General features: G+C 38.3%; 4 protein-coding genes, 1 long non-coding RNA gene and 1 pseudogene across 9 annotated transcripts in view; 2 read left to right on the top strand and 4 right to left on the bottom strand.

Moving 5' to 3' along the window:
• The window catches only part of DCP2 (decapping mRNA 2), a 49,415-nt gene extending 22,965 nt beyond the window's left edge, over positions 1–26,450 (bottom strand). Inside the window, exons 1-4 of the mRNA XM_042945299.1 lie at positions 26,244–26,450; positions 9,810–9,961; positions 4,173–4,300; positions 3,669–3,767 (exon numbers count right to left, since the gene is read on the bottom strand). Of these exons, the coding sequence (XP_042801233.1) occupies positions 3,669–3,767; positions 4,173–4,300; positions 9,810–9,961; positions 26,244–26,296 (432 nt within the window). The 5' untranslated portion in view covers positions 26,297–26,450. The remainder of the gene's footprint in view (positions 1–3,668; positions 3,768–4,172; positions 4,301–9,809; positions 9,962–26,243) is intronic.
• Positions 26,451–74,348: 47,898 nt separating this feature from the next.
• On the top strand, positions 74,349–114,293 carry REEP5 (receptor accessory protein 5). Its single transcript, XM_042945284.1, has 5 exons — positions 74,349–74,528; positions 75,257–75,350; positions 94,234–94,372; positions 106,318–106,486; positions 111,931–114,293. The coding sequence occupies exons 1-5, from the start codon at positions 74,411–74,413 to the stop codon at positions 111,978–111,980; spliced, it is 570 nt and encodes a 189-aa protein (XP_042801218.1). The 5' UTR covers positions 74,349–74,410; the 3' UTR covers positions 111,981–114,293.
• A 6,748-nt stretch (positions 114,294–121,041) lies between these two features.
• On the bottom strand, positions 121,042–126,992 carry SRP19 (signal recognition particle 19). Its single transcript, XM_042945261.1, has 5 exons — positions 126,790–126,992; positions 126,073–126,148; positions 123,352–123,423; positions 123,123–123,234; positions 121,042–121,532 (listed from the first exon to the last, which is right to left on the bottom strand). Exons 1-5 carry the CDS (start codon positions 126,828–126,830, stop codon positions 121,399–121,401), a joined length of 435 nt encoding a protein of 144 aa, XP_042801195.1. The 5' UTR covers positions 126,831–126,992; the 3' UTR covers positions 121,042–121,398.
• Positions 126,993–127,120: 128 nt separating this feature from the next.
• Positions 127,121–134,690, top strand: LOC122224029. Its single transcript, XR_006204630.1, has 3 exons — positions 127,121–127,328; positions 127,461–127,569; positions 134,530–134,690. It is a non-coding gene; the product is annotated as an uncharacterized LOC122224029 (long non-coding RNA).
• A 3,158-nt stretch (positions 134,691–137,848) lies between these two features.
• On the bottom strand, positions 137,849–286,890 carry APC (APC regulator of WNT signaling pathway). Of its 5 annotated transcripts, none has more exons than XM_042945219.1 (17): positions 286,554–286,890; positions 215,820–215,972; positions 205,920–206,004; positions 204,713–204,914; positions 198,047–198,155; positions 194,812–194,925; positions 179,215–179,298; positions 170,752–170,856; positions 162,965–163,063; positions 159,350–159,728; positions 157,282–157,377; positions 155,676–155,729; positions 151,848–151,987; positions 151,217–151,294; positions 149,967–150,083; positions 147,196–147,410; positions 137,849–145,450 (listed from the first exon to the last, which is right to left on the bottom strand). In XM_042945219.1, the coding sequence occupies exons 2-17, from the start codon at positions 215,952–215,954 to the stop codon at positions 138,871–138,873; spliced, it is 8,592 nt and encodes a 2,863-aa protein (XP_042801153.1). In that variant the 5' UTR covers positions 215,955–215,972; positions 286,554–286,890; the 3' UTR covers positions 137,849–138,870. The 5 variants fall into 5 exon arrangements, with proteins under 5 accessions (XP_042801153.1, XP_042801179.1, XP_042801160.1 ...); XM_042945245.1 differs by having other exon boundaries at positions 159,350–159,425; XM_042945226.1 differs by lacking the exon at positions 286,554–286,890 and adding an exon at positions 232,240–232,990.
• Positions 205,956–206,106, bottom strand: LOC122202328 (annotated as a pseudogene).
• Positions 286,891–288,358: the final 1,468 nt, after the last annotated feature.

Raw genomic sequence — 288,358 nt, 5'->3', positions numbered from 1 at the left:
CCCCCATATCCTATATTTCTGCATCACCCAGCCTCTTACAATATAGTGTATAAAATTTGTCAGAAGGAAGGTTCTAGTGGTAGATGTAGATGATCCCTTGGGTCTGGGGTACTACTTCAGCTCTGCAAATTTAAATATTTGATGTTCTCTAAGTTTCCTCAGAAAGATCCAATTACAGAGACAGCTGATCTCACCAAATTTAGCCTGTTTTCCAGTTAATGTAGTCTCTTTTCTGGACCCAGACAATTATTATACTGCTGTAGGACCAGTCTAACTCTACGTACAGGATTACTGATCAATTCCTCAAAGTAGGATGCTAAGATTTCTATTTTGTCTTCCTTATGAGCATGAGGACCACAAAATTTGAAGACATAAAAGGAAAGACTTTACAACCGCTCCATTTAGTCTCCTACTATCCACAGAAAGGGAAAGGTCTTAGAGGATGTGTCAATTTCTCACCTGTTACCTTTCAATTTTAAGGGGTGTGGGTAAACCTTCATTTACTTGTATTATTGGTCTATAAGCTATTGCAAATACTTACTTAGAAAGTGTTCCATACTGAATTAGAAATGTAGCATTTTCAATCATTTTTTAAATCCTACTCCAAAGTAAATAACCACTAATGGTTTTTCTATGTTAAATAAATATGTTAGTGGTTTGTAAGAATTTTAATTACTATCACTCACCAATAATTACATCCAAACTTAAACCAGGTGAACGTTGCTACAGGAAAATACTGAGTAAAGACAAAGTAAGGCAACAGGTCCAAATGAAATATGCCATAAAATCCATACTGCCGTCTCAAAAATATCTCAAAGTTAATCACTACCACCTTAGATTTTAAAGATACTTACTTCTAGTTATGAAGCCCTTAAATAACTCTTAATAGTACGTGTATCTTACAAAGATTAAGTGGCTCACCCAAAGTCTCTAGGATATTGACTAGCATTTACTAGAAACATACTGGAACAAATCTTCAACTCCTAGAGCAGTTCTCTCTCCATTATATTGTGCTTCCTTATAGCTCAACTTCTCAAATTTCAGGAAGATGTAATGTGATAAATGATAAGAAATTCATAAACAAGAATACAGTCCACAATGTATAACAGGTACTACATAATTAATGCCAAGCAAATGTCTAGACAACAACTGTTATTAAAGTTCAGAGACTACTATAGGATAGAGCTCACTGGTTAAATTTTAAAATAAACAGAATTTTAATTAAGAAAGAACCTTAGGGATGCCTGGTTTGCTCAGTTGGTTGAGTGTCTGACTCTTGATTTTGGCTCACGTCATGATCCCAGAGATGTGGGATCGAGTCCCACAATGGGCTCCACACTGAGTCTGCTTAAGATTCTCTCCCTCCCTCTGCCCCTCTCCCCCGTTCCCATGTGCTCTCTAAAATTAAAAAGAAAAAATGAATGAACTTTCGAAATTATTCACTCTACAGAATGGCCACAATCAAAAAGATAAGAAATAACAAGTACTGGTGAGGATGTGGAGAAAAAGAAACCCTTGTGCGCTGCTGGTGGAGATGCAAACTGGTGTAGCCACTGTGCAAAGAGCATAGAGGTTCCTCAAAAATTAAAAACAGAAATACCATATGATCCAATAATTCCACTAGTATTTACCCAAAGAATACAAAAACACTAATTTGAAGCAGTGTTTTTACATATACCCTAATATAGGGCATAAGCACCCCTATGTTTATTGCAGCATTATTTACAATAACCAAGACATGGAAGCAACCCAAGTGCCCATCGATAGATGAATGGATAAAGAAGATGTGGGGTACGTACACACGTACGTACATACACGTATGTGCGCGTACGTGCGCGCACGCGCGCACACACACGAATACTACTCGGCCATAAAAAAAAGAATGAGATCTTGCCATTTGCAACAATGTGGATAGTCTAGAGGGTATAACGTTAGGTGAAATAAGTCAGAGAAAGACATTACTATATTATTTCATTTATATTTGGAATCTAAAAAAACAAAAACAGGGGCGCCTGTGTGGCTCAGTTGGTTGAGCGTCCGACTTCAGCTTGGGTCATGATCTCACAGCTTGTGGGTTCAACGGGCCCCGCATCAGGCTCTGTGCTAACAGCTCAGAGCCTGGAGCCTGCTTCAGATTCTGTGTCTCCCTCTCTCTCTGCCTCTAACCCACTCACATTCTGTCTCTGTCTCTCTCAAAAATAAATACACATTAAAAAAAATTTTTTTTTTTTAAAAAACAAAAAGCAGGGGCGCCTGGGTGGCGCAGTCGGTTAAGCGTCCGACTTCAGCCAGGTCACGATCTCGCGGTCCGTGAGTTCGAGCCCCGCGTCAGGCTCTGGGCTGATGGCTCGGAGCCTGGAGCCTGTTTCCGATTCTGCGTCTCCCTCTCTCTCTGCCCCTCCCCCGTTCATGCTCTGTCTCTCTCTGTCCCAAAAATAAATAAATGAAAAAAAAAAAAAGCAGAAAAAGATCCACAAGTACAGAAAACAAACTGGTGGCTGCCACAGGGGAGGTGGTTTAGGGGAGGAACAAAATGATGAAGGGTAGTGGAAGTACAGGTTTCCAGTTATGAAATAAATAAAACACAGGGATAAAAGATTCAGTATTGGGAACACAGCCAATGGTATTGTAATAGCGTTGTATGGTGACAAATGATAGCTACACTTGTGGTAAGCATAGCATTGATGTATACAGATTTTCTGAACCACTCTAGTCTACACCTGAAACTAACACTGTGTATAAACTACACTTCAATTAAAACAAAAAATCGGGGGGCGTCTGGGTGGCTCAGTCAGGTTAAGCGTCCAACCGTTCAGGTCATGATCTCATGGTTCATGAGTTCGAGTCTTCCATCAGGCTTTGTGCTGACAGCTCAGAGCTTGGAGCCTGCTTTGAATTTTGTCTCCTTTCTCTCTGCCCCTCCTCTGCTTGTGCTCTCTCTCTCCCTCTTTCAAAAAATGAATAAACATTTAAAAAAAGAAAAAAAGAAGTTATTCACGCTAAACCTCACTTTACAAATAAGAAAAGTCATAATTTGAGCTGGGTCTAGATAGGATTTGAATAGTTAGGAAGAAAAGACAACTTTCCGAGTAAGGAGATAATATAAGCAAAGTTTAGAGGCTGAAACAAATCAGTTAAATTCAAGTAACAGAGAATAAATTCTTTTGACTGAGAATAAAGGTAAATTTAGGAATGGCTAAATTTTGTGTCAGGAATAAGGGATGGAGTTTCAATAGTTTAAAGAATTAAACTTCATCTTACAGGCAGTGGGAAGGTAGAGTGGGTTTGAGCAACAAATGTAAATTTCTTAAGGAAGCACAAATTGTGCACTTGTCTGGAAGCCAAGACAATAAACATAAAACAAGGGTTGTAAATGCCAAAGTGTTTTACCAACTGCAAATCCAATCTTAAAACAAGGTAGAGAAGGAGTTAGAGATAACAGAATTAAAAATGGACAATAAAAGAAAACGGAAACAAATAAGGGAAGAATAAATGATACATGTGGACAAAAGAATCAACAGTCACCTTACAAAAGATAAGTTACTTCTTGCAGTCACGTTCTAGAAAGAGAATTAGATGGTCCAAACAGTAAGTTTCCATGACTAAAAAGTACTTTACTCAAAGCATAATCACCGAATGCTACCGTGTTTCAAACTGCAGTAACTCACCTCTCTAGCAGCACAATCATGAGGAGCTTCTTCTTTATTTACTTTTCCTTTTGGAAATCCCCAGCCTGATTTTGCTAGGTACCCCTGAACCAGTAGTACCTATAAAAATGAGCAGAGGTAAAAATAAAACTTGCCTTCCTTTCCCACACTCCTTTCTAGGTCAAAGGTGTTTTTCTCCTTCCTTCAAGTAACTGTTATCACCAATATTTTTATACAGTACTTGGTTTTAGTATCTTCTAAAAGTCTCACTATACCAGTATGAACATGGGCATTCTGCCCATTTTAAAGTATTTCTTCAATAAAGTGACATTTCTTTGCAATAAGTCATACTACAAGTATAAAATATTAGGACTCAGAATGCAGAAAAAATATACAAACTTTGGCCTTTCAGCACTAAAAGTCTATTTTCAAACCTCAGTTCAGAACATTATATAAACAGCACATACATTTTATTTATGATGAAAACAGGTGATGACTGCACTAAAAATCTTTTATTACACTCACATTTTCAAGTGTCTCATCAAGAATAATTGCACCATATGTTGGTACTCCCATTTTATATTCCTTCCATTCATCCAAAATTTTTTCCACATCTTCACCTTGAGGCAGCAAAAATGGACAGTGACTGAAGAGTATACATAGTGTTAAGGAAGCTACTTTCTCTCTAAATATAGCTTGAGTACTTACATATAAAAAGAAACCTATTTAAATCAACTATGAATTTTATATGAAATTACTCAAATCTTCACCTAAGTTTTGTTCCTCCTTCTTGGTCACTACCCCTCCCCTCTTTGTTTTCTCCTGAACAAGTCATTGCTAGCTTCTGCATTCAGCTGGACACAAATCAAGTAAGATTTGCATAGTCAGTCTTAGAGCTCTATGCTAACACAAATTCAGGGCCATGTGAACATCTCAAATACTTCTCATTAAGTGAGTCAAATTCACCACATCAGGAGTCAACAAATACTAAAACTGATCACAAGAAACAGAAGTACAGTATACATACATTGGTGAAAGGTAGAAACCACCAAAACAAATAAAAGTGGCTACCTCTGGGAAGGAGAACTAGGGATGATGTATACCACTATTCTCTACTGTTGAATGTCTTCACCATGCACATGTATTGACTAGTTTTAAAATTAAAAACATTTTTAAAATGAGGAATTACTAAGAATTATAGAGAAAAGTAAATCTGGGCATTAAGTATAGCCTATTTCAAAAGAAACTGGGCATGCCCTGCCCCCCGTACTGGGCAGAGTAAAATATTTTTTTATTTTTTAAGTAGATAAAACCTAAACCTGTAAAGTAGATGCTCAGGCTTCCAATACTCTACTCTATCAAATGCCTCATCACTACAACACTGTTAATTATGGAAAGTGTGGGAAAAGATATTTGTTATGACAGTGTTTCTCAAACCAAGGATGTATTCTTAAGGGTCCTCAAGTCCTTTATGAACACATTTATTCTTTTTATTTTGATGTTAACCTAAAAACAGGAAATATGAGCATACTTTCAATCATTTGGATGACCACATATATCAAGTACTACATGATTTCGGAGACCATAGTACTACTTACTGCTGTGGTCTACTAAAAATGGAGGAAACTAATATACAAATGATGTATTAAGGTCAAATGATGCATAATATAGAAAGGAATATAGCTAGCATAATATAGAAAGGAAGGTTTCATTAACAGATAAATAGCAAAGAAAGGTGGTGGAAAAGCTGGTTAGTACAGGCACATCAAAATACCCTCAAAGAAGCACTATATTCACACTGTGACTGACAGTTGATTTAAAAAAAAAAAATCGTATTAAATTCATTTTATGAAAACAATTTTATAAGTTCTATAGCTTTTTATTTAAAAAAACCTGTTTGGGGCGCCTGGGTGGCGCAGTCGGTTAAGCGTCCGACTTCAGCCAGGTCACGATCTCGCGGTCCGTGAGTTCGAGCCCCGCGTCAGGCTCTGGGCTGATGGCTCGGAGCCTGGAGCCTGTTTCCGATTCTGTGTCTCCCTCTCTCTCTGCCCCTCCCCCGTTCATGCTCTGTCTCTCTCTGTCCCAAAAATAAATAAAAAACGTTGGAAAAAAAAAAAATTTTTAATTAAAAAAAAATAAAAAATAAAAAAAATAAAAAAACCTGTTTTCGGGCACCTGAGTGGCTCAGTTGGTTAAGTATCCGACTTTGGCTCAGGTCATGATCTCACGGTTCATGGGTTCAAGCCCCGCATCGGGCTCTGTGCTGACAGCTCAGAGCATGGAACATGCTTTGGATTCTGTGTCTCCCTCTCTCTCTGCCCCTCCCCCCCCAAAAGTAAACAAATATTTAAATAAATAAATAGATCAATCAATCTGTTTTGGTTTTTAGAGTTGTAGTAAAAACTATAGAGGCCCTCAAAGAGCCCAAAGAAGTCAACCATCTAGGACAACACTGTAATCAAAAGACAGATACTAGGTTAACCTCAATATACAATCTACAATATAATCTCACTATAAAAGAATCTCAGCATAAATGCCTTTAATTGGGGAAGGGAGAAAAAAGGACAAAGCTTGGATATAACATTAACCCTTTCATTCTATACAAGCCTGCTAACATTCTGGAAAGGTACTTCCCAATAATAGTCTGGCTTTATATGTTTAGTAAAACCTCTTATGTGTTTTAAAGTCATCACAGGTTTGGGGTGCCTGGGTGGCTCAGTCGGTTGGGCATCCGACTTCGGCTTAGGTCATGATCTCATGGCTCGTGAGTTCAAGCCCTGCGTTGGGCTCTGTGCTGACAGCTCAGAGCCTGGAGCCTGCTTCGGATTCTGTATCTCCGTCTCTCTGCCCCTCCCCTGCTCATGCTCTGTCTCTCCTGTCTGTCAAAAATAAATAAAGATCAAAGTCATCACAGGTTTTTGTTTTTTTTTTAATCTTAAGTATACATCTTAAATAAATGTTTATTTCTTCCAATAAAATTTTTACCATAGAAAAACAAAAGTATGCACGAAGCAGAAAGAACTCCTAATAGTTCAGAGAGGAAGATACTTCTGCAGTTCTTCCTCTTTCCTCTTCCTACAGTGTTCCTAATAACTGCAAGGTGCATCACCATGTCCATAAATTAGTGTTATCTTACTTTTCTACCCATTAAACAACTTTAAAAAAAAAAAACAAAAAATATTTAACAAGAGAAATTATAAATCAACTGACTACTATTTACATTTTCCATTTACTCATTTTTTTCTACCCAAAACCACCACAAAATGAGTTGACTGAACCAACTACAGTTCAAGATATACTTAGAACACTGAAAAGAATCTTTCTATGTTTTCTTTCCTCTAGTTACTTTATTGTGAGAATACAGTATATAATACATGTCACATGCAAAACACGTGTTTACTGGCTATTTTACTGGTAAGGCTTCTGGTCAACAGTAGGCTATTAGCAGTTAAGTTTTGGGGAGTCAAAGTTATACACAGACTTCACACTACACAGAGGTCAGGACTCCTAATCCCCACATTGTTCATGGGTCAACAGTAGTTAAGAGGTTATACTGATTAAAGTAAAAATTTGAAGCACATCCCCACTTGTAACATATTCTTACAAGAATATAGAATACATATAATCTTTTTTTTTTAATAATCTAGTGAATTTTTCTTAAGTACTCTTTTTATACTAACATTTTTGCAAATACATGAAAAATCTGTTCTAGGTAGAACCATCATTTAGACAGTAATCGTCCTCCAAAATCCTGCCATTATCAAGATAATGATATCTTGATACAATTAATGATAATGATACAAATTTCCTCATGGACAACTCCTCTCAAGCTGTAGCCTCAGTTCCTTGTATTCCTTGTCCTATCCATTCCCACTTCTCAGACCAAATCCCATAGCAACATTCTGGACCTTGCTATCACTAAAACTATTCCCGCAATTTGCCTGAAATAAAACATCATGACCATAACTTTCTACAGCATTCTTCTAATTAACTCACATTATATCATTATTGTACATTGATCTTGACTATATTCATTTGTCTGCATTAGCACCCTCCTCCTGCTTTTATTTTCTTCCCTAAACAATATGGCTTATCACTTTAATCAATCTCTTAGCAATTTCCAAAATTCCTTTGCCCCACTGTTCTCTGAACATAGATCCCTAAGCAAAACTTTAACCCAGGAGAAAATCCAGGATGCCCATTCTATACTGACCTTGCTGAGCACTTACTAAAGAAAAATCTCAAGGCTATACACAATTTATAAAAAAGAAAACAAAGGTACAGAAAAGCTCCACAATTTGCCCAAGGTCGCATGGCAAGTAAATGGCAAAGATGGGACCCTAACCCAAGTAAACTGGCTCCAGAACTTATGCTGTCAACTTTTACTCGATGCTCTTCAGTAGTACCCTATCGTAACTTACCATACTGCACTAATAACTTTCTTTCATCTTGAAGACAGGGACTGAAACCACTTTGTTCACTACATAATGCCTGGCATGGAGTAAACACTCACTTATTTAATGAAATCTATCACATTAGCAAGAAAGGCTTTTCTCTATACAACTGAATAAACATAACGAAACAAAGTTTTGGATGTTGTTTTTTTTTTTTAATTAGCAAGGGAAGTTTAAAACTCATGTGCATACACACACAAAATGTTGCCCAGAACCCCAAAGTATGTAAAGTTGTTCTGGTAGAACCCTAAGTCTATGCAAAATAGATCACAGACGCAGATTTGCCTGTTTTGATCATGTTTCTATCACTAGATTACAGCTTCTTAAAAGCGAAGTCCTCCATAATTTCTCCACAGAACCTATGACCAAGTCTTTAACAAAGATAGTGTTCAATAGCAGTTCTATCCCCCTTTGATTCTTCATTTATACTTCTCCATTATTTAATCAAAGAGCCTGATCATTTCTGCCACTGAAATGTCTCTTCAGTCTTTTCTTTGTAGTCCCTCTACTATGGTTCAAGACCTTAATGCTCCGTATCTCAAGTAATGTGACAGTCCACCCTATGGTTTAACCTCTCCTGCCAACTAAGTCTTGAATACCATTTCAAAAGATTTGCATAATATTCCTTAGCCTTGATCAAAAATTTAAAAAATTTTTATGGTTACCAATGATCTAGAACAAAGTGTTTCATCCATTTTCTTCAGAGACCTGGGGCAGGGCTGACCCATATTTCATGGAACTCAAGGAGAATTATAGCTAGGAGCTGAGGACAAGAGTTATTTCCATTCTTCCTCCAACTCTAGTACAGTACAGTGAACTTGTGGTTACAATTCCATTCGAATACATGATTTACAGTTAAAAACAATGACCTACAGAATAAAAACCACTTTGGCTCAAGATCTAAGAACCCACAAATCCCCCCTACATACCTCCCATCCCTATTCCCTACTATCTTCCCATAAGAATTGTCTGTTCAATATATACTAATTTACTTCCTATGGTATCCCTTATTCTTTCCAACTCTCCAATTTTGCTCAATCCTTTTCTTTACCTGGAACATACTACCCACTCCTATCTCTTTATAAAATCCTACATTCCCTTACAAATATAGCTTTCCCTAAAAAATCTCTGAATTCTAAACACATTTAATATTGGGACCATTAACAATTCACCAGTTTTTGTGCCTTCTAACAGCTTTTTTTATAATCTTAAATTTTCATATCTTTTATAACTAATAAACTGACAAGCTTCTATCTTATTTGTAAATGGGAAAAAAAAAAAACTTTGAAAGCAAGAACTTCTTTGTATTTGCCACAAAACTAAAATCATTGCTTTTAACATATTAAATATTCAATAATTATTTAACAATTTCTATCCCCAAAAGGTAGTGATTTGATTAAAGATCATCTAGTTAAATGGAACAGCAAGAACAAAGTAAAAAAAGAGGTCAGTTCTAGAAACAGGGTAGTTATTTCTGAAAGAGAAAATCAAATTTAATTCTAACAATCACTGCATTATTTCAAAGGGTCCTCTAGATAAAAATGAATATACTATTAAATTGTGTCTACTATTTATATTGACAATTTTTAGAAACCAAGTATAGTTATCTAGTAAGTTTTAAATCTCAAAGACAAGCAAAAGGAAATCTGTACTAAAATATTTTATTAGCAATAATGAAATACAGTCATTATAGTAAAAAAAAGGATATCAGCTTTAGCAAAGTCTCTTATCCCACACTGAGGTAATCCTGGTGTGTTCTGCATGTAGAAATCCAAGTAAAACCAATGGGCAAGTTCAATCTGAAAACACACTCGGATAGCATTGTCTCTTTCCTCGCTGGGAATATGCAAAATAAATCGGCTGTCAAAAACAAAAAACATTAAAATTACATTTACAAACCGTAACGAATTTAACCTACTGAACTGCTTTAACCACCAACATAAAAAAGGGACCAAGTGCTGATCAAGGAAGGAAAATTTGGAAGCATTACTGTAGGGAAGAGGAGTCTGGATGGAAGGCAGCTATGCTCACCACTCTATCACCAATGCTGCACAAGGAAGAGAAGCCTGAAAAAATAGTTTTTCACAGTTATCTCATTCATAATAGAGTTTTTTTAAGAGGCCATTTACCCTTTGTTAACAAAATAAAGGGAGCAAGGAAACAACGTTCACTAGGATTTCCTCCCATGACTGGTAACATTTAAAAAAAAAAAAAAAAAGCATTGTTTTTTTTTTGCTGAGAGAGAGAGCGAGCGAGCCTGAGAGAGCGAGAGCGTGCATGCAAGCAGGGGAGGGACAAAGGAGAGGGAGAGAGAGTCCCAAGCAGGCTCCACACTGACAGCACAGAGCCTGACATAGGGCTTGATCCTACAATCCTGCGATCATAACCACAATCCTGAAATCAAGAGTCAGATGCCTAACCGACTGAGCCACCCAGCTGCCACAGCATATAATGTACAAATATATTCATTCATTCAAATAGGTAAGATGTTAGCTGCTTAATCTTCTTGTTTAAAGTATTACAAAGCGACAAGAAATCAACTCTTGTTTAATTAACAGACTACACTTCTCAAAGACCCCCATCTGCAGAACTGGAGCTCAAAATACCTCTTAAAACGTACGTTTAAAATAACTTTTTAAAGTATACTCACTTTTTAAAATCCTAAATTATCTTTTCCAAGTGCATTTGAAGGAAGGTGGGGACATATTTTATATATACAGCATAAATATACACTATATTATATATACATGTGACTGAGACAATAAACCCCTCTTTCTGTTAAGATGTCAGAATTTAAAAATCTAAGTGAATGGGATTCACAGCACTCCTTAAGCAACCACCCATTACTTCTTCCACTGCATAGAATTTTTTGGAAATGCCTTGGAGAGACAGATTGAACTACACAAAAGAAATCCATTGGTTGTTTTAAATTTATTTTTTTATTTTATTTTTTTTAACGTTTATTTATTTTTGAGACAGAGAGAGACAGAGCATGAACAGGGGAGGGGCAGAGAGAGAGAGGGAGACACAGAATCTGAAACAGGCTCCAGGCTCTGAGCTGCCAGCACAGAGCCCAACGCGGGTCTCGAACTCACGGACCGTGAGATCATGACCCGAGCCAAAGTCGGACGCTTAACCGACCAAGCCACCCAGGCGCCCCTAAATTTTTTAATATTTATTTTTGAGAGAGAGAGAGACAGAACGTGAGTGGGGAGAGAGAGAGAGGCAGACAGAGAATCTGAAGCAGGCTCCAGGTCCAAGCTGTCAGCACAGAGCCTGATGTGGGGCTTGAACCCATGGACCATGAGATCATGACCTGAGCAAAAGTGAGACACTTAACCAACTGAGCCACCCAGGCACCCCGAAATCCAAAGGTTTTTAAGTTATTTTTAAAAATTAAGAATTAGTTATTGACAGTTTGATCACTCACACTATTCACTAGCAAATATTTTTGCTTGTTTCCAAGGTTCAAATCAACCTTTTTTGTTCATGTTCAAAAAACATGCTTTTAAATTATAAAAATAATGTAACATTCCAATAAGGGAATAAATAAGTAAATGGTAAGATGAATGTAGGTACAATTAACCTATATTTCAATACAGAAAAACTATGGGGAAAAGGAGCTTAAACTGCACATACACCAGGAACAAAATGTGTAACATGCAATCCCGGTGGCATTATCTAAAATAAAAAAATCCAAACTCTTCTAGATGGCATTCAAGATCTGGTTCGTACCCACCTGCATAACCTCTTGGATTACTTTAAGGGGCTCTTTATACCCAGGGATACCAAATTCTTAGAAATGTCTTAAATTGTCATCTATATACTGTACCTACTTCCTTTCCCTTGTCCACCTAGCAAACTCCTAATTCATCCTTCATGACTTACAAACATTACCCCTCTTATGTAGATACACCAGACTCCTCTGAACAGATTTATATAATCTCTGAGACTCCCAACTCCTTTACAATTATCTGGCGTTTACTATCAATGTCCACAAACTCCTCTAAAGTAGTTCACTGAGATAATGTACCCTATCTTTCCCTGTTTTTATTCCTATAGTCTAGCAAACTGTTTGACATATACATTGAGAATGACATACTGATAGTTACGATTTATCTTTTAAATGCTTACGTAGGTCCTATTCTGGTTAGATGGAACAAGCACACTCTGTCCCTCCCATAAAATGTCACTATCAAACCTGGACAAAAAAAGCATACAGTAGCTACTTGAAAACTGTAAAAAGTAAACAGTAGCAGGAAGACTGGGGAGGACAGTATCTGAAGTGAATTTACCATTTTTCCACCCTCTAGTGTCGCCTGGCCGGACTGGGGGTTAGAAGTGAGCACCAGCTGGGAAAGAGAGAGCCCCAGAAGCCCTCTAGGGTCAAGCCTCAAGGGTCAAGAGAGGAGTCTAACTCTTGCAGAGAGTAGGGTTTTCCTTTTCTTTTCTCCATTCTCCCATGCCCCAGCCCACAAGCAATGCCATCATGGTTAGAGGTGGCAGCAATAGTGTGTGTAACAGAGACCCACAGAGGCTAAAACTCTAAGGGACAGGAAACTTTCTCTTGAATCGCAAGAGCTATGTGCTCCCAGCAGAGTAGGGCTAATGTTCACTGGTTTTTTTTTCTTCTAACCTTCAGCCACTTGGTCTCAGACGTGAGCAGCGACACATGAAGTGTATGCCACAGTGGCTTCTGACTAAAGGACCAAAAGTGTAGACCTAAAGAGCCAATAAGTATCAGGGAAATAGCTAAAGAGAAGCAGCTCAGGAAAATGGCCCCAGGAAATTGTTTACACACTGAGGCTCAATCCCAAACTGCACAAGCTTGGATTAGACTACGAAGAGCAAACCACCAACTTTGTGAACTGAACTATATCAGACCACTGCCCACATCTAAGAATGACCACTGGGTGGTAAAACAGGATAAACAGCACTGCAAAAAACTAATTTTGTATCTGATTTTATTTAACTTAACACATCCCTAAAACACTCTAGACATTTATTATTTTCTCAGTTTGGGGCATTTTCTACTGACTTCCCATTATGGAATTAACTCCATTCCCACTCCCATTCTACACACCCTTCTCATCTCTCCATCCACCCAACAAAACTGTATCACAATTTTGGTTAGGATGTCAACTTCAGCACTACTGACATTTTGAAGAAGAGAAGTCTAGGTTGAGAAGAACTTTCCTGTGCACTGCATGATGTTCAGCGCACCCCTAGCCTCTACTCATTAGCACTCCCCACCAAGATGTAACAGCTAAAAAGATTTCCAGGTAATGCAAATGTCCCCTGAAGGGGGGAAAATCATTCCCAGTGATAACCAGAGTTAGATGAGCACTCAGTCTTTACATTATTATGATTCTGTAAATGCAATTCACAATTAAGCCATGTGGTAAGCTAGGATTACTTTTTCTTTCCTGCACAATCCTTTGTTCTTCCCATAATTAATGTCTTATCATTGCATTTGCTTCATTTTCCCTATATCATCCCTATCACTAATTCAACCTTCCACTAGTTTCCTAAATTTTTTTCTCAAATGTTAATTCAGACACATCAGTTTCATCTCCAAGACTATCGCTGAGCCCTCTCATCTGTTCCAATCGGCTGCTTATCATCTACAGCTGATACACATCTATCATACTACACTGTCCTCTTACTAGCATCCTATGGTTCCCCATGCCTCTATCCTACAGAGTCCAGGATTCCTATATCCTGTCTTCCTCCTTAATTTTCTTTATTCTTTTCATGAAGTATACCCTACCAAACCTTCTGAAGGAAGGATGCAAGGTACTGTACATCTGAAAATATGGTTATCCTCAGAGCTGACAGGCTGGATTAAGAATTCTAGGCTGGAAATCATTTTGAAGACAGTGCTGTCTCCCACCTGCCTCCAATTTTGATGGTGAGAAGACAAAGCATTTCAGATTTGTCTGATGTATTTTTTTTCCAGTCTGGAAGCTTCTAGGTTCTTCCTTCTGTCCCCAGTATTATGAAATTTCCCAGCTGTCTATTTTTCATCTACTGCACTGGCCAATCAATGGACCTTGCTTCTTTGGAAATTCACATCCCTCAGTGCTGAAGGACCTCATGAACTGATCCTCACGATTCTTTACTCTCCTCTGATATTTCCTACCTCTGATTCCTCCTCTGCCCCCCACCCCAACCTTCTGAGAAACATTATTAACTGTATCTTGCAAACCATCTATTAAGATTGTTTCTGCTCTCATATTTTTAATTTCCAAATGCTATCTGTTTAAATTATGCTTTTATAGATTATCCTGTTATTCCATGATTGTAAAAATCTACCTCTCTAAGGAGATCAATATAGTTTAAATTTTCTTCTATCTGCATAGTTTGCTTGCTCCCAGTTGCTTTTCCTTTCTTTGAGCTTTAAACTCTACCTTTTAATGTTAAGAAGCCTATTTCAGATATCCATATTTAAGTGAAAGGCCACAAAGCTATTTAGAAGGCTTATCAAACTATAAGGCGTCATTTAAGGTAAGTGATCAGGCTGAGCCATTTAATTGGGGAAACAATGTCAGTGTCATCAAGTCTTTCTTCACGAGCTAGTCAAATCACCTAAAGAATCTTCCAATGTCAGACTTGGGAGAGTAAAGGACAAGCTGCCACATTCTAGGAGCGGAACAGAAGAAGGCTGAGGGCTTTCAGGATATATATATGTGTATATACATGTACACAGGATATATAAATTCACTTCTTCCATTTTTCAATATTCTTATTTTAGAATAGATTGACACTATTACAGCACTCTCATTCAGGTCTATTAGATCTACTAAGTCATATACAGTATTCCTTTTTCCTTTATAGTTCCGAAATTTTGTTGCTCATCCTTTCACCCATTCTTCCTTTTCTTGTGGTTTTATGTACTTAAGAATTTTTAAACTTTACTCTTTTAGTGAAGTAGATGTCTATGTACAACCTACTATCTTTAAATAGAAATTTTCATTTCTAGTAAAGTTTCTAGACACTAACCACAATCTAAAATGTGGCAAAAAGTGCATAGCACAAAGAAATCCAATTTCATTCCCATCCCAACCCAGAAAAGCCCCAAGTGAAGAAAGGTCAACTGGAAAAGGGAGTTAAGAAGTAGGACTTTAAAAGAAAAAGGAGAAACACGCCAGGGCATCCCACAGAGTGTGAAGCTATGAAGCCTGCTTAAGATTCTCTTTCTCTCTCCCTCTGCCCCTCTCCTTCCCACTCTCTCTCTCTCTCTAAAAAAAAAAAAAAAAAAACAAAACAAAAAAAAAAAAAAAACCACAAAACAAAACAAAAAAAATGCCTGAGTGTTTAAAAAAACAAAAATCATTAGAAGGGGCACCTGGGTGGCTCAGAGGGTTAAATATCCAACTCTTGATTTCGGCTGAGGTCATGACCTCACGGTTCATGGGTTAAAGCCTCAAGTAAAGAATCCCACGGGTACAGAGCCTGCTTGGATTTTCTCTCTCTCACTCTCTCTCTGCCCCTTCCCTGCTTGCTCCCACATGCACATTCTCTCTCAAAATAAATAAGCTTAAAAAAATTAGAAGATGTAGGAGCAGCAATCTGAAAAATAGGGTAATGGAAAGTACCCAAGCTGGACAGTAAAAAAAGAAGAAATACAGGATAGGTTATGAGATCTCTTGGATAACATCAAGCGAACAAACATTTGTATTAGAAGGAGTCCCAAAAGGAGAGAAAGATGAACCCAAAGAGTTCTATACCATGACACATAATAATTAAAATGTCAAAGACTAAAAATTTTAAAAGTTTTAAAAGCAAAAAGAAAGAGGCAAATAGTCATGTACAAGGAATATCCCACAAATCTATCAGCTAATTTTCCAGCAAAAATTTTGCAGGCCAGAAATGAGTGGCATGATATATTCAAAATGCTGAAAGGAAAGAACTGCAAAGAATGATCTACCCAGCAAGATTACTATTCAGAATTGAAGAGGAGATAAACAGTTACCCACACAAAAGTGAAAGGAGTTCATCACCACTAAACCAGCCTTAAGGAACATTAAAGGGACTTCATTAAGTGGGAAAGAAAAAGCTATAATTAAAAGAAAATTATGAATGGAAAAAAATTCATGAATAAAAGCTAATATACAATAAGGGTAGTAAGCAATTATAAAGCTAATGTGAAAGTTAAATGAAAGAAATAGTCAAATCAGTTATATCTAAACAATTAGTTAAGGTGACTCACAAAAAGATGTAAAATATGACAACATATACATAAAACATGGAGGGATGGTAAAAATGAAATTCTTTTAGAATGTGTTCAAATTTAAGTGACCATCAACTTAATATAGACTGCTACATATTTAAGATGTTATATACTAATCTCACGGTAACTTCAAACCAAAAACCTATAATAGATACACAAAAAATAAAAAAGCAAACCAAGTCTAGCAGCAAAGAAACTCATCAATACAAGAGCAAAAGAAGAAAGGAACAGACAAGAACTACATAACCAGAAAACAAGTAACATCATGGCATAAGTATACACCTATTGACAATTACTTTAAATGTAAATGGTCTAAATGCTTCAAACAAAAGACACAGGGTGACAGAATGGACAAAAAACAAGACCCAGCAATAGGCCGTTTAGAAAAGATTCACTTCAGACCTTAAAGACACATACAGACTGAGTGGTGAGATGGAAAAAGATATTCCATGCAGATGGAAGCAGCAAAAAGAAAAAAAGAAACAAACAAAAACAAGAACAACAAAACACCAGAGCAGCAATACTTACATTAAACAAAACAGATCTCAAAACAAAGAGACAAAGGGAATTACTTAATGATAAAACGATCAATACAAAAAAGAGGATATGCAATTGTAAATATCTATGTACCCGACCCTGAAGCACCTAAATACATAAAACAATTATTAACAGACATAGAGAAAGAAACTGACAGTAATACAATAATAGCAGGGGACCTGAACACCCCACTTTAACATCAACTGATAGATCATCCAGACAAAGAAAATAAGTAAGGAAACATGTCTTTGACACGTTACACCAAATGGACTTAACAGATATATACAGAATATTCCATACTAAAACAACAGAATACACATTCTTTTCAAGTACACATGAAACATTCCCTGGGATGGATCACACATTAGGCTACAAAACAAGTGTCAGTAAATTTAAGAAGACTGACATCATATCATGCATCTTTTCCAACCACAACAGTATAAAACTAGAACTCAATTACAAGAAAAAAAAAAAGAAAAACACATGGGAACTAAACAACATGCTACTAAACAACCAAATGAAATTAAAGAGGAAATAAAAAAAATACATGGAGGCCAATGACAGTGAAACACAACAGTCCAAAATCTTTGAGATGCAGCAAAAACAGCTGTAAGAAGGAAATTTATAGCAATACAGGTCTGCCTTAAGAAACAAGAAAAATCTCAAACAATCTTACACCTAAAGAAACTAAAAAAAGAACAGGCCAAAGTTAGTAGAAAAAAGGAAATAATAAAGATCAGAGCAGTAATAAATGATATAGAACCTAAAAAAAAAAAAAAACACAGAAAAGATCAATGAAACCAAGAGCTGTTTCTTTGAAAAGATAAACAATGATAAACCTTTAGCTAGACTCATCAAGAGAAAAAGAAAAAAGACCCAAGTAAAATAAATCAGAAACGAAAGAGAAAAATGGACACCACAGAAATACAAATGGTTATAAGAGACTACTATAAAAAATTATATGCCAACAAATTGGACAACCTAGAAGAAATGGATAAATTCCTAGAAACACACATTTTTCTAAAAGTGAATCAGGAAGAAACAGAAAATCTGAATAGACTTGATTCCTAGTAACAAAACTGAATCAGTAATCAAAAAAACTCCCAACAAGCAAAGTCCAGGACCAGATGTATTCACAAGTGAATGCCACCAAACATTTAAAGAGTTAATACCTATTCGCCTCAAACCATTCCAAAAAGTACAACAGGAAACAAAACTTCCAAGTACATTCTCCAAGGCCAGCATTACACTGATACCAAAACTAGACAAAGACACTACGAAAGAAGAAAACTACAGGCCAATATCCCTGATAAACACTGATGTAAAAAACCTCAACAAAACATGAGCAAACTGCATGCAACAATATGTTAAAAGGATCAGTCGCTACTATCAATTGAGACTTATTCCTGGGATGCTAAGATGGGTCAATATACACAAATCAATCAAGATACACTGCATTAATGTAATGAAGAATAAAAATCATATGAGCATCTCAACAGATACAAAAAAAGAAATTGGCAAAATTCAACATCCGATCATGATAAAAACTCTCAAAACAGGAGCACCTGGGTGGCTCAGTTGGTTAAGCGACCAACTTCGGCTCAGGTTATAATCTCGTGGTTCGTAAGTTCGAGCCCCATGTTGGGCTCTGTGCTGACAGTTCAGAGCCTGAAGCTTGCTTCAGATTCTGTGTCTCCCTCTCTCTCTGCTCCTCCCCTGCTCACACTCTGTCTCTCTCTCTCTCTCAAAAATAAACATTAAAAATTAAAAAAAAAAAAAAATCTCAAAATAGTGGGTTTAGAAGAAGCATACCTCAACATAATAAAGACCACATATAACAAACCCACAGCTAACATCATACTCAATGGTGAAAAACTGACAGCTTTTCTTCTAGTATCAGGCACACAAGACAAGGATATACCCATTCTTGCCACTTACTCAACACAGTACTGAAAGGCTTAGCTGCAGCAGATAAGAAAAAGAAATAAAAAGGCATCAAAATTGCTAAGAAAGAAGTAAAACTGTCACTGTGTGCAGATACGATACTATACACAAAAAACTAAAAATTCCACACAAAAAAAGACTATTAGAAATAATGAATGAATTCAGCAAAGTTACAGGATACAAAACTAATATACAGTAATCTATGGCATTTCTATACACCAATAATGAAGTAGAATAACAAAACAAGCTCATTTACAACTGCACCAAAAAAGAATAAATTATCTAGGAATAAACTTAACCAAGGAGGTAAAAGACCTATAATCTGAAAACTATGAAACACTGATGAAAAAAATTGAAGACAACACAAATGGAAAGACATTCCATGCTCATGGATTATAAGAATATTGTTAAAATGTCCATACTACCCAAAGCAATCTACAGATTTAACGCAACTCCTACCAAAATACCAATAGCATTTTTCACAGAAGTAGAACAAATAATTCTAACATTTGTATGGAACTACGAAAGACCCCAAATAGCCAAAGCTTTCTTGATAAAGAATACAGACGGAGGTATCACAATCCCAGATTTCAAGATATACCACAAAGCTATAATCAAAATAGTACAGGACTGGGGTGTCTGGGTGGCTCATTTGGTTGAGAATCTTACTCGTGATTTCAGTTCACGTCATGATCCCAGGGTTATGGGCTCCACACTGAGTGGAATTCTCTCTCTCCTCTGTCCCTCTCCCCCACTCGCACTATGGTACTACACAAAAATACACATGCAGATCAATGGAACAGAGAGCCCAGAAATAAACCCACGTTTCTGTGGCCAATTAATCTACAACAAAGGATCCAAGAACACATACAGGGAAAAGATCGTCTCTTCAATAAATGGTGCAGATAAAACTGGACATCCAATTGCAAAAGAATGAAACTGGACCACTTTCTAACACCACACACAAAAATAAACTCAAAATGGACTAAAGATCTAAATGTAAAACATGAACCATAAAACTCCCGGAAGAAAACATAGGCAGTAATTTCTTTGACATCCAACTTAGCAACATTTTTCTGGGTATGTCTGTTCAGGAAAGAAAACAGAAGCAAAAAATAAACCATTGGGACTACACCAAAATAAAAAGCTTTAGCACAGCAAAGGAAACCATCAACAAAACAACAATGCAACGTATTAAATGGAAGAAGATATTCCCAAATGATATATCCAATAAAGGGTGAATAGCCAAAATATATAAAGAACTTACACAACATCAAAAAACAAATAATCCAATTAAAAACAGCAGAGGACTTGAATAGGTATTTTTCCATAGACATACAGATGGCAAAGAGACACATGAAAAGATGCTCAACATCACTAATTACCAGGGAAATGCAAATCAAAACCATGAGATATCATCTCATACCTGAGATAGTATGAGATCTCACAATGGCCACAACCAAAGGATAAGAAATAACAACTGTTGGCAAGGAGAAAAAGAAACCCACGTGATTGTTGGTGAGAATTTACATTGGTGCAGCCACCGTGGAAAACAATATCAAGAGTTCTCAAAAAATTAAAAAACAGAAATACGATATGATCTGTTAATTCCACTACTGGGTATTAACCGAAAGAAAACAAAAACACTAATTCAAGAAGATATACGCACCCCTATGTTTATTGCAGCATTATTTACAATAGCCAAGATACAGAAGCAACCTAAGTGTCCATCAATAAATGAATAGATAAAGATACACAGAGAGAGAGAGAGAGAGAGAGAGAGATACATATATATGCATATATACACAGTGGAGTATCACTGAGCCATAAAAAAGAATGAGAACTTGCCATTTGCGAAAACATGGATGCACCTAGAGAGTATTACATACACCAAGTGAAATAAGTCAGAGAAAGACACATACCGAATATTCATTCACTCATGTCTGGTATCTAAAAACAAACAAAACAAGTAAGCAAACAAAACTGAAACAGACCCATAAATACAGAGAATAAACTGATGCTTGTCAGAGGAGAGGGGATTACAGGGATGGGCAAAATGGGTGAAAGGAGTGGGAGATACATGCCTCCGATTTAGAAAGAGTCAATCACAGAGACAAAAGGTATGGCATAGGAAATATGGTCAATGGTATTTTAATAGCATTGTATGGTGACAGATGGCGGCTAGACTTGGGAGCATAGCATAACAGAGCTGCCAAATCACTTACGTTGTACATTTGAAACTAATGTAACCTTATGTCATATACTTCAATTTTTAAAAAGGGAGAAGGGAACAGCAAGGTCTACTTATGTAATAGAAGAATGTCTACTCTTCTTTCACTCCTTTAAAGGAGTCAGGAGTTTCTCCTACAAAAGAGCGGGGGAAGGGGGAAGAATACCCAAAGCTCTTTCCTAACTTTAGCAGATAGGTTTGGGCGATGGCACCCCAAAGCAAAACTCCCACACACTGGTTTAAGGATCCCCAATGTAAGAGCTAGCACCCTATCTACTCACATAAAAGAGAAGCCTGTCAATAAATAAGCTCCTATATACCCTCATCTTAAATATGAAACAGCAACAAAAATCAGCCAACATCTAAGGAAAATCTGGCGCATGACAAAGAAAACCATGTATTAAAAAACTGGCCCTGGAGGCACCTAAGTGGCTCAGTCAGTTAAGGGTCAGACTCTTGACCTTAGCTCAGGTCTCAATCTCAAGGTCATGAGTTCAGGCCACACACTGGGCTCCACCCTGGGTGTGAAGCCTACTTTAAAAAAAAAAAAAAAAGGCCCGGAAGTTGAAGTTATCTCCTACAACCTAGGTACTCAAAGTGTGGACCCCGGACCACCTGGGAGCATACGTGTGAGAAGAGAAACAGGCATTTTAGTCCTATAAGGACTCAGAAGTTTACTTCCTAATGACCCTCTCAAAGGAAATTACTTTTGAATGTGCACCAGCAAAATAAGAATGACAACCAAGGAAGCATAAAACATGAAATTTAAGAGATAATAAATGCAACCTGGGAGAGCCTTGAAAGGAATTCTAGTAGGCCAGTAGTTTGGCAAATCTAGGGAACAACGAGTTTAGATTGGGCTAGAAGGGTGGAGGTCTCCAAGAGGGCACTCTCCAGGAAAAAACAATTTTGTAGAATAGACAGTATGACTGAGGGTAAGACCGAGGCTATAATAAAGGAGCAGACAAGAATGGAGAGGAGGAAGCTATTCTGGTTGTGCTGGGGAAGAAAGGAAAATGTACAAGAGAATCATAATCCAAGTATGAAGCAAAAAGCCGAAAGTAGAATAAAAAGACAATCAAAAAGAAAAAAGAAGGACTTCAAGAAATGCCAGAAGGGCACCTGCCTGGTTCAGTCAGTGCAGCGTGTGACTCCTGATCTAGGGATTATAAATTCAAGACCCATTTATAAGTTGGGTGTAGAGATTACTCAAAAATAAAATCTTAAATAAACAAATAAATAAGGAATAGCCAGAAATGAGAGAATTATGAAGAAAGCACATGCTTCTTTCTCCAAAAGACAAAACTGTGAAAGGCAGCACTTTGACCAATTAGTAGGATGTAAGAAAGGAGAATTCATTCTGGCATTCCCTTTCAACACCCTTACAAAAGGATCCTGACTATGGCTAGAGGGAAAAAAAACAAAATCCTAGCCATTGTAAACCTGCCTCTACTGTGAAAAATACGTACATAGCAATTCCATGTAACAAATGCTATTATTCTTGTTCAGCTTTTGCAATCAACCAACAGTAAAACGTGTAACAGCCCTCACAAGGTTACAAAATGGAATGTAAATATTGTGTGATGCTCTCAACCCTTATCACCTGATATCTAACAAGGTGCACTAAATCCTCAATTTAACATACGATGTTGATAAAACAAACTGGTGCAAGTATATTTTAAAATACTGAAGTATCTATCAGAAGAATTTACCACAAAACAGGTAAAAACCCAGGGAGCAGAAGTGAGATAAAAAGGGGCGGGAAGGAGGCTGTTGCATTTCTTTCATAACTTCACCTGTACTCTTCGATTTTTTTTTTTTTAACCTTACTCATGAGCACATCTTTTTAATAGCTAAAAGCTAGCTTCTTTAAGAAACTTTAGGGGCACCTGGGTGGCTCAGTGGATTAAGCGTCCAACTCTCAATCCTGCTCAGGTCACGATCTCATGGTTTGTAGGCGTGAGCCCGGCATCGGTCACGTGCTGACAGTGCAATGCCTGCTTGGGATTCTCGCTCTCCCCAACTGGTTCTCTCTCAAAATAAATTATTTTTTCTTAAAAAGAAACTTTGTAAGACAAAGGAAACTTTAATACATGAAAATTACACTTTGATAATTTCATCCTGTACATGGTTTTCCTGTTTTAAAGATTTAAAAGTGTGTGCAGGGGCACCTGGCTGGCTCAGTGGGAGGAGCATGTGACTCTTGATCTTGGGGTCATGAGTTCTACATGTGGGTGTAGAGATTACTAAAAAAATAATAAAGTAAAATAAAAATAAAATAAAAATATGTTATATATACCTAGTATACAGTATACTACAATATATAGTAAAAGCTGAAATAAAGTGCTTTCCACAATAATTATGGGACTTCACAAAATGTCATCTTTTCAATTTTCCTACAAATGGAACATCAGCAGAACTACAATTAGTACAAAACTGTTGCAGTAGAATTGAACACTAAAATGGCAAGCTGAAGATGAGCATGAAGTATTTGATTAGCTTACACAATCACCAAAATAGCAGCAACATTAGTTGCCAGAAAATACCTTTCTCCTTTTAACACTGGAGTGGCCTCACCATTTAATTCTTAAAGGGGCTCTAAAAAAAACTCCAAGCATTTCTTTAAAACAGAAACAACTTAAGCTGTAGATTTCAGTTTTTACTTGAAAAACATGCTTTTCAAGCCTTTAGTAAGCTAATTTAAATGGTATTGAAAAATTCTTTGACTTTTAATGTCAAATGCACTTTTAATGGTGCAACAGAGGCAAATGTCACCATAAAATGGGGCAGATCTACTTTTTACATACACGTTTACTAGAATGTTCACTAGAACATTTAGACAACAGTCTTTCCTTCCTCTCTTCTAATTTCATTCTACCTAGAAATAACCAGTGTTATCAATTTGATTGATTTTCCCAGACTTCTTGTGTCTGGCACTTCTTGTGCCAAATCAAAAAAACCTGAATTGTTAACATTAAACATCTTTAATCAACAAAAACATTAAAATATTAACATTAAAATGTCATTATTTTAAAACTCAAAGTTTTAAGAAATGGTTATTTGGTTTATTAGTTTGTCAGGTAGTTAGCCCTAGTTTTTAAACATACAATCCTCATTTATATAACCAAAACACAGTAATTGCAAAAAAGTTACTCTCATTTCTTGGAAGAAAAAAAAAAGTTACTCTATTCCAAAAAATCTGTATAAAATTGCTTAAATACACTCACTGGAAAACCTAGTAAGAATCTTTAACATTCATCAGATGTTTAACGTATTGTTTACAAAACACAACAATATGTTATTATATTTAATCCTCCGTAGTACCCAAAATAAACCCATACTAGTAGAAAGATTACTTTATTAGATGCCTCTAAAATGTATAAGATTACCCATCTTTTTTTTTAATGTGTATCCCTATTAATCCGTACATAATTCTTGCTCACCTTTTCAAATACGTACTCATTTTACTTTTTTTTCTAACTAGAAAACACACATCCTTTTAAAAAATCTTGGAAACAACAAGAAAAATCATACTCTCACTTCTTGTACATGTTCGTCCATTTATCCACACACATATACATCAAATATTTTTAATTTTTTAATGTCTATTTATTTTTGAGAAAGAGACCATGAGTGGGGGAAGAAGGGAGAGAGGGAAACAGAGAATCTGAAGCAGACTCCAGGCTCTGAGTTGTCAGCACAGAGCCTGACATGGGGCTCAAATCCATGAACCAAGAGATCATGACCTGAGCCACCCAGGCGCCGCTCAAATCTCTTTTTTTCTTATGAAATTTGGGATCATAGAAAATAAGCACATTTTAAGTGGTTCATTTGAAGCGATCATATTCCAAAAATTATAATCATATCATCACCAAAGAAGTACAGTGACATTCTTATTAGTTGCAAAATTAGTCTATTTACTTATCTACGTGTACTTTTGTGAGGTTTAAAATGTTAGACTTGATTTTCTGTAAGGCCTACCTGGCATAGGAGAAAAAGTACAGGCATTGATTGTAGAGAAAAAGACCTAGGTTTCAAATCCTGATTTTCTGAATTACAAGAAACGTGACCTTGTGTAGATTACAAACCAAGTCTGTTTGTCAGATGAAAATGTAAAGAACTGCACCTACAAGAATTGTTTCCAGGATTAAATAAAATGATATATGAGAAAGGAGCACCCAGTGCCTGGCACACAACAGTACCTCCACAAGTGTGTTCTTTCTTTCCCATTTAAAAAAAAAAAAAAAGAAGAAAAAGCGTGAATGTGACACAACTATTCAAAGTCAGAATTCTAGACATAAATACAGTAAACACACTTGAAAAGATGTTTTGTTTTGTTTTTTATCAGAGCCTTTTACTCACTTGTAATTTAAGTTATCTCACAATCCACTTAGCCGGCGACAACCCAGGGTGTTACTGTACGAAAAATTTTACTTCGGGAAAATATTTTAAGTCCATTTTACAATTTTCGCTATCTGAAATTATAGCTAACAACAGGAAGAATGCAAAAAAATTTCTCTTGTAAAAGTATACCACGAGTTAAAATCCTGCAGCTGAGAATCTCCTTCAAGGAAAATTGAAGAATGAAAAGAAAAGCAACTCTAGACTTTTTCCCCCTTCCAACGGTAAGTTTGGGGATAAACAAGGGAGTAATTCTTCAGAGCAATTTAGAAAATGCCAGGGACGTGGAAGAACACACGAGCGAAAGGGTAAGTTTGAAACTGCTCCCTGCGTAGGTCCGGGGGCGTGGGACGAAGATTCAAAACTTTGGGGTCTTTCGACAGAATTGAGGAATAAGACGGAGGGGGTCGGGGGGAGCGGTTCTATAAAAGTCAAAGGCAGAAAAAAACAATGGGAGGGGGAAGAGGCAGCCGAAAAACGCTCAAGACCCGGACTTTGGCGCAGCGGCTTCACTTTCAGGAAAGCAAAAGAGTTAGGAACTAAGAAAATGAGGAAATTCCGGTGCTCCGCAAGAAGGACGGAGGGGCCGTGAGAAACCGGGAGGCTGCGGGTGAAAGACCGGGTGGTGTCGTGGGAGAGAAGGGTCGACCCGGGAAAGCGAGCAGCGGCGGGACCGGAAAGCGAGAACAAGGATGCGGCCGGGGGGGAGGGGGCGCGGAGGCCTCCGGGGTCGACCAACGTGACAGAAAACGAGTAGGGGACTCAGGGGGCCGTGGCAGCAAGGGGCGACGTGGTACCTGCAGAGATCGTCCAGGACGCTGCCGGGAATCTCCACCCGTTTGGTCTCCATGATGAGAACCCACAGCAGGAGCAGTGCATCCCGGCTCCGCGCGGCCGGGGACCAAGGGTACGGCACGGAGACTCCGGCTCGCCGGAAAGCGGGCAGCGGCGGCGGCAGCGACTCCAGCAAAGAGAGGGGGAAGGGGCGGGACCCGCTCACTTCCGTCCCGCTCCCTCAGCCCAGAACCCCGAGCCTGGGCCAGAGCGCGGGGCGGAGCCCCGGGAGTCACGCCCCTGCTCTGCTTGAAATGTCCAATGGGAAGCTGTAGAATTGGGAGGCTGAGCAAGCTAAGCCAATGAAATGTTTGTTTATTGGTCTGTCGCCTCCAATCCGTCTTCAAGCTGCTCAGTTGCTACTCAGAAAAACCAACTTCCCGCCGCCTGTGATTGAGCCCTGGGGTTGCTACGCGCATGCGCACCATGCCTCCTTTGCACTACAGAAAGTCCAGAGGATTCAGGTCTTGCTGGTAGACTCAGAGACTACATCCTAGGGTTTGGCGTGGTGTAAATGTCCTCTTGGTGACCAAGCAGGCGCTCGTACCTCTTCAGGGCAGACGCCAACGGCGCATCCTGCGCAAGCGTGTACTTGGAATTCCTGTCACCAAGTATCCTGCACACTCATTGTCGTCCCATCGCCTCCAGGCCAAGGGCTGTGCCTCTAACTACAAACACCGGTTGTCTTTTGTGTGTGTGTGTGTGTGTGTGTGTGTGTGTGTGTGTGTGTGTGGTGGCTCACCTCTGCCTTTCCTCAAAGGACCCAGACAGAACTTTATCCTACTCTCTGACACATAGTGAGATCTGAGAAAATATTGATTGAACCTGAACTTGGGAATCTTCATTCTACCTCCTGCACATACTCCAATCTACTAGCCCTCACTGATTCCTCATCTTGCTTAATAGAGCCCAATCCATTTAGGATCTTGCAGAAAAAAAATCTAGATTCATCATTCTTTAACTTCCTCCTTTTACATCAGACTCACAGCCACACAAAGGCACCCCTCAGTCACAACTTTAATTCATTCTGATGAGGGAGCATGGGGCAAGCTGAGGGCCAAGTCAGGCTAACAGCAGAGCACCCCCCAACCCTGGAGGTGGGATATGCGTGATATTCCTCAGACACTCCTGCCTGCCCAAGAACAGGGAAAAGGAAAGAAAGCAAATGGCTGACTGGTAGAGATCACAGTCATGCAGGACAGGAGTCTCCTTAAGTTTACAGATAACTTAGTAAACTCCAAGAAAAAGGCAATCTTATTCATAGCCTGAACTCCAGAAACCTATAGATTCTGTTTCCTGGAGCCCTAATATCACCCTCATCAAGATATAAGGGGCTTTGGGATGCCTGGGCAGTTCAGTGACTCAAGCATCCGACTTCGGCTCAGGTCATGATCTCTGGGTTTGTAAGTTCAAGCCCTGCGTTGGGCCCTGTGCTGACAGCTCAGAGCCTGGAGCCTGCTTCAGATTCCTTGTCTCCCTCTCTCTCTCTGCCCCTCCCCGTCGTGCTCTCTCAAAATAAATAAATAAATAATTTAAGAAAAGATGTAGGGGGGTTTAAGTGCTTACCATGGTGATGTGGGAAACAAGGGCAAATGAAAAATTAAATTCCCTTACTGCCTACAGCCCATTGACAAGTCCTTGAAACAGGCAGAGTGACCTTCCTCGAGGAACTCAGCTGCCTCGATGATGACACTTTGCTAGGGCCGAAAGGGAATCTTGGCTTAACATTGTCCTAACCCCTTGAGGAGCTGTGAGTCTCCTTAAACACGTAAAAAATCCTTTGGAAACTTCCTTTATCTCTACCCCTCCCCACCCCCACAAGATATATGCTGGCAATCATGCTCCAGGCTTATGGCCCCTGATATACATCTGAAGGGTCTCATGACTGATGTTTTACTAAATAGTAATAAATGATGTTTTTCTAACAAGAACTAGCTCCTCAAAGTCCTGGAAACAAACCTTACTTCCAAAATTCCTTAGAAACTTATGCTGTCCCTAACCCCCTCCTAACCTGAAGATATATTACCAGTCACTCTTCACAACCCCAGTGCAGCTCTTTCTGCCCATGGGTCCTGTCCCCATGCTTTAATAAAATCACCTTTTTGCACCAAGGATGTCTTCAAGAATTCTTTCCTGGCCATCAGCTCTGAGCCACACCGTCACGCCAAAACCCCATCAGTTCTGCCATTTAATCTCTTATCTTTTTCTTAATTTCTGTCCAAATGCCCACTCTTTATATCAGGTGCCCATTATTTCTCCTCACTAGTGCACAAGAACTACCTAACCAGTACCTCTGCCTCCATTCTTGGCCTGCAAAACAACTGCCCACGTTTAATTTTCTTTTGTTCCAACACTATTATCTTCTAATAGCTCTCCTACATCAGCTTCTGATGTATACTCAAGGCCAAACTTGACTTAAGAGCCCTGTTACCACCTATTTTACTCTGCTGTTTTCCATCTGTCTTTTTGCTCCTTATTGGAGAACGCAAATTTATCTTCCAGCGGCCTATACCGTTTTCACTTTTCTATAGTTCTCTTTTGTTCTTCAACTGTCTCTTCATTATGGTGTCATAGCCTGCTTTATCAATTTCTTATCCCTATGAGGATACTAAAAATACATTTTTAATTTTTTTTTTAATGATTATTTTTGAGACAGAGTGTGAGTGGGAGGGGCAGAGAGAGAGGGAGACACAGAATCCAAATCAGGCCCCAGGCTCTGAGCCGGCAGAACAGAGGCGGATGCAGGGCTCAGACCCAGGAACCATGAGATCATGACCTGAGCCAAAATCAGACGCTTAACCAACTGAGCCACCCAAGTGCCCCTAACAGTACATTTTTAAAGTTTTCTTCTTCCTGAATAGCCTCTTATTCCTCTCAGCTGCTTTTTGCTATTAATTTGGTCTCCATCTATCATATTGGAAGTTTCCTGGTGGCCCTCAACTATTCACTCATACTTAAGCATACGTAACTAAAAAACCAGAGTTAAGTGCTATAATGTAGATGGAACTTGTTTCCTGAGAGCTTCACCGTGGGGTGATCTGGCTGGGCTGTTAGTTGGGAGCACATGGCATCAGCATCTGTAGGTCATTCTTTCCAGCTGATCAAATTCTCTAAAGAGAAAATCCTTCCAGACCAAGCTGAAAGTGTTCTGGGAGTCAAATAGGGGAGCACAGACAGGAGTATTCTATTTGCTTTATTCAATCCCCTTGGCACACTACACGTCTTAGTTTGGGTTTCCTAAGAAGCAGACCCCGGGACAAGGATTTGAGTGCAAGTAGTTTATGTGGGAGGTGATCCAGGAAAGAATGGTAGTAGAGTAGGAAAGTGAGTCAGGAAGCAAAGAAAGCCAAAAAAATGGATTATTATCAAGGAAGTTAGCCCTGTGTGTAACTGGGGCTGATCCCGCTGGAGAATTCTGGAGGCCAGGGTAAAACACATGCTGCGGAGTTATCCTACCCAAGGGATGAGGAAGATGGGATATTTATATACTAACTTTCGTCAGTCCTTGGTTAAGGCATGCTTCTGGACCCTGAACGCCAGCCTGCCACATGCACAGCAAGGCAGCCTCTGGTGGCCAGAAAAAGCCCTCTGGCAAAAGAAATGCAGATGATAGCTGATGGAAGTCCAGGCAGCATGGTGTAATGGATTGCTAAGGGGAAGGGGGAGCTTTTTCAATAGTTCTATTTTGCTGGATATGCATTCTATATGTCCTAACTGAACTTTTTTTCTATGTAGGGAGTATCTTAGTGGCTGTTTTTCTTAGGTGTCATTTGAAGCTCGAGTCTGGTTTTTAGACTACACTAAATGATGGCAGTGAAGCAATAGTGGAAGACCAAGTGATGTTTTTTCCCCAGGGGTCAATGTTAAAGATCCAAAGAAGCAGGCTACTGGGTACTTGCTAAAGGACCTGGAGGAAGCCTTCCTGCTCCCTTATTTCTTTGAAGTCTCAGCTCAGGGGCAGATATGCAACTCTTTTTTTTTTTTTTAGCTCTGAGGGGCTTGCAAGTCCCCAAACTTCCAAATAGTGCTAAACCAATCTCCCCACTGAGAATTCCACAGATGTCTGGGGGCATCTTCCAAGCTACTTTCCTGTCCATTCACCATCCCACCCCTGCTTCCTCACACACACACACACACATCTAGGAGCCGGACGGATGCACAGCAGAGCAGCCCTTATGGCAGTCCCCTGAGCCGTGACTTCCAAAGAATTCAAGGCCTCATTCAAACCCAACCATCCACAGGCCCAGCAGCCCGTCGCTTGAGAAAGGCAGATAAAGCAGAGTTTGGAATTAAGACAAAGGGAGATGCTGGGGTTCTTATAATACTGATACAATTTTAAAATAATTGAGCCAATCAAAACCTTTACTGTTTTAAAATATGCTATCTCATTTAGTCTTTCTAACTACATGGGATAGGCAAAGAGATTAATGAGGCTTATAGAGATTAAATGATTAAATGACATTATGAAATGGAGCCAGGACTAGAATTCAGTTCTTCTGAACTCAGGAATTCTGCTTTAGGGAGAATGACATAATAATAATTACTATTAATGTCTCTGCAGCATGTTATAGTATAATATTCTTTCAAATGCAATAATCCTTACAACAAAACAAGTTGTCATCAAATTCTTTTAAAAAATACGTAATATGCTTACTGACCTTCTTTTAAATTAAATGAGATTAAGTTGGGAATGCACGCTGGTGCAGCCACTCTGAAAAACAGTATGGAGGTTCCTCAAAAAACTAAAAATAAAACTACCCTAATTGCACTACTAGGCATTTATCCATGGGATACAGGTGTGCTGTTTTGAAGGGACATATGCACTCCCATGTTTATAGCGGCACTATCAACAATAGCCAAAGTATGGAAGGAGCCCAAATGTCCATCAGTGGATGAATGGATAAAGAAGAAGTGGTACATATATATATATATATACAATGGAGTATTACTCGGCAATCAAAAAGAATGAAATCTTGCCATTTGCAACTATGTGGATGGAACTGGAGGATATTATGCTAAGTGAAATTAGAGAAAGACAAAAGTCATATGACGTCACTCATATGAGGACTTTAAGAGACAAAACAGATGAACATAAGGGAAGGTAAACAAAAATAATATAAAAACAGGGAGGGGGACAAAACAGCAGAGACTCATGGAGAACAAACTGAGGGTTACTGGAGGGGTTGTGGAAGGGGAGATGGGCTAAATGGGTAAGGGGCACTAAGGAATCTACTCCTGAAATCATTGTTGCACTATATGCTAATTTGGATGTAAATTGTAATTGGATGTTAATTTTTAAAAATTAAAAATTAAATTAAAAATTAATTAATTAATTAATTAAATGAGATTAAATTAAGTCTGTCAAAGCCTTTCCACATCCCTTCAAAGTTTTTTTTTTAATTTTTTTTTTTAACGTTTATTTATTTTTGAGACAGAGAGAGACAGAGCATGAATGGGGGAGGGTCAGAGAGAGGGAGACACAGAATCCGAAACAGGATCCGGGCTCTGAGCTGTCAGCACAGGCGCCCGATGCGGGGCTCAAACTCACGGACCACGAGACCGTGACCCTAGCCGAAGTCGGCGCTCAACCGACTGAGCCACCCAGGCGCCCCTCAAAGTTTTTTTTTTAATTTATTTCCCAGCTATATTGAGGTGTGATTGACAAATAAAAATTGTACATATTTAAGGTGTTGTCCTAGTCCATTCAGGCTACTATGACAAAAATGCCATCAATTGCGTGGCTGCTAAACAACACACATTTATTTCTCATAATTCTGGACGCTGGGAAGTTCAAGATTATGGCACTAGCAGATTTGGTGTCTGGTGAGAACCTATTTCCTAGTTTATAGACCGTGCTTTCTGGTTGTAACCTTACATGGTGGGAAGGGGCAAGCTAGCCTTCCGGGCTCTCTTTAATAAGGGCACTAATTCCATTCACGAGGGCTCTACATTCATGACTTAAGCATTTCACAAAGCCCTCACCTCCTAATACTATCACACTGGGCACTAGGAGTTGAACTTATGGGTCGGGGTGGGGGGACACAAACATTCAGACCATAGCAGATATAACATGATGTTTTGATATTATGTAATGATTACCACAATCAACCTAATGAACACCCATCCTCTCACATAGTTACCTTTTCTGTGTGTGTGGTAAGAACACTTAGGATGTACTCTGAGCAAATTTCAAGTATACATTACAACATTATTAGCTCTAGTCAGCATGCTGTACAGTAGGTCTCTAGAATTTATCCATCTCATAACAAAGTGTGTACCCTTCGACCAACAAATATCTTATGATTCAAGTCAGCCTTTACAGAACAACACATATTTGCCCTTTCTGTCAGCCCCACTAACGCTGGATCATTTCCCATGGCATATAAAATGCTTTAGTCACGTCTAACAAAAAAACAAAACCTTCATTGATCTCTATCGGAGTCTTACTAGATGCTGAGCAATCCCATTTCCTCTTCTGGGATTCACAGGCCCCCTCGCATTTAGGTGGAAGCAGATAACTGAGTTCTAGCCAATGAAATGAAGATAAAAGTGATACATCCAACTTCTAAGCACAATTCCTGCAATGTCCCGTGTAATTTTTACATACTCTCTTTCCTTCTCTTCCCACCTGGAAGCACAAGACCCTTGAAACTGTGGGAGGAATACAGGTTTCTAAATTTTTGACCTGGAGAGGAGCTACAGCAGAACATCTGCTTCAGATTCTGCCCAAGCAAGAAATAAACGTTTGCTATGTATATAAAGGATCTTGATTTTTTACACAGAAACTATTCTCCATAGTCAATCTTTCTCATTTCAGTAAATGTGTCGTGTAGTGGACATTCTTGCTTGTTTACCCAGCACTCATTCACCAAGGCCTGCTTCTTGGTGCGTGTGTGGCCTGTGCGTGTGTGACACACAAGGCCCTGTACTCAGAAAAGCCCCATGCTTGGTTTAATGCTCTCCTGTCACCACCTTTAATTTTTTTAATGTTTATTTATTTTTGAGAAAGAGAGTGAGTGGGGGGAGGGGCAGGGAGAAGGGGACACAGGATCCGAAGTGGGCTCTGCACTGACAGCAGCAAGCTCCATGCAGGGCTGGAACTCATGAACTGGGAGATCATGACCTGAGCTGAAGTCAGACACTCAACCGACTGAGCCTCCCAGGTGCCCACCATCTTAAAATTCTCACTGATCTCATTTTTGAAGTTGTGTTCTGTGAATGAAATTGGTAAGACAACGGAGCGTGCACTTAAGCAGAGGAGATACATGTAATAATGTGTGTGTACTCACTCTTTGCTGCCCCAATTGCATATAGCATTTTAAATATCCCATGAGAACAGAATTTCTGTGAGCCCGTGATTCATGGAAGTTCAACAGGATTGAAAGTGAGACAAGGTAACCATGTTAAACTGAGTAAGTGGGATCACTGTGAGCCCTGAGATCTTCCTATAAATCAGAACTTGCAGATGCAAAAAGAAGACAGTGGCAGTCTCAGAAACACAAAGAACCAAGGAACCCTGTCATGTTACTTTCCTATTAATTCCCTATATTAACCAACCACTTATGCTAAAAATGGCGACACTGAAGGAAAGTGAAAGACACTTTTCCCTAGTTCCTTTCACCTCATTCATCATAAGCCAAATGTAGAGAGTCTGGTAGAATGTGTGCACATCAAGAAGTGACAGGAACACAGACGGGTTAATTTTGTGCAATGTTTCCACCGTTTTTGTAAGAATAAAATACATCATGCATGTACCAGCTATGAAATGTGAGTTGTATAATTTTGGTGATTCTATGTGAGTTAAATGTTCTTATATCTGCATTTAAAGTTGGCAACGCACAATATAAAGATGAAAGGTGATATTGTAACAATTTAAAATTTTAGTTGTCCTTTACTTAGGATGACAATGAATATCAAATAAAAACACCATGGCAAATTGAAAGACCATAGAGAAAAGGAAAAGGTTTTATAATTTAGTACTTTCAGTGACACTTTTTTTCCTGCCTTTTGAATAAGGAAGTCCATATTTTCATGAGGGGCACATGGCAAATTATGTATCAGTCTGTGTTTGAATTCACCTCTTAATCTTTCTGAACAGAATCATGATTCAGACATGCAGTCCTCAGTTTCACATGGAGCATGCGTGTCTGTGCAGAAAACCAGCGCACTCTTGGCTCCAGGATTTGGCTCTGGTTGGCCTCAGTGAATCATCAGATTACATCCCTTGTTAGCAACCATTCTGTGAATCTTAGGACCCTTGCTTACATCCTTAAGATGTAAAAGTCTCTCTTTTTTAATGAAACGTCATCGAGTCAGGATATGATATGTGGAACTGTACCCAAACTCATGTGAGTTCACTCCTTGGTGAGTCATAGAAACTACAGCAGGTGGAGTTGTCACACAAAGTAAACTATATTTGCGGCAAGTAAGGAGACCATGGGAATAACTTCCAAAGCCATGACTCCTGGAACAAGTCTGAATGGGCTCCTTTTATTTAGGGTTAGGATGAATAGTTAGGAAGGGGAGCCTTGTCACCATATGTAGAGGTGGGCGTCCTACACACACCCTAAGGAAACATGCCTATCTATACATACATTGCAGGTTATGACAATGAGGTTTGTGCTTCTCCTTGGGTGGAGATTTTAGTATAATAATGAGAGAAAGGTAACTGCCAGTGTCTCCAAGGTCCATCTGCGCACCTGTGAGTGGGGGGTTATGTTCCAGTTGGTCTGGGTGGCTTGGGCCAGCGGCACTCTTCTTGCAGGCAGTCATTGTTTGAAGGGTGGCTTTAGTTTCTTTCAGGGATGCTATGCCCTCAGGTCTTTTTTCTGTGTTAAGAGATAAGCTGGAAAGAAGAACTTAAGGAAAAATGTGGAACGAAGGTTGGTGGGTACAAGCGGGTGAGCGGTACAGGTCGGGTCTTGGGTCTAGCTGGTGACCGTCATCCTGAGGATAAAGCTGACACAAGGAGGAGGGCAAAGCTGAAAGACCTGAAGAGAAAAGGAGGCAGAGCGGTCAAGAGCTCAGCTGACCTGGCCTGGGGGTAGGTGTGGGGGAGGAATGAGAGAGAGAGAGAGAGAGAGAGAGAGGGAGAGAAAGAGAGAGAGAGAGCGCTTGTTCAAGCACCTGGCTCCAGGTGGGGGCCAGAGTTGTCAGGTGTCAGAGTAGCCAATTAAATCAACAAGCCAAAAATGAAAGAGTTAAGCCTTTAATCACCTACCTGGATGGCTAAAACCAGAGAAAGCAGTGACTCCTTCGGCTTCACTCTACCATGGAACAGAGTCAAGGGTCAGGTGGAGGTCAAGGGTCAGGGGGGTGGTCTCACTGAACAAAAGGCTCTGGCAGTTTTGTGGAACGTGGGCAGAGAGGGAGGGGAAGGGCTGAGTGGGAAAGTACTCCTCCTTCCCCCAGAAGGTGGCATCAGCAGAGGAGACCAAAGAAGACCTCCGCCAAGGCCTCGGATAAAGAGATAGGAGTGGAGGCCCCAGGGCTAGGAATGCACATGTTCGTGGCAGGAGTCAGAGGGGCCCGAGTCCCTGACTGCAGCGCCCCCTAGAGACAGCAGTGCACTGGCTGCCCACCAAGTCTGCGTGGGGAGGGCAGCCATTCCCTGGGAAACTTGTCAAGTAGAGCTTTTGTGTTTGCCTACAGTTAGGCCTGAAAAGTCACACCTAGATCTCTAACCGGGAGCCAGACAATGAACCCTGAAGCCTGTCCTACCTCTGAACTTACATGAACCCTTATGAGTCTTTTTGTTTCAGCCAAAGCTTTCTTTTACTTTGGTCCAAATCATGTCTTTCCTTTTTTTAAAAAAACAATTTTTATTTATTTATTTATTTATTTATTCATTTATTTATTTATTTTTAAGTGTTTATTTTTGAGAGAGAGAGAGAGGGAGGGGCAGACAGAGAGGGAGACAGAGGGTCTGTGCTGTCAGCAGAGAGCCTGATGTAGGGCTCAAACTCATGAACCGAGAGATCATGACCTGAGCCAAAGTTGGACACTTAACAGACTGAGCCACCTAGGTGCCCTACTGTTTATTTATTTTGAGAGAGAGAATCCCAAGGAGGCTCCACACTGTCAGTGCAAAGCCTAATGCAGGGCTCCATCCCATGGTTCATGAAATTATGACCTGAGCTGAAATCAAGAGTAGACGCTTAACCGACTGAGCCACCCAGGTGCCCCTGGCCCAAATCATTTCAATTGACATGTTCCACTAGGCATCCAGTGGCTCCAACCAGAAACCTAAGAGTGAACTTTAATTCCTATCTTTCTCACACAGGCACACATGCAAACCACTGATGAGTCCTGGCCAGTCTACCTCCAAGACCCATTCCCTCTTCTCCATCTCAGCTTTCCCCACCTTAATCCAAGCCATCTCAAGCTCAGCTGGACTACTTCCACAGGCTCCTAAATGTCTCCTGTCCCTGTGGCAATCCATCCTCCACCAAGCAGCAAGAGTTATCATCTTAAAACATTAACTTGAAAATCTTCATGACCCTCAGTGTAGAATCCAATTTGTGTGCCATGGCTTGAGAGACTTTACATGATGGAGCACCTACCCGTCACTCACTCTACCTTCCTTTCACGTCCCATCTTCATCTCTCACTACATTTGAGCCACAGTAGTCTCCCTGCAATCCATTACATACTCCGAGCTCTTTCTATAGACCATTCCTTCTGCCTGGAATGCTGCCCACCCCCTCTGCAATACCCTCCTTTTTGTGCTGTCTCTACCACTTAAACATCACCTCTTCAGAAATTCTTCTCAGACCACTCATCTAAATAGCTTCCTCAACCTGAAATTTTCTCAATCCATTTTTTCTCTCTCCCTTACTATAGTGTAAGTTACAAGAAAGCAGGGATCTTTTCTCTAAGTTATGCATTGAATCCCCAGTGCCTAAAGTGTCCTTGTGTGATGGGCACTCTATAAAGATTTGCTAACTGATGTCTAGGCCAACAAGTAAGTTATCACCACATATATGCCAAGGTTACTGAGGAGGAGGAGGTGATGGGATGCAAAATCCTATTATGAGTGTGAATCTCTTTTTAAACAAAGTAAATCTGCTGTTGGAAAAGATGAACTCATTCTAGCTTAGATGGGTTTTTGTTACTCTCATTAAAGAGTCCTGATTAATACAGAGCTTACTTGCTCTATTTGTCTATCTGTGTAAAATATAGTATATAACTATATATAATGTATATAATACAGTGTATAATAATGTAATAAATATACATAATGTAAATACATGTCATATGTAACTATGTATGTTAAGTATAAACATACTGCATGCAAATGTATATACCAAAGAATTCTACACTCTAGAACTTTAGAACCTCTTCCTTTTCTTTCACCCTCCCCTTCCTGCTCCTCTGTCATGTCTAACCTCCATGCTTTGACAGGTTTGCCCAGAATGGAAGAAGGCAGCTGAAAGGACAGGGACAGGGAATGAAGTTCTCAGACCCAAATGAGAAAACTTAATCCACTGGTAAATAACCTTCTTTTGCATGAGGAACAAATCAGGAAAAAGAAAATTGTTTCAGGACATTTCTTTTTTTCAAATAAATAATTTCTTAATGTTTAAAAATCAGAAATATAATCTCTATAACAGTTCTTAAAAACTATTTTATATTAATTCCTTGTCATGGATGAAGGGATTATTTTTTACTATGATTTCAGAAACTAAGTAACTAACACACTAATGAGTCTTTGAATAAATGTTATGGTTGAGAAAGCATGCTGGAGGCTGGGGGTTTTTTTGTTTAAATGACCCTGTAAGCATCTTAACTAGGAAAACATGTTTGTCTCATAGCATCTCTTATACTGAATTCTTTAAAAGAAGTTTCTGTTGAGGACACCCCTGAGTGGCTCAGTTGGTTAAGCATCTGACTCTGACTTAGGTCATGATCTCATATTTCGTGGGTTCAAGTCCCACAACAAGCTCTGTGCTGATAGCCTGAGGCCTGCTTCGAATTCTGTGTCTCCCTCCCTCTCTCTCTCTCTGCCCCTCCTCCGCTGCTCGCTCTCTCTCTCTCCCCCTCAAAAATAAATAAACATTAAAAAAAAAAAGTTTTAAAAAGTTTCTGTTGAAGCAACAAATAGATCCAGAGAAATAACTTCTCCAAACACTCACTCTGAAAATAATCAGCTCAGGTTGGCCCCATAGCTGTTCTACAGTCTACATGGGGTTCATAGTGCGGTGAGTCCAGACAGGCCCCCCCAGATAGGCCTGGGTAGTCTTCACTCTTCCCAGAATATACAGGAAACCAAATCCAAAACATGAAAAGTCTGCTTTATATCCACCAGCAGAGGGTGTACATTCCTTTTTTGCATTTTAAAATTTTATAGCGCACTGCTGACTCATGTTTTCAGTCCAAGGACAGGACTTAAAAAGTGAGGCTTTTGCTATACACAGGATCATATTTCTAAGGTATTGGCGGAATTACATTATTTACTGGTTAAATGACTCAGATCTCTGAAGAAACCCTTTCCCGCATAACAAAACCTCCCCCATTAAAGGTGGCCTTCTCTAATTGAATAGTCATGGTAGCTCTGTCAAATGGTGACAGCCTTTCACTCTGGACCTCACTTTGATATTGCAGCTCTAGCAAATTACCACAGATTTGGTGGCTTAAACAATACAAATGTACTATCTTAAAGTTCTCTAGGTGAAAAGCCCCACACAGATCGCACTGGACTAAAATCAAGACGTCGACAGGGTTGTCTTCTCTACTGGGGCCTCTAGGGCATTGCTTTTTCTAGATCCCAGAGGCCATCTACATTCTTTGGCTCCTGCTCCCTTTCCTTCATCTTCCAAGCCAGGAGTGGCAAGTCAATTCCTCTTACATCACACCACTCTGACCTTTCTTCATAGTCCCGTCTCCCTGTGACTCACCTCTGCTTCCTCTTCTGTTTTTGTTAAATGTTTATTTATTTATTTTGAAAAGGAAAGAGAGAGAGAGAGTAGGGGAGGGGCAGAGAGAGAGCGAGAGAGCAAGAGAGAATCCCAAGCAGGTTTCGTGCTATCAGTGTGTAGCCCAACTCGGGGTTCAACCCCCTGAGCCATGAGATCATGACCTGACCGGAAATCAAGAGTCCAATGCTTAACCAGCTGAGCCACCCAAGCACCCCTCTTCTTTCATTTTTAAGGAACCCTGTGATTACTTTGGGCCCATCCAGATAACCCAGGACAAGCTCCCTATCTTAAAGTCAGCCAATTAGGAACCTTAATTTCAACTGCAACTTTCTTTCTCCTTTTCCATTAAGGTAACATATTTATAGCAACTGCAACTTTCTTTCTCCTTTTCCATTAAGGTAACATATTTATAGATTCCAGGGATTAGGATGGTCATTTCCGGGGCATTATTTTGCTTGTCATGCTCTGTATCCCTGCTCTGTAGCTTTCTCTGTGTCTATCTACATTCTCTCTTCCGTTTCCAGGAATCAGTAACTACACATTTTTTTTTTCAGTGTGTGAAAATTGCTGGTTTTAGAAATGTGAAATTGTGGAGTTTTATTTCCTTTGTTCATTGTGCTTAGGATCACTGGATTTAAAAATAGACTTAGTTAAGGGTAAAATAATATAATGTCTGGGATTTGCTTTAAAATAATTGACCGGGGAAAAATTGCAAGGCAAATAGATAAAATAAGACTAACAACAGGGTGGTAATTGTTGAATTGGATGATGACTAGATGGAGTTTAATTATATTCTTTTGTATGTATTTTCAAATGTTCATAATAAAAAGTTTCTAAAAAATTGAGACCTTCTTACTGAGAATTCAACTGACTTCCCCCCCCTTGTTTCTTTAATATTTGAAAAAGAATTTGATAAGAATAGTCAAAACTGCATACTAAACATGTCATTTTAAATGTACCAGTTTGACGGGAACCCTCTTGCACTGTTTGTGGGAATGCAAACTGGTACAGCCACTCTGGGAAACAGTGTGGAGGTTCCTCAAAAAATTGAAAATAGACCTACCCTATGACCCAGCAATAGCACTGCTAGGAATTTACCCAAGGGATACAGGAGTACTGATGCATAGGGGCACTTGTACCCCAATGTTTATAGCAGCACTCTCAACAATAGCCAAATTATGGAAAGAGCCTAAATGTCCAACAACTGATGAATGGATAAAGAAATTGTGATTTATATACACAAGGGAATACTACGTGGCAATGAGAAAGAATGAAATATGGCCCTTTGTAGCAACGTGGATGAAACTGGAGAGTGTTATGCTAAGTGAAATAAACCATACAGAGAAAGACAGATACCACATGTTTTCACTCTTATGTGGATCCTGAGAAACTTAACAAAAACCCATGGGGGAGGGGAAGAAAAAAAAAGAGGTTAGAGTGGGAGAGAGCCAAAGCATAAGAGACTCTTAAAAACTGAGAACAAACTGAGGGCTGATGGGCGGTGGGAGGGAGGGGAGGGTGGGTGATGGGTATTGAGGAGGGCACCTGTTGGGATGAGCACTGGGTGTTGTATGGAAACCAATTTGACAATAAATTTCATATATTGAAAAAAAATAAATGTACCAGTTTGAAATGCAGTTGACTCTAACAAAATTACTGAGATATAGTTTCAATGAAATGATGTTGATTTTTGTAAAATTAAACTTTTATTTTGAAGAAACTGTAGCGTCACATCTAATTGTAAGAAGAGAGATCTGATTTTCTCTTTACCTAGTTTCCCACAATGGTAACATCTTAACAAAACTATAGCATCTTATCACAACCAGGATACTAACATGACATGGTCAGGACACACCGCATTTTCATCACCACGAAGATCCTTCATGTTGCCCTTTTGTAACCAGCATGTTCTGCTTGGGTGTCAAATATTTATGATATCTTCCAAATGAAGACCTTTCCGTGACTTCTACACCCCTTCCTTTCAGCTTTGCTTAGAAACTTTACAGCAATATCTTAAAGTAACCCAAACCTATTTTTCAGAGCTGTCAAACGTACCGCATGACATAATCCTAAAATTGTACTTGACTGAACGTTAGGTACCGTAGATGATCTAGCAGAATATAACCTCAAAGAAGGGATTGTGAGCAATGCACAGGATAGCAAAGAGGCGTCTTGGAATTACAGAGTCCAAGCCGCATGATGGGGAGGCAAGGCAGTCGGTGTCAGCCACTTTGATGGCCGAAGATACTACCATTGACAGCTTCTCCTCCTTCCTAGAGGTTGAAGGGCTCATTGAAAAGCCTATATTTTCTAGCCCTCTCACAGCTACATGTGAGAGATGTGGCAACTATTCTTTTTTAAAATTTTTTAAATTTAATTTTAATTCCAGTGTAGCTAACATACAGTGCTGTATGAGTTTCAGGTGTACAATATGGTGTCTCAACAATTCCATATATTAGTCAGTGCTCCTTATGACAAGTGCTCTCTTTAATCCTCTTCACTTATCTCACCCATCCCCCAAACTCCCCTCCCCTCTGGTAATTATCTGTTTGTTCTCTATGGTTAAGAGTCTGGTTTTTTGGCTTCTCTCTTTTTCTTCCCTTTGTTGGCTGTTTTGTTTCTTAAATTCCACATATGAGTGAGATCATATGGCATTTGTCTTTCTCTGACTGGCTTATTTCACTTAGCTTAATATTCTCTAGATCCTAAAATTATGTTCGCCTTTCTAGCTATTATGTCTCTCTTGCTATTTGAATGTAAACTTCTTAAAATGATGCACACTCATTTCCGAGTCTTCATGAATGCACCCTTCAACCCCAATGCACTTCATTCTTTTCCTACTACTCAATGGAAACTGCTCTAACCAAAGCCATCATTAACTTTCCAATCACCAAATAATGCGCACCTTCTCTGCCTATATTACAGGAACACTCCATGATATCTGACCCTATGGACCATTCTCTCCTTTGAGTTTTCCCCTCTCCTGACTTCTTTACTTCTCTTATCCTCTAGTATCTCATTCTTGGTCTCCCTTTGTGACTTATCTTTTTCTTTTCTTTTTTTTTTTAATTTAAATCCAAGTTAGTTAACATATAGTATAATATTGCTTTCAGGAATAGAATTTAGTGACTCATCACTTACATATAACACCCAGGGCACATCCCAACAGGTGCCCTGCTTAATGCCCATCACCCATTTAGCCCATCCCCCCACCCAACACCCCTTCCAGCAACCCTCAGTTTGTTCTCTATATTTAAGAGTCTCTTATGGTTTGTGGCAACTATCTTTGGGCAAGGAGATGTAAGCACAGGGTAGCCTAGGACCTCTGGGAAGTTCTCAAAAAAAAAAAAAAAAGTGGCGGGCATTTCTTCACGCCTTCCTGTTTGTTCCTTCCTGCGGCCAGCAATTGATCATTTGGGCAGAGAAGCAAAATAGAAGATGCCATGGTCTCTGAAGGCCTTGGAGCTGCCAAACCAACACTGGAGGGCCTATTTCTAGGCTTCTTTTACTGACAGAGTGATAAACCTCGATCTTGCTTAAGCCACAATATTGGGCTTTTTTCTCTTTTATGCAGACAGGAGTCCAAACTGACATAGGCAGTCTTCTTATCTAGAGGCTGAGGAAGTTCTCAGTTAAGGCTTGAGACTGCTCTTTTGATTTGGAAAAAAAAATGTTTTTCAATAGGCCTTTGATCATACAAAATCAAAGGCCTTCCCATCAGAGGATTAGAAGAATTAGAAACCACTGAAAGGTAAACAGCTCTGCAGAATGATGCAGAATTGTATCTTCCCTTGAGCAGAGTTGAGGCTCTGCAGAAAGAGGGCTATGATGGTAGAGAAAGGAAGAGGAGCAGGCAGGAAAGTTACCCTCTTTTTAGAAGGAAAAAAAAAAGGGGGTATAGTAGAAGGCCTGCACCCTGGGTAGAGTTTAAGGTCAGGGATTCCCACATGTATCATCTATTCTCTCAAAGATGCCCCTGCCACTAGGGGCCTAAGGAGGGTGACAGCCAATGTAGCAGCCTTCTGCAGAGATGGACCTAGATGCATACCGATGCATTAATTTTAAAGTGGATTTTTTTTTCTTTTCTGCTCTGTAATGTCCTTGCTAATGTCCAAGCAAGTGAACATCTGTTTTGTTTTGTTTCGTTTTCACTTCTCAGCATCCATTTCCCTCTGGTGGCATGAAGGTATTTTCCTTCAGAAGCTACTCCTCCCCTACTCTCATCCCTGTGGTTGGGTGGGTTTGATTCCTCACCCCCACCCCCTTCATTCTGGCCCCTAGTCTCTGAGAGCATTTGTCACAGTGATTATTTAAGGGATACTCTAGGAACCCAAGCCATGTCCCAAGACCCAATGCTGGGATGTTGGCTAATGGGAAAGAAATACCTTCTTTCTGCTCAACTTGCTCAAGTGCCAGCACATAAGCACGGACATTCTGTGTCCTACATAATGCATGGAGAGAAAAGCAGCCTGAAAAAAAATTATAAGAGACCAAGAGATGATTGGCAGGAATTGAGCAATTGTCCAAAGCAAGAGGGCTACCTTGAAGGTGGAAATGGGACTTTAGACCCTGCTACTTTGGCCCTGAACAAAACGATCTCCGAAATCTGATGAACTTGAGAACACTCCAGTTACAATAATTAAATCAATATACCATGAATGAAATATGATATCTTCAGAAAACTGCTGACAGGTCCAAGTGGGAAGAGCTGAATCAGACAGTTGGCTAATATTATTCACATCTCTAAAAAAAAAAAACAAAACAAAACAATGAGTCAACAAGGCATAGAGGGGAAAGCCTGAGAGAGATCTGAAATGCTGAATCTAGCACTGCCTCTCCAAATCCCAGAGACTACAAACACACTGAGTAACTAACTTGACTACCTGCTTGTTAGCACTTCCATACATCGGCTCTGATAGGACCTTTAACCTTTAAATATCACTCAACTTAAGCTTCGTGTCAACTCAACACTCTTTAAGCAACATTAAGATGACAATTTCACATCTGATGTAGCTTCCCATCAGTATAATTAAGGCTGACGTAGGGCCCTGCAAAGGAGATGGGCAGAGCCCAGATCAAAACCATTTGAGAGACGAGAAAGCCAAATTGTAGCTGGGAGGCCAAGTCCAAATATCAGGCCTGGACGGTCCTAAACAGAATCAGAATTTGGGGAAAGGGTGTGGAATTGGAAGGGGGATTTGGGTGAGGGGGTTTCTCTAACTTTCTGGGTTACAGGCAGTAAGAAAAAATCAAGTTGGAAAAGAACAAAGAGATTTTGGTAATTGTTCTAATCAGCCTGGGAGGGTCTACATCTAGCCTTTGTTGGCTAGGGCTCTGAGGAGTGCAGCAGGTTTAAGGGCATGAGCCAGGTGGACAGGAACAGGGCCCTATTCTTGGTTCTAGTCCTCTGCATGATAGAAGGCTCCCTGCCCACTAGGGGCCAAACCTATATTCTCATTAATGTTAGAAATACTATTAGAGAGGGGCGCCTGGGTGGCTCAGTGGGTTGAGCGCCGACTTCGGCTCAGGTCACGATCTCGCGGTCCGTGGGTTCGAGCCCCGCATCGGGCCCCTGTGCTGACAGCTCAGAGCCCGGAGCCTGTTTCAATTCTGTGTCTCCCTCTCTCTGACCCTCCCCCATTCATGCTCTGTCTCTCTCTGTCTCAAAAATAAATAAACATTAAAAAAAATTTAAAAAAAAGAAATACTATTAGAGGACTATTAAAGGACTACTATTTTCTAACTAGGAGTTAGAAAAACTCCTTTGTTCTAAAGCTTTTCCTTTCTAAAATTGCAAATGTCCATGAAGAGAGTTAATACATCAAACTTCACCACTCATGTTGATATTCTTTTTTTTTTTTAATTTTTAGCATTTATTTATTTTTGAGAGAAAGAGACAGAGTGTGAGTGGGAGAGGGGCAGAGAGAGAGGGAGACACAGAAGCAGGCTCCAGGCTCTGAGCTGTCAGCACAGAGCTTGATGCAGGTCTCAAACTCACAAGTGGTGAGATCATGACCCAAGCTGAAGTTGGATGCCCAGCCTACTGAGCCACCCAGGAGCCCCACTCATGTTGATATTCTTACTGAGAAATTTCTTAAAAAAAATTTTTTTAAACATTTACTTACTTTTGAGAGACAGAGAGACAGAGCATGAGTGAGGGAGGAGCAGAGAGAGAGGGGAGACCCAGAATCTGAAGCAGGCTTCAGGCTCTGAACTGTTAGCACAAAGCTGATGCAGGGCTTGAACTCACGAACCATGAGATAATGACCTGGGCTGAAGTTGGACATTTAACTGACTGACACACCCAGGCGCCCAAAGAGAAATTTTTTTGTTTAAGCAAAAATTAAGTGCCCTCTGGGGCACCTGGGTGGCTCAGTCAGTTAAACACCCCACTCTTGATTTCAGCTCAGGTCATGACCTCATGGTTGGTGGGTTTGAGCCCGACATCACTGTCCCTGTGATTCTCTCTCTTCCTCTCTCTCTGTCCCTCCCCTCTGCCTCTCTCTCTCTCTGTCTCTCTCTCTCTTTCTCTTAAAATAAATAAACTTGAAAAAAAAATTAAGTGCCCTCTATTTTACTACTTAAAAAGCTTCATTGTTTTTACTAGTAAATGATTTTCTAAGAGTTAATTTTCCTAACTTTGAAAACGAAAAATTCATGCAGATCAATGAAGGACCCATGCTGGAAATAAATAATGTATGTAATATTTATGCTTAAAAAGCCTAAGCCATGATATTATTAATATGCAAAAATGGATTGTTAATTTCCATACATTTGCCCGTATACATATCATTGTTTTCATGACAACAGGGTATGTGAACCATGTATCTACAGTTCCCAAAACCATGTAAATCTTAAAGATTATCTACTGATCAAATAATGATCAACAGGCAGATTGCCAGGTTTCAAAAGCACTGCTGGTTTGGCTTTGATTCAGCACTTACATTAATGTCTGTTTATTTAATTTCCTCCGGAAGAGAATCTGCATTGCTAAACTTGGAATATATAGTATGCATCCCTAATTTGGGTAAAACACCCATTCTGCCAGAGCTCCATAGTTAGAAAACAACCATAAAACTGTACAAAAACATATGTTAGTTTTCACAAATTGAAAGCTTTATTTGCAAAGCATCAGCCCACTCTACACAGGTGCTCTGCCTGTCATGAATTATCGCTTAAGCTTATGTCCTTGGTCCTGTTTACCTCCTCTCTCTTCTCTTCTTCCGGCTAACTCCATCGCCCTCCTCTGAGCAAGTTAACAACCTCTGCGTGCCCTTCCACACCTTCTATCTACTCTTTTAATTAGACAAACTCACATACATGGGGATTTCCTCCTCACCATTTTACAAAATAAAAGGATTGTTATAAAAATTCTCTGGATTGCCTTTCTTAGTAAAATACATAGTGGAAATCTCTGCAAGTCATTTGATGGAGAGCTCACTCATTCTTTTAGCTATATAATAGTGCTTAATATTCTATGCTGCGAATAGAATATTCTATGCTTAATATTCTATGATGTGAATATACCACCATTTAGTCAGTTATTTCCTTCGTGATGGTTATATGCTTTGTTTCCAATTTTTTTGTCCCTACAAAAAGTGCTGCAATAAAATAATATACTTAATATACGTAATAATAATACTTACGTATTAGTGCCTTCATTTCTAAGGACCAGCAGGAAGGAGATTACTGAGGCAAAGGTATGCATATTTTTTATTTTAATAGGCACTGCCAGATTGCTTTGCCAATGGCCCGTATTGAATTCACAGTTCCAAATGTAGTGTATGAGCGAGCCCTCTCCTGCACTCACCGCTGTTGCTACTAGCCATAGGAATTCTGTTCTTTTCAATTATTGCATCTTGGTAAAAAGCGACTGTTGTTTTTTAAATATTCATCTTTGTTAATTTTAGTTTGCATGCACACTCACGAAGTTCTGGATCAGGGCCAGATTCCTAACACCTCACAGTAAATAGGTGTGCTGCCCCCTTGCCCCGTTCTGGGTTCTAGCTGTCTCTCTCACTGATGGGAACTCCTGTGATGTCCTAGTCTCCCTAGATGCACACAGACCTTTCTTTCACTCTAACAAATGAACAGTATCTAAGCTGGGTAAAGATCCCTGGGTAGGGTTTTTTTGTTGTTTTGTTTGTTTGGTTTTCCCTTGGTAGTCTGTGGATTTCGTTTCATTCTCTCGAGCTTCAGGTTTGTTTGTTTGTTTGTTTGTTTGTTTTAAGATTCATTTATTTTTGAGAGAGAGAATGCAAGCAGAGAGGGTCAGAAAGAAAGGGGACGGGGGCGCCTGGGTGGCGCAGTCGGTTAAGCGTCTGACTTCAGCCAGGTCACGATCTCGCGGTCCGTGAGTTCGGATCTCGCGGTCCGTGAGTTCGAGCCCCGCGTCAGGCTCTGGGCTGATGGCTCGGAGCCTGGAGCCTGTTTCCGATTCTGTGTCTCCCTCTCTCTCTGCCCCTCCCCCGTTCATGCTCTGTCTCTCTCTGTCCCAAAACTAAATAAAAAACGTTGAAAAAAAATTAAAAAAAAAAAAAAGAAAGAAAGGGACGTAGGATCTGAAGCAGGCTCCTCGCTGACAGCAGCAAGCCTAATGTGGGGCTTGAACTCCTGAACCATGAGTTCATGACCTGAACCAAAGTTGGACGCTTCAACCGCTCAACCCACTGAGCCACCCAGGTGCCCCTGACTTTGGGTTTTTAATGCAAAATCTCATGCTAGGCTGATATTTTTCCTTTTTAAGTAAATTTTTCTCTCTATCCAACAGATTCTAAAATTAGTACTTTGAAAAAATACAATAAAATCAGTACTTTCACTTTTGGAGTTCAGGAATTTTCCCAGAACATACTTGTGTGTAAGTGGGTATATCTGTTGTTGTTGTTGTTGTTGTTGTTGTTGTTGTTGTTATTGTTGTTGTTAATCAGTCTGACTGGAATTCAGGAAAGCCTTTCAATCTTTAAATTCAAATTGTTCTTTAGCTCTAAGAGATCTTCTTCCTTTTTTAATTCAGTTATTGCCTCTCCTCCATTCATTCCTTTTTCTCCTTCTGGTAATCTTATTAGTTACATGTTATATCTCCCATACCGGCCCTTCATGTCTTCATTTTTTCACCATTTCTATTGCTTTTTTTTCCCCCACTGTATTTTGAAATCTTTCTTCCATTTCCAGACCACTAACTCAGGTTTCATCATTACCATCTTTTCTTTTATTATTATTATTATTATTATTTTAGATAGGCTTCACACCCAGCACAGAGCCCAAGGTGGGCTTGAACTCACCACCCTGAGATCAAGACCTGAGCTGAGATCAAGAGTTAGACGTTGAACTGACCAAACCATCCAGGTCCCCCCTACCATCTTTTCCTTCTTTTTCTTTTTTTTTTATGGGGTGCCTGGGTGGCTCAGTCGGTTAAATGTCCGACTTCAGCTCAGGTCATGATCTCACGGGTTCATGAGTTTGAGCCCCACATTGGGCTCTGTGCTGACAGCTCAGAGCCTGGAGCCTGCTTCAGATTCTGTGTCTCCCCCTCTTTGTGCCCCTCCCTGCTCATGCATTCTCTCGCTCTCGCTCTTTCGCTCTCTCAAAAATAAATTATTTAAATTTATCTATTAAACTGTAAAAGAAGAAAATTATGCTTAATGTTTTCAGACATTTTCTTTCACACTATAACTGAATGTTGTTAAAGTCTCTTTTTTGGTTGTGGCTCGGGCTGTCATCTTTCTCCTGCAGCAGTTTGCATTTTGCAAGGGGTCATCTGGTGCATTCGTTATCTACTGCTGAGAAACAAATCACCTCAAAACTTTGTGTCTGCAAATAATAACAAGCATGGATCATTTCTGGAGAATTCAAATGGAATGAAAGGGCACCCAAGAAAAGTAAAAGTCTCTTTTATGCCCCAGAGATCTAGTTCCGTCTACCCATCCACCTGTGTGTATATATATATACATGTACTTACATATATAAAGAGATATTTTTGCCTTTTCGTTTTGATAATTTCAGACTTACAGAAAAATTACAAAAATAGTACCAAAAACACATACCCTTCACCTGAATTTCTCAAGTATTAGCATTTTGCCACATTTGGTTTATTATTCCTTCTCTCTCATATATATATATATATAATTTTCTCTCTCTATACATATAGTCTCTCTCTCATACACACATACACACACGTATACACACACACATATATATACATATATACTTTTTTCCTGAACAATGTGAGATTGAATTGCAAATATGATGCCCCTTTACCACTAAATACATCAGTGTGTATTTCCTGAAAATAACATTTTCCTTTATAAATATAGTACAATTAGGGATGCCTGGGTGGTTCAATCAGTTAAGTGTCCCACTTCAGCACAGGTCATGATCTCTCAGCCCGGTCTGTGGGTTTGAGCCCCGCATCTGGCTCTGTGCTGACAACTCAGAGCCTGGAGTCTGCTTTGGATTCTGTGTCTCCCTCTCTCTCTGCCTCTCCCCTGCTCACGCTCTGTCTCTCTCTCTCTCTCAAAAATAAATAAACATTAATTTTTTTAAATATAAACATAGTATAATTATAAAAATCAAGAGATTAATATCAATTTAATATTATTACCTAATCTATAGACCTTATTCGAATTTTACTAATTATCCCACTAATGCCTTTTGTAGCAGAAGAAAAAGAATTTTTTTCTGTTCCAGAATCCAATCCAAGATCACACACTGCATTTAGTTGTCATGCCTCTTTAGTCTCCTTTAATTTGAAGGAGTTCCTCAGTCTTTCTTTTTCTATAGGTAACATTTTTATAAAATCATAAATAGAATAATTCTCTTTACATTCATGTCCCTTGTGTTTTTTCCTTAATAATCTAATTTTCCATTTCAGTACATACGTAATAATCTCATTCATTTCACTGACTGCACAGTATACTATATCACTCAGGATGATCTAGATTATGTCATGATAACAAACAACATCAGAATCCCAAAGTGGCTTAATGCTGCAGACATTTATTTCTTGCATGTGACATCTGCTGTCCTCCCTGTGAAGGCTCTGTGCTCTGGCTGCTTCTGTCTCATGACAGAAGCCTCCCAGTGTGTGTCTCTGTAATTACTGCACCAGAAGAGCATGGAGAACCTCACATAGACTCTTAAAATCCTTTTCGAATTTCAGAGAACAAAGCAAAACACATCAGCATGCCCACCCTCGAAGGGCAGAAATGTATTCCTTCTATACTCACAAGGAAAAGGAATAGGGGCACCAGGGTGGCTCAGTCCATTAAGCGTCTTATTACAACTTCCATATCACAGAGATAGTGATACTTTTGACACTTCAGTGCCTCCAAAATTACTTTCTGACTTTTGGGGAGGAAATTCAATTTTAAGATTTTAATGGGAAGGGCACCTTGGTGTCTCAGTTGGTTAAGCGACCAACTCTTGATCTTGGCTCAGGTCATGATCTCACAGTTCATGAGTTCAAGCCCCACATAGGACTCCATGCTGTCAGTGCGCAGAGCCTGCTTTGGATTCTCTCTCTCTCCCTCTCTCTCTCTGCCCCTCCTTCACTCATACATGCTCTCATTCTCTCTCAAAATAAATAAAGAAAATTAAAAAAAATAGACATGTCTTAAAAAAAGAAGGAGAAAGAATCAATGAATACTGGCATGAACTGGTTTACAAAAATGAAATTCTAGGTAATTAAGTGAGCTACAGTTACTATATTAACATGAGATAAATTACAAGTACATGTTGTGAAGAGGGAAATATATATATTTATATTTATATTTATATTTATATTTATATATACAATTTTTTTAAGGAAGCTCTCTGCCCAACATGGGGCTTGAAGTCACAATCTCAAGATCAAGAGTCACACACTGTACCAACTGAGCCAGCCAGGCACCCCTAACAATGGTATTATTTATGGATACATAGTAGTATGATAAAAAATATGAAAAGAGGCAGAGGAATGATACAAACCAACATTTATAGAATGATTGTCCAAGAAAGGGGGAATCAGTATGTATCAGTATCATTGAATGGACATACCATAATTTATTTAAGTAGTCCCTTATTTATGGACATGTAGATTGCTTCTGGTTTTTTTTTTTTTTTGTTTGTTTTCAAAAACCTTTATACATTTATTTTTGCACACTTGTATAAGTATATCCACAGTATAAATTGTAAGAAATGGAATTGCAAAAGCAAAGGGAATGTGCATTTAAAGTTTAGGCTGCCATTTTGAGCTTTGCGCAAGATGAGTGAACAGAGGGAGCCAGGCAACAGAGACAGAGACAGAAAAACAAAAGAAAGAGAGGGGAGAGACAGAGAAAGATTTCAAGACTGACTTTCAATTTACAAGCCCTTTGAATCCTGACTGTTCATGTCTATTAAACTTCAGTATGTGTTCAATAAGCTCTTGTTTTTACATTTGCTTTTGGGTTTCTGCTACTTGCCATACGTTGCACCACACTTGGAGGGGACAGAAAGAAGGATGGCATGATCATTCTTCTCATTTCAGTTTTCAACCCAGTAAAGAGTCAGAGCATGGAAAGAGCTGAACACTCAGTTATCCAACCAAATGTTCCCCACTGGACCAATGTTTTCTAAGCTGAGCTGCTTCTAAATCTAGTGTCAATGGTTGATGGAAGTGAATCTTACTTAGATCTGGAAGAAGAGCACAGCTGAAGTATTGCCTTTAAATTCATATCAGGATAAGTTCTTCTCATTTTTGAGACCCCCACCCCAAGTTCCACTTCATGAAGCATCACCAGTTACTACCAGAGCTCATCCTGATCCTCAACTTTTCTAAATCCTTATAACACAAGACATACAATCAGCCCACCTTTGGTTTTATACTGTTCTCTATTTGTCTAATTGTTGGAATTAGTTTTTAAGTCCTTTGAGTGTGAGAAAATATTTTATATTTATTTTGAATTTCCTAAGAAACTTGCAGATAAAACACTCAATGAAGGTGCAACTTGGATTTCTTCTACCCAAGTTACACAAGCCTGACTTAAGTTGGGTATATTTATAAACCATAAAAAAATGAAGAACAACTCAGCTAAAACCAGCATGTGGTTCCTATCTGCCACATTTCCCAAGGAATTTAGATTACTGCCTTGGTGATATAACTGTAGCAATTCTGAAAATGGACAGCAGACACCTATGTGTACCATTCTAATGACAACAGACCTTTTTCTCAGACTTGTATAAACTTAAGTGAGCCTACCCATACTTTATATGCATATTTATAGACTATAATACTATCAGTAATCACTCTGTAGGTTTATTTATTTTAAAGTATTGCAAGCCTCTTTCCCCCTTTCTTGGACAATAATTCTATAAATGTTGGTGTGTATCATTCCTCTGCTCCTTTTCATATTTTTATCATACTATGATGTATCTATAAATAATACCATTGTTAGGGGTGCCTGGCTGGCTCAGTTGGTACAGCATGTGACTCTTGATGTTGGACTTCAAGCCCCATGTTGGGCAGAGAGCTTACTTAAAAAAATTACATGTATATGCATATACATATATGTATATGTATATATATATATATATATATATATATATATATATATATATACATATATATATTCCCTCTTCACAACATGTACTTGTAATTTATCTCATGTTAATATAGTAACTGTAGCTCACTTAATTACCTACAATTTCATTTTCATAAACCATTTTCCTGTTGATGCACATTTAAGTTACTTCCAGTTTTTCCTAGTTTCAAAAAAATACTGTAAGAAATGTTCTTGTACATATCTACTTAATCTACACACATTAGAGTTTCTCTGTGGTATACACCTAACAAGTAGAATTGCTGGATACACAGATCATCAATTTTGATAATCCCTTCATTTGATAAATAGCTTATTTGATAAATAGCTCTCTAAAATGGTTGTAACATTTCATCTCCCACCAGCAACACATGATAGTGCCATTTCCCCCACATCCTCCCTTGATTTGTATTATTTTGGTCTGTCACAATGCGCAGACTCCAATAAATCAAGCCCTGCCCTGACAACTGTATGGCTTTTGGGGATCAATACCTTATGATCCACCAGGGGGGAAGCTCTCATTCCTTTGTTCTATATCAATTCAAGCAAGCTTATGAATTTTATTTCTTTTGGCCAGCTTGACCTATTAGTTAAAGGGGTGTTAAGATCTTCCCTCTTGAATCTGTTTGGTTAAACATCCTTCTATGGTTCTTGATTGCTCTATCTTCTGGCAAATTATTCTTTTTCATTAAAGAGTTTTACTTGTCACCCCAAATGATGCTTTTAGTCTTAAATTTCATTTGTTTGCTATTAATTCCACTAAATACTATTATTCTTCTGCATGGTTTTCTTTTGCATTTTTATTTGATTGTTACGTTTTTCCTTTATTTTCATATTTGTGGATGGTTTTAAGTGTGTTTCACGTGTATGTATGTATGTATTTGGCAATCTCTACACCCAACGTGGGGCTCAAACTCACAGCCCCAAGATCAAGAGTCATATGTTACATGCTTTACCAGCTGAGCCAGTCAAGCACACTTTAAGTTTGTTTCTTGAACTAGATATAGTTTTGCTGTTTGTTTGCTTGCTTGCTTATTAATCACTTGGGATGATCTTTTAGTAAATGAGTTCTATCCAATGAACTCATACAATGATCTTGGTGTATTTGGAATTATTCTACCATCTAATTTGGGTCTTCTCTTTACTATCCTTTTTCTTTTTTTCTTTTTATTCCTTTTGTCTCTTCTTTGGGACTGGCAGAGTTTTCTATATTCTTTTTCCTCCTTTGTTGTCTTCAAAGTTATACATTGTATTTCTGTTTTTTAACATACACGTTTAGCTCTACATTTTTCCTATAAAGTCTTAAGGTATTCAATGCTTTTTTCTTTCTCCTACATAAGACACAAAGTTAAGTGTTTTAACAACCTGCTAAGCACCCCCATATTGCTTTTTAACCCTCAAATTATTATTTTTTTTTTTTTTAAATTTTTTTTAACGTTTATTTATTTTTGAGACAGGGAGAGACAGCATGAACGGGGGAGGGTCAGAGAGAGAGGGAGACACAGAATCTGAAACAGGCTCCAGGCTCTGAGCCGTCAGCACAGAGCCCGACGCGGGGCTCAAACTCACGGACCGCGAGATCATGACCTGAGCCAAAGTCGGACGCTTAACCAACTGAGCCACCCAGGCGCCCCCCTCAAATTATTTTTTTAGTAATCATATTTACCTACTTAAATTATCGATATCTGTGCTCACAATTTTTTCTTGCATTTAATTTCTTCCCTCTAAGTTAACTATTCTTCCTATTGAAGTATATCTTTGAATAAGTCTATGGTTAGTAATTTCTTATTTTTGTATATTTATTTTGCATATTTTGTCTTTCTAAATGTGTATTTTCATCAAGCATCTATGCTACCTTTCCTATACAGTGTAAGCTAATAAGTTGAGGAGAAGTTTTCCCTTATGAAAGTATTTCACCAGCAAAATAAAAAAGTAAAAATTAGGGGAGCCTGGGTGGCTCAGTCAGCTAAGCGTCCAGCTTCGGCTTGCGTCATGATCTCACAGCTCACAAGTCTGAGCCCCGTTTTGGGCTCTGTGCTGACACCTCGGAGCCTGGAGCCTGCTTTGGATTCTGTGTCTCCCTCTCTCTCTGCCCCTCCCTGCTCACACTCTGTCTCTCTCTCACATATAAATACACATTTAAAAAAAAGTAGTAAATTTAAATTTGAATATCACCATTTTGCACTTTACAATGAATTAATGGATTACTGGCTGCCTGCATCACACAGAAAGATAATCACCTATTGCAGGTCTCCTACATGCCACCTACAAAGAGGTTGGACCCCAAATTATACCTGAATCTGATCAAGTCTATAATCCCATTACCAGTTTATAGAAAATACAGAAGAGCTGGGTAAATTACATGGGAATGTGATCTGCAAAATCCAGATGTGGGAAACTCTACAAGACAAATCAAACAACCCAGTTTCTTCCAGAATTAAGCTATAAAGGGAAAGGGGGGGGCAGCAGGGGAATTGAGGGGCACTTGGAGTATTGGAAGAAACTTGAAAGATGTATACTTCTTAAAAAAGAAAGTTAAACTATAGGGCTTAGAGATGCATCTTGGGTGGACAGACTCTAAAGGAAAGAAGAAAATGATGACCATAAGAGTGAAGATATGCTTACTTTTAGGTGAAAGGGAAAGGGTCGGGACTGGGACAGGGTAAATGAAGACCTCTGGGGCAGCTGGAGACCAACCCACTTGGGATATAGCACAGAACAAGACCAAGTCCCCAGCCCTTGGGGAGTTTGCATCATATTGGGAGAGATAAACAATAAACGCATACTACAATGACAGTTAGTGATAAGTGCTACAAAATATATATGGTTGATCCTGAACCTTTAAATAAGTTACAATTGAATTTTACTCCTAACATGCAATATATAGAAAATGTATAGAAAATTTGATAAAGTCAACAAGTAACACATTTTTTTAAAATGTGGCCAATTAAGAGAATAAAATAAAGAGAAAATGAAGGAAATGAGAGAATAAGAAAAGGAATCACAAAAAGCAAGGCCAAAGATGATACACAGGAAGATAGATACCCACAAAGGCATAAAGGAACATGCATATCCCAGGGCCAGAATTTTATGGAGTAAAGCCCTTTATTACTGCTACAAATCCATGACTCTGTGTAGAGGTAAGGGTATATTCTCTTGGGGGTTCCCTTTCAGGTGACAGTAAGTCAAGATCTGGAGACCCCAGGTTTGACCTAAAGTTTGGTTCCTATTTGGACCCTGGGCTGAAGTGACTGTTTATGACATTTCTGAAAACAGATTTTGTAAGGAAAATAAAGGTGAAAAAAGAGTATCTGTCACACAAGAGTATCTACCATGGGAGAGCATCTGTCACAAAAGAGTATCTGCTGCAGAAGAGTATCTGTGACAGAAGACTATCTGCTGCAGAGGTGCCTGAGCAAACCCCCCAGGTCTGATACTACATGCCAGGCAGGCCCTCTTCCCTGCAACCAGGAAGGGTCACAAAACAGACACCAGAGAATGCAGAAGGCGTTCTCTTTTTGTTCACCTTGGAAGGTTCATTTATAGCTCACTTCTCTGGATGCAAAAAGGAAATCAATCTCACCACCTTTAACAGTAACAAAAATGGCAACAAAATGACTGTGGTTTTTAATTTCTTTCCCTTGTGGCAGCTTCAGTTTGTCCTCTTATTACTGGATTTATTAGAAATAACTATCCACGTCAATAAAACCACATAAAGTTATAAGCCTCATCTTGTCTAGAGAGAATCCTAAATGCAGCCACAACTCACTTTAAATATATATAGAGTTTATGTATATTACATTGTATAGTTTTATATTATATAATAATTGAATAATATTATAGCTATATTTTCACTTAGAAGGAGAATATTAACATTAATTCACAGACTAAGAGGACAAAAGCTCATCAGAGCAATAATCCACCAGTGAGCAGTATGCCCTCAGCCAAATGCTGTCTCATAAGTTTTCCAGTAATACTGATTTTTTTTCTTGTAACAAAACCAGATTTTATCCTGCTTATAAAAGTAATATTAAAAAGGAATACAATGAAGTAATGGGCCAATAAACATGCAAAATATGCTTTTAGAAAAAAAAAGTAATACAAACTCCTTATTTTAAAAAGTTAAACAGTGGAGGGACACCTGGATGGCTCAGTCAGTTGAGTGTTGGACTCTTGATTTCAGCTCAGGTCATGATCCCTGGGGGTCGTGGGATCAAGCCCTGAGTCAGGCTCTGTGCTGAGTGTGGAGCCTGCTTGAGATTTTCTCTCTCTCTTTTTTTTTCTCTCCCTCTGCCCCTCTCCCCTTCTCATACTCTCTCTCTAAACAAACAAACAAACAAACAAAAAACAACAACTTAAACAGTGGAAAAAGTCTGAAAGTCACCTGTACTCCCTCAACAAGAAATCTACATGCCCAGACTTTTCTCTTTGCCTATACATATGCATGCACACACAACCACACACACACACACACACACACACACACACACACACACACACACTTTACAAAGTCAGGATCACTCTAAACATGTTGTTTTGTAACTTTATTTTTTTACTTAATATATCATAGATATTTATGATATGTCATAGAATGAAAAAGGAAGTTACTGAGTAATACATATATTCAAGTATGACTCATTTTGTTTAAGAATTCTACATGTTTATATCTAGATATAAATATAAATCTAGATAGACTTATATATGATTTTATTTGCACAGGAAATGATCCGGCAGGGTACAAACCAAATTTTTAACAGCAGGAAATGGGATGGAAGGGAGTAAATTGAAGAAACATTAAATTTTATTTTATATATATCCGCATAATGTCTTCCAAAAATGCATGTACTACTTCAGAAATTAATAAAAGTACACATCACAAGCAGCTTTTCATATTAATTACAATTATTTATGTCACTGTTTTTAATTGTTCTACACTATTCTGTTGTATGATAATACTATATCCATGTAACCAACTATCTACTTAGAGGCTTTTAGGCTGTTTCCCATCTTCTGGTATTAAAGCAATGTTGATATCCTTGTGTAGGTTTTCTGTAGTGTCTCATAAACCCTGAATGGTATCTATTTTAATGTTTTTTAACCCACCAGACAAAAATAGTATCACGTTGTTTTAATCAGTAGTTTTTGATTACAAATGGGATTGATGTTTCCCATGCTTGTTGTTTTTCTTTTCTTTTCTTTTTTGTTAAAATTTTATTTTTAAGTCATTTTCACACCGAACATAGGACTCAAACTCACAAACCTGAGGTCAAGAGTTGCACACTCCTGGCTCAGTCAGTTAAGCCTCCTGACTTTGGCTCAGGTAAGGGTCTTGCAGTTTGTGAGTTCGGGCCCCGCGACGGGCTCTGTGCTGACAGCTTGGAGCCTGGAACCTGTTTCAGAATCTGTGTCTCCATCTCTCTCTTCCTCTCCCCCCATCACGCTGTCTCTCTCTCTCTCTCTCTCTCTCTCTCAAAAACAAACATTAAAAAAAAAAAAAGTTGCATGCTCCACCACATGAGCCAGTCAGGCACCCTTTGTTTTTCTTATTTTGTGAATTAGCCTATTCATTATTTTGTCCACTTTTCTCGAAATTTTCCTGTTTTTCTTAGATAACTGCTTATATATTAATTTATTAACCTTGTCTGTGATACATATATGAAATACTTTTCCAGAATTGCTTTTTGCCTTTTAGAGTTTTGCTTGTCTTGGTTTTTTTTTTTTTTTTGCCATTTTTCCTTGCTTTTTTTCACATGTTAGTTTCATATATATATTTATATATATAAGTATGTATATAAATAATATATATAATATAAAATATAAATTTATATATTTATTATATATATATTATTTATATATAAATGTATATATTTATGTATTATATGTAATATATAATGTATATATATTATTTATACATATACATATATATAAAAAATATATATATAATATATATATTATAATATATATAATATAATATATTATATATATATATATATATAATATATATATTTTTTATATATAATATATATATATAAGTGATCCTTGCACCAGGAGCCATGGTTTCAATTGATGTAGTTATATACCTGGTAAGGCAATCTCTCCTCATACCTTCTTTTTTTTGAAAAAAAAATTTTTTTTAACGTTTATTTTTGAGACAGAGAGAGACAGAGCATGAACGGGGAGGGTCAGAGAGAGAGAGAGACACAGGCTCCAGGCTCTGAGCTGTCATCATGGAGCCTGATGCAGGGCTCGAACACACAGACTGTGAGATCATGACCTGAGCCGAAGTCAGAGGCTCAACCGACTGAGCCACCCAGGTGCCCCATACCTTCTTTTTTTTTAATGTTACTGGTTATTTTTGCTTGTTATTCTTAGTTGCGAAATTTAGAATTCTTTTGTCAAAACATAAATGTTGGGATTGTGTTAAACTTATGGATACATTTGGGGGAGAACTAACTTATTCATAATATTGAATATGTCCCCAATCTTTTATGTTCCTCAGTCAAGTTATATAGTTTCCTTCTAATATGTCCATCACATATCTTACCAAATTCATGCTTATCTATTTTATGTTGTGTGTTATTAATGCCAATAGGAAGTTTTAGTTTTGCTTAACAGTATCACTGATATTTTATACCAGTCAATGCACATTTGTTGAACGAATAAGTGCATAGTAGAATAAACTTTTAAAAGCCACGGTAACTTGATAGACAAGGGAGAAATGTGCCTTAATATCTGAAATATTTGAGTTGAATTCTACTAACACAAAATAAGTAGTCAACTTGATTTGCTAGGGCTCTTATCTAAAAGTGAACTAAGCATTAAGTCCTCAAAGTCAGGCCTGGCCTTGTCCACGCATGGTGGACCTTGGGAAGTTACATATACCTGGGGAAAAAAGTCTTAGCTATTGCTTCATTAATACCTAGAGTTCTACCATAATTTCACTACTTCAGATTAAGGGATTCTTTTCTCTGAAAATGCAAACAGCTCTGAGAAAGATAGTAGAACACTATGTACTAAGCCATTACAGTCTTTTATACCTTTGTATGAATTAACTATTAGTTTCTTCCCAACTTGTAGCTAATTAAGAAGAGTATTTGATGAGAGGAGAGAATCAAAAGAGCAAAGAACAAGGAGTAATAGGATCCTGGACACATGGGGCATGTAGAGATAAAAAAAAAAAAAAAATCAGGAGAAGGAAGCTAAACTTTTTAAACTTTTTTGGGCAGGAAGTGCATCTTGTTCATCCTTAAGCATCATGCTTAGCGCATGACAGACACTATGTAGATATGTGTAAAATGGATGAGTCAGCAGGTAAACAGCTCTGCTCACCTCACAGTTTTGCCTATGAGTTCTTCTGCCCAAAGCTGCAGTCTCGGGGCTATTTTGGGGTGACCACTGCTCTGCTACTCTAACTTCCTTTCTTTAGAATTACTCATATGGGACCCGATGCCAGAATCTCATTACTAACAGATGTTAGTCCACTGCTGTAACAAACAACTGCTAACTGTTAACACATTTTGCATTGAGGTAAAACAGTAAGATGTCTATTTATACAGTATAAGTGTCTCCCTATAGAATGAAGAAAGATTGTTATCATCAGATGTTTGGTCAGGTCAATGAGTAGTTCTCCTTCTCACTCCTCATGGGTCGGATCATTTCAAAACCAACCCCACTGGGGAAGTATGGCGAGACTGGGAGACAAGGGATAAACAATGGATCTTTTCCCACTGTTTAGTTTTTTTCCACTGTTGGTGTTTATGAACTTATTATATAATGTAGCAAAACGATGACTCAACCATAGAGTCACCACTCCCCCAACTCCTGTTGGATCTGAGGAAAAGGGAGGAAAGCTAGTGGAGTAAGAGAGCATTTGCTGCTAGCAGAGAAAAGGGTGTCAGTGAAAAGAGAACAAGTGGTGACCTGTGATAACCAAATTGAGACTTTTTTTAATGTTTATTTATTTATTTTGAGACACACACACACACATACACACACACACACAGGACGAGCACGGGAGCAGAAGGAGGGGCAGAGAAAGAGGGAAAAAGAGAGAATCCCAAGCAGGCTCCATGCTCAGGGTGGGGCTTGATCTCATGACCTTGAGATCATGACCTGAGCTGAATTCAAGAGTTGGATGCTTAATCGACTGAGCCACCCAGGTGCCCCAAATTAAAACTTACTAAATTGATAATAATTTTCTCTTTGGTGATGAAAAAAACATATTGTCTCAAGACGCTAAAGTTTATTTCACATTCTCTATGAGGGACACCAAATGTTGCTATGGTTATTCTCTCCTGTGAGATCCATAAAGCTTGTGCCTTATCTATCTTGGTTCCAGGGGCACCTTCAGTGCCCAGCAGGTAGTGGGGATTCAGTAAATAACTGTTGAATGGATAAATATTTAATACTGGTGATTCATTATCCTTCTGAAAATGAGTAGAAAACCTTTAATAAATTAGATCTAAATAATTGGGATCACACTTCAAGGGTAGAGGACTGTATTCTGGGATCTATTTTATGCCCAATAAAAACAGCACTGACCATTCCTTCGTCTCAAACTAAGTCACTCTGAAAAATCTACCCATGTCCAATTGTTCTCTGTTGAAAGGTTAAGACCTGGGGCTGTCTACACCAAGTAATTACTCATACAATTTTTACTGGCAAAATCATAGGATAGGTGCTTAACTCTCCACTTTCTGTTGTCAGTGTAGATGTGATCTAAGGCAAATGAAAAGAAATCATGCTATATAAACTGATGCAAATATTCAGTCTAAGCTGATATTTTCCCCTTATTCTCCTGTAAATTAATACAAATTAGAGAAAGTGATTTGAAGTAACTACAAAAAATAATTTTTATTTATTTATTTATTTATTTTTATTTTTTAGGGAGAGAGAGAGCACAAGCAGGGGAGATGGACAGAGCTTAACTGACTGAGCCACCCAGGCTCCCCCCAAATAATTTGTTTTTAAAAGATTACTCTGGGGGCGCCTGGATGGCTCAGTCAGTTAAGTGTCTGACTCTTGATCTCAGCTCAGGTCTTGATCTCAGGGTCATGAGTTCAAGCCCTGCAATGGGCTCCATGCTGGACATGAAGCCTACTTAAAAAAAAAAAAAAAAAAAAAGATTACTTTGAAATTGAGTCGATGTTATTTTCTGCCAATTAAGATAACTGCCTATTCTCAACTTAATTTTACATTCAAGTCTTTTGTGGCTTATTTAATACATTTGCATCTACTCCAAATCATGGATGGCATTGTTTAACATTAAATAGAAGTTGTGAACCTGATATCAAGCAATCTTTTTTTAAACTTTCTTTCGATTTTTTTAAAATTTATTTTTGAGACAGAGAAAGCACGAGCTGGGAAGGGTCAGGGAGAGAAGGAGACAGGAACTGAAGCAGGCTCTGCACTGACAGCAGAGAGATGTGGGGCTCAAACTCAGGAGCCGTGAGATCATGACCTGAGCCAAAGTCAGGCACTTAGCCACTGAGCCACCCAGGTGCCCCAATAAAGTTCACCTTTCTTTCTTTCTTTCTTTCTTTCTTTCTTTCTTTCTTTCTTTCTAAATATTTATTTGTTTTATTTTATTTTTATTTATTTTGAGAGAGAAACAGAGCACGAATATGGGAGGGGCAGAGACAGGAGACACAGAATCTGAAGCAGGCTCCAGGCTCTGACCTGTCCCTACAGAACCAGACATGGGGCTCGAACTCACAAGCTGTGAGATCTTGACCTGAACTGAAATCAGAGGCTCAGCCACTCAACCAACTGAGCCACCTACGTGCCCCCTCAAGCAATTTAAGTATAAAGGTCTTCCTGCATGTTAAAGACATAATTTCTAAGGAATCACACCCCCCCCCCCACAGAGAATCCAGAAATGGAAATGCCTCTTTTAATCCATTTCATATGCCACAGTGTGGAGCAATAAACACACCAAATATATACATAATATAGATCTTGGTATTGTGTTAAACATAAATTCAGTTACTATTTACAAAATCAGAAGTTACAGTTCTAATGATTTATGTTTCCAAGTTCAAACTGCATAAGAATGATCATTAAAAGTATCAACACTTCCAAAAAAAGAAAAGTATCAACAGTTTCAGAAAATTTGATTAAGCTGGTTATGATTATAGACACAACAGTTGGTGCTATTTGGAGATAGTATACATCATGATTTCTTAAACCAGTAAATTCTCACTTTGAGCAGTTTTTGTTATGGTGGCCAACAGATAAAGAGTTGTTGTAAACAAAGGTGTGAAAAAAAATCAAGCCTGTCCCCCTCAGCCATATTCCAAATCCCCCAATACTGCCCTGTTATTAATCTACATCAGCATTGATTTTAGACTGAGCATTCTGGATGATAAGCAAAAGCCTACATGGTGAAGTCATTCTCACCTATCTGCACTGCCATGCTCATAATAAAACAAAAGTTATTTATGGATTCAAGGAAGAGGCACACACTTGAGTCAATCATTGTGGTCATAGCATGATCAATGTCCAAGAGCTGGAGGATCTTGAGCCAAAACTCATCCCCAAACAGCTGAAAGAGAGATATTAAGGAGAGGGAGGAAGCATTTGGAGACTACTAAGTGATGAAGGGCTGCATGAATCAGCTTGCTGCATGTCAGAGAACAGCTGGACTTGACCTGACACGCGTGGTTAGGTCAGTTCCTGGCTGCCATCTGTGCAGGCCTGGAGGGTCCATTTCCCTTGGCTGCTGATTAGCCAACGGGTCTTAGACAAAACTAGGAAATTAGCACTTTTGTTTTAATACTTTGTGTCTTAGGAAAGCCTGCTCCTTTAAGTCTCAAGCACTTGGTGCTTCCACCTCATTAAAATATGCTCTCAGGCCCCTCACGCACACAAATTGTTTAAGACAAAGAAGATGTTCGGTATAAAGTTTCGTTTGCCTCCTCTTTTGCCACAGTCAAATTACTGAGGAAAATGTGCTTTGTGTTCCTTCTAGAGTGTTTTTGTTTTCACAGATAACCAAATCCCGGAATCAATGGGATGAGACAAGAGAGAGGAATTTTAGGCATCAACTCTTGTGACTGTTTGCTTCATTTGTATATGAGTCTTCCGGATTAGCTAACACCTCAGCACACTCCATGAGGCTAGACTCTCTTCAGAGCGCTTTACATGTAGTATGTTATTTTCCAACAACACTATGAGGTAATACATTAGCCCATTTGGGCTGTTATGACAAAAATAGACTAGGTGACTTAAACAGCATTTGTTTCTCACAGTTCTGGAGGCTGGGAAATCCAAGGTCAAAGTACCAGTAGATTCCACGCCTGGTGAGAGCTCACTTTATGGTTTATAGACACCCATCTTCTCTCTGTGTCTTCACAGGGTTGGAGGGGTGAGGGAGTTCTCTGAGTTCTCTTCTATAAGGGCACTAATTCCATCATGAAGGCTCCACCCTCATGACCTGGTCATCCCCTAAAGGCCCCACATCCAAATATGATCACATTTGGGGTTAGGTTCAACGTAAGAATTTTGGGAGTATACAACCATTCACCCTATAGCAGGTGGATACTGACATTAACTTCATTTTATAGGCTGAGGAAAGTGGGACTTTTGGAGGTTGAGAACTTTCCTAAAATCACACAGCAAGTAAGAAATGGAGCCAGGGCATCTGCTCTAGGGGCCTGTGTCTTAAGCCTGTGCCATGTCCTGGGTGGGCTCTCAATGTGAGGGAAAGGACTACACAGGTCAATTAACCTCAACATGTTTACTTTTTTCATGACCTTGAAGCTAGTTATGGATCCCCCACCTCAGGCTGGTATAGTAGCCAAAGTAATGACCTCCCAAAGATGTCCATACCCTCGTTTCCAGAATTTGAAGTATGTCCCATTAGATGGCAAAAGGAACTTTGCAGATGGGATTAAGGTTGTGGACCTTAAAATTGGGAGATCATTTTGGATTATCTGGGTGGACTCATTCTAATCACATGAGACCTTGAAAATGGAAGTAGAAGACAGATGGGACAGAGAGGCGAGACCAAAGAAAAAGGAAGGGAAATTTTAAGTCTGAGAGGGATTCAACCCACTGCTGCTGGCTTTGAAGATGAGGAAGGAAATGGGGACCTCAGTCCTGCAACCACAGAATTCAGATTCTGTCAACAACCCCAAATGAGAAGAAGAAGAAGAAGAAGAAGAAGAAGAAGAAGAAGAAGAAGAAAAGAAGGAGAAGAAGAAAAGAAGAAGAAGAAGAAGAAGAAGAAGAAGAAGAAGAAGAAGAAAAGAAAGAGAAGAAGAAGAAGAAGAAGAAGAAGAAGAAGAAGAAAAGAAAGAGAAGAAGAAGAAGAAGAAGAAGAAGAAGAAGAAGAAGAACAACAACAACAACAACAACAACAACAACAACAACAAAAAGCCTGATCTTCCCCTGAGCCTTGAAAAAGGAATGTAACCCTGCTGATGATAACTTGACTGAACCCAGTGAGACTGGTGTCAGATGTCTGATGTAGAGAGAACTATAATACATTTTTGCTGTTTTAAGCTACCAAGTTTGTAGTAATTTATTGCAGCCGCAATAGGAAATTAATAACTGGTTGGTTCCTTTACTCAATTAACTGAATTCCCCTAATGCCTAGTCATGAAGGGAAGTACACACAGTTGTCTGACTCTGGTCCTTCTCTTATGTGGAAAGAAAAGCAAAAATGCATACCACCTTGTAGGCCATGTGGCAAATCTGGATTGAACCATATCTCAGGGTCAGTGGACACGGTACTACCCCAGTATGTAGTCTAAAGGCCATGGTTTGTCCAGAACTGGATTAACTAGTCTTGAACCTCGAGAAACAATCCCTCAGTGACTTATTATCTATTTGTCTCCTGTGCAGGTGCCACCAGAGAAATGAAAGTGTGAATTAGAGGGCACTGTTACATCTGGTGAAAAGCTCCAGATTTATGTGCAATAGCAGTGACCTATGGCATTTTATTTCAGAAGAAAAATACTTTGCTGAGGGGCTCCTGGGTGGCTCAGTCAGTTGAGTGTCTGGCCTTGGCTCAGGACATGGTCTCGTGGCTTGTGAGTTTGGTCCCCACATTGTGCTCTGTGCTGATGGCTTGGAGCCTGGAGCCTGCTTCAGATTCTATGTCTTCCTCTCTCGCGCTCTCTCTCTCTCTCTCTCTCTCTCTCTCTCTCTCAAAAATAAACAGTAAAAAAGTGTAAAAAAATAATTTGCTGAATAAAAGGATATCCTCAGGTTAGTTGATTCCCAATTGTGAGCAGTAATTTTCTAAAATTCTACTTTCTGTTTGATCAGTGGAGACATATAATAAAATGCTTTGTCCCTATTTTTAGTAGAAGAGGTTTAAGAATAAGACAAATGAGAAAAATAAAACATAACTTGAATGTATTCAGTGAAGCACCACAATGTTTGTATTTTATTTCTTTGAATACTATTTCTTAAGTTACATTCAGCCTATGCATTTTCCTCCTGTCTGTGTCTCAGGTTTTGTTAATTTTGCCTTTTCCCCTCCTTATTTCTGTGACATCACTGGCCATCAGCCTCCTCCGGCAGAGGGAGAGGTATGTGTCAACAGAGCTGTGTCTGCAGGGGCTGAAGGTCTCCTTACTGGGAAGGCTGGCTGCCTCATTGGTGCCAGGCTCCAATAAAAGCCAGGGTCCCCTCCAAAGGTGTTGAGGTGGGGATTCCCCGGGGAGATTATGCACATCTTCTTCCTAACGTATATGATGGAACAAAAATGTGTTAATGACTTCAAGTAGTTAAGAAATTTTCTTAACCTGAAGAAACAGCTTATGGAGAGAACAAAGGGGCCTGATCATAGATCATAGATCTATGGCAGAGTTTTCTTCTGTAGCCTATGAGGGATATAGTAATAACATTTGCATCATCCCAAGTTGGTTTGACTTCCTTCTTAGCAATTGCCAAAGTCAGCCTGCTTCGGGCCAGCCTTTCCCATGGCCTTCCGGATAGAGACCTGGTCTGTCTGGTTTCCAGGTCTGGCAGCATCTGGCACATAGGCTATGCTCCATAAATATGAGTGAGTGAATAGTCTGAGACCTAAGGCCAAGTTCTCACCTTCTGCACCTCTTTCTCATCTATGAAAGAGTCTAAGCTTTTTGTAGAGATGACTGGATGACCTAAGGGTCCCACAGTCCCCAAACTGACTGTAATTTCCTAAAGGTAAGAATTACATAATATTCTTCTACCTCAATTTTAACATCTAGCTGTATTCTTTTTCTTTCTTAAATTACTTAACACTTATTTTGCATTAGGCATCCTTCCAAAAACTTTGCAAATGATAGTTTATTTTATCATCATGACAACCCTGTGAAGCTGGTACTATTGTTATCCCTATTTTACAGATGAACCAACAGAGAGCTTATGTAACTTGTCCAAAGTCACAAAGCTAAATGATGGGGCTGGGATGTCACCCATCCAAGCTGGATTCAGAGACAGTGTTCCACATACTATGCTTTACTGTGCTGCTTTGTCTTACTACTATTAGGTAGAATGATGGAGAAAGGAAAACATTTGGAACTTAAGTTAGGACAAAAGTGAGAAAGGAGTAATATTTATACAAAAAAAATCCAAATGAATAGTATGTTTCCAGGTACTTCATGCATAGTTGATATAGTACAAATGTTGACACTGTATGACACATACTGATAAAAATCTAGGCTGATTTGGGGGCCTGGGTGGCTCAATTGGTTGAGCGTCCAACTCTCGATCTTGGCTCAGGTCATGATCTTGTGGTTTGTGGAATCGAGCCCTCAGTCAGGTTCTCTGCTTTCAGCACAGAGCCTGCTTGGGATTCTCTCTCTCTCTGTCTCTCTGTATCTCTCTGCTCCTCCCCACACTCCCTCCCTTTCTCTTTCCCTCTCTCTCTTTCTCTCAACATAAATAAACTTAAAAAAAAATTGGCTGATTTGAGTACATAACTTAAAAGGATTTTGCTCCTTGGCTAAAGAACCTTAACGATATCAAATTGTGAATCATTTGAAGTACTCAAAAACATGACCCCACTTCCACTTAAGTAATAATTACTGCAATCATTTAGTAGGAAATTATACAAACTTGCAACTGGCTAAAAAGCTCCAAACTCGGCGCTTCTTGTAGGCAGTTGTGATAGTTTGCTAGGGCTGCTATAACAAAGTACCACACAATGATTGGCTTAAATAACAGAAATTTATTGTCTCACAGTTCTGGATGCCAGAAGTTAAAGATCAAGATGTCTCTAAGGTTGCTTTCCTCTGAGGGCTGTGAGGGAAGGATCTGCTTTAGGCCTCTTTCCTTGGCATATAGACAGAGGGCTTCTCCCTGTGTGTCTCACATCTCTCCCTCTGTCTGTGTCTGTCCCTGTGTCCAAATTCTCCCTTTTTACGAGGACACTAGTCATATTCGATTAGAGCCCATCATAATCACCTCATTTTAACTTGATTGCCTTTGTAAACACCCTTTCTCCAAATAAGATCATATTCTGAGGTACGGAAGGTTATGATTCCAACATATCTTTTTTGGGGAGGATGCAATTCAACCCATATTGGAAGTATAATATATGGGGAAGAGTCTGTGTCTGAATTCTAGCTCTGACATTCATGAGACTTTGCTATACCTCATTTTCTTCCCTTAAATGAAGGTAAAACAGATAGTATCTGTCTCATGCTGTCATGAGGACTAAAGGAATTAGTACATGTAGCATTTAGACTATTGGGTAGTACAATGCATGTTAGATATCCATTAATTCAAAATATTGTTTCTGAACACCTATAAAGTGCCAGGCATTATTCCAGGTGTTTGAGATAAAGAAGTAAACAAAATAGGCAAAAACATCTACGTTGGTGGAGCCCATAATGTAATGGGAAAAGAAAAACCATGTATTTATTTATTTATTTATTTGAGAGAGAGAGAGAGAGAGAGAGAGAGAGAGAGAGAGAGATTGAGAGAGCTTGCCCAAGCGGGGAAGAGGGTCAGAGGGAGAGAGAAAAAGAATCTTAAGCAGGCTCCACACTTGGTGCAGAGTGTGACAGTGGGCTTGATCCCATGACCCTGGGATCACAATCTGAGCCAAAATCAACAGTTATACACTCAACAACTGAGCCACCCAGGCGTCCAAGAAAAACAGTTTAAAAAGTAGAACATACAGGGGCGCCTGGGTGGCGCAGTCGGTTAAGCGTCCGACTTCAGCCAGGTCACGATCTCGCGGTCCGTGAGTTCGAGCCCCGCGTCGGGCTCTGGGCTGATGGCTCGGAGCCTGGAGCCTGTTTCCGATTCTGTGTCTCCCTCTCTCTCTGCCCCTCCCCTGTTCATGCTCTGTCTCTCTCTGTCCCAAAAATAAATAAAAAACGTTGAAAAAAAAAATTTAAAAAAAAAAAAAAAAAAAAAAAGTAGAACATACAGAGAACACAGGCCAATATCTCTAAAGCAAAAATCCTCAACATAAGATTAACAAGCTGAATCCAACAATACATTAAAAATAATTATTCACCATGATCAAGTGGGATTTGTTCCCTGGATGTGAGTATAGTTCAATATTAGCTAACCAATCACCATGATACATCACATCAATAAGAAAAAATACAAAAACCATATTATCATTTTAATAGATGCAGAAAATTCTGTCAAATTCAGAAATTTGACAAAGTACAACATCCATTCTTGATAAAAAGTCTCAAGTATATAAGTTTAGAGGAAACATAACTCAACATAATAAATGCCACATATTAAAAACCCACAGCAAACTTGGTGATGAAAAACTGAGAGCTTCTTCCCTAGTATCAGGAACGATGTCCACTCTGATCACTTTTATTCAACATAGTACTGGAAGTCCTAGCCACAGCAGTCAGGCAAGAAAATGGAATAAAAGGCATCCATATTGTTAAGGAAGAAGTAAAACTTTTACTGTTTGCAGATGACCTGAGAACATATATAGAAAACCCTTAAGACTCCACCAAAAAACTACTAGAACTGATAAATGAGTTTAGTAATGTCACAGGATACAAAATCAATGCATAGAGATTCATTACATTTCTTTTTTGAAATTCATTACATTTCTATACACTAACATTGAAGCAGCAGAAAGTAAAATTAAGAAAACAATTCCATTTACAATTGTACCAAAAACAATACTATAACTAAGAATAAGCTTAACCAAGGAGGTCAAAGAACTATACTCTGAAAACTATAAAACACTAATGAAAGAAATTGAAGATGGCACAAGCAGAAAGACATTCCATGCTCATGGGTTGGAAGAACAAATATAGTTAAAAGGTCCACACTACCCAAAGCAATCTACAGATTTAATGCAATCCCTATCAAAATACCAACAGCATTTTTCACAGAACTAGAACAAAGAATCCTAAAATTTGTATGGAACCACAAAAGACCCTGAATAGCCAAAGCAATCTTGGAAAAGTGGTATCATAGTTCCAGATTTCAAGTTACACTACAAAACTGCAGTAATTAAAACAGCGTGATACTGGCACAAAAATAGACACATAGATCAACAGAACAGAATAGAAAGCCCAGAAATAAACACACGTTTAGATGGTCAATTAATCTTTAACAAAGGAGGCAAGAATATCGAATTGGGAAAAGACAGTCTCTTCAACAAATGGTGTTGGGAAAAGTTGACAGCTACATGCAAAGAAATGAAACTGGACCACTTTCTTGCACCATACACAAAAATAAACTCAAAATGAATTAAATACCAAAATGTGAGACATGAAACCATAAAAATTCTAGAATAGAGCCAGGCAGTAATTTCTCTGACATTGGCTGTAACAACATTTTTCTAGATATGTATATATGTCTCTTGAGTCAAGGGAAACAAAAGGAAAAAAAAACTATTGAGGCTACATCAAAATAAAAAGTTTCTGCACAGCAAAGGAAACAATCAACAAAACTAAAAGACAACCTACAGAATGGGAGAAGACATTTGCAAATGACATACCCAATAAAGGGCTAATATCCAAAATATAAAAAAAGAATTCATACAACTCAACACCAAAAAACCAAATAATCCAATGAAAAAATGGGCAGAACATAGGCAGAGGCATTTCTCCAAAGAAGACATACAGAAATGCAAAAAGACACATGAAAAGATGGTCAACATCACTCATCAGGGAAATGCAAATCAAAACCACAATGAGATATCACCCACCTCACACCTGTCAGAATGGCAAAAATAACACAAGAAACAATAACCATTGGCAAGGATGAGGAGAAAAAGGAGCTCTTGTGCCCTGTCAGTAGGAACGCAAACTGGTGCAGCCACTGTGGAAAACAGAATGGGGGTTCCTCAAAAAATTAAAAATAGAATTACCATATGATCCAATAATCATCATTCTGGGTATTTGCCCCCCAAATACAAAACACCACTTCAAAGGGATACATGCACTCCTGTATTTATTGCGACATTATTTACAATTGCCAAATTCTGGAAGTGGCCCAAGTGTCCGCTGATAAAGAAGATAAAGGTATATAAAATACAAAGGAATATTAATTCAGCAATAAAAATGAAGGAAATCTTGCTGTGGGGCCTCCCCACTGGGTGGGGGCTGGTGGCTCAGGCAGTGAAAGAATTCACCCAAGGCAAAATAAAGGTGATAGAAGTTGACTTAATATATTGCCAAAGAGCAGCGGGCAGGACAGCAAAGAAGAGGCTGTCTGTCACGAGAAGATGGTGAGGGGCTACAGTTATAGGATGGAGTAAGGGAGTGTGGCAATGTATGGAATTTCCCCTTTTTTGGTATCTTAGGAACTGTGCCTGGTTGTAAGCAGCCCATTGGTTGCTTAGGGCCTATGGCTTAATGGGCCTGTGTGCGTTAGTCTGGTGATCACTGTGGGCCCTTTTGCCTTGCTTAAGTTTCCACCGCTCAAGCCTGTTGCCTAAAAGTGACCTCTACACTTGCCATTTGCAACAACGTGTATGGATCCACAGAGTAAAACGAAGTAAGCCAGACAAAGAAAGAAATACTGTATGATTTCACTCATATGTGGAATTTAAGAAACAAATGAACAAAGGAAAAGAACAGACTCTTAATTATAGAGAACAAACTGATAGTTAGCAGAGGAGAGGGGGGCAGGGGGCTGGGTGAAATAGGTGAAAGGGATTAAGAGTACACTTATCCTGATGAACACTGAGTAATGTATAGAATTGTTGAACCACTACATTGTACGCCTGAAACAAATATAACACTGTCCGTTAACTATATTGGAATGAAATAAATAAAACTATATTGGAACTAAATAAATACAGTAACATTTAAAAATATGTTTTTTTTAAAAGTACAACATTTGGAATGCCAGACAGTAATTGGTACAGAGAAAAGCAAGCCAGGGACTAGAGAGCATTGGGGGTTGCAATTTGGGATCAGAGAAGCCCCCACTGACGTGCCATTGGAGTAAAGACCCGAAAAGTGAGAAGAGACAGTTAAGTGGTTACCTGGAGCTTACCAGATAAGGGAGGGTTCCCCCATATCAGTACTACTGACATTGAGGCCTGGATAATCTTGTTGTGGGAAGGCTGTCCTGTACATGGTAGGATGTGTAAGCAGTATCCCTGGCTTCCCCAGCTGTGACCATCTGTTTGATAACCAAAGATGTCTTCAGACATTGCCACATGTCCTGTGTGGGGCAAAATCACCCCTAGTTGAGAACCATGGAGCTAGAAGAAGGGTGAAAGGCCTAAGGAAGGAATGCGTTCAGCCTGTTTGAGGCACAGCAGGGAGGCAGGCAGTAGATGAAATCAGAAGACAGCAGGATGAATTACATCACCTATGACAGATGGAAAGCTCCTGGAGGGTTCAGAGCAAAAAAAGAACACACTTGACCCACATTTTAAAAAGATCCAATTGGCAGGGCATCTGGGTGGCTCAGTCGGTTAAATGACTGACTCTTGGTTTCTGCTCAGGTAATGATCTCACGGTGGGATTGAGTCCTGGATCCAGCTCTGTGCTTGTGGCCTGGAACCTGCTTGGGATTCTCTCTCTCTCTCTCTCTCTCTCTTTGCCCCTGTCCCACTCATGCTGTCTCTCTCAAAATAATAAACTTAAAAAAAAATTTTTTTTTAAAAGGTCCAATTGGCTGACACATTGAGAATTGACTGCAGGTGGAAAGACAGAAATGGGGGCGCCTGGGTGGCTCAGTCGGTTAAGCGGCCGACTTCAGCTCAGGTCATGATCTCGCTGTCTGTGAGTTCGGGCCCGCGTCGGGCTCTGGGCTGATGGCCTGGAGCCTGCTTCCAATTCTGTGTCTCCCTCTCTCTCTGCCCCTCCCCCGTTCATGCTCTGTCTCTCTCTGTCTCAAAAATAAATAAACGTTAAAAAAAATTAAAAAAAAAAAAAGAAATGGACAGTTCATTTGGGAGGCTATCACAATAATCCCATTAATTTTTTATTTGGTTTAATTTTGTTCACTGATGTGACTGGATGGTGGCAGGAGCACTGAGAGAATTGAGCTAAGAATTTCTAGGGAAGAAAAGAGGAAGTAGAATTAGAGTAAAAGCAAAGGAAAAACCCAGGAGTAGGCAAGATAGCTTTTTTTTTTTTTTTTTTCCAGAAATGGAAGGCAGTGCTGTAGCTAAGTCAATCTGAAAGAGCAGAGGGGTTGTGTTGGACAAAGAGGAAACGCTAGGGGGCAGTTTGTGTGCAGAGTCAGTGAGTGCTAGGTACTCAGGAACCGTAGGCTCTCGTCTGTAAGTAACTGGGAGCTTTGAAGCTTAATAAGCAATGATGAAAGCTCTACCCACAGTGTGCAGATCACAGGAGTCAGAATAATTTCAAAAGGAGTTTCCTGAAATAATATGGTGAGACATAACAAGAGCCAAAGTTCAGGTGGAGGAAGAGCAGGAGCTGGACATCCTGAAGGCCCCAAAGTGAGGCCCTGCCCTAAATCTTGGAATTACCTTCTCACGGTATTTTGCTTGTAGGCAACTGCAGACTACTGTCTCCCCTGGGACAGGGGGGTAAGGGAGTGGGGATGGAAACGTTTCCAGGATATCAGACATTAATCAAATTCTAGTCCACCACAAAAAGGTTTAAGTAGTGCAGTCCTTTCTTGGAAAGGGTGTCCCCCAGGGGAGGGTGTTTTAAGTCTCTTCAAGAGTCTTTCCAAAAAGGCTATTGAGAAAAACTATGCTGAGTTCTGGCATTGGGGGGAAAAGCATGTCTCCGACAGGAGTTCTTTCAGGGTGGTCGTACATTTCAATTTTTAGATTTCAAATGCCTTAGTAGGGTTAGCACAGTAGTACAGGCACATCAGACCAGTCCCACTACACTGAGGGTGGGGGCAACAAGGGCACCTGCCTTTCCCTTTCCACCTGCTTTTGCACTCATCGGATTTGCGAAAGGAGCTCGCAAGAGTCTCACCCGACTCTACCCTCCGTGGATTAAGGCTGCTAGACGCGGGGTACGGTCGCCCCGCCGCCGGGAGCCGCTGCAGCTCGGGCCCCTTGCCACTGCCAGGGAGGCGCAAGTCGGTCCGCTGGCCGGGTGTGGCGCTGGTGGCGGAGCGCGGGTGGGGCGGGCGGGGCGGGGCGAGGGGCCGCGCGGGAGCTGGCCGCGTCAACTAGCGCCGGTCCCGCCCGCCTCCCGCCCCCGCCCTCGCCCCCGCCCCCGCCCCAGTCTTCGCGCTCAGCCCCGGCACTAGGAGCAGCCTGGGCGGCGGTGCGAAGGTCCTCGCCATGTCTGCAGCCGCGCGAGAGAGATTCGACCGGTTTCTGAAGGAGAAGAACTGCATGACCGACCTTTTGGCCAAGCTCGAGGCCAAGACCGGCGTGAACAGGAGATACATCGCCCTCGGTGGGTGCGGGGTCGCCACCGCCTGCTGGGCCCCGGGAGCAGCTGCTGCACCAGCTGCAGGGGAAGCGAGCGGGAGGGGGTTCGGAGGTCGGTGACAGACGGGGGCGAGAGGCATCCTCGGGGCCGTCTGGCCGCCCGGGGAGGCTTGGGGCCAGAGACCCCGCCGGGGCGCCTGGGCTGCGGCGGCGGGGGGTGGGGGGGGGGGTGCTGGCCTGTGTCCGCGGCCCGGTGGCGGAGCGCCCGGGGAGCGGGGAGGGCCGGCGCTGACGTGTCTGTCCCCGCGGCCGAGTGCCGTGTCCCAGAGGCCTTGCGCAGGCTAGGCTCGGGATGGCAGGGGCCTCCTGCGGGAGGGCGCGCGGGCATGCTCTTAACACTGTCCGTGGAGCTCAGTACAGAGAAGAGTGTCCCCGGGAGGGGAGGGGCCGCGGGCAGGCGAAGGAGTCGGGGCCTCTCTGGATCCTCTGTGGAGCCGGGTTCCCTGGGCTACTGCGCGGTACGGCGGGGGAGCCCTGTGGAGGGAGAGCACGAGGAACGGCTCGAAGGTAGGGGCTGCCTGGTTATCCCCAGACTCACTGCAAAGCCCGCAAAGGCGCGGGCCCCACCTTACGGCGGTTTGTTTTTCTAGATCGCCTATACCCGGCCAAGCCTTGCGGTGTGGGCGGGGGCTGTCCGGCTTAGCGCTTCTTGTCCCACAAGACCCACTTCTCTCCTCATCTTCATGTCTCCAGGTGTCATTGGGCTGGTGGCTTTGTATCTGATGTTCGGTTATGGAGCTTCTCTCCTCTGCAACTTGATAGGATTTGGCTATCCGGCCTACGTCTCGTAAGTGGCTCCCCCTCAACCCTCCTTTCCTCCTCTTCCTCCCCATCCCCCATCCAGGGCTGCCCTAGTTACTAACACATCCGCATTTTCCTGGGAGAGCGGTCAGTGCACCAGAAGGTAGTAACTGCTTAAGGTTACACATTTTAGAGCCTTAACTTGATGCCTGATCTCCTGATGACTAGCCGAAATGCTTATTTCATCAGATTATGTTGGCAGGGTGGGTGCCTTCTAATGGATGCACAAATGGAAAGCGTTACAACAAAGTCGTCCTGCCTTAACTGGTGGGGAGATCTTAACTGGGTACAGAAAGCTGATTCCTTCTCCTTAACAATTATTTAAATGGATATTTCTCCTTATATGTATGTGCACAGACAGTAAAACCCCATCAAATGGGACTTCCCTAATTCAGAATTAATGTTAATGCAGAAACTGGGGAGACTTTTGCTTTCATGATTTTGAAAAGACTGGCTACTTCTTACAGGCAAATGGAAAACACCCTAGGATAAAAATAAAAACAACCTTATAAAATGCATTCCTAATATAGATCCTTGGTTGTAGAAATGACTCATTTATATAATTAAGCTTAAAAACGTATCTGAATTTATTACTACTTGAGGTTTTCACCCTACAATGGTTATTTTGAAAATATTCTATCTACAATTTTATTTTTTCATTCATTCAAATAGGAATTCTTTCCCACAAATGAATTGTTTTACTCTACACCACTACCCGAGAAAGCTGGTGGGTTTTGCTTTCGTTGAATTGGTCTCTGCAACTTTTCTCGCCTATAGAGATAAAGGAAAACATTTAGGCTGGGAGGCTAAGACACAGATAAACACATGTATTACATCTTGGGTCTATTACAGGGCAGGCTAGAATTTAATATATGACTAGAAAGAAGGAAACATGTTTTGGAAGTTAGTTCTGATTTGAACAATTAAATTGAAGTGACATAAGTAGTTGCTGTATTAGTTGGGTGCATATCCTTAGTAGCACTCCGTGAAGTCTGGCCATATTAGGATACTACTTGCTTATGAATTTGGAGGTCCTGTCGTCATGTTGAGAAAAGCGTTTACCCTTATCCGGTATTACCTGCTAAAGCACCATTGAGGTTGCATATGTATACCAAAAGATTGTGAAGGGCAGACCAGGAAAACTGATTTGACTTTCAGATCAGTGAGAAAAAGTATAAGAATAAAAGTTTTCCAAAAATGTAATCTACTGAGAATATGGTGTAGGTGTATATAGAAAGTGTGTAGGCAACACTGATTATAAAAATGGCTTGTGGGCACCTTGGTACCTCAGTCGGTTAAGCTTCTGTCTTGATTTTGGCTCAGGTCATGATCTCATGGCTTTTTGAGATCCAGCCCAGCTTTGGGCTCTATACTGAACTTGCAAAGCCTGCTTAGGATTCCCTCTCTGCCCCTACCCTGCTTATGCACACTGTTTCTCTCTAAATAAATAGATAAACTTACAAAAAAGGCTTGCACCACATGTCTATGATAACAGACAAAATAACATAAATGTACGTCCCTTCTGATTGTGTATTCTACTTGCAAGAGTTTTTTCTTTTAAATTTTTTCAATGTTTATTTATTTTGAGAGAGAGAGAGAGAGAGAGAGAGAGAGAGAGAGAGAAACAAGTGGGGGAGGGGCAGAGAGAAGGAGAGACAGAATTCCAAGCAGGCTCCACACTATCAGTACAGAACCTGATGTGGGGCTCGAACTCACAAACCCATGAGATCATGACCTAAGCCGAAATCAAGAGTCAGATAGATGCTCAATGGACTAAGCCGCCCATGTGCCCCAAGAGTTTCTTTAATAAAAAAGAGTTTGAAGCATTTTTCAGGTTTGTAGTTCAGAGGTTATTGATTATATTTTGAACAAATCTTGGGTGGCATTTTAGTAACTGTCTAGCTACTTGAATTATTTTGAACTAGCAAGGAATACAGACTTTTGAAAATACTGAGGGATAAAAAACTTTTCCACATCAGTACCATTTGGTACATAATCCTGTGAGAAACATAACCTTTTCTGTTGATGTGATGAGATCGCTGATGTGGGCTTTAGTCAAGTAAAAATCTGTTTCTAGGTGGGCTATGTATATTCAGATATGTGCGGTACTCTACATGACTAAAGGTGCAGACAGAATTCAAGTATGTTTCTCCTTGACCTGAAGTGGATTAATTCCAGCAGGAACCTCATTTTCAGTCATATTTTAAAGCAAGTCAATTTCAGGTTTTTTTTAAAAATCATTTGTTTGTAGTCATTTATTCATTTTCTGCATAGTCAGCTGAATAGTATTGGCTCTTTTTACCTCCAAGAAACCAAATGCTCCTGTCTATTGCTCATAATTCTGTGAAATGATAGAGACAGTCATATTTCTGAGTGGGTCAGGTGGGTGGGTTTTATATATTTTAGAATTAATTCTATTCACTGAGTATACTTTCCTTTCTATTTGAATATTCTGAGGTAAAGTGACATTTGTAGGACACCTTACTAGGGGTTGGAAAAGTGCTAAAAATCTAATAAAGGGAATATCATGAAAAATTCAGGAAATAATGAGCATCTCTAGAGTGGTATTTATTCATAGGATGCTTCCTTTTTGTAGACGCAACTCTTTTACCTATAAAATAAAGATAAGATTCTCTGACCATAAGGAAATTAAGTGAAGATTGCTCTCTGTGGGTATTTGGACTTTTCTCTAAAACAATGGTTCTCAGCCTTAGATGCCCATTGGAGTTATCTGAGGAGCCTTCAGAAGTGCTGAGGCCTAGTCCCAACCTCCAGAGATTCTGGTGTAATTGGCCTGGGATGCAGCCTGGGTTTGGGGGATTCAGGCTCGTTGGTCTTTTACAATTTGTAAAGGGTTCTAATGTCAGCCAATGTTGAGAACGTGTGATGTACAGCAGCAGCAATCTGTGCTTGTTACACTTGAAAATGGGGTACAAGGGAGAGAAAAATGGCCTGCTGACCCTGGGCCCCACCTGGCCTCTGCCTTGTCAAGGTGATGTGGAACTGTGTGCATAGTACAAAGCACACAGACCCCCACTGTGAGTAAAATTCAGGCAGTCAATGTTAAACATTAGTCTAATCAAGTTTGTTCATCGCTTAAGCAGTGTAATTGTGTAATTGCCAGAAACCCCTTGAAAATGGTGTTATTGGTGGCACCCAAATCAGTGTTAGTTGTGGGGCACCTGGGTGGCTCAATCGGTTAAGCTTCCTACTCTTGATTTTGGCTCAGGTCATGCTCTCATAGTTTCGTGAGTTCGAGCCCCATGTTGGGCTCTGTGCTGACCCTGAAGAGCCTGCTTGGGATTCTCTCTCTCCCTCTCTTTCTGCTCCTCCCCAGCTCATGCTCTGTCTCTCTCAAAATAAACTTAAAACAATTATTTTAAAAAATGTGATCTGTGATCCCTTTCCCTTTAATAGTTCTCCTTGCCTCTTATAATTCTCCCTGTGCTCCCCAGCCAGAGTTATTCTAAACAATATGGGTTCATCTATTTAGCAAAAGTCAAATCCAGCCACATGCCAGGCACTGTGGCAACACTTGAGATACACGATGGGCTGAGGTCAACATGCTCTCCATTCTCTTTGAATGAACGGTCTACCTACATGCACTACAATAAATAAAGTAGTGACACAGTGTGGTAAGCAAGCCCTGTGAAGAAAATTGACAGGGAGCTGGGGTAGGGGATTGCGGGAAGGACCCCCTTTCCGTATTTATATGAGATACCATCTGAGTTAAGGCTTGAGGAATGAGAAAGTGCCAGGCCAGCCAAGAGCAGAGTCAGGCCGAGGGAGCAGCATGTGCCAGGAACAGCGCCTTGGACGCTCTGAGTGGGAAGAAAGGTGAGATCGACCCAGAGAGGTGCAGGTGCCATCAGGCAAGGCTGGTGGCCAGTTAATAAGTGTAGTTTTTATTCCTGGTAGTTTGTAGGGAGTTGGCAGGTTTTCTGATTGCCTTGGATGGGTTTTAAATAGGGGGTGACATGAGGGATGCCTGGGTGGCTCAGTCAGTTAAGCTTCCAACTCTTGATCTCTGCTCAGGTAATGACCTTGCAGTTTGTGAGTTTGAGCCCCGCATCAGGCTCTGTGCTAATGGTGCAGAGTCTGCTTGGGATTCTGTCACTCCTCTCTGCTTATCCCCTGCTTATGCTCGCTCTCAAAATAAAGAAAGAAACATAAAACAATTTAGGGGGTGACATGATATGATTTACATTTTAAGGTCATTTGGCTACTGTGATCTCTGGAAGGAATTAGCCATCCTGCAAAACTCTTGCCAGTCTCAGCCTTTCTCACCTTCAGCTTTTGCTTCCGCTATTTCCTTTCTTCTCCCTCCATCGTAGGGAGGCCCACAGATTGTATGTAATGGTCAGCACTGGGCTAAGAGGCTGCAGGGCACAGAAATAAAATTTGGAAAAGCTCATATGGCTTCATTGCTTATCCTGTGACTCACCACCTTGGGAAAGCTGTGGGTGGGACCCTGGCATTACCTGGCTTCAGGTGAGGTTGTGGCATGTTGGAACAGACAGCTGGAGGCCTGGCTCCTGGAGGGGCAGTTAGTGCCTTATGAGGTATCCCCTTCCTACCGGTTACTCTTTAAAAAAAAATTTTTTTTAACGTTTATTTTTGAGAGACAGAGAGTGGCAGAGCATGAGCAGGGGAGGAGGAGAGAGAGAGAGAGAGAGAGAGAGATAAAGAATCCGAAGCAGGCCCCAGGCTCCGAGCTGTTTGTCAGCACAGAGCCCGACGTGGGGCTCAAACCCACGAACTGCGAGACCATGACCTGAGCCGAAGTTGGACACTCAACCGGCTGAGCCATCCAGGCGCCCCCTACTGGTTACTCTTACTTTCTGGTACATCATTTCCGTATGTTTCCAGGCTTTTTGGCCACACTGTACAGGCACTTTGAAATCTAATTCCAGCCTTCTCATTGTCAAGAGCTATTGACAGAATTGCTGTCATCTCTTTATTCACTCTATTCCTGAGAAGAGAAGGCAGACCACTGCATTGTAGGAACTCTGTTATTAAGGTAGACCCACCCCCATGCTGCCCATTTTTTTGCCAAGATATAATTCACATGCAGCCTTTTTAAAGTGTACAATTCAGTGTTTAGTATACTTATAAAGTTGTGCAACCATCACTGCTATCTAATTCCAGGACATTTTCATCACCCTCAAAAAGAAACTGGATCCATTAGCATTCACACCCTATTTCTCCTATGCCCCAGTCTCCAGAAACCACTTACAATTTTCTGTCTCTATGGATCTGCTTGTTCTGGACTTTTCATATAAATGGAATCCTGTAATATATGGCCTTTTGTTTATGGTGCAGCCTTGCTTTTGTTTGGTGAGAGGGCAGAGGGAGGGAGGAAGGGAGGGAGAAGGAGAGTAGTGGGGCAGGGGGAATCTTAAAGAAGCTCCATACCTAGCACGGAGCCTGATGCAGAGCTTGATCTCATGACCAAGGGATCATGACCTAAGCCAAAGTCAAGAGTTGGATGTTTAACAGACTGAGCCACCCGGGTGCCCCAGTACAGCCCTGCTTTTAGTGGCATTGCACAAATAAGAGTCTTTCTGAAAGACGCCCTATGAGCGTGTGCTATGCTGCACCCTCACATGCAGAGTCTATTGCCAGAGACCTAAGGTAGCCCTCACCGGGGGTCCTCGAGTGGGTGCTAGTCTTGTCCCTGCTTCTTTGTTCAAATGGAATTATGAGGGAAAGTCTAATGACTGTCTTTCCTCTTGAAAAAAAAAATTTTTTTAACGTTTATTTTTGAGACAGAGGGAAACAGAGCGTGAGTGGGGCAGGGGCAAAGAGAGAGGGAGACACAGAATCTGAAACAGGGTCCAGGCTCTGAGCTGTCAGCACAGAGCCCAATGTGGGGCTCGAACCCACACACTGTGAGATCATGACCTGAGCCTAAGTCGGATGCTCAACCGACTGAGCAGCCCAGGCGCCCCTAATGACTTTATTTTCTATTTTTGCTTTTGTCCTGCAGAGAAAGGAAAGGAGGAGAGTTTGCTTTCTATCCTACTCAGCAACTTAAAAAAAATTCCACAAAAATGTCTATTAACTTTTATTTTTATTTCATTTTTTCATAAAGATCAGGCTACCACCTTCCTGGGACTATCAGAGTTGGGCCTTAGAGATCAAGCATGTAATCTAATTCCTTTGGTTTTCTTTTCTTTCTTTTTTTTTTTTTAAACCCCAGCATAAGGCTTTGAACTCATGACTCTGAGATCAAGACCTGAGCTGAGATCAAGAGTCTGATGCCTAATGAGCTGAGCTACCTAGGTGCCCCTAATTCCTTTAGTTTTCAAATGATCCAGGCACAGAGAGGTAGAGTATGTTTCTGAAGTTCACACAGGGGCCAGTCTTGGTCTGGAACCCTCAGCTACTACGCAGGAATGTGAAAGCACCTTGAGGCATATTTTAGTACCAGACTCGAAAAGATTAAATATGTTTAGAGTCCAGCATTTTGATGACTGTATACAGTCTAATGTTTGGCAACACTTTTGAAATCTCATGCCCATTTCAGTGATGTGTGATTCTATCTCCTGTGTCCTCACCAGCACATTAAAAAAATTTTTTTTAATGTTTATTTTTGAGAGCGAGAGCGAGAGCACAGAGCAGGGGAGGGGGAGAGAGAGAGAGAGTGAGACACAGAATCCGAAGCAGGCTCAGGCTGTGAGCTGTCCGCACAGAGCCTGATGTGGGGCTCAAACCCACAAACTGTGAGATCATGACCTGACCTGAAGTCGGATGCTTAACTGACTGAGCCACCCAAGTACTCCATACCAGCCCATTTTATTTTATTTTATTATTTTTTTTTTAATTTTTTTTTTTAACGTTTATTTATTTTTGAGACAGGGAGAGACAGAGCATGAACGGGGGAGGGTCAGAGAGAGAGGGAGACACAGAATCTGAAACAGGCTCCAGGCTCTGAGCTGTCAGCACAGAGCCTGACGCAGGGCTCGAACTCACAGAGTGCGAGATTGTGACCTGAGCCGAAGTCGGCCGCTTAACTGACTGAGCCACCCAGGTGCCCCATACCAGCCCATTTTAAACTGTGCCACCAATACAAACAATGTTACTGCTTTTAGCTGTTTGCATAGCTGAATACCTGTGTAGCACTTCATTTAATAGATACTTACATCCCTATTTAAGTGCCTTACAAATGTAGCTCATTTAATCCTTATGGCAACCCTCTGATGTAAATATGATTGTTCCCATTTTACAGATAAGGAAACAGAGAAAGAAGTAACTTGATCAGGGTCTCACAATTAGTAGATGGTAAAGTGTATTTAAACCCAGGAAGCCTGGGTGGCTCAATCGGTAGAGCATAAGACTCTTAATCTTGTGGGTCATGAGTTTAAGCCCCAGATTGGGCATAGAGCTTGCTTACTTACTTACTGACTAACAACAAACCCAGAGCCCATGTTTTTAAGTTTTATGTTACACTGCTTTCCATGTGGCTCTTCGACTGTCTCAGATACATGCCATGCCCTATGCAGAGATGAAAATTGAACTGTTGATGTAAACTATTTCTTTTCTCAGTTTGACATAGTCAATACACTGTCTTGATGCAGTGTATTTTTCCTCTCTCAAATAGGGGACTGCCCCCTCCCCCCCCCCCCCCCAACCAAGTCATCTATCTGCACACATAGGCATTTGCAGTGTTTTGGGAACATGAGTTAGAATGTATTAGAAATAACTAACAAGTTATTTCTCTTGTTATGTATCATTGATTTACAACAGCAGTGACATAACTAGTTATTTGCAGAGACTTGCTCTCTTTTACCAGGGCAAGCCCCTATGAGGATGGCACACTGAATTGCATTTCCTGAGAGAATGTGGCCTTGCCTTTAGTTCTGTGTCAGGAGGCAGAGAATCTTTAGGAGGAGATGTTTGGGGGTGACTCCTATGCGGTAAGATCGAAAAGGGGATGGTGTGTGGGGGGGTGATATTTGGGAAAGACACTGTCAGAGTAACCACAAGAGTTGTAATACAGTTAACCAGAAGTAAAAGCTACTGCCTCTTCTTAGCTAATGATTCACAGCAGACAAAGTGCGGGAGCATAGTTTACAGAGGACTCAGATCAACTCATTCAAGATTTGCAGTGGCAGCCTCCTGTAACAGAGGTGTTCTCCGAAGGAGCATTGGAGGAAGTTGTCTTGGTATGACTGGCAGTTGAGCACCACTTTCTGTTTCGGAAAACAAAGTCCACTGACGCAAAGTGAGGCTTCCCTAATGGTGCTGGAGGATGTGTACTTGTGGTTCTCTTCTGAGACTCATTAGTAAGGGGGGTGTTTGTTTTCTTGGGTGCTTCCCCCCCAGAAAAAAACTTGTAATTATGGTTTGTTTCTTTTTTACTCTTGAGAACTTGGGGGCAGATACACTTTCTCCTAAGCTGCTTACGTTCCTATTACACTAGCTTTTCTCTCCACAACTGTAAGCTCTGTGCTGGAGTGCTGAAGAGCAGAGTGGTGAATGCCCACACTTTGACTCCTCTGGGTAGTGTGAAGCTCAAGTGGTGTTCTGGCCAACGGTGCACTTGGCTCCATTACTGGCATTGTGTGAATTTTGCCTTCAGCGTCCTGAGATGTTAGATGTTTAAGTTTTATCAGCTTTTTATTGGTTGAGTTTTCACTTAGTATTACTGCTAATATTGCTGAGCTATTTTAAGATGGAATTGTGGAGAAACTAAAAAAAGTAATAAAATATCCTTACAATCGCATGTCACTATTTTTGTAGGCAATTACAGCCAGAATTTTAGATTAGGTTAGGTTAGGGTTCCCCCCATCTCCCTTGCCTGTACCATAGAGAAAGGAAGGTCTTAAGGAGCAAATAAGATGAATGATTTAAATTACTTACTCATGATCTACTTTCTGGGCTCTTAAGCAGTCGTGAGGAGAGATCTCATTCCTAATGTTCTGTTCTAGAATGCTCCCTGTGAATTTTAATGAAAATGTTTTCCTATTTTTGAGGGCCCTAGAGATGTGGTTTATTTGTCCTCTGCCTTCATCCAACTCATCTTGGAGTTCTCTTTTTCAAGACTGACTCTGAATGAGGAGTCCATTTCCAACTTCATTTCCTCTTATGGTATTTAAAACAACTAGAAATACATATGGGACATTCTAAGGTATTGGTGACTGTTGACAACATTACCAATTAGTTAATTTTGAGGAACAATGAATTAATTTAGAATTGGAAAGCAGTTTCAAAAATTGTTCATGAAATGGCTTTTTGTAGCAATTGAAATATAAGTGCGGCCTGTAGAAACCTCTTCTGACTTTGGTCTGTGGCTAGCACACTCTTCTGGTTCTTGGGAGTAGAGCTTATCAGCCCCTCTCAGTCACATGACCACTATATTTATCCTGCAGCCTCCGAGAGTTATGCCAGGTGATCTGGTGAAGGGATCACTTACATGTCAGAGGTAACTCGAGGCTGCTATCTGCCTATCTTGATGTGGCCTTCTTTTGTCTAGGAAAGGTCAGTTTAGATCATTCTTGTCCAGGTTGTGAGGGTACTTGAGCCTAAGGTAAACTTGATGATACTATACTTGACATAGACATTACATTTATAGAACCATTCATTTTGTTGACAAAGGGTTGTTCCAGTAGGATTTGCATCTGCTGTTTTATTGCTTTAGGCATACATTTTTTTTAACTATCAAATAGTTTAGCACATTAAGCTTTTTTTTTCTTTTTTTTTTTTTCCTTCAAGCAGGGAAAGAATGATCTTTTATTTTTTTATTTTTTTTCAATATATGAAATTTATTGTCAAATTGGTTTCCATACAACACCCAGTAGCACATTAAGCTTTGAGTTATAAAACGTTAGCTAGTTTAGGTCCTAGAGATCAAGCTGCTGGGGCAAGAGCTACCTTTACAGATTTGGAAACTAAGGCCACAAACAAGTTACTGGACTTGGGTCATGGGTTTGTTGGGGCAAAGCCAGGGGTAGTCGTAGGGATGCCTGAATTCTCTGGCCTGCACACTTTAACATTCCTCATGTTTTATATTTGACTGTAACTGAATATTTCATTTTGCATTAAAAAACAAAATGGTGGGAAGTTGGTAAATAAGATCATTGTAATTAAACACCAAACTATTTGACGACTGAATGACTACTTTTGTTTTATTATTCAGTCTCCCTTGGAGATGTTTTATAGACTCATCTAAAATGTATTTGCCTGTGAATTTAGCCTATTTATGTATTTCATTAAGTCGGTCATTTTATATAGGAGAACAAACACCATATTAAAGAGTAAAGGAGTTTGATATATTTTCGTTGTTCTCGTATAGTAACCTTAGAAGATAGTTTCTACATATTTAGGATGCATACCTAGCTACCTATCATATCTTTTTTCTTTCTTTCTTTTTTTTTTTTTCGAATAGGGGAGGAAGGCTGGCTTGATATAAATCGTAATAAGCAAATGGAGTTTTTCATATGTTCTGTTTTCTTCCATTAGTTTCTCTAGCTCTGTACAGGAGCCTCTCTCTTGCTTTGAGAGCACAACTACTCTGCAGTGGAAAACAAGTAACTCTGAGTGCCCATGGCTTCTTACCTTCTTTTCTTCCATGAAGAAGAAAAATGTTTTTATTAGCATGGAAACAAACTAGTGTTTATGTCTTAAAATACGTAATTTTTTCCTTCTAATTTGATGCACTGTATGTGTCAAATAAGATTTGCAGTGGCATTCTCCTCAACCAAGGTAATAAGAAATTAGTAAACCTTTTTGAGCTCTCAGGAGTTCCTAAATCACACTCTCTGATAAATTAACACAGCAGAAGTAGTCTCATGCATAGTGGGTGCTGTGTATGGTCACGTTATATGTTTGCCGTATCAAAAAGGATTATAAACATTATGGTCTGTATTCTTCATACTTAGGCTTCAAATAATCTACCTTGAACTTGGGAATATTTGCTATTAAATAAAATTTACCACATTAGAGATAAAACAAACCAAGTGGAATCGAGGCAGATTTCTTTCTGTTCTTTACCAACAGCATATCTCAAGGCTGTTTATTATTATAGGTTGTTTTATTAACTGTTTTTTTTTTTTTTGATTCACTGTCAGTCTGGTGATATAATTGACTCATGAAAATTAAACTTCCATGGATGGATACAATTGGTTTTAGTAGTAAAGCCAGTGCTTTGAAGAAATATATTATTTAATTTTATGTCATTTGGCTAATCTGAATTGTAGTGGCCAAGTTACATATGAACCATGTACCATTCAGGTGGTGTATACCTGAATTTCTTTGGTGTGAGTGATCAGAAGCATATGTATATAGACCTGATAATTACTAGCTGTATTAACTCTTGGGCAAATCAGATTAACTTTCATAAAGGTCAATTTTCTTGAGTAAAAGGGGTGGATAGTATATGTCAAACACTTGGCACAGAATCTAGCATTCAGTAAGTGCTTAATTAAGGGTGGTTACTTTTACTAATCTACAAAGAGGAAAACTAATCATTGTTGTGATGAACTCTAGGTCATTGAGCTTTTAAATGATTAAGGAAAGACCTCCTTTCATTAATTTTCATTAATTTTTTCCACTTAACTTTTTTGGGCCCTTAAGACATTATTATTCCAAGAGCAAAAAAGTACAATAAGAGTTTGTTCTTCCAGGTTTGTAAATATGTGGTATGGCTGATGGTTTTCTTCTGTTATGGTACAGTGGTGTGCATGTTCCTAAGCACTGGGTGTCATTTTAACAATTTTAAAATCTTAAATCCCATTTTTTACTTTTTGTTTCTGTTAAGATTTCCAGTTTCCCATAACTCTGCCTCCATAACCCTCCTTCATAAGACCCTTCCCCAATCACACATATGCTCCTTAATTAGCAGGGGAACTATTTTTTGACTGTTGGCTTTTGGTCCTTGAGTCTGTTTTGGCCCCAAGGGCTTTAATTACAATGTCAGTTGCATTGTTGGTGCTCAGTATATATACTTGCATCTGAATGAATCTGTCACTGATTTTCTGTGGTGGATTACCATATGGGGCAGGGAATATCTTAGGTTCTCTGAATAATGACTCAGATTTGGAGGGAGAGAATACTGGTAGCCCAAGATTACCTCTGTGCAAACTTTGTTTTCTTTACACGTTTCTCTTTCTCTCTCTCTTTTTTTTGAGAGAGAGAAAGAGAGAGAGGGCACAAGTGAGCAAGAGGCAGAAAGAGAGAGAATCCCAGGAGGGGTGATGTGAGACTCGAACTCATGAACCGTGAGATCATGACCTGAGCCGAAGTCAGATGCTTGACTGAGCCACCCAGGCACCCTCTTTACACATGTTTAATGCTATCCTTTCACTATGCTTCATTCCTGCCCTTGCTTTTAGAAAACAGCAATAAAGGTGTAAACAAACTAATGGGACGTGGAAGGGTGAAGGCAGCCGGTACCAGTCACTGGAGGAGCCCAGTGGTCTGGCCAGTGGGTTCTGTGCATATCAGTACCAATCTAATACCAATGTAAAGAATTTTGGCCCATGAACCTTCACACCATGGGCCTGAAAAATGTTTTCACCAGTGTCTGAGTTTGTTCCCATTGACCTGCCAATGGGATTTGGGGATTTCAGCTCTTTACTCTCTATAGCATTGGGATTTGGAGAGTGAAGTGTAATTAAAATCCATGGGTAATTCTCTAATCTCCTTTTAGCCTTATTAACAATGCTGTTAACCCTCTACCAGCTGTACTTAGCCAGAAGGACTAAGCTTTTTTTACTCTCTTGCCTCCCAATAATAATAATAATATTAAATTATTACCACATTATAAGTACTATCTATTAAGGTTATATTTAATGAGAACTTACTTGGTTCAAGTCACTGATTCTAAGTGCTTTGCATGTAATCATTTAATCTTCATAACAGCATCATCAGGTTTATCATTCCTTCTTGACAAATGAGGAAACTAAGGCCCAGAATAATTTGCTCAAGGTCATGTGCCTAGTAAGTGCTGGAACTGGGATACAAGGTGCATGCCAAGGGTGGTGAAGTGATGCAAAGCCAGATGAGCATTGGGAAGGAATGGAGGGAAAAGCCAGGCTATTCCATCATCCAGAGTAATTAATAATTTTTCAAAATGTTGATATATTTTGAGAGACAGAAAGCATATGCACATGCGCAAGCAGAGGAGGAACAGAGAAAGAGGGAGAGAGAATCCCAAGCAGGCTCTGTGTTGTCAGTGGCAGAGCCTGACATGGGGCTCGAAATCATGACCTGAGCTGAAATCACAAGTCAGATGCTTAACCAACTGAGCCCCAGGCACCCTGTAATTAATAAATTTTTGATAGTTTGCTTTTTTGAAATAGAAAATTAGAATGAGTCCATTCCATGTGTTGGACTACAGGACTCTCTTCTGATCACTGTTAGAGAAGTTTGTAAGAAAACCATGAGCTGTTTCCTCAAGAGAGAAATTAAATGAATATGCCTGATGTTCACTTCAGTGTTTAACAAAGCCCTAAAGAGACAGTTAGTCCCATAGGAGGAAGTAGTTATAGAAAGCCTGGTGTTTATTTTTCTCTCCCACATAGAAATATTTTTCCTTTCTCTTGTTATAAAAATATTGTACAGGCTCATTACAAAGACCTTAAAAAAGTGAAATTCTGCAGTCCCAATGCCCAGGATTAACTTTACACAATTTGAAATCTATGCTTCTGGATACCATTCTTGGTCTGTAAACACATAGAAATAGATGTCCATGTCTCTTTCTTTTTCAAAACACAAAGTTATCTACTTTTTACATTCAACATTGTAGCTTGGACATCTTTCTTTGTTAATATCCTTTTTAAAGACTTCAGAATATTTCATTGTATGGATATACCAAAATGTATTTACACAGCCCATTGCTGCCCTTAAAAAACCTGTAGACACATACTTCATAATATTTTATTTTCATTGAAATTACTTTAATATCAGTCTTTTCTCTTTGAACTTCATATGTTGGTCTATATAATATAGAACATGAACAGTTTGTCTCTAAGACAGCTTCTAACTCAACATTCTACAATTTCTAATTCTGCTCTGTGAATTTTTAGAACTGCTAACCCCTCCCATGTATAGTATTGACAGCCATCTTCTGGACCTTAGCCCTGTTTCTCCTGCTCACCCAGGCCTCATTTCTTTTTTGCCCCTTGCTTGAGGTAGACCAAGCTCTGCCCCCGGAACATGGTAGGTGGCTGAGGAGAGAGAGAACAAAGAAGCCATAGAACCAAGCCCAAGTGACCAGGCTTTGGATCAGTGGTGAGAATATGGCAGTGAGTCTGCAGAGAGCAATCTAAGACCATGGTGTCTGTCTTTTGTGAATGTGTAGTTCCAAACCCAGGTTTAGTGTCTGTGGTATGGCTAACATAGCTCACTTAAGGGCAAGGGCACATTGAGAATAAATAAGACAATGGCCCAGGCCTGTGGGGAGAGTGGTTGGAATTGTTGCCAGCTGTCTTTGGGATAGTTCCAGAACTCCTCTGGGGTTTAGCTAGAGATCGAAAAGCCCCGGGGGAGGTTGATATTCTAGCCAACGTAATAGAGAACTTTTAGATTGGTTCTTAAAATTTTAGCAAAAGAGTTTTGTTTAGGAGATGTTTTTATCTTGAATTCTTTTACAAGTTTGAGAATGCTCAGGTGAGCGTTCTACATTATCTTAGAGTGACTCATCCTAATTGTAGCAGAGATATCATTCAGTTTGCCTTCTCTAACTTTTCTTCTCTCCTGGCCTCTTGTTTGTTGCGGGAAAGGGGTAACCTACCCTTTGGCTACAAATCCATCATTTGGGTTTTCTTTCCTGGAAAAGATATGCAGAGGTGGTGCTGAGACTGAAACTTTGACCAATAGTTCTGAAACTTGGCTCAGCCTTAGGATCACCTGCACAACTTTCTAAAGCTTAAAGCTCTACATGCCAGAGTCTGAATCACTAGGTCTGAAAAGAACCCAGGTGTGTATGTTTAGCTAGTTCTGTAGGTGGTTATGGATCATCATCTAAGTTTGAGAAACAGTGGACTAGGGCACCAACTCAGAACATGTCCTGTTCACTTCTGATAGCCTCCCTTCCCTCCCCACCTCTGCCTGTCCCCCCTCAGGTAAGCAGGTTGGAGGGTGGAAGGGTTCTCTAAGGATCTGGGCCTTGAGACTGACTTCTCTTATTTGTCTTCTGTGACCAATTTACCCTTTTTGGGTCTTGGTTTTCTTCAGCACAAGACTAGATCATTCTGGTCCCTTCCAAAAGAAATATTATGAACTCTTTTTGTATTTATAGTAATGCAGTAAATATTTATTAAATGCCTACTTGGTACCAGACGTTTTGCTAAGTGTTATGCAGCCTGGTGGTGAGTTGTTCTAAATAGGGAAACAGACTGGGATAGTGAAATAGGCACGGGCTTTGTTGGAGTTAATCTTGGGTGTAAATCCAACCTCTGCTACTTGTTCAATTTCTTTTTAAAGTAAGCTCTCCACCCAATATGGGGCTTGAACTCATGAACCCGAGATCAAGAGTCGCACACTCTACTGAGTGAGACAGCCAGGTGCCCCCAGTCTCTGCTGCTTGTAGCTAGGAGCCCTGCACATGTTGTTTTTCTTCCTTAAGCCCCAGTATTTCCTGAAAATAACAATCCTTACATCATAGGGCTATTATGAAATTAAAATAACTCTTAGGTAGAACACTATGAGGCATTGATGAAAGTAATTGAAGAGGACATAGATGGAAAGATATAACACACTTATGGAGTGAAAACATTAATATTGTTAAAATGTCCATACTACTCAAGGCAATCTGCAGATTCCATGTAATCCCTATCAAAATAGCAGTAGCACTTTTCACAGAACTAGAACAAATAATCTTAACATTTGTACGGAATCGTAAAAGACCCTGAATGGCAAAAGCAATCTCGAGAAAGAACAAAGCTGCAGGTATCACAATGCCAGACTTCAAGATCGATTACAAAGCCACAGTAAACAGTATGATACTGGCACATAAACAGACACACAGATCAATGGAACAGTATAGAGAGCCCAGAAATTAGCTCATGCTTTCATGGTCAATAATGCTTATATGGTTAATCTACAATAAAGGAGGCAAGAACATGAGGTGGGGAAAAGATATTCTTGTCAGTAAATGATGTTGGGGAGGAAAATTATTAGGTTCCTACCTCTTCCCATTCTTTAGCTGTGCCATTTTGGCTAGAATGGAAGGGTGTAGAGTGCTTAAGATTTTTGAATTCCTGTGTTGCCTGATAAGTTGCTACATCCTCATTCTGATATACTGTGTTGAAATATGATTCAGTAGAAGTACAAGGCTGTGGAGTGTATTGTTGAATAGTCACCTATGTCCATGCACTCGGACAAGGAAGTATATAAGTAAATAGCACTCAGGAAATGCGAGTTTTGAGCTCTTCTCTACTCTTCCCATAACTAGATTGGAGTGCTTCACCATTTTGATTCTAAGGTTCCACACCTATGGACTGTCACTTATGTTCTTTCTTATTGTGACTAGTTTATTTTACTTATTTTGAGAGGGGGGGGGGGGGAACACATGTGCCAGCAGGAAGGGGGAGCAGAGTGGGAGAGGGAGAGAGAGAAATCAAGCAGACTCCATGCTGTTAGCCCAGAGCCCGATGTAGGGCTCTATCCCATGAACCGTGAGAGCTTGACCTGAGATGAAATCAAGAATTGGACACTTAACCGACTCAACCACCAAGGTGCCCTTATGGTATTTTAAATTAAAACAGTAATTAAATGCTTCAATTATCTGAGAAATTCTATTAAAAATCTCTTCAGCTTAATAAGACTCTGGTTTTGTCCTGACCTCTTTCATGTGCCTTGGTTTTCTACAAAGTTGTGATCAACCTGTGTGTTGTTTGGAGCTCTTTTCTTCCTGCTTTCGATGTTACTACGTAGTTTTCCAAGTGTATTAACATGGAAGCCTTTGAATGCCTAGTGTTTATAAGTTATGGAAATTAACTATTTAAAAATTTATTCCTTGAAGCACAGAACTTGAACTGTTTGGGGTGGTTTTTCTGGTTTTGAATCTGTGGACCTTGACTAACCTCTTAAAAACAATGACATAGAATGGAATTGAAAATACCAGAATGTTTCCATGAAATGTATATTTCAGTTTATATTTATGTGTGGATACATTTGTTTACTGGATGTTTGTTTACTACATAGTCATGAATTGCTTTGGTTTCCAAAATGAATACCTTAAGTGAAATATAACTCCATATCCCCTCTGCCCAGGAGTGACATCTAAGAAACAAATCTTTATCAAACTAATAACTAATAACTTAAAAGATCCACTTAAATAGAAATGGATAGGAAAATGGCCTTATGTGTAAAGGGGATACCACTGTTAGTTCTTTGGTTAATGTGCTTGCCCACGCTTTTCCTTTGGCCTTTTGTTACATTTGCCAGCTTCTATCTGAGGAAAGCTGGAACACAGACATAGTCCACAAGTTACAAGCCATTATTTTATAATCTGCTCTCATAAATTAATTTTATGATTCTTTTGTGTAAGTTGAAAAACTTTTGCGTTGTCTTGGCTTGCAGAGAGGTATTGATTTTATCTCTTCTTCCTCTTCTCTTCCTCATGTCATTAGCACTCATCTCAGTCAGCTAGAACTTTCCCGTCTTTGGTTGTTTTCTTACAACACCCAGGCATACAGGCGGACCTCAAGCCCACAGCTGCTTCTCATCACTTCAGAGGCTTTCTTAGAGAATGACTCAGCATGATTCAGCAGTCTAACGGTCCCTTTGGGGAACCCATCTTACCAAGTATTTTCAGCAGTTAGCCCATCTCATAAGCTAACAATATTATTCATAGACCTTCGAGTTTCCTGTGTTAGTCCAGCTCAGTTCTGATAAGTGTCCAGACATGTGTTAGGATAGGATTAAAAAATTAAGGAATTCAGCTTTAGAATGAAGAGATTCCCAGGCATGAAAGAAATTTCTGTGATTCAGAAGTAAAAGATTAATTAATTAAATGTTTATTTATTTTGAGAGAGAGAGTGAGAGAGAGTCTTAAGCAGGCTCCACTCATCCAGGTGCCCCAGAAGTAACAGATTATTTTAAACTTATTTCCATTCATTTGCAGAATGAAATTTGTTTAAGCAGTAGCTGGTACTGAGAAAGTCATGTTATTAACTGATGAGGGAAGGAAAGGCTACAGCCAAAAGATCACACAATGATAGAACCAAATGGACACCATGATACTTGTTTTCACCTGTTTGTTATGAAGTTATGTTACAGACTTTGGGCAGTATCTGACCTATGTCCCAGAAGTTCCTTTGTGGAAGTTTCTACTTACCCATAATATAGCTCAGTTATTAAAAGTACATAAAAACTAAGTTACCATGAGAGAATTCTTTTTTTTTTTTTTAATGATTTTATTTTTAAATAATCTCTGTACCCAACATGGGACTCAGACTTACAACCTTGAGATCAAGAGTCACATACTCCACCGACCGACTGAGCCAGCCAGGCTCCCTGCCATAAGAGAATTCTTTTTCTTTTCTTTCTCTTTTTTCTTTTTTTTCTTTTTTTTTTTTTTTTTTTTTAAGAATCCTTGATAAAGCTCTGGAGGCAGGCCTGCACTTGGGAGTTCCCAGTCATTGGTGATATCTCCTGGTGCCTGGTTAAGACAGAGTGGAAATCCAGGGGACAGCTAGTGCTGGTTTCTCTGGTGACAAGAAGACTGGTAACAGGTAGTCACAATGGCTTGTTATTTCCAGATTGCTTCTTACGTTGTATTCTTATCTCCATGACAAGGTGCATACATTTGCCTGAGTTTCCTACCTGGTATGGGAGGGCAGGCTGTCAAAGTCTGCTGTTCGAAAGTGTTTCATTGAGATCACACTACATGATGTACTTGCTTTTGTATTGCCTTTCAGGATTAAAGCCATAGAGAGTCCCAACAAAGAAGATGATACCCAGTGGCTGACCTATTGGGTAGTGTATGGTGTGTTCAGCATTGCTGAATTCTTCTCTGACCTCTTCCTGTCATGGGTCCCCTTCTACTACATGCTGAAGGTATGTTGGATTTTTGTGAACTTCTCTGTTTCCTTCCATCTATGTATTTGCTTTGTGCCCTACCACTAAAATAAATTCCATCTTAGGACCTATATAACAGGAACAGATGCTTGAGTGTTGGACATCTGTGGCTCTGCCTCAGATTATAAATAGGAAAACAGAATTCGACACACCTCCCTTATTTTGTATACTGTCTTGGAAACAGCCAAAGCAATTGTGTATTCAAGATGTGTTTGGTAATAAAAGATGGAAATACTGTGACCTAGCACAAGCATTGTTGTTAGTTTACCAAGATCCTCCCTTCAGGCAGTGTTACCTAGGTTTGATGCAGAAGCACTGCACACTTTGGCAGGCCATTGATTATTTACAGTGGTGTGTGGGAGTCTTTTTCTTTCTTTCTTTCTTTCTTTCTTTCTTTCTTTCTTTCTTTCTCTTTTTTTTTTTAAGTTTATGTATCGATTTTGAGAGAGAGTGTGAGCAGGGGTGGGGCAGAGAGAGAGGGGGAGACAGAATCCCAAGCAGGCTCTGTTCTGTCAGCAGACAACCCGACTCAGGGCTCGATCTCACTAACCGTGAGATCGTGACCTGAGCTAAGATCAAGAGTCCGACGCTTAACTGACTGAGCCACCCAGGCACCCTAGGAGTCATTAGAAGAAAAAAAAACACCTTATTTCTTATATAGGTTTGGAGAATGAAGATGTGAAGTGGGCTCTCTGAGGAAGTCATTTTGATAACTTTGACAGGTGCAATGGTCAGGGATCAGCCCTGCCACAGCTCGTGTTTGGTAGAAATCTAGCCGTGGTCACCACCATGTGAGGACAAGGATTAGGAAGTTGAAACTCATTCCTAATGGGACCTGTATTGATTCTGACTGAGAATGAAAAAGTTAACATCTTTTAATAGATAGAGTGGTTCTTTCTTTCTAGATAGGACAAACTGTCTTCAGTTGGTTCCTTGAGTGTCTTCCGTGGAAGAGACCTGCTTCCCATTAGTTGCATAGAATGTAGATGGTACCTCAGGCTCATGGGGCCAGACTTCCCAAGCTGTAGAGAGTGGGGATTCCAGCCCTTATGAATTCTGAGTTCTCATCTTTCCCTTCATACTCTTAAGTATTCATTTTTTTAAAAGTCACCCGTGAAATGAAGACTCAAATACTTCTGTAAGATTTTTCAAGAAAAACAGCAAACCCTGCTGCCTATACTGCATTCCTTAAAAGCAACCATTATCCCTACATTTATGGCAGATTATTTTGTCATTTACCTCTGTGTTTCTAAATAACATTCTTGTTTAGCCACCTTTTAATTTTTCTATTTGACGGATTAGCTCTTGATTCCTACTGGTAGGATTTGGTTCCCTTTCCTGGCTTGTCCCTGACATACACATGCAGTCCTCCTGTGTCCCCATCTTCCTCAGGTGTTTGTATCATAATTTTGGTTAGATACACATTCACCACTTACATTATTGTGACTTTGTAAATATGATTTAGTTATACCATGTAGTGTACATATCATGTACATGTAGTGTTCTTGCTGCTTTTTATTTTCCCTGGAACTAATCATCGTTTTCTTATTTACATATTCAGACCTATTTCGAGGGTCCTTGTTAGTTCAATTTGTTTTACTGTTTCTACATTTCTGTTTACTTTCTTTTAAATTTTTTGTCTAAAGAAATTTAGATAAAGGAAATTAGATGCAGGAAGCTCTCATTCTTTGGTTTCCCTCACCCCACCTACCAACATGTTGATGTTGTCTTCATTTTTAATTCTGGGCAGTTATGGATACGTTTTTGCTTTATCTCTGGCCTTAGCTGTTTTTACAATCTATAGATGTTTTCTTGTGTAAATAATGTATTTATTCATAGATACATATTTTTCAATCTTCCCTTCCAGTTTTGAAGTTTACTCCATTCTGTTATATATGCCACACAGCGTATTCTTTATTTCAACTATTTTTTGTATCTAATGATTTTGCTTGTCTCTTTCCTATATTTTCTCATTCTTGTTTCTTATTGCTCTGTTTCGTCTGACATAGTTAGCAATTTAGCTTAAGTCTTGGTTAGTTCTAATATTTCTATTGCTGATAGAATTTGGTAGTTGATCGTGTTGTCTTTCTTTTTGAAATGGTTGTGCTTTTCAAATCTCCTGTTATTTTGGCCTGTAAGCTCCTTTTCCTCTAACAGTATCAGCTGTTCTGTTAGGCACTGGGATGGAGGAAGACCACATGCCAGTCCATGCTGGTCCCAGGAAGCTGTGGGTAGGGGTGGATGAGTCCTAGGGTAGGGAGTCCCAGCCAGCAGAGGAACTGTGGTTCATAACCCTTCTCCCACCACATAGCCCCTCAGGCCAAAGGAGCACCCTTTGCTCCCCCAGCAGCATTAGGAAGAGATGCTCAGAAGCTGTAACACACAGCTCAAGGGGACAGAGCAGGAGGGGATGGGGAGGAGCTGCCCTGCTACTTAGTTCCACTCATTTTCCTCAGTGCCTCACAAGGACAGGACTTCTATGCCAAAACCTCTGTTTTAGGGGCACCTGGGTGGCTCAGTTGGTTTAGCATCAGACTTCAGCTCAGGTCATGATCTCACGGTTCTTGAGTTCATTCTTGAGTTCGACCCCCATATCAGGCTCTGTGTGACAGCTCAGAGTCTGGAGCCTGCTTCGAATTCTGTGTCTCCCTCTCTCTCTGCACCTCCCCTGCTCCCACTCTCTTTCTTCTCCTTCTAAATATGGAAAAAAAAATTTTTTTTAAATGGGCAGGAGAGGGGCTCCCTGGGTGGCTCAGTTGGTTCAGCATCCAATTTCAGCCCCGGTCATTATCTTGTGGTTTAAAAGTTCGATCCCCCCATTGGGCTTGCTGCTGTCAGTGTGCGGCCCACTTCTGATCCTCTGTCCCTCTCTCTCTGCCCATCTCCACTCTCTCCCTCTCTTAAAAATAAATAAGTATATATACATATTAAAAAATGGGCAGGAGACCTGAATAGACATTTTTCCAAAGAAGACATACACATGGCCAACAGACACATGAAAGCATGTGTCTTTTCAGCATTACTTATCATCAGGGAAATGCAAATCAAAACCACAGTGAGATGTCACCTCACACCAGTCAGAATGGCTAGTGTCAAAAAGGCAAGAAGTAACAAGCATTGGCAAGGATATGGAGAAAAGGCAACCCTCATGTCCTGTTGGTGAGAATGTAAATTGGTGCAGCCACTGTGGAAAAGAGTATGGAAGTTCATCAAAAAATTAAAATTCTATACCATGTGATCCAGTAATTCTATTACTGGGTATTTACCCAAAGAAAATGAAAACACTAATTGAGAAAGCTATATACACCTCTGTGTTTTTTGCAGCATTATTTACAATAGCCAAGGTATGGAAACAATCTAAGTGTTGTCAATAAATGAACTAAATGAAATAAAGATGTGATGTGTACACACACACAATGGAATATTATTCAGCCATAAAAAAGAATGAGATCTTGCCATTCACAGCAACATGGATGGACCTAGAGGGTCCATAGCTGTAACTATGCTAAGAATAGTAAGTAAGAGAAAGATCCCATATGTGACTTGACTTATATGTAGAATTGAAAAAAATGAACAAACAAAAACCAGAAGCAGACTCATAAACACGGAGAACAAACTGGTGTTGCCAGGAAGGAGGAAGGTGAAGGGGCTTGACAGGTACAAACTTCCAGTTCTAAAATAAATAAGTCACACGGATGAAAGATACAGCACAGGGAATATAGTCAATAATATTGTAATAACTCTGAAGGTGACGGATGTAACTCTACTTGTGACGAGCATTGCATAGTGTATATAACTGTCAGATCACTGTGTTGTACACCTGGAATTAATATAATATTGTATGTCAACTATACTTCTATTAAAAAAAAAAAAGACTTGGAAAAAACTAGTACACCCATACAGTTAAATGGAATGAAATGATTCACATCTATAGAAATGTTTGCATAATTCATTAATTATAAAAAATTGGTAAACATTACATATAGTGGGACACCATTTATGGTAAAACAAAAAAAAAGAACTACATAGTTAAAAAATTTAAATGAAAACATGCTCATTATAATTTCTTAATTTTGAATAACGTTACCACAGAATGCCTTGTAAGATGGCTGAAGAATTTTCAAGCAATTTTTTTTTAAAAAGCCTGTGGTAGCAATTAAGATTTCAAAGGTTGCTGGATTTTCTGTGTGTTTTTGTTATTCAAAGATGTTTAGCATTTATATTTTTATAATCTTATTTGGATGTCACATATTTTAAACTACAAACAATTTTGAAGTCCTTCATAAGATCCATCTAATAGTAGTGACATCACAGTGCAGTCTCTAAAGGAAAGAGACTTGGCTTTGCCTTGGGCCCACCTGCTTGCTGCAGGGAACAGTATCCTGACAGCAGAGCCACTCACACCAGAAGCTGACCTCACACTTCGAAAACATGAGCAAGCCTGACTCCAGCCCGCTCCTGATCTCTTCTGCTAATGGAGGTCACACAAGGTAAAGAGAGGATCTGAAATACGAGATAATCACCAAATCATTTATAGTTGGTTTTGAAGTACATTACAAAAATTGCTTTGCAGCAAAATTTTCTTCCTTAATGGTAAAAGGAATGTGCATCCATTAGTAGTCTCAGGGCATCCATGAGAATTTACTGCATGTTCCAAATAGATAATATACTTGAGATTATTAAAAATGGATTATGCTGTCAATCAAAATACTTTCTTCTTGCTGTAGTACATTTTCTGAGTGGCTTCAGAGAACACACTGAGAAGAAGCCTCTGAATTGCAGAGTGGGTAGGAGAATATCCTGTGTTAAGGACTAGCATAGACCATATGCCATGTTACAATCACATGGTGATTGTGTGGAGTATGACGAAGAGATCCAAGTAAGGACATGTTTAATATTTATCTTTTGCAAAAAAATGATCTTTTGCAGAATTAATATTATTGGCATTTCCCCCCATTTTTCTAAAGCAGCCTATGATTGGAGAAAATAAGAGGAACCAATGATTAGGCATCAAAGATTAGTAGGAAAGATAGTATGTAATCTGTCGCACTAGAAATAGTGGACCGTGCCTGCTCAGAGCTTTGCTCTGAGGTCTGCCTTTACCAGGAGGTTTTAAAAATAAATACAAAAGCCTTTTTTCTCCCTCTGATTATAAAAGTAGTGTATTTTCATTTCTTTATTCAGAAGACATTTATTTAGGACTTCTGTGTGCCAGAATCTGTTCTAGGTAAGAAGGATTCTTTGGTGAATAAAACAAAGTCCCTGTTGTTGTATTGTTTATATTCATTTGTGTGTGTGTGTGGGGGGGACATGTTTTATATAAGGAGGAAAATAGCATTTGTAATCGCACCACCGGTCACATGTTAGTCTTCCTATTTTTTTAATGTGCAAGTATATTGGTCCAAGTACATAAAGACACACAGAACCATGTAAATATTATTGTTTTAACCATATATATATATATATATATATATATATATATATATATATATATGTAGATGGTTGAGACCACATTTTATACATGATTCTGTATCTAGCTTGTTTCAATTAACATAATACTAGGAGTATTTTCTCATGTTATTCAATATTCTTTGGTAAACTGTCTAATCCATTATTGATAGCAATGTACTAATTCCCCAAATAATAGACATTTAGGACATTTATCTCACTTTATCACATTTTAATGAGTGACACAATGAATAGCTTTGTATCTTCTCTTTACACTCATTTAGATCACTTTCTAGATTAGTTTTTTAAACAAAACTCTGGCGACTCTTAGTCCTGACTTAGACTGTCACCTGTACTACTGCACCTATGTTGGAAAGCAGAACATTTCTTAACTTCATAAGAGGCAAAGACCACAGGGAAGTCTTCCCCTTCACGTGTTCTTTTTTGAGCTTTTATTTGTGCATGCGGGGCAGTCTGTTTTAGCTTTCGCCTATCACTGTTCTTGTGGCTACATTGCAGAAGTTTCCCTATGGATTTTGTTTCTGATCAAGTGATTGTAGTGTATCAGCAGGTCGCTGATGTGTTGAAATGTGGGTGTTTTGTCTTTTTTGATATTAACTCAGTTCTGACCAGGCTGGTCCCAGAAACTGCATATAAAGTGTATCCCTACCTTGGAAATACCTCTTCTAGAAGAAAATTGGATGGCGACAGCCATTAGAACCACAGACAGAATTATCTGGCCTGCTGTAATCTGTAATTTAAGGATTTATCAAATGAGAGCTCATAGTGCCAGGAATTCAGCCAAAATAGCACAGACTCTGGACTGCAGGTAAGAGTGGGTTTGTGTTTGTTCGTGATTGTGCTGTCAGCGGGCACGGTGAGGATCTGTGTCGTTCAGGGTACTCCTGGGCTCTAGAATAGTTATGTAGGTTAAAGAAAGGGAGTTGTAAAAGCTGGTGACTGAATATAGCCATGAGAGTTGAACAGTAATTAACTTTATTTTTTAATACAAGAAAGCTATTTCATTTGAAAACTGGAAAACGCTAATGACATAGGTAGAGAGCAGTAATTATTTTACTGTCCCAAGATGATAGCTACAGTGCCCTGGAAAGAAAGGAGCAGACCAGAGTGAAGCCTGATCACATTGGAGAGGTATAAAAATATAGACACCTGGCTCTGGTTCTGCCTGGTAGTCTTGCCTTAATTCATTCAGAAAAGATGAATGAGTCAGCTTTTCTGGATTGCTGAGGGGCTGAGGTATTACTTGGGCAGATAATATTCCAGAGATTTACAACAACAGTAAAAACTGTAGGATTTGGTAATACCACTACCGTCTTGTATACTTTCTTCAAGTACATTAATCTGTGACTTTCCTAAAATCTTACAGAAGAGAAAATGGACTCTCAGAGAGGTTGTTTATGACCTTCCCTAAAGTCATAAAATAAAGTAGATACCAACTCTTTGATTCCTAATCCAGTGAGTTCTTTCCATTTCACCTTGATGCCTATACTTATGCTGAGGGTTTCTAGGTCTGCATCAATAGTAATCCATTCCTGAAAATTAGATACTCTACCTGGAAATACCAGCCAGGAGACTATTTCCTACAATTTTAAATGGTAAAAATTAAGATATATACATCTAAAACTCCATACCAGTTTCCTAAATATTAGTAAAACACCGCAAAATACCTCTATATAAGTAACAAATGTGTTAGGGTGTTAGATGCTAACACCAACACTTCTTGTTTTCCAAATTGTTGACATAGTTAGTAAAAAATTATCACTTAGTATGTAGTAGTACATGGCACCTCTAGGATACTCTGCATACCGTTGTTGTTGTTTTAGCTATTTATTTTGAGAGCGCATATGTGCAAGTAAGGGAGGAGCAGAGAGGGAGGGAGGGAGAGAATCCCAAGTAGGCTCCACACTCAGTGTGGAACTCGATGGGGGCCTCTGCATAGGGAATTCTAATTTACTGTCAAGAATGTAGTTTTTCCTTTTTCTCACACATCATTTTGTTTAAATTGTTGTGTTGTGTTTTGGGTATATATGTATTAACATTACCTATATAAACAATCAGTGGAAAACACTGTATGATGTTTGGATGTTACAAACCAGAAGTCTTCCACAAGGAAATGTTAAGTACAGAGATGGTCTATAGGGTCTGCCTGGCTCTAAGCAGAGGAAATGGAAGCTAAAGCCAGGGAAAAATGCAGTTACTTATTTCTGCATTTTGGGTTACTACAAATGGCAAATTATGAAATTTGCAATTAAGAAAATCAAGGTTTCTCTGGCAACATCTTCTTATAATTCATTAGGATAGCCAGCAAGCCCAGGAGGTGCTAGAGCAGAGTCTCTGAGAAAACTAGCAGGAAACATGAAACCACCCACACATACTGAGGTGCTGAGGGTATTTCAAGGAATTAGCTTCATTGAGAGGCCTGGACCTGTAGCAGAAGGTCTTACGATGCCATGTGTGTGTGAGGGCTTGGTGGAGTTTGGGTTGGTTGCACAGATGTGTGTGGTGAGACTAGGAGGTGGCTGGTCTGAATGTTTGCTCTTCCCCTTCCTTTTGCCGTGCTTTTCCCCCACTGCTTCTCTCTTAACATTCCATCTTTCTGCTGTTATGTTCAGTAAATGAGCTGTGGAGTCTGTCACACATCAGGGGTAGGAGGTTTGAGGGAGGACTGGCTTAAAATCATAACTTGGAGATTATGACAGGGAATTGCATTTGGTTGAGTGCTTGGATATGGGAAGCAGCCTTTGTAGTCCCTCCAGTTCAGAAATTCTCAACCTTTTGGAAATATATGGAGGAAATTTTGTTTGTAGCTGTTAATAGTCACTGATTTTACTTAGTATTTTATGTTGTTGTCTAGTATAGTTTGGCTTGCACATTTACATGTTCAAATGTTTATTTTTTGAGAGAGAGAGAGCACAAGCGGGAGTTGGGGGCAGACAGAGAGGGAGACAGAATCTGAAGCAGGCTCTAGGCTCTGAAGCTGTTAGCACAGAGCCCGATTCAGGGCTTGAACCCACGAACCATGAGATCATGATCTGAGCCAATGTCAGACGCTAACTGACTGGGCCATCCAGGTGTCCTAAAAATATATATTGTTTATGATAAATTACTTTCACTTTATTTTTCCTTTATATTAAAGTTAGAGAACTTCTTGATTTTGTTTTTTTGGTAATTATATGCGTAGGTGTATCATTATTTTAAGTTTTATTTCAGGTACTAAAAGTATTAGAAACGAATTGTTTAAAAAGGGTATCTATTGGTTCTGAGATTTGATTGTAATTACCCCATTTAAAGCTAATCAGTTAGCCTGTTACTGTTTCATGGCTGTTGGTGGAAGACAGAATTGTTGGAAGAAAGTCCCAGCACTCCTAGATGTTCCAGATATTTCTTATTTTCTCACAAAAATCTATGTGAGGTAGATTTTTTTTTAAATTTCAGTTAATATCTTTTTATAGAGTCTATACAGACTTAGGCAATTAAGTTACATACACAAGGTTTGCCTCACTAGTAGATGGCAGAACCAGGACTAGAGCCCAGTTTCTCTTGAGACCATTCTTTAACCTCTATCTACTATAATATATAACTCTTTTTTAAAATGCTTCCATATTTTTGAGAGAAAGAGAGAGACACAGAGCTCAAGCAGGGAAGAGCAGAGAGAGAGGGAGACACAGAATCAGAAAAGCAGGCTCCAGGCTCCGAGCTGTCAGCACAGAGCCCGACATGGGGCTCGAACTTACGAACTGCAAGATCATGACCTGAGCCTAAGTCGGACACTCAACCCACTGAGCCACCCAAGGTGCCCCTAACTTTCTTATTTTTTTTTAAATTTATTTTTGAGACAGAGTGAGACAGAGCACAAGCAGGGGAAGGGCAGAGAGAGAAGGAGACATAGAATCTGAAGCAGGCTCCAGGCTCTGAGTAAGTGTGTAGCACAGAGCCCAATGCAGGGGTTTGAACCCACAAACCGTGAGATCATGACCTGAGCCGAGGTCGATGACTTAACTGACTGAGCCACGCAGGTGCCCCAGCCCCTGCCTCTCTTAAAATCAATTTGTTAGGTGGAGAGAGCTGCATATTTTTAGATCAAGATTTTTAATTTGGTATTCCTTGTTCTGTATTCTTACTAGTTTCTAGTTTGTTTGATATCTCAGTTTCTGGTGGAAGTGTTAAAAATCTATGAGTGTGGAATTTCTCCATTTATACAATTATGACTTTAATTTACATAATTCAAAGCTATATTTGGAAGCTATCTATAATTATATAATTATAAAAACAAATGGTATAATTATATAATTACATATATATATACATACAAAGTTATATATAATTTACATCTTCAAAGATATGTAGGTTTTATGTGAATCTACTTGGCAAATTGTTTTCCTTCTTTATCATTGCCTTCAATAATGTTTGTGTATGGTTAATATTACTTTATAAGCTATTTTGAGAGTTGGTATTTGTCTGATACATCTCTTTCAATCTATTTTTTTTTAAGTTTATTTATTTTGAGAGAGAGCAAGTGGGGGAGGGTCAGAGACAAATGATCCCAAACAAGCTCTGTGCTGTCAGCATGGAGCCCAACACGGTGCTCAATCCCACAAACTGTGAGATCATGACCTGAACCAAAATCAAGAGTCTGGACGCTTAACCAGCTGAGCCACCAAGGCGCCCCTCTTTCAACTCCGTTATTTTCAGTGTTCCTGGTTGGTTTTGCCTTAGGTGTGTTTCTTACAAGAAACATATAGCTTTACTGTATTTTTTTTAGTCTAGTCTGATAGCCCGTCTTTTGAAAGCTAGCCCCCTGCTCTCCTGTGTCCAACAAATTCTAGTTCATGAGTGTTACTTTTCCAGAGTTCTATAGTTCAGATAATCTAGAGAGGGTAATTTGTTGATAACCTGTGTTTTGCTTTGTATTTTGAGTGTAATACAAATGCAATACAAATTTCTCAGAGCCAAAATGGTACTGATGGAGTGAGCTTTGGGGCACAAATATGTGCATTTTAAGCCCAAGGCTTTGTTACTGGTTTAGTCCTTTACCAAAAGCTTTTCATCTCTAGAGCAAACATAAACTTAGAAAAGCATTGTGGCTTCTCAGTTATTTGAATACATTGTTTGGTTTGGAATAATAAGGACTAAGGCTGTGGAGTTTAATGGGCAGCAGAAGAGGTGCGAAGTTTTTTCTTTAAGGAGAAGTTGTAAAATGTACAGATTTGGAATCTCAAGAAAGGACTTCATTTTTTATATCACCTGGCTATGTCAGAATCTTTCACCCTAAGAAAATCCAGTAGGCTGGTTATTGAACTTTCTAGGGAAATGAGCAGGTCCCTGTGCATATCCCCTTTTTTGCTCAGTGTCTTAGATGAGAATAAGCGGCTGGGACAACTAAAAGGGCTAAGCTGTTGGCATTTGAATAAACAGTAAGGCTTTTGGGGGGGCATAAATATAAGGTGACAGTTCTTGTTAATAAAGTTTTTAGGGCATAATTCTGGTCTTTTTTATTTCAAAAAAATTTTTTAATGTTTATTATTGAGAGACAGAGAGCATGAGCATGGGAGGGGCAGAGAGAGGGGGAGACACAGAATCTGAAACAGGCTCCAGGCTCTGAGCTGTCAGCACAGAGCCTGACGTGGGGCCTGAACTCACGGACTGTGAGATCATGACCTGAGCTGAAGTCGGACGCTCAACCGACTGAGCCACCCAGGTGCCCCTGGTCTCTTTTTTATTTCAATGGCAAAGTACAGCCATAAAAGAGTTGGGAAATGATATCTACATTCAAAGTGGAAGATGATGAACAGTTGATTGCAAAGATTCCTCGAAGGCAAAAACTGAGATTCTGCTGAGTTTGTCTATAACAGGATGGATGTAAGCCAACTAAGAACAAGCTTCACAGGTTTCTTTAGACAGTTTTTTTTTTTTAATCTATTTATTTTGAGAGAGAGAGAGCACAAGTGGGGGGATGGGCAGAGAGACAGAATCCCAAGTAGGCTCCACATATGGTCAGCATGCAGAGCATGATGTGGGGCTCAAACCCAAGAAACCATGAGATTGTGATCTGAGCTAAAAGGAGTCAGTCACTTAACTGAGCCACCTATGTGCCCCTAGACAGTTTCCTTTACACGTGCAGTTAAGTACTATGTTTCTTAAACTGATTTTTAAGAGTTTTGATTAATAGAACTTCTTGCAGCCATAAACTAAAAAGTGATCCAAATTAGGAAGGAAGTTAGGCCGTCAGATTTGGTGTGTTTTACCTTTCTGTTTTCAGTCTCAGCATTACTAGGTCATGATTTGTCAGGTGTTTTTTCCATCCAAGAAAAGGGCACTTGTAGCCTGCAGAAAACATTGGAAATGCTATTGGAGAACATAGCCGATGCAGCGGCATCCACAGAGCAGGGGCGGCCGTGTGTGTTGTCAGGATGCCCACTGCTGTCCCGTAACCTGCTGACTCTCATTCTGTGCAGTGCGGCTTCCTGTTGTGGTGCATGGCCCCAAGCCCTTCTAACGGGGCGGAACTGCTGTATAAGCGCGTCATCCATCCTTTCTTCCTGAAGCATCAGTCCCAGGTGGACACTATGGTGAATGACTTGAAGGACAAAGCCAAAGAAACTGTAGATACCATCACTAAAGAAGGTAAGGCCCAGGGGCAGCTGGGTTCAGCAGGTGAGAGGACATGGGAAGTACTGGGCCCAAATAACAAGCTGCTTCTCCCCTTTCCTATCAGCTTTCCTCAGCCAAATGCTGAGGCCACCCTGGGATTTCTTTACTAATACTTTGCCTGTCGCCCTTTACTTTTTCCAAGATTCTCCCACCATGCCACATTTAATGCACTGTTTAGTCAGCACATTAGGAAAAATGACTTTCCTGTGGTGGGCAGAGATTTTAGAGAATCATCTGTGTTTATATACCAGTACAATCTCTTTAATTCATTTCAGGTTGAACTGTTTCAAATTGCTTTTGTTAGAGGTCAAGAGAATGCCCTTTCAGGTATCCAGATTCATTCATTCATTCAACAAGTATTTATTTCTTGAGGTGCTTAATATGTGCCAAGCATGTTCATAGCACTGGGGATGAACCAAACAGACCATACTACTTGAACTCATGAAGCTTATACTCTTGTTGAGAGATACACAGTAAAAATTTAAAATTACATGATATAGTTAGAGTATACAGAGAAAAATAAAGCAGATAGACAGGGAATACCAGGGCTGAAGGGAAAGGTACAATTTTAAATAGAGTGATTTAGGGTATCCTCACCAAGAAGACTATCCTGAATCAGACTTGAAAGAAACCATGGGGAAGAATGCTCTTGATAGAACTGCATGTTTAAACTGGAGTCAGGAGCAGTATGGCTGGAAGGGAGTGATCTAGAGGAAGAGAAGAAGGAGATAAGGTCAGAGAGGTTGGGGAGTGGAGGCTGGAAGACCGATCAGGTAAGGCCTTACAGGCTTTTGTAGAGGCTTTGGCTTTAACTCTGTGAGGTGGGGTGCTGTTGGAGAGTTTTGAGCAGAGGAGCAACATGATCCACCCTGTGTTTAACAGGCCACTGTATTAAGAATAGACTGAAGGGGGATGGGGAAGAAATCAGGAGACCAGTTATAAGGTGTTTGCAGTGATCTGGCTGGAGAGGACGATGGTGGCTTGGCTCATAGTAGTAGCAGTAGGGGGCGAGAAGTCATTGGATTCTTGATATGTGTATTTTAAATGTTTATTTATTTATTTTTGAGAGTGTGGGGAAAGGGCAGAGAGAGAGAGGGAGAGAGAGAATCCCAGGCAGGCTCTGCACTGTCAGCATAGAGTCTGTTGTGGGGCATGACCCCACAAACCATGAAATCACAACCTGAGCCAAAATCAAGAGTCCGTTGCTTAACCGACTGAGTCACCAAGGAGCCCCAGGATTCTTGATATATTTTGAAGGTAGAACCCATAGGATTTGCTTATGGACCAGGCATGGAACATGAGAGAGGAGTCATGCATAAAGCCAAACTTTTCAGCCAGAACACACGGAAGGAAAGAATTGTTGTAGAGATGGGGAAGACTAGATAGAGCAGGTTTAGAGGGGAAAATAAGGAATTCAGTTCTGGACATAACTTTGAAGTGTCTATTAGGTACCTACATGGAGTAGTCAGGCAGCTAGTTGGATATATATGTTGAGAATTCAGAGACAGGTTTGGGCTAGAGATATACATTTGGGGGTCACCAACAGGATAGTAATCATGGGACTAGGTGAGATTATTGAGTGAACATAGTTAGAAAGATGAGGTCTGAGGCGGTGGCCCCAATGTTTAGAGATTGGGGAGATGGGGAGCAACTGACAAAGTGGACTGATAAGGAGCAGTCAGTTGTGGTAGCAAGAAAACCATGTGACTGATGTCCTTGGGGCCAAGTAAAGAAAGTTTCAAAGTGGGGAGTGGTCCATTGTGTCACCTGCTGCAGACACAGGTCAAGTTAGGTAACGAGTGAAAACTGACCATTACACTTGGTGGTGAGGAAGGCACTAGTGATCTTTACAGAACAGTTTATGGAGTGGTGGGACCCAAATGCTGATTGGAATGGATTTGAGAGATGGGAAGGAAGGCTGAGAGAATGTAGGTCTTTTGGGAAATTTCCTACAAAAAGGAGAAGACTGTGGCTGCACCTGGAAGAAGGAACTAGGGTCCTAAGGATGTGGGTTTTTTTCTTTTTCCTAAAGTAGAAGGAACAAAATATGTCTGAAAACTAGTGGGAATGATCCAGAAGAGAGCAAAAAGTGGGTATGAGTGAGGGAAGAGCTTCTGGAGCTCCATCCCCAGTTAGACCAGAAGAGATGGGAACCAGAGTAGGAACAGGACTGGTCATGGGGCACAGAGGTTGAGAACACGAGTAGAGATGCTGGCAGGTGAGTGCCTGTGATGGTGGGTGCCTACAGAAGGGACTTTCCCACTGCTTCCCATTTCTCAGTGAAGTAGGAAGGTCAGCGGAGAGGATGGGGAAGATGGTGATAGAAAGAGATGGTATGAAATAGGTACCTAGGACTGGGGTCAGCAGACGTTTTCTGTGAAGGGTCAGATAATAAATGTTATTTTTTGTGGGCCATCAGCTCTTGCTTGGGACTCTCAGCTCGGCCACTCTAGTGTGAAAGCAGCCCAGATGAGTAACCAGTGAGTGTGACCGTTGGTTGCTGGCCACTCCAGGACCATGGGAGAGTGGACGGACTGGGGCAGTGCCACGTGACTGTCAGGAGTATTACAGGCTCATTTGAAGTTGTGTCAGTGAACTTAGTGAGACCAGTTGACACACACAGCTCCGCAGCTGCAGAGCAGGTGGGGCTCTGTGCCAAGGCCAACTGAGTAAAGAACCATGAAGTGAGAGAGGGACCAGGGAGTGTTTAGTGTCTGATGGTGGAACTTCAACTGGCCAAGGAGGGAAGGGACGGTGGAAAAGGTGGTGGGGGAGGACTCTGAATCAGAACAGAGGGCGTGTGCTGCACAGCTGGGCGTGGTGGGGGAGAGTGGGATGCTGGACACTGAGATTATAGAGGGACTTCGGTCACAGGTAGTGATGAGGATCATGGAATGAGTGCCTGGGGTTGGGAGAGAGGTGGGGGTTGGTAGGATGGAGCGTAAAGGTTATTGGAGGGGACAGCCGAGAGGCCAGGATACTGGCAAAATACTGAAATCACCAATAACTAAAATAAGTTTGGAGTTAAAATCTTAAAGAAATGAGGCAGCATAACCCAAGAGTCTGAGATGACTGGAAAAAGAAAGGCTGGTAGCAGATATAATCTGATGCCATGAGATTCTGAACGTGGCAATGGAGAACAAAGACAGCTTACCAAACCCTCCAGACCCACTCGTACTAGGGTCAAGGAAGAAAGAAAAATAGCCACCACCTGAGAAAGCAGTGTTCTCAAGAGACAGCCAGATTTCTGTAAAAGCAAGAAGGTGAAAAGAAACATTCGGAGAGATGGATGGGGATAGAGGAGGTTTTGCTGATGAGTGGGTCTTGAGTTCCAGAGGGCACAGAAAGGGTTTTATAAATTGGACAAAAGTAGTGAGGGATGTAGACTTACCATTTTGTTTGGAGAGCTCTGTGGTAATTAGAAAGTGGGAGAGTACTGACCTGACCACTGGGCCAGTAAGATCCCCAAGACAGCTCTCCAGCAGTGTGGATATGTTCTCCCTATTGCCCTTCACACACTTCTCTCTCCACTGGACTTCTCCCCCAGGCATACAGCTCCAGTCTACTTGCATTCCTTTTTCTACAGTTTTAAGTGTTTTCTGACTTGTAGCCTTCATGTCCTCCCACCTGGGGATTGCCAGTTTCCTTTTAAGAAGTTTCCTTCCTGTTCCTTGCCTCAGCCAAAGCAGCAACCTCTGGCGATGTCACTTCTGTCTAGTTCACTCACATTGCTTAGACCCTTGGTTCTCTTAGATGTCAATACTCTAAAATCCAATTTTACTTTGATACATTGCTAAACAGGAGTGTAAGAATGAAAATAAATTAGGAGGGACTTGCATGCCGACCCATTTTAGACTTCAAAACTTCTGGATTCCTCAGGAAGTAAATTTTTACAGTGGGCTAGTTAAGAGAGAGGCTGCAATTTCTTGTTAACTGTTCAGCAACTTTAAGTGAAGGGAGAACAGCCTTCGGGCAGCTGGTGAACAGGGAAGGACTGGCAGTGCTTCACCCTGGGCCCCATCAAAAACAGGTGCACTTTAATTGGTGCAGCCGCTCTGGAAAGCAGTGTGGAGGTTCCTCAGAAAATTAAAAATAGACCTACCCTATGACCCAGCAATAGCACTGCTAGGAATTTATCCAAGGGATACAGGAGTACTGATGCATAGGGGCACCTGTACCCCAATGTTTATAGCAGCACTCTCAACAATAGCCAAATTATGGAAAGAGCCTAAATGTCCATCAACTGATGAATGGATAAAGAAATTGTGGTTTATATACACAATGGAATACTACGTGGCAATGAGAAAAAATGAAATATGGCCTTTTGTAGCAACATGGATGGAACTGGAGAGGGTGATGCTAAGTGAAATAAGCCATACAGAGAAAGACAGATACCATATGGTTTCACTCTTATGTGGATCCTGAGAAACATAACAGAAACCCATGGGGGAGGGGAAGGAAAAAAAAAAAAAAAAGAGGTTAGAGTGGGAGAGAGCCAAAGCATAAGAGACTGTTAAAAACTGAGAACAAACTGAGGGTTGATGGGGGGTGGGAGGGAGGGCAGGGTGGGAGGGAGGGCAGGGTGGGTGATGGGTATTGAGGAGGGCACCTTTTGGGATGAGCACTGGGTGTTGTATGGAAACCAATTTGACAGTAAATTTCATATATTAAAAAATAAAAAACAACAACAACAACAACAACAAAAAAACAAAACAGGTGCACTTTGTGGATTCTCCCAGGAGGCCCTGGAGGCTTCCATAACACCCCCATCCCCCATCTCACACTCCACACTAGTTCTTACAGCATATTCCATGTCGCTTGGTAATTAGGAAGAGGAAGGCTTAGTCTCCCACAGATACAAGAATATTTTCTTGATGAATGTAGTATCTTGCCACCAACTCAAACACTTAAAGGGAAATGGTGGCACAATGGAGAGAATATAAAGGTGTATAAATATTCCATCATTTCTGAGGTGTAGGAAGGAGGAATTTCTGTGATTTTTTTTTTTTGTCACCATGGGATAGATGACCTAGTTGTCATCAGACTGAGACATAGTCAAATTAAACAGGTGAGCACCCAGACACAAGCAAGAATTTCTTGCTTGTACAGAGGAGCACTACATGCCCAAGGAATCCCTGCTTCTTGTGACACCTGAAGGAGGGCAGACGGCTTAGAGGAGACGGTTACTGTACAGGGTTAGGCTAGACGACCTTAAAGAAATATGCTAGGGTACTCAGGATCTGTGCTCTGAAGAGGTCTCTCTCTGGTCCACTTCCTGGAAACTTTCTCAGCCCTGCCACAAACCTCAGTGTGTTCTCATCTGGATATGAGTCATCCAAGTTGCTATCTAGTCACTACATTAGGCACAGAGCTGGCATTACAAATAGTCTTGACACAGTTTTCTTCCCTCCTAACAGCCAAAAAAGCAGCAGTGAACTTACTTGGTGAAGAAAAGAAGAGCACCTAACTGCTGACTGGATGAGACCTTTCTGCCCTCTCTGTACCTGCCTATTAGCGCTTGATGTTATATTAGGGACTGTGGTATAATCATTTTAATAATGTTGCCTTGGAAACATTTTTGATATATTAAAAAAAGGAATGTGTGTTTTTTTGGTTTCTTTTGCTTACTTTTACTGTCTATGTACATAGGGGGCATTTAAATTTAATGCAATGGGCAGCGTCCAAATTTTTGGAAAATAAATTTTGCCTCTGGGAAGGAAAAGACATGTGTTACCATCCTGTAGGAAATAGAAACTTGAAATTCTATATCCCGCAGGCTTTGTACTTCAACAGGCTCTCTCTGCATGCATTTTCTCTGTACTTCTATTTTAGGATACTCTTTAAGGTTCTACTTCATGTAATGTACAATTTTGTATGAAATGTTTTTAATGTATTTGTGCATACATATGTGTAGGGAAATGTTACTGACTGTGACATGTATAATGCTCACAGGGAGCGCCTGCCAAAAGCTGAAGGTTCCAGTGTGTTGGTGTGATCTGTTAAATAATATCTCAGAAAATTAAAAAAACAAATACTGATATTTCCAGTGAATAGTTAAGTGATAAGTGAAGTTGGGTGGGGGTTGGCCTGGTTGTTTCGCCAACTTTGTAGCAGCTGAATACCAGAATAGATGTGTAAAGCAGTCACTTTGGTGATAGATGGGGAAATGTACACACACACACACCAATAATACACAGCTCCCAACTTCCTGTAGAACTAGTAATGTCTTGTGGCCTTTAAAAAAAAGCTGATTATAAACTTTAGATTTGTCTGTTTTAAGATGCTATAACGGAAACCATTCCTGGTTTCTTCTTCAAAGCTGAGTAATATGTTGGTTTAGTCTTGTTTCTTTACTAGTCTTTTTTTTTTTTTTGAAACTAGCCTAAGGAACCTCTAGACTTTCCCACCTCTGATTACAGGTATGTTCTTGTTTCTGTCATTAGCAGCTACATGCTAATGATGACACCAGGCTCTTAGAGCAAGAGCTGGAAGAATGAAAGGATGATCTAACCTATATAATCCAGTTGACAGTGAAGTCAAACTGCTTTCACCTTCTTTCTCTGGCCTTTAAAGTCAAACAAACAAGAGGCCTCCCTGGTTTAAATTTCAGTCATTTGTGGTCCATTTAAATGCCTTCATCTTTATACTCTGTTTTGATAAATTGCAGATAACCACATAGTTTAAGTACAGAACAAAAATTTAACATTAAGGTTTCTGGTTTGATCTGCCCACTTACAGGAACTTCAAAAACTGAGCAACCTTCTGAATTAGACTACACTGACCAAACAAAACCAAGTATAACAAAACAAGTTTAATTATCCCGTCTGTAAAATACTTTTTAAGGCAAAAAGGAGATAATTAGCTCTCCTTTGGATAACGGGTAAGATCATAATGAAATCTCGTGCTGTAAAAAATACCAAAGATATCAAAAATTAGGGACAATATCAGCTAAATATTATAATATGGATCACGTTATTTTTTTCCTGTAAGACCGTGGTAATCATAAGGCATCTTATTAAACTTACCTTAAAGGAAAAAAAAACTTAGAAAATAAGCAATTAATTATCAGCAGAAAATCAAGCCTTAGATTAAAAAAAAAAAAGTTCCTCCAGGAGTACTTAAGTTCCTTTCCCCATAATAAAGTACACTTTTCTTGGTGGCAGAAGGATGAAAATTAGCAACTTCTAGCATACAGAATATATAATCAGGTTGTCAGCATGTAGAATATATAACTTTCAGTATACAAAATACCAGGCAAGAGGGGGAAGCGTACAAGTTACTATTGCTCATAACTACTTACAGGCTGATACCAGTTTAAAAACTGCTATAGTAAGAAAATATATTCTGAATGCAATTATTTTGTCCTTACAGCTTTTTCCTGCAGTGCATTCTGTAAGAAATTTAGGTTCCTGTTTTTGGCAAAGTGTACATACTAATGACAGAAGTTAATGAGTTGAGCAATTGTGTCTGTTTAAATTTCCCAGATAACATATCGCCATGGCTAGAGTATTTGAAAAACTAATTGAGCCTGTGTCTGGCTAGAAGACAAGCATTTATGTGTACATGAATTGTGTTTCAGGGGTAAAATCAAAGAATCTCCCCAACAGTTCTTCCCTTACTTGAAAGCTTTCAGATCAACAGTTACTGCTACTCTGGGGAAAGTTTTCTATCCATAGCCTGAAGAAAATGAGCATAGCCATTAAATAAGTTATCACCCATCCTGAAGATGTGATATATTAAATGGAAATGGATGTAAATAAACTTCTGTTATCTCACTGAACTGTTATGTTTCATTTTATTTTCTGGGGCTTAAGAGAATCTAGAATCATTTAAACAATATCTGAAGTAAAATACAGGTAAATGAACCTTAAACACTGCTGTTCATTAACCCCATTCTTTACCTGGCCTGTAGTCATCCCCTGGTGGTTACTACCTGTCAGAGGAAAAACTCCCAAAGGAAAACAACCATGAAAAGCTTTTAGCAATAATTAGCACTAGATTTAAAAGAAACCTAAGTTGCTTTCTACTACATATTCCGTTACACTCAGTCTCCTATAAGTTGGTTGCCTGTAAGTACATTTTGATGTAGCAAACACTTCCTGCATGTGCCTGCAAATTACTCTATACTTAAGAAGAGACCAAGGAAGGAGGAACTTGAGAATTTTATCAAAAATGTCTGCTTCTGGGGGGCGCCTGGGTGGCTCAGTCGGTTAAGCATCCGACTTCAGCTCAGGTCACAATCTCGCGGTCCGTGAGTTCGAGCCCTGCGTAGGGCTCTGGGCTGATGGCTCAGAGCCTGGAGCCTGCTTCCGATTCTGTGTCTCCCTCTCTCTCTGCCCCTCCCCCGTTCATGCTCTCTCTCTGTCTCAAAAATAAATAAACGTTAACAAAAAAAAAAAAAGTAAATAAATGTCTGCTTCTGGAGGACATGCTTTGGTCAGCTTTGTCTTCCACATCTGCTTTTACATGTCTGTATGTCTAGAATCATGGTGTCTAGAGTGAGAGTTCACATCCTGAGCCATCAGATGATATTAAGTTATATGTAGTACAGTAGGAAAGTAATTACGTTTGAGAATGACCTTCATTAAATCTTTTTCTGGCTCTTTATTACAATATTAGCTTATAAAATCTATAATATACATCTCATAGAGTATTAAGAGCAATAAGAAGTTTCTTTGGTTAAATCAGTTGGTTTTCAAACTTCAGTGTGCATTGGAATTTCTCTGCAGGGGAGGGGATTGTTCTAACAGATTGCTGGTCCCATCCAGAGTTTCTGATTCAGTAGGTCTGGGGTGGATCTGAAAAATTTGCATTTCCAATAAATCCCCAGGTAATGCCGATGGTCCAGAAACCACACTTTGAGATAAAAACGTTGGGTTAGATAAACGCTACCTCTACACTTAGTTTACAGTGGTTTTTAGATCTGGCTGCATATTACAATCACCTGAGCAGCTTTCCAAAAATGCTGGTATCTCCCTTCACTACCAGACATTCTGGTATCTACTGTGATACCCAGGTGCCAGTATGCTTTTAAAACTCTAGGGTGATTCTAACATGTCGCCAGTGTTAAGAATTTGTAGAAACTACTACTGGGGTCAAGAATCCCAAGGTCTGCAGTTTACCTTCGCTCATATTGGTTCACCAGGTCTGTGTTTCCTAATGTTGCTATAACACATTGCCACAAATTTAGTGGCTTAAAACAGTATAAATTTAGTAGCTTACAGTTCTGGAGATCAGACATCCAAAAGGGTCTGCATTCCTTCTGGGGACTAGGGGAGAATCCATTTCCTTGCTTCTTTCAGCTAGAAGCTGCTTGCATTCATTGGCTTGGGACCCCTTAGCACTCTAGCTTCTACTTCCCTTTTATAAAGATCCTTCAGATTACAGTGGGCCCACCTGGATAACCACTACTTTCTCCAGCTGAAGATTCCTAATCACACCTGCAAGGCCTTTTGCCATATGAAGTAATATTCACAAGGGGTTTTTTTGGTGGGAGAACAACACATTATTCTGCCTACCACACCTAATCTCTTTGGTATAGACATTTCATTATAGGGTGCCTGCATGGCTCAGCTGGTTAAGCATGTGATTCTTGATTTTGGCTCAGGTCATGATCTCACAGTTCGTGAGCTCAAGCTCTGCATCCTGCTCTGCTCTGGGAGCACGGAGCCTGCTTGGGATTCTCTCCCTGCCTCTCTCTCTGCCCCTCTCCCACTCGGTCTCTCTCTCTCTCTCAAAATAAACAAACATTAAAAATTTTTTCATTATAGGGGCACCTGGGTGGCTCAGTTGGTTAAGCATCCGAATCTTGGGTTTCAGCTCAGGTCATGATCTTGCGGCTTACAGGTCAGCCAGGCTCTGCGCTGACAGTGTAGATCCTGCTTGGGATTCTCTCTCTCTCCATCTCTCTCTGACCCTCCCCTGCTTTTACTCTCTCTCAAAATAAATAATAAACATTAAGAAAAAATTTTTTTCATTATAAAGTCACCCGCAATATCAAAATAACCACAAAGAACAATCTTAATGTTGGGAGGGAATTAAAAATTTTTAAAAAGGAATAGTGAAAAAACACCTTATCTTCTTTCAGGTGAAAGAGATTGTCCTCCAGAGATAGTAAAAGGATTTTTGGAGTGGGGAGGACACAGGCAGAGTCAAGGGAGGGAAGTTGTAATAAAAACTGGATTGACTCAATGGTAAGACCCATTTCCCCCACTCCAACTTCTCCCACTGGATGCCCAGGTGTTTATCCTCCTGGGAGCTTGTTGGACTCTAGGGAACAGGTCAGTCTAAGAAAAAACACTTCTGATCTTGGAAATGCCCCCTAAAAGAACATCTCGCCCAGATATCCCTTTAGTAAAATTCAGTCTGCAAACCTTTCTTATGTGCTCAGAACTTCTAATCAGCTTTTTGGTTTGTCACTCAAAAAGCCATCAATCTATAACCAAAAAACCCTGGTCTAAGGAAAGCCACTTAATATGACAGGGATCAAAATAAAAACCACAACCACCACCAACGAAATGAAATCGAAAACAAAAGAATATAAAGCATACCCCCTGAGAACAAAATGCTAGAAAAAGGAAATATTCAGATAACAAAAAAGCTTGAAGAAGCTGAAAATATAAGAAAAATGAACAGTTCAATAGAGGGGTTGGAAGACAGAGCTGAGGAATTCTAGGAAATAGAATATAAAGACAAAGAAATGGAAATAAGAGGAAAAAAAGATGAGAAAATTTGTGAACTAGTCCAGCACATCTAATATCCAAATAAGGAGTTCCAAGATCAGAAAGAGTTCCACTGATGAAATTTTCAAGAAAATTCCCAGAACTGAAAGACACAAGATTCCAGATTGAAAGGCCCATTAGGTAGGTACCCAGCACAATAGACAAAAAAGTCCAAAGCCACACTATTGTGATATTTTAGAATATTGAGATGTTGTGAGTTTCAACAAGAAAAATGTGAGTCACAAAAGATCATTAACTAGAATGACTTGGACTTCCCTTCAGCTAAAACATTAGTCAGAAGACCACGATGCAATGTCCTTGAACTTCTGAAATAAAATGACTTTCGATTCTAATTCTATACTCAGCCAAACTGTGTGAGGGTAGAATGACATGCAACGCCTAAGAACATTTACCTCCCTTGCATTTTTCCCAGAAGATCCTGAAGATGGGCTACAAACAAGGACGTAACCCAAGACAGAATGCACAGGATTCCATAATACAAGATACCCAAAACAGCAAAGCAGTGAAGCAGGTCACTCTGGATGCAGAGTGAAGCTGTGCACTAAGCCTAAAGGGTAACCAGTAGAGATTAGAACCAGGTAAAATGCTCCAGAAAAGACTTCTTTAAAAAGATGAATTAAATGGACATGAACAAACTCTTTTTTTTTTTTAATTTTTTTTTTTAACATTTATTTTTGAGACAGAGAGAGACAGAGCATGAACAGGGGAGGGGCAGAGAGAGAGGGAGACACAGAATCTGAAACAGGCTCCAGGCTCTGAGCTGTCAGCACAGAGCCCGACACGGGGCTCGAACTCACGGACCGTGAGATCATGACCTGAGCCGAAGTCGGACGCTTAACCGACCAAGCCACCCAGGCGCCCCTGAACAAACTCTTTAAAAGGATATTTTTTGACAGCTGATACTGTGTGGTTGAGTTAGTGATAAATATTTAAAAAACTAATAAAATAATTAGATCTATGGAAAACACAAATCCAGAAAACAAAAATAACAATAGCATACTTCAGTGTTTCTCACTGTAATGTGCATAAGAATCCCTTGAGGATCTTTTAAATTCTGGGCTGGGGCCAAAGATTTTGCATTTTTCACAATTTCCCAGGAGAGACCAGTGCTGCTGGACCACTGACCACACATTTGAGTAGCAAAGTATTGCATGGTTCAGCTATGAATGGAATACAGGATAGTAATGTGAACTCTGAATACTGATTAAAGTTATGAAATATAGCGGTAGGAGGGAGGGATAGGAAGCATACATTGGGGGATAAAGGAAGGAAAACTAAATCGTTTTCTTCAACAGATAGAAGTTAATGCCTAAAAAACAAACGGGCGCCTGGGTGGCTCAGTCAGTTAAGCATCCGACTTTGGCTCAGGTCATGATCTCATGGCTCATATGTTCGAGCCCCACATCAGGCTCTGTGCTGACAGCTCAGAGCCTGGAGCCTGTTTCAGATTCTGTCTCCCTCTCCCTCTGCTCCTCCTCTGCTCATGCTCTGTCTCTGTCTCTCTCAAAAAGAAACATTAAAAAAATAAACTGAAAACACACAAAAACTAGCTCGCTCTTTACATTATCTATAATATTGATAACAATAAAGTCCTTAAAAAGTGGCCAAAGGATGTGAACATAACTCACTGAAATAAATACAAATGGCATTTCAACATAAAAATAAATGCTCAGTGTTGCTCATTAGAAAAGACTGTGTTTTTTACTTGATTGGCAAAGGAAAGTTCAATTATGCACTGACTGCAACAATGTGAAAAGTTCAATTATACACTGATTGCCGCATTACAGAAAGAGTCCCGAAACCTTTCTGACAATCCCTATTGCCCCATAACCCAAATAATTTTAGACTCTGGTCATCTTTCTGTGAGAAATCTTTTTTTTTTTTTTTTAAGTTTATTTTGAGAAAGACAGAGACAGTGTAAGCAGGGGAGGGGCAGAGAGGGAGAGAGAGAGCATTGCCAGCTGCAGAACCCGACGTGGGGTTCAAACCCCAAACTGTGAGCTCATGACCTGCGCCGAAACCAAGAGTCAACACTTAAACCGACTGAGCCACCCAGGCCCCCCCGTGACAAATCTTTTAAGTTGACTGCCCCAATATCCAGTCTCCACTTTCTTCCTTGGCTGACTCCATTTTCATGACTCAAAAAGTTATACAGTCACTTTCCTAGCCTCCCTTGCAGTTCAAGATGGACATGAGCCACAGTTCTTGACAATGAGACTTAAATGAAAGTTGGCTGGGAGGGATTTTGAGAAATCTTTAGCTTTCCTAAAGCAGGAATAAAAGTGTCTGGCACAGCTAGGTTTTCATTCTGCCTTGAAATCTGATGTTCTATCAGCCCTTTTATAAGCTTGAGACAACAAGCTGTTAGAAACATGCCATGGATAGTGGAATGGGAAGATATGAGGGCATCACTGAGCAGCTGAACCAACACCTGTAATACCTTTGGATTTTATGTTATTCCAAAAAAAGTAACTCCTGCTTAAGTTTCTCATTGTTTTGTTACATAAACACATTCCTAAGTAATAGATCGTCCCAGAGGGCTACTCTGAATCTTGTTTTGCATAGACTGCCCCATATGTATTTGTAAATCAAATATATAAACTGCTATGCTATTATGTTCACTATAAAATGTATGAACAACAGAAATTATTAAAGAGAGAAAAAGAGTAAAAATTTGAATACTTCTTCCTACACACCCATGGATCACCTTCCTACAGCCTAGGTGTGTAAGTCCATTTAAAACTCTGAAACTCTGGATTCACTTATTTTGTCACCAAGTGGAATTTTTTATCTCAAGCAATAAAAACTTAATGAAAATGGGATTTACTGGAAGAATATAAAGTATAGTTTACAGAATTCACAGAAGAGCCAAACCAGGCCTCAAGAACAGGACTTAGGATAACTCAAATCTGTAGACCATCAACTATCTTAGCTTCCATCATCAACTATATGTCTGTGTTTCTACTCCAGATTTAAATTCCTGAAAAATAAACCATTGGTCTGGCTTGGGTCATACCCTGTGGTATGTCCTATAATTAATAGCCCTTCCAGAAGCATATGGAGTCAGAGAAGACAGTTCCCCAAATGATGCTCAGACAAAAACAAATGGCTGGATAGTGATTTTCTTAAATCTTATACAAAATTACCACTTTCAGAAATAGTGCTTTGGAATAAAGTCAGAATCACCAATCCAATTTAGTGTTTTGAGAAAAAGTATATCTCAAGGTGTTAAAGCATAGATAATAGCATAACTCCAATTAAAATAACGTTCTTGGGGCACCTGGGTGGCTCAGTCGGTTAAGCGTCTGACTTCAGCTCAGGTCATAGTCTCGTGGTCCATGAGTTCAAGCCCCGCATTGGGCTCTGTGCTGACAGCTCAGAGCCTGGAGCCTGCTTCAGAGTCTGTGTCTCCCTCTCCCTCTATCCCTCCCCCACTCACACTATTTCTGTCTCTCAAAAATGAATAAATGTTAAAAAAAATATTTTTAAATAAATAACATTCTGAAGCCTATAAAACAAGCAAATCTAAAGCTTAAACTCCAGGATTTTCCATGTCAAAAAACTAGTAACTGAACACTCGATGACAATAATTGATTAAAATGATCTGTAGATTAGCTGTTCATAAACGTCCAAGAGGATTTAGCCATTTTCTTCTAGTTTTAAGCTCACACTAAGACTCATTTTATTCTCTTTAATTACCTCTTCTACTAGCATTAGTTCATAGGCAAAAGCTATTAAAAGTCAGTTTCAAATTTTATTTCACTAACTTAAAAGTTGAAGAAAATGTGTATTTCAAATCTTTTAATTAAACTCATTATCTGAAACATGTTTACACACAGGATACAGAATTTCAAGTAACTGATGGTAGAATCCATTGTCCACTTAAAAATATGCTTCTTTCTTCCACAAAAACTCTGCATTGAAAGGCAAAGAAATTTTCTTTTATACTGTGTAAGAGCTAGATGCAAACTTCTGATGTAAATTTATTTCATTGTCAGCTCTGATGCTGAAGCTGGGAGGCACAAATGTCCATAGTTTGATTAAATGATGCAAACAAAAAGCTTCTGTTTCTCTTAGATATAAATTAGAAGCCTTCGTTCACGTCTCTCACAGTAGTACCACATACTTGATTCTCATCCCCGATCACTTCTTCTTCTTTCCTTTCCCTTTTTTACTTCCCTCTCCTTGCTGAAGACTTTGGTCACCACCTCCTGTTTTTTGTGTCCTTGTTTTTAGTTTAGGTATCATTTCCGCTGCATACAACATTACTGACTTACCTAGGAACCAGAAGTTAGGCTTAGTGTACAACTTAAGGAATAAGACTAAAAGCTCATTAACTTCAAATTAATCATAAAGGTCAAGAAATTGTCACATCAGGAGAATGACAAGGATTAAAAAAAAAAAAAAAAAAAGAGTATGAAGACATGACTTGCTCAAGTGGGAGCCTTTCCTAGAGAAAAGGTTCTAAGAACTACAATGAAATATTTAAGTGAACAAAATAAAAATTTAAAACACAAATTTTGGTCTTGGCTCTAGTAACTGACTTCAAGATCAAAGGAGAATTAATCTAAATACAAAAACTGGGAAACAGAATGAAGACATCGTTATCTTAAGCTACAGAAACACAGACTGCTTAATTTTGTCAATGTCATCAAGCTACAAAAGATGTCATTCATATGCCCAGATGATTTATGCCTACAGGTACACTCTCTGTGCACCAAATAATTCTTCAGGCTCTAGTAGCTACTTTCAATACACTAAGCTCCTCATTTTTTCTCTTTTTACTTTCTATTTTCTTGCTAGAAACAGGGAGAAAAATGTTTTCAATTTTTTACTTATATTTTACTTACTGGTGAAGTCAAAACTTTTTTGTTTTTTTTATCTTTTAAGAGATAGTAAAGGAAGATGTCAAACCGAAGAAGAAATACACTGGAATATACTACCTGTTACTCTGGAGTCACAATCTTCTTTCCAGAAATCTCTATTAACCTGGACAGGTTTTAGCATAGAAAAACCTACCTATGTTAACTAAACCAAGAACAATTTAGTTGTCAGCTTGGGATTATTGTGACAAGAAGGGAATTAATAGCTCCATTTAAAAAATTATAGTTTTTAGAAATGAAGAATTCAGAAAAGAATCATGTGTAAAAAAAAAAAAAAATTCATCTTCCCCAAACTCAGAATATTTTGGGATACTGATATCTAATTGTGTTTGATTACTGTTGTTGTCTAAGAAATAAAATAAGACATAATGCTACAGTCTTCTCTGACCACCATCCCTGTGTCCCCACTCCCTGCTCACCATTAGGTTAATTACTATTTTAAGACTGGGTTTTCTTACAGTCCACTTAAAATACATTTACATATATAATAATCAATAAGCAATAAGACATATATATCAATAAACAGTAATATTTTGTATTTAAATGTACCTAGGTGGTACCACGCTATGCATTTCTCTTGCTTCTTTCACTTAGTATGGCTTTTTAGATTAGTTTTAGAAATTAAACTAATTTCTAAATTAGTTAGGCCCCAGAGCCTCTAGGATCTGAAATGGCATAAACATCTGACCATTCAATAATTCTACACTATTAACTTGGGAATAATGATGGACTTGCAGAGGTTCATAAAATGTTCACAAAACAAATTTTTTGGAGAAACAAACAGGCTTCATCGCATTCTCAGAGGTCCTTAACTTAGGAGAAGTTAGAACCACTGTTTTCCTCTCTTCAGCAGTAGTCCTTTTCTAAATTAATCTGTAGAATGCCAATTATGATTTTTACCTTTCAAAAGGTCAGTTTTAGAACCTGTTTTGCAGAGTACAGGAATAAGCCGTCCCCAAACTTTGTTTATTCAGAAAAGCTTACGTGATGGAAACTGTACGAGACAGAGGCTGCCATCTTCCTGTTTGAGCTGGACCCGGACTCGGCCCCTGTACTGAACATCACGATTCCATTCTCTAGAGTACATTTTATTTTTCTAATGTGAAAAGGCAAAACAAAAACAAAACAAAAAACAAAAAAAACAGGCTTTAAGAAAGTTATTACATCAATGAGATTGAGTAGGAAAAATAGTGAAGAAAGAAACACCTCTTACCTCAAGGAATACGTTAAGTCCAACTGCTGAGCACACATCTTGAATCTCAGTAGCTGTAGGATTTTCAACAGCCTGAACAGTTAAAACAAAAACACTAAACAGCTTACTGTAAGTGGCTACTGCTGTATTATTGGGTGAATCATTTCAAATACTACGATCACAATACCTATCAAAACCTTAGGTTTCCTTTTCATTAGGTACAGTTTTTTGCATTGTAATTTTAAAAACTCCTGGGAATAACACTGATTCATACTTGTGTGTCCATCCCCTTCCAACAGAACATGAACTTCACAAAGGCAAGTACTGTTTTATCACTATATTCCCAAGTTATCTGGTATGAGGCTTGGAGCATAGTAAGTGCTAAATGAATACTGATTAAACAACTATTATAGGTAACAACCGTTTTAGAAAATGGTTTGGTAGTGTCCACTAAAGCTAAACATATGCATTCTTCATGGATGGGCAATTCCACTTCTAGTATATATCCATGAAAAATGCAAAACATGTTTCCTAAAAGACAAGCTAAAGAATGTTGACAGTAGTAGTATGTGTAATAGTCCCAAACTAGAAGCAACCCAATTATCCATCAACAGTAGAATAGACTGTGGTATATTTATACACTTCAACACTACAGAGCAGTGGTTTTCAGTAAGGTAATTTTTCCCCTCTGATATTTACAATGCTAGGAGACATTTTTAATTGTCACAGGAGTCAGGCAAGGCACTGGTATCTGGTGGGTAGAGGCCAAACATGCTGCTAAAAAACCTAAAGTGCACAGAACAGCCCCCACACAAGAATGATCTGGCTCAAAATGTCAGTGGTGCTGTTGTTGAGAAACCCTGCTACAGGGCAGTGAAAATTAACAAACTATACTAAAAAATGTGAATAAATTTCTTAAGCTTAAAGTTCAGTGAAAAAAGACAGACACAAAAGTACATAGTGTATGTAATGCCATTTAAATGAAATTTAAAGGGACGCCTGGATGGCTTGGTTGGAGGAGCATGCGACTCTTGATCTTGGGGTTGTGAGTTGAAGCCCCACGCTGGGTGCAGAGATTACTTTAAAATAAAATTTAAAGGGGCGCCTGGGTGGGTCAGTCGGTTAAGCTTCCGACTTCAGCTCAGGTCATGACCTCGCAGTCGTGGGTTCGAGCCCTGCGTTGGGCTCTGTGCTGACAGCTCAGAGCCTGGAGCCTGCTTCAGATTCTGTGTCTCCCTCTCTCTCTGCCCCTCCTCTGCTCATGCTCTGTCTCTGTCTCAAAAATAAATAAAAACATTTAAAAAATAATAATAAATAAAATAAAATTTAAAAAATAAAATAAAGTTTAAAAACAAAATTAATATATTGTGCTGGAAGTCAGGACAGTGGTTATCCTTGTGAGTATGAGGAGGGGGCAGTGACTGTGAGGAGACAAAAGAATCTTCCTAGGCGCTGAAAATGCTTTCTTTTTTTAATTTGGGTGCTTGGTTACCCATGTGTATACTCAGTCTGTAAAAATTAATCAAGATATACACTTAAGACTTATCTATATTTCTGTATGTATCCTATATGTCAATAAAGTTAAAAACCAGTTATTCTCCAAGTTATGTGAGAACTTGCTACCAGAGGCCTCTGTCACATTGGCTCGATGTCAGGCATTATCCTGAATCAGGGCTTTGGTATAGTCTCTTTTACTCTGGGGCAGCAAAGCAGACCTTCCTTTACACATATCTAAACAACAAAATGGGAAATATTAAATAACACAAAAATAATGCATCGCTTCAGGTCATTTCCTTGAATCTGTCATTAGATTACAAAACATAAACAGGGCTTTGGGGCGCCTGGCTCAGTTGATTAAGTGTCCCACACTTAATTTCGGCTCTGGTCATGGTTTCATGAGATCGAGCCCATCCTCGGGCTCTGCACTGACAACATGGAGCCTGCTTGGGATTCTCCCTCTCCCTGCTTCTCCACCCCTACCCCGCTTACTCTGTCTCAAAAATAAACAAACATGAAAAAGTAAAACCCAAACAAGGGAAAAATCCTATTTTTAAAAGCTGCAACACCCTACTTTTTAAAAGTATTACACTTTACCCCTAAAAAAAAAAAAAAAAAGATAATGGACATAAACTATAAAACTCAACACATCTAAATTCTCTACAAGTCTTTTTATTTTTTCTTAAATTAAAAAAAATTTTTTTAAATGTTTATTTATTTTTGAGACAGACAGAGCATGAATGGGGAGGGTCAGAGAAACAGACACAGAATCTGAAATCTGAGCTGTCAGCTCAGAGCCCGACGTGGGGCTCGAACTCACGGACCGCGAGATCATGACCTGAGCCGAAGTCAGATGCTTAACCGACTGAGCCACCCAGGCGCCCCTCTGCAAGTCTTTTTTAAAAACGCAGTTGCATTCTGGACATATTATACAATAACGCAAGCTTGGTTTCCTTTATTAAGGGCAAGGTTTTCACAATCTTGGTTTAAAAACCAGTAACAACATGCAAACCCTACCCCCACCCATCCTCTTTCAAGCACAGGCTCATGAAGAACCATTTTAAAAATCCCCCCAGCTAGGAATTAGAGCCTTTCTGGTTTCACCACTGTTAAGAAAAGCGCCTCAATTTTTGGCAGCTGTTCACTTCAGGTCCTAAACAATACAGTCCAGTAAAAGAAGCCCTTGCAGCCCTAACAGTACAACCTCTCAGAGACCCTCAAGTACCGAGGTGGCAGCCCATTTACCTTGCTTATGGGGATTCGCCTCCCCTCCGCGATGGTCTTCTTGTTATTCAAATAAGCGGGATAGATACAAATGAATCTGTCACAGAAGGAAGCACAGCTAGTATCAGCAGAGCAGTATTTCCAAAAACTCATTCATTCTTTCATCACCAACAGGACTGCCAGCATACCTGTTAATTTGCTTAGTAGTTTTTCTTTAAATTGCCTCCCTTTTACTTAACTTACCTAAAAAGTAAACTTTCGTTTACTACCTTAGAAAACACCACTTGCCAGAGAAGGTTTAAAACCAAACTAAACCAATGCCTTCACTGTTCAGTTAGCTACAGCTGCCTAGAGAACTTCCCGAGGGTGGGGCCTGCTGTCACACAGAAACTACGGCATCAGAGGTTTTAAAAGACTGGGAAGAACCTGAACGAACCTTCCCGAACGTAACAAGAGAACAGATTTGTCACTTGTGAGTCTGTTACTCAATGTCTGCCCACGTCGCACCCAAGGTCCTTTGTCTCAGGTACAGGCAGACACTGAGCTACCCAGAGTCGGAATTTCGAGGACCTACGAAGAGCCTGGCGCTGCTGGCCTCCCAGAGGAACCGACACCCGGGGAGCGGCCCGGAGCCTGCGGCCGAAGCCCAGCTCCCCGCCGCTAGCCTTTCTCGGGGGTGGGGAGGGTGGCGCAGTACCCGCGGGCTGGCGGCAAGCCCGTCCCTTTCTCAGGACCCACCTGTCCTGGTCGGCCGGGGACCGTGCAGCAGCGCAAGCCATCTTCGCCCAGGCCCACACAGCGCCCGCCCACAGCCTCCAGGCAGAAAGCCTGCCGGTATTCGCCTCTGAGATTTCCCAGGCGACTCCGTTTTCCGGCGGAAGTCCAGCCCACCTGCCCGCCTACGCTTCCGCAGTTTTTCAGCTATCATTTGTTCCGGCATCTGTCGCTCTGCACCAACGTCTGTAGTTTCTGACGTGGCGTTAGCACCTCTCTTATCGCGAGAGGATCCACGAAAGCTTCGAATTCCTTCTCTTGTCAAAACCAGAAGTTTTAGAACCTTACGCTGTCGCTAAAATGGGGTTAATATTTTACGCTCCTTCACATCCAGTTTCACACTGAGTTTGAATGGTGTTAGCTACCTTCACCGTTAGGGGAGGGCTGTATACCGCGAGTGATCTGTCTACACAGATCCGAGTAGGCGAGGAAATGCCTCTTATGGTTTAATCTTGATCTGCTCCTGGGCCTCACAGCTTGCTTGTTTCCAACTTGGCAAATACGTATGTTTATAGTGGTGAAACAAGATAAATTACTGTTTCAATAAGACGTATAAATGTTAAGAATTTGACTATACACCTTTTTAAACTGAAAAACACCTACCTTACAATTCATTATATTTTTGCATACCTTAGGTTAATTGCAAAGCACTATTTCAGCATTTCCGTTCTTCAACTAAACACACCTTCATTCCTATTCTAGTAGCTGCTGTTTAGTCCACACCAACAAAGGCACTTTTCAAAGGTAAGTATTCTTTATTACAGATCAAACAAACAAACAAACAAACATCCTCCCCAAAGCTTGAGTCTCATTGAAGTTAGTTAATGGCCATTCAGGCTAATGATGGCTGAGCATAATGCCCATCTGGTCCTTCTGGAAGCCCCTGACTTTTCTCCACCCCCTCAATTCCTGCCTCTCAATCTTCCTTGTAGTTTCGTAGTACCGGATTAGTTTGGTGCTGATGTAAATACATCAGTCTTACTTCTTTCTTGAAGTGTACATGATTCCTGTAAAAAGAGCTTCATGCAATGTGACCAACAAAACACAACAGGGATGAAATGAATCCAAGCTTTAAAATATCTACTTTGCCTGTTTTAAGATTTATTTTCATACTTTAGTTGCATCATGAAAACTCAAATACTTTTCAGAAAATCAATATTTTATATATCATATGGGAAAAATGGGACATGAACAAGGTAGCCTGAGGTTTAATACATACAGTAGCCTACTCACCATAGGGTTTTCTTAGACCTATGTAAATACTTGCAGACAAAAAGGCCCAATATTAAAATTGGTTATATTTCCTGGTTCCTAAACACTAAGGGAGTTAATGATGGAGCTGATATTTTTGAGTGCCATTCTGTGCTAGATCCATAACTTCTATTTAACTCTACACTATAGTTGAAATATCTTACAAGTACACAGAAAAGATGGTGGGAAGGGAGACAGCAATGTTGTTACTGCACTGATGCTTAAAGAAACAATAAGTGAACACAAAGTTTTAAAACATTAATGCTTGTGGAAAAGCAGGTTGGTTTAAAGGAGGATGAAGTTGCATGTGGCAAATTGTGAAAATGACGAAAGGGCTTTAGAGATTGATGGCCCTAGTTTTCAAATCTAATTTTTAAAATAAAGTTTATTTATTTCGAGAGGGAAAGGAAGCGTGAGTGGGAGAGGGGCAGAGGGAGAGGGAGAGAGAGAATCCCAAGCAGACTCTGCACTCCCAGTGAAGAGCCTGACATGGGGCTCAAACCTACGAACCCAGAGATCATGACCTGAGCCAAAGTCCAATGCTTAACCAACTGAACCATCCAGGCACCTCTCAAATCTAATTCTTATCAAACTGTCTTTCTTTTACTTATTTAGATGTGCCACTAAATTCAACCTGTCAACCTTGGTTGAGGCTACTGGGTAGGGATGGGATTCACAAAGGTGGAAAGAGAAGACCAAGATGGGCAAGAGAAATTTTCCTAAAATAGTTGGGAAGAATTGAAAGCAGAAGGAAGGGACTGAAGAAGAGATATGATATATATGTGTGCATGGGCAGGAGGGGACTGGTAGATATGTAAGATGATCTGTGAGCTTTGACAGAAATGTGATTAGGGGAAGAATTGGTGGATTACATGATATCTGTGCTACAAATCACTGGATGGCTTCTATTGCATTCAACAAGGACATTTTGAGAAGCTACTATGTGCCAGCTACTTTAAGAAGTGTTAGGGATACAGATAAAAATAATAAAATAGCTCTTGCTCAAATTTCTCACAGCTCTAAGGGGTGAGACTGTTATGCATATAGGTATACGAAGGCCATCCCAGCCTGCACTGAGTCAATGAGAAAACTCAGGCCAGCCTGGCTAACTAATGGGTTGGTCTGTCTGTTTCACTTGTCTATTACAATGTAACAAAACACTCTAAAAGTTAGTGCTTTAAGAGAACAGTGTATCCAGGGCACCTGGGTGGCTCAGTTGGTTCAGCGTCTAACCTGCTCAGGTCATGATCTTGCAGTTTGTGAGTTCGAGCCCCGAGTCAGGCTCTGTGCTGACAGCTCGGAGCCTGGAACCTGCTTCAAATTCTGTGTCTCCCTCTCTCTCTGCCCCTCCCCTGCTCACGCTCTGTCTCTCTCTGTCTCTCAATAATAAATAAATGTTAAAAAAAAATTAAAAGAACAATGTATTTGCTCACAAAACTGTAGTTTGGGTAGAGCTTAGCTGGAACAGCTGATCTCTGTTCCACATTGCATCTGCTGGAGATAGAAAGTCCCAAATGACTTCTTTAGTCCTATATCTCTGCCTCGCTGGTATGGTTGAATCAGCTGAAGGGTTGCTGGTACCTTCCTTTTCCTGTGGTGTAGCATCTCCATATGGCTAGGCTGAAATTTGACAAAACCTCTCTCCTTGACCAAACTTCTTTAGACAGGCTCCTCTGAGCTCTTGTCTTGACTGGCCTTGACCTTGGCCCGTGTTCTTTTTTTTTTTTTTTTTTTTTGCCTGCCCATCCCAGTTTTAGCAAGAATGCTGCTAAGTTAAATGTATCAGTCAGGGTTCTCCCGAGAGACAGAACTGTAAGATATATAGAGATATATGAGATTATTATAGGAATTGGCCCACACCATGGAGGCTGAGATATGCCACAATATGCTATCTGCAAGCTTGGAGAACGAGGAAAGCTGATGGTATAAATCAGCCTGAATCCAAAAGCCTGAGAACCAGGAGAGCTGATGGTGTAAGTCCCAGTTAGAATATCTGAGAAACGAGATCAGATATGGGAGGACAGGAGATGGAAGTCCCAGTTCAAGAAAAGAGAGAGAAAATGTGCCATTCCTCCCCTTTTTTTGTTCTATTTGGACTCTCAACAGATTAGATGATGCCTGCCCATATTGGTGGAGGCAGATATTTTTTACTCATTCCTCTGATTTGAATGCTAATCTCTTCCGGAAACATATTCACAGACACACCCTGCAATGTTTTAACAGCTATGTGGGTATCCCTTAGCCCAGTTAATTTGTCACAGAAAATTAACCATCAAAGTAAGTATGTTGAGCACCCCCCCTACTCTTGTTATCTGATCACCCTCAATATCTGATCAAATTCCTCATTCCCATCTCTGATAGTCCTTGGCCTGTCTTCAACAAGAATTTACCCTTAGAAATTTTCCATCTACTGAGGCCCTTACTCTGCCCTTTGGTTATAAATCTCCAACTGTCTTTGCTGCATTTGGAGTTGAACTGATATCTCTCCTCTAGTCCAGTATCCCTATTGCAGTAGCCTTGAAGTCTTCCTTACCATTTTTTTTTTTAACGTTTATTTATTTTTGAGAGAGAGAGAGACAGAGCATGAACGGGGGAGGGGCAGAGAGAGAGGGAGACACAGAATCGGAAGCAGGCTCCAGGCTCTGAGCCATCAGCCCAGAGCCTGACGCGGGGCTCGAACTCACAGACCACGAGATCGTGACCTGAGCTGAAGTTGGACGCTTAACCGACTGAGCCACCCAGGCGCCCCCTTCCTTACCATTTTAACAAGTGTCAGAGTAACTTTTTTCTTTAACAACTGCCTCATAGCATGGTAGTTTCAGGGCTTCTTACATAGTGGCTAGCTTCCTGCCGATGGCACAGTAGAAACTACCAGGCCTTTATAATGTCTGGTCTTGTAACTTCTTCCACATTTTATTGGTCAAAGCAGTCACAGGGCCAGCTCAGTAATAGATTCCCACATTGCAAAAAAGCATGTGGGATGGCAGATACTGCGCCATCTTTGAAAATATTATCTACCATAGTGTCAGAAGTTAATTTCTTTAAACAAAATTTTTTTTAATGTTTATTTTTGAGAGAGAGAAAGAGAGAGAGAGAGACACAGACAGAGTGCGAGCCGGGGAGGGGCAGCGAGAAAGAGGGAGATAGAATCTGAAGCAGGCTCCAGGTTGTGAGCTGTCAGCACAGAGCCCAATGCTGGGGTCAAACAAGTGAGATCATGACTGAAGTCGGTTGCTTAACTGACTGAGCCACCCCAGAAATCAATTTCTAAAGAACACAGAATCTGCCCTAGGATAACTAAAAGTTAAGTTCACCAACCTGACCTAACGAAAGAGCTTTCAGTCAGGGGGAAAACACAGAGCACAACGTGGTGTTTATGAGTAAGATTTGCCTACATGCCACATCCAGTCTCTGTTGGATTCATATCTATATCTTGGGATGGGAGGGTAGACTAGAGGCAAAATCTTTTTTATAATAAAACTGTTTCATTAAAAATCCTTTATGGCATTTGAACACAAGCACTCTTATGGGAAAATGTTGATACTGAGTGGTAGATAGGTGCTCTTTTCATTTCTAGAGGAACATAATGCAATGTCTGGGCACGAGGAACTCCTGACAGTACAGTCCGCATGTAGGCGCCACTAAGAGTCTGACTGGTGTCTGATGGAGGGCCATTTTAGTAGATATGGTTGATCTGAAGTTGGTGTTCAAGCCATAGTATGGCTTTGTCTCTGCCCCTGCAAAGTGAGAGAAAGGAGATGATGGGAAAGCAGCAATCAGGACCGAGATGACACGAGAACATGTATTGAACTGAAGACTGGAGATCAGTAAGATTCAATATTAAAAGACAGAGTTGTGGGAAAAAGACACGAAACTGGACTTATGCCAGTATAATTTCTTTATTTCAAGGATAACAACAAAACGCTACAATCACTAAGTTAGGAAATAAAAGTTATGTATAATGTAAACAAAACTCAGACTGATATTTGAACTTCTTAGCCACAGTAAACATTAGAATTTTTTTTGTTTTGCTTTTAATAAGTTTATTTATTTTGAGAGAAAGAGTGTGAGCAGGGGAGGGCCAGAGAGAGAGGAGGAGAGAGAATCCCAAGCAGGCTCCACACTGTCAGCACAGAGCCTGACATGGGGCTTGAACTCATGAACTGTGAGATCATGACCTGAGCCGAAATGAAGAGTTGGACTCTTAACTGACTGAGCCACCCAGGCACCCCAAACATAAGTTTTTTGAGGAAAAAGAATTGTGACCCAAATTATCCTTTGTGTGACAGCAAAAGAAAACAACTTTAAACAAGCAAGGATTTAGAAAGTATATCCTTAACTTAGCTTTTCTGGAAAAAAGTAACTATTTAAGGACATAGTCCAGTTAAGGCAAATCATATTAACATGAAGAATTGAAGATAGTGAAAGGCATGTAATACAGAGGAAACAGTGGTGAAAACTTACATCTAATTTATACTTAAATTCAAATAAATATTGATAGTGTGATGGTGAAGCCAGTTGCAATTGTTATGAAAAGATTCTGAAAAATAAAAATCAATGAGTACATTAATACTGGAACAGAGATTTTGCAAAGAACTTAGGGTTCCAACTGAAATAACGTATCTCCGTTTCTAAAATCATTTTAACTGCTGTATCATCAAGGTTTTCATATGACCCTGACTTCTCATTTTGCTGACTCCTCTTTCCTTTTGTCCTCTCCTATCTCTCTCTACTCCTCAGCCCCCACCCCACCCCCCGCCATTGCCTGGGTACCCCAAGAATCCCAAGTTCTTGCCTCTCATAAGCAAATCTGTTAAATTTTCTCTAACCCTCCCTCCAGGCTTGGCTTTATAGATCCCAAACCCATGAAGGTCCTCAGCTATAGAAAAGGACCGCTGAGAGCCTTCCTTTAACAAGGTCCACCCTGTCTGGAAGGAAGTTGTGGTTTTAAATAAAAACAGCTCCTTTTGTTTTGTATAGACCACGTCATCTGTCAAACACTGAGTCTCACTTGTTTTCATCGTTTTTTAATTTTCTATTTGTAATTTCATACATTTGATACTAAATCATTTGAAATTTAAAGAAAGTCCTAAGTGATATTAATCTCCTTTTCATTATATTTGCTCCCTTTTATCCAGAACTATACTGTCTGACATAAATTTGCATTAACTACTTTCTTTACATTTGCCTGTGCAAGTGTGGTTGTACTTGTAGTTTTATCCATTCTGGATCATTTTAGTGTGTCTTTTATTAATGACATATAGTTGGAGGACTTTTTTACTTGACTTCAACCTGAGAATAATTATTATATTTGTTTAATCCATTTATCATTTGGTACTATTCTGTCATTTTATGCTTCTTTGTGGCTAATTCTCCCCTATGTCTCCCATTCTTTGATCTTGTTCAAGTATTCTTAGTTGTTGTCTTTGGCTAGTGGTTTGGGTGGAAATTTTTATTTTTTAACATTGAGGTTACCATTAAACTAAAAAATTGACTTTGTATTTTTCTAAGTTAAAAGTAAAATAGGATCTATTGACACTGCCTACATAAAACTAGAAATTTAGCATGCTTTTATGTCTTCTCTACCTTGTAACTCGTTTCCCAATTTGGGTTAGAATAATCTGGAATTTAATGTTTAAATTATTAAACATTTCATCTTTTCAGTTTTATGTGGACATTAACACTGAGATTTATTATCAGTGTGGATTAGCATTATCAGATTAACTACAATTATTAACACATTTATTCAGCTTGAAAAGTTTTACTGCTCAAATTTTGTTTCCTTAACACTTTTCCATTTGTTTTAATTGTTTGGGCAGCAGGAATACTATGGCAAAACATCTCATGGTTTCTAGTTGCCCAATGCTTTCAAAGTGCCCCTCATGGATTTGGAGAGTTCATGTTTTATGAATCCAGCTTCCTCAATGGAGAAAACAAAACTTGAGCTCCCAGACTCTATACGTATACATGTGACGTAGCCTCTGCCAATCATGTCCACTCCAGCAAGACTTCAGTCCGCAAATGAGCAGCGTGAGGAAGATGTACCACATGTAATCTTGTTCTACAGCGGGTATGGTGTCAGATGGTTCTGGCGATTAGGGGAAGCAAGTGGATCTTTACTGAAGCAGTTTCACAGATAGTTGGGTATCTTTTCTGCTGTGGGGCTTCTGAGAATGATTTTCTGGCCCTCATACAGATCCCGTGAGCTACCTAGCATCCGTTAAATGAACGTCTTATCTTTTAGAGGTCTTGTTAACAGCTGTAAGGATCCTAAGTGATACAAGTATTTCAGATAAATTAAATGTTAATTCGGCTGGTTTCAAAATTCTTAGGTAATATTCCCATTCCCTTCCAAATACTGCACATATTATTGTATTGTTTTTTTCTTTTTTGGCATTTAGCATTGCAGAGAAATATGTTACTAATCTAATTTTTTCTTTTTCTTTTTTGTAGGCAGCCTATTCCTCTCTCCTCACAAATGTTTTTTAGAAAGTTTTCTCTATCTTTGAAATTAAAAAAAAAAAAAACTAAGGTATGTCTAAATGTGGTTTTCTGTTATTTTCAAGTTAACTCAGCCTAATGCTACAAGATATTTCAGTTCTAGCACTCAATCACCAACCAGTAATTTCCTTTGTGACTCTTATTTCAAATTGATTGGCTCAGTTCCCCGCCCCTTAAGCCAGGCAAGTCTTTGGTCACTAGCTGGTTGATGATGAGTCTCTCCTGGGGCAAGTATCCACCTCTGGTACAAATAGCCATGGTCAGGGTACATGGGCTGCATACATGATTCAGTGGTCAACAGTTGGGCTAAGTGCTTAGATTCCAAAAGGTGGTGTAGGTACCATTTAGCATCATTGTCAATAGTTACTTTTCACTAATGTTGCTTTATATTCAATGGTCACTTTCACTAGTATACAGCATGATGAGTATTTTTAATTAAAAAAAGTAACAATCACATAACTTAAAATAAGTGAATAGTCACAAATGTAGAGAAAGAATAATCCTGAATATCAGAAGAAAGAAAGTGTATTTAGCACCAAGAACAATACAATACATGTAGAACATACAGGTTGAAAGAAGCATCAATGGTCTAAAAAAACCAGAATATAATTTTATAGACCACAGGACAGAGTTAGGAGAATGGCAGGAAAATGATGTGGTCTGTACAGGAGTTAAAGTCCATACTTTTTTAACACTACAAAGTAGTATTTTAAAGTCAACATAGTATGAGGGAATTAGACATTAAAAAATAATTTATATTCTCTATTTCAGATACTTTTGAAAAATTATTTGGTAAATTTTAATAATATGACTACTCAAATATTCTTCAGCTCTTGGCAACTTACCTTTTGCATTTCTGGCACTCTGTTCTTTTCGTATTTTAGATACAAAAACACTACGTGATAACCTGAATTCAGATAACAGTGCAGCTGGCTCCCATCCTCAGCAAAAGCCTCATCCCTTGCATATTTTATGGGAAAAACTTTTTTTTACTTACAGTGCTATTTGTTTCTTTTGGGCTTACCCTTCATTTCATTATTTCCCTCTCATTAACGTTCCATTTAGTACTCAGGTAATTTGGAAATTTTATTCTCAAATAGCAATTTGCCACAGTTAATTGGCTGTTAATCACTCCCACAGTATATTAGCAAGTCAGGCACATTATCTTTTCATCTAAAATAATTGTCAACTTCAAAGTTCCCTTTTCATAGTCTGTCCCAATCTTACTGCAAATCCAAACTATGTACTTGCTGAAATTTGCCTTTTCAATAACTTTGTTCCAAAGGGAACATAAGCCAATTTCTCAGAAATAGTCATTGTGTTTAGAATTAATTCATGTCTGCTAAATTTGTCTATTATTGGGAGTGGAGATGGATGGGCTGTATCAGATTTTATAGCTTAGCATTCATGCCTAAAGCAGGGGAAAGTTTATTTGTTGGAATACTTTGTCAGATTAAAAGGTCCGGTTGAGAGGAATAGCTAGAACTGAAGGCAATCACTCAAGGAGCTTCATCGTAACTTAGTCACTCGATCTCAAAGTATGGTTGCCAGACCAGCAGCATCAAGCAACACCTCACCCCTTCTTAGAATCGCAAATTCTTGGGCCCTGTTCAGAATGAGCCATTTCGGGGTGTGGCTCTGCTGCGTCTTAATAAGCACTTCTGGTAACTCAGATGCAGTCCAGTTTGAAACCCACCGCCTTGGGAGTTGTTTGCTGCAGTGGGAAGCTAGATGGGGCACTGCCCCCTGCTTCTCTCAACAGGTATCATAACTCTTATTCTCTACACTGCGCTGTTACCATTTTCAACAAGCATATACTGGGACCATCTGGCCTGCTATCAGTTATGGCAGCACACTGCAAACTTCTAGAAGTAGAATTGAAGGTTGCCCCTTTCCTAATTCAGAGCTGTTCAAACTGAAGAGTCTCATATAGCAACTTTTTCCTCCACAGGCAATGTCGATTGACAGGACCATCTGACAGTAGGTGTTGCTTACAGTACTTCTTGAGCTTTCTGGCAGGTGGAAGACATCTTTTTTTTTCGTTCCCAGCATTGATGGTTTTTTTTTTTTTTTAATTTTTCTTCCTTGAAAAAGGCAATTTTATTCTAATCGATTTACATCCCATCTCTTTCCATAAAAGTACTTGAAGTGCTCATAAAAACTGGCATGCAGTAGTTCAAAAAAATAGAAAATCAGGACTAAAAGAGCAAGGAAATATGACCTATATGTGCGTATCCCTGTTGGAGAAGGCAGCCTTTGAGAAATACATCAACTATTATTATTATTATTATTCACAATCGATCGATTCATTTAGATAAAATGACAAAAATTTAAATGTAGATATATTCCAAAGATCAGTAAATTGAAGTGTTTGCAAAGTGGGACAGTGGAAAGAGTATGGGCTTTAGAGGATTTACTGGCATTGATAAACACATGTAAGGGGTACATAACCACATGTGATTTCAGGGGCATCAAGCAGATGTGCTTACTCCTTCTCAACCACTTTTCCCAGTATCCCCACTGTACCTAAATATCTTTTCTCTTCCCCCAAAGCAGAATGCATGAATTTTATCACTAAAAGTAAATTTTCATTTATTCAGTATGTGAGCATTTATCATTTTCACCCTCTGATCATTCAGGACAAATTCTGGGAAGATAAAATATGTTAATATGTGTATTAGTTATCTTACTTCATGAAGGAGGCTCTCCCTGCTCTGTGAAGAAGGGGGCAATGGCACATGTACCCCATAACTCTACCCACCAGAAACAGTATTCCTTAACAGGCAGAGGTTTTTAAATTGTCTTTTGAATCTCATAGTGGTGTTAAACCTTTGAAGTTCCGTGTGATTTGCATTTTCTGAGCATGGCAAAATGCTGATTACAATCAGCTGCTGGAATTTTGCCCCAACATATAGGGTGATAAAAGGTGTTCATTCCAGACCCAGTAGCAACAGAGGGTAGATGAAGGGACAAGACAGTTACACTGCAAGACAGGCATGGAAGAGACTACTTATACCTAAGAATAATCAATACAATTTTCAAGTAAAGAGACTATTAAGAAAAAAGAAATACTCTATGTGGGCCTATTATGTTCAACGTCCAGTCCTGTGCTAGGTAGTGCACATTGCTATTCCATGAATCTGTTTTAAATCAACCCCAGTGGAGTAAGAAAAAATATTAAACACCAGGAGTGCTAAGCTAATCTCATATAAGAATAGTAAGTTTCAGGAATGGTTAAGTGCCAATGCATGGAATGGTTAAATGTCAACAGTTAGCTTCAATTGTTTTTATTACAGTAAGAGGAATTTTACTCTTAATGCATAGAATTTGAAGAAAAAATTTATATAAGCTTTTAAAAGAGGCCTTTTTAACAATTATTAATACAAACATGAAATAAGACCCTTCAAACAAATACCAATTTCAGTAACAGTTTACATACAGCAATAATTTATTCTGAAATGTTCATTTAGTTTCTGTTGAGACACGATTCATGTCTCATTAATAAAAGAGCAGCCATCTCACCTCAAATACCAGAATATACAACAAGTTACAGCATAGCAAAATTCTACCTACTTTCAGATAAAATCTAGTTCAGGTAAAATAGTTTCATTCAATGTTTTACAGTTACACAGATTTTTTGATTTTTTTTGTTTGTTTTGAGCACAAAATAGTGTAAATTGTTACACTGTAGCTATCTATATGCACATAATTTGACCACAGAACTGTTAATCATTACTTCTGAAATTGAACCATCAGTTTCACTCATGCAGTAAAGCAAAGCAGGCTGGGTAAACTTGTTCATCGGGAACCATATTACTGTGAATTTCACAGCCACATGATTAATTATAATGTTAGATGGATTCACAAGGACTAAAACAGAATGGTTTTTTGCATAAATACCAATTTCTCCCTGATGTAAGTTTAGTCAGTTTATAATCTAGAAATGATTGAGAACAGCAATATATCATATCCTCTATCTGTAGTGTTCATTATTTTAAGACAAGCAATAATTAAAGTATGATGGGATGGGATGCTACTTAAATACATGTAAAACATACTGTACAAATATACTTGCCTTTACCATTTTTTTTCCTAACTATCAAGAGTGCCTCCCAAAATATGACCAGTGAAGACAAAGTATACTATCAAATATGGCTTCCAGAACAAAAACTCTCTAACAATCAAACCTATTTACAAAATTTTTCAGTCTTTTAAAGTTTCATCTGAAACAAGATTTCTACATAGCAGTTGTAATTAACACATAATTTTCTTAGTTTCATCATTCCAGCTCTTTTAAACAGATGTCACAAGGTAAGACCCAGAATGGCGCTTAGGACTTTGAGTTCCACTGGATTCTGTGCTGTCAGTTTTTGAATCTCGTTTCTTCGTGTTGTTGTTCACTGGTGTCGGGATCTGAGATGGCCGAGCTGAAGTGCTATCTGCGCTGCTTTTCCTAGGGCTTGGATTGTAGTTAAAAGGAGTCACTCTGGCAGCAACAGTCCCACTAGGTGAACTGTGCTTGCTTGAATTGCTAGAACTGAAAGGGGTACGCTCAGCTATGGAACTTTCATTAGTCTCTGACACAGGGACAGGGTTACTTTGTCCCGGTTTAGCCTCAGTTCCTTTTTGGTCTGGGGCATCTACCTGAATAAAGGAGTTCAGGCGGTTTTCCAAACCCATGGTGCGTATGGGAGCACTGCCATTACCCACGTTTTGTTTTCCCTGATTATCTTTTGAATCTTTAGCGTTTGGATTTCCCTTTTCTGAAACAGTGTCAATCACGGGGGGAGTATTTCCTGTTGGGGATCTTCCGGATCTAGGGTTGTTGATGGGACAGTCCTCAATTCTCACCCAAACATCTTCTGTTTTAGAAACAGCAGGTGCCATTTGATAAATCAGAGTCTTTGATTCAGCACCGTTTGCAGCACCTGAGGAAGTGGTCTGAGAGGTACTATTTGTGGGAGAAATCTCATTTTCTTTTATTTTTCTCCATGTTCCTTTTGTGGATACTTGGTTTTCTTTAGTTTGTTTGGTTCCTGAAACAGAGTTCACATGTTTTTCATCTTCACTTTTTGCTTTTTCACTGGATTCTGATGAAGCAGAAAGAATTGAGGATGAACTTCCAGTTCTTCTCCAAGTGCTTACTCGTGGAAGGGATGATGAATGTTTGCTGTGCTCACGTTTCCAGGTTCCTGACCTATTAATTGGAAGTCTAGAAGGACTTTCAGAATGGGAGCGTGCTATATCATGGCGCTTTGCTGGTCTTCCATCATTATACTCTATGGTGGGACTGAGATTAGGTGGGAGTTTTCGCCATCCACCAGACTGAACAGATGAATGTGTGGACAGAGACATATCAGGAAGGGAAGGACTTAAAACTGGAGTCTGTGCCTGGGACCTAGTGGGAGAATCTGGTCTAGAAGATGGAGAAAGAGATTCAAATGAAGCAGATTCCTCCAATTTTCTCCTTAGGGTTGGGCTTGGAGCTTCTTTGATGAAAGTTGACTGGCGTACTAATACAGGTCTCTCTGACCTATCAGATTCACTTCCACTTGATTTAGTTGAGGACATTCTAGAAAGTTCTACCTTTTTATTGGATCCATTCCCATTATTCATCTGATTTAGTCCTTTGGAGGCAGACTCACTTCTTGGGATACTACTGCCATTCTTGGATAAACCCGTTTGTTTGGTAAGGTTCTGCTGGCTCATCTGTCTGCCTGGAGATGTGTATGACATCTTCCCAGAACCTGAGGACTTAGTTGAAGCAGTACTAGGGGATGAAGTCCTTGGCAACTGGGATAATTTATTAGGAGGGCTTATTCCATTTCGACCAGGAGAAATTGAGTTCCGCCCCGGAGACTGCATAGGTCTACTTAATGGTTGTTGGGCAGGTCTTGAAGGAGTGGAATCTCTAGATCCTGATCTAGAAGACCCTTTATTTGCTCCAGCTGGTTGGGATGTCTGCCTGGTAACAGGGCTTAATTCTGACTTCACAGATGGCTTGGTTCCTCTAGGAGAAGTGGTGGCTGGCTGACCTTCACTAGGGCTTTTGGAGGCTGGAGTCTTAAGGGGTGGGCCTTTTTTAGAAACTGGACTTGTACTTGAAGAGCTATTTCGAACTCCTGGAATATGAATCATTGTCCTGCCCCGAGAGATTGAAGGCATGTTTGTTTGAAGAGGCTGTTTCATTTGGCTTGAAATTTCCGAATTAGAACGAACTTTTCCGGTAATTAAACTTCTATAAACTTTTTTTCCTCCTTTGATTCCTTTATTTTCAGATTCTATCTTTTTAGTTTCCAATGTACTCTTCTCCCCAGGTTTTAGAATTCGTGGGCCCTTATTACTTGTAAAGGGTTTTTCCTCTTGATCAGGTGTAAGATGAAATGGTGATCCCAGGGAGATCCCTGATTTCAGTGAAAGGATGGAATCTGAGTCAGATGATGCCTGTCTAGATAAACATGCAGCAGCAGCAGCTTGATGTAAACTACTTACTATGGAATTTGCACCTTCCTGAATAGCTTTCCAATCAAAATTTTCTGAATCCGGGGATAAACCATGTTCTGAATCTGGTCTCTGTATATCTTTCAAATCAAGTGTCAAATCTTCTGCCAACATGCCACTCATATTTCTGGGACTATGCTTTTCATTATCACCCTTCAGTCTTGAAGGCTTTTTCTTTTTTGGCATTGCAGAACTTATACATTCCTGCAACAGGTCATCTTCAGAATCAATACTAAGAGAACTGAGAGAACTATTTCGTGAGAAACAAACAGGGGTATCTTCAACATGAAATGATTTAGGAGCATAACCTGATGCCTGAGGTTTACTGGGTTCTCCCTGTGAGTCAGGGGGCTCTGTCTCTTTGACAGGTTCACCTTCTTTGTTATTGTTGTTTTCTTGATCAATGTCACTAAGAGAACTTAAAGAGGAATTTCGAGAAAAGCACACCGGAGTATTTTCAATAGCAAAATTTTGTAATTTTTCATCAGTTGCTGCTCCCCTGTCTGGAATGTCTTTGGATGACTGCGGAAAAGTGGACTGCTTCTGCAGCATGGGTTTAGACTGACCTCGATTTATTGGATGTTTTGTAACAGCTTGTGTCTTATTAGCTGATTGTTGGCTAGAGGTTAGTTCTGTGTGGCTGGTAACTTTAGCTTCTAATTCTTTATTTTCTTTCCCCTTTCTTAATTCAGCCTTTTCTCTAGAAAGGTCGACATCATCATCATCAAAATCTAGAGAACTCAAAGAATCATTTCGTGAAAAACAGTATGGAGTTCCTTCAATGGGAGTGTAATGATGAGGTGAATCAAAAGTAAAACTTCCTCTGACTCGATCTTCATTATTTGGTAGCTTATCATTGAAGTCCTTGGAATTATTTTTCAGGTTCTGTTTCTTTGAATCTTTGTTGTCTGAGAAAGTTCTTTCAGCATTTAAATTATTTTTTGAGTCTGTATTTTTTCTTACACGTGTCCTATATTCAGTATTTTGTGGTATAGGTTTTACTGGTGAAGTAGGTTTCTTTTTCTTACCATCTAACTGATTTTTGTTAGCTCCAGATGAAGACATAGATGCTTGTTGGACCTGGTCCATTATCTTCTTCACACGGAAAGGCTTGTGACTTTTTCCTTTGGGCATGGCAGAGTTAATGCATTCTGCAAGAATATCACCTTCTTCTGTTTTATTGTCATCCAGTTCAGATATAGTTGCAGATGGGGTTTTTACTCTTTGAGCCTCATCTGTACTTCTGCCTTCTGTAGGAATGGTATCTCGTTTTTCAAATTCACCGGACTGTGCTCCTGCTCTAACCCCTTCTCCAGCAGCTAACTCATTTGGAGGAGATTCTATTGTTAGATCACTTAAAGATGTAGCTGTGGAAAAGTTTATAGGTGTCCCTTCTACACAATACACCCGTGGCATATCATCTCCTGGTGTAAAACTAACATGTTTTTGTGCCTGTAACCTGTTTTGTGATGGAAGAAGTTTATACACAGGGAGTTGACTTGGTTTCCTTGCCACAGGTGGAGGTAATTTTGGAGCAGTCTGGGCTGGTTTTTTGGCTTTACGTGAAGATTTTGTTGGCATGGCAGAAATAATACATTCTTCTAATATTTCAATATCATCATCATCTGAGTCATCTAACAGATCTTTTTCAGAATCAGTAGGTTTTTCTGCTTCTTTTACCTGGCTTTCATTTGCTTCTTCAGGCTGCTCAGATTCGGTTTCATTCCCATTGTCATTTTCCTGAACTGGAGGCATTATTCTTAATTCCACATCTTTCTGTATAAATGGCTCATCGAGGCTCAGAGCACTCAGGCTAGATGAACAAGAAAATCCATCTGGAGTACTTTCTGTGGCAAAATGTAAGAGAGTATCAGCATCTGGAAGCACCTGGACTCTCTGTACTGCAGCATTTACAGCAGCTTGCTTCGGTCCACTCTCTCTCTTTTCCGCAGTAGGGGCTTTGTTTTTAGGTACCTCTCGCTTACTCTGAACTGTCTGAGGAGGAGGAGGAGGAGGGGTTTTACTTCTGCTTGGTGGCATGGTTTGTCCAGGGCTATCTGGAAGGTCACTGGGGCTTATAATGCCACTTACCATTCCACTGCAGGGTTCACTCTGAACGGAGCTGGCAATCGAACGACTCTCAAAACTATCAAGTGAACTGACAGAAGTGCATCTGCTAAACATGAGTGGAGTCTCCTGAACGTAGTGCTCTGGTGGACTTTTAGGTGTCTGAGCACCACTTTTTGATGGAGATTTGGCCCCTGAAGAAAATTCAACAGCTTTATGCCTGGTCGATTCTGCAGATAAACCAGAAGCCTGAAGTCTGCTGGATTTGGTTCTAATGTGCTGTGACACTGTTGGAACTTCACTCACAGACTCTTCTGTTGATCTAGTCCCACTGTTTTCTTTTATTTCTGCTATTTGTAGAGTATTAGCAGAATCTGTTTCCTGTGTTGTCTGATCACATCCTATTTCATCTTCGGCCGATGACAAAGAGGATAGTGAACTGCAGCGTGAAAAACATATTGGGGTATCCTCTACACAGTAAGTCTGTATTGTTTCTTGGTTGATAGAGGGAACTTTGCAGGAGGTGGCTTTTGGGGTCTGACCATTTCTGCTTTGTGTGGAACTTGGATGGTGCTGATTCTGCCTCTTGGCATTAGATGAAGGTGTGGATGTATTCTCACTGCTTGAAGAGATGTGTTCAGTTTTAGTGCTTTGTCCAGATGAACTCTTTGAGAATGAAAATGGTGGTTTCTGTGAGGCAGGAATGTCTGTGGCATATTTTAAACTATAATCGATAGGCTGATCCACATGATGTTTCTCTTCATTATACTTTATGCTATAATTTGTTGGTCTCTCTTCTTCTTCATGCTGCTCTTCCTCGGAGTAACGTTCACTATAGTTCGTTGGCTTATCATCTTCATAGTCATCTTCCTGACACAAAGACTGGTTTACATTTTGATTAATTCCATGATTGGAACTTACTCGATTTGTTTCTGAACCATTGGCTCCTCTTGACCTATATGGGGAAACACATTCCTGCTGTCCAAAATGTGGCTGAAACTTGAGATGTTTATCATCAGTGCTCTCAGTATATACCGGATAAGTTGTGCTTTGACTTCTTGATTGTCTTTGCTCACTCTGTTTTATTTCATCTTCTATTATATGTTTGGGTCTTGCCCATCTTTCATTCTGTGAAGGGCTTTGCCTTCCGGAGTTCAACTGCTCATCTGAATATTTAAGACTATAATTTATTGGTGTATCTAGTTCTCCATCATTATCATCCATATGATTTGCACTATGTATTTTATGGGCTAGGTCAGCTGGATACTGACCATAGCTGCAAAATTTACTTTCATCATCTTCAGAATAGGATTCAATGGAAGGCTTCATCTGACCTCTTTTACCATAACCATCACTACTACTGACACTATTTAAACTATCATTTGAAGATCTCTTATATTCCAATTTGGCATAAGGCATAGGACATGTCCTATTTGAATTTTCTGACTTAGTGAAGTTGTAAGTGTTTGCATGTGTGTGGGCAGTGGAGCTTCTTCTTAGTGCATTCCTCTCATCTGTCCCACAATGTAACTCGCCAGTAGACCCAGAACTTCTATCTTCCTGGGAGGTATGAATGGCTGATACTTCTTCCATGACTTTGGCAATCTGGGCTGCAGTGGTGGAAATCTGCAAACCTCGCTTTGAAGAAGTGCCTGGATTTTCTGTTGCTGGGTGGTAGTTGCCTAGGCTAATTCCTCGTTCTCTCTCCAAACTTCTATCTTTTTCAGAACGAGAACTGTCTAAACTTCCTCTTGATGAAGAGGAGCTGGGCAACACTGTAGTATTTAAATATGGTGAAAGGACAGTCATGTTTCCAGTATTAAAATTGTCTGATCTATTATCATCATGTCGATTGGTGTCAAAAACATAGTCACCATAAAGATTTGGCTTGTGTCGTTGCTTACTACGATGAGATGCCTTGGGACTTAAATTGTCAATATTGTCAAAAGTTTCTGATAAATGCTGAGCATCTAATTCTGCTTCTAGGGCTTTTTGTTTCCTGACATGAAGAGATGGCAAGCTTGAACCAGGAGACATTATATTGGCATCCTTATACTTTGCAGGTCTATTTGCCATGAGATTCCTTAAAGCTGCAGCGCTTCCCATAGCAATCATTTTGTGCTTTGAATGAATGAGGTTCTTGAGCATGCTGACTGCCCCCATGTCCCATAATGCTTCCTGGTCTTTAGGATTTCTTGCTGAGAGATTCCACAAGGTTCCACATGCATTACTGACTATTGTCAAACTGTGAGATTTCAAGTGTTGTAATAAGGTTTGCAGGCAGTTGTTCTCTCTTAGGATTTGCCTGAAATAAAAAGAAGAGATCCCAAAATTAAGGTAAAAATCTGCTTATTATAACAATAAATAAAAGGTTAGAAAACAAATTTAAATCTAAAGATAACTACTAAAACTGATTAATAGGCACAATAAAACTGCACCAATTTATACTACAAATTTCAAGCGTTTCACATCTCCATTTGTTCCTAGTTCGTTTAATGTTTATTGTTTAAAAATACTCATCTGTCAGGGGGCGCCTGGGTGGCGCAGTCGGTTAAGCGTCCGACTTCAGCCAGGTCACGATCTCACGGTCCGTGAGTTCGAGCCCCGCGTCAGGCTCTGGGCTGATGGCTCGGAGCCTGGAGCCTGTTTCCGATTCTGTGTCTCCCTCTCTCTCTGTCCCTCCCCCGTTCATGCTCTGTCTCTCTCTGTCCCAAAAATAAAAATAAACGTTGAAAAAAAAAAAAAAAATTTAAAAAAAAAAAAAAAAAAATACTCATCTGTCAGACTAAAAGAAGTGTTAATTTTAACACATTCTGTATTTCCTATTCTGACCCAATAGCCTTTAAAATTTTTGCCTGAGCAGACACATCTGCCTTGTTCATATGGTCATAGAGTTCCCCAATAAATATATCATGAAATCTTATGCTAAACAGGGACTTTGTGGTAACTTAATCTATGGATGGGTGCCACAATGTCGACTAATAAGACGTAGTGGAAGACGTGGAAGAATCGATCAATGGATCTTTATATAGTCATAAAGCTGTAAGCTTTATGTAAGCTCCTAGGCCGGCAAACTGACATTTTAGAATAACCTCTATGTCCCTGGATTGAGTCTGTGGTACTGCCATCTCCCTTACAAATGTGCTGTCAAACTGTGCACGTAGTTTGTTATTTCTAATGAAAGGTTTTGGAAATTTAAAGGTAACTTTAAAACAAAGGTTGAGAGTCCCAAAGGTTGAGAACTTTGGGACTTGAAAGAGCTATAGCTTGTTTAATGCACGGTAAACTGAAGTTTAATGACAGCATGTTCAACTTTAGAGGGCTTTAAAATTGATTGGCAAGGGTGTGCAGTGAGCCTTAACATGACAGTTCTCTCAGCAGTCCAGCAAACAGCTGAGTGCTTACTGAATTTAAGAGGTCTTCTTTGCATAGCAGAAAGGGCTATAAGGCTTGTTAGTCTGTGCATCAAAAACCTAAAGAGAAGATGTTCACATTCTTTACAAGTACTGTTACTAAAGCACCTTATGGACTTTCTGAAAATGGGAAGCAATACTGGATAATAAATAAATATGCTGTGAAAGATACCCATATTTTTGTTGACAAAATACAGAGCCTAAGTTCTGAAAATGTGTGCCTTGTATCTCAGATACTTTCTTAGGTTTCACAGCCCTAGTTAGATAAATGGTTGTTGGTTAAATGACATTATGATTATTAAGACACCGTTAGAAAGAATATGAACTACTGTGTTCTCTGGATTATACACCTAAGTTTTGTTCTTTATAAACCTTATACTCCTTTATGCCATACTAACATATACAATGAGATTTTGTTCTTTGTAGTATTTGTAACTTTTTATTCCCTACGTATGGGTTATACCTTTTAAGTGTCATTTATTTACTTGTACACATCTTTGTGATACTATAAACTTTTGTTAGAATAAATACAATTTGGCTTAGAACCTGCACAATTAAACAAAACACTACTTACAACTGGGTCTTTTTAAGGGTAAGAATTCTACACTAATTCATTTAAAAGTAATGTAAAACTTACCTATGGTCCTCATTTGTAGCTATCAAGCTGGACACGTTCCGTAATATTCCACCTCCACTTTCAATAATGGCTAAAGTATTTGTCTGGCTTCGGTAAGTGAGAGTGCCAACCAGAAATGCAAGTGCACCATCTACAGCACATATATCAGCTTTATTCTCAGTGCAATGTGCTGACAAATTCCATAAGGCACTCAATACGCTTTTGAGGGTTGATTCCTATTAAGAAACAGAACATGCGTCATCTAATTAGAGTTGGAATGTGCCTCTTCCAACTTCTGTGTTTACTTCTATTGAGTAAGTTGTTAATTTTTTTAATTTAATTTTTTTAAAGAGAGAGAGAAAGTGTGAGCAGGGGACAGGGGCAGAGGAGAGAAAGAGAGAATCCCAAGCAGGCTCCACACTCAGTGCAGAGCCTGATGTGGGGCTTGATCCCCTGACCCTGGGATCATGACCTGAGCAGAAATCAAGAGTTGGACACTCAACCGATTGGGCCACCCCAGCACACCTTGAGTAAGTTATTATTATTGCACAACTCCCCTGCTCCTTGCCCCTCATGGGCAAAGTATTAGGAACTCTTCATTTAGGACAACTTTCATAAAATACCAAATGGAACTTAAGTGATATCCCCATAGAACAAGCAGAACACAATACTAAACTAATGACCTTTATGAACTTTATTCTATGTGTTTAGATGGTACACACATATCTTGCAAGAGCTCATATTAAATTTTTTAACGCTTATTTACTTTTGAGAGAGAGAGAGACAGAGAAACAGAGTGTGAGCAGGTGAGAGGCAGAGAGAAGGGGACACAGAATCTGAAGCAGGCTCCAGGCTCTGAGTTGACAGCACAGAGCCTGATGCAGGGCTCGAACTCATGGACTGTGAGATCATGACCTGAGCTGAAGTCGGATGGTTTACCAACTAAGTCACCCAGGCAACCCTGACAAGAGCTCATATTAGACTATGAGACGGAATTGGTGTGCATTCTGAAAAGATGACATTTCATGATAACAAAACCCAGAAAAAACCCTCTATATACTGACATGGAAAGATGTTTAAGATTTAATATTAAATAAAAACAGCAAGTTGTGTATAACAAACATTTATATCAATGCTCTAAATTTCCTGGTATCTTATTGTAATCCACTGCCAGCCCCAAGCAACTACTGATCTGTTTCTGTCATTATAGATTACTGCATGTGTCAATAGTTCATTAAAAAACATTTTTTTAAATGTTTATTTTTGAGAGAGAGAGTGAGAGAGCACGAGCAGGGGAGGGACAGAGAGAGAAGGAGACACAGAATCTGAAGCAGGCTCCAGGCTCTGAGCTGTCAGCACAGAGCCCAGCGCGGGGCCCAAGAGGTCATGACCTGAGCCAAAGTCGGATGCTTAACCAAATGAGCCACCCAGGTACCCCAATAGTTCATTTTTTTAATAGCCAAATAGTATTCCATTGTAGACATTCCATAACTTCTTTACCCATTCACCTGTTGATATACTTTAGAGTTCTGTCTAGTTTTTGGCTATCAAAATTGCTGACATCTGTGTTTAAGATTTTGTGTGAACAGAGGTTTCTCTTTGGTAAACACTTAGAACTGGAATGGCTGGGTTGTATGGTTGGTATATGTTTAACTTTAAAACACTGCCAAATGTTTTTCAAAGTGGTATATACCATTTTACATTCCCACCAGCAGTGTATGAGAATTCCAGCTGCTTAACATCCTAGACAACACTTGGTTAATCTTTTACATTTTAACCAATATATGTAATGGTATCTCACTAGTTTTAATTTATATTTTCCTCATGACTAATGACGTTGAGTATCTTTTTAAGTGCTTCTTGGCCATTTGTATATGTTTTTCCCTGTAAGAAATACAAGTGTTCTGCTATTTCAAGAGCGTTTTAATGGTATTTTTTATGCAGACCCTAAGTATATTTGAATATTATTGTTATAACCAGTTTTTTAATTGAATACTTTTCCTATTTCTAATTATATTTCAGTTGATTTTCTTGGGTTTTCCTGGTATAAAATAATTTCACAAAAATACATATACAAATAAATAAACAAAACTCCCAAATTCTTTATCTTCTCAAAAAAGGACATTTTGAAGAAAAATAATGTAGGCTGTGGGTCCAGGGGGAATGGTTGGGTGAAAGGAAGCCTGCTTAGTCCCAGATTTCAAGTTTAAGCTTTTCTTTTTAAATTAGCTTAGTTTATGAAGTAGATATGCCATCTGGTGATATTTCCTTTTGTAAGCAAACTATTATTTGAGGAATTCCTTGCCCTTGGGTCTTATCACCTCTTGATAGGGTGACTGTCAAAACTGAGGACTCTGGAGAGCACAGAGTAACACTAACACTACGTACACAGTGATTCTCCACTGGGGATGATTCTTTCCCTTTGCCCCTCTGGGGCACATCTGGTAATATCTGGAGACATTTTTGACTGTCATGACTGAGGGGAAGTGTATTGGTATCTAATGGACAAAGGCCAAATATGCTGCAAAACACCATACAAGGCACAGGTCAGTCCCTTAAAACATACAATTATCAGGTCCAAGATGCCAACAGTGTCAAATCCGAAAAACCCTGACTTACCCTAGGACACTTTGTACAATCTTTTCCATCTTAATACTTTAGTAGGAGTTTAGAGCAGTCTAAGAATAAGAACTGATGAGATAAGCGGGTCACGAATTAAGGAATCTCAGGGATGGGAAAAAGTAACCAAAGATGAAAATCCGAATGAGAATATTAAATGTTTTCAAAGGTACCTTTTTAACTTCCAAAGCACATTCCATTAATGCTTTCACACTTCCAACTTCGCGCAATGTCTTTTTACTATTTACATCTGCTCGCCAAGACAAATTCCTCAAAACACTTGCAATAACCTGCAAATGAAATCAATTTTAGAATAATTTGAATATAAAATAATTTATAGTTTTGTTCTCTTTTAGAGTGAGAGAGCAGGAGTGCCAGTGGGGGAGAGGGGCGGGAAGGGGGAGGGAAGAGAGGGAGAGAGGGAGAGAGGGAGAGGGGGAGAGGGGGAGAGGGGGAGAGGGGGAGAGGGGGAGAGGGGGAGAGGGGGAGAGGGGGAGAGGGGGAGAGGGGGAGAGGGGGAGAGGGGGAGAGGGAAAGGGGGAGAGAGGGAGAGAGGGAGAGAGAGAGAGAGAGAGAGAGAATGAATCTTAAGCAGGCTCCATGCTCAGCTCAGAGCCCAACCTGGGGCTTGATCCATGACCCTCGAATCATGACCTGAGCTGAAATCAAGAGCCGGGATGTTCAACTGACTGAGCCACCCAGGTGCCTCTATAGTTGTTTTGTTTTTAATGCTTTTTTTTTGTTTGTTTTTAAAGTTTTTATTTATTTATTTATTTTTATTTTATTTTATTTTTTTCAATATATGAAGTTTATTGTCAAATTGGTTTCATACAACACCCAGTGCTCATCCCAGAAGGTGTCCTCCTCAATACCCATCACCCACCCTCCCCTCCCTCCCACCCCCCATCAACCCTCAGTTTGTTCTCAGTTTTTAAGAGTCTCTTATGCTTTGGCTCTCTTCCACTCTAACCTCTTTTTTTTGTTTTTAAAGTTTTTAAAAATATTTATTTTTGAGAGAGAGACAGAATGCAAGTGGGGGAGGGGCAGAGAGAAAGGGAAGACACAGAATCTGAAGTAGGCTCCAGGCTCTGAGCTGTCAGCACAGGGTCCAATGCGGGGCTTGAACCCACGAACTGCAAGATCATGACCTGAGCCGAAGTCGGATGCTTAACCACTTGAGCCACCTAGGCGCTCCTTAATGCTACTGTTAAGAGTAGAAATCTACTAATAAAGAAATTCCTCCTAAATGCTAATATGGTGCCAAAAGGAATTCCTACAATATAATTATTTCCTTTATTCTGGTATTAATGTAACCATAATTGAAACATAAGACACTAAATATTGAGCCAAAGCTTAAATTAATCTAAATCATGATATTAACCCACAAATACCCCCAAAAAACATTTGTGATTCTAACTAGTACCTGCTGTAAGTCTTCACTTTCAGATTTTAGTTGGGCCACAAGTGCTCTCATGCAGCCTTTCATAGAGCAGAGTGTAGCCTGTAAAATTAGAAATGGAACAGAGGGTCAGTAACAAGGCAAAATGAAGCTGTGCTTTATTTTTGTCTAATAAACTTCAAATCCAGTTTTAACGGTCTCATTTTAATCATCCTAATATTTTATCCATAAAAGATGTAAAACCAGATTACATAAGTCTTTTGCTATCAGTTCTTTTCTTAGTATACTGGAGAAATAAAATGAATAAATGATAAGAAATAGTAAGCAAAGGGTTTTAAAGTAAAGTCTCTTATTTGGACGGAACCAATATATGTGTATACTTGCATACGTCATCGGGATTTTCAGATTTTTGCTCTCATTCCTAGGAACAGTATTTTAAATGCAATTATATAAATCCACTACTGTGTTCCATGTTTTGCCTTTGTTTAGGTGTAAGACAACGTAATGAGTAAGAATATGCAGTGGTGTGTGAAGTTCAGGTTTTTTATTAGTGAATGTCTAATGAGGAAAGGAAAAAAAAAATTAGTGAAAGGTAGTCTGTATGAAACTAACTCATACCAGAGAGATCTTAAGAAACAGATCTTCTAAAACATACCTTGTTGGCTACATCTCCAAAAGTCAAGTTTGTCAAAGCCATTCCAGCATATCGTCTCAATGTAATACTGTAGTGGTCATTAGTTAGCCCATACATTTCACAGTCCACCTGCAATAATTCTGCAATGGCCTGTAGTCCCCCTAATTTCAAAAGGGCAAGAGGAAAAAGACAATAATCTAAAATAAAACAAGTAATACCAAATTTAAAAACTAATTACTAGGAAAAAATCTCAAAGAATGAGAATATATGGTTTAAGTATGTCTTTAGAACTACAAGCTACAAAAACCGTTATAAAGAACTTTTGTGAAATGCACTCATAAAGTACAAATGATAATTACTCCATTTTCTGCCAGTTTTCTCCACCCTTCAAACCCTTGCATTAGTGAAGTGAACAATTATACTCTATTTACTACACACACACTGTATCTTCTCATTGATGAAGGCTACTTTCTAACACTAGATCTTCCCGCATGAAGGCAGAAAAAGGTAACTTATTTTTATTATTAGAACTTTACATTCTTCAATGTTATACACTATGGCCTAATTAATGTTTTTGGTTTGCCAAAGAATTATCCTTAGGAACCCTGAGATTTCTAAATAAAACGGCATGAAGCAAAGCCTTTTTTTTTTTTTTTTATGAAAAAGAATTATCTGTTCAACTTATTACTAAGTTCTATAAAACTACATATATATTTTAAAAAAATGCATATATATTTATATATTTAAAAAATTTTCTGACTTTTCTTTGATACTCTCAAGTGTCAAATACCAACTACACTAGAATTGAGTATTTTTTTCTCTGTGATTCCCACCACTGGGTATGCTCGACCCACAATGGTCAACACTAGGAAGGCAAGGAGAAAAATGAAGGAAAAGGAAAGGGAAAGACATAAAGGAAGGGGTAGTAACAAAACAGAACAAAATAAAAAAGGTAAAGCAAAATGGTGAGCAGGTGAATAAAAATAAAAATGCATATGGAGGCTATTCAAAATATTATTCATCATCAATGTTAATCATCATGGGACTAGGGATGTTGTTTTGTCACAGAGAAGTGGCTTAGAAAAAAGGAGGATGGATATAAACAGGCAATTCTTGGAAATTCTAAGTCTTAACAGTCAGGTTATTAATCTGAAAGAGGACTTGTACATTTAGTATTTTTGTAAATGATTTAGAAGGGTCAGTATGTAGAGGAATCTGCAAGTTTGTAAAAGTTCTAACTGGGGTCAAGAATTCCAAGCCAGGGGAATTAACTGTAGGAAGGCTGGTGCAAATCTTTATGACTAGCAGTAATGACAGATGAGTTTGAACATAGATAAGTGAAAATTAATTTGGTTAAGGAAAATCCAAACCATATTTAGGAAGGTTTTCCTCCAACCACCCATGATGATGGAAAAATACATAGCCAGTGAACAAAATACAGTCACTATCTTTATGGAGCTTATAGATTAGAGGAAAGGCAGACACTGAACAATTAATTAAGGTAAAATGGACTGTGAAGAAGCACAGGTCAAGGTAATAGGTGGATTTAACCTAGATTGGGAGGATCAAGAAAAAGGCTGAGGAAATAGAGTTTAAGACTTAAAGGATGAATGAGTATCTAAAATGGGTGGGACAGGAATAATACAAAAGCATTTTAGGCAGATGAAACAGTAAGTGCAAGAACCCCTGAACCTTAAATTAGCAACAAGGAGAAGGTCACAAGATGAGGCTATAAAAATGGGTGGAGACATCATGCAAGACTTTATATGTCACACCAAGGATTTCAGACAGGAGAAGGAGTAATTAAATGTGTGCTCTAAATAGACTCCTATGGTTGCAAGGTGCATAATGGATTACAATTGGACGTGTGGAGACAAATAAGACAAAGAACTGCAGAACAGAAGAGACGACAGTGGCTTGAACTGGAGATGAAAAGGAGAGCAGTGATGAGACAGATTTAAGAAGCAGAATGAAAGTACTCAGTTACTAAATGTAGGGGATAAGGAGGAGACAGTCATGGATGTCTCCCGAGGTTGTCTCCTGAGCAACTGGGTTGATTGGCATGCCATTTTCTGGGAAAAAGAACCCTGGAAGGGACAGAGATTTGGGGACGAAGGAGATAACAAATTCAGTTGGGGCAGTTGAGTTAAAAATGTGTGAAAAACCATCTAAATGAAGATGTCAGATGAACGATTTGATAATGTGTCTGAAACTCAGATTAAGACGTAAATCTGAAAAACACTGTAAATGAAGCCATGGACTGGAAGATACTGCCTAGGGAGAGACAAAGAAAACCTACAACAGAACTCTGAGGAATTTCTACCATTTAATACTTGAGTAAAGTATTAAGGAGCTTACTACTAGAAGGAGCCAGTAGAAGAAGTGAGAGTTCTGACTCATGAATGGAAATGGGAGTGACTGATGACTTGAAGACTGTGGCCCTATATACTGATAAGATCACCAAGATGTCGAGCATTATAGAGCAGGCTATCAATACCAAAACAAAACATACTATGCTTTGTGACTATATGAAATCCTGCCTGCTATATCAGTATCTGTGACACTTTCTTAAGAAAGTGAAATGATCTAATAAAGAAGGTCTCAAGAAGGCACTAAATGAACAAAGAGTTTTTTTGAACAGAAAAATTAAAAAACTCAGGACTGGGTTCTGAAAACAATGATTAAAGAAAGATATTGTCAATATCAGCAACACCATGAAGAAAAAGGAACATTCAATAAATTTTAGGATATCAGATAAAAGAGAGAATCTTTTATGATTTCAGGCAAATGAAAAAAAATTTCTGTAAATTTTAAGGCAATGAATATATATGTGAAAACTATAAATGGATTCACAAAAATATGATGTGAATTTATGACTGATAGAATAAAAAATAGATGCCCTAAGAAAACTTAGGCTTTTTCAAGGTAATGCAAAGATGATAAGCATAATTTTTTTCACATTCTGCTCAGTGTCTGTGTTTTAAAAAAGGGGTCCAGATGGACCAAATATAATCCAATGTGGTACCTCATAACCTTAAAGCTAATAGAGGACCAATGGTTTCAAAAGAAACCATTCAACAGAATCCTTAATTTAGACTTATATTAAAAAAAGATAATAGAAAGAGGATTCTTAGTTTTAAAAGGTGTATTTTTTCCTTTTACTTGGGTTTTCGATATCACCATTAGCATGAAACGTCTCATTCTAAAATAAACATTAGGGACTCAACATAAATATTCTATATATTGGTGTTTCACAAAATTTCCTTATCATAAGAATCACCTGGGTCACTTATTAAATGATTCCTAGGTACCCCCTCTGGAGATACTGCTTTACTAAGCCTGCTACAGGGCCAGGGAATCTATATGGTTTGACAAATACCTCTGGTGATTATTATGATCTAGTTTTGGAAATACTAATACAAATAAGCCATGAGTTCCTTGAAAGTCAGAACCATATCTTCATCATTTTTACCTCCAGGGCCTGGCATGGTTTCTAGGACAGAGTGGGCATTTAATCAATGTATATATCACTGATACTACAGTCTACAACCTGTGATACTAATTGATGCAAACCTAAATGACCTGGGTAAGTTGTAGAATCTTCTATGTACAAATGACAGTCCCAGCAGACTGGGCTTTGGAATGTCCCTTCATCTATTTGGGACTTCTTTCCTCCTTATCCCTCACTATCAGATACCTTGTGCTTAATTACTCCATCTCCGCACAATCCACAAACCTTGATCTTTCTTTTGCTTCATACAAATTTAGAGGCTAGGAATGAGAAGAAGGTAACCCCCTGTGGCTCTGTGCCAACAGTCACACCCCCAGAGGCCCCATCCTGCTCCTCACCTGCAAGCCCCTGCCCTAGCTCCTGTGATGAAATGCCCCGGGTAGCCTTCCTACCTGAAGAAGGAAGAGGAACAAATACTGAGTCTAGGTTTTACTTTGAAATTCAGATGATCAATGTGTCAGTCCTAATCTACAGTTCATTGGAACACAGGGACATTTACAGGAAAACCTTTGTAGTAGCTTAAAATTGGATTAGTTTTCTTGTTTATTCATGATTTTTATCCCCTTCCCATAATTACTAGCATTAAAAAAACACTCAAATGTAAAATTTTCACAAATGCTGAGATTGTAGTAAGGAGGGGCAAACTCATAAGACCACACTCAGTTCCATGGGAGGCTGGGGGGTGGGGGAAGGAAAGAGAATCAGATGGGCCAACTGCAAGGGCCTGTGGGAAGAAAAGCACGGCTGGAGGACAGGCCTGAGCTCACAAAGTACACAGCCCCCCAAAGTGATGACTCTGAAGGAGACAACACTCATTTTTGGCCATTTAGGTTCTCTGTGTTTAAGAGTCTCATGACTTTGTGACTTTTAAGATAAATGATGAATGACAATGATGAGGGTGGTAGGAATACAAAGTGGGGGCTGGAGTGTAATGTAAAATAAACAGCATGAAAAGCAAGGGCACAGCTACACTAAGATGGGAACTCAGTGTACGGTTCTTGCTTGTGGCACGACTAGAGATCCAGTTCACATGAGATGGCTCAGCATGATGCAATTATAAATACCACATGTGCAAAATGAACCTAGAAATCAAAGAAAAACCGTTACATGAAAAATGGGGTGCACAAAAATGCAGGTTATAAAAGGTTTAGAGTGTGTGATAACACATACACAAAAGAGTAATCCTTCCAAAACTAGTGGAATATTTCTAACTTAAATTAGACCATAATGCTTTTCTTCATTAACCAGTTTCAGAGATATTATGCTGCTTACCATGAAAATCCAGCAAAGTGCTGATAACCACAAAGATAAATGAGAATTTTAATAATAATTTCTTCTGGTGTCCATGAGAAGTGACTGAGTTCAAGAACAATCGCCTAGCTCCACATTTCAAAATAATTTAAATTACCCTCCTCATCAACTATCACATAGGGTCTACTGTGGCAACAGGGGCAAGGAGTAGCCCAGTTAGTAGTTCTGCTAACTGCTGTCTAAGATTTTGAAAAGTCAAGTTAGTTTAAACAAGGTAGCAGTGCCTATCATTAAAAACCTTTTTTTTGGGGCGCCTGGGTGGCGCAGTCGGTTAAGCGTCCGACTTCAGCCAGGTCACGATCTCGCGGTCTGTGAGTTCGAGCCCCGCGTCGGGCTCTGGGCTGATGGCTCGGAGCCTGGAGCCTGTTTCCGATTCTGTGTCTCCCTCTCTCTCTGCCCCTCCCCCGTTCATGCTCTGTCTCTCTCTGTCCCAAAAATAAATAAAAAAAAAAGTTGGAAAAAAACAAAACAAAACAAAAAAAAAACCACCTTTTTTTTTTCCTCCGGAAACAAGAGTATAATCATTTCCTACAAGGAGGAAGCAGGTGGTAATAGAAACATGTGGCATTATACTCCAACGATGATGAAAAATGTTGGTTTCTTCTACGGCATTAAGAAACATTTTTGTCTTACCAAGTTCATTCATTGCATGTCTATGTTCTTCATCAAATGAAAGTTTCATTAGAACACACACAGCAGGACAGATCTGATGTTCAACAGGAGCTGGCACTGAAAAATAAAATTGATACAAAACATAATGCTTTGTTTTCTCAAAAGCAATAATGTTTATTATACTTAATAAAAAAAAACAAGGCTAATATCCCTAATGCATAGTAGTTTAGTAGATCAACAAATATTTGCTGAATAGATGAATAAATACGACAAACATGGAAAAGAAAATATGAGTAAAGGGTTTTTCTTGGTTCCAGAAAAATATTTACCACTTACCTGCCTTTAACCAAATCTGTTAGCATAAATCCCTTGCAGGTTTATGCTATAACTCAAATAATAATTTAAAATTATGTTGAATATATAAAAGAATAAAAACACTTTGGTATAAAGTTGTTTTGTTATAATTTCTATTTAAACTATTGTCATGAGTGTGGGTTAAAAACACTTAGCTGTGTACAAATGTAATAAAGAAATCCAGTATAGGGCACCTGGGTGGCTCAGTTGGTTAAGTGGCTGGCTCTTGGTTTTGGCCCAGGTCATGAACCCACAGTTCTTGAGTTTGAGCCCTCCATCAGGCTCTGCACTGACAGTGTGGAGCCTGCTTGGGATTCTTTCTCTCTCTCTCTCTCTCTCTCCCTCCTTCCTTTCTCTTTCAAAATAAGTAAGTAAAAACTTTAAAAAAAAAAAAAGAAGAAATACAGTATGAACCTAGTAGAGAAAGCTTACTATATAGATAGAGAGTAAACAAAAATCTAAAGAGACGTCCAAGAAAATATACCTTCACATTTAATACCATGTACAAAGTTTCAAAACTCATTATGTGAAATCAAAATTTTAAAAGTCTATTTTTCAGAAGTAATAATATTTAATTTAACCATTTTGAGAACAATTCTTAAGATCACAAAATACAAGTTGTTACATGATTGTAGATACCCAGAGAAAACAATTCCATAAAGACAATATTCTCTCAGTAAAGTATCTTACCAGTTTTCCTCATCCCTAGGACAAACAGATATAAAGGACCATTTCTGCTATTTTCTCATTCTTGAAAATTTGTAAATTTAAAATACATTCACCTTTATACGTAAGCTAAAAAAAACCTGCTAAATCTTCCTAGATGGTGTTCTCACCATCACCCCTTGTCCCTAAATCAACAGGTTACTACAACAGTCCCCACCCTGTGTGCCTCTGTGTGTGTGTGTGTGTGTGTGTGTGTGTTTTCTTACCAGGTGAAAAGAAGATCTTACCTTATATACTTACTGCTTTTGGTTCTTGCTACAGGAATGAAGTAACTTATGTCCCCAAGGGTCCCAACTCCCATGTTCCCTGCTGATGGAGAGGGGTTGGTTGCCCAGGGTTTCTCCCTCAGCAAAGAGCTGGGTGGCTGATCACTCCCAGTAAGTGGGGCCCATGGCCTGAAGTAGGATGGTACAGTGGGAAGAGCACTGGGTTGAGAGTCAGAAGATCTGGCCTCTGTTCCTGACTCTACCACTTAGTAGCTATGAGGCTTCAGGCAAGTCTTTCAGCCACTCCGAGCCTCAGTTTCTTTATCTGTAAAATGGAGATAATACTTTCCCTTCCTACTTCACAAGGTTGTTGTGAGGGCCAAATAACATAACAGATATAACATATCTCTGCATCCACTGAACAGAATGTTATGCAAATGTAAAGATTATGGTGTGGTCACTAACTGCTGAAGAAACTTGTATAAAGTCACTTTCTTGAGCTTAATCTATAAAAGGAAAGGGATGGAAAAACATAATTGCTCAAGTTCTTTCTAAATATACTATGATGCTATGACTATATATCTCTTGATTCCCTGTACTTTTTTGGTTGCCCTTTGCTCAATTTTTTCTAGAAAAATACAGACTTAAGCTTTAAACTATGTTAGCAGTGTAGATGGCTACTATGAACTTCCCATTCCTATATCCCACTCATATTCCACTCATAAAGACGACATACTAACTTAAAAAGTTTTCATTTACAAAACTTTACATTTGCTTTGTAACATGCACTACAGGGAACATACTTGGATTTTTGTCCTGGTCCATGCCTTGTTCATGGGCTTCCTGCCACTCCCAACAGGTTTCACAGTAAGCTCGTATCTGTTCCAAAAGATGAAGGACTCGGATTTCACGCCTGCCTCTCTTGTCATCAGGCTGTGAGTGAATGATGTTGTGAAGTGCTGCACTGGCCCTGGCCCGAGCCTCTTTACTGCCCCGGGAATTTCCCAACAACACAGAGTCTTTGTCATTGCCATGTAAAAGCTGGATGAGGAGAGGAAGACATCCAGACTGTCGCATGGATATACAGCTGTCTTGGGAGCTAGACATAGCTAGCAAAGTTCGCGACATATCATCCTTATCATGAGTACCAAGCATTGATAACAATGAATACACCATTTCCACCTGTGGGCCAAATGAGTTTAGAAACAAAATTATGACTTTAATATCCAAATGCTAACACCAATGAAGTGATGAATGGGATATTTATTGTAACTCATTAAAAAGAAAAACAAAACTCAAAACCCCCTTTCCAGGATGAAGTAATGAGCATTATTTCAAAATCCATATAATCATCACCAATTTGTTTATATGAATAAACAGAAGCAGTGGTGACATACAGTGTTGAAAGAGAGAGTAGCTTCTTACATACTTAAACTGCCCTTTTTCTGGAATAGCTGGTAATAACCCATTGATTATAATGAATGACAATCAAACGATTTCACACACACACACACACACACACACACACACACAATGAGGAATGTGGTTTATTTAAATGTACAATTTAAAATTTTACTGTACTTCTTTTAATTTATAACTATAATCAATAAATAGAAAACTTTTCAACAATTATTTACTACATACTAGTTTTCAACAATCACTAACCTTTACCAGATTATAATATTGTTAAAAGTATATAATTTCTCCCTTATACATATAAAAATATTCTGCCATAAAAGGAAGAATGCCATGATCATATAGGGAGTACAAGGCCAGGATTCTTTTTTTTTTTTTTTTTTAAGTTTATTTATTTTGAAAAAGAGAGTGAGGGTGTGTGAGAGTAGGGGGAGAGGCACATAGAGGGAGAGAGAAAGAGAGAGAGAGAGATAGAGAGAGAGAAGGAGAAAGAGGGAGAGAGAGGGAGAATCTTAAGCAGGCTCCATGCTCAGGGCAGAGATTGACTCGGGGCTTGATCTCACGAATCATGAGTTCATGACCTGAGCCGAAATCAAAAGCTGGACGCTCAACCAACTAAGCCACCTAGGTGCTCCAAGGCCAGGTTTCTTTCTTTCTTTTTTTTTTTTTATGTTTGTTTATTTTTGAGAGAGGGAGAGACAGAGTCCGAGCGGGGGAGGGGCAGACAAAGAGGGAGACAGAATCCGAAGCAGGTTGCAGGCTCTGAGCTGTCAGCACAGAGCCGGATGCAGGGCTTGAACTCACGAACCGTGAGATCATGATCTGAGCCAAAGTTGGGACACTTAACCAACTGAGCCACCCAGGCGCCCCTTTCAAGGCCAGATGTCTTAACCATTTTTTTTTTAAAGCAACCAGTAAACATCAATAACTCTCTGACAACAAATTCTAAGGGTTTGCTCAGAAGCAGATTAGACTGGAAACAGCACCCAGTTATCTTGCACCATGGTTAGCCTCATTTCAATGTGAGAGCTATTACATAAAAATCGAGGCTATTATATAAAGAATGTATCATCTCTATAAATCAGTGGTTCTTAATCAGGGGTGATTTTGGCCCTCTTAGGACATGCTTTGCTTTGGAGACATTTTTTGGTGTCACAACTGCAAAAGAAAGTGTTATGGGCATTTAAAAGATAAAAGACCAGAGATACTGCTTAACATCTTATAATAAAGAATTATCCAGTCAACAATGCTGAGGCTAAGAAACTCTAAATACATAAACACACACTACTTTTTAGATATTAAAGTTTTAGGAAGGGAGAACCGTGGAAAACTGGGCTTTCAAATTTTGGCCCCACTACTTAGGAATGAGCTGTGTGACACTACCAAGTTATTTGATTTCTGAGACCAGTTTTCTCAATTGCAAAATGGAGACATTAACCTAATGAGATTTCCTCTGTGAAGATTAAATGAAATAATACCTGTATAGGACAGTAGCTGGCATTAAAAAATGTAGTAAGGTCTTAATATGATCATTCACCAGTTACTTCAACAGGAAATGGTATTCTAGCTGCCGATTTTCATGCAGTAGTACTGCTGAATATTAGATTTTCTTTATAGTAAGAATTACATGTTGATGTTGGACAGATCTGGGGATGAATTCCAATTTAAATATGCAATAGCTGCCTGAACTTTTTTTGCTTCAGTTTTCTTATTTAAAAAAGTGTTTTTGAGATTAGAGAAAATGTACACATAACTTCTAACACAGTTACTGGCATACCAGAGGTCTCAATTAGCAGCTGTGAGTTATTAAAAGTATTAAATCTCATATTAACAATTATCTCTGATTACTCTAAATTCATTTCTTAAATCAGCATTATTTCAGTAACACTTTTCCTAAGAGCCATTATATTGTCAAAGTAAAGAAAGATTATACATAGAGTATTCTGTGAAAACAGTTAATGAATTAGTGAGATTTAACTAAAAATATACTGTTTAGTTAAATTAGAATTTCATCTTTGTCAATATAATATTAAAGACTCTGGCCAACTTATAGAGATGACAACAATACAATAATTATTTTCTTTTTAAAACATACCATTCTAAAGTCCTAAAATACTTGCTAATATCTGAGAGACTCTAAAAAAACTAGCTTACCAACACTGGGTAACATTCCATTTTGATAATTTTTCTATTCACTGAATATTTATTAAACACCCTTATGTGCAGGTTCTGTGCTAGACGCTGCAAAAGACTAAGGAAAAAAGTCCCTATTTCCAAGAGAACTTCATGCAGGGGGATGTAGGTGGCTCAGTCTGCGTCTGACTCTTGATTTCAGCTCAGATCATAATCTCATGGTTCATGAGATGGAGCCCCTTGTTGGGCTCTGTGGACGGCATGGAGCCAGCTTGGGATTCTCTCTCTCCCTTCCCCTGCTTGCACATGCTTTCTTTCTTTCTCTCTCAAAACAAACAAATAAACATTAAAAAAAAAAAGAAAAAAAAAAAAAAAAAGAAAGAGAGTACTTCATGCAAACTTCAGTGACCCCGAGGAGGTAGACAGACCACAAGGGGAGGTGAGAGGAACTTGGGAATCAGAAAATGTTCTGTAAAGAAGTAAAGCCCAAGAAGAGCTCTAAAGGCTGCCTCGGATTCTGACAGCCATTTTGTGGTGGTGTAGAAAGTGGATGTGTGTGCCATCATAGGCAAGTCATGGAGGCAGAAAAGTTACAGGTAGTGCGTGGGAAGCAGCAAGGAAGCCAGTGTGGCTGGAGCTTAGAGTACTTGCAGAGAAGTGCACGATAAAGCTGAAAAAGAATAAAAAACTAGCTAATTTGGCAGTTTTTATAATCCTTTTTCCTTTGTGCCCTCTTGTATAAAAAGATGTTTCTTTAAGAAGAGATGGAACCAGAATTGTCCTCTAGCTGAATTTAAAAGATGAGTGAAGAATGTTTTAGAGCAAAGTACTCATAGTATTAGTGACCAGAGTTTGTAATCTTCTGTTACCTTGGTTCCCAGATGACTTGTCAGCCTTCGAGGAGCAGAGTGTGTGCTACCAGAACTCAAAACACTGGCTGTTTCATGATCCATTCGCGCAGCTGAACCCTAGAAATTAAGCAAATTATGAATAGAATGATCTAGATTATAAACAAATAGAGCTAACTTCATGTTAAGGTGCACCAAATGAACTGTCTTTAAGGTAAAGAGCTAAATACGCAATTAAAAGTGTGGACATTTTAACACTCAAGATGAGTATTTTTACCTGTGAACTTAAGTAGGTTTTAAGGCAAAAATGAAGAAAAGGAGATGTGCTGCAAAAGAAGTTAAACTACTGTGTGGAAGTAACCAAACACTGAAGCAATTCTAAGAGTGGTATTTTTCCACAGATCAAAACAGATGAAACCACATTTGGTCAAATAAACATTTATTGATAGAAAGCTTTATTGATTGATGAAATGCTCTAAATTACCACACAAAACTAACTAGGAATTTGGTTCAGTCTAACTTCTCCAGGAGCTCATAGTATAGAGAGGACTGCTTAAAACCTCATTGGAGAAAGAGATGAAAAAATAAATAACTGCACTGTGATGTTACAAGCACCACAGCAGAAAAATGCATAAAATACTTAGGGAAAACAGGAAGAAACAACTACTTGCTAAGGAACTACTAAAGGCTGCATAAAGTAACATTTAAGGTAGGCCTAGAATCTTGGAGTAGGGAGACATATAGAACAGTCTGTGTAAAGGTAATAAATATGAGAGCATGGAGTATTTGTTTAATGTGGACAGAGCACAAGGTGTATGGTGGGAGATAAAGATTGGGTTAAATTATTAAGTGTTTCATGAGTCATTTTAAACATGTTGCTTTCAAACCATGGGCGTTGTGGAGCCACTAGACTTTAGGCAGGAGGATGGCACAACCAGAATTATACCTTTAAAAGAGTATGAAAAGACAGGATGCAGAGCTCAAAGATGGCAAATCAGGAAGAGGGTATTTTCAACAGCTGAGCAGTGAGCAGGACACAAAGTAAGGAAGTGAGAATACTCTATATTAAAAATTTTTTTTTAAAAAAATAATTAGAGTGCGCGTAAGAGAGAGAGAGAGAGAGAGAGAGAGAGAGAGAGAGAGAGAATATCTTAAGCAGGCTCCATGCTCAGCATAGAACCTGATACAGGTTCTCAACTGACTGAGTGCCCTGGGGATATGCATGTGTAGGGGACAGAATCAATTGGTTTGCTAACTGACTGGATGTGAGTAAAGAGACACTGGGAGCCAAGGACAACGTGGAGGCACTGAGCTTGGATAAATGCATGGATAATGCTGGTATTAAAAAATACATAAAACTCAGGAAGAGATAACAGATTTCAGTGTGGGAAGTGAGATCACCATTCAATATACTGACCCCCAGGAAAAATGGACATGTGAAAACCAGGATGCAACTCTGGACATATTTATCTGGGGCTGCAGATAAATATGTGGGACCTATTAAAATAGAGGACATAGCTAACACAATTCATTACTGATTAAAAATAATGATTATAAGAATAACATCCACCTAGATAGCAATATTGGCAGGTATTCTGTTGTAGTTCTTAACCTTTCAAAAGGAAAAGCTAGAATGTAAACTTTTTGAAGGCAGAAACAAATTGTATGTGGTAGTAATCAAAGAGTACATAAGAAGAAGTTTCTCTTTACAGAAGTATTCCAGCTAATTTTGCACCCCTAATGAATTAATGGAGCTGGGCATAAGGTATCAGTTACTGATAATATCACAAAAAGAGAGACAACCAGACATTATGTGCTTCCTGACTAAAGATGAGAAGACCATAATGCCACTCTGAAAAAGACTTGCAAAAATAAAACAAAACTGGGGCGCCTGGGTGGCTCAGTCGGTTGAGCGTCCGACTTCAGCTCAGGTCACGATCTCACAGACCGTGAGTTCGAGCCCCGCGTCGGGCTCTGGGCTGATGGCTCAGAGCCTGGAGCCTGCTTCCAGTTCTGTGTCTCCCTCTCTCTCTGCCCCTCCCCCGTTCATGCTCTCTCTCTGTCTCAAAAATAAACGTTAAAAAAAAAAAAAAATAAAAAAAAATAAAACAAAACAACTGAAAATCCAAGGCGAATTCTATCTCTAGATCCAAATACCAATTTATTGGAAATACAGAAGATAGAAATGTCAAACTACATACCATGGAGATGTTATCAGTAAAATCCAGACTTTGGAAAACTGTATAAAACAAATAGCTTTGGTTCTTTAACAAATAAACATCCAGAAAACAAGAGACAAAAAAGGAAACTATAGATTAAAAGACTTTGCAGACTATAACCAAACCCAATCACGAACCTTACCTGAAAAGAGTCAAATAAATTGTGAAAAATTATGACATTATGAAACAACTGCAAATTTGAATACTGACTGGATAATCCGATATATTACTATTAGTTCCTTTGGGAATATAATAATGGCAATATAGTTATATATTTTGAATTTTTTTTTTTTTTTTAAGTAAGCTCTATGCCCAATGTGAGAGCTTGAACTTGAGACCCTGAGATCAAGAGTTACATGCTCTACTGGCTGAGCCAGCCAAGTGCCCAAATAGTTGTATATTTTTAAAAAGTGTTCTTATCTTTTGGAAATACAGAGTGAAATATTTATGGAAGAAAGGATGATGCTGGATCGTCTTCAAAAATAAAATGGGAGGGCAAGGTAGATAGGGTACATGTGGGTTATTCTATTATTCTATCTGTCTCTGTATATGTTTGAAGTTTTGCATAGTAAAAAGTTTTAAAATGCTTATTAGCAGCAAAGTGTTCTCCTCTATCATTTCATTTCTTTCTCAGTCTTGGCTGATCTTCATCACTACTTACTGGCTCTCACTAGAGATCTGGTTCTAAACTTTAAATAGAAAAGCTAAGAACAAATTCATAAATGAATTACACATACAGTTATATACTAAGCAAGCAGGGATCTGACCTGTATAATTTACTTCTAACTTCGTCTTTCATTTCATTTCTTTACATTTAACTTCCAGGGGAGATTAATCACAGATCAAGAAACACTATTTCTAGAAGGGATGCCAGATCTTCCTTCCAATTAACATATATTTACTGTTATCTACTATTTACCAGGGACTGTTAGGATATGAAAATGGACAAAACTAGATAAAATCTTTGCCCTTCTGGAGTTTAGTCTAGTGGGGAAAATCAATACTAATAAAATAATCACACAAATAAATGTAAACTGCAAATGTAGTCTTCTTCAAAGAATAAGAATGTCCTAGGATGGCCTATAACAATGGGATTTGTATGTTCAAGCCTCTTGGGAAAGTCATGCTTAAACGCGAAGACACGTGGACTGATGTTAATGGAGTAAAATGGGATGAGAAGAGCACTATATGGAAGGGGCATAGATTGTGCACAGGATGCCCAGGAAAAGAAAGCCCAATAAATATGAGCTACTAACAGGCCAGTGTGGCTGAAGTGGTAAGAGCAAAGTGTGACGTAAAGCTGACAAGTTTGATAAGAGCTAGATTATACAGGTCCTAATAAAGGGTTATCTTATTCTAAGAACCAAGGAAGCCAATAAAGGGTTTTATAACGAGGTGATTAAATCTTTGTAAAGATCATTCTGGCAGAAAGGATGTGGGCCAGAAACCAGTGAGAGAGGGTGTACAATGTACTTCACACAGTGATAGGGATAAGTCCGCAAGGATAGGAGCTTTGCTGCATCATGCTACTTTGATCCTGAGAGAGTCAGAGATCTGATTTTCATATTCAATTATTGTCAATGGTTTTTATTTCTGGAGCAAATAATAAAACAAAAAAAGAAATCCCAAGAGGTTGTCATGTATATAGATCCTATTAAGATAGTTAAAGGAATCTTGGTTAATTGAATCACAGTCCCACAGATATAGATCACTCAGCTACATCAGGATTTGGAGTAGCTGTAGTATTGTTTTAAACAGTGACTAAAAGTAACCAAATAGATGACATTAGCAATATTAGTGCCACAGAAACACCGATTTGGTGGCAGAGTCTATGGCTAATATTGCCAAACAAATGTCTTATCATATTTACCACAGAATCTATGGCAATATCAAAATTCACCATTTGAAGAATGAATACTTGCCACCGATTCAATGTTTTTAACAGATCTCATGCTCATCACAAAAAATTCACACAATACATAAAAATGTAAATATGAAAGTAAAAACAACATAATCCCAACACTAGAGATATCATTGGTAACATTTTGAATATTCCTTCATTTTTCTATGCATGTACACACATATACATATGTACAGTATGGAAGATTACTTATTTTAAGAAAAAATATTAAAATTATTTTTCTAAATTAATAGCATGTATTAATACTCGGTAAACATTAATTTTTTTTAATGTTTATTTATTTTTGAGACACAGAGCACGAACAGGAGAGGGGCAGACAGAGAGACACACAGAATCTGAAGCAAGCTCCAAGCTGTCAGCACAGAGCCTGACGTGGGGCTCGAACCCATGAACCATGAGATCATGACCTGAGCCAAAGTTGGATGCTTAACCAACTGTGCCATCCAGGTGCCCCAAACTCAGTAAGCATTTAAACATTTACTGTCTATCAAGTACTATGTTAGTTTGCTCGGTTACAATGGTGAGCAATGGCAATATAGTTCAGCTTAAAGGATTTTAAAAAGGAAGACAATTAAACCTATAATAAATTGTGCTAAATTCGGTGAGAACAGAAATAGTACCTGATAGAGCACTTAATCAGTTCTAGGGAGGCAGGAGCAAGGAAAATGTCCTGGAAGAGTGCCTGCCATTTAAACTGAGGGGAAGGATGAGTAGAACACATATTGGTGAACTGAAACAGAGGAGAGTTCCAGGCAGAGAGTGGAAGGACTGGACATACTCAAGGACCCGAAGAAGCTGAAGTTGAGGGAGTGTAGAGAAATGGGGGCATATAGTGATAATGTTGAAAAAGCAGGCAACAAAGAATTTGGATTTTATTCTTTGGGCAGTGGGTAGCCACTGAAAGGTTTAAATAAATAAGCAATATAAGCAGGTATTTTGGAAGGATCACTCTGATTATAATATGAAAAATATACTAGAAAAGGCAAGGCTGAAATAGAAGATCTCTATATAAACAGAGATCTAATTTATCATTTCTAACATTTGTATGGATGTTTCATGTACCACGTAGGTTCTATGAGGCCTGGGACTGTTTGTCCTCTTCAATTCGATCTCTCCAGAGTCTACTATAACATCTGGCACATAATTTTACTTAAAAAATCATAATTATTAGTTATTAACAACAATAAGCTATTATGTTTAATGAGTGTCTATATCCACCAAAAACTGTATTAAGTACATATTGCATTTAGTTCTCACAACGATATCATCTTATTTTGCTAGAGGAAACACTGAAGCTCAGAGTTTATACTTGTCCAAGATCAGTCTCTCAGCTAGTTAGCAGAGGAATGGGATTAATCCCGGTACTGCTGACTCCAGAGCCATTTAACCACTTATCTCAGTCAAATGATAATTTACTCAGTTACCTATTGATTAATATACATTTATTTCTAATTTTTGTTATTATAAATAATATGATGAATCTCTTCAAACATGTCTGAACACTCTTGACTGAGTACCTCATAGCATAAAATGTTAGATATTGCAATGATGACCCACAAGGCAGGTACAGCTAGAAATTTAGATGCTTATTTACAAAACTGCTTTTCAGAAAGGTTGTTCCATTTCACACGAGAATGCTTATAAACTTACCATTATCAACACTGAATGTTAATGATCTTTGTCTACCCAATGGCATCCAAAAAAAAAAAAAAATCTTATTTTGGCTATAGTTGATATTTATATATCATTACTATGAAACTGATGACCTTTCCATATGTTTAAACGTCATTTTATTTTTCTTTTTAGTTCCTGTTCATGTCACGTCATTTGTTCATGTTTTAATGATCTTTAATTAATTTATACTTTATGTATTTTGAAACGTAACTTTTTCTTGTTATAAATAATTGTAAATAATGAGATCTTAATTTTTGTCTTGTAACCATGCCATAATTTTATGGTGTACTTGAGTTTTATGTTTTTATGTGAAAGCTACTGATTTTTTCCGTTTTCCCACCTCATGATTTCCCTCATGATTATAATCATTCTACCCACATTTTTCTAATCTTTATATGTATATATTTTCTAATCTTTTTATATTTTTAATTTTTATTTCTGACATGAAATCTAATCTACTTAGAATTAATTCTGATATAAAAAGTGTGGTAAGGATCCAATTATTATTATTTTTAAAGTTTATTTATGTTGAGAAAGAGCAAGAGAGTGCATGCTCATAAGCAGGGAAGGAGCAGAGAGAGAGGGAGAGAGAAAATCACAGGCAGGCTCCGAGCTGTCACCACAGAACCCAAATCGGTTCTTGAACTCATGAACTGTGAGATCATGACCTGAGCTGAAATCAAGAGTCAGATGCTTAACCAACTGAGCCACCCAGGCACCCCTCAGTTATTAGATTTTAAATGGGATAGACAACTTATTGATAAATGAGACTTTAAAATACATAATAACTGGAACATGATCCAAAGCATTAATAGGTGGTCTAATCTGAGGCAAACAATTTTTTTCTGTCAAGAACATAAAAATTTTCTTCTTTCTAGATATGTGGAGGAAAATATAAACTTCCCGAATAATTCCCAAAATATAAAGAATAACTCAAATGTGTTAAATATAATTTCTTTTGCCCCAGTTTACCATTTATAGCTGAAGTTTTCCCCCAGTATAATGGTAATTAGTAATACTAAAAATGAAGTATCTCTTTTTTTAACTCAGTAAAATAAATTTACATAATTATGAGACATTTTAAGCTTTAAATTTTAATACATTTCTTTTTTAAAAATATAGTATCATCAAAAACAACCAGAGACACTAAAGGAGTATTTTACATCATGAGTAGGGAAATTATCTTTAAAAACTTAGTGAAATTCTATTTTAAAAAATCACTCATTTACAACAAAAAAATATTCATTGAAAAAAATGTGGAGAATATGTAACACCCCAAGGAAAATTCTGTCATATGAGGATGCATTCCAATAAAACTCTAATAGAAAACTAATGGCAGGATAACAAGACAACCGTTTTACATTAAAAAAAAAAAAAATCAAGTTGACTTCCACAATTTTGCTAGCAATGATGTGATAATGGTTAAACATGACTAGGCTAGGTCTCTTTACTTTTTATGAGCATTAGTATCATGTTTTTCAATTATAAAATTTTGATTTCAGATTTATGTAATGTTAAAGTACAAAAGAAAAAAAGAATTATAACAAAGTCCTTATGATCATTTTTAAAAACATAAAAATGTCTTTGCAAATAATCCCTTTCAAAGAATGCCTTAGAGAAAGAGCAAATCTGTTCAATGCAAGCAATAACAACTAGGTCAAATCATATATATAAGCAAAATGCAGCTTAGCATTTATTTTTCAAAAAAACCCCTCTACTCATGTTAATCATTTCAGACTAAAACAGAAATACAGAATTTAGAGGTATAAAATATAGCTCTAAATTAGAAATTTTGAAACGTTATTGTTAGATGTTTATATAAATATCTAACATTTTTAGATATAGCATTTTGGCACTAAATTCTTCCGGAGATATCCATTCAGGATTAAGGAAATCAATAAGATTTACAGATCATTCTGAGGACTATCTCACCCCATATTCCTTTAGAAATATTTAAATAGTTAATTAAAAAGAAAACCAATAAATTTCTTTACCTGACCACTACCAGGAGTTGCCATGTTGATTTCTGCCACTCCTTGACCTTCATTCTGCCGCTCAGCTTCATGTGAGCCGGCTTCATGCTTGCTCTGAGATGACCTCTGTTAATATGGAGTTAATATCATTACATGCAAAAATGGTGTATGCTTTCTTAGCCCACAGCTTTTTTTCCTGTCCTGTATTAAAGCTCTGAATATATCAATTATATAGGTTTACAAAAGCAAAGAACTGCACTTTATACTTCATAACCTCCAGCATGTTTGGCAGTCGACTATTTCAGCAGGAGGAAAGTGAAGTGTGTCCCTTGAGCATTAGAGCCGCACAAGACAAAGGATTTTCTGAGACTCACAGAAACACCATCCTCCACCAGCTGTGCTCGCATCACTATCAGGGATATAACCCCACTAGAATAAATAAGTGTCTCTTCCACAAGGTCACATGGTTCTGGCATTCAATGTAGCTGCAAATATAACAGTTAAACTATTACCTAAGCTTACAAATACCTTCCGTATAGGTATATTTATACACAGAATATATATACATCCTCTGCTAATAAAAGTCAGATGAAATCAATAAGCTCTTAGAATCTGATATGAATAAAACCAAAAACCTTTTTTAATGTAACCACCATCTGTTATATGAAATGAAAATGACAGATTATATCCAGTAAAAGCAGTCATTTCAGGATAGATTATATCCAGTACACAGCAGTCACTCTGTAAAAATACCACTGCAGAATCAAATAAGTAAAATAATTTTTCCATTATTTTTCATAGCAACAATTACAAATGTGCTTGCTTGCTCTAGGAAAATGATACTCTAAAATAAAAATCACCCTTTAAAAAACTTGGCATATTTAATAGTGATAATTAAATTACAAAATGGCTTCCACTAAAATTTCTTTACATACCAAGCTTTCCTAAACCATTTAAATTTTGACTGAAAAGTTACTTTACATGCAATATTTCCATCAATAAGCCAGCATGAGTTATATGTAGGCAAGAATGAGGAAGCCCCAATAATTCAGAAAAAGAATTGTATCATCTGAAAATCACACTAGAAAATTCAACAAATTCAACAGAAGTAGAGACATACACAAAGTCAATCGAGAGATAAAATGAATCAAAAACCACTAAAAACACAAAGACTTTATACTAACATAATTAAAGATGTCAATGCAAAAGTAATTATTGAGCATCTGCTCTGTTACTTGTACTAGGTGCTAGAGACTACAGGGCTGGCAAAACCAGACATTGCTCTATGTGCTCAAGCTTATTGTCTCATCAGGGATACTATCAAATAATGAGAGACCTAACAATAAAGTTAAAACTTTGACAAGCACACTGAAATAAAGAGTACAAAGTGCTGTGAGAATGTATAGCAGAGGGATATCACAAGGCCTGAGTTTGGGAAAGAGTCCTCTTAGGGAAGTACTGTTAGAACTGAGACCTAAAAAATAAACAGGAATTCTGGGAAAAGGGACAGGGTTAGAGGAAGGTTTTAGATAAAAAGATCACGGACCTAGAGTAGGAGGGGGCATGGTTTGTTCTAGTACATCAAAAAATCATGTGCAGAGAACAGAACAAAAAAAAGGTAAAAACAATAAATCTTACTTTGTTGAATTTTAGTATAATTCTCATACGTCACTCCTGCCCTCACATAACCAATACTAGATTATTAATGGGAAAAGTTAATATAAATTGATCTTTTAAGGTAAAATTTTAATTTTAAATTTAAATGGCCTAAGTAGATAGGAAACATAGAGACCAGTTTGGAGGCTAATATATCAATGTAAGTGTGAGATGATGGTACCTGACACTAGGCAAGCAGTGGTAAAGATAAAAGAAGTAGAGACAGAGAGGTAAATCTGAAGAACTTGATATGATTGGATATGGAGTAAAGGAAGAGATGTGGTGTCAAGAATAATTCCTTTGTTCCTTAGCTTACACAACTGAATAACAATGGTGTCATGTGCAGAGAAGGTAATAGTAAGGGCGTGAGGGGTTTTTGGAGGGGGTAGAGGCATGGTAAGAAGGACTTAGGAGAAGATCATTAATTATGTTTTGGATATATTGGATTTAAAGTATCTTTGAGACATCTTAGTGGAGATTCAGAGTAGGCAGACAGATTTAGGAGTCTGGAACTCAGGGCTAGAAAATGAATTTGAGAGCCAACAGTGTATAGAAGGTAAGTGAAGCTCTAAGCATTAATGAGATGGTCTAAGGGAGAGCTAATACAGACAAAAGAGAAGATTTAAGGAATGCCTATAGTTAATGTCCAGATAAAAGAACATGAGCCTATAAAAGCCAAAGAGGTGGGAAAACACCAAAAAACCGTTGTCATAGATGCCAAGAGAAGAATATTTCAAGAAACAGGAAGTGTTAAATCATGTAGAAAATGTCAAGATTAAGATTGAAAATACCAATTTAATTAATAATACAGAAGTCACTGATGATCCATTTGGGAGTAGAGACTAGATTGGTGTATTTTAAGAGTGGATGGTGGGAAGAAAATACAGACTTGGAGTCTAGAAACACCTTTAGAGTGGGGAAGTGGGAAAAGACAATGAGGGAGAGAAGGGGACAGATGAAGGAAGACAGCTGCAGGGAGAGGCAGAATTGAGGAAGGTTCATTTTATATTATGAAGACTTGAGTCTTGACTTGAGGATGTTTAAATGTCAGTGCAAAGGTACCACTGAAGAAGAAGATAAATGTGAGAAAAGAAATAAGAGTAAGAAGTCCCTGAAAAGGCAGGAGTTGAAAATCCAAAGCACAAGAAGGAAGGTAGAATGCTTCCTAATAGGAAGGGCAGGCAGTTCTGATTTCTCTAGGAAGGAGGAGGTGGAATTATTAAAGGGAAGGAGATAAGTCATTTCCAAGAGAAGAATGGAGATCCACAGAAACACAGTAGTCCTGAAGGATTACCAGGCCCATTTGATGATGGTGAGGATGATGAATATGATAAAGTTAAAAAAAAGTCTAATGTTTACTATGCACTAATCACTTGGCATCTATTGATTCATTTAATCCTCATACCAGCTCTGTGACATAGGTATTATTATTATCCCCACTATACAGATAAAGAAACTGAGAAACAGATAATATAAGTATCTGGCTTTAGGTCACATACTTAGTAAATGGCAGAGTCAGAGTGGGGATCACAAGTCTGACTCTGGGGCCTAAACTAATATTTAACACTTACTATCTTTATTTTCTTTCCTTTTTCTTCTTTCCTTATTTGTTATTTACTTCCCTTTATTCTTTTACTGATCCTAGGCTACAGGCCTGCCTGCACTCTTTATCACTGTCCAAAGATACTGCTAACACTGAAGGTAAAGAAACTATTGCTGATTCTTATGAAAGAATAATCCTGGGGTGCCTGGATGGCTCAGGGGGTTAAGCATCCCCCTCTTAGTTTCGGCTTAGGTCATAGTCTCACAGTTCGTGGGTTTGAGTCCCACATCAGGCTCCATGATGACATTGTAGAGACTGCTTGGGATTCTCTCTCTCTCCCTCTTCCTCTGTCCTTGCCCTGCTTGTGCTCACTCTCTCTCAAAATAAATAAACTTAAAAAAAAAAAAAAAAAAAAGAACAATCTAACTAGAGATCTCATTTCCAGCATTGCTGGACAACTTCCTCAAAGTTGTCTACCCTAAGGGCTGAAAAAATTAAAAAAAAAATTGTTGAGGTATTTATATACCACAACATACACCCATTTTAGACAATTTTTCTGTAAGCTTACCAAGCATCACCATAATCCAGCTTTAGAACATTCTCACCATTCTAATAAGATTCCTTGTGCTCACTTACAGCCAATCCTCATTCCCATTCATGTCTCTGGCTTACCCACTTTCTGTCTTTATAAATTTGCCTTTTCTAGACATTTTTTATAAATGAAATATATGGGCTTACATGTCTGGTTATTTTACTCAGTATAATGTTTTTGATGTTGATCCATGTTATAGTATGTATCACCAATTTACTCCTTTTTACAGCCAAACAGTACTCCATTGTAAGGATATACACATTGTGTTTATTTATTCACCAGTTGATATACATTTGCACTGTTTCTACTCTGGGGCTATTATGAATAATACTGCTATAAACATTCAAGTTAAAGTCTTTGTGTGGCCACATGTTTTCACTTTCTTGGACGGGTATACCTAGAAGTGGAATTACTGGGTCACATGGTGACTTTATGTTTAATATTTTAAGCAACTTCCAAACTGTTTTCAAGTGGTTATACTATTTTACATTCTCAACAGCAATGTAAGATGGCTTGTATTTATCCACATCCTTGCCAATGTTTATTACCGTCTTTATGATTATAGCCAACCTAATGGGGTAAGGTGGGATATCACTCTAGTTTTCATCTGCACTTCCCTAATGACTAATGATGATAAGCTTATTTTCATGTTTATCAGCCATTCCTGTATATTTTCTGGTGAAATGTCTATTCAAATCTTTTGCCCATTTTAAAATTGAGCTATCTCCCTATTAATGAGTTGTAAAAGTACTTTGCATAGGATTTTAATAAATATTTCTCACTGGCTATCTAGAGATTTTACAACCATGCTAAAATTCTCACAGCTCCTATCTTTTTGATCTCCCCAAACGTATTTGCTTGTCAGTAAATAACCCAACTGAAAAGATAAACAAGAAAGTGGTAGCACTGGCTGTCTCACATATCTTTTTGTAACTTTTGAGATTTGAACCATGTGCAATAATTACATCACTTGAATTATGTACAGCATTTAAACCCTAAATCAGAGTTGTCAGCAGGTAGGACAAAGACAGTGCTGTAAGAAATATGCTTCATTGTAGAGAAATTATTTGACAGAAATCTTCTCTTTCCCTGTATACACGGAATATGAACGAATTTATGAGTGTCCAAACCCTGGTTTTCTCCATTTTCCAGGTTCTCCCACTTATCTATATTAGCAAAACAACGACAATGGAATAAAAAAACTTCAAAAAGCAAAATTAAAAAAAAGATTTTGGTTCTTTCTTAAATGTGAGATGGCACCTTCCTTTAATGTACATTCACTGAACTAGTAGACTAAATGTAACCACTGTAGGCTATGACTGACATAATCATTTTCATAACAAAAGAAAGCAAGAGAGACTGGATCACAATGGTAGACAGTTGGACCCAAATCCAATGATATGAATAAAAAGTTTTGAACAAATCCAAACAACATGAACAAGTCCCCAACCTGCAATAAACTTATACTAATGCTGAAAAATAAGGATTGCAATTAACAAATGACAATTTTTTAGGCCTCCCAGAAGCCAGAAAGTTGGAAATTTTGGAAATACAGGGAGGGAATATGCTATAGTGGGAAAATGATAACAAAAAGCTAGTGTAGTAATATTAATAGCAAACAACGAAATTTAAGGTGAAGAGCATTAAATGTAATAAGGAGAGCTGTTTCATACAAATAAAAAATTCAATCAACTAAAAAAACAAATGTGAATATTGATTTCAAAATATAAAAGAACTTGTTAGATGCAGACAAACAGTAATAATCAGAATATAAAAAGACGGAAGAAAAAAATGTAACTTAAGAAGTGAGAAACTTGGCAGTGGAAACTCAAAGCAGAAAATGTCAGAAGAGAAAATATAAAATGCAGTGTTGCTCAATGAAAACAAAAGGCTGCCTCTTTAAAAATAATTTTAAAAATAGAGTGTAATAAGTTTAATCAAGGAAAAAAAAAAAGATAAACTACACCGTAAAGTCAAAGAGGTTATAACGACCAGAATACTACCATGTAACAACACTAGTGAAACTGAAAAAGGAGCAGAGACACCATTTTTTTTTCTAGTCTTTAAGAGTCAACACTGCAAAATGGACAACTTATTCCTTATATTATACATATATTATTTGGTTTTCATTGGCTTAGGACAGCCAAGTTAAAACTGCTTTTAGGAGTAGGACTTAATTGTACTTGTACTTAAACTGCCTACTTAGCAAACACGTTTCTACATATTTCAAATTCGGATGTACTGCAGCCAAAGTTCCTATGATACTAAGAGTCAGGCATAAAGAAACAGGTCACTAGAAGATTGGAACTTTGGGTCAGACAAGTCTCCAGGGAGGAGGAAGAGGGGGACTGGAAATTGAGGTCAATCATATAGTCACCTATGTAATCAAGCATGTCTACATAATGAAACCCCAATAAAACTGTGGACACTGAAGCTCAGTGGAGCCTCCTGGCTGATGAACATACTGATGTGTGGGGGAATGATGTATCCAGACTCTATGAGAGCACGGAAGCTCTGCATTCTTTATCCTTCACTTTCCCCACATCTTGCCCTGTAAGTCTCCTCATTCGGCTGTTCCTGATCTGAATCCTCTAAAATAAAACTGTAATTGTATGTGTAGTATTTCCAATGAGTTCTGAGTCATTCCAGTGAATTACTGAACCTAGGCAGGTGTGGGAAGCCCCAATTTTGTAGCCAGTTGGGCAGAAGTATGGGTAGCTTGGCATGTGAAGTGGGGTTATTTTTGTGAAGGACTCTACCATTAACCTGTATGTGTTAGGTTAACTCTAGGTAGTTACTGTCAGAAGTGAATTGTACTGGAACATCCCCACTTAGGGTAGAATTTACAGCAAGGTGGGCAAAGTAAAGTGCAGTTTGCTTGGGGATGCCTGACACTTGCAATTGGTGTCTGAAGTGATGGTAGTCTTGGGAATGACTTTACCCTTAAATATGGGGTCTACACTCTGGGTAGTTTCAGAACTGAGTAGAATTATAGGACACCCAGTATGTCAGGAAACAGGTATTAGAACATAGCTGGAAATAATTTTCTTTCAGAAGTTTTAAGAAGTTGGTATTCTACGTCCCAGCTTCTAGTGTTGCTGTTTATGTATCTAAAGACATTTATATTTTTGTTTGTATGTGTGAAGTTGTTTTCCTTTCTCCAGAATGTTTTAGGACTTTCTTTTTATTTCTAGTGAGATGAAATGGCACCATGATGTGCCTGCTGTGGGATTATTTTCATCTGTGGTGTTAGATATTGGAGAGACCATTTTATTTGGAAAACTATGCCCCCCAGTTCTGGGATATTTTAATTTACTTCTGTGATCATTTGCTCCTTCTAGCTCCTCCATTCTCTTTCTGGAACTCCTCTTTATTTGAATATTGAACCCTCCGGGAATGATTCTCTGATTTTCTCATCTTTTCTGTTTTTCATCTCATATCTTTCTGTTCTATTTTCCGGAAAATTTATCTTCTACTCTGAGTTTTCATTTCTGCTACCACAATTTTAATTCCTAAGAACTCTTTCCTGAATTCTTTGAATATTCCTTTTGTGTACCATGGTTTCTTTGCACTATGGATGCATTATCATTTATCTGAGAATATTAATGTTCGTTTTATGTTTTAAAGTGTTCTTCTTTCTGCATAGTCCATCCCTACTTCGGAATGGGCTACCTATGAAAAGGTTAAGTGAAGCTCTATACATGAGGGATAAAGACTGGCAACTACAGCTATTTTTTTGGGTGGTCCAGCTGGGTCGTTTTATTGGGGAATCCTCCAATGTCAGTACATTTAGGTCTGTTTTCTTGGGTTAATCACATTTCTTAAAGAAGTTGCTTCTAGCACCTTGTCTGTATTATAAGCCTGGATTCAGTGAGGGTTTCAGCATTCAGTAGGTAAATTTCACTCAATTCAGTTTTTAGCATGTAATTTCAGTTACACTGGGCTTACCCCTATCTGAAGATCTTTTCTTCTTTCTAGAATAAGTCCTTCATCTTTTGCTGGGATTAGAAAGAACTCACCCAGCTACTGAGAGTTGAAGACAGGCTCTAGAGGTGCCACCTGCTTCTTAACCATTTTCAACCATCCTCTCACTAAAATTTTAGTCACTTTTTTTAATCTTCACATCCAGAGGTAACTGTTTTGGAACTCCACAGTATAAAATGAGTTGCTTCATGACTTTCTATTGCTGACTTAGGGGTTAATTCACTGCCATATGCTAAAACAGTGCATTTATTTACCTGCTTTTCAGTTCCCCAAATTTTATGATGTTACCTCCCTTGTCTCTGCCTTTTTAATTTCATCCTTTTAGTGTCATTTTAATGAGGATTGTGGAGCAAGCATAAATAACTTTGTATGATGAATTTTAATCATGAATTACATACAAGTTATAGCTTATTTACTAGTTGATAATAGCCAAATTAAGTTAGTTATCTGATTATATGTAATTTGATAACTGAAGTAAGGTATCTGTATTTATGGCTCGATAAATTTTAATTGCATAGGAGTTATTAAAAGATCAACATAGTCAAGGTTTTTGATAATTCATTTAATTTCATGAAAAAAACTTATGAAGTGTCTCCATTCTCTAGAAGAACATCTATATTTCAATGTCACATTAATTATACATATTTTCTTTTCTTAGAATAATTACCTATTTTTGTGTCTGTAAATGAAAAAGAAACAATTTACCAACCTCTGCTTCTGTGGCTTGGGATTGTAAAAGCTGTCGTATACGAAGTATGTCCTTCTCTATTTGTTGAATTCTGGTTACTCTTCGCTAAAATAAAAAAGTGACCAAATTAGATCTAATTTTATTAAAAACATTAGTGTAAATAGTCATACTATGGCTATCATTTAGTAGCTCAGGGATATGCTACATCATTCTTCCATAATAAGTTAGATAATGTGTACATAGTCACACACTGATGACATATGGGGCAGTTCAATTTTTTAATACATCTAACTTTACATGATAGATTTATTTAGGAAAATTGTACACATAAAGTCATGTATCAAATTGCATGGCACATGTGGTATAAAAATTCATATTTAAGTCATTCTCAAAAAATAGTCCAAAGACAAAATTACACCTGAGTTTGATCTTTATATTTATCCAGATGCTAGTATAATGTAACAGATTTCAAGAAAGCATGGTGTATGTGTTAAGGGAAAGAACATCTGATTTGTTTTTATAAATATTAGGGTTTAAACAGTAGGACTAACCTTTCCCAGAGTTATTCCTATTATAAGTCAGATGTACCTTTCAGATATAGTTTTCCCAAATACCCTCTGCAGCTAAACATTATTTTTATTCCCAACACTAGGATCACAATGTTAGAAGCTTTGTGCTTCCCCATTATCTTAAGACCAGTAAATGAACACAAAGAATTTACTATAGATCAAACGACATGGAATTGAAACAATGTGGGAAAAGTGCTTTTTACAAAAAGCTAAATTTTGCTTTAATTTTTATGAACACAAGTGGAAGCGAGAAAAACCAAATCACTTGTATATGAAAACCTTGCAAAGTGAAATGATTTTTAATTACCTTCATGACAACAAACACATAGGTTTTAGAAAAAAGTACTGCCCAGCACCCGCTTGGCTGTGCTGAGCTGCAGCCTGACCCACTGAAGAAACTGCTGCCGTTGCCATCTCAAACCAGCCAGCCCCACCAAAGGCTGGCCAGCGAGCCCATCCCTTTTTTCCGACTTACAGCAGGTCTCCAGGATAGCTGCTTATGCCCACAGTGCACCTTCTCAGATCTGAGTGGACGCAAAAGAGTTGCTGATTGCACGGTCTGGGATCCCATGAGGAGAGGGATCCTTGGACAGCTCTTCATCTCCTCTCTTCACCCGTCTCCACTCTGCCTCTCCTGGCCCCCAGACTCACTGTGGCTCACACAGTATCCTAACCTGCTACTAATCACAGGGAAGAGTGTGGAGAAGAGTGAGGGTAGAAGTGAGGGTGGAAGTGAGGCTGGAGCAAGGGAGGGTAGAACCATTTGGGATTGGCATTCGAAGCCCTGGCCAGGGCTGGGGTGAGGGTCAAAAGATTAGGGCCTAGTATGTCTTCACTGTCACTGGGAAGGTGGAGGTACCACCGTGAGGGTGATCCCTAGGGGCCTATGGGAGTCCCCTTCCCATTCTTTCTCTTGGCATCACTCCTGTCCCCCTCTCCCTGACTTGGTGCTCACATGTACCTCACTAGGGATTGCGACCAGGGTCTGGATGAGCTTGAGTTTGAATGAACTGAGTTTGTATTTCTAGCACCCTGGGTTTTTACATGTTCAGGCTTTTGTTTTGGTTTGTCACCCTTGATAAAGAAAGTGTATTAAAAAAAAAAAAAGAAAGAAACAAGTACTATCAATGTTGTATCATCTTCTGAAATAATTCTATAGTGACATCCTAATATTGAGGCATGAAAAATTACGGGTAATTATTTTAATGGGCGAAAAATGTGTTAGAAGCTAGATGGAGTCATTTCTAAACTTTTTTTTGTGTGTGTGTGCCCTATCAGTAAAAGATTCCTGAGCATGCATATCCCAACAGATAAATAATAAAAGTACTAAAATAGCTTTAGCTATCTATACTATAAAACTTACACTGATCTATTTAGTTTTATTTAAATACAGTATCCTTATGATTTTACTACACAGTAAAAACATTTATTGCCGCTATTATTTAATGTTATGATAAATAACCACAGAAAAACTCAAAATTGTGCTCACCAAACAAAAAAACCCTCCCAAAACCAAATCCTTCCTTCCCTCCCTCTCCTCCTTTCCCTCATAAAACTATAAGTATGCTCATACTCTATTGTAATTGTGAAAACAGTGAACTTAAGGTAAATAAATTTCTCTAACAAACCCTTCCTTATCTAATTTATATCATGAAAACATGGTGAAGGAAGGAAAAATGCCTGTATTTTCAGTAGCTCTATAAAGATACCGCAGATATCAGTGGTTACCTCTACAACCATATGATAAACAATTTCTGGCTTTACATGAAAACAACAAAACTATACACAATCAGCTTCAGAATACTGGTTTTCCTCTTTATGTAACAAGCTCCCTGCCACCAATAAAATATTTTTTAAAAATTTTCATTAAGTTTTTAATTTTAGTCCCAGTAAACATACAGTGCTACATTAATTTCAGGTATAAAGTGATTCAACAATTCTACATACTGTTCAGTGCTCATCATGTTAAGTACAGTCCTTAATCCCAGTCATCTATTTCACCTGTCTCCCTACCCACCTCCCCTCTGGTAACCATCAGTTTGTTCTCTATAGTTAAGAGTCTGTTTCTTGGTTTGCTTCTCTATTTCTGCCCCCCACTTCATTAATTTGTTTTTCAAATTCCACATATGAGTGAAATCATATGGTATCTGTCTTTCCCTGACTTAGCATATTCTAGCTCCATCCATGTCATTACAAATGGAAAGATTTCATTCTTTTTTATGGCTGAATAATATTCCACTGCATATACACACCACTCTTCCTTATCCATTCATCAGTCAACGGACACTTGGTCTGTCTCCATAATTTGACTATTATAAATAATGCCACAACAAACACAGGGGTGCAGAGATCCTTTTGAATTAATGGTTTTGTATTCTTTGGGTAAATACTCAGTAGTGCAATTATTGGATTATATGGTAGTTCTATTTTTAACTTTTTGAGGAACCTTCATACTGTCTTCGACAGTGGCTGCACCAGTTTGCATTCCCAGCAGCAGGGCATGAGTACTCCTTTTTCTCCACATCCTCACCAACAGTCCAGAGTCAGACGCTTAACTGATGGAGCCACTCAGGTGCCCCTTCTGTTCATTTTTTCATTGGATTTATTGTTTGGCTTTGGGTGTTGAGTTGTATAAGTTCTTTATATATTTGGATACTAACCCTTTATCATATGTCATTTGCAAATAATATTTTCCCATTTAGTCAGTTGTCTTCGTTTGTCGATTGTTTCCTTCACTATTAAGAAGATTTTATTTTGATGTGGTCCTAAGTGTACTTTTGCTTTTGGTTTCCTTGCCTCAGGGGACCTACCTAGAAAAAGTTGCTATGGTTGATGACAGAGAAATTACTGCCTGCATTCCTTTCTAGGATTTTTATGGTTTCAGGTCTCACGTATAGGTCTTTCATCCATTTTGATTTTATTTTTGTGGATGGTGTAAGAAAGTGGTCCCGTTTCATTCTTTTGTATGTTGTTGTCCAGTTTTCCCAACACTATTTGTTGAACAGACTGTCTTTTGTCTGTTGCATATTCTTTCCTGCTTTGTTGAAGATTAATTCACCATGTAACTGTGGATTCATTTCGGGCTTTTCTATTCTGTTCCACTGATCTATGTAGTTATTTTTGTGCCAGCACCATACTATTTTGATTACTACATCTTTGTAATATAACTTGGAAGTCGAAATTGTGATGCCTCCAGCTTTGCTCTTTTTCAAGATTGTTTTGGCTATTTGTGTTCTTCTGTGGTTCCATACACATTTTAGGATTATGTGTTCTAGTTCTGTAAACAATGCTATTGATATTTGGACAGGAATTGCGTCAAATCTGTAGATTGCTTTGGTATGGATATTTTAACAACATTTGTTCTTCCAACCCATGAGCGTGGAATGTCTTTCTATTTTTGTGACATCTTTCATTTCTTTCATCAGTGTTTTATAGTTTTCAGAGTACAGGTCTTTCACCTCCATGGTTAAGTTTATTCCTAGATATTTTATTATTTTTGGTGCAGTTATAAATGGGATTGTTTTCTTAATTTCTCTTTCTGTGGTTTATTATTAGTGTATAAAAATGCTATGGATTTCTATACAGTGATTTTGTATCCTGGGACATTACTGCATTCCTTTATCAATTCTAGTAGGTTTTTTTTGGTGGAGCCTTTAGGGTTTTCAATATAGTATCACGTCATATGCAAATAGTGAAAGTTTTACTTCTTTCTTACCAATCCGGATGCCTTTTATTCCTTTTTCTTGTCTGAATGCTGTGGCTAGGACTTCCAGTATTATGTTGAATACAAGTGAGAGTGGACATCCATGTCTTGTTCTTGACTTTAAGGGAAAATCTCTGTTTTTCCCCAATGAGGATGATGTTAGCTCTGGGTTTTTCACATATGGTCTTTGTTATGTTGAAGTATGTTCCCTCTAAATCTACTTTGTGGAGGGTTTTTATCATGAATGGATGTTTTATTATGTCAAATGCTTTTTCTGTGTCTACTGAAATGATCACATGTCTTTAATCCTTTCTCTTATTGATGCAATGTATCATGTTGATTGACTTGTGAATATTGAGGAATCCTTGCATCCTGGAAATAAATCCCACTTGGTGGTGAATTTTTTTTTTTTAATGTATTGTTGGATCTGGTTTGCTAATATTATGTGAGGAATTCTGCATCTATGTTCATCAGAGATATTGGCCTGTAGTTTTTTTTTCTAGTGTCTTTGTTTTTTTGGAGCAAGGTAATGCATGTCTTGTAGAATGAATTTAGAAGTTTTCCTTCCTTTTCTATTTTTTTGGAGTAGTTTGAGAAGAACAGGTATTAACTCTTCTTTAAATGCTTGGTAGAATTCTGCAGTGAAGCCATCTGGTCTGGGCTTTTGTTTGCTGGCAATCTTTTTGATTTTATTTCTGGTAATTGGTCTTTTCCAATTTTCCATTTTTTCCTATTCAATTTTGGAAAGTTACAGGTTTCTAGGAATTTATACATTTCTTCTAAGTTGCCCAATTTTTTGGCATATGATTTTTCAAAATATTCCCATATAATCCTTTGTATTTTTGGTCAGTTATTTCTCCTCTTTCATTTCTGATTTTGAGACCTCTCTCTCTCTCTTTTTGATGAGTCTGGCTAACGGCTTATCAATTTTGTTGATCTTTTCAAGGAACCAGCTTCTGCTTTCGTTGACCTATTCTACTATTTTTTTTTAAGCTTCTACTTCATTTATTTCTGCTCTAATCTTTATTATTTATTTCTTTGGATTTTTTTTTATGTTGTTGTTCTTCTTTTTAGCTCCTTTAGGTGTAATGTTAGGTTGTTTACTTGAGATCTGTTGTCCTTCCTGACGTAGGCCTGTATTGCTATAAAGTTCCCTTTTAGAATAGAATTCAAAAATATTGGGGACCACCGTGTTTTCATTTTCATTTGTCTCCATGTATTTTCCGATTTCCTCTTTGACTTCTTGGTTGACTTCATTCATTACTTAGTAGCATGTTATTTAGCTTCTGGGTATTTGTTGTATTTCCAGATTTTTTCTTGTGGTTTATTTCTAATTTCACAGTGTTGTGGTCACAAAAGATGCATGGATTGCCTTTGATCTTTCTGAATTTGTTGAGACTTGTTTTGTGGCCTAATATGTGATCTATTCTGGAAAATGTTCCATGTGCCCTTGAAAAAAATGTATATTTTGCTGTTTTAAGATGCAATATTTTGCATGTATCTGTTAAATCCACCTGGTCCAGTGTGTCATTCAAAGCCACTGTTTCATTTTGATTTTGTTTGGATGATCTTAAGTGGGGTGTTAAAGTCCTCTACCATTATTGTATTACTCTCTATTATTTCCTCATGTTTGTTACTAACTGCTTTAAATATTTGGGTGTTCCCATGTTGGATACATAAATATTTACAACTGTTAGATCTCCTTGCATTGTCCCCTTAATGATCATATGGTGTCCTTCTTTGGCTCTTGTTATAGTCTTTGTTTAAAAGTCTATTTTGTCAGATATAAATATTGCTACCTTGGCTTTCTTTTCACACCCATACGCATGATAAATGCTTTTCCATCCCTTCACTTTCAATCTGCATGTGCCTTTAGGTCTGAAATGAGTCTCTTGTAGGCAGCATATAGAGTCTTGTTTTATTTACTCATTCCATCACCTTATGTCTTTTGATTGGAGTGGTTAGTTCATTTACATTCAAAGTAATTATTGATAGTATATATTTATTGCCATTTTGTTACTTCTTTTATGGTTGTTTTTGTAGTTTTTCCCCATTTGTTTCTTCTCTTGCTCTTTTTTCTCAAGATTAGTTGGCTTTCTTTAGTGATATAGTTGGATTCCTCTATTTCTTGCATATTTATTACTTGTTTTTGATTTGTAGTTACCATTCAGCTTGTATGTAACATCTTCTGTTTGTTTGGGAAGACCTTTATCTCTCCTTCTATTCTAAATGACAGACTTGCTGGATAAAGGATTCTCGGCTGCATATTTTTTCTGTTCATCACATTGAAGATCTCGTGCCAATCCTTTCTGGCCTGCCAAGTTTCAAAAGAGAGATCAGTCACGAGTCTTATAGGTCTCCCTTTATAAGTCAGGGCACGTTTATCCCTTGCTGCTTTCAGAATTTTCTCTTTATCCTTGTATTTTGCCAGTTTCACTATGATATGTCGTGCAGAAGATTGATTCAAGTTACGTCTGAAGGGAGTTCTCTGTGCCTCTTGGATTTCAATGCCTTTTTCCTTCCCCAGTTCAGGGAAGTTCTCAGCTATTATTTCTTCAAGTACACTTTCAGCACCTTTCCCTCTCTCTTCCTCCTCTGGGATACCAATTATGCGTATATTATTTCTTTTCAGTGTATCACTTAGTTCTCTAATTTTCCCCTCATACTCCTGGATTTTTTTATCTTTTTCTCAGCTTCCTCTTTTTCCATAACTTTATCTTCTAGTTCACCTATTCTCTCCTCTGCCTCTTCAATCCGAGCCGTCATCATTTCCATTTTATTTTGCATTTCGTTTAAAGCGTTTTTCAGCTCCTCCTGACTGTTCCTTAGTCCCTTGATCGCTGTAGCAAGAACTTCTCTGCTGTCCTCTATACTGTTTTCAAGCCCAGCGATTAATTTTATGACTATTACTCTAAATTCACTTTCTGTTATATTATTTAAATCCTTTTTGATCAGTTCATTGGCTGTTGTTATTTCCTGGAGATTCTTTTGAGGGGAATTCTTCCGTTTGGTCATTTTGGATAGTCCCTGGAGTGGTGGGGACCTGCAGGGCACTTCCCCTGTGCCTGGTGTATAACTGGAGTTGGTGGGCGGAGCCGGTCAGCCCTGATGTCTGCCCCCAGCCCACCGCTGGGGCCACAGTCAGACTGGTGTCTTCCCCTCTTCTAGGGGTGGGGTTCACTGTGGGGTGGCGTGGCCCGTCTGGGCTACTTGCACACTGCCAGGCTTGTGGTGCTGGGGATCTGGCATATTAGCTGGGGTGGGTAGGCAAGGTGCACGGGGGCAGGAGGGGCAGGCTTAGCTCGCTTCTCCTTAGGTGATCCACTTCAGGAGGGGCCCTGTGGCAGTGGGAGGGAGTCAGACCCGCTGCCGGAGGGTTGGCTCCGCAGAAGCACAGCGTTGGGTGTTTGTGCAGAGCAAGCAAGTTCCCTGGCAGGAACTGGTTCCCTTTGGGATTTTGGCTGGGGGATGGGCGAGGGAGATGGCACTGGCGAGCGCCTTTGTACCCCAACAAACTGAGCTCTGTCGTCCGGGGGCTCAGCAACTCTCCCTCCCTTTGTCCTCCAGCCTTCCCGCTCTCCGAGCAGAGCTGTTAACTTATAACCTTCCAGATGTTAAGTCCCGCTTGCTGTCCGAACACACTCCGTCTGGCCCCTCCGCTTTTGCAAGCCAGACCTGGGGGCTCAGCTTGGCCGGCAGGCTGCCCCTCTGCCCCGGCTCCCTCCCACCAGTCCGTGCAGCACGCACCGCCTCTCCGCCCTTCCTACCCTCTTCCGTGGGCCTCTCATCTGCGCTTGGCTCCGGAGACTCCATACTGCTAGTCTTCTGGTGGTTTTCTGGGTTAGTTAGGCAGGTGTAGGTGGAATCTAAGTGATCAGCAGGATGCGCGGTGAGCCCAGCATCCTCCTAAGCCGCCATCTTCCCTCCTTCTGTAACATCTTCTGTATACAGCAGTCTATATTAGGATGATGGTCACTTAAGTTTGAACCCACTCCTTTCCTTTCTTCATTTTAGGTAGATGGTATCATACTTTACATGCTTTCATTTAGTGAGTCCCTTGACTGATTTTTATAGATATACTTATTTCTTTACTACTTCTGTGCTTCCTACTTTCCTTACTCTTGCTTATGGTCTTTCCTTTCCACTTGAAGAGTCTCCTTTAACTTTTCTTGTAGGGCTTGTTTAGTGGTCATGAATTCCTTTTTGTTTGGGAAACTCTTTATTTCTCCTATTCTGAATGATAGCCTTGCTAGCTACCTGAATGATAGCCTCTTTATCACTACCTTTTGCCATCTTAATTACTATGTGTCTTGGTGTAGACCTTCTTGGACTGATTTTGTTGGGGAATCTCTATGCCTCCTGGATTTGGATTTCTGTTTCCTTCCCCAGATTCAGTAAGTTTTCAGTTATTATTTCTTCAAATAATTTTTTTTGCCTCCTTTTCTCCTTATGGGATCCCTATAATGAAAATATTATTATTTTTGATGATGTTGCTGAGTTCCCTAAGCTTATTCTCATTTTGCATAATATTTTTTTTCTCTCATGTGCTCAGCTTGGTCACTTCCCATTACTCTGTCCTCCAAGTTGCTTATTTGTTCTTGTGCTTCTACTACTTATTCCCTCTAGTGTATTTTTAACTTCATTTACTGTGTTCTCTGATTGGGTCTTTCATATCTCATTAAGGGTCTCACTGATGTCCCCCACTCTTTTCTCAAGTCTAGTGAGTGTATTAATGATTGGTTCTTCGAATTCTCAGGCATATTGCATATCTCCGTTTTACTTAGGTCTCTTGTTGTGATTTTGTCCTTTTGTTTCATTTTGGACATAGTCCTCGGTCTCATTTTGTCCTACTCTCTATGTCTGCTTCTGTATGTTAGGAAAGACAGCTACATCTTCTGCATTTCAAAGTAATGGCCTTATGAAGAAGAGGTCCAGTAGTGCCCTGCTGTGCAGTGTCCCTAATTCACCAGAACCTGATGCTTCAGGGGTGTCTCCTATGTGTGATGCATGTGCTCTGCTGTTGCAGCTGAGATGCTTTTCTCGTCCAGTGCAGTCATCTGCAATGGCTGTCTTTGTCTTGTTGTGGGCAGAATCTGGTTCCTGTGGTATTAGTGGACTAGTCTGGGTATGCCTTAGGCTTGGGTTGAGTCAGACCAGATGTGTGCTAGAGATACAGTAGCACCAAACTGCTGGGTGTTTTCCCTGTGTTGTCCTGAGAAGGTTCTGTTGGTGGGCAGGACCTGTAGTCAGAGCACTTGTCTGCCTCCGGTCCACTTCTGGGGCTTCCTTTGACTGGTATGTGTGGTTATCTTCCCCTTTTTCCAGGGTAGGAGTCACTTTGGAGTGGTGCTTGCCACCATAGGAACTGCCTGCACACTGCCAAGTCCGTGGCACTGCCTTGCATGGGCTGTTGCCAAGACAGTATTGGAGAGGGCAGATCTCCTAAAGCACAGAGTTGGGGGGCAGTGCCCAGAGTGAAGCTGCCTGAGGGGCTCCATAGATGCAAAGCCCAGGGGTGGGGGGGTCCACCAGTAAAATCTTAAATTAAAAATTTTAATATTTAGAAGATGATAGTAGGAGATTGTAACTAGTATCTCTCTTGATTTCTGTATTGTCAATATGTCAGTAAATCTCGAAGTCAGTCTATGTCTTGATATCCACCGAGATAAAGGATTCCTTTCCTTCCTTCCTTCCTTCCTTCCTTCCTTCCTTCCTTCCTTCCTTCCTAATTTTATTTATTTTGAGGGAGAAAGAGAGAGCAGGAACAGAGGATGGGCAGAATGAGAGGGGGAGAGAGAGATAATTCCAAGCAGGCTCTGTGTTATCAGTGCAGAGCCCAATAGGCGGTTCAAACTCACAAACTGTGAGATCATGACCTGAGCTGAGATCAAGCGTCAGATGTTTAACTGAGCCACCCAAGTGACCCATGAAGTAGGGGATTTCTAGTAATACAACCCCTGTGCTTCTGTTTCTGAAAATGAAAATGGAAGAAGCCAGTAGTATTTCTTTCTTTTTTTGTATGATACCCTCGAAAATTTATGAAATTATGCTTACTAACAAGTACTTAACAATTCAAGGGAAGGTAGTTAGTATGACTTTTGAAAAACTGATTCTAAAAAATTATAACAGTAATAGAGTTCAAAACAGATTCAGGATAATTCTCAACAAATGAGTAATAGCAGGTAAATTCCTTAACTTGAGAAAGGGTAACTATCAAAAACTTTTGAGTACACAGTATCACTGCTTCTTATTCAAAGACGTACTAGAGTTCTTATGCAATATAAAGAGAAAAAAAACTGCAAAGGACACACAAAATTATCATTATTTTGCAAACAATGTGACAGTTCATATGGAAAATGCAAGAAAAATGTAAGAAAGTCTTAAACTACTGAGACAATTTAATGAAAGAGTTCAAGAAGGTTGCTGGATAATTAAATTCCAGTCATAACAGTAACAAAAACTACATAATATCTAGGAATAAATTTTAAAAATGTATAAAATTTTTATAGAGAACACTACAAAACTTTATAACAAAAATAACACCTAAATGAATGGAGATATAAAATTAATAACACCTAATACATACTGCTTAGTGTTTAGCATGTGCCAGACTTTAAGTGCTCTTACATGTATTAACTCATTTAATTCTCACATTTCAGTTTTGCATTATACTTTATCAATGAGAAAACCGAGGCAGAGAATTTACCCAAAATCAGTGCAGGTAGGTAGCAGGTCTGGGATTAGAACCCAGGAGGTCTGGCTCCAGAGTCCATCCTTTTAACCAAGAACCAATCTTTGTATTGTAAAGATATGAATTCTCCTCAAATTAATTCATAAATTCAATGTGACTATAATAAAAAATGCACTAGGCATTTTTTCTTTGAATTAGACAACAAGCTGATACGAAATTTCGATGGAAGTGTAGTAAGACAGAATATAACCACATTTTTACAAAAATAGGACAACTCACTCTACCAGGTACCAAGATTTATAAAACTACAGCAAATAAAACAAATGTGGTATGAGTGCAGGCACAGAGAAATTAAAATAGATCAGTGGAACAGAATCTAGAAATATCCAGCAAATACAAACTTACCACATGCCAGAGATGGAATTCATTAGCAATCAATGGGGAACAGTGGAATATCAAATAAATAGGTAATTTTGTTAAAAACATAAATATGCATGTATGTATATGTATCTGTATATATATTATATATAACTGATCATATAATATTAATAAAAACCAACATATTATTTAATATGTAAGTTATATATTGAATAATTACACACACATACATATAAAATCATATATACTTGTATTTATGTAAAATTAGATCCCAACCTCTAAAACATACATGATTATATTTTGGAGATGAATTAAAGACCTAATTGCAAAAATAAAACATTAGAACTATTAGAAATAATATGAAAGTAACTTTATGACTCCAGGATAGGAAAAGATGTACAAATAATTCACAGAAAGCACAAATATGGCAATATATAATTAATTAGCTCTATAACAAAAACTAAGTTTTGTTATCACAAATCTAAAACAGGTAATGGATTTTGCAGGGAGGAGATGTGGTGTATATTATCTGTAATAGATTGGTATCAAGAGGATATTAATACATCTCTCAAATATTTAAGAGTAAGACATTTAACATAATGGAAAATGGGAAAAAGATGAACAAGTAGCAGAAAGAAAGTCCACAGTCTAATAAATATATGAAAAGATATTCAACTTCAGTAGTATTCAAGAAAATATAAATTAAATAACAAGCTGATGTTTCATTGCCCACTGACTATTATAAAGTGTGACTCACAGAGACCTCTACTAGTAGAAATGTAAATTGATAAAATCATTTTGAGTGCAATTTGGCAAACACTAGTTCAAAACACTCATATGTTATGGCCGGCAATATGTTAGCCTGTTGTGAATTAAGCCTGTTAGCCATCTTGTGAATTAAGTTTTACTGAAGCACAGCCATGCCTATTTGCTTACATACTAACATCTATGAGTTGAGAAGCTGTGACAGAGATCATATGGCCCACAAAGAATGAGATATTTTTTTTATGACCCTTTAAGAAAAAGTTTGCTGTTAACCAAGAGAAACTCTTGCACAACTCTTACAAGATATGAATAAGTATGTTTACCAGAGCTGTTTAAACAGTGAAAAATTACAACCTAAATGGCCATCAACCAGGAAACATACAAACTATATTAGCCACACAATTACAAAAAAATTATGGTAAAATGGAAGTGTGAGGAACTTTCAGCCTACCAATCTCCAGTCCCTAGAAGTTAGCTCCATTAACAACTTGATGTACATTTCCCCAGCCTTTGTGTACATGTGTATAGGAGAGTAGGGACCACCACCAGTAGGTGGTAGGCACCATTAGCTGCCCAAATATGTAGTAAACAAATAAAAAGCAAAATAAATAACCAAACTGTTAACAGAGATAGTTGGAAACTGACAATCTCACAGTCATGAGCAAGAATGGATTTTATTTTGAATTTCCCTAAACTGCTTACCAGTCATTTGTATGTTTTTACTAATCACTTGCATTTTCTTTTTTTTTTTTTAATTTTTTTTTTTTTATTTATTTTTGAGAAAGAGAGAGACAGAACATGAATGGGGATGGGTCAGAGAGAGAGGGAGACACAAACTCTGAAACAGGCTCCAGGCTCTGAGCTGTCAGCACGGAGCCCGACGCGGGGCTCAAACCCATGGACCGTGAGATCATGACCTGAGCCGAAGTCGGATGCTCAACCGACTGAGCCACCCAGGCGCCCCTGCATTTTCTTTTCAATAAAATGATTATATCCTTTACCCATTAAAAAAAAAAAACAGATGTCTTTTTTTTCCTTAGTTTGTAGGAATTCTTGCATTATAGGGATAGTGACTTTTTTCCCTTTTATGTGTTAAAAATATTTTGCCTTAGTTTATCTTCTGCAGAATATTTTAAAATTTTATGAAAAATTACATTTGTTGTCCTGTATTTTCTTCCATTAGTTTTAGGTTTATTTTTCACACTAAGATATTCAATCCATTTGTAATTTTTTTTCTTTTTTTTAAATTTTATTTATTTTTGAGAGAGACAGAGAGAAAGAGACAGAGCATAAGCAGGGAAGGGACAGAGAGAGAAGACAGAATCCAAAGCAGGCTCCAGACTCCCGAGCTGTCAGCACAGAGTCCGATATGGGGCTTAAACCCACGAGCCGTGAGACCATGACCTCAGCCGAAGTCAGATGCTTAACCGAATGAGCCACCCAGGCACTCCCATTTGTAATTTTTCGTATACAAGGTTTGAATTAGGGATCTAATTTAATTTCTCTTCTCCCAAATAAGTTGCTAGCTGTACCTATGTATTTACTGGGCTATTTACCATTTCCCCCCAAATTTATGTATTTTTATCTTATTTATTTTTTAATTTACATCCAAGTTAGTTAGCATATTGTGCAATGATGATTTTAGGAGTAGATTCCAGTGATTCATCCCCTATGTAGAATACCCAGTGCTCATCCCAACAAGTGTCTTCCTTAATGCCCCTTAGCAATTTAGCCCATCCCCCCACCCACAACCCTTCAAGCAACCCTCAGCTGTTCTCTGTATTTAAGAGTCTTTTATGTTTTGTCCCCCTCCTTGTTTTGTATTATTTTTGCTTCCCTTCCCCTATGTTCATCTGTTTTGTATCTTAAATTCCACATGAGTTAAGTGATAGGATATTTGTCTTTCTCTGACTAATTTCATTTAGCATAATACCCTCTAGTTTCATCCATGTAACTGCAAACCCAAAATTTATGTATTTTTAAGGTACCCGATAAATTCTGAATTTTAATACAATGAAACTTATCAGTTTTTTCTTTTACAAATAGTATTCTATATCTTGCTTAAGAAATCCTTTTTTACCCCAATATTAGAAAGATATTCATATATATTTTCTACTGAAAGGCTTATTTTTAAAGTTTTACTTTAAAAAAAAAAATTTTTTTTAATGTTTATTTATTTTTGAGAGAGAGAGAGGCAGAGCATGAACAGGGGAGGAACAGAGATAGGGAGACACAGAATCAGAAGCAAGCTCCAGGCTCTGGGCTGTCAGCACTGAGCCTGATGTAGGGCTCGAACTCACAAACCGTGAGATCATGACCTGAGTCGAAGTCGGACACTTAACTGACTGAGCCACCCAGGAGCCCCTTAAAGTTTTACTTTTGGCATTTAAGATGTTAATTTGAACAGACAGGGGAGGTAGTGAGAGGAAATTAACAAACGTTATTAAATGCATGTATCATAACATAAGTAATATAGATATATTAGTTGAGCCTCTAGCCTCATTGTGAAAATAACAGGTATGGACTACAAAATGTATCATGGTACTGGGGCTTAAGTATCTCCTTAGTCTACCACCATACTCTAGCATAAAGCAAATATACATTGTGTTTAGGAAACTACCATATAAAAGATAAAAACTACAGTTTGGGGATGTAAAATGTCTTGTATTAGTGATTTTAAAACCATAAACTTCTTGGAATAAAAAATGTATTTATACCATACATATAAATGTAGGCCCTCCCTTTTATTAACTATTCCCTTAAATAAAATCTTTAAAATAATGTTTTCCTCCCAGTTTGTTGTAAAAGTTTTCCTTTTTTTGTTTTTCTTTCTTAATGCCCATACTTGCTTTGAAACAGACAAGGCAAATGGTAAGGCCTTGTCAGGGCTTAAAACATTAGCGAGTAATACACTTGTGTAAATACAAAGTGCTAAATTCAATAATGTATGAAAATGCTTGACAAATAGCAAAGCTATTTAATATTCTTTTCTTGACATCAACTGAGGTAGAAATATGGGAATGTTCTCTATCCAACTCATTTCACCTCTCCCTGTGTCCTCTTTCTATATTTCCTTCCTACTTTCTTTAAGTGAGGTCTTCCCTTTTTTTGTGTACAACTTAAAGAGCAGTGAAATATTCTGAATGTCATTACACATACTTAGATTACAAGAAGCAAAAATCTCAAAGGAGATTTTTGAAGAAGAAGTGAAGTTAACTATCAGCTACCAGGTGACCAGCATCTAACACTTTTTCTCTCTTACTATTCCAAGGCACAGCAGAACAGAATCAGGGAAATGAAATACGGTAGAGGCAGAATCACGTGAACATTGGTTATGATGCGCAGCAGCCATAATAAATTATTATTCTGAAACAGTGCCTAAGTGAAGGTAGACTTATAAATATCTTTAATAATAAAATTTAATCAATGTTAACAGAGCTATAATTCATCACATTCTTAATAGCTCTTCTCTAGCCTGTGCTGTTTTATAATTTAATAATAAGTTAAGTTACCTGTGCTCTTTTCTCCATATCCTGGCAAGTACCTAGTTGTTCTTCCATTGCAACTCTGATTTGCCTTGCTTCATATTCCAATTGTCTTCTGGTCATATCTGTTTGTAAGGAAAACTAAAACCACAAATTAAATTGAAATGCTAATATCTCATAAGTTTATCAGTAAAAACAAAAAAGCATATTAATGCCTAAAAAAAAAATGAATATCAAATATGTAAGTTACTACATGTAACAAGATTATTTTGTTCTTCCAGGAGTCCTAAAATTTGATTATAGGTGCTGGGCTCAGTCTGGGTCCCTGATGTGAAATACTGAGTTTAAAACTTTTACTGCCCTGTAGCCACAAATGGCTTTACTTAAATTGTACTGATTCATTTAAAATATATAACTGGTCCAGTTAGGGTAAGCCTATCTTCAGTTCCCATATTATCCTCTGCACTGAGGGGGTACTACTTTAATTACTAAAAACTAGCATATTAATGTGGACAACATAGAAAAATCAAGAAACCATCCATCATCCTTAAGTTTGTATCTCAATTTAAGGATTGTTATAAACATGCAGATTAAACAAAGAAACTCTCCCCATTTGCAAAATGAAGAAAATGGGACAAGGAAAAGCTTTTACATAATATAGATAATCACATATTGCAAGACAACACAAACTTTTTGGTAATTCAAAAAAGCAAAGCTGAAATAAACAAAAAGAAGTTCTTCATACAGGAGGGTGTTAATTCATTAAAAAATCAATTAACCCTATAGTTAAAATCCCGGGCACTAAGATAACTGCTAGACATACAAAAGGATGAAAAGGACAAGGTAATGAAACTTATAAACACATGCCTGGGTGGCTCAGTCAGTTAAATGTCTGACTCCTGATTTCGGCTCACGTCTGATCTCACGGTTTGTGAGATCAAAAGCCATGTCAGGCTATGCACTGACAGCTCAGAGCCTGCTTGGGATTCTCTCTCTGCCCCTCTCCTGCTCATGCTCTCTCTCTCTCTCTCAATCTCTCTCTAAGTAAATGAATGTAAAAAAACAAACACAACAAGTGGTAATAGCTAAAATATGATTAAATAAAATAATAATGGGCCATGAAGGAAATGAGGAAGAGCTATAGATTTTTTTATGCTCTATATGCCTAGCAAAGAGCTGTGTCAGACCTGTGTCTGACTCAGAACGACATTCTGTAGGTCCAAGGATTCCAAACTACTTTGTGAGTTAAGTTAGGGGAACTCTCACCCTTTTCCCTTTCAATAATGCAGATGACACTCTACGGAGAATGTATTTCTATAGGCATACCCAAGTTATGGGTTGCAACACAGATGAATTAGTCTGTATGTTATTTCTAATTCCCAATGAGCCAGTTCTAACTCCACTTACTTATCCTCCACTTCCCAAAGTGCCCTGCAAAAAATAAAAAGGTAAACATGACAAAGTATGTGGCAATAATGTGGTTTAGATCGATGTCTTAAAAGCAATGTCTAATATCTTGGTATTTGCAAATGAATGTGTTCTTAACTTGCTTCCCAATATAAATGCAAAAACTGTGAAATTAAAAAAAAATTTATGATATACATGCAGTTTACATTTGCTAATGTTGCCAAATGGTCTATAGTGTCTTATATATGCCAATAAATAAATGGGTTATTTAATAAATATGGGGATAATTTATTTGACAACTCATCTTTGTTTCAGATATTAACCAGTTATTCTCTCAAGTTGTCCCATATATCTAAGCACTTTCTTAAACCTGATTACATGTAGACAACTGGACTCTAAATTTTTTTGTTCTAATTACCAAAGTGAATGGAGAGCAATATGCTTAGGTATTTTTTATTTTAGAGTAAAAATCCCACCAAACCTTCCTGAGTTCCTAATCCCTGAATCCAAGAACTTTCCATTAACTGTTCTTTCACTATCTGAGTCTCCTTAACTCCCCAGAAGATGTCAAGGACACTATCAGGAAAAGAGATCCTTTCTCTTCCTCTCAAAATCTTGTATGATTGTTCTAGGAGACAGTACATTTAAGCTTCTGGTTCCAGTTCCTGCCAGACAATGCCCATGAGGAAACCTGGCTAAGTACATGTTTTGAAAAAAGCATTCCTTCTTCCTTTTTTAAAAATGTTTATTTTTGACAAAGTGAGCGAGTGGGGGAGGGGCAAAAACAGAGGGGGACAGAGGATCCAAAGCAGGCTCTGTACTGACAGCAGAGAGCCTGATGCGGGGCTCAAACTCATGAACCATGAAATCAGGACCTAAGCTGGAGTCAGAGGCTTAACTGACTGAGCCACCCAGGCACCCTGTGTTCCTTCTTTCTACTTTTGCTTTTTCATTTGTTATATTCTCTCAAAAATGTCATTAGAAATTGAAAAATCAAAGCTAAGAGAGAACAATATATTTTTTTAAAATATTTTCTAACGTTTATTTATTTTTGAGAGAGAGAGAGATAGACAGAATGAGTGGGGAAGGAGCAGAGAGAGAGGGAGACACAGAATCCAAAGCAGGCTCCAGTCTCTGAGCTGTCAGCACAGAGCCCAACACGGGGCTTGAACTCATGAACTGTGAGATCATGACCTGAGCTGAAGTCCAAGGCTTAACCCTCTGAGCCACCCAGGCGCCCCAAGGACAATATAATTTTAATTAACCTATTTTTTTTTTAAACTGTAAAAAGTATTTATGGATAACAGTAAAATATAATTTTGTTTAAGATTATTAATGTATTCCAGAACATTCTGAAATACTCTTACATGTGTCATCCCATGAATAAATTAGTTGACATGGAGAGCTTGTGTGGGGAAAGAAAAGCTGACAAGATTAAATTCTTTTTCACATAGTTATATTTGCAAACCAAATTTTAGTACTTGTAAAAAGTCCTAAGATCCTTGCCAACAGCTTTTGTCATTTATAATAACTGGAATAGCAGTCAAATTCTTTTCAAAGACACTTTAATTGCAAAAACTATATGGCATGTACTATGGTTAAAAAAAAAATAGATGGTAATAAACAATTCTACAGAGTACGTTTGGTAATTAAACAGACAGAATAAAAAACCAATTGCCTAGTTGAATCCTGAGTCCTTTAAAATTCAAACTTAATAGATTTTCTTAATTAGGGGCTGAAAACAAATTATTTGCTTGAGCATAATGAAGTTTTATCACCTTTACAAACAAAAATTCATTATTATACATTTGAGTTTAAAGTTAGACTAAAGTCTAAAATAAGCTAAGTTACTTACATTTTCAGTTAAAGGAAGACTATCTATTCTTTTAGTGAGATTCTGAAGTTGAGCATAATACCAGTCTTTTTCCTTTTCTTCTTTGTCAAGATCAGCAAGAAGTAATGATCTGTTTTTCAAAAAAAGGGGAAGTTTACAAAATGCTAACAGAATACATAAAAGTAATTCTTATCAGCTGTAATTGTAATGTTCTCTATTTAAACTAAAGTACTATTAATGAAGAAGCAGAAAACTTAGTGATTTTAGATTTTTGAAGGTGGGACTTAAAATTTTATAATCATTAAAATTTGAGTATTAAAGTTTTTTACTTTTCCACCTAAATAAGATGTTAAACATCCTAACTAGAATGTTCACATTTCAACCAAAGGTTTTCTTCACATTTAGCATAGTCTAAGAATATGATAGTTTACAGAAAAAAGTACACATATAACAAAACTCAAAGTGAATATAAGAATAAAAAGCATAATAGAGTAGTAAAAAAAAGCAATAATTATACAAAAAAACAAACCTAGAGTATAGGAAGCCACTGCACTGGACAGACATGGCTTTCAGCTTCTCAGCAGCCAAAATAATAAGAAATATTTTGTCACTGTGTATTTCTCCAAAGAAGACATACAGATGGCCAACAGACACATGAAACAATGCTCAACATCACTCATCATCAGAGAAATGCAAATCAAAACTACAATGAGATATCACCTCAAACCTATCAAAATGGCTAAAATAAAAAACAAGAAACAACAAGTGTTGGTGAGGGAAAGGAATGCTCATGCACTGTTGGTGGGAATGTAAACGGGTGCAGTCACCCTGGAAAACAGTATGGAGGTTCCTCAAAAAATTAAAAATAGAACTATCCTCCAATCCAGCAATTGCACTACTGGGTATTTACCCAAAGAATATGAAAACACTAATTTGAAAAGATACATGCACCCTGTGTTTAGTGTAGTATTATTTACAATAGCCAAATTATGGAAGCAACTCAAGTGTCCAATGATAGATGAACAGATTAAGAAGAATGGAGAGAAAAAAAAAACACAAAACAATGGAGTACTACGTGGCAATGAGAAAGAATGAAATATGGCCCTTTGTAGCAACATGGATGGAACTGGAGAGTGTGATGCTAAGTGAAATAAGCCATACAGAGAAAGACAGATACCATATGGTTTCACTCTTATGTGGATCTTGAGAAACTTAACAGAAACCCATGGGGGAGGGGAAAAAAAAAAAAAAAGAGGTTAGAGTGGAAGAGAGCCAAAGCATAAGAGACTCTTAAAAACTGTGAACAAACTGAGGGTTGATGGGGGGTGGGAGGGAGGGGAGGGTGGGTGATGGGTATTGAGGAAGGCACATTTGGGATGAGCACTGGGTGTTGTATGGAAACCAATTTAATAATAAACTTTATATTGAAAAAAAAAAAGAAGAATGGAGATGTGTGTGTGTGTGTGTGTGTGTGTGTGTGTGTGTATACACACATATATATACATACATACATACTATGGATTACTCAGCCACAAAAAAGAATGAAATCTTGCCATTCACAATGACATGGATAGATCTAGAGAGTATAATGCTAAGTGAAATAAGTCAGTCAAAAAAGACAAACACATACCACATGATTTCACTCATGTGGAATTTATGGAACAAAAATGAACAAAGCAAAAAGAGGCAAACCAAAAAACAGACTCTTAACTAGAGAGAACTGATGATTACCAGAGAGGAGGTTGGGGGTGGGGGGGAATGGGTGAAATACATGAAGGGTGATTTAAGAGTACACCTATCATGATGAGCACTGAGTAATGTACAGAACTGTTGAATCACTATTGTACACCTGAAAATAACATAACACTATATGTTAACTGTATTAGAATTAAAAAAATTAGTTGCAGAAACTTAATAACAAAAAAAGAAATATATTGTTACTGTACAACAATAATAAGTTATTCTCAGAGAAACTTTTTCTTAGTTTGGAATTTGAAGAATTTGTTATATAATTCCTGGGCAACCCAATAAATGTCTTCAATAACAATATCAAGATACTCTATATCTGATCATTATAAACATGAATGCAAAATAAGAGTGTTAATTTGGGATAAAACTCAGTAGGTACAAAAAGTCTGTGATTTCCTATCATGTGGCTCTTTCCCAAAGTGACCTCTATTATCATTTCCTGGTGTATATTTCCCGGAGATATTCTATAAAAATGCAAGAATCTATGTATACACTTACATGTACATTTAAAAAATTTTTTTAATGTTTTACTTTTATGTTTTGAGACAGAGAGAGACACAGCATGAACAGGGGAGGGTCAGAGAGAGGGAGACACAGAATCTGAAGCAGGCTCCAGGCTCTGAGCTGTCAGCACAGAGCCCGACGCGGGGCTCAATCGAACTCACAGACCATGAGAAGCTGAGCCAAAGTCAGAAGCTCAACCAACTGAGCCACCCAAGCACCCCCCACATGTACATTTTTAAACATGAACAGTAGCATGTTATTCTATGTATTATCCTATTAACCTTTTTTTCACTAAAAATCTATCTTGGGAGATCATTCTATGTCAGAACATAAAAAGGTCCTACATCTTTTTTGCTAGCTGCAGAGTATTGATGAATCTATAATGGGATACCCTGTAACTAGTTTTGTTTTAGAAGGAACATAGGGCCTTTCAAAATTTTTGCTATTATAAACAATGCTGCACTGAATATCCTTATATATAACCCCATTTCACAAATGTGCAAGCATGTATTTAAGATAAATTCCTAGGGTATGTAAAATTTTAACTTACTGTTCTTATTACATTATTATACCAACTTATACCCCTACCACTTTCACTTGATGTTTTATCAATCTTTATTTTTGCATATCCAGTTTTTTTAATGGTATATCAACTACAGTTTTAATTTGATTTCTCTTAGTAAGGTTAAGCACTTTCTTTATTTTTTTAATGTTTTTATTTTTATTTTTGAGAGAGAGAGACAGAGACAGAGACAGGGGCAGAGAGAAAGGGAGACACAGATTCCAAAGCAGGCTCTAGGCTCTGAGCAGTGAACTTGTGAATCGCCAAGATCATGACCTGAGGCGAAGTTGGATGCTTAGCTGACTGAGCCACGCAGTCACCCCAGGATAAGCAATTATTCAATTTGAAAACCATTTGTATTTCCTTGCCTGTAACTTTTTCTTACTTACTTATAGGACCTCATCCATATTAAGAGTGATTGTACTTTGTCAGTTATATGGGTTGTAAATGTATTTTCTCTGTTTATCACTGGTCTTTAAACTTTGTTTATAATGCTTTTGTCATGTAGCAAATTTTGAATTTTTTTTGTAGTCAAATTTGTGGATATTTTCTATTATGGCTTCTGGGGTTTGCTCATTTACAGAGATGATGTCCACTTTAAAACTGTTACTTTAAAATTCTGTTTGATTATATTGTTTTGCAAAATATATATACATGTGAATGTGAAAGGTTCTATTCTTGCTAAAATTCCCTTTCCATTACTGAGAAACAACTTAAAAAATAAGAAATATGCCTTCATTTTTGATGTGGCAAGCTTAGTAGTGAGGGAATCCATGGAAAGACAGTAAGCCCTTGCTTATAAGACAGTAAGCCCCTGCTTATGATTGTAGCAATGTTGGGGGAGGTGCAGACTAATGAGAATCTACCTCATCCCTCCCATTTCTGACGACAGAAGCAGGAGAAAGCACAGGAGAAAACCTAAACTCCTTTCACAAGCTGGCATAAAGATGAGATCTGATTTTATTTTTCAGTGTTTCCTGGTGAGAACCCACAGGACCTACCAGGACTTAGAGGCATGAAGAGAGAGATAGATGGTGATGCTGCTATTTCCTCTGATTACTCTCCAATAAATGGGCTCATCATTAAGCAACAGCTGGATGTTAAAAGTGCTTAAATTGATAGGCCAATGTTAGTGATGACGGTGGAGGGGAGGCTAGGGAGAAGAGGGACAAGCTGTTATTAAGATTAAGGTCAAACTGTGATAAAATGCTCTGAGGAAGCCAAGGTCACAATGTCTTGAGCCAAAGTGTTAACAAGTGGTTAAATGATAGTGGTTTACAACACCGTTTAAGGCTCAGAACTAAAACTAGGTCTAGACTCAGAGACAGATAGCTCTTTAGGTTTGGGCTTATTTAGTGATTATTAACAATTTTCTTTAAAAAAGTAAATCTTGTGCCTTCTTAGTCTTCTAACTTAGGGTCATCTAAAAGAGCATGGCACGTATGTATTAGGTATTTAATAAATATTTGTTAAATGAGTGAATAGCTAACATGATGATAGCCTACATTTATTGAATGTTCTAAGGACCAGACACAGTTCTAAATATTTTTTAATTTCTTTTTTTTTAAGTTTATTTAGTGTGTGTGTGTGTGTGTGTGTGTGTGTGAGAGAGAGAGAGAGAGAGAGAGAGAGAGAGAGAGAGAGAGATGGGGTGGGGGAAGAGAATCCCAAGCAGGCTCCACACCGCCAACACAAAGCATGATATGGGGCTTGAACTCATGAACCACAAGATCATGACCTGAACTGAAAGCAAGAGTCAGACGCTCAACCAAGCCACCCAGAAGCCCTATTTTTAATTTCTTTTTCTCAAAAGTTTATTTATTTTGAGAGAGAGAGCAATTATTTTTTAAATCTAGTTTAACCCTCACAATACCCTTTGAGGTAGTTATTCTTAGGCTCACTCCTCAGATTGGAAAACTGAGGTTCAAAAAGATTACAGAGCTGTGTAGCTGGGTTTGAGTCCTGGCTTGACTACTTTCTAGCACTTATCTTGGGCAATAAAGAAAACAAGAAAAAAAGAGACAAAGAGAGTGAATCTATGATTTAACAGAGGGAAAGAAAGAATAAAAAAGAGAGAGGAGAAAGTCATCAAAGAAATCATGTAACAGAATTTTCAAAAGTTGAAGGAAATATATTTCTGGATCAAAAGGGCACAGTGATTATCCAGCATAATGAATGAAGAAAACATGTATACTGAGGCATTCTAAAAGCTTCAAAAGAGGGGAAAATGGCTACCTACAAAGGAATGAGAATCAGATTGGTATTAAGTTTCTCATCAATGACATTGATAATGAAGAAGGAAAATGAGTTTGACCGTAGACCTATCTGAACTAGCAAATGAGTGTGACAGCAAAATAAAGATTGTGTCATACAATCAAGGACTCAATTTTTACCTCTCTCCAACACAGTGAGAACCAAGAGGGCACAAGATAAATCAGAACTACACACATACTCTCTTCTCTCTCTCTCTGCTAATAAACTCAGGGCTTTATCTATGTGATGCAAAGTTAGTTCCTAGGAAAGATGGTATGCTCACAAATCCTCTGTTTCTTAATACAGTTCAAAGGGGACAGAGATGGAAGATGGTAGATGCTTGTTATTCACAACAGTGTTTCCTATAGGGTCAGACAGAAATATTCCTGGCTCGAGGGAAGAAGCAGAGACTCATGTAAACTCAAGATGAAAGAAAGCTTAACACTATTTCTGGTCCAGAAGATTAACCTATTTTTACAGATGGACACACCTGAAACCAGAGAGAGAGCAGCAAAAGGTCTTTTGCCTTTCAGTTAGATATGCTGGACATTTTTATGCTAATAATCACTTTTTACAACTCTGCAAGGTAGAACCATGTTCCTCTTTTACAGGAGAAAACAATACCAAATTTAATGACATGATCGAGATGGCAGAGCTAATATGTAATGTTTATACATTTTAATATTTCTTCAAGTTTAATAGAATTTTTAGGAATATAAAAATAAGATATTTATGCATTAAGGAATTCATAACCTTTTACAAAACATTTGAAAAAGCTCTTGGTGGGTGATAGATATTCTGGTATTTGGTGATAGATATTCTGGTATTTGTAGTGAGATGATTTTAACTTCAGTAAGAGAAGAAGTTAACACATTAGCTATGAGAAACCAGACTCATAATATATGTCAAGTAATGTTTTCTAAGACACTGAAACCGATAAGTTAAGAAGCGTTTCAGGGGCGCCTGGGTGGCTCAGGAGGTTAACGGTCCAACTCTTGATTTTGGCTCAGGTCATGATCTCACAGTTCTTGCATTCGAGCTCTGTGTCCTGCTTGGAATTCTCTCTCTTTCTCCACCCCCACCCCCCAATCTCCTCCCCTCCTCTCTCTGTCCCTCCCCAACCTGGGTGCCCCCATGCAATCACTCTCTCCCTCAAAATAAACAAACAAAAAAATAAAGGAATGTTTCATTTGTGGCCACTTGTAATAGGCCATCCCTAATGGAAAGTTACCTTATACTGGCTCTGGAGTTACTGAATTTATTTCAAAAGGTACCAAGAAATTCAATTAAAAATCAGTTACATATTTTAAATGATGTAACTATTATGATCATGTATACAGGGCACTTGAAGCATTTAAGTAACAAAGTACAAATCTTAGAATCCCAGGAATTGCCTCTGTTACATTTTCAGATTTAATTTTGCCTCTTTACATTTTTAGATTTAATATAAGTATGATCAGTAACATACTATTTTTGAATTAATAAATGCAAATGCTCTCTTAAGTGTTAGTGATCATCTGCCATACATGCTTCGTAAATTCCTATCTTGTATTTACAAAATGACAAAATAATGGAAAAAATTGAACATTCAAGTTTACTATTTAATGAAGAAAAGTTACCTTTCTTTCTCAAGTTCTTCTAAATAACCAGTATTTTCTCTGCTTCCATTTACAAACCCTCTTTTTGGAAACGAACCCATAGGAACAGGACTGCACTCTCCTGAACGACTAGATACAGATCCTTCGCGGCTTCCATAAGAACGGAGGGACATTTTTGAGCGTAGTTTCACTCCAGGGAAATTACTGCTATCTAAATTAAGTTCTAAATAAAAGAGAGACAAGTTTTTATATAACAATTGCTTTAAAGTGGTCTAAAATATTGCTAATGCAATTAAATAAAATATTAGGTTCATGTTTTAGTCCTCAAATTTTAACCCATAATATAATTGCATATACATTATATTACATAATGCCTGTAGGAGTAGCAAATTTATGCAGGGAACAGAGAAAATCCTTATCACAAACGCTGATGCTCATAGATATTCGCTGACTGCTAGTTCCAGATATAAATGCAATATATACAAATATCAAGTCTTAAAAAAAAAAAAGTGTTCACTGCAACTCTAAATTTGTAACAGAGGAAGGCACAAATACACATGACTGAATAAACAATTATTAAGAAACTCAATGACTAAACTTCCCTCCAAAGTCAGCTTGAATCAGGGGGAAAAGGAGTGTGTTAAAGGAAAATCAGACAAAGTATCTTTGCTCAGATTCCTGCTAAATAATAATATATTTTAGGACCCAAAGGTAATTTCTCAGCCAAGTTTCAATTATCATTAAGCACTTTACCTGTTTTGGTATTTGAATTTTTAAGCAACAAAATGAGAAAGATACTCTTTTAAAATTCTACTAAAAATGGCATATAATCAGCTTCTATATGTGACAAGACAAAGCATTTCTATCCTGGATGGAACAGAGAAGGGCATTTATTCCTTCAAGTAAGGAAATAAGCCCAGTCTGTCCCATACAGCTTACTAAAGGCCTATTTAGAGACTGGCGTAATAGAAATGAGCTTTAAAAAGAGCTGAAAAATAATCAAATAAGAAATCTAAAATAATTTATTCAAAGCCAGTTAAATGTCTAACTGAAGGAATGACAAAGAGACATTTTATGTATTTGTATTTTAACAACTAACCCTAATAGATAAGGCTGTTATACCAACAAAACTGAAACCAATGCTCAAGGGAAGCTGTATTTGGATATACACACCTAAAGTTGACAACTGGAGCTTAAAAATTACTTTAAAATACTTAAAAAAATCTACCTTTGAGACGCTCTAATAAATCAATCTGTCCAGAAGAAGCCATAGCTTCATCTTCAATACTTCCTTGTAGCTGTTTAAGTACTTCCTGTAAAAAAGAACACAATATATTAACATGACAAAATTCAATTAGCAATAATCGCGCCTCGGATAAACCTCATTGGCTACGATACTGCCACTGCGCAAAGCTAACATGACAAAATTCTAAATAATTCTTGAAGATATGCTTCTAAGTTTCCTGGTGTTTAGGTAGGCTAGGGAAAAAAGTTATTTCAGACCAATGTGAAAATGTATCTTAAGCTGTAAAGCACTCTACATATATTACCTATTATTAATTATGAATAATAAATTATATCTCAATAACAATAGTGATATTTGGAGTGATAATGGAGATTATGGGGAGTCTCTATGCAAGATACTATATGGAACAGTTAAGATACATTATCTCTAACTTTTAAAACAATACAAGGTGAATTATTTTCATTTTTCGGATGGGTCAAGCAAGACTCAAAAGTCCTGCCCAAGTTGTAAAAGCTAGTTATATGTTTAGAATCCATGTCTCTGAAGCCTGCAACATGACCATGAAAAACACCAAATTAACAATTATAATATGCTGTCTTATTTAACATCCTAACAAATATTCAAGTTTCTATATACCGTATTTAAATATATTCTAGCATACTAATTTATATTCACCCAATAATGAAATGACTATATTCTTGCTTACTGCCTCCTGACTTTTGAAGCAATTTCTTTCCCATCTAAGTTCTTCTCTTGATAAATTTTCCTCAAAGAATGCTGGAAACTGTCATTTTCTACCAATTTTTTCTGCATGTTCCTTAATAATTTATATTGTATTTTTCATATTCCGGGGCATTCCATTCAAGTCCCCAGCAAAGTCTTCTTGACCAATTAGGTTTCCAAACACAGGACAATGTTCTTGAACATGTATGACCTTGTAACTATGGGTAGTATTCTCCAAAATGAAAATGATCCATAAACAGAGTGGAAAGAAAATCTGTCAAAAAGTGAATGCAGCAAAAACAACTTTACTGGTTTACCTTGACAGTGACATTATCAACATTAAAAAAAGAATCCCTATGTTAACAAGAAATAGCCTGTGGACTTACAATCTGACCTTCAAATAACAGACCACATTGGTGGTTGAAAGGAACATGGAGGTGATAGATACTCACGTTCAAATTATTAAGGCCAAAATGTATCACATCTGTGGGACAGGAACAAATGTGTATAGTGATGTGATACTTGAATGAATACTCTAAAATGTCTGCTATAAACTTCAGGACACCATTCCTTCCATAAGGTTTGAGAACTATCATTCTAGGCTATCTGCGTTTCTCAGGATCCCGATTCTCCTTCCATCCAGGGCTACTACTTGTAGTGCTTCAATGGCCCTTTAATAAGTATTTCTTATACTCCCCAGCCTCACAGTTCAACAACTATCCTTCAGCAGGTAACTTCAAATCATATGTCTCTAATCAACTGCAAACTTCAGATTCACTTTCCCAATTTGACTGATAGACACCTTATATCTGGATGATATATATGTCCAGAACTATCATTTTGAGCTACTACAACCTGTTCTCTGCCTTGTATCCTCTTAATTAAATGTAAATGGCCTTTTCTTCCTTTTAGGCTTAGTCCTTAGCATCATCTCCTTCATATCACCAATCGGTTATCAAATTCTGTCTTCAACCTCTAGTATCTCTTAGAACCATCTCTTTTCTATTCTTACTGTCATTATCCTGGTTATTAACCCCCCCCCCCCAAAACTATTAAATAATCTCCTATGTAGTCCTACCATGCATAGAACTATCAGACTAAGCCTTTTATTTAAAAAAAAAAAAAATTTTTTTTAACGTTTATTTATTTTTGAGACAGAGCATGAACGGGGGAGGGTCAGAGAGAGAGGGAGACACAGAATCTGAAACAGGCTCCAGGCTCTGAGCAGTCAGCACAGAGCCCGACGCGGGGCTCGAACCCACAAGCTGTGAGATCATGACCTGAGCCGAAGTCGGACGCTCAACCGACTGAGCCACCCAGGCGCCCCCAGACTGAGCCTTTTAAAGCATAGCTCTGATCAGGCCTCCATACAAGATTCTTCTCCACAGTCTACAAGTGTGGGTCTGAAATTTCAGTATGGATCAGAATCACCTGATAAGCCTATTGCACCACAGACTGCTCATTCAGTAAGCCTGGGATACAGGCTGTAAATCCTCATTTTCAACAAGTTCCCAGGTGATGCTGATGCTGAAAACAATTATCAAGATGTTAACAGTGGTATTCTAAGAAGCTGGAATTACAAGCAATTTTTTCATTTTTTTTTGTTTTGTAATTTTTAAACAATGAGTATTAAAAAAATACTGTTTTTAGAAAAGGTATAAAGATGAAAAAGTCCAAAAACAACAACTAAAAGAAATCCTTGGCATATCATAGGACATATGCCTAACTTTTCAAAATTAAAAATAATAAGCAAAAAACTTAAAATCAAAATCAAATTACAAGGCCATGTAAACTTGGATATCCAACAATAAAAATTAATTAAACTTACGGCAATTAGCCATATAATGGAATACTATGCAACTACAGTAATATTAAAACTATTGATATGAAAAGACTATGATGATACACAAAATTAAAAACAATTTTTAAAAAAATTCATTTTTGAGAGAGACAGAGTGTGAGCGGGGGAGGGGCAGAGAGAGAGGGAGAAACTGAATCCAAAGCAGGCTCTAAGCTCTGAGCTGTTAGCAAGACATGGGGCTTGAACCCAAAAACCGCAAGATCATGACCTGAGCCGAAGTCGGACACTTAACCAACTGAGCCACTCAGGTGCCCCAGTACATACAATTTTTAAGAAGCATGCTGCAAAATATAATCCCATCAAATGCATGCCTGCATATAATGTGCAGAGAGAAAAATCTATACACTGTCAAAGGTTATCTGATTTAAAAAAGAATTTTTAATGGGTGATTTTGATATCTTTTTACTGGTCTTTATTTCTTAATTTTTAAAAATATTGAATATGCACAATTTGTAACAAGAGCTTTTTCAAAAAGTTTCTGTACATACGGTTAGAAATCTATTGAGGGGCACCTGGGTGGCTTAGTTGGTTAAGCGTCTGACCAGCTCAGGTCATGATTTCACAGTTCGTGAGTTCAAGTCCACATCAGGCTCTGTACTGACAGCACAGAGCCTGCTTCCAAGCTTCTGTCTCCCTCTCTCTCTCTCTGCCCCTCCCTTACTTGCTCACTCTCTCTCAAAAATAAAGAAACATTAAAAAAAAATCTATTGATAAAAACTGTAACCATAGAGGTAAATAAAATTGTTGAAATTTAACGTTTAAAAAAGTTTTGAGACTTTCAATTAGTTTAGCATGTTTGTGCACTTCATATAAATGGACTCATACAACATATAATCTTTTGTGTCTCATGTTTTTTGCTCACCAAACATTTATGAGATTCATCCATGCTATTACATGTTTCAATTCACGGTTTTTCAATGCTGTACAGTAGTCCACTGTATGAATAAACCCAAGTGGATTTATCCTTTATCCTCCTAGTGGGCATTTGGGTTGTTACTCGTTTGGAGGCTATTATGAAGAATGCTACTATGCACATTCTTGCATGTATCTTTTAGTGAACACATGCAGTCACTTCTCGAGTACATATCTGGGAGTTAAAATGCTAAGTCATAGGATTTAACTTTAAAAGAACTGTCTGTTCTCCAACCTGGCGGTACTATTTTATACTCCTTCCAGCAATGTATGAGCATCCTGATGTTCCACTGTATGCATGACCAGTCTTTTTAATTTTAGTGATTTGAGTGGAGTGAAATGATATCTGCATTTCCCTGATGATAAGGGATGTTGAACCACTTTTCATGTGCTTACTGGCCATTTATCTCTCTTTTTGAATTGTCTTTTCAAACTTTTGGCCATATTCTTTAAACTGGATTTTTTTTTTTTTTTTTTTTGGTTACTGGTTTGCAAAAATTCTTTATCTATCCATACTGAGTTCTTCATTAGATATATGTATTGTAAATATTTTCTTGTAATCCATGGCTTGCCTTTTCATTTTCTTAATGAAGTTTTTTGAAAAGATTTTAATTTTAGTTTTTAATTTGATGGAGTCTATTTTATACCTTTTTTTTTTGTTTAATCCTTTATGTGTCCTGAGAAATCTTGCCTACCCAACGTCAAAGATACTGTCTTATATTTTCTTCTAAAAACATTAACAGAAGTTCTTGGTTTTAAGGGGTTATGTTTTTCTTTTATGGTTAGTGCTTTGTCATTCTATTTAAGAAATCTTTGCCTACTTTATTATTTAAAAAAAAATTTTTTTTTACATTTATTTATTTTTGAGAGACAGAGCACAAGTGGGGGAGGGGCAGAGATGGAAGAAGACACAGAATTCGAAGCAGGCTCCAGGCTCCAAGCTGTCAGCACAGAGCCCGATGCGGGGATCAAACTCAGGAACTGTGAGATCATGACCGGAGCCAAAGGTAGATGCTTAACCGACTGAGGCACCCAGGCGCCCCAAAATCTGTCTACTTTAAAAACATGAAGCTGTTCCCTATGTTTCCTTCTGGAAGCCACTATTTTGTCTTTCACAAAGACAAAGGTCTATAATCCAACTTGAATTAATTTTTGCATATGATAAGAGGTAGGGCTCTGAACTCTTTACTTTTTTCTTTATACAAATATTTAATTGCCCCTGAACCACTTGTTGAAAAGACCACCCTTGCCCCAATGAAGTGCAGGGATGCCTTGGTCATAAATCAAGTGACCAAATATGTATGGCTATTTTTCTCAACTCTATTTCTGCTAGTCTACTAGTCTAATCAATTATCACATGTCTTTGTAACTTTGCAACTTTACACTAATTCTCAGCAACTATCTCTTTAAATATTACTTTCACTCCATTCTCTTCCCCTGCCCCTTCTGGCTCCTCTTCAATTATATTTGCCTGTATCTATCTGTGTCCTTCATAACTCTTACATATAGTTTTTTATTCACATTTTTTTATTTTTCTGTGCTTTAATTTGGGTATTTTCTATTGACCTTTCTTACATGTTCACTAATTCTGTCTTCTCACTAGTTCATTAATTCTGTGTTTACATGCCCAATCCAGTAAGTTATTAGTAAAACTATTTCTCAGTTCTAGAATATCTTTTTAATTACAGATTACAATTCTTTGTCTAAATTTTCTGACTTTTCATCCACTTTACCCATCTTTTCTTTTTCTCAAGACATTTATAATAATTACATTAAAGTCTTTCCTAATTCCAACATCTGGATCACCTTTGGATTTGCTTCTATTAACTATCTGTTCTCTTCATTTATCATTTTCGTTTCCTGCATTTCTTGTAACTCTTAGCTGTATGCCAATCGTTACGTATACAAGAACAAGAGAGACTTAAGACATATTTTCTCTTAGCATTTGCGTTTTCCACTACTGGAGTCTGATCTCCAATCAGGAACTAAAAATGGGCCACAGGTGCAGTTCAAGCAAAATTTACATCAATTTGATTTGCCAAGTTCTGCAAATGTGTCTCTCCCCTAAATTTAGACTGAAAATAATATAGGTTTCTGTCTCCTTAGCCCTTAGCCTCCTTCCCTATACAGCTCTCAAATCTGACATTTATCTTAAAAGAAAAACTAGCCATATTTGATACAGGGCCTACCTACCTTAAGTCTGTGTCTCTCAAGCATTTCAAGATTAAAGAATATTCACTTTGCTTTTCTAGCTCAGCCTTATTCTCAGGTGGTACCTGACTCCTTAGCCCTAAAAGTTCTGTCCCTTGGACGCAGTGAGCTTAGGTCTTTAGTCTGCTCCACAAAGTAAAAATCTGGCAAATGTTTTGTGAAGGAGACCTCCTGTGTGAAAATAATGTGTCCTTCTCACAGCAGAACTTTGCCCCCCAATATTCAGCTTTCCTAGTCCATCCCCAGATACCTTCACAAGACTCAGCCAATGCCATTGGGGAAAACTAGCCATGCATTTGGAGCTCCTCTATATGTCAATACTTCACATCTGCCCACATTTGTCAAGAGTTGTGACAGTTTCTTTCCTCCAAAGGAGTCCTGCTTGTGCCAGTAATTAACAGCAGTCTGTATTCAGAATCAGTAAATATCCATGGGGAAGAAAATCACCAGTGATCTCTGCTCTAGAAAGAGATCTTTCCTCCTATGAATTTTAGTTAATATACCCCTTGATGACTCCACAGTTCTCCAAGGTCTTTTAAAGTATGATTTTTGTATTTTATCCAGTGTTTCTTAGTTGTTGGAGAAGGAATGACTGCCTGGAGCTGAGTCCTGCATACAACCTTACGGAAGTAGTTCTCAATTTCAAAGACTTAAAAAAACAAAACAAAACAAAACAAAAATGTAACACAACTGCAGAGCAATTCTAAATATTTCAGAAAATGTTTTGATAAATGGCAGTTTTTACAATTAATATGTATTTTGAAGGAGAGAATACTCATTTGCATTTATAAGTCTTGGAAATTTGGTTTTAAAATTATTTATATTATATAACCACACATTATTTTTAAAAACATTTTAAGATTTTGGAAACATTAAAGGATTATTTATTAGAGGTGAAATGTTCTATGGTGATATAAGTGAAAAGAAAATATTTATCAATGAGCAACTATGCCATTTCAGGGAGGTTGTTACTTGACCCACTTCTGTTTCTGTCACTATCTCAGTTATATATTCTTTTCATTAACCAAATATATTTAATAATTAAATCTTCCAATTAAGTTATGAAATGTGTCGATCTGAGTTTTTATTTCTAATTCTTTCTTATACTCTGAAAATAAGATACTCTACATGTATGTGATTTTGAAGTTCTACAACAATTTATAAAATTTCATTCTGACAAAATACAACAAAGATATAAATGGTTCATTAATAATTTACCTACAGATAATTTTTCTATACCATGATATCTCTCAGTTTAAAGGCTTCACATCTCTACATGGCCATGTTTATCTTGCTGCTATGCTCAGCATTTTATTTTTTAAATTACTATTATTATTTTTTTTTTAGAGTGAGAGACAGAAACTGTGAGCAGGGAAGAGACAGCAGGCTCCATGCTGTGTGGAGCCAGATGCAAGGCTTGATCCCACAACCCTGGGATCATGACCTGGGCCAAAATCAAGAGTCAGACACTCAACTGACTGAGCCACCCCGCTACCCCTATGCTCAGCATTTTAAAGTAAATCAAGTTGACTGAGTTCCAACCCTGGAATAAAAAATACAGTACATAATTTCTTTTAAATTTAGCTACAATTTCTGTATTTATCTGTTTCCAGGTCATCTAAATCCCATGAAATATCTATTTTATTTTGTCATTTTATTTTATTTTTTTACAGAAAATGTCAAATATCTACACAAGTATGGAGAACATTATAGCAAACTCCCATGTATCCTCACATTCTGCCTTGATAATTATAAACTTATGATCTTGTTTCATCTATATCCATACCCACTTCCTCTATTCCCCTCCCTGACTCAGGCATCATATTATTTCTTCTATAAATAATTCAGTACATATATTTAAACAGGGATTCTTTCTAAACCATAATGCCATCATTGTACCTAAAAGATAAGCTTTTCTTTAATGTTTTCAAATATATAGTCAGGGTTCACATTTCTCTATTGTACACATATTTCCCTGTCTCACACACACACACACACAAATATTTGTGTAGCTTATCTGTATGAATGCCTTGTAATCAACAGCAAATAGTATTCTTTTTTGCCACTAGATGGTACTACCGTGTAAATTTCAGAAATACTTAAATTATCTAGTTGAAGACCCACCTTGCCTTTCTTTGGGGTAACCAGGTTAATGAACAGGAAACATGATTCAAGATTATATATATAATCTATTCCAAAGAATAATAAGTGATTTTGAGATAAATAACTACTGTTTTGGATTAACTTTAATCCAATGTAGGAAGTGCCAGTGTTTCCAAGAGTCTTTTCACAAATCAATACTCCAAGACAAAACAAATGGTCATAGTTCATGCTTTTGAGCTTAAAGCGTTTTAAGGAGAGTTACATAAATAATTTCATTATAAGGTTGCAACTGCTTTGATACCATATGCCCAATCCTAAAGAAATATGTGGATGTCTTTGCAAAGATGTCTGGAGAAGCACTTGCTGAGTAATAATCAATTCATGGTTGAATTCAGACATACCTTAAGTGTTCATTATTCATGATGTATAATATTATACCGCATGGATAAGTGGTCAACCTGAAATTCCACTGTAGAAATTTAAGGGTCTGACTTGTATTGTTACTCTGAGACATTCCACTTCAGCATGGAGATGGGTGTAAGGGTAGGTTAAAATGTCTCCCAAAAATTAATCCTGAATTTGCTCAAATACTTAAGCAAAAAGTTAAAAGGGATGTCAAAATTATGTACTATAAAGGTCTAGATAGACCTGCCAAGAGGAGTTCTTTGCAAAATATACTTCCCAAAGTAGATGAAAGAGTAGTCCTGTAGGGAACTTTAATTTTGTATCTTCAAACTTTTAAAACCACATGCCATGTACAATAATTTTAGATATATTGTGTTGATCAGTGTTAAAATAGCAAACTATTCTTTTTTAACCCATTAGATAACTGATTTGGCTGTTTTTAAGGTCACAGTTCGTGGTGAGGAAACATGTTTATTTAAAGTTTACCTTATGTCCAACAGGACTGGAAGTAGGTATCTTACAGATCTATCATTGCTGAAGACAGTTTTAGCCACAGAAATAGGTAATTAAAATAAAAAAGATTTATGGATAGACAGAATTATACATATGAGTAAAAGGTTGAACTGTTATGATTAGACTATAAAGGGTAAGAGAGGAGCAAACTAGTTCAGTGATGTACAGAAGCTTGAAGAATAAGGGAGACCTCAAAATGCATAGAAAAAGAATTAGAAGAAAATAGGAAATGAATAAGAGTAGTGGACAGATAGGAAGAACAGGGTCAGGCACCCGGATGCTAAAATAGCCAAGAGGCAGAAACAACACAAAGCAGGAAGAGTTTTTAAAAGAGAAAGAGGTTAACAGTTTTGTTGATGATCTCCAAATTTATAAAGTTATTAAGTTCAGTGAGAAGATAATCTGCCTAAGTAACTGGAAATTAAAATAGCTAAAATTTTAACCTCAATTATTCTGAAATTAGAACATATCTTCCCCACTACAAACTGAGTATTTTATAACTTTTCTTGGAGGTTATCACAACTTTTCAATGCTATTTGGCAAACCAATTTCAGGACTTGAAAGAGTCATGGAAAGCATCTAGGCTAGTGTGATGCCTGTACTTTCCAAATAAGGCACCTTAAGTCCAGAAGCGTTTCTAAAGGTGATACAATTTGACTTGTGGCAAAAAAAAAGGAATAGGACCAGGTACTGACTCTCAGTTCTGGACTCTTCCCATTAGGGAATTCCATTTTTCTTGATCATTTATCACTATAGCACTTAAGTGGAGACAAGATCTGGACAGCTGGGGAGGAAGACTATCTTTAATAATTAAGGTACACTCTAAAGTTGTGAGACTAGTTTCTATGAATTACACAGAACACCCAGCCTCAGTATAGTGATGCTAAAGCTGGTCTCTTATTTTTAAGCTTAAAAACAACTAAGAACTAACTAGTAATTGGGGTTTTACGATTATTTTCTCTACATGATTCGCTGGATTAATTTAATACATTTTGGTCAAAACATACATGTTAACTTTTGCAGGAAGGAGTTTACATATTACTGCTGAACTTAAAATACACTTTTAAGTAAGCAAAGTATCTAACCCCAAGTTTACAGGAGGGAATACTGAATAAAAATGGATAAACTACAATTAAAAGTCACAGTCTTGATACCTTCATATTAGATGCCTCAGTTTCCAGTTTTGTAAGATGATTGGAATTATCTTCTAGCTCTTGTCGAAGATTTGAGTTCTCCATCTTCAGTGCCTCAACTTGCTTTAACAACTGATCATATGAAGCTGCAGCCATCCTTGGCTACCCTTGGACCTATAAGGTTAAAAAGGATTTTGAAATTCACTACTAAAAAAATCGTGGCTGCTTGTTTATAAAGAAAGGGATTAAGAAACAAAATTCTGGAGACATTTAATAAGAACTGTGTTAATTAGCAGTAATGGTTTCAAACCAATATTGTTCAAGCAGCATCTTTCTAAGAGGATGAAACACTGGAGTCTTAGCTGAAGACAAGGAGGAATAAAATAGAAGAGAACCTCAGTAGTGTTTGATTACATTTGCCTTTTCACAGGTGGATGAGATTTCTGTCAGGTTAGGACTTTCTTCAAGTTTTCAAAGATACTTTAACTGGTCTTACAGGCAAAACTTATGTAATGAAGTATAAGCATTGATAAGAAATTTATATTGGTAACGTTATTTATGGATTTTGTCCAATAGCTACATAACTTTAAAGTCAGAGTGAATTAATGAGATTAGGTATTACATTTTGTCACTTTGATAGAAGGACAGTCTTAAGTATCATCCATGGGGAAGTAGTTAGTTCTGAACTTTCAAGAAGGCCTCATTAAAAAGGTAGCCATTTAACAGAATGAATACAAAGGACAGCCCTCGATTGAGAATTCAAATCTTTTTGATAGGAAGATGAAAAATAAGAATTACTAATACAAAGTTCTATTACATTTATTAAAAAAGGTGAATATAATAGGCCATGCTATAGCATATGCGGTCTTTGGACCCACTGTGCTCAGAATGAGGCCAAAAGACATTTAAAGAAAACTGATGATTTTGGAAGTAGAAATTGTCAAAGAGAAGTGAGGTAGACTCTGGCAATTAATTATATCACTGTGAAAGAAGAAGGAAGAAAAGAAAGATATAGAAGATAGCTAGGTAGTAAGAGATCCTTAGTATGAAGAATTAGAGATTGCTAAGAGTTAGATTAAGACTAACCAAGTTCAGAAGACCCAGATTCTCTTTTTAGTTTAATCCCAAACACAATTTAGAATAAATAAAATTCTGCCTACATTAATTCTTTTAGAACTAAAAAGTATTACAAAAGTTTGTCTGTAAACGATACTTAAAGATCTTGACATAAGAAGATGCTTCTGTAATAAAATCCACTACACAAATCAAGGCAGCCAGGTTATAACACTAACTAGTCAAGGCAATATTGGAGTTCAGCAACTGGAAGGCCCTTAACAAGGAAAAACAAAGGACTCTGATATAGCCATTTCTTTGAGTTAATGATATATTTGATGCAACCCACTGTCATCTGAGGAGGAAAGTGAGTCATGGGAGGTGGGCAATCACTGACAAAAATCTTTACGATTGAAAACAATGAGAACTAGATTTGTATTTGGAGACCCAGGTCTTAATTTCAGGCTTGGTCATGGTTTAATCTTTGTCCCTGCATTTTAATTCCTTTCACCATTTGTAAAATGGCTATCTACTACTATCTGCACAAATACAGGGATACTGTTAGTGCTTTCTTCTGCAGCATGTATATTACAGGGATACTGTTAGAATTAAGTAAGAAAAGGCAGGTTGAAAATAAAAGTGTTATGTAAACATATGTTATAAAAAGACACATGTAACATATCTTCCTTAGAAAGACCCAATGTCAATCTGTTTTAAGCTTCTGTACTGTGACCAAGGGACAAAGGGTAAAGAAGTAATTCAGCCACTTGAAAAGTACAGACACATCTCAAAAATGAAAGAGAAACTAATGGGTATGATCATTAATCTGCTTTACATCATCCCATTAACAAGCGGGTCTGAAAATATACTAAAAACCATGTAGCAGAAGTGGGGAACTGACAGAATTTAATAATGCAAACCCTGAAATTCTTTATTTCAAATAACATTTTAACAGGCAACTTTGCACTAAAATAATAAAATATTAAAGGTAACTAACACTGGAAAGAAACAGGTATACACAGGTATGTGAAGACATGGAGATCTCACACAATCACAGAAAGAGCCAGATGGGCAAAATGAGCATAGACGAAGCGTTCTTTACTGAAGGGAAAAAAATTCAACCCTTCATATGGATAATTAAAACATTTGAACACTTTCCCCCCCTCCCAGAATCACAATCATAATTTGATGGGAACAAGAAGATGTTTCACGGAGTAATAATACTCCCTTGTATTCTTTTAAATTGTTGCAACCATTCTTCCCTAAGTTAAAACTGCTTGATGCAAAATTTGAGAAATCATAAATTTACTTTAGAACACCTTTTATACAATCATTAGAATTACATGCCAAATAGATCTTAATTGCAAGTCACTCAACAACATTAAAAAACTGAAAATTTATCTCATGAAATTAATAAAACCTTGGAATCTTTCACTTTAATGAGAGTATGCAAATATCCCAATTTGTTTTTCTGTAGTCAAGATGCCATTAGAGAGATCCTCACCCCATAAGAGAAAGGTTAAGAGAAAAGAAAGCAACAGGACTGTTATTCAGACTTTTATCCAAATGTTCACTGAAAAACAAACTTAGAAGTATCCGAAGAAATTAATGCAAGGAGGAAGAAAAGTTGCAGGCTGGTAAGATATTCAATTAGAATTAAATTTGGAGTTATCATTATTACTAATGTACGAAGTCTGGGATCATTTTTTTTTTTAAATCAGTGAAACTGTTTTTATTGTTTTGTTTTGATGGATTAAAAAATATGTATTTGCTAGCACTTTTAGGTGGCAATAAGAGGAAAATACTAACAGAAAGATAACAAAGCAAAAGAATCCTAAAAGACTACTTTGCTCAACTGTATGCAAATAAACTTGAAAACTTAAATAGGTAATTTTCTAGAAAATGTAATCAATCAAAACTAATAGCAAAGAGAAAGAAAATCTAAAATTTATAATAAAAATCACTATTAGAAAATCGACATCATTGAACATACTAATAGATCGACACAGAAAACAAAATATGATTCTGGCAAAGGTGATGAAAAGATGTTCTACAAATACAGTGCCGTTCTTGGTTGAGAATACTGAATGTAAAAGGACTCTTCTTCTTCTTCTTTAACATGACATCAGCCCCAAAGCCAGCACCATATTTAATGTGAAAACAGTGGATCTATTTCCAAAGTCAGGGAAGCCCATTTTTACCCCTATGTTACTCATTGCACTAGAGTAAAGAAGTTAAAAGGAATAAAATTGGCAGATGAAATAATTACATACCTAGAATATCCCAAAGAATCAACTAAATATTACTATAAAGGTAACTGAGGTATTTAGCATAGTCCAAAACATACAGAAATCTTTCCTTTTTATGTGCAAAGAGAAATCAGAGAGAAGATGAAATGGAAGGAAAGGTCCCTATTTCTAATTTTTAGGGGTATAAAATACTTAGGCATAAACTGAACAAAGAATCCAAAACATATATGAGGAAATATAAACACACCTTGTTCATGTACATAAAGATTCAATATCATGAAGATGTCATTTCCCCCAACTTAATTTATAAATCTTATACAGTCCCAGTAAAAATGCTACATAAGGTTTGTTTTCATTTTGTTTTCTGTAGCTAGACATTTGGAAAAACAAGCAAAAAAGGGAAAATATGAAGAGAGAAGAGAAGGACTAGAACTACCACATATTAAAATATTGTACAAAGCCTTTATAAATAAAAAAAAGTATATAGTTAACTACATTGTACCAATATGTTCATTTTTTAGTCCTGATACTTGTACTGTGAATATGTAAGATGTTAACATTATGGGAAGCTGGGAAGTTGAGTGAAGGGTATACAGGAAATTACTATACTATTTTTCCAATTCTTTTTTAAGTCCAAAGTCATTTTTGGGGGTGCCTGGGTGGCTCAGTTGGTTGGGCGCCCGACTTTGGCTCAGGTCATGGTCTCACAGGTTGGGGTTCAAGCCCTGTGTCAGGCTCCATGCTGACAGCTCAGAGCCTGCCTGCTTCAGATTCTGTGTCTCCCTCTCTCTCTCTCTCTCTCTCTCTCTGCCTCTCCCCAACTTGTGCTCTCTCTCAAAAATAAATAACCTTATTTTAAAAAGTTTTTAAAAAAGTTTTTAAAAGTTAGGATATCGTCATTTGAATAGGTCAACCATGGGAACACACACACACACACACACACACACACACACACACACAAATCCATAAGTAAATACATGTAAATTTAGTCATAATGAAGGTAGCATTTCAAATACATGTGAAAAGTTGGGCTTTAAATATGGGCACTGAGCAAAAGGACAGCCATAAGAAAATAGATAAAATTGCATCTACTACTCATATTACACACTAATATGAATCAGAGAAGGAACAGAGATTTAAATGTATAAGAACATTATATTGCACTTAAATTATGGAAACAGTTTTGTTTTTTAATTAAAGATATTTAAATGGAATACACCCTCTTTTGGAGTTCTCTGATGATGTCTGTAGAGTAGGAGTAAAAGATCAGGTATGTTACTTCAAGCAAGTGGGAGTTTTTATTTGGTATAAAAGCATAACTACTTTTAAATAAATAGGATACAACTGTGCAGTGGAATACTACACTGGCATTAAAAAGAATGAAGTTGATGTTAAGAAAAAAAAAGGCAAAAACCCCCCCAAAAACCCCAAAAGAGTGCAGGTCATTGCATCTCATATGGTCCATCCTGTTATATTAAAAGGACTGTGTAAGCATAAAAAATGTCACCAAAAGGATATACAAAAATATAGTCATTGTCTCTAGAAAAAAAAAGGTCTGAGGTCTGCTGAGAAGCCTTCTTTGATACCTTTTAGTAGAGTTTGAAGATTAAAGCAAAAAGTTGGTTCTCTGAAAAGGCTAAATATGATTAGACAGAGAGAAGAGACCAAATACAGAATATGAACAAAATTTGGAAGGGGGTTGCTGATTTAAGAAGAAATAGAAAACCTTAATAGTTCTATAACTATTGAAAAATTGGAGCAGTAAATATTTTCTCCCTTCTCTTCCCAACACAAAAAACACCAGATCCAAACAGTTTTACATACACTTTCTACCAAACATTTAAGAAACAAATCATTCCAACTTTATAAAACTTTCCCAGGAATAGAAATAATAGTTAACATGCATTCTATCAGGCCAATACAATTATGATACAAAAGTCAAAGGTAGTGCGAAAAATAATTATGGCTAATATTATCATGAATATTAATACAAAAATCCTGAACAAAGTATCAGGAAGCAGGATATATTAGTATACAGTAAAGAAACTATAGCAGAATCAGGCTGGGTTATCCTATGAATCAAAGGATACTTTAACATTATATCATTTATGTGTCATTCACTACATTAAAATATTATATAAGAAAAATCAAAGTCATTAGCTATGCAAGAAAAAAACTCTTAATAAACTGGAAACATAATGGAAGCTGGCAAAAGCTAAACATTTTTAACAGTGAAATGTTAGGGGCATTCTTTTTAAAATGAAGAATAAGATAAGGATGTCTATTATTACCACTTTCATTCAACACAATCCTTGAAGTCCTACTTACTAATTAGCACAGTAAATTTTTTTGAAAGAATAATGATTTGAGAGGCATTAGCAAAGGATAAAAATTTTAAATTATGAAAATTTAAGAAGTTTGTCAGATACAAAAACCATTATACCAAAAAAAAGTTTTGTTTTTTTTAAATATGAAATTTATTGTCAAATTGGTTTCCATACAACACCCAGTGCTCATCCCAAAAGGTGCCCTTCTCAATACCCATCACCCACCCTCCCCTCCCTCCCACCAAAAAAAAAAAAAAAAGTTTTAATTCCAAGCAGAGTCCTCACCTATTTTTTATTCTTCTTCTTTAAAAAATTTTTTTTTTAAATTTTAGACAGAGAGACAGAGAGAGAGAACACATGAGCAGGGAAGAAGAGCAGAGGAAGAGAGAGAATCTTAAGTAGGCTCCATGCTCAGTGCAGAACCGAGCGTGGGGCTCAATCCCACAACCCTGGGGTCATGACCTGAGCAGAAATAAAAAGTCGGACACTCAACCGGCTGTCACCCTGGCACCCAATTCTTTTCTCTTTATTTAACAACCAATCCAGGTCCTTATCTTCCATTCTACTTCTCTTCCTATTCTCTACTAAGACCCAATAGGTGATGATATTCAGTTTCCTATCTGCTATATTCTTTGCTCAATCCTTCCTTTCCTTGCATTCTGTAAATGGCTACTTACTTTGGCTGGACTCTATCCAAGCCTATTCCCAGTAAGGACAAGCTCCAAGATGGCCACCAAAATTACCTGAATTGGCAAACATTTTCTGAAAAGGCTTTGTGAGCCCTAAGATTTCTGTCACAATCACCTTTGTTGTTTTAACACAAAAGCAGCCACAGATAATACCTAAATAAATGGGCATGACCATGTTCCAATAAAACTTATTTTACAAAGACAATGGCAGTTTGCTGACACTTGGCCCAGAACATGAATTTCCAATTCTGGTATTTAAACACCCCAAGGTAGCCCAGATAATTTCAGGTATTTAAACACCCCAAGGTAGCCCAGATAGTTTCAAAGGCTACTGAAAAATTCTCAAGATTAGTATTTCACTTTTAAATAACAGGAAACAACCTGCTATGCTGGAAACAACAGAGAACTAAGAAGTCTTAAGGTCCGTGATTAATTTTTAGCAATCATTTTTAATTTCCATGATTTCTTCATCTTCCAGAAATTTGCTGCAATCTCTATTTGGTTCCCTCTCACTCTATGGCATTATAAGTACATACCGTAAAAAAAAACTTTTTTTTACTATCACTTAAATGGGGTCTTAGGAGAAAGAGGTGATAAATGCCAGTGATTAATTTACTAGCTGGCATGAGAAACTCTATTTTTACTTTAAGGTTTTTAATTCACATAGAATTGCTGTTTTTATATATGGTATGAGTATAGTACTTTATTGTCTCCCATATGGAGAACCAATTATATCAGCACTATTTATTAAATAAAACGTTTCCTTTCCACTGAACAGAAATGTTATTTATCATTTGCTAAACTCTCATGTATACTTAGAAGTGTTATTGCATTACATTTCTATTAATTTGAGGCAGATTACATTTCTATGATACTAAATCTAACTTCTCTCTGTCATGAATAATTCAAGTCCTTCAATCAAATTTTCTAGTTTTTTTTCAAGAAACGTTCCTATGCCTTTTCCATCAAACTTATTTGTTTTTTTGTTGTTGTTTTATTTGCCGTGAATAAACACCATTCCATGCCAGATACTGCTAATACCGGTAAGAACTACTGATTTTATTTAATACATATCCCTTATGCACCCACCTTCTCAAATTATCCCATGAATTCTAATAGTTTTTCTTATGTATTTTCTGGGTATAATTATATAAGTTATAAGTAAAGATAACTTTTGTCTCTTCTTTCCCAGTATTTACACATTCCTTATCTTGTTAGCTTGAAACTTCAAAATAACGTTGAATAGTGATCTTATCCCTGATTTTAATAGGAATAGTTTAGTGTTTCACCATTTTATAGTCTTGCTCTTAAGATTTCAGTAAGTAATTTTTAGGCATTTTCCTTTTAAGTTTTTATTATTTGATTCATTAATAGTTCACCGGTAAATTATTTCTTCTAGCTTTTCAAGTGGATTAACCAGAGAGTTGTATATGTTCTCTCATTTAAAAATTTGCCACTTTTCTTATTTGTGCTCTTTTGGTCCTTTGTTTTCTTAATCAGACTTGGTAGTGTTTCATCTGTTTTATTGATCTTTACCAAAAAAATAAACTTTTGGTGTTATATATCCTTTCTACAACTTTATTACTTTACTCATTTCTGTATTTATCCTTAACTAATTACATTATTTCCAACTGATTTATTTTGTTCTTGTTATTTAAACTGAATATTAATTCATTTATTTCCTTACTCTATTTACATGTTCGTTTATCAATTTCTATCTTAACAATATAAGTACTTAAGGGTATTAATTTTCTTCTCAGTGTAAGCTTGGCTATGTCCCATAGGTTTTCGTATAAAGTGTTTTCCTTTTTATTTCTTGACAATTCATAACTGCAATAGATTTCCTCTTTGATCTAAGGGGAAACTAGATCTTTCTCAATTATTAAGTGTATAAAATGACTTGAGTCATTTTTTTATTGCCACTAACTGATTATTTATTAGACTGGAGACTGTTGCCCTCAAAACTGCTACTATTCAGAATTTTTTAAGGTTTGCCTTGTGGCCAAGAACATGACTAATTTTCAGAAATAACCCACTGAAATTTTAAAAAAGGAAAGAGTGTAAAAAGTTCTATCCCTTAAATCCTTTATATGTGCTTTTCTGTGTATTTGGTATGTGAAATTTATAAAGTCTACCATTTATTGCATACTTAAAATACACTATGTAGTACAAGTGCCCTACATATATATCTCATTTAATCTTCAAAACTGTAAGGTAGCTATCACTCACCATTTTAGAGTTAAGGGATGGGACTTCAAAATGCTAAATAATTTTCGTAAGAACACAAATCAAGTTGCTAAGCCAGATTTCAAACTCCTGTTTCTAATGCTCATGCTTTTAAAGACCATACAATACTATCTTTATGTGGTTTTCATGACCTGTTATATCGGTTAAGTCTACCTTCCAAACTTATGTTCTACTAGGTCTCAATATAACCCTTCTCAAATCCCTCCTCATTATCCCGTGTAGACTGTTTTGTACTTTTGTTCACAATTTGTCTCCTTTTTGAATGTCCCTTCCTTTTTTCCTCTGCTTTGCAGTATCTCCATCGTTTAAGGCATAGTTCTGTTGCCTTAACATAAAATCTTCCTGTCCTCTCCAGCCAATAATGAGTCTTTCTGCTGCTGCTGAGTTTTTGATGAGTTTTGTTTTCTCCACCTTTAAGACAAAGTTTATTATTGAACACTTAGACAGATTTTGTTGTTTTTAGGAGAGAGAGAGAGACAGCATGAACGGGGGGAGAGGGGCAGAAGGAGAGTGATAGAGAATCGTAAGCAGGCTCCATGCTCAGTTAAGAGCTTGATGCGGGGTTCAATCTCAGGACCACAAGATCACGACCTGAGCCAAAATAAGAGTCAGACATTCAACTGACTGAGCCACCCAGCCACCTCTCGAATACTTAGCTTTTGTTAATTCCCAAATACTTTATTCTGTGACAGCCACAAAAAGACAAATAACAAGCAGGAATAAACTGAAGCAGTGCTTTACCAGCCACGGAGAGCAAGGAAGAGAAAAAGAGGATACAAGTTCAAAGAATGTCTAAGATGACTTTTCCATTAAAACAGTAAGATGATGGGGGCGCCTGGGTGGCTCAGTTGGTTAGATGTCCAACTTTGGCTCGGGTCATGATCTCGCGGTTTGTGATGTCAAGCCCCCTGTCGGGTTCTGTGCTGACAGCTCAGAGCCTGGAGCCTGCTTTGGATTCTGTGTCTCCCTCTCTGTCTGCCCTTCCCCCACTCATGCGCACATGCGTTCTCTCTCTCTGTCTCTCTCTCTCAATAATATATAAACGTTAAAAAATTTTTTTTAGATAGTAAGATGATGGATTTCTCTCTATGGCTATACAATTAAAATCAACAAACATTTGACAATTTACTATTCACAAGACACCATACAAATATTATATAGAGATTTTGTTAGGTTGAAATGTGTTCTCCAAAAAGATACATTGAATCACAGGTAGCTAGCCCCTAGTATCTCTGAAAAGTGACCTTATTTGGAAGCAGGTCTTTGCACATGTAATCAAGTTAAGATAAGGTCTTAACAGATTAAGGTGGGCCCTGAATCCAATGACTGGTATCCTTAAAACAAGACCAAGTGAAGAGATGGAATCACCAAGACAGAGGGAAAATGCTATGTTAACAATGGAGGCAAAAACTGGAGTTTGCTCCAGTGGAGGCAATGGAGGCAAAAACTGGCAGCTGCAAGCAAAGGAATGCCAAAGATTGCCAGCAACCACCAGGAGCTAGGGAGAGAGACACGGAATAGATTCTCCCTTAGTATCTCCAGGAAGGAACCAACCTTGATGACACCTTGATTTCGGATTTTTAGTTTCCAGAACTGTAAAGAAATAGATTTCTACAGTTTTAAGCCGCTAGTCTGTGGTACTCTGTCACAAGAGCCTTATGAGACCAATGCAAGGGGAAAGATAAGTTGAAACATTCCTTATTCTCAAGTATCTTATTATCCAGCAAAGGAGTAATATTCTAGCAGCATGGGTAAATCAGGTGAGTATACAAATGTATCAGATGTTTGTGTATCACCTTACATTCTCTTGGTTGTCTTTAACTTCAGATGTAAACTGACTGTACATTAGCTATACCAGGTATCTTTTGCTTTCTGTCCTAGAGACACCCCAGCATGGGTCCCCGACATTCATGCATGTACAACTGATAAAAGAATGAATGTTTGATGGGGCAATCCTTGACTAAAGGGGAATGGAAGCTAGTATATATACTCTTTTTATGATTGGATAATTAATTCTATGTGGTTCCTCAGAAAGTCCTGACAGATCAAGCCACAGTTTTCCAAAGTGACAACTGACTTGAGAACCTATACTTATTCTGGCTGTCCATTTTCACTTAACTCTTTCTAGCCCTCTATTCCTAGAATCACTTCCTAAAAAAAGTACTTCATTCAAGGCCTTGTCTCAAGATTCTGACTTACAGGGGAACCAGGCTAAGATGCAAACTATTTACAATCCGAGGGCAAATATAGGGCTCCTGTGTGGCTCAGGTGGTTGAGCATCTAACTCTTGATTTTGGCTCAGGTCATAACATCATGATCATGATATTGAGAACCTGCATCCAACTCCATGCTGAGCATGGAGCCTGCGTAAGATTCTCTCTCCCTCTCCCTTTGCACCCCCCTTCCACGCCTTCTCTCTCTCAAAAAATAAAAAAAATAAAATAAAATAAATACAAATTTGTATTAAAAAACATTTGATAGAATGCTATGGAAGTAATACCTTGCTGAGAAAATTAGGCAAAACATTGAGAATGCAAAAGCCATTTAAGAAGGGACTTGAAAGATAGCATAAATAGTAACAAACATAAAGGTAAGAGGTTAGTATTTCAGAAAAAGGAACAGCATGATCAAAGTTCAGAGGTTAGAAAAATGATGTATATTTGGGAAAACAGATAGCAATTTAATTTAGCTGAAATCCAGTGTAGAGGAATCAGGGAAAAGAGGGAAGTAAGAGCATAAATATGGTCTGGAACCACATTGTGGTTGGGTGACTTCATACTGTGAGGAAGAAGAGGTTTGGACAGAGTAGCTACAGAAATGGTATGATAACAAGCTTAAAAGGTAGGAGGCCATGTTGCTTTAACGTTTCTATTATAAACAATATCAGAAGTAGGTGATATACTGACATAGATTAAGTGATAATAAAACCAAAAATCTAAAAGTAGTTGGTGGAATATGATTTCAATACTCTTCAATGTTATGTTTATTTACCATATGAGTGACATTATACCCTATACTTTAAACAAATCTGGTACTCGAAAATCTGAATTTACCTAAAAAAGTAACCTTCATTCCCAAAAGTATAACTAACTTAAAAACAAAAACTACAAAACTTCAGCTTAAAAAAAATAAAGAACTGTGTGTACATATGCCTACAGTAGACAGAACAAGGGCCCCACGAAGATGTCCACATCCTAATCCCTTAAACCCATGAACGTGTTACTTTACATAGCTTAAGGGACTTTGATATGATTAAGTTAAGGATCTTGACATGGGGAGATTTTCCTGATATAGGTGGACCTAAGGTAATCACAAGGGCTCTTCTAAGGGGACAGAAGGGTCAGAGTCAGAAAAGCATATGTGACAACAGAAACAAAGGGTCAGAGTCAGAGAGAGATTTAATATGCTGCTGACAATGAAGACAGAAGAAGGGGCTACAAGCCAATAGAGGTGGCCTCTAGAAGCTAGAAAAAAAGGAAATGGATTCTCCCCCGTAGCCTCTGGAAGAAATGCAGTACTGCTGCTATTTTAATTTTGAACCAGTGAAAACCATTTTAGACTTCTGTCCTCTAGGGCTGTAAGATAATAAATGTGTGGTCTCAAACCACCAAATTTGTGGTAATTTGTTACAACAGCAAAAGGAAAAAATGCCCTATGATCCAGAGATCCCTCTCCTAGGAATAAATTCCACTGAAATTTCTCATTGGCCATGTAGTTTAAAACATATCTACAATTTCTTTGACCCTATTCCTTCAAAAGGTAGAGCTTAATTTATCTTCCCTGTGTGAGCTAGACTTAATGACTCACTTCTAATAAAGAAAATATGGTAGCGGTGTGACTTTTGAAACTATGTCTTAGATGGATTACTTCTTGATCTTTCTTTCTGGGATCAAGGGAAAAAGCCAGCTGCCCTGTCAAGAAGATACTCAAGCTGCTCCATGGAGAGGCCTATGGCAAAGAACTGAGGCCTCTTGCCAAAAGTCAAGAGAAACAGGCTATGTGAGATCCATCTTGGAAGTGGATTCTCCAGTTGAGTCAAACCTTCAGATGACTGTAGCCCTGGCTGACATCTTGACCGCAACTTCATGAGATTGTAAGCCAGACTACACTTTGAATTTCTGCTCCACAGAAACTCTAAAATAATAAATATTTGCTGTTTAAGCCATTAAGATTTGCAGTAACTTTTTATGCAGTATGAAACGAACATAGTCTATAAAGAGTCATGTAGTAGGATGTACAACGTAGCAGTGTGTGTGGTAAAAAGAGATTTGGAAAAAACCTAGGACCCTCCCAGAGGACTAATGATAGATACTACATAACACTATACAGAAGAGTTAGCACAAAAAACTACACAGACATAAAATATGTAGATCTTAAAAACAGTATTGAATTAAAAATGTTCAAAAATTATGTAAATTAAAAAACAAATTTGGGTACATACCCCAAAGGAATGAAAGCAGGGACTCAGAGATTATTTGTACACCAACCTTCCCAGCAACATTATTCACAATACCTGAAGATGGAAGAAAACCGAGTCCACCCACAGATGAATGGATACACAAAATGTGGTATACATACAATATTATTCAGCCTTAAAAAGTTAGGGAGTTACGACACATGCTAACTATTTCACAAGAACTGATGCATGTTTAAGAACACATTTGAATGAGTGCGTAAAAAGGGAGTGGGTGTAGGGTGTGGGAATAAAGGGGATAAGGCTTGCCCTATATGGATTGATGATGTCATGATTTGATTTACAAAAAATAATTTTTGAGAACGTATCTTTTACATAATATGTGAGAAGCCACCTATACCAAAATAAGAGCTGGTGTACCTTTCCTTCTAGAAGCTGACCCTACAGAAATCAAGAACCACAGATTATTGACTATTAGAACTAGAAGATCTAGAAATCATTTCATCCAACCATCTCACTTTATAGTCAAGACACTTAATATTTGAAAGTAATTTACTTTTCAGAATCATCTGTGATTCCAATCAGATTTTATAAAGCATGGTGTTTCAAATCGCAAACTACCAATTTCTCTAAATTAGAAGATACTTTAGGTGATATAAACCCTTAAAGATCCTAGGAGTAGCCAAAGCAATCAGTCTTTAACTAGCAATGACATTTCACTTAGTTCTTTTTTGGAGGTAAGTTTCCATGTTTTATTTGATTCTCCAGCACATTTTACAGGTCTGGCATTTTAATAGGTACTCAAATATGTAGTGAATGTACTCCCTTGAGTACTATTCATCTTCTCTATATCAAAGTGCTCTATCTCATCTTGTGGGCTAAGTAATATTCCACTCAGATTTGAAAGAAAGAAAGAAAGAAAGAGAGAAAGAAAGAAGGTGGAGCGGGAAGGGGGAAGGTCAAAATTAAGAAATTAAGGATAACATTTAATATAAAAAGACTGGTTACATTATGTGTAATTAATGACAGTAAAAAATAGAGAAAAATGATAGGACAAAAATCCACACAGCGTCAATAAATAGCTTTGATTCAGTTCTCGGGCATATTTATGAATATTTAACTTTTGAATTCCTTAAAGTTCAATTTCAAAGACCACAAAAATCAACAGTCCAGTCTTATGTTAGGTATTTCACACCACAAGAGGAAAGAAATTAACTTTTCTTAATTTAGTTATTTAATTCCAGAAAGTACTAAAATTTAATGTTATTCTATTTAAAAGTGTGCATATGATTAATGAGATGCTCTTAAAAAAAAAAAAAAAGGATGTTATGAATGTCATTATGAAAACTGCTGTCTCTCCATTTGCTTAGCTAGCAGATATTTTACAAAGCATTCTTCTATCATGGTTAGAAACTCAAAACCAAGTAAGATTTATTTTTCATTTAATGAATAATTTGTCAATGACATATTACTTTTCAAATAATTTCTATGACATACTATTCTGTATATTATGTAGTAAGAGATATTATGAAATATTTTATAGACCTATGCCCTTTATATCCTTTTACAATACATGACCTTGGATAAAGTCACAACATAGTTAAGAATACTCTTAACACTTTAAAATGAAAATAATGCTACACCGATGTATTTAAATAGTAAAATAAGATAATCATAAACTCCCAAAGACTATGCTAACTGAGGTTCAAAGAAATGACTGGTATTAGCTAGTAAATTTCATTTGCAACTTTAATGTGACATCTTTAATTCTAGCTGCAGTTTCCATCAGATTAAAAAAAGAGATCTTAAGGACTATTAACCCTGATATACATGATCAAATAATTCTTAAAGTAGAAATAATTGTTTAAATAAAGAACAAAATTGCTTTAATTTATCAGTGAAAACTTTACATAGTCTAATTTATTCAAGTCCAATTCCTTAATATGTTGAAAAAAAATTACTAAAACAAAATTACAGGTTCTCAGAAGACTTTCTACCACATAAGCACTATTTAAGAGACACTGTCCCTGATCCTCGAGGGCTTTACAAAGCCAATGCCATCCAGTTCAGGGACTAGGGAGGTGTGGCAGGCTGGCTGTCATAATATGCATAAAGATAAGGTATTTAAAATCATATTTAATCTGAAAACATGTTTTTAGCAAGAAAAAAGTAACTGCAATGAAAACACTCTGTATCAAGAGTATATCTTATGAGTGTTTACTAAACAAATAAATCTAAAAGAAAAACCTTGGTGCTTTAATTTAAAATATCTGCCTTTGGAGTTTATTCAATAGTATCTAAAAGTAACCAAAAGTAATATAAAATTACTTAATACAGATCTTAAATCTCAAGCCCATGAAAAATTTATCATTAATTTTTCATAAAGTAATTCACATTATAGTGATTTATTCTCGAACAACCTAGTTGATGGCATAAAGCTACACTAACAAAGGAAAAGAGCCACACTGCTTCATACATAATTTATTAACATTTCCTATAGGATTTACGTTACAGGAAAGAATTTGAACATCTCTTGTATGATGTAGAATCAAGTGTCTGATACATCCCACTGCCAAAACATTCACAGCCTGGTATTTTTCCTACTTTAAAAAATTAAGTATTTTTTTTTTTCTCCTATTCAGTTTACAATTATAAACTATGGCTTCTTGTAAAAGGAGTTCTACCACCAGCATTGCTGCAAGGTTTCTTATTCCTCTGCAGTTGTCTTTTCAGTCTAACAGAGGGAGAAGAGCACTGCTGCAGTCATCTACAAAATGCCACTACCATTTCGACTTGTAACTAACAAAGACGCTGGTATCTTTTTGCCACCCTATTCAGAGACTACTGTTCATTTAGATGTGTTGCAAAAGCAGGCACTTTGGTGACCAAAATTTCTCCAATCAACCAAAACCATCACTCAAGCTCTGCAGTATCTGCCTCCTCCCCTTCCTCCTCTGAAGTAGCCCTGTCCACTAGATTCACATCAGCCATCAGCAGCAGCTTTGTATCCCCTCTCTTGGCTACCACTGCATATGTCCTTGTGGCCAGGGAGGAAAAAAAAGCCTTTCAATGGGCTAGAGCTTTTGCTCCTCGCCATGAATATGTTCCATTCTTTGTTGTCCTCTACCCGTTTCCTTAGATACTGTTATTGCACTCTGTCAACAGGCATTATAAAAACAAAACCTCCTCTAGCTTCAAAAACAGCTTTCTCACCAGACTCCCCTTAAGACTCCTACCCCTCCCCCCTTCTTCCTCTTCTGTCAAAAACCCAGGATCAGAAGCACAGGAAATCCATCTCCTGTGCTGCAGTGGGGGGAAGGGGGGAGACGCCCCTGCCTCCTGGCTTGGCATGTGGCAATAGACCCTGTGCCAAGGAAAGGCCACCGGTTTCAGACAGTGCGAGGGAAAACCGCGTCCCCCTCCCCCCGCAGCAAGCAGGGCTATCGTGGCTCCAGCACTTACCCCATTTCCGAGCCCAGCAGCACCTCCATTCCGTCTCCAGTGACACCCAGGCGGGCTGCGCCAATACAGCCACATGTCGGTCACGTGAGCCCACGCCCAGCCAATCAGCAGGTCCCCGACGGGAATGAGGAGCGCCCTGGTCCGCATCCAGAGGATTACACAGCTGCTTCACGCTCGGTTTCCAGACCCGCACTCCGCACTCCGCAGTAGGGCACCAAGCCCCGCCCCACTGCCCGGCAGCCGAGCCCTAGCCCGCACCTAGTGCTGGTGGGTGCGCCCATATCGCGCCTTTCCCCGGCAACCCACAGAAGCCAAGGAAGCTGACTAGCATAATAGGTTGGGGTGGGGGAGGTTCACAGGGCAGAAAGATTAACATGAGATGCTGGAGGTAGGTGGGTGAATAATAAATTACATCTCATTTGCTAAGATTTACATTACTTGCAGCACAGAGGAAAAGAATTCTATTAAATATATTACAATGAATCACTTCACATTACAAGTCACTTGTGATTTGTTAAAAATACAGTTACTACAAAAGCTATGATGGCAGCATAGAGTGGTTGAGATCAATCATGGAGTTACAGGGTCCGGAATGAATCTGCTCCTGCCACTTACTAAATGGGTGGACTATAGTCACTTAAAGGCTTAGTGTTTCAGTTTCCCCTACAAAATGGGAGAAGTATATACATGATGCAGTATTTACAGCAGTCCCTGACACAGTTAAGTGCTGTTAGCTTCTACTAACCTGAGTGGAAATTCTATATTTCATTTAGAAAAAAAAATTTTTTTTTTTTTACATTTTTATGTATTTTTGAGAGACAGAGCACAAGTGGGGGAGGGGCAGAGGGAGAATGAGACACAGAATCCAAAGCAGGCTCTAGGCTCTGCGCTGTCAGCACAGAGCCCAATGCAGGGCTGAACCCACAAACCTTGAGATCATGACCTGAGCCGAAGTAAGACGCTCAACCGACTGAGCCACCCAGGCGCCCCTTCTATGTTTCATTTAAATCGAACCAAGTGAAGCTTAAATTACTTATTTTTAGAAGTTCAAAAGTTCGAAGGGCAAATTCAAATTGCCAAGAATTTAAAGTACATTTAAATTTTGGTTTAAATGGGGGGAGGAGACCAATTTCCATGATATATTTCAAATTTAAAAGGATATTTAACTTCAGATTTTTAAATGAAATATTATTTACTATCATCTTTTCTTAGTTTTTCAAATCAACAGCATCAAAAGCAGCAAGCTATTAAACAGCATATTTGGAGCATTTCCATTTTATTAAAAATTGTATGAATTAGAAAAATAATAGATACAGCAAAATGCTCATAGACACACAACCACTGTTCACAGTGGTCATCCTTGGAAAGTGGGATTATGGAGTTATTTCTTTTTCCTTTGTGCTTTTGAATATTTTTCTCTTTGTGTTTATCTTATAATGCCATACATGTATATACATATGTATATATACATACATATATAGCAAATATATATATATACACACCATATCTATATATGCCATATATAATGCCATACATAATATATATATTTAGAGGCAAATAATACCCTCTAAATATTGTTGGATGAACACATGAACACTGACCACATATTACTAGTAATTACAAAAATTATATATTAAAAGTTTAAATATATTTAGAAATAATTTCTCTTCATATTTGAAATAAAGGAAACATGTGAATCAATTTGATTCTATCTCAAATATCCCTTTCGTCAGGATGACTTAGTTTTACAAAAGGCTTTCAATCTCTTACCGAAAGTGCATGATTCACTGAACAAGACTTAATTATTTATACAGTCATTGAGTATTTGTGACAAATCCAGAATAGATAATTCCTCATAAGGCCTAAACTTCTGGAAAGAAAAAGTACCCTTCAAAACAAAGAATACATTTTAGAAGCTCCTAAAAATAACTTCTTAGTATCTTAAGAAACAATTCTATTACTCTTGACTCAGACTATGATTCAAGCTCTTATTGAGTAAATCAGTTTGTAGCCAAAACATTTGTCTAAATTTTTACTGTTATGTATTGCACAAGTCAGAGATTCAAATGACAAAATTCTGAAGAAAGTTCTGACCATTACATGTTCAATACTCATGATAATTTAAATCTAAAAGCAAGCCAATGTAAAAACTTCACATTTTACAATAATGTCAGTGAAACATTAATTGGATGTAATGTCAGTGAAACATTACCAGTTTGCATGTATCTCAGAATACAGCTCCTGCCATCCCTATTTAAATAAAAATGTTAGCATTTACAGTACATATATATGTTTGCACTAAAAATATTTTCTGATTAAAGTGAAATACTAACAACAAATTGTATGTTAAGGCTATTAACGTGCTTGTACTCACAAAACATGCCCTTGGTTTCAAATATCTGTTCATTTATGATCAAATTTGACTGTTTTTAGTAAACGTTAGTAAGTAAATACTATAAATATGAACACATATTTCAGAAAACCTTCTGAACCTTCTGCAGCTTAAAAAAACTAATGACTAAATACAATGAATAGGATTAAAAAAAAATTTTTTTTAATGTTATTATTTATTTTTGAGACAGAGAGAGGCAGAGCATGAGCAGGGGAGGGGCAGAGAGAGAGAGGGAGACACAGAATCTGAAGCAGGTTCCAGGCTCTGAGCTGTCAGCACAGAGCCTGACACGGGGCTCAAACTCACGGACTGTGCAATCATGACCTGAGCTGAAGTTGGACGCTTAACCGACTGAGCCACCCAGGAGCCCCACGAATAGGATTTTTAATGTCTTAAATATTGCATTCCATTTTAACATAGACATGTTTGGGCTAATTTTAAGACTTGTGACTTCAAAAACTGATAAGAATATGGGCAACATTATTAACTAGTACAAAAGGAGTTAAAATTCGAGCTCCTTTCAGTTATCTTAATGGACTCTTATACTTTGTTAATATTTAACTTTCTTTTTACTGGGAGATTTCTATACTTTATAGTGAAATCGATTTATGCCTATGAAGATATCAAGTTTCTTTAAAAATAATAATTATGTATTGAAAAAGCACATGCTAGTGTAAATCCAAGTTCTCCAGATGATAAGCCATCAAATAAAGCTGATATTCATTTAGAAACCTCTGGTCTTTAGATTTATATTGGGTTATAGCAAGACAAAGTGAAAGAGAATAAAATGAGACCAATCTCATAGGCCATATTGGCTATGAAGATCACTTCTCCCATATTTTCTATATTTTTCACAGAATCTGGGAAGGAGCTGAACTGTTGCAATGGCAATGGGATTTTTAGTGATGTACAAACTAAATGGAAGATACAATCATAGTCTTCTACAAGCCAGACTTAATCTGCCTCAAGAGGCAAAAGTTTCCAAAAGAAATCTGCCTAGCACCAACATTACAAGCTTAAGTAGTTTTTCTACCTCCAGTCTTTCTTTTCTTTAACTGGCAAACACCAAAACAGTTTTTTATACCCCTGCTCAAAGAATATTTCATGGCTTTCTACCGCTGACAGTGGAACTGAGTCAGTTTGGAGTTTAATCATGGAGTGCCCTGAATGGCATATCAATTCATTAGTTTTCCTACACTGATAGTCTTCTACTTGTATTAAATTTCCTATGGCTGCCATAACAAATTACCACAAAGGCCATGGCTTAAAACAACAAAATTTATTATCTCACAGTTTTGCTGTTCAGAAGTCCGAAATGGGTCTCATTCTAAGCTAAAATCAAGGTATCTACAGGGCTGCATTCCTTTCTGGAAGCTCTAAGGGAGAATTTGTTTTCTTGTCCTTTCCAGCATCTAGAGACCAAATTCCTTGGTTCAAGGCCTCCTTCCTTCATCTTTTTTTTTTTTTAATTTTTTTTTTTTAACGTTTATTTATTTTTGAGACAGAGAGAGACAGAGCATGAACAGGGAGGGGCAGAGAGAGAGGGGGAAACACAGAATCTGAAACAGGCTCCGGGCTCTGAGCGGTCAGCACAGAGCCCGACGCGGGGCTTGAACTCACGGGCCGCGAGATCATGAGCTGGGCGGAAGTCGGATGCTTAACCCACCGAGCCACTCAGGCTCCCCTCCTTCCTTCATCTTCAAAGCTAGCAACAGTGGAGTCTTCAATTTGCAGCACTCTGATCTTGCTTCTGTTGTCATCATCTCTTTCTTTGGCTCTTGTTCTACTTCCCTCTTACACTTTTATTATTATTTAAAAAAAATTTTTTTAAATCTTTATTTGTGAGAGAGAAAGAGAGAGGGAAAGGGAGAGGGAGGGAGGGAGAGAGGGAGAGAGGGAGGGAGGGAGGGAGAGAGGGAGAGAGGGAGAGAGGGAGGGAGGGAGAGAGGGAGAGAGGGAGAGAGGGGGAGAGAGAGAGAGAGAGAATGAACAAGCCGGGGATGAACAGAGAGAGAGGGAGACACAGAATCTGAAGCAGGCTCCAGGCTCTGAGTGGTCAGCACAGAGCCCAAAGCGGGGCTCAAACTCATGAACTGCAAGACCATGACCTCAGCCAAAGATGGATGCTTCATTGACTGAGACACCCAGGGGCCCATTCCCTCTTACACTTTTAAAGATTCATCTCAAGGACCCTTAAATAGGTCCACCTCAGCAATCCAGGATAATCTCCCTATTTTCAGGTTACCTCATTATCAACTATTCCATCTGCAACCTTAATTCCCCTTTGTCACATCATTATTCTGCCTATCACACTACAGCTTAACTTTATTTCAGAACCTGCATCCTAATAATAGTCCAATTAAACTATTTTATAGAACCATTTAAGGATTAAATGGGCAATTTTGGACAGATTTTATAAACTACAAAATACTTTTTTAAAGTAAAGGATTACTAATTGCTCTATTGGTCCAAATCAAAGTTCATCTTCAACATACATTTCCATGAAGTAATCTACCATCCCATCTTGAATCAATTCACCCTCCTCTTCTCTCTATTGTTACTACCTCTTTTATGGCACAAACGCATTTTGTACCTTTGTGTGCACGTTTCCTTTCCTATTCCTGACTATAATAATCTTTAAAAAATTTGTTTAATGTTTGTTTATTTTTGAGAGAGACAGAATGCAAGCAGGGGAGGGGCAGAGAAAGAGGGAGACCCAAAATCTGAAGCAGGCTCCAGTCTCTGAACTGTCAGCACAGAGCCCGACATGAGGCCTGAACCCACGAGATGTGAGATCATGACCTGAGCCGAAGTCGGCTGCTTAACTGATTGAGCCACCCAGGCGCCCCATGACTATAATAATCTTGAGGGAAGAGTCATACTTGATTTTATCTAGCATGTTTCATGGTGTGTAGCACAATATTTTGTGCATTATAGGTATTTATTAAATATTAGTATAAGGAATGATTCAAAATTAATCTCCAGGGGTGCCTGGGTGGCTCAGTTGGTTAAGCGTCCGACTCTTGATGTTGACTCAGGTCATGATCTCATGGTTTCGTGAGTTCAAGTCCCACATCGGGCTCTGTGCTGACAGCGTGAAGCCTGCCTGGGATTCTCTCTCTCCTCTCTCCCTCTGCCCCTCCCCTACTGGTGCTGTCTCTCTCTCTCTCTCTCTCAAAATAAATAAACATTTAAAAATAAATAAATAAGACTGATCTCCAAAGGTATCCAATGCAGATGCTCTCATGGAATAAAAGTAGAACAAATACTGAATAATGAATATTATTGCAAAATAACTTTCTAAGAGGAAACAGAATGCTTTAAATAAAAACCCTGGGCCCTGTAGATGGGAAAAATGCGATGCAGCCTTGGGACCAAATTTTTAAGGTTAGGTGGCGGCACACTAAGAATCACTTTAGGAGCTTCAAGAAGTTTTCAAACACCATTAAATCAGAATCTCTAAGAATGAAGCCCAGGCATTAGTATGTGCTGCCAGGATTAAGTACGAAGCAGTTTCCTAGCTTCAGCTGCCAAAGTTCCCACTGTACTACGGGAGGGAGGCCATTTTGAAATGCCTTTTCATTTAGAGTGCTATACAGCTTGAGGCATCTGCTTAGAGAAGAAAAAACTTCTTCCTGTCAAAAAGCTCTCTAGGCCTATATTAGCAGTTAAGATGAGAAAAAATATGTAGAACCAATAAATATACAGAAAATGTTCTACTACATTAAGGAAGCAAAGAAATAAAAGCAAGAATATCATTTTCACCTATCTTATTCAATAGGTGAAACTTAAAATAATATTGTGGGTCAGTAAGGATACATGAAAATAAGCAGCAGTTTCAAAAGTCCTTAAATACTATGTTTAAAATGCTCATACTGAAGTAAGCCCAGTTAAAAGAAATTATCCTACATACAGATACATGCACAAAGAATTATATTCAAAGACACTCAGTGTTGTTCACACTAGGGAAATGTTAACAAACAGCCTCAATGATTGAAACAAATGTTTGGTTCATTATACTTATGTTACAGTTAAAGAGAATTAAAATTATGTCGGATATACAAGTGCATAAAAAGGGATAAAATACTTAGGAATAAATTTAACCAAACAGATGAAAGATCTGTACACTGAAAACAATAAGATACTGATGAAAGATATTAAAGACACAAGTAAATGCAGACACTCCATGTTTATAGAATGGAAGAATTAATATTGTTAAAATGTCCACACTACCCAAAGCAATCTACAGATTTAACACAATCCCCATCAAAATTCCAGTGGCATTTTTCAAACAAACAGAACAAATAATCCTAATATTTGAGTAAAACCACAAAAGACCCTGAGTAGTCAAAGCAATCCTGAGACAGAACAAAGCTGGAGGCACCACACTTCCCGATTTCAAACTATGTTGCAAAGCTATAATAATGACAACAGTTTGCTTTTGGCATAAAAAAAGACACAGGGATGCCTGGCTGGCTCAGTCAGTAGAGCATACACTCTTGATCTCAGGGTTGTGAGTTCTAGCCCCATGATGGATATAGAGATTACCTTAAAAAAACAAAAAACAAAACAAAACAAAGAAAAGACACATAGATCAATGGAACAGAATAGAGAAAAATGTGTATATGGTCAGTTAATTTATAACAAAGGAGCCAAGAATATAAAATGGGAAAAGGACAGTACCTTTAACAAATGGTGCTGGCAAAACTGGACAGCCACATGCCAAAGAATGCCCTATTTTGCACCACACACAAAAGTCAACTCAAAATGGATTAAAGACTTAAATTAAGACCTGAAAGCATAAAACTCCTAGAAGGAAACATATAGGAGGTAGGTTACCTGACACCGGTCTTAGCAATGACTTTCTGGATTTGAAACCAAAAGCAAAAGGAAACAACTGGGACTACATCACACTAACAAGCTTCTGCACAGCAAAAGCAACTATCAACAAAATGAGGGGTGTCTGCGGTGGCTCAGTCAGTTAAGTGTCCGACTCTGGTTCTGGTCATGATCTCACAGTTCATGAGTTTGATTCCCGCGTTGGGTTCTGTGCTGACAGTTCAGAGCCTGAAGCCTGCTTAGAATTGTGTCTCCCTTTCTCTGCCCCTCCCAGATTCGTGCTCTGTCTCTGTCTCTCTCAAAAATAAACATTTAAGGGGTGCCTGGGTGGCTCAGTCGGTTAAGCATCCAACTTCGGCTCAGGTCATGATCTTGTGGTCCGTGAGTTTGAGCCCCGCGTTGGGCTCTGTGCTGACAGCTCAGAGCCTGGAGCCTGTTTCAGATTCTGTGTCTCCCTCTCTCTCTGACCCTCCCCCGTCATGCTGTCTCTCCCTGTCTCAAAAATAAATAAACATTAAAAAAAATTTTTTTTTAAATAAAAAAAAAATAAAAATAAACATTAAAAAATTAAAAAATATATATTATTCAACCATGAGAAAGAAGGAAATTTTGCCATTTGCAACAATATGGATGGACCTTGAGGGCATTATGCTAAGTGAAATAATCCAGACAGAGAAAGACAACTACTGCTTGGTATCACTTATAGGTGGAGTCTAAACAAAAAGCCAAACTCATAGAAAATAAAAAATAAAATGTCACAGAAGATAATTATGTAATATATAAACACATAATTTATATAATATTAGTGAAAGTGTAGAGTATTGTATGTTTAAGATGATACCAACTAGCTTTTTTTTTTTTTTTTTTTTTTAAAGAAGAATGATATATGTGCACAGATAAACCAAAATATGTCTCCTCCCTGGGTATAGGATTTTAGAAATTCTAATTTTTCTGAATTTTGTAAAATTTCCATAATGTAACACACATTTCAATATATATTATCTGTAATTTCTTTTTAAAGTTAAATACTTCTAAGTTGAACACAATTTGAAATCACATTTGAAGGAAAAAGAAATTAAATTAACATTTATTACTCATCTAACCTGTGTCCAGAAGCAGATTCAGATTTTGTGGGGACCAGAAGCAAATATAAATTGTGGGGGAACCTTCCTTAAGTACAAATTAATTCAAAATTGCTAGGGCTACAGCAAAAGGGCTTAGGAAGGGCCCATGCAATTAGGGCATTAACCTTCATTAGTTTCATGATAAATTTGCTTCCAAATCAATAGCAGACATTACATTAGGCAAATACATATAATGTCATCTAATCCTAATAAAACCTCTGAAGAAATTGTTTTTTAAATCACTATTCACAAACACACAGAATTGAGGCTTAAAGCAATTTAAAGACTCATCCAAGTGCACACAACACTGAAGTGGCAGTCTGACTCCTAAGCCAATGTTGATCAAACTGCTCACCTTTCAGGTCTCATGAACACTTCCCTACACTAAATCATATCTAAGTATGTTATCTCCCAGAGCAGCTTGTACTTCTCGTTTAGAACCTCATGTCTCATAAAAAGTTACTTGTTCAAGTATAATCCTGATGATTATTGCAGCACCTGGCTGTGCAGAAGGTGCTCAATAAATATTTATTATATGAATACATTTTTAATAATCAGAATAAGTGAAAATGAGAAGACTCAAAATAGTTTTGAAAATGTCTATTTGGAATCTACAATAAATCCCCTTCACCCATATCAGTGAGTAACCACAGATTTCTCTATTAGATACCTAGGACAAAATTTCTTTAAATGCAGAAGACATTTCTGTATTAATTTCATTAAATAAAGAGAAACATAGTTTGGAGTTGTTTTATGGGGGTATGGCAAATACAAGCAGTGCGTGGTAGTAGGCACATCAGTAAAGGCAAACAAACAAACAAACAAACAAACAAACCAACCAAGAAAGAAAAACTATGAATAACTTAATCATGGTTACTCTGAGTTAATTCTGCTTCACTGTCCTTGTACCATTTAAAATATGTTAACTATGTATTAGGTTAAACATGCCCTGTTGTTACTCTAGGGAGTATGCTACATTACATGGTAAAAAGGACTTCGCAGATATAACTGAGGTTATTAATTGGCTGATTTTAAAATTGGGAGATGTAACTGGAATTAAAATAAAAACTGAAAAAAAATAGGGAGATTATCCTGGGTGGGTGCAACGTAAACAAATGATCCCTCAAAAGCTTCAACGTGGTTAATGACTTCCCAAAGAAATTAGAATAGAATTTCAAATTCCTCACCTTGGTTTATAAAACTGCATAATCTAGCTTTTGTCCTCATTCCCACTCTCCTCTTCTGCCTTGCCCTTTCGTCACTCTTTCTTATGCTTTTGTACTGCCTTTCCTTTAGCCTCAAGAACTCTGCTTCCAAATCTTCAAATGACTGCTCCATCGTTATCATTCAGATCTTGGCATAAATGTCACATCTTCAAAGAGACCTTCCATGGTTACCTTATCAACATTGGTACCGTCCTTAAACTTTCTACCACATAATCTTGTTTTGTCCTCAAATCATTTTAAGATCTGAAAGGCTCTATCTATGTACCTATTTATCTATTTATTTTTGTCTCCCACATTGTTTACCAAAGTAGAAAATAAATTCCATGAGGACAGGAACCTAGATTCTTGTGCACTGCTGTTTCCTTCACACCTGGAACAGTGCTTCGTGCACAGTATGCATCAATACATACTCCTGAATGTATGAATGTAGATGATATAAAGATGAATTAGGCATTAATTTAGAATCAAGTAGGGGACCTAAAACATTTACAACAAAAGTTTTAATACAAGGCAACATCTGTATCAAAGGATGAGAGATTAGATGATTTCTGGCTAGATGATCAAGAAAAATTTCAGACAGAAAATAGCAACAGAACTAGCCTTGAAAGGTATTTAGGAATTTTTCAAGACAAAGATTTTGATTTTGTCTGTTAGGTTAAAGAATTTAGACTTCATCTTATAGGTAAATGAAAATAAAGATGTTTCAAATAAGTTAGGATACACAATTAGAGACAAGATTCACAGAAGTTAATAGGACTAGTTTCTAGTTCCTACTCAAGAGGAGAAATAATCAGAAATTATATGCATGTTACTATTAGTTTATAGTTAAATGTAATGACCAAAGACTTTTTCAATTGGAAAATATAATGGTAGGGAAAAATATTAAATTTTATATTCTGTAAGAAACCTAACTTTGCTTTATTTGGTGTTATTTTAGCAATTTTGACAACACAGTTATTTATTAATTTTATGTTGTTAATAAAACAACAACAAAAAAACCCACAAGGTCACCTTTGGCAACCATTTTATCCAACTAACAAAATATAAAAATATTTGCATGTAAGTAGGGGATATTTTGTTTTCTAAATTCTTAACATGCCCTAATCTGGTAAAGTGTCAGAAACAGGACATCCAATGTTTTAAACTATCCCCTTGGGGGAAAAAAATTCTAATCAATTTTTTAAAATGAAATGTTTAAAACAAGACTTTATGCTTGCCTTTTTAAAAAAAAAAATTATGTCTTGCTTAATGTTAACTTTGATCTTCACTGAAAACCAGAAATAGCTATAAGATTGCTCCCTAAAATACAATTTACAATACAAACTTATAAACCCTATTCATTTTAACACTAACAGCTCAGGGACATAAGTCACCAAAACAGTACCAAGTGTTTATGGTATCACTGTGAACACAAGAAAAAGAAGCATGCAGAGTGAGTTTTTGAAAATACTCTTTCTCTAAGAAAAACATAATTAAAAATTAAAATCACATTAACATTTAAATTATCATAGGGGTGCCTGGGTGGCTCAGTGGGTTAAGCATCCGACTTTGGCTCAGGTCATGATCTTGTGGTTCATGAGTTCGAGCCCCATATTGGGCTCTGTGCTGACAGGTCATAGCCTGGAGCCTGCTTTGGATTCTGTGTCTCCTTCTCTTTCTGTCCCTCCCCCACTCGCATTCTCTCTCTCTCTCTCTCTCTCTCAAAAAGAAACATTAAAAAAAATTTTTTTAATTAGCATAAACTACCTAGATTACCTGAGGAATCCTTTATCAACTTATAACATATACATTGGCCTCTGAAATACATAAGGATCAATAAGGAAAAAGCCAATTTTAATTGAGGTTAAAAACAAAATTTGGTGTACATAAGAAAATAAATTATAGCCTAATAATGGCACTTACTTTATTTATTAGAACCTTAAACCAAATCTTTGAGTCAAGACTTTTATTCTCATTCCAATATCCCCAAATCCTTTACCCTAGATGAGGAAATAATCACTTTTTCAACACCCTATATACCAATTGCATTTGATATTACCTAATACTGTATCATTTGCTTCCTTTTTGAAAGTGTTCCCTTCTTCTTGCTTTATGCTAAATTTTAAACATAGAAGGCAAAGTATAAACTAAAATTATTTCACTTCTAGGTACTTAAGGATAAATGTTTGCTAAATAATCCGAACTTATTATTAAGTAAAATGAAAAAAGAAAATCTACCTAGCATTACTGGACTGTGTCAATCAAATCAGAAACCTCTGGTCACTTGGACTATCCCCAGTAGTACCATATAGAGTCATTTTAAGATTTAGGATAATGAGTCACCTAATAAAAGAATTCAAAATGAATACTTAATATTATACTCTAAGAGGAAGAGGGAAATGAAAATGAAGGCAAATGAATAAATGTAATTCCCTCCTTCAATATAGATTAATGTTTTTAAAACTGAACTTCACATTTACTTTGTAATGCCTTTTTAAACTTTCTTAAAAAAATTTTTTTTGACAATTATTCATTTTTGAGAGACAGAGAGAAACAGAGCGTGAGTGGGGGAGAGGCAGAGACAGGGAGACACAGAATCCAAAACAGGTTCCAGGCTCTGAGCTATCAGCACAGAGCCCAAGGCAGGGCTCGAACCCACAAACTGTGAAATCATGACCTGAGCCGAAGTTGGACACTTAACCGAATGAGCCACTCAGGCACTCCTTTTTAAACTTTCATTGTCAAATCCTCCAAGAATGAGCAGAATTACTTGAAGTGTCACATTGCTTTTATAGAAGCACAAAGTAAGATTTCTTAAGAATTGGACAAAAATTCACTTCACATTCTAATACCTTTCTCAGTAGACACCAACAATTAATCAATAAGCATCATGGTCCCAAAGCAGTCTATACCTAATACAATATGGAAAAGGCATTTTCTTAATCTTTTCACAAAGAAGGTCCAAAATTTAATTCAAACAAATAGTTATATCTGCTCAATAAAACACTTGAGACTTTCACAGAGAAGAGATCTTTGTGATATTTATTGTTTTACAAAAGAAAACACAAAGTTCTTTACAAAAAAAAAAAAGTCTCCAATGAAGTGATAAGACAACTTGACTGGATTTATCAACCATTTATTTTACACATAAAGTCTATATAAAATATTATCTGTCGAGAAGCTTGGAGGGTTGATTCCCACCCTCTTCCCATGGTCCCTGACCACTTGCTTTGAAATAGTTTGTCTAACACTCCTATAATATTAAGAACGCTATGATGCTTGAAAGGTTTAAAAAATAAAACAAACTTAACAGTGGTTTCCTCTGGAGAGTAGAATTGAGTGGTGCTTTAATTTTTACTGCTTAAAAAAAATTTTTTTTAAAGTAAGCTCTACACTCAATGTGGAGCTTGAACTCACAATCCTAAAATCAAGAGTTGTATGTTCTACCAACTGAGCCATCCTGACACCACCTTTCCTTCTTAAATTTTTAACAGTGACCTGTATTACTTTTATATTAACAACAACAAAAATAGCACTAAGCTATACTTAACAAAAAAATAATCCTTAATTGCTGGCTTCTACAAATACCCTTCAAGATCAGTATTTTTTACCTTTCATAGAGTTCAATTGGTGACAAAATAAAAGTTCAAGCTCATTAGCAATACATGTAAGGTCCTTTATGATCTGAGCCCTTCATACCTCTAGGCTATGCAACTACTCCAGCTACATTCCAACTGTGATTCCTGTGCACTTACCACCAAGTCATACTATTTTGTCTCCTGGAAGGTTCTCACCCCCTACTTTTTCACCTACCTAATGCTGACCCATTTTTAGGACTCAGTTTAGATGGCATCTCCCAAAAGCCTTCTCTAACTTCTCTTGCCAGAGTCAGATCCCCTCTCCCTCAGTATGCTTCCCCAAGTCCCTGAATTTACCAACTACTTTAACCATTCACTTGGGATTATTTACTTACTGATCTTTCTGACTCAACTCTTTCAGAACAAGACTCTCATCTTGTATTTCAACATTGTATTCTCAAGAGCTAGCACCCTAGTCAAAAGTAGTTGCTTGAATGCTTGGAATATGAATGAACTACCTCTTATACATCAAGATACAATTCTGTGAAGCTGTCTTTATTCCAAGTAGTCAGATGCTCTTACCTCTATGCTCCTGTAGTAAGTACTTAAATCATTTACCAACTGAAATTACACCTATTTCCCCCATTAGCTGCTTCTTTTTTTTTAAATTTTTTTTAATGTTTGTTTAAAAAAATTTTTTTTTAACCTTTATTTATTTTTGAGACAGACAGAGACAGAGCATGAATGGGGGAGGGTCAGAGAGAGGGAGACACAGAATCTGAAGCCCAACGCGGGGCTCGAACTCACGGACCGCGAGATCATGACCTGAGTCGAAGTCGGACGTTTAACGGACTAAGCCACCCAGGTGCCCCAATGTTTGCTTATTTTTGAGAGAGATAAAGAGACAGAGTGAGAGCAGGGAAGGGGCAGAGAGAGAGAGAGAGAGAGAGAGAGACAGAGAGAGATACAGAATCTGAAGCAGGCTCCAGGCTCTGAGCTGTCAGCACAAAGCCCGACACAGGGCTCAAACTCACAAACCGGAGATCATGATCTGAGCTGAAGTTAGACACTGAACCAACTGAGCCACCTGGCCACCCACCCCCCATTAGCTTCTGAACAAGGATCTCTGCCTTAATTTTCCTAACTATACAATCCCTGTCGCAGGTATCTAGTAGAAATTAAATTGTGTTGAGTAAATGAAACAAATATTCCTTAAAAAGTACAAGTGAAAAAGGAACAAGGATAGGATAGCCTGCTCATTTCTTATTTGTCTATATTTACAATAGTAATATATCACAAAGTTCAAAAAACATTTTGTGCTTGTTTAGGATTAGGGACAGGCAGCCATTAAAAGAATGAACTATCCCCCAGACAGCTCCTTATCCCCTGACTTCCTAAAACTCTGCTCTCTTTTTCATCTAAATTATATTCTCATTTTAAACAATTACTCCCTTGACCCAATCAAACGTGTATTTAATAAAACAGCAGAGAAATGTACGTAACACATATAATCAAACAATGTATTTTTTTAAATGTTATTTTTTGGGAGAGCGCAAGCAGGGGAAGGGCAGAGAGAGGGGGACAGAGGATCTAAAGCAGGCTCTGTGCTGACAGGTTGACAGCAGTGAGCCCAATGTGGGGCTCTAACTCACGAACAGCAAGATCATGACCTGGGCCAAAGTCGGACGCTCAACCCACTGAGCCCCCAGGTGCCCCAATCAAACAGAATATTTTAATATTACGGTATTAAAAATATGAAACTAATAAAACAATAAGTTAATCAAATACCTCCCGACCTTCAAGCTTTTCAATGAACATCCTCACCTATTTATCTTAGTTTAAATCTGATGACACCACTTTCTTTGCTACTTTCTCAAGGGAAGTCTCCTTTCCTCTCACATCCCCTTAGGCAGGGGTCGGTGTGGAGGTGGTGATGTTCAGATAATGGAGCTGGCTGGTTTCACTTTAAATGTACAACTATAAACACACACATATTCAACACTGCCTGGCAGCACTACTGTGTTTCCTAGGAAGCCTGCATTCCCAGTCTCTGAGTTAACTTCTTGGTACCTTTTTTCTCTTTTAAAACCTACAACCCATCTATTTTCCTACCTATGCCACTCTCAGGTGAAGACCTACTTCACTCCATTGGAGAGAAATTCTCTCATATCTCCCTGTCATGCTCACACTGCTTCCCTATTAAAATGCATAAAGCACTCCTGTTCCTATCAAAGACCAATATCCCCTTTCTTGGGCAATGGATTCCAACTACTCTTGGCTATCCAAGAAGTCATCTTTGAGCAGTCCCTCTCTCATGCATTGCCAATTTCCCCTTTGTACTTGATCATTCTCATGAACACACAAACAGGCTCTAGTATCACTCATCTTTACAAATCCCTCTCTTGACCTTAGTGTCCCCCACCATACATACACAAGATATGACTCCTTTTCTCTGTTCTACTCACACCAGAATTTCTTGATTTAGTGGCCATCATTTCCAGTCTCTATTTTCTCACCTCTGATTCACTCTTTTTAAAAAATTTATATCCAAGTTAGTTAGCATATAGTGCAACAATGATTTCAGGAGTAGATTCCTTAATGCTCCTTACCCATTTAGCCCACCCCCCCCTACAACCCTTCCAGTAACCCTCTGTTTGATCTCTATATTTAAGTCTCTTATATTTAGTCCCCCTCCCAGTTTTTACAATATTTTTGCTTCCCTTCCTGTATGTTCATTTGTTTTCTATCTTAAAGTCCTCATATAAGTGAAGTCATATGATATTTGTCTTTCTCTAATTTCACTTAGAATATCCTCTAGTTCCATCCATGTAGTTGCAAATGGCAAGATTTCATTCTTTTTGATTGCTGAGTAATATTCCATCATATATCTTCTTTATCAATTCATCCATCGATGGACATTTGGGCTCTTTCCATACTTTGGCTATTGTTGATAGCACTGCTATAAACATTGGGGTGCATGTGCCCCTTCAAAACAGCATACCTGTATCCCTTGGATAAATACCTTGTAGTGCAATTGCTGGGTCATAGGGTAGTTCTATTTTTAATTTTTTGAGGAACCTCCAAACTGTTTTTCCAGAGTGGCTGCACCAGCTTGCACTCCCACCAGCAATGCAAAAGAGATCCTCTTTCTTCACATCCTTGCCAACATCTGTTGTTGCCTGAGTTAACGTTAGCCATTGTGACAGCTGTGAGGTGGTATCTCATGTGGTTTTGATTTGTATTTCCCTGATGATGAGTGAACTTGAGCATCTTTTCATGTGTCGGTTGGCCATCTGTATGTCTTCTTTGGAGAAGTTTGTATTCATGTCTTTTGCCCATTTCTTCACTGGATTATTTGTTTTTTGGGTGTTGAGTCTGAGCAGTTCTTTATAGATTGTGGATACTAACCCTTTATCTGTTATGTTGCTTGCAAATATCTTCTCCCATTGTGTCGGTTGACTTTTACTTTTGCTGATTGTTTCCTTCACTGTGCAGAAGCTTTTTATTTTGACGAGGTCCCAACAGTTCATTTTTGCTTTGGTTTCCCTTGCCTCCGGAGACATGTTGAGTAAGAAGCTGCTGCGGCCAAGGTCAAAGAGGTTTTTGCCTGCTTTCTCCTCAAGCATTTTGATGGTTTCCTGTCTTACATTTAGGTCTTTCATCCACTTTGAGTTTATTTTTGTGTATGGTATAAGAAAGTGGTCCAGGTTCATCTTTCTGCATATCGCTCTCCAGTTTTCCCAGCACCACTTGCTGAAGAGATTGTCTTTATTCCATTGGATATTCTTTCCCGCTTTGTCAAAGATTAGTTGACCATAAGTTTGTGGGTCCATTTCTAGGTTCTCTATTCTGTTCCATTGATCTGAGTGTCTGTTCTTCTGCCAGTACTATACTGTCTTGATGATTACAGCTTTGTAATACAGCTTGAAGTCTGGAATTGTGATGCCTATTTTGGTTTCTTTTTTCAAGATCTCTTTGGCTATTCGGGGTCTTTTCTGGTTCCATACAAATTTTAGGATTGTTTGTTCTAGCTCTGTGAAGAAGGCTGGTGTTATTTTGATAGGGATTGCATTGAATATGTAGGTTGCTTTGGGTAGAATTGACATTTTAACAGTATTTGTTCTTCCTATCCAGGAGCATGGAATCTTTTTCCGTTTTTTTTTTTTTTTTGTGTCCTCTTCAATTTATTTCATAATCTTTCTACAGTATTCAGTGTATACGTTTTTCACCTCTTTGGTGAGATTTATTCCTAGGTATTTTATGGTTTTTGGTGCTATTGTAAATGGGATCAATTCCTTGATTTCTCTTTCTGTTGCTTCGTTATTGGTATATAAGAATGCAACCGATCTGTGCATTGATTTTATATCCTCCTGCTTTGCTGAATTCATGTATCAGTCCTAGCAGTTTTTTTGTGGAATCTTTTGGGTTCTCCATATAGAGTATTATGTCATCTGCAAAGAGTGAAAGTTTGACCTCCTCCTGGCCAATCTGGATGACTTTTATTTTTTGTGTTATCTGATTGCTGAGGCTAAGACTTCCAATACTATGGTGAATAACAGTGGTGAGACTAGACATCCCTGTCTTGTCCCTGACCTGAGGAGGAAAGCTCTCATTTTTTCCCCATTGAGGAAGATACTAGCATTGGGTCTTTCGTATATGGCTTTTATGATCTCGAGGTATGATCCTTCTACCCCTATTTTCTTGAGGGTTTTTATCAAGAAAGGATGCTGTATTTTGTCAAATGCTTTCTCTGCATCTATTGAGAGGACCATGTGGTTCTTGTCCTTTCTTTTATTGATGTGATGAATCACATTGATTGTTTTTGCAAATATTGAACCAACCCTGCATCCCAGGCATAAATCCCCTTGGTTGTGGTGAATAATTTTTTTTAATGTATTGTTGGATCTGGTTGGCTAATATCCTGTTGAGAATTTTTGCATCCATATTCATCTGGGAAATTGGTCTACAGTTCTCCTTTTGAGTGGGGTCTTTGGTTTTGGAATCAAGGTGATGCTGGCTTCATAGAAAGAGTTTGGACGTTTTCCTTTCATTTCTATTTTTTGGAACAGCTTCAAGAGAATAGGTGTTAACTCTTCCTTAAATGTTTGGTAGAATTCCCTTGGAAAGCCATCTGGCCCCAGACTCTTGTTTTTTGGGAGATTTTTGATTACTAATTTGATTTCTTTACTGGTTATGGGTCTGTTCAAATTTTTTATCTCTTCCCATTTCAGTTTTGGTAGTTTCTATGTTTCTAGGAATTTGTCCATTTCTTCCAAATTGCCCACTTTATTGGCATATAATTGTACAAATTTTCTCTTATTTTGTTTTTATTTCTGCTGCGTTGGTTGTGATCTCTCCTCTTTCATTCTTGATTTTAATGATTTGGGTCCCTTCCTTTTTCTTTTTGATTAAACTGGCTAGTGGTTTATCAATTTTGTTAATTCTTTCAAAGAACCAGCTTCTGGTTTCTTTGATCTGTTGGTTTTTTTTTTTTTTTTTTTTTTTTTTTTGGTTTCAATACCATTGATTTCTGCTCTAATGTTTATTATTTCCTGTCTTTTGCTGGCTTTGGGTTTTATTTGCTGTTCTTTTTCCAGGTTTTTAAGGTGTAAGGTTAGGTTGTATATCTGAGACCTTTCTTCCTTCTTTAGAAAGGCTTGGATTGCTACATACTTCCCTCTTAAGACTGCTTTTGCTGCATCCCAGAGGTTTTGGGCTGTGGTGCTGTCATTTTCATTGGCTTCCATGTACTTTTTAATTTCCTCTTTAACTTCTTGGTTAGCCCACTTATTCTTTAATAGGATTTTTTTAGTCTCCAAGTATTTGTTATCTTTCCAAATTTTTCTTGTGGTTGATTTTGAGTTTCACAGAGCTGTGGTCTGAAAATATGCACAGTAAGATCTTGATCTTTTTGTACTTGTTGAGGGCTGATTTCTGTCCCAGTATGTAACCTATTCTGGAGAACGTTCCATGTGCACTGGAGAAGAATGTATATTCTGCTGCTTTAGGATGAAATGTTCTGAATATATCTGTTAAGTCCATCTGGTCCAGTGTGTCATTCAAAGCCATTGTTTCCTTGTTGATATTCTGTTTAGGTGATCTACCCATTGCTGTAAGTGGGGTGTTGAAGTCCCCTACTATTATGTTATTATTATCAATGAGTTTACGTTCGTGATTGATTTATGTATGTGGGTGCTCCCACATTTGGAGCATAAATTTCTACAATTGTTAGGTCTTCTTGGTGGATAGACCCCTTAATTATGATATAATGCCCTTCTTCATCTCGTTAGTCTTTACTTTAAAGTCTAGATTGTCTGATATAAGTATGGTTACTCCAGCTTTCTTTTGCCGACTACTAGAATGATAGATGGTTCTCCATCCCCTTACTTCCAATCTGAAGGTGTCTTTAGGTCTAAAGTGGGTCTCTTGTAAACAGCATATAGAAGGATCTTGTTTTCTTATCCATTCTATTCTCTATGTCTTTTGATTAGAGCATTTAGTCCATTGACATTTAGAGTGAGTACTGAAAGATACTAATTTATTGCCATTATGTTTCTTGTACAGTTGGGAGTTTCTGGTGGTGTTCCTTGGTCCTTTTTAGTCTTTGTTGCTTTTGGTATTTTTTTCTCATCTTTTCTCCCCTCAGAGAGTCTCACTTAAAATTTCTTGCAGGGCTGGTTTAGTGGTCATGAACTCCTTTAATTTTTGTTTGCAAAACTTTTAATCTCTTCTTCTATTTTGAATGACAACCTTGCTGGATAAATTTTTGGCTACGTATTTTTCTGATTCAGCACACTGAATATATCCTGCCACTCCTTTCTGACCTTCCAAGTTTCTGTAGATGGGTCTGCTGCAAACCTGATTTGTCTTCCCTTGTAGGTTAAGGACTGTTTTACCCTTGCTGCTTTCATGATTCTTTCCGTGCCTGAGTATTTTGTGAATTTGACTATGATAGGCCTTGTTGATGGTCAGTTTTTGTTGAATCTAATGGGAGTCTTCTGTGCTTCCTGGATTTTGATGTCTGTGTCTTTCCCCAGGTTAGGAAAGTTTTCCACTATGATTTGCTCACATAACCCTGTTACCCCTTTTTCTCTCTCTTCATCTTCTGTGATCCCTATGATTCTGATGTTGTCCCTTTTTAATGAGTCACTGATGTCTCTTAATTCTTAAATCGTGCTCTTTTGCCTATTCTCACTCTTTTTTTCTGCTTCATTATTCTCCATTAGTTTGTCCTCTATATTGCTGATTCACTGCTCTGCCTCATCCATCCTTGCTGCCATGGCATCCGTTTGAGATTGCAGCTCATTTATAGCATTTTTTATTTCATCCTGACTAGCTTATCTTTTATCTCCACAAAAAGGGATTCTAGTCTATTTTAGACACCAACTAATATTCTTATTATTGAGATTCTAAATTCTGATTCAGACATCTTGCTTGTATCTGTGTTGACTAAATGCCTGGTGGTGATTTCTTCCTGATCTTTCTTTTGGGGTGAATTTCGCTTTGTCATTTAGAAGGAAGAAAAGAATTAATAAGGTAAAAAAAACCCCTAAAATTAAAAAATTAAAAACAACACACACACACATACACAAATCAAATAAATGATGCTAGATCATAGGTGTGTTTTGGTCTGATTGCTGAAAGGAGCTTGATAGATAAGAGAAAAAAGGGGGAGAAAAAAAAGAAAAAAAATGAAAAAAGAAAAAAAAGGAAAATTTTTGGAAATTTGAAAAATGAATACAATGAAATGAAATGATGGAAGTAAAACAGAATTTGAAAAATTTACAAAAAAGTAAATAATATAGCAGAAAACAAAGAACAATATTTTCAATAAAAATTGAAAATAAAATTAATTTTTTTCTTTCTGTATTCAAGAAAAAGAGAAAAAAAAGAAAACTGAATAGATGGACCAGCGAACAAATTAACATACAATTGAAATTACATCGTTTTCCTCTAGAAGTCAAACTGTGAAGCAATTTACAGTCTGTAAACTAAGCAGGTGGAGAGACTGGGTGTTCCTGAAGTGTGAGGCCAGCTCAGTTGGGCGGGGCTTAATGTAACAGCTCCGTTCTCCACTAGATGGTGTGGCACAGCTTACTGGGGTGGATTTTCATGGCACCTGTAGGTGTGTATGCGCATGCGCAGGAGTGAAAATGGCATCACCCAGCTATCCATTCTCTCCTATTGGAACTCTGTTCTCCCTGATCAGCAATTCTGCACCTGTCCTTTGTCTCCGGCTTCCATCCACTCTCTGCTTTTACACTGTCCGTGACCAAGCTGTCAGGTTGCCAGGCAACACCCCCCACCCCCCGCCGAGTTTTATCTCAGATACAGCTGTATTTCCCAACCCCTCACCCCTGATGGACTGTGGCTTTGACCTGTTCTGCCTTTCTGCGGGAGGGTCTCACTGAGCAATGACCAGGTGCCGGCCACACCCAGGTATGTCTGCAGCGTGCTGCTGTCTATGCCCAGACACTGTGGCTGGGTGCAAGCCCACCCCAGAAAAAGTTCATGTGATTATGTGGCAGCAGTGTTTCAGGGATTATGAAAAATCACAACATGCATCTGGCACCAGGGTGTACCCTTAATGACCCTATTCCAGCACAAGCGAATGTGGTTATTCTCCAGGGTCTGCTGGCACCTTAGAGTGGGGGGGGGGGGGGGGAGGGCCACAGTACCTCTACCAAATGTCCTCCCAGCAGGGGAACTGCCTTTCCCCGTGTGGCCCAAGGAACCCCAGACCTCCCTATGCTCCTGGGGATTCACCCTTCCCGCCAGAGCACTGCCAGGTATCGACCTGCAGAGTTTTAGACTCCGTGCTCCCTGTTTATAGAGTCTTAATGGAATTTAAACCCTCTCCTTTCTCCCTTTTTAGTTCAGTCCATGCAGCTGTTTACACTTTTCCACTTTCTCTCCAGCTGATTTTGGGGGGTGTGCTTTTCCAGCACTCTCCCCCTTCCCCATCTCCATCTTCTCTCTGCAAGCAAAAACAGTTCCCTGCCCTCTGTGGCTTCTCCCTCCCCCAGTTCACCTCTCCACCCCACATTATCTGCTGAGTTCTGTGGTTCAGGTTGTGCAGATTGCTGTGTTAATCCTCAAATCAGTTTTCTAGGTGTGCAGGATGGTTTAGTGTTGATGTGGCTATATTTCATGGATGCGAGACACACAAAAAACTTCCATGCTGTTCCATCATCTTGGCTCTCCCCCCCCCCATTCATTCTTTAACCCACCTTAATCTTAAACAATTTCCTGAAACTCAACTGCCAAGGTCACCAATGACCACCATGTAGCCAAATTCCCCTGACCTTATCTTAGTACAATAATTTCTCGGTAACATGAGACAAACCTGATCTCTTATACCTGAAATAGACATCTTTTCTTGACCTGTATAACATATTCTCCTGTTTTTCCTCTTCCCTCTAATTTCCTTTAATTGTTCTGCCTTTTCACTAGTCTTCTCAAAGATGGGAGTGTCTCAGGGGCTCTTGGGTGGCTCAGTTGGTTAAGCGGCCGACTTCACCTCAGGTCATGATCTCCCGGTTTCAGTTTGAGCCCCGCACCAGGCTCTGTGCTGACAGCTCAGAGCATGGAACGTGCTTTGGATTCTGTGTCTCCCTCTCTCTCTGCCCCTCCCCTGCTCACACTCTGTCTCTGTCTCTCTCTCAAAAATAAACAAACATTAAAAAATAAATAAATAAAAGATGGGAGTGCCTCAGCAAGCATTTTAGGACTACTTTTTCTCTTCGATGTTTTCTCACCCAGTCCCAAGGTGTTTTAACCAACATTCATATGATGTTACATCTCAAATTCATATCTCTATCCTAATCCTCTCCTCTGAATACCCAAGTATCTCATATGTCATCTGGATGTCTCAAACATTTAACCTAAACTGACACATGATCCACAAATCTCCCTGCCTCCACCCTGCCACACTTTAATCTTCAAATTCTTACTCCTCTAAAGATTACTCTCAAACATTACACATGGGGGATTTTTTTTGTTTTATCTTACAGTGGCAGTCTTACTCTTCCATACTATTCCAGCAGCATAAATATGCCAGCACCTTTAATTTCTGCAGATTATAGTCAGAATTCATTATTTTTGTGAGTGAAAGATGCCCTATATCCATTCCAATTTCTGGATGACACCTGGATTCAAAGGCTAGATTATAATAGTAACTTCTACAGATGAGGTAGCAAAGACTTCAGCAATGTGTTAGGGCTAAAGGATATATCCTACAACTTCTAAGAGGAAGCTAGTGTTTGTTTCTTTAAACAGTCCCAGTTTACGTGAGTTTTCTTCTCATCAGACATCAAGCATAATAAAAAATAAATCACTGCAAAAAGCTTAGCAATCAAACATGCATTTTCTTGAGCAGCACATAAATAACAGAAAGGTGTACACCATCCTGAAAGCCTTAGGCTTTTCTGCATAAATTCCCCTTAAGATTACCACAACATCAAATGTAAGAATGCAGATTCAATCCTTATTTAAATGGGGGTGAGGTGCTAAGTTAGGAGGTACTTCAATCACACTCCAAGATTATCCCCAATAATCTTTAAAAAGTTGGTATTCAAGGGGTGCCTGAGTGGCTCAGTTGGTTAAGCGTGCAACTTCGGCTCAGGTCACAATCTCATGGTTCGTGTGTTTTTGAGTTCAAGCCCCATATGGGGCTTGCTGCTGTCAGGGCAGAGCCCCCTAAAGATCCTCTGTCTCCCTCCCTCCCTCCCCCTCTCTCTCTCTCTGCCCCTATTCCACTCACATTCTCTCTCTCTCTCTCAAAAATAAATAAACATTAAAAAAAACTGGTATTCAAGTCTTTGGATGGTACTCTCCCATGCTTAATAGACTTGACCTATAGATCAGTAAGATAGTGCAGAAGTGACTTCTGAGGCTCGGTCACAAAAGACGCTGTAGCTTCCATCTTGATCTCCTGGACTGCACACCTTCAAGTCAGCCACCATGTTATGAAGATACTCAGGTAACCCTATGGAAGGGCCAACATGGGGCCCAAACCAGCACCAACTTGTCAGCCAAATGAGTAAGTGACTGACCTTGGAAGCAGATTCTCTAGCCCCAGTCAAGTGAACAAATGTTGCTCATGTAAACAGGGAAAATGCAATACAGAGAGATTCTCTCACCTACTGTAAGCCACAATGGATTCTCTCACCTACTGTAAGCATATTTATGCTGCTGGAATGGAAATTCCTCAGAACCACCTTTCCATCTTTTTGTGTGGCTAGTGAATGAGCTACTCTAGTCAGATTTTCCCAAATTAACTTTTAATCACGGAACTACTTTTGTTAAACTCCAAACAAGTAGGATTTTCACAATGAGGTATCGGATAATCAGATTTAAACAGAAAGTTGTTTATCCTCTTAAAGTATCTGTTTTATACTTTTTAAAGTAAAAAACTCTTCTGGAGCTTGAATAAGAGTTCTCATTATGATTTAAAATTCTTAAGTACATCATCATGTTCCAGAATGCTAATTTTTGATGAAAACACAAATCACTTTACCATATTAGCATATGTATTTGCCTTCCTGAAGAATACCCACAGATATGTTTGTGAAATTTTGAGCTTCTGTGAACTATAGTATGAAAGGCTAAACATGAAAGTGGTAACAGAGTTTGCCTCTATGGACAGGTTGCAGGTGGCTGAAGGACAGTGCTACAAGATTTATTTTCATTACATTCATACTCTCTTGGACTTTTGGAAATGTGTGCTACATGCATGTAATATCTGTTTATTAAAGATATCTTAAAGTCTCTTTTCTTGACAAAGCTGTATTTTTTAAAATGAGAGATACGTAAAACAACCTTAGTACTTTTCAAAACCATGCTCATTACTTTTTTTTATGTTTACTAAGTGTGACATTATCTCAGTATCTTATTAGTGCCTATATTTAAGTTTGAAGTCAAGAAGTAAGTTATGTGTTTACAACTCTGGAAACAACCAAGATGATATGACAAGAATTAATCTGGCTTTGATAATATAAAAACAGAACATGATTTTTTTTAATTTCACATGTAGATAAGCTTATCAGCTTTAGACAGTTACCTGAGATAGTGGTTCCTTATACCACTTCAGAAAATTATTTGAAAAAAAAGGAGTTAAAACACAGTATGCACTCATTTTGTAGACATAAAAGTTAAATCACAGGAATGTTAAGTGATTTGTCTTGATCTAGCTGAAGACAGCCAAATATTTGATTCCAGGTTTCACTCTCCACTGAACCAAAGTTAATTATTTCTGATTTAGAAATCTAAATATATTTATTTTTAACAAAGAAAGATTTTTCTCTACCACTGGTTTGTCCTTAACGGAAATAAAAAATGGACAAATATAAGGTGGATATATGTACTAGGTAAAAAATCATGGGGTGCCTGGGTGGCTCAGTCAGTTAAGCATCTGACTTTGGCTCAGGTCATGATCTCACAGTTTATGAGTTCAAGCCCCGCATCGGGCTCTGTCCTGACAGCTTGGAGCCTGGAGCCTGCTTCAGATTATGTGTCTCCTTCTCTCTCTGCCCCTCCCCAACTTGTGCTCTGTCTCTGTCTCTCCAAAAATAAATGTAAAAAAAAATTTTTTTTTTAAATCAACAAAAACAGGTGAACACCAAGACATATCATAGTGAAATTTGCAAAATACAAAGATAAAAAGAGAATTCTTCTTAAAGCCGCCAGGGACAAAGGTCCTTAACCTACAAGGGTAGACATAAAAGGTCAGCAGCAGACATGTCCACAGAAACTTGGCAGGCCATAAGGGAGTGGCATTACATATTTACTGTGCTAAGTGGGAAAAATATACAGTCAAGAATACTTTAACTAGCAAGGTTGTCTTTCAGAAAAGAGGGAGAGATAGTTTCCAAGACAAAAATTAAAGGAGTTCAAAAACACTAAACCAGCTATGCAAGAAATAGTAAAGGGGACCCTGTGAGCAGAAAGAGAGACCAAAAGCAACAAAGACTAGAAAGGAACAGAGATTATCTACAGGAACAGCAACTTTACAGGTAACACAATGGCAATAAATTCATATCTATCAATAATTAGTCTGAATGTAAATGGACTAAATGCTCCAATCAAAATACATAGGGTATCAGAATGGATTTAAAAAACCACACCAATTGATATGCTACTTACAAGAGACTCATTTTAGAATGAAAGACACCTCCAGATTGAAAGTAAGGGGTGGAGAACCATTTATCATACTAATAGACATCAAAAGAAAACTGGAATAGCCATAGTTATATCAAACAGATTTTATTCTTTTTTTTTTTTTTTTTAATTTTTGAGAGAGACACAGTGAGAGCAGGGAAGGGGCAGAGAGAGAGAGGGAGACACAGAATCTGAAGCAGGCTCCAGGCTCTGAGCCATCAGCTCAGAGCCCGACATGGGTCTTGAACTCACAGACTGTGAGATCATGACCTGAGCCAAAGTCGGACGCCCAACTGACTGAGCCACCCAGGTGCCCCTCAAACAGATTTTAAACCAAAGACTGTAATAAGAGATGAAGAAGAGCACTGTATCATAATAAAGAAGTCTATCCAATAAGAAGACCTAACAAGTGTAAATATGCCCCCAACTTGGAGGAAGCCAAATATATAAATCAGTTAATAACAAATTTAAAGAAACTCATTGATAACAATACAAGAATAGTAGGGGACACCTCACTTACAACAATGAACAAACCACCTAGGCAGAAGATCAACAAGGAAACAATGGCTTTGAAGGACATACCGGACCAGGTGGACTTAACATACATATTCAGAACATTTTATCCTAAAACAACAGAATACACATTCTTTTCAAGTACACATGCAACATTCTCCAGAACAGATCACATACCAGGTCACAAATCAGACCTTAACAAGTACAAAAAGACTGAGATCATACCATGCATATTTTCAGACCACAATGCTATCTATGAAACCTGAAGTCAACCACAAGAAAAAATTTGGAAAGGCCACACATACATGGGAGTTTAAAGAACATCCTACTAAAAAATGAATGGGTTAACAAAGAAATTGAAGAAGAAACTAAAAAATACATGGGAGCAAATGGAAAATGAAAACATGACAGTCCAAAATCTCTGGGATATAGCAAAAGCAGTCATGAGAGGGAAGTATATAACAATACAGGCTAATCTTAAGAAGCAAGAAAAGTCTCAAATATACAACTTAACCATACGTTAGGGGAAAGGCTAAAAAAAAAAAAAAAAAAGCTAAAAAAAGTCTTTAGGAAAAAGTCTACAACCAGCCAAAGGGAAGTAATAAAGATTAGAGCAGAAATAAATGATATAGGGGCACCTGGGTGATTCAGTCAGTTAAGCGTCCAACTTTTTTTGATCTCAGCTCAGTTCATGATCTCATGGTTGGTGAGATCGAACCCCACATTCAGCTCTGTGCTGACAGCGAGGGGGCTGCTTGGGATTCCCTCTCTCCCTCTTTCTGCCCCTCTCCTGTTCGTGTTTTTTTTTCTTTCTCTCTCTCAAAATAAATAAGCTTTACAAAAAAAAAAAACAACAACAAATGATACAGAAATCAAAGAAACAGTAGAACAAATCAATGGAACTAGGGGCTGGTTCTTTGAAAGAATTAACATAAACCCCTAACCAGACTTACCAAAAAGAAAAGAGAAAGGGCTCAAATAAATAAAATCACGAATGAAAGACGAGAGATCACAGCCAACACTGCAGAAATACAAATGATTATTAGAGAATACTATGAAAAATTATGTCAACAAACTGGACACTCTGGAAGAAATGGACAAATTCTGGAGTGCCTGGGTGGCTCAGTCAGTTAAGCATCCAACTTCGGCTCAGGTCACGATCTCATGGTCCGTGGGTTCGAGACAGCTCAGAGCCTGGAGCCTGCTTCATTTCTGTCTCCCTCTCTCTTTGCCTCTCCCCAGTTCATATTCTGAATCTTTCAAAAATAAAATAAGCATAAAAAAAAGAAGAAATGGACGAATTCCTAGACACTGACACACTACCAACACTCAAATGGAAGAAGCAGAAAATCTGAACAAACCCATAACCAGCAAATAAATTGAATCAGTAATCAAAAATCTCCTAAGAAACAACAGACCAGGGCCAGGGGAATTCTACCAAACATTTAAAGAAAAGTTAATACCTATCCTTTTGAAATTGTTCCAAAAAATAGAAATGGAAGGAAAACTTCCAAACTTGTGCTACAAGGCCAGCATTACCTTGATTCTAAAACCAAAGACCCCACTAAAAAGGAGAATTAAAGGCCAATATCCCTGATGAACATGGATGCAAAAATTCTCAACAAGATACTAGCAAGTCAAATCCAACAGTACATTAAAAGAATTATTCACCATGATCAAGTAGGATTTATTCCTGGCCTGCAGGAGTGGTTCAATATCTGCAAATCAATCAGCATGATTCACCACATTAATAAAAGAAAGGATAAGAAACATATGATCCTCTCAACAGATGCAGAAAAACCATTTGACAAAATACAGCATCCTTTCTTGATAAAAACTCGCAAGAGAGTAAGAATAGCAGGAACATACCTCAACATCATAAAAGCCTACGTGGCTCAGTTGGCTAAGTGTCCAATGTTGGCTCAGATCATGATCTCATGGTTCGTGGACCTATGGAAGACCCACAGCTATATTATCCTCAATGGGGAAAAACTGAGAGCTTTCCCCCTAACATCAGGAACACAAGGTGTCCACCCTCACCACTGTTGTTCAACATATTACTGAAAGTCCTAGCCTCAGCAATCAGACAACACCAAAAAAAACAGCATCCAAACCAGCAAAGAAGAAGTCAAACTGTCACCCTTTCTTTGCAAAGAACATGTTATTCTATGTAGAAAACCTGAGAGACTCCATCAAAAAATTGCGAGAATGGATACATGAATTCACCTAAAGTCACAGGAGATAAAGTCAATGTACAGAAACCCGTTCCATTTCTATACACTAATAATGAAGCAGCAGAAAGAAATATCAAGGAATCAGTCTCATTTACAATTGCACCAAAAACCGTAAGATACCTAGGAATAAACCTAACCAAAGAGGTAAAAGATCTGTACTTTGAAAACCATAGACCACTTATGAAAAAAAAGACACAATGAAATGGAAAAACATCCCATGCTCATGGACTGGAAGAACAAATATTGTTAAACTGTCTATACTACCCAAAGCAATCTACATGTTCAATGCAATCACTATCAAAATACCAACAGCATTTTTTACAGAGTGAGAACAAACAAATCTAAAATTTGTATGGAACCAAAAAGACCCCAAATAGCCAAAGTAATATTGAAAAGCAGAGCAAAGCAGGAGGCTACACAATTCCAGACCTTACGCTGTATTACAAAGCTGTAATTATCAAGGGAGTATGGTACTGGCACAAAAGCAAACACAAAGATGAATGGAACAGAATAGAAAATCCAGAAATGAACCCACAATTATATGGTGAATTAATCTTCAACAGAGCAGGAAAGAATATGTAGTGGTAAAACGACAGTCTTATCAACAAATGGTGCTGGGAAAACTAGACAGAGACATGCAGAGAATGAAACTGGACCACTTTCTTACACCACACACAAAAATAAATTCAAAACGGATGAAAGATCTAAATGTGAGATAAGAAACCACCAAAATCCTAGAGGAGAAAACAGGCAGCAACCTCTTTGACCTTGGCCACAGCAACTTCTTACTAGGCATGTCTCTGAAGGCAAGGGAAATAAAAGCAAAACTGAACTACTGGGACTTCCTCAAGATAAAAACTTCTGCACAGCAAAGGAAACAGTCAACAAAACTAAAAGGCAATCTAGAGACTGGGAGAAGATATTTGCAAAGGACATATTGGAAAAAGGGCTAGTATCCAAAATCTATAAAGAACTTATAAAACTCAACACCCAAAAAATAAATAACGCAGTTAAGAAATGGGCAGAAGACATGAACAGACATTTCTCTAAAAAAACCCAAAAAAACCCAAAAACATACTAATGGCTAACAGACATATGAAAAAGTGCTCAACATCACTCATCATTAGGGAAATACAAATCAAAACCACAATGAGCTACCACCTCACACCTGTCAGAATGGCTAAAATTAACAACTCAGGGAACAACAGATGTTGGTGAGGCTGTAGAGAAAGGGAAGCCCTCTTAAACTGTTAGAGGGAATTAAAACTGATGCAGTCACTCAGTAAAATAGTGTGGCGGTTGATCAGAAAGTTAAAAATAGATGGGGTGCTGGGGTGGCTCAGTTGGATGAACATCTGACTTCAGCTCAGGTCATGATCTCACGGTTCGTGAGTTTGAGCCCGCATCAGGCTCTGTGCTGACAGCTCAGAGCCTAGAGCCTGCTTCAGATTCTGTGTCCCCCTCTTTCTCCGCCCCACCCCTGCTTGTGCTCTCTGTCTTTCAAAAATGAATAAACATTTAAAAAAAATTAAAAAAAAAGTTAAAGATAGAGCTACCCTATGACTCAGCAACTGCACCAATAGGTATTTATCCTAAGGATACAAAAATACCGATTCAAAGGGGCACATGCACCCCAATGCTTACAGCAGCACTATCAACAAGAGCCAAATTATGGAAAGAGCCCAAAGATGTGGTGTATAAACACACACACACACGCACACACACACACAGGAATATTACTCATCCATCAAAAAGAACGAAATCTTGTCATTTGCAATAATGTGGATGGAATTAGAGTGGACTGTGCTAAGTGAAATAAACCAGAGAAAGACAAATACCACATGATTTCACTCATACATGGAATTTCAGAAACAAAACAGGAGAACATAGGGGAAGGGAAGGAAAAATAAAGATAAAAACAGAGAGGGAGACAAACCATAAAAGACTCTTAACTATAGAGAACAAACAGGCTTGCTGTAGGGGAGGCAGGTGGGGTAATGGGCTAAATGGGTGAGGGGCATTAAGGAGGGCACTTTTTGAGATGCACACTGGGTGTTACATGAAAGTGATGAATCACTAAATTCTACTCTTGAAACTAAGACTACGCTGTATGTTAACTAACTTGAATTTAAATAAAAACTTGGAAAACAAAAAAATATATGTATCAACTGGGATTCTAACAAGATAGCTTTTGCTATAATTGATAACTTATATGAAAGATATAAAAAATAAGCTACGTTTGAAAAAAAGTAAAACCACAAGAAACTATCAACAGTAAGAGATGTGGACATTAGGTCAGTATAACTTTAAGCAAATCAAGTCACCCAGACTTCCTCAGGCCTCTGTCTTCACGCTTTTAAAATGGGAGAAGGGAGGAACAGAGGGCACATGAAAGACCTGTTATCTGGAGTCTCTTCCAATTTTAAAATTCTGTCACTTCATTTCCTTCTTTGGTTCTCTGAAGGGAAGTGAGCAATCCTAAAACAAAGAAGCTATTTAAATCTGACACAGTAAGGAAGTTAAGGAACTGTAATTAACAAGAAACTTACTAGTTTCTTTTAGCAGAGAGAAAAAAAGAATCAAGTAAACAAATACAAGAATTCTAGGTTTCCTGAAAATAGAACTGCTTTTGTATTTTGTTGTTTTATCAACATAATCACAAAATGCCAGGTGGTATTTCATGGTAACACCTATGATTAATACCAAGTTAAATGTTTTTAAAATAAAAATATATTGGTATGTTACACAAAATTTTCAACACCCCTCCAACCACAGAATGTTAATTTATATAGATTACTACATTTTGCCTGGTAAGATTTCTAACCTGTATGTTCAACCTATTTAATAGATTTAATTTCTGAAATCAAATGCAAATTATACATATAATATTTTAAATAGATATGGGTAAAAAGGTTCAAAAATCATATTCTATCCCTGAGATATACCAAAAAATATTTTGGAAAATAAAAATAGACATCACAATATCCACATGTCAAACAGAAAACTGTTACAATTACTGGAAATGAATCCTACTTTCAACAAAAATACTAAAGGACAACTGTTTGCAGTCTTCCTTCAGCTCAGTGTATTCTCCTTCCCTCTTCACATATCTCTGCCTCAAAAGCATTCACATTATATCTCTTTGCTCACAGGAAGAATTCCTCTCCCAATGTAACTATCCGTATGTTACAAGTATTTCTGACTTCTGTCAAAGAAAATATGTCTGTCTCCTTCCCTTGAGGCTTTGCAAAGTAATGGAATAATATGGTAAATAACATATGCTGAAGTATTAAAGGGCAAACATACCTTAAATGTTTATCTTTTCCAGGTATCTCATTTATAACATAAAAGAGCCCTTAACACGAAGAAATAACTACTGTAGAAATGTCAATTCCTCCTTGAACAAGTTGGTGAAAGAAGGAACCAGAAGGTGGCCCAGAAATTGGATTAAGATGGTCTCATACTCCAAGGCACTTGGCAATAGCAAATGAAAATCTCTAGAGAAAATTAACTTCATCTTATGCGTCCAATTTTTTCCACAACAGACAACAGAATCAGACCCACAGAGTTGACATGTTGGAATTACAAGACACAGACTGAAAAATACTATGCACTCTAAGAGATAAAGTCAACCTTAACTATTTTTCCACGGAACTGAAAACTGTAAGAAGTGGCATGGTAGATATGAAAAAGAACCAAATAAAAATTCTAGCAACCAGTAAAAATAAAAAAAGGTAGTAACTTTGAAAAAATAAGGGGAAAAATCTGGAATGATAAAAGAGCCAGCTTATCTAAATGGCAAGAAAAGGGGGGCCTGGGTGGCTCAGTCGGTTAAGCGTCCGACTTCGGCTCAGGTCGTGATCTCGCGATCCGTAAGTTCAAGCCCCGCGTCGGGCTCTGCGCTGACAGCGCAGAGCCTGGAGCCTGTTTCAGATTCTGTGTCTCCCTCTCTCTCTCTCTGACCCTCCCCCATTCATGCTCTGTCTCTCTCTGTCTCAAAAATAAACGTTAAAAAAATTTTTTAAAAGTAGAAAATAAATGTCAAGAAAGTAGAGAAAAAGGAACAAATAGGGCAAATGTAAAGTATATAGCAAGACGGGAGAGTTAAATCCAACCATGTCACACAGCAGACACCAAAAACAGACAAAAAGGTTAGAGGTAAAAGAATAGAAAAAGGTATACCACACAAACAATAATGAAAAGAAAGCTAGTGTTGCTATAGCAATCTCTGACAAACTAAACTTTAATGCAAAAAAAAACATTATCCAAATAAAAGATGAAAACTTCATAACAGTCAGTAAGAATATGTAACTACTGGAGGAGTCAACATGGCGGAGAAGTAGAGGGACCTCAAGTTCCCTCCTCCCTCAAACACAAGAGTACTGAGGCCAGAAGACTGGGAATTCCAGGAATCTGGGCTACAGAGTGACAGAAACATCTCCAGGGGCCAATGGGGACAAATGGGCGGGCAAGAGGTGAATGACTGCAAACTGGGAGAGAAGAAACAGGCAGTGTAGGCATGGAAGGGGAGGGATCCCCTTGTGTTCGGAGAAACAAAAGGAAGGGGAAGAGAGGCTGTGGAGGTGTAGGACTGTATTTGGACAAGACAAAAACCACAGAGCGGGGCACAGAAAAACAGAGAAAGAACCAATTTCTACCTTATTCTAGGGTTGCGGGGCTTTCTCAAGACTGGGACAGCTCTGTGCACACACCTGGGGAGGAGGGGAGCCAGCCGTGGGTTTGGTAGCCACCTCAGAGGTGCAGTGGGAGAGAGCAATCCTCTCCCTTGAGTGCTGTGGGAAGAAGGCAAATAGCCTCCAAAGACAAAAGACTCTGCAGGCTCCGACCAGCCAGAGAACTTGTACAGGCTGGCTGGGTGGAGTGGCACTTTGCTGGAACCAGGGAGTGTGGAGCAGGATCTGGACTGCTTGCGCCGGGCAACACTATGAGGGGCCAGAGGCCCTGTGTCGGCTCCCAGGGTGGAGTGGTACTTCCCTGGAACCGGGGCACGAGGAACAGGATCCTTTAAGACATCAGGGTTTGAATCCCAGCCGAGCACCTGGGAGGCAAGGGAGACTGTGGAGCGAAACAAACTGGTGTACTTGCACGGTACTGTGAGGATGGCCTGAACAGAGTGGTTTGGGACACTTGGTGGGGGGTGGGGAGTGGGGAGAGACTGGGGTGTCACCATTATTCTCCCCATCACCAACAAGGTGAGGCTTCAGGGAACAGACAGTGGGCCCACAGCGGAGGCAGATCCGCCTACACCAAACCATGCCCCTTGTACCTGGTAATTGCATATGTACCTGAGCAAGATTGACACTGACCAGACCAGACAGCCCCTCTTCCAGACCAGCACAGTCATCAGTTCCGAGGCACCATCAAGTATCAGTCCGGCAGTTTTGCATTTTCTGATTTGGTTCTTGGTCAATTCTTATTTAATATGTATATATTTTTCTTCTTCCTCTTCTGCTTATTCCTTCCCTTCTCTATTCTCGTTATTATGGTTGCTGGTTTGTTTAAGCAGACATTTTTAATCCCTTCTTTTTACACCTCTTTTGTATCTCTTTCTTCATTTTCCTCTGTCTCTTTCTCTCTCTCTCCCCCTCTGGATCAAGCCATATAGTTTCTCTGATTCTCTGCCTGGTCAAAATTTTTTTTTTCCTTTTTCCCCCACCCCTGTCATTTCTCTCTGCATGGGATAAAGCTTCTTCCATCACCACCCCGCCTTGCTTTTTTTAAATTTTTTTCCAGAGTTACTTCAATGAACAAATCAAAGCACAACTGGTGGAAGGCCCAAACCACCAGTACCATCAGTATAAAGCAACCAGTCACAACAATAGAGGGCACACAACACACTCCAAAAACACCTCCTGAAGGACCAGGCCCTGGACAGTATATGACCTGTTTTTAATATAATAGTGCTCACAGATAAAGGACACATAATAAGCTATTAAAACACAGAAGGGTCAGAAAACTAGTCAACCTGCCAAAATGGAAGAATTCTCCCCAAAAGAAATTCCAGGAAGAAATGACAGCTAGAAAATTGTTCAAAACAGAATATAAACAATATATGTGAGCAAGAATTTAGGATTAATAGTCATAATAATTAATAGCTGGGCTTGAAAAAAGCATAGAAGACAGCAGACAATCTATTGCTACAGAAATCAAGGAACTAAGGAATAGTCATGATGAATTAAGAAATGTTGTAACTGAGGTGCAAAATAAACTAGATGCAGTGATATCAAGGATGGAGGAAGCAGAGGAGAGAATAAGTGACAAAAGGAGATAAACTTATGGAAAACAATGAAGCCGAGAAAAAGAGCAATAAGAAAATACTAGACCACGAGGAGAGAATTAGAGAACTAAGTGATTCAAGAAAACATAATAATATCTGTATCATAGGAGTTCCAGAAAAAGGAGAGAGAGAGACAGAGGTAGAAGGTTTACTTGAACAAATTATAGCTAAGAACTTCCCTAATTTGGGGAAGGAGGTAGATATCCACATCCAGGAGGCACAGAGAACTCCCCTCAGATTTAACAAGAATAGGTCTTCTCCACGGCAAATCATACTGAAACTGGCAAAATACAAAGATAGAGAATTTTGAACACAGCCAGGAACAAACAGGCCTTACCTACAAGGGTAGACACTTAAGAGCAGTAGCCAACCTGTCCACTGAAACTTGGCAGGCCAGAAGGGAGTGGCAGTAAATATTCAATGTGCTTAATAGGAAAAATATGCAGCCAAGAATCTTTTATTCACCAAAGCTGTCATTCAGAATAGATGTAGAGATAAACGCTTTCCCAGACAAAAACTGAAGGAATTCATGACCACTAAACCAGCCCTGCAAGAGATCCTAAGGGGGATTCTGAATGGAATGCTGCAAAGACCACAAAGGACCAGAGACATCACCACAAGCATGAAACCTACAGATAACACAATGACACTAAATCTTTATCTTTCAATAACTCTGAATGTAAATGGACTAAATGCTCCAATCAAAAGACACAGAGTATCAGAATAGATTAAAAAAAAAAAATGACAAGATCCATATATATGCTGTCTACAAGAGACTCATTTTAGACCTGAGGACACCTTCAGATTGAAAATGAGGGGATGGAGAACAACATATCATGCTACTGAAAGTCAAAAGAAAGCTGGAATAGCCATACTTATATCAGACAAACTACATTTTAAACGAAAGGCTATAACAAGCAATGAAAAAGGTCATTATATCATAATTATAGGGTCTACCCATCAAGAAGAGCTAACAATTGTAAATGTTTATGCCCCCAGCTTGCAGCAGCCAAATATATAAATCAATCACAAACATAAGCAATCTTATTGGTAAGAATATGGTAATTGCAGGGGACTTTAATACTCCACTTACAACAATGAACAGATCATCTAGGCAGAAAATCAATAAAAACACAATGTCCTTGAATGATATACTGGACAGATATATTCAGGACTTTTCATCCAAAAGCAGAATACACATTCTTCTCGAGTGCACATGGAACATTCTCCAAGATAGATCCCATACTGGGTCACAAAACAGCCCTCAATAAATATAAAAGAACTGAGATCATACCATGTATATTTTCAGATCACAATGCTATGAAGCTTGAAATCAACCACAAGAAAAAATTTGGAAAGCTTCCAAATGCATGGAGGTTAAAGAACATCCTACTAAAGAATAAATGCATCAACCAGGCAATTAAAGAAGAAATTTAAAAATGTATGGAGGCAAACGAAATGAAAACACTACAGTCCAGACACTTTGGGATGCAGCAAAGGCAGTCCTAAGGGGAAAATACATTGCAATCCAGGCCTATCTCAAGAAACAAGAAAAACCTCAAACACAAAACCTAACTGCACACCTAAAGGAACTGGAAACAGAACAGCAAAGAAACCCCAAAGCCAGCAGAAGAAGAGAAATAATAAAGACTAGAGCAGAAATAAACAATATAGAATCAAAAAAAAAAAAAAAAAAAAACCACACAAAACAAAACACAGAACAAATCAGTGAATCTAAGAGCTGTTTTTTTGAGGTTTGTTCAAAAACAAACAAAACTGATCAACCAGACTTCTCAAAAAGAAGACAGAGAACCCAAATAGATAAAATCACAAATGAAATTGGATTTATCACAACCAACCCCTCAGAAATACAAACAATCATCAGAGAATACTATGAAAAATTATATGCCAACAAACTGGACAACCTGGAAGAAATGGACAGATTCCTAGACACCCACACACTTCTAAAACTCAAACAGGAAGAGAAAATTTGAACAGACCCATAACCAGTGAAGAAATTGAATCAGTTGTCAAAAATCTCTCAACAAATAAGAGCCCTGGGCCAGATGGCATCCCAGGGGAATTCTACCAGACATTTAAAGCAGAATTAATACCTCTCCTTCTCAAGCTGTTCCAAAAAAAATAGAAACAGAAGGAAAGCTTCTGGACTCATTCTATGAAGACATCATTACTTTGATTCCCAAACCAGACAGAGACCCCACTAAAAAGGAGAATTACAGGCCAATATCACTGATGAACGTGGATAAAAAAGCTCTCAACAAGATACTAGCAAATCGAATTCAACAGTATATTAAAAAAAATATTCACCATGATCAAGTGGGATTCATTCATGGACTGCAGGGCTGGTTCGATACTTGCAAATCAATGTGATACATCACATTAATAGAAGAAAGTATAAGAACCATATGACCTGACAATAGATGCAGAAACAGCATTTGACAAAATACAACATCTTCTCTTAATAAAAACCCTCAAGAAAGTTGGGATGGAAGAAACATACCTTAACATCATAAAAGCCATATATGAAAAGCCCACAGGTAATATCATCCTCAATGGGGAAAAAAATGAGAGCTTTCCTCCTGAGATCAGGAACACAACAGGAATGTCCACTCTCACTGCTGTTATTTAACACAGTGTTGGAAGTCCTAGCCTCAGCAATCAGACAACAAAATGAAATAAAGAGTATCCAAATTAGTAAAGAAGCCAAACTTTCACTTTTCACAGATGACATGATACTCTACATAGAAAACCAGAAAGATTCCACCAAAAAGTGATACATGAATTCAGCAAAGTCGCAGGATACAAAATTAACGTACAGAAATCGGTTGCATTTCTATACGCCAATAATGAAGCAACGGAAAAAGAAATCAAGACATTGATCCCATTTACAATTGCACCAAGAACCATAAAATACCTAGGAATAAACCTAACCAATGATGTAAAAGATCTGTATGCTGAAAACTATAGAAAATTTATGAAATACATTGAAGATGACAAAAAGAAATGGAAAAACATTCCATGCTCATAGACTTGAAGAACAAATATTGTTAAAATGTCAATACTACCCAAAATAATCTACACATTCGATGCAATCCGAATCAAAATTGCACCAGCATTCTTCTCAAAGCTAGAACAAACAATCCTAAAATTTATATGAAACCACATAAGACCCCAAAAGCCAAAGTAATGATGAAAAAGAAAACCAAAGCAGGAGGCATCACAATTGTGGACTTTAGCCTCTACTACAAAGCTGTAATCAAGACAGTGTGGTATTGGCACAAAAACAGATACACAGACCAATGGAATAGAGACTCTAGAATTGGACCCACAAATGGATGGCCAACTAATCTTTGACAAAGCAGGAAAGAACATCCAATGAAAAGAGACAGTCTCTTTAGCAAATGGTGCCGGGAAAACTGGACAACAAAATGCAGAAGAATGAAACTGGACCACTTTCTTACACCATACACAAAAATAAACTCAAAATGGATGTGAGACAGGAAACCATCAAAACCCTATAGGAGAAAACACACAACAACCTCTTTGACTTCAGCTGCATCAACTTCTTACTCGACATGTCTCCGAAGACAAGGGAAATAAAAAGCAAAAATGAACTACTGGGACCTCATCAAGATAAAAAGTTTCTGCACTTCAAAGGAAACAATCAAAACTAAAAGCCAATTGACAGAATGGGAGAAGATATTTGCAAATGACATATCGGATAAAGGGTTAGTATCCAAAATCTATAGAGAACTTATCAAACTCAGCACCCGAAAAACAAATAATCCAGTGAAGAAATGGGCAAAGGACATGAATAGACACTTTTCCAAAGAAGACATCCAGATGGCCAAACAGACACATGAAAAGATGGGTAACATCACTCACCATGAGGGAAATATAAATCAAAACCACACTGAGAGACCACCTCATGCCAAAGTGGCTAAAATGAACAAATCAGGAAACAACAGATGGTGGCAAGGTTGTGGAAAAATGGGAATCCTCTTACACTGTTGGTGGGAATGCAAACTGGTGCAGCCGCTCTGGAAAACAGTGTGGAGGTTCCTCAAAAAATTAAAAACAGAACTATCCTATGACCCAGCAATTGCACTACTAGGAATTTATCCAAAAGACACAGGAGTGCTGATTCACAGGGCACTTGTACCCCAATGTTTATAGCAGCACTTTCAACAATAGCCACATCACAGAAAGAGCCCAAATGTCCATTAACTGAAAATGGATAAAGATATGGTTTATATATACAATGGAATACTACTTGGCAATGAGAAAGAATGAAATCCTGCCATTTGCAACAACGTGGATGGAACTGGAGAGTATTATGCTAAGTGAAATAAGTCAGTCAGAGAAAGACAGATACCATGTTTTCACTCATATGTGGAACTTGAGTAACTTAACAGGATACCATGGGGGAGGGGAAGGGAAAGGAAAAAAACAGTTTCAAACAGAGAGGGAGGCAAACCGATAAGAGACTCTTAAATACAGAAAACAAACTGAGGGTTGATGGGGGGAGGGGCAGAGGGGAAAATGGGTGATGGGCACTGAGGAAGCCACTTGTTGAGATGAACACTGGGTGTTGTATGTAAGCGATGAATCATGGGAATCTACCCCTGAAACCAACAGCACACCGTATACAATGTATGTTAGCTAACTCAACAAGAAATTATATTAAAAAAAAAAAAAAAAAAGAATATGTAACTACTATACATTTCCATGCATATACTAGCACAGCCTCAAATACATAAAGCAAAAATTGAAAGAACTACAAAGGGAAACAAATCCATAATCATAACAGGATATTTTAACAGGATATTTTAACATATGCTTCTTCATAACTGATACAAGCAAAAAAAAAATGATACTGAAGATATGAAATACAAGATTAACAAACATGACCTAATGAAAACATAAAGAACACTGCACTCAATAAATGTAGGGGGGAAAAAAGCAATATATTGAGCCATAATACAGATCTCAAATTTTAAAGGTCTGAAATTAGAAACTGTTGAAACAGAATATATTCTCTAATTATCTTGTACAGTTGTTAGAAATAAAATTTAAACTTAAAAATAACCAGAGTATCTCCATGTATTTAGAAATTAAAAAATATAATACTTCCAGCTAATCCAAAAGTGAAACCAATAAAACCAATAAAAATTAGAAATAATTTTAAGTGAATTATAAAAATACTGCATATCATAATTTGAGTAATATAGCTAGCTAAAACAGCGCTTATACGAAATGCTTAGCCTTAAATACATGTAATTAAAAGGAAAAAATGGTTAAAAGTAGTGAATTATAAGAAGTGAATAAAAGAACAAAAAAGTAACCCCCAAAAAACATAAGTAAAGAAATAAAGCAGGGGCACCTGAGTGGCTCAGTTGGTTAAGCTTCTGACTTCAGCTCAGGTCATGGTCTTGCGGTTTATGGGTTTGAGCTCCGCGGCAGGCTCTGTACTGGCAGCTCAGAGCCTGGAGTCTGCTTCGGATTCTGTGTCTCCCTCTTTCTACCCCTCCCCTGCTCATTCTCTCTATCTCTCTATCTCTCCAAAACAAACAAACATGAAAAGATAAGAAAAGAGAAGAGAAGAGAAGAAAAAAGAAATCAGTTCAACAGAACACAAACATACAATAAAAAGGATCAGCAAGGGGTGTCTGGGTGGCTCAGTGGGTTAAGCTTCTGACTTCGGCTCAGGTCATGGTCTCAGGTCATGGTCTTGCGGTTCGAGGGTTTGAGCTCCGCAACAGACTCTGTGCTGGCAGCTCAGAGTCTGGAGCCTGCTTGGGATTCTGTGTCCCCCTCTCTCTACCCCTCCCCTGCTCATTCTATCTCTCTCTCTCTCCCCAAAAGAAATAAACATGAAAAGAAAAGAGAAGAAAAAAGATTAGAAAAGAAAAGAAAAGAAAAAAAAGAAAAGAAAAGAAAAAAAGAAATCAGTTCAGCAGAACACAAACATGCAATAAAAAGGATCAGCAAGGGGCGCCTGGGTGGCTCAGTCGGGTAAGCATCCGACTTCGGCTCAGGTCATGATCTTGCAGTCGGTCAGTTTGAGCCCCACGTCGGGCTCTGTGCTGACAGTTCAGAGCCTGGAGCCTGCTTCAATTCTGTGTCTCCCTCTCTCTACCCCTACCCTGCTTGCGCTCTCTGTCTCTCATAAATGAATAAATATTAAAAAATAAAAATAAAAAAAAATCTATCCACAAAGAAAATTCCCAGCCCAGATGGCTTCTCTGCCAGATTGTAGCAAAAATTTGAGGAAAGATAATTCCAATCAAACACAAACTTTTCTAGAATAGAAAATAAGGGTCAGTTCACTTTATGAGGCTAGCATAGCATAACATTGATTTCAAATCTTAACAAGAATATGGGCCATCTCATTTATGAACACTGATGTAAACTCCCAAACAAAATATTAATAAACTGAACCCAGCAGTAATTTTAAAAGATAATATAGTAAAACCAAATTAGGTTTATCCCAGGTATCAGATTAGGTTTAACAGTTAAATAAAATATAATTCAATATATTAAGTTCATATGGTAATGAAAAGCTACAAAAAAAAAAAAGCATTAAATTCAAACAAACAGAACACAAAATTGTTAGTAAACAAGACACAACAGAGAACTTTTTTTAAGTTTTAATCACCCAGTGCTTATCTTGACAAATGCACTTCTTAATCCCTGTCACCTATTTCATCTCCCTCCCACTCACCTCCCCTCTGGTAACCATCAGCTGGTTCTCTATAGGTAAGAGTCTGTCTCTTGGCTTATCTCTCGTTTTTTCCCCCTTTGCCCATTTGTTTTGTTTCTTAAATTCCACATGAGTGAAATTATATGGTTATTTATCTTTCTCTGACTTGTTTTACTTAGCATTATACTCTCTAGACCCATCCACGTCATTGCAAATGGCAAGATTTCATTCTTTATTTTATAATTTTTTTAAAGTTTATTTATTTTGAGAGAGACATAGAGCGAGCAGGGGAGGGGGGAGAGAAAATCACAAGCAGGGTCTACACTGTCAACACAGAGCCCAACGTGGGGCTCGAACTCACCAAATCATGAGATCATGATTTGAGTTGAAACTGAGAGTCGTATACATAGCCACCCAGGTGCCCCATATTTCATTCTTTTTAAAGGCTGAATAACATTTCATTGTATATATACTACTTTCTTATCCATCAGTGGGCTGTTTCCATATCTTGGCTATTTTAAATAATGCTGCTATAAACATAAGGGTACATGTATCCCTTTAAATTAGTGTTTTTGTATTCTTTGGATAAATACCCAGCAGTGCAACTGCTGGATTGGAGGGTAGTTCTACTTTTAACTTTTTGAGGAACCTCCATACTGTCTTCCACAGTGGATACACCAGTTTGCTTTTCCACCAACAGTGCGGGAGGGTTCCTTTTTCTCTACATTCTCACCAACAGCTATTGTTTCTTGTGATTTAACTATTGTGACGGGTGTGAGGTGATATCCCATTGTAGTTTTGATTTGCATTTCCCTGATAGTAAGTGATGATGGGCATCTTTTCATGTTGGTTACCTGGATGTCTTCTTGGAGAAATACCTGTTCATGTCTTCTGTCCATTTTTTCATTGGATTATTTGGATGTTGAGTTGTATAAATTCTTTATGTATATTGGATACTAATCCTTATCACATAGGTCATTTGCAAATATATTTTCCCATTCAGTTGGTTGTCTTTTAGTTTTGTTGATTCTTTCCTTCACTGTGCAGACACTTTTTATTTTGATGCAGTCCCAATAGTTTATTTTTGCTTTTGTTTCCCTTGTGTCAGGAGACCTATCTAGAAAGAAGTTGCTATGGTTGACGGCAGAGAAATTAACTGCCTGTGCTCTTTTCTAGTATTTTATGGTTTCAGGTCTCACATTTATGTCCTTCATCCATTTTGAATTTATTTTGTGGATGGTGTAAGAAAGTGGCTCCATTTCATTCTTTTGCATGTTGCTGTCCAGTTTTCCCAACACTATTTGTTGAAGAGACTGTCTTTTGCCTGTTGCATATTCTTTCCTGTTTTGTTGAAGAGTAATTCACCATATAATTGTGGGTTCATTTCTGTCTTTTCTATTCTGCTCCACTGATCTACATAGATATGTTTGTGCCATACTATTTTGATTACTACAGCTTTGTAATATAACTTGGAAGTCCAAATTATGATGCCTCCAGCTTTTCTTTTTCAAGATTGCTTTGGCTACTTGGGTTCTTTTGTAGTTCCATACAAATTTTAGGATTATGTGTTCTAGTTCTGTGAAAAATGCTATTGGTATTTGGATAGGGACTGCATTAAATCTGTAAATTGTTTTGGCTTGTATAGACATTTTAACAATATTTGTTCTTCCAATCTATGAGCATGGAATGTCTTTCCATTTCTTTTTTTTAATTTATACTATTTTATTTATTCAATATTTGAAAAAATAAAACATACAGGTATGTTATTTTGTTATATTTAAAAGCTCAATGAATATGATTGAACTGGAAAAATCATTATTTGTGGCTGTTATTGTTCCAGTCATTTATCCTTCTTTCCTCCTCCTTCTCTCTCCTCTTCCTCCTTTTTTTTATGTATTTCTTTTTATTTTATTTTATTTTATTTTATTTTATTTTATTTTATTTTATTTTATTTTTTATTTTTCTAAAATTTACATCCAAATTAGTTAGCATATAGTGCAACACTGATTTCAGGAATAGATTCCTTAGTGCCCCTTACCCATTTAGCCCAACCCCCCACCCTCACAACCCCTCCAATAACCTTCTGTTTGTTCTCCATATTTATGAGTCTCTTCTGTTTTGTCCCCCTCCCTGTTTTTATATTATTTTTGTTTCCCTTCCCTTATGTTCATCTGTTTTGTCTCTTAAATTCCTCAGATGAATGAAGTCATATGATATTTGTCTTTCTCTGACTAATTTCACTTAGCATAATACTCTCCAGTTCCATCCACGTAGTTGCAAATGGCAAGATTTCATTCTTTTTGAGTGCCGAGTAATACTCCACTGTATGTATATGCCACATCTTTATCCATTCATCCATTGATGGACATTGGGGCTCTTTCCATACTTTGGCTATCATTGATAGTGCTGCTATAAACATTGGGGTGCATGTGTCCCTTTGAAACAGCACACCTCTATCCCTTGGATAAATGCCTAGTAGTGCAATTGCTGGGTCGTAGGGTAGTTATATTTTTAGTTTTTTTGAGGAACCTCCATACTGTTTTCCAGAGTGGCTGCATCAGCTTGCATTCCCATGTCTTTCCATTTCTTTGTGTCGTCTTCAATTTCTTTCATCAGTGTTTTATAGTTTTCAGTACAGGTCTTTCACCTCTTTGGTTAGGTTTATTCCTAGATGTCTTGTTATTTTTGATTCAATATAAATGGTATTGTTTTCTTAATTTCCCTTTCTGCTGCTTCATTATTGGTGTATAGAAATGCAACAGATTTCTGAAGATTGATTTTGAGCAGGGAACTTCATTAGTATGATAGAAGTTTAAATAAAAACAAAATAACAAAAAACAAAGTTTCGGCCAATGCACTTGGGAGTGAAATGTTAAATGCTTTCTCTCTGAGATGAGGAACAAGACAGGGAGAGCAGCCCTAGGATGACGCAGTGTTTTATTTTTTGACCTGGGTAATAACTTTGTGTGTACAATAACACACTAAGTTCTTCATTTTATGTTTTATATATAATCTAGAATATATGTTATAGGAAAAAAAACAAAGAAATACTTGGAGATGAACAAAAGGCTGATTTAAGACTGTCACTAAAGGTCAGGAACTCTGTAGGTCTTAATTTCCCTCCCATTATAATTAATTTCCAACCAATTAACATTTATTGGGCCTATAAGACATTGTACAAACTGGCAACATGCGTTATTAACCTTAAAGATGTTTGCAGCTTATCATCTAGTAACTCCATTATCTATGAACTCATCTTAAGGGAAATGGCCAAGATAAAAAGAAATCCATAATGTGCTAAGATGTTCACTGCACACATGAAAATAAAATGGAAAATGACTAAATAACTACAGGGAACAGTTAAGAAAAAGAATTCTTACAATGGGATTATTATGCAGTCAATAAAAATACAATTTACAAAATAGTCTAAGAAATGCAAATAACCTAATTTTTTAAAACTGGAAATATATACACACATACATTTGTACCATGACTAAACGGGGGGGTGGGGTGGGAATGTCATAGGCACAGAAAAAAAAAACAAAATGAGAAGGAGAGAGAGAGGGGTTGGGGGAGACAAAAACTATACTGGTTTTCTTTATATGATGAGCTTATGGATGTTATCTTTACTTTTTAGTTTACTTCCTGAATTTCCTTTAATGACTATATAAAGCTTTAATAATGTGGTACACAAGAACTGAAGAAAATAATCACAAACCTAATGTATCCTATTTTTTAATTACTTCAAAATGTAACTAAAATTTCAATTTTAATTTCAGTATGATATTAATCAGGTAAATTATTTTCTAACAGTTAAACTGTGCAAGCCTATAATTTGCTATTTATAATAATTTCTAATTATAACTAGTGTTTTAAATCATATAACCTTAAAAATTAGATCACCACAGATATATCATGTCCAATTTCCTGGCCATAATTCTAAACCAGTTTGCTCCTTGACAGCTAAAAAAGAAAATGATCTATTAACAGGCTTCAATCAGTCATTTCCATAAGAACAAAATAACTGTTAATCTCTGAATAAAAGATGGTCACGGCTCCTCATTTTCAACTTCAGTTTTGCCAATCCACTGGTATTTTCTGACCAGTTGTGAGGTATGTCTCAAGTAATTTGTTATCAATCATAAAATATAAATGTTTAATGCTTATCATTAGAAATAATAATTGAAGCAAACGTAAGGTTAACCCTGTATCACTTAACATAGTTTGCATTCCAGCATACTTTAACGAGAAGAAAAGAACACAGTAGATATAAATCCTTCATTTGGGAATTCCATATTCACTTTTTCAATATTTACTGAGCATCTATTAGGGGCCAGACACTAAAGGCACTGCACAAACAACAGAAACAGACTTGAAATCTGTTAGGGTTAAATATAACTGTCATTTTACAATTTAAGCTTTGAACTACCCAATCTTACTTTTCACTCTTTCCCAGAACAAACTTTTCTTCTCTAGTTCTCTGAATTTCTTTTAAAACACTTTAGGCTTCCTTGCTACCAAACCTCTGCTCCAGCTGCTTCTGAGCCTAACTGCCTTTTGTTCATTCACCAGCACCTATAGACTGCTCACTACATGCTACTACAGTACTACAAGTACTGTACTTGGCATGAGAGAAGGAAAAAGCCTTTTCTACCCTATCCATTCTTTGAAGTCCAGGTCAAGTCCTGCCTCTTTCTTAGAGAATTTACTCATTATCCTTTCCAGACTCTGAATGTTGTAACTATTACTATTCAACACAGTGGCTCCCAATCTTTGATATAAGAAACATTTTTAGTATTAAAAGGTTTCATAAATCTCATTCTCATTCCTTAGGTGATACCTGGTGCCAGGGCCCTAAATACCACCTATACACTGATAATTTCTACCTCTTCCTTAAACTCCTCATATACATGCCTATTCAATGTATTCACTTGAATACTATCTGATAGGTATCTCAAACATAGCCACATTCAAAACAAAATTGATTTACATCTCCAAACCTACCCCTACCCCTGCCCCATAGCCCCCATCTCAGTAAAATGTGCCACCTTTCCCCAGTTGGTCATGTTGAAAAACTTGGGAGTCATCCTTTACTTCTCTTTCCCTCATACTCCACATCTAATCCATCAGTAAATCCTAAATACTCTACTTTTTAAAAAAATTTTATTTGAGAGAGAGTACGCACATGTGCAAGCAGGGGAGAGGGGCAGGGGGGGGTGAGAGAATTCCAAACAGGCTCCATGCTCAGCACGGAACCCGACATGGGGCTCGAAACCATGACACTAGGATCACGACTTGAGCTGAAATCTAGAGTCAGACACCAACTAAATGAACCACCCAGCCCCCCTAATTACTCCGCTTTCTAAGTGTATCAAATCTGAACATTTCTGGGGCGCCTGGGTGGCTCAGTTGGTTAAGCGTCCGACTTCAGCTCAGGTCACGATCTCGCGGCCGCGAGTTCGAGCCCCACGTCAGGCTCTGGGCTGATGGCTCAGAGCCTGGAGCCTGCTTCCGATTCTGTGTCTCCCTCTCTCTCTGCCCCTCCCCCGTTCATGCTCTGTCTCTCTCTGTCTCAAGAATAAATAAATGTTAAAAAAAAAAATTAAAAAAAAAAATCTGAACATTTCATTGCTCCTCTACCATTAAAGGGGCTGCTTCTCCAAGCAGCGTATTTCCAACCTAAATTATTTTCCTAACTGGTTTTCCTGCTTCCATTTTTGCCTCATACAATCAATTTTCACCATGTAGTCAGAGTAATCCTCCAAAATAACAAGTCAAATCTGGATATTCCCATGCTTAAACCCTTCAATGATTACCATTTCACCCAGAGTAAAATCCAGTCTTTCCATGACCTTCAATGCCCTACCTGATCTAGCCTCTGCCTGTCCTACCACTCTCCCCTTCACTGGCTCTATTCCAGCCATACTGCTGGAATGTTGTTCTTCCAATATGCCAAACACATTTCCATTCAGAAGGTGCTTACTGCTCCCTCTAAACATTTTCCCTCAGTTAGCTCCAGGGCTTACTCCATCACTTCCTTCAGGTCTCTTAGCTCAAAGGCTTCTCAAAAAGCCCTTCTCTCACCAACCTATCTAAGGTAGCATCCTGTTACTCTTTAAAAAAATTTTTAATGTTTATTTATTTTTGAGAGAGAGAGAGAGAGCGCGCGCACACGTGAGAGAGAGCGTGGGGGAGGCTCAGAGAGAGAGGGAGACACAGAATCTGAAGCAGGCCCCTGGCTCTGAGCTGTCAGCACAGAGCCTGAGGCAGGGCTGGAACCCAAGAACCATGAGATCACGACCTAAGCTAAAGTCGGACACTTAACTGACTGAAATACCCAGGCGCCCCCTGTTACTCTATTATCCACTGAAACTTCTTTATTTATGTCAAAGCCTATTAACTACCTCATGTGTCTGTGTGTTCACATGGATAATGTTTATTAACTGCATCCCTAACATTCACACTCAGAACACAGGTTAGGTTTTGTTCACCATTGTTACTACATTACATGCACATAGCAGACTTTCCAAAATATTTATTGGATGAATGATAGTTACTGCTTTTAGTTTTGTTGAGAAAATAATGAAAAAACACTACTAGAATTTAGTAAGGCTTTCAAATGATTTTACACACTATTAATCACAAGAGCATTATATACCTGCTTTGGTGGTAGAAGGAGTACAATGCACGTAATTCCAGATTCAATAACAACTAAGGGATGGGGCCTTCTTATAATTCTGTCTCTTCCCACATCCTTCCTTCCTATGTCATTCACTGATTCTTTCCATAAACAGTTATTGTATACCTCTAAGTGAGAATATTCTAGACATTAAGAATACAAAAATAATTAACACAAGGTAATGCATGAGACATAGAAAAACAATACTTATAGAATATGACATACAATAGAGATACAAATATAGATTAAAAAATTATAGCACAACAGGGGAAATAATCAACTTTGGGGGGTTCTTTAGGGAAGGTTTTAGTAATGATGATACTCAACAAATACTTGCAAAAAGTATTCTCCAATTTACTTTATATGTGAAATGAGGGTTTTAAGTCTGACAGTGCTCCAGTAATGTGCTGCCATGTGCTAGCCTGAGAATGAAACCAAAACAAGAGGAATGACAGAGCAGAACAAATCACAGAGAAACTGAGCCAAGTCCTTGATGGTTTCAGGCAGGATAAAGCCTTAGATAAAGTTTAATTACAAGATCTAATCATTCCCTTTATTGTTTAAGCAGTTTGAATGTGATTTTCTGTCACTTGCAATATAAGAATACAGATGAATGTTTACCAATTCTTTCAAAAAGCAAAGTATATTTCAAGGTATAAGGCCACTATTGGCATATATGAAGGGATGAATCCTGTTTTGTGGGCAAACAACACAGGACTTCTAGTATATCTGATCTCTATCCACTAATTGTCAGTAGAAGTTCAAAATCATTGTGACAACCAAAAATGTCCCCATGTATTTCCAAATGCTTCCCACCCCCAAGGGGAAATACAAACCTATTTCCTAAGAGTTCTATATGTACCCATTTCTCACAGTGGTTCCACCATCTATGCATAAATGTACTTAACATCAACCTTAGAATAACTGGGATATACCACTCAAATAGCTTAATTTTACATAATCAGATTTTAATCAGTTATTTATGACTATCCTACATATAGCTTATATCAACCCTTGCAGTGCTATAAGTTTGCTCCTACTATCGGAAAATTCTTATTTATTTAAACTTACTTCTCCATAAAATATTATCAAGATATGTCACCGATCTTGTTGGTTACCTTCCTAACTTCCTCTTAGACTGAAATGCCAGCTAATGTATTTTCCAGCCCCCTTGCAAGTAGGGTCTAAATGTGCCAAGATGACATCGTACACAGGGTTTCTGTGAAAGGTTTACTTGCCTAATCAAGAGAGGACAAACTTCCTCCTATCTTTGGTGGCTGTGTGAGAATGTGATGTGTGGAGCAGCAAGAGCAATGTACAACAATGAGAGGACAAGGGCACAATGAGCACAAAGATGAGCACGCTAAGGATAAAAATGAAAACTACCTGGATCCTGGATATAACATCACTGTACAGCTACAGTGACTAACCAGGAATCCTCCCACTCTGGGCTTTTTATGTGAAATACTGTTTACTATTGGTCGGGTATTATGTAACCTGAGGCCAAACTAATACAAGATATATTTAAGATATGACAGATGCTGAAAGTGGGAGAAGAACCAAGGTTAGAGTGGGTTGCTGGGAGAAAGGTGTTTAGAAGAGAGAAATTAGAAGGAAGAGAAATACATATACACACATGCACACGTAAACACACTAGGTGAGGATAGGTACATGAAAATCAAATTCCATTTGATTCCAACTGGTTTGAGTTAAGCTTACAGTAGTACATTTAAGAGAAATATAGCTAACAATGTAGGTGAGAAGTCAAGTTGCAGAACTGGGAAACATTCCACACAAAAATGATTTGTGTCATTAAAAACAGGATGGGGCACCTGGGTGGCTCAGTTGGTCGAGCGTCCAACTTCAGCTCAGGTCATGATCTCACTGCTCGAGAGTTCGAGCCCAGCATTGAGCTCTGTGCTAACAGCTCAGAGACTGGAGCTGGCTTCGGATTCTGCGTCTCTCTCTTTCTCTGCCCCTCCCCTGCTTACGCTCTGTCTCTCTCTCTCTCTCTCTCTCAAAAATAAATAAACATTAAAAAAAAAAAAAAAGGTTTCAAAAACAGGATATAACCACCAGAAAACACAGTGAAAAGCACAAAGACCCCTGAGTACACTGGTGATCTCTCCCTCATTTTAGATAAGGTTCATCCATGAGTTAGGCCAATTAGAATAATTCCACCCCTCTTGACAAAGACATTGTGACAGACTTGGCAGCATGATCCTTCTAATTTGTTCAATCAGAACAGAGCTTAGGACTTTTGGGAAAAGGCTAGTCGAAAAGAGAATCCTTCTCTTTACCTTTGGAAATAAATAAAGAAGGCTATCACATGAACATTGCTGATAGCCATTTATTTATTTTTTACTAGGAGGGAAGCCAGTCCGAGCATAAAGCCCAAACAGTAGGACAAAATTGAGATAATAGCAGAAAAATGGAGTTTCAGCCCCAATGACATAAGCCCATGAACAAACTACTCTTGAAGCCAATTCTATCTATGCACTTGCCAATCACATGAGCCAATACACTCTTTTTTGCTTTTAAATCCAGTTTGCATCCTAATATATGAATCACTATGTTTTGGGGGAAGAACGATGCAGGAATGTGAAAAAAAACTTTCAGATATCTAAGAGAATCAGGACATACAATGCAGAAGAACCAAGAAATCAGATAATCTTATTCCTGTGGTGTATATGGTTTTAGGAAACCAAGGATGACTGAAGGAAAGCCAATAGATGCGGTGATTAGGAGGTCATAGGGGACTTTTAAAATAGCAATTTCAGTGCTGAAATGGTAAAGGAAGTTAGAGTGCAAAGGAGAATATTTTATATTTATTAGGAACTCCATAATGTACCAAACACTTGGATGGAGATCTAACATGTGCTAAACTCCTTCAATTATGACTCTAAGTTTAACACTCTTTTATAGATAAAGAATAGAGTCTGAGTAGTAACTTGCCCACAGCCACATAGCCACTAAGTGTTTTTAACAGACTTCAAACCCAGATTCACCTGGGTCAAAAGTCAAATATTCTTGCTACTACACTAGGCTCCTGGGACTAAAGAATAAAAATACAGTGGCACAGCAGGCTCAAAATTCAGACTGGCTTTACTGAGTTACACAGCACTGTATTTGGCAGCCTTGAGAAAGATATAAGCATGTACATAGGCTAGAGAGGGAGAGACTGAAGAAGGAATGATAATGGACAGTTCTACAGAAAGAAGGATGGGGAGGGATGATTGTGGACACATCAGGAGGGGAGAATATTTCCTTTTGTGAGATAGGAGTAAATAAGGAAATAATACAGAGGACAGAAAAGAATATACCTCAGACAGTTGAGATTTTTCTCAAGAAAGGAAGGTATCAAGTTATTTGCTATAAAAACCTTCCGGAAATGAGACAGAAAGGTACACGACCAGCACTTAAAACCCAGGAGAGAACAGGGCACCAACTTGTATGGAAATGAACCTATATCCTCATACAAGGGTCTCTTGCATCCTTTAGGATGTCAGGAATCAAACCGAAAGAGCTAGTGATAATGCTTACTCTGGACTGGGCACTAGAAAGGTAAACCTACAGAAAATAAGGCATTCTAGGGCATCAGTGAGAGCTTAGTAAAAACTGATGACAGTGAGATCCTGGTTATGTAGGGAGGCAAATGAAATCAGCAGTAGGCTAATGGGTTGGATGAATAGAGAGACAAAGAGGGGTTCATAAAGACAGTGTGAGAGACAGAAAACAGGTACCATAAGAGTGGAAGAGTGAGAGATTTTAATGACAGTTTGTGATCAGAGATGTGTTTTGACACAACCCTTCGAATTATTTTGCCAGAGGCAGGGAGGCACTGACTGGAGTTAGTCCTACTATCTCTTCAGCCAGAAGCACAGAATTGAGACATAACCCCCTTTAAAAACATGCAGTCCTTAGTTGTAGAAAAAAATGAAGGCCTAAAACAAACAAATGAATGAACTAGCCCATACAGGAATCAAACATAAAAATATCTCCTCTTTTTTTGAACTAAACAATTCCATCTCCAAATTTAGGAAATTAAAAAATAAAAATAAAAATAAATTAATTTAAAAGGAAATTCATTAAGGTCAGAGTCTACAGCAAAGGGAAAAACAGATTATGTGTCATGAGGTAGAATGAAAAGTAAACAAATCTGTCAGGCCAATTATATAACCCACATATTAAAGACTGTTAGTATAGAATTCCAATAGGGCAAGGATAGTTTGTGCTTTCATAACCTGGGAGAGCACCTAGCATAGTTTCAACAAATGATATTATGCAATTTAATGTTAATAAAAAAGGTCCACCTATTTGTAATCTCAAAGGAGAAGCTATCATTTGCATCTATAATCTCAGTTTTACAATTTGGGGGCTCTTGAGAAATTATCCAATTAGTTCTCCGCATGGAAGTAAATTAAGAAGGCTATCACATGAATACTGCTGATAGCCATCTTTTTTTGCTAGGAGGGAAGCCACTTTGAGCAGGAAGCCCAAACAGGAGGACAGAGCTGAGATAACAGCAAAAAGATGGAAAATATGGGAGAAACAGCCATGGCAACTTCCTCCACTACTACTTCAATCCTGTGGTTTGCACTTACAAACTCTGGCAAGGTACCATGTTATTCAGGACAGTTTCTTACACCATTAATTCTGAGTACCCTTGCCCCAGTAATAAAGAAAGAACTGAGACTGGCACAGCCTGAATTTTGCAAAAAATATCAGGTCTTACAGGGACTGTTAGGTAGTAACAACAATTGAGAATCCAAGAAATTTGAGAAGTTTTTAGTTTAAGCTTTTCTCCATTTTAGCCCTTTCTAAATAAAACAAAGGGCTTGTACAATACGGTATTCTAAAGCTTCACTGGGCAATTTAAGCGAACATTGGATAAAAGAATAAATCACTTAACCTTTCTTGTGCCATTACATATCTTACATTCACAAAGCCTTCCTTTTAAAAACGAACACTTCCCAATTCTTTCACTAGACCTAGAAAACTTAAGCCTCTGCCTCAAAAGTTCGGAGACCAAAGATTTAGAGATTAATTTCCATGAACAATCATTTGCATCACAGGCACCATTCTCTCCTTTGCAGTTCAATGGGCCAAGGAATCCAACTCTTCAAACCACCTCTCCTGGGGACAGGACTCCCTCATCAAGGTGAAGCTTTTTCTTTGTAACTCTCTCTATATGAGAGGCTACCGGGTAATCTTCCCAGACAGTTAAACTTTTAAAGGAAGCCAAGAGGGTCGAAACCAGGAAGATGGGGAGGCGACTAAAATAGGAGGGGCGACGACCCACCCACCTAACGCGAAAGAGAGACCGCTTGGACGCGAGAAGCTTCACCAGGAGTCGGGGAAGATGCGGAGGGCGGCAGGCGTCGCGACCCCCACCCACTGTGTGAGAATGGAGGGCTTGCAAAGCCAGGGGCCAACTGGAGGCCTGAAAGAGGGCGCGGGGCGGGGAGAGGGTGGGACGTGGAGACAAGAGAACGGCAGACTCGGGCCGAGCACCGCTAGGGTCTGGAGCAACGGTGGGGCAAAGACGCCAATGCTCACGCTTCACTCACCTGCCAGACGTTCGCCCCGCGGCCAGAAGTACGGACGCCGCCTGGGCGCTTCCTCTCCTGCGGGACACGGCCGCCGCCGCCGCCGCCGCCGGAGCTCCAGGACCCGAGAGTAGAGGGTGGTGCAGAAGCAGGCAAAACGGCGACCGGACCCGAGCCCAGACAGGCGTACATAGGGGGCGCCGGGCGTCCGGGAAGGCAACTGTGCTTCACCTTCCTCACCAGTAACCAACAACACTTCCCGGGAACAGCATCGTGCCAGCCTTGGCCCGCTGCTCCCCGGCCTTCTCCCGCAGCTCCCCCCAGCAGCGGCCGGGTTTCCGGCGGCCACACTCCGCCCCCTCGCTACTTGGCCTCCGCCATCTTGCTGGAGGCGGGAAGAATGTAGCGCGCTTGCGTGCGCCGAGATTGCCGGCGCTCTTCTACCCAGCAAGGAGGGGCTGAAATGCGCAGTCGCGTTGTTGCGGCGCTCAGACCCTCGCTTCTTCACGGTCCAGTATGATGTGCGTTTGCTACTTGGGAAGCCGAATCTCCGTTCACCGGACTTACTTGCCTTTCCTGAACTGTGCTGCAGCCGATTTAGTAGAACCCGTCTGCACACCCATAGTCGAGTTATTCTGCAAACACCTAGGTAGTGCCTACAATGTGATAGGTTCTAGGCCAGGTGCTGAGGGTAGATTAATAAAACCTATCTGTAGCCCAAAAGGAGCTCATAATCTAGTGAAAAAGACAGATGAACGAGTAATTCCCCAAATTCTTGTTTTGTAGCTGCGCACCACCTCCTCTCCCTTGCTCCCACTATTTTAATTCAAAGCATACTTCTTGGGAAGTCCTCCTAGTTTGTCTTACACAAACTTTATCTTTCATTACCTCTCTAGCTTAATTTCATTCAACATTAATTCAACAAATAATATTTGAGTTTCTATTATATACTTAATATTGTCCTAGGCTCCAGATTTATAGCAGTAAGAAATACATTCATGGAATTTACATTCTGGTGGGAAAGAATGGGCAATAAAGACAAATCACAGAATTAATGTTTGATAGCGATAAGGGATGGGAATGATGGGATTTGGGGGTGATGGTGGGGTTTGGAGCTGAAGGTCAAGAAAGAATTCTTGATGACATCTTTGGTGCAAAATGTGAATTTACTTAAGCATGGGGACAGGACCCTAGGGCAGAAAGAGCTGCACTGGGGTGGTGATAGATAACTGATTAAATACCTTCAGGTTGGAGGGGGGTTGGGGATAGAGTAAGTCTCTAAGGTATTTTGGAAGCAAGGTTTCCAGGACCTTGAGGGCCAGCTGCTGTTAGAAAAAAAACCTCAGTCATGAGACCCTTCACATGTAGATCAGGGGGCCATAAGCTTGGGGTATGATTGCCAGCATATACCTTGGGGGAGTTGAGATAAAGGAAGTTTCCAAAGCAATTTTTATATGTTAAAGTAGACTTAGAGGATCCTGAGGGGTCGGGATAACGTTAAGCCAAGGTTCCCTTTTGCCCCTAGCAAAGTGTCATCATCGAGGCAGCTGAGGTCCTAGAAGGATGTCACTCTGCCTGTTTCAAGGACTTGTCAATGGGCAGTAGGCAATAAGGGAATTTAATTTTTCATTTGCCTTTGTTTTCCACATCACCACAGCAAGCACTTAAACCCCTGTCCTTTGCTCTTGGGTAGCCAGGGGTGTCCAAAGAATGTCACACATATCCCACCTGGCAGGGGGAGGGGGTGCTGTTAGCCTGTACTTTGCTCTCACCTTGCCCAACATTCCCTCATCAGGAGGAGAGCAAACCACCAAAAGATGATGGCG

This window comes from Panthera leo, chromosome A1 (genome assembly GCF_018350215.1).
Source record: "Panthera leo isolate Ple1 chromosome A1, P.leo_Ple1_pat1.1, whole genome shotgun sequence".
NCBI classification, from domain to species: domain Eukaryota; kingdom Metazoa; phylum Chordata; class Mammalia; order Carnivora; family Felidae; genus Panthera; species Panthera leo.
The sequence above is the reverse complement of the archived record's forward strand: the minus strand, read 5'-3'. Positions and strand labels throughout refer to the sequence as shown.

What these genes read in the sequence shown, in the direction of transcription:
- REEP5 (XM_042945284.1), top strand. Translation starts at nt 74,411, where the DNA reads ATGTCTGCAGCCGCGCGAGAGAGATTCGACCGGTTTCTGAAGGAGAAG. An exon ending in CAGGAGATACATCGCCCTCG is followed by an intron (nt 74,529 to 75,256) that starts GTGGGTGCGGGG and finishes TCATGTCTCCAG; the next exon opens with GTGTCATTGGGCTGGTGGCT. An exon ending in AGATACCATCACTAAAGAAG is followed by an intron (nt 106,487 to 111,930) that starts GTAAGGCCCAGG and finishes CCCTCCTAACAG; the next exon opens with CCAAAAAAGCAGCAGTGAAC.
- SRP19 (XM_042945261.1), bottom strand. Translation starts at nt 126,830, where the DNA reads ATGGCTTGCGCTGCTGCACGGTCCCCGGCCGACCAGGACAG. An exon ending in GACTTAACGTATTCCTTGAG is followed by an intron (nt 123,235 to 123,351) that starts GTAAGAGGTGTT and finishes TTTTCACATTAG; the next exon opens with AAAAATAAAATGTACTCTAG. An exon ending in TCTCGTACAGTTTCCATCAC is followed by an intron (nt 121,533 to 123,122) that starts GTAAGCTTTTCT and finishes TCTGGTTCCTAG; the next exon opens with GTAAGTCAGTAATGTTGTAT.
- APC (XM_042945219.1), bottom strand. Translation starts at nt 215,954, where the DNA reads ATGGCTGCAGCTTCATATGATCAGTTGTTAAAGCAAGTTGAGGCACTG. An exon ending in ATATGGAGAAAAGAGCACAG is followed by an intron (nt 179,299 to 194,811) that starts GTAACTTAACTT and finishes TTTTTATTTTAG; the next exon opens with CGAAGAGTAACCAGAATTCA. An exon ending in TTGGAGATGTAGCCAACAAG is followed by an intron (nt 151,295 to 151,847) that starts GTATGTTTTAGA and finishes CTAATTTTACAG; the next exon opens with GCTACACTCTGCTCTATGAA.